At 37.0% G+C, this 288,358-nt stretch overlaps 15 protein-coding genes across 24 annotated transcripts in view; 8 read left to right on the forward strand and 7 right to left on the reverse strand.

The window, feature by feature from the left end:
- The first annotated feature begins 4,777 nt into the window (after positions 1-4,777).
- LOC125225195 lies at positions 4,778-36,544 on the forward strand. Its single transcript, XM_048128789.1, is given in 28 exon segments — positions 4,778-4,988; positions 5,066-5,175; positions 7,519-7,609; positions 7,878-8,063; positions 8,469-8,863; positions 9,027-9,095; positions 9,681-9,849; positions 10,391-10,570; positions 11,427-11,582; positions 14,706-14,918; positions 15,015-15,124; positions 15,919-16,009; positions 23,164-23,346; positions 24,459-24,853; positions 25,230-25,298; positions 25,881-26,049; positions 28,823-28,993; positions 28,996-29,004; positions 29,831-30,011; positions 32,287-32,462; positions 32,549-32,658; positions 33,067-33,157; positions 33,484-33,666; positions 33,946-34,340; positions 34,590-34,658; positions 34,836-35,004; positions 35,318-35,500; positions 35,802-36,544. Coding segments are annotated over 28 exon segments (4,638 nt in total). The 5' UTR covers positions 4,778-4,846; the 3' UTR covers positions 35,975-36,544.
- A 774-nt stretch (positions 36,545-37,318) lies between these two features.
- On the forward strand, positions 37,319-59,646 carry LOC125225425 (glutaminase kidney isoform, mitochondrial). 8 transcript variants are annotated; one of them, XM_048129147.1, is made up of 11 exons: positions 50,215-50,279; positions 52,764-53,175; positions 53,420-53,472; positions 53,981-54,022; positions 55,701-55,797; positions 55,923-56,283; positions 56,666-56,818; positions 56,924-57,204; positions 57,319-57,627; positions 57,736-57,890; positions 58,717-59,646. In XM_048129147.1, exons 2-11 carry the CDS (start codon positions 53,056-53,058, stop codon positions 59,072-59,074), a joined length of 1,929 nt encoding a protein of 642 aa, XP_047985104.1. In that variant the 5' UTR covers positions 50,215-50,279; positions 52,764-53,055; the 3' UTR covers positions 59,075-59,646. The 8 variants fall into 8 exon arrangements, with proteins under 8 accessions (XP_047985102.1, XP_047985103.1, XP_047985106.1 ...); XM_048129148.1 differs by having other exon boundaries at positions 53,987-54,022; XM_048129150.1 differs by having other exon boundaries at positions 52,764-53,142.
- A 277-nt stretch (positions 59,647-59,923) lies between these two features.
- On the reverse strand, positions 59,924-60,945 carry LOC125225428 (28S ribosomal protein S28, mitochondrial). Its single transcript, XM_048129153.1, has 2 exons — positions 60,601-60,945; positions 59,924-60,505 (listed from the first exon to the last, which is right to left on the reverse strand). Exons 1-2 carry the CDS (start codon positions 60,841-60,843, stop codon positions 60,218-60,220), a joined length of 531 nt encoding a protein of 176 aa, XP_047985110.1. The 5' UTR covers positions 60,844-60,945; the 3' UTR covers positions 59,924-60,217.
- A 1,154-nt stretch (positions 60,946-62,099) lies between these two features.
- On the forward strand, positions 62,100-68,117 carry LOC125225385 (regulator of nonsense transcripts 3B). Its single transcript, XM_048129083.1, has 6 exons — positions 62,100-62,290; positions 62,391-62,604; positions 62,891-63,079; positions 64,439-64,587; positions 66,727-67,470; positions 67,703-68,117. Exons 1-6 carry the CDS (start codon positions 62,183-62,185, stop codon positions 67,799-67,801), a joined length of 1,503 nt encoding a protein of 500 aa, XP_047985040.1. The 5' UTR covers positions 62,100-62,182; the 3' UTR covers positions 67,802-68,117.
- Positions 68,118-70,534: 2,417 nt separating this feature from the next.
- On the reverse strand, positions 70,535-89,749 carry LOC125225672. The gene is made up of 5 exons (XM_048129485.1): positions 89,473-89,749; positions 74,578-74,776; positions 73,219-73,783; positions 72,363-72,439; positions 70,535-71,644 (listed from the first exon to the last, which is right to left on the reverse strand). The coding sequence occupies exons 1-5, from the start codon at positions 89,478-89,480 to the stop codon at positions 71,432-71,434; spliced, it is 1,062 nt and encodes a 353-aa protein (XP_047985442.1). The 5' UTR covers positions 89,481-89,749; the 3' UTR covers positions 70,535-71,431.
- A 1,264-nt stretch (positions 89,750-91,013) lies between these two features.
- Positions 91,014-94,542, forward strand: LOC125225712 (E3 ubiquitin-protein ligase MSL2). Its single transcript, XM_048129546.1, has 4 exons — positions 91,014-91,827; positions 92,859-93,068; positions 93,481-93,649; positions 94,276-94,542. The coding sequence occupies exons 1-4, from the start codon at positions 91,096-91,098 to the stop codon at positions 94,464-94,466; spliced, it is 1,302 nt and encodes a 433-aa protein (XP_047985503.1). The 5' UTR covers positions 91,014-91,095; the 3' UTR covers positions 94,467-94,542.
- Positions 94,543-100,990: 6,448 nt separating this feature from the next.
- On the forward strand, positions 100,991-113,186 carry LOC125225739 (vegetative cell wall protein gp1-like). The gene is made up of 11 exons (XM_048129580.1): positions 100,991-101,276; positions 101,719-101,874; positions 103,315-103,446; positions 105,692-105,802; positions 106,164-106,271; positions 107,905-107,991; positions 108,270-108,359; positions 108,848-109,000; positions 109,072-109,626; positions 110,871-111,035; positions 112,688-113,186. The coding sequence occupies exons 1-11, from the start codon at positions 101,100-101,102 to the stop codon at positions 112,841-112,843; spliced, it is 1,890 nt and encodes a 629-aa protein (XP_047985537.1). The 5' UTR covers positions 100,991-101,099; the 3' UTR covers positions 112,844-113,186.
- Positions 113,187-115,227: 2,041 nt separating this feature from the next.
- On the reverse strand, positions 115,228-174,173 carry LOC125225634 (cuticlin-4). 2 transcript variants are annotated; one of them, XM_048129441.1, is made up of 4 exons: positions 174,042-174,173; positions 152,524-152,574; positions 130,302-130,375; positions 115,228-117,273 (listed from the first exon to the last, which is right to left on the reverse strand). In XM_048129441.1, the coding sequence occupies exons 3-4, from the start codon at positions 130,347-130,349 to the stop codon at positions 115,567-115,569; spliced, it is 1,755 nt and encodes a 584-aa protein (XP_047985398.1). In that variant the 5' UTR covers positions 130,350-130,375; positions 152,524-152,574; positions 174,042-174,173; the 3' UTR covers positions 115,228-115,566. The 2 variants fall into 2 exon arrangements, with proteins under 2 accessions (XP_047985398.1, XP_047985399.1); XM_048129442.1 differs by having other exon boundaries at positions 174,016-174,173.
- Positions 174,174-193,063: 18,890 nt separating this feature from the next.
- On the reverse strand, positions 193,064-194,109 carry LOC125225627 (vegetative cell wall protein gp1-like). The gene is made up of 2 exons (XM_048129433.1): positions 193,947-194,109; positions 193,064-193,556 (listed from the first exon to the last, which is right to left on the reverse strand). Exons 1-2 carry the CDS (start codon positions 193,993-193,995, stop codon positions 193,126-193,128), a joined length of 480 nt encoding a protein of 159 aa, XP_047985390.1. The 5' UTR covers positions 193,996-194,109; the 3' UTR covers positions 193,064-193,125.
- A 6,492-nt stretch (positions 194,110-200,601) lies between these two features.
- On the forward strand, positions 200,602-203,933 carry LOC125225252 (endoribonuclease CG2145-like). The gene is made up of 6 exons (XM_048128860.1): positions 200,602-201,030; positions 201,110-201,221; positions 201,333-201,417; positions 202,181-202,333; positions 202,814-202,902; positions 203,457-203,933. The coding sequence occupies exons 1-6, from the start codon at positions 200,657-200,659 to the stop codon at positions 203,691-203,693; spliced, it is 1,050 nt and encodes a 349-aa protein (XP_047984817.1). The 5' UTR covers positions 200,602-200,656; the 3' UTR covers positions 203,694-203,933.
- Positions 203,934-206,573: 2,640 nt separating this feature from the next.
- LOC125225253 (5'-nucleotidase domain-containing protein 3) lies at positions 206,574-222,888 on the reverse strand. Its single transcript, XM_048128862.1, has 9 exons — positions 222,506-222,888; positions 221,859-222,034; positions 220,868-221,095; positions 214,897-215,031; positions 213,467-213,624; positions 212,320-212,506; positions 210,897-211,037; positions 209,285-209,436; positions 206,574-207,880 (listed from the first exon to the last, which is right to left on the reverse strand). The coding sequence occupies exons 1-9, from the start codon at positions 222,657-222,659 to the stop codon at positions 207,676-207,678; spliced, it is 1,536 nt and encodes a 511-aa protein (XP_047984819.1). The 5' UTR covers positions 222,660-222,888; the 3' UTR covers positions 206,574-207,675.
- Positions 222,889-231,634: 8,746 nt separating this feature from the next.
- Positions 231,635-235,107, forward strand: LOC125225629 (protein-cysteine N-palmitoyltransferase Rasp). 2 transcript variants are annotated; one of them, XM_048129435.1, is made up of 5 exons: positions 231,635-231,940; positions 232,170-232,921; positions 233,114-233,140; positions 233,431-233,648; positions 234,213-235,107. In XM_048129435.1, exons 1-5 carry the CDS (start codon positions 231,841-231,843, stop codon positions 234,829-234,831), a joined length of 1,716 nt encoding a protein of 571 aa, XP_047985392.1. In that variant the 5' UTR covers positions 231,635-231,840; the 3' UTR covers positions 234,832-235,107. The 2 variants fall into 2 exon arrangements, with proteins under 2 accessions (XP_047985392.1, XP_047985393.1); XM_048129436.1 differs by lacking the exon at positions 233,114-233,140.
- Positions 235,108-235,959: 852 nt separating this feature from the next.
- On the reverse strand, positions 235,960-248,887 carry LOC125225630 (DNA helicase MCM8). The gene is given in 17 exon segments (XM_048129437.1): positions 235,960-236,210; positions 236,779-236,940; positions 237,363-237,586; positions 241,542-241,668; positions 241,822-241,871; positions 241,874-241,911; positions 242,230-242,369; positions 244,179-244,321; positions 244,641-244,860; positions 245,873-246,016; positions 246,729-246,833; positions 247,259-247,374; positions 247,549-247,680; positions 248,036-248,123; positions 248,272-248,501; positions 248,595-248,742; positions 248,744-248,887. Coding segments are annotated over 17 exon segments (2,331 nt in total). The 5' UTR covers positions 248,813-248,887; the 3' UTR covers positions 235,960-236,015.
- Positions 248,888-249,755: 868 nt separating this feature from the next.
- On the reverse strand, positions 249,756-254,931 carry LOC125225740 (endoribonuclease CG2145-like). Its single transcript, XM_048129581.1, has 8 exons — positions 254,735-254,931; positions 252,935-253,593; positions 252,706-252,899; positions 252,335-252,446; positions 251,813-251,897; positions 251,393-251,536; positions 250,633-250,721; positions 249,756-250,299 (listed from the first exon to the last, which is right to left on the reverse strand). Exons 1-8 carry the CDS (start codon positions 254,793-254,795, stop codon positions 250,066-250,068), a joined length of 1,578 nt encoding a protein of 525 aa, XP_047985538.1. The 5' UTR covers positions 254,796-254,931; the 3' UTR covers positions 249,756-250,065.
- Positions 254,932-257,362: 2,431 nt separating this feature from the next.
- Positions 257,363-288,358, forward strand: part of LOC125225204 (dynein axonemal heavy chain 8) — a 61,856-nt gene continuing 30,860 nt past the window's right edge. Inside the window, 46 exon segments of the mRNA XM_048128805.1 lie at positions 257,363-257,731; positions 257,821-257,931; positions 259,134-259,245; positions 265,184-265,326; positions 265,669-265,870; positions 266,900-267,063; positions 267,345-267,521; positions 267,666-267,769; positions 268,099-268,318; positions 268,423-268,569; positions 268,649-268,788; positions 269,301-269,385; positions 269,478-269,623; positions 270,031-270,175; positions 270,257-270,355; positions 270,884-271,010; positions 271,100-271,202; positions 272,034-272,199; positions 276,837-276,972; positions 277,062-277,173; positions 278,077-278,141; positions 278,235-278,394; positions 278,745-278,877; positions 279,157-279,289; positions 279,578-279,720; positions 279,951-280,131; positions 280,490-280,697; positions 282,020-282,149; positions 282,319-282,482; positions 282,667-282,810; positions 282,920-283,030; positions 283,290-283,444; positions 283,952-284,037; positions 284,123-284,322; positions 284,504-284,675; positions 284,850-285,098; positions 285,228-285,362; positions 285,478-285,606; positions 285,701-285,906; positions 285,986-286,026; positions 286,029-286,123; positions 286,365-286,575; positions 286,741-286,897; positions 287,020-287,213; positions 287,454-287,619; positions 287,755-287,856. Of these exon segments, the coding sequence (XP_047984762.1) occupies positions 257,429-257,731; positions 257,821-257,931; positions 259,134-259,245; positions 265,184-265,326; positions 265,669-265,870; positions 266,900-267,063; positions 267,345-267,521; positions 267,666-267,769; positions 268,099-268,318; positions 268,423-268,569; positions 268,649-268,788; positions 269,301-269,385; positions 269,478-269,623; positions 270,031-270,175; positions 270,257-270,355; positions 270,884-271,010; positions 271,100-271,202; positions 272,034-272,199; positions 276,837-276,972; positions 277,062-277,173; positions 278,077-278,141; positions 278,235-278,394; positions 278,745-278,877; positions 279,157-279,289; positions 279,578-279,720; positions 279,951-280,131; positions 280,490-280,697; positions 282,020-282,149; positions 282,319-282,482; positions 282,667-282,810; positions 282,920-283,030; positions 283,290-283,444; positions 283,952-284,037; positions 284,123-284,322; positions 284,504-284,675; positions 284,850-285,098; positions 285,228-285,362; positions 285,478-285,606; positions 285,701-285,906; positions 285,986-286,026; positions 286,029-286,123; positions 286,365-286,575; positions 286,741-286,897; positions 287,020-287,213; positions 287,454-287,619; positions 287,755-287,856 (6,812 nt within the window). The 5' untranslated portion in view covers positions 257,363-257,428.

Raw genomic sequence — 288,358 nt, forward strand, 5'->3', positions numbered from 1 at the left:
AATGCGACCGTATTGATACAATAACAAAATGTAGTCGGCGTGTGCACTTGTTACGGTAACAAAATGTGTACGAATCTGTGGCTGTCAATGTCACTGTCAGAACGATTTTTAACGACACTTTATTAGTCGACGTATGCACACATAACGGTAACAACAAGTGCACGAATTTGTAGCTGTCATTGTCACTGTCAGAACGGTTTCTGACAGTGACATTGACAGAATTTGTACACACATGTGTAGGTCAGATTACCGAACTGCTCCAAAACCACTGTAACCGCAAATGACAATCTAAAATACGAAGATTTTCAAACTGTCTTGTGAAGTTGTGGACTGGTTGCTTTGAATCATTTAAATATGAGCGAATTAAATAATAATAAACAACGACGACCATTTAAGCACTCTTCGACATTTTATAGAAATGTGGGAAAGTTAAGAAAAGTGCAGAATGATTATACAAATAGATAAGCACTTTATAGTTACTTAATGTATTAAATATATAATTTTTAATTCTTATTGATAAAAATGATGTGTAGTGTTGCTTTACACAATAAAAGTAGGTATCAAATGAAATAGAGTATTTACTGTGATATTAATAGAATTTCTGTTGCGCAACTTAAACAACCCATATAACCATAATCGGTCGCCGTTCCTACGCAAATCCTCCTATTTTGTGTACACACAGGTCTTCGGGTCTCAATGCTTAGTCGCAGTACGGTCGACGTTTAGTCGCGGCGACCCAAATGGGGACGATTGGTAACAGGCACAAATGGTCACAGAAGTGACAGAAGTGTGCACTACGCGTGCACACATTGTTACCGTTTGGCGACTACTTTCCCAAAATCATTCGTTCATTTCATTCTTTTCAAATGGCGACTGTCAGAGACGTCAAAGTAAAAAATAAATTAAATCATTTGACATTAAAATGTAATGGCGTAAGAATTTGTTAAAGATAAATATTGTTTGCATTTGTAATATAATGTGGGCTAATTACCATGGCCAATTAAATTGCTCGAGTGATTTCATAAAATAAGTCTAAATTTATCAACGCGCCATCAATTTACCTCAGTTTAACCAGTAATAATATTATTGACTACTCGGTGTTTGCGTGTTATGTATATTGATTGGTGAAGTTTTAGTGCTCCGGTGCATATACTATACTGAAATAATAAAAATAATGCCTAGAAAACCAATAAAGTTGTTAAAATATGGATTAAGACGGTAATACTCCATGTAAAAAACAGTCGCCAAACGGTCGACAAACGGTCGCAAAATGGTCGCAGCGTACACGCGTGACCGAAAGCAGTGAATATTTATTATATTTTCAAAATGGCTTCTTGTTTTAAATTTTTCCAGGTATCCTCAAACTTTATAAACAATTAAATATGCCGTCGTACTCAGTTGCCCTCACTAAAGAAGATTAAAAAAAAAATGTAACGTGCATACCGAGCTGCTGGGTTGTAAAGGATCGGGGATCATATTATTATGGTCTTCTATAGAGCAACTAGTATTTTGCGGCATTTCACAATTGACACTTGTTGAAGTAGTCGTCATTAATATTACTATCAACATTAATTTCAGCGATCTGTACTTCTTTTGTCAAGATTTTTGTATAAGTAGATAAGTGTCTACAAATTTGTAATGTTAAAGAGACATAAATAAAACGTAGTAGAGTAAATAATGTGTTTTTTTTGTAACCCAAACAAAATACTTGTAGATACGAGTGCGGAAAAGAGGAAATTCGATACGAGTAGCGATAAATTAATACACGAACGAAGGGAGTGTTTTAAATCGACACGAGTTGTGAATGTCCTTTTCGCACGTGTATCGTACGACGATTTTCAGTACCTAAATCTAAGCTAAGAGTTTCGACCAGACAAGAAATGAATCATTGCTTGATTTGCTCGCACTACTGCGTTAAAAAAAGCAGCATCTGTACTGAAAAAAACTATCATTGCGCAACAGAAACTCTATTAATATCACAGTAAATACTCTATTTCATTTGATTCCTACTTTTATTGTGTAAAGCAACACTACACTTCATTTTTATCAATAAGAATTAAAAATTATATATTTAATACATTAAGTAACTATAAAGTGCTTATCTATTTGTATTATCATTCTGCACTTTTCTTAACTTTCCCACATTTCTATAAAATGTCGAAGAGTGCTTAAATGGTCGTCGTCGTTTATTATTATTTAATTCGCTCATATTTAAATGATTCAAAGCAACCAGTCCACAACTTCACAAGACAGTTTGAGAAACCTTCGTATTTCAGATTGTCATTTGCGGTTACAGTGGTTTAGGAGCAGTTCGGTAATCAAACCTACACATGTGTGTACAAATTCTGTCAATGTCACTGTCAGAAACCGTTCTGACAATGACAATGACAGCCACAAATTCGTCCACTTGTTGTTACCGTTATGTGTGCAAACGTCGACTAATAAAGTGTCGTTAAAAGTCATTCTGACAGTGACATTGACAGCCACAAATTCGTACACATTTTGTTACCGTAACGAGTGCACACGACGACTACATTTTGTTATTGTATCAATACGGTCGCATTGTTTGCACGACGTTACCACGCGTTATGTCACATTTGACAGTTAGTTACTGATTTGAACATTTTGCGACTGAAATGGTTGTATGGGAAAGTATACTATAGACTAGACAGCCTAATAATAATACCACTACCGAACGAGATGGTCACATACAAATTATAATAAGAGTGACAGAGAGCAAAATGTTATTTTTTGTCTTTGTCATAGTTTCACTTTTCCGCCGCTGCCACAAACGAGTTTGTGGCAAACAATAAGGACGTGACTTGTCAAGCTTATTATCCGCCCAAATTACGTAGGTTGTTTATGGTAAACTGTCAGCCATTTTTAAAGTGATTCTTAAATTCGCTCCATTATTCTATATCTGTCCCTTACGGGTGTACGCTTGCGTCAAGTCTATAGTATCCTTCGTCTGAGTTGCGCAATGATAGTTTTTTTCAGTACAGATGCTGCTTTTTTTAACGCAGTAGTGCGAGCAAATCAAGCAATGATTCATTTCTTGTCTGGTCGAAACTCTTAGCTTAGATTTAGGTACTGAAAATCGTCGTACGTTACTCGTGCGAAAAGGACATTCACAACTCGTGTCGATTTAAAACACTCCCTTCGTTCGTGTATTAATTTATCGCTACTCGTATCGATTTTCCTCTTTTCCGCACTCGTATCTACAAGTATTTTGTTTGGGTTACAAAAAAAAAACACATTATTTACTCTACTACGTTTTATTTATGTCTCTTTAACATTACAAATTTGTGGACACTTATCTCTACAAAAATCTTGACAAAAGAAGTACAGATCGCTGAAATTAATGTTGATAGTAATATTAATGACGACTACTTCAACAAGTGTCAATTGTGAAATGCCGCAAAATACTAGTTGCTCTATAGAAGACCATAATAATATGATCCCCGATCCTTTACAACCCAGCAGCTCGGTACGCACGTTACAATTTTTTTTTAATCTTCTTTAGTGAGGACAACTGAGTACGACGGCATATTTAATTGTTTATAAAGTTTGAGGATACCTGGAAAAAATTAATACAAGAAGCCATTTTGTAAATCCAATAAATATTCACTGCTTTCGGCCACGCGTGTACGCTGCGACCATTTTGCGACCGTTTGTTGACCGTTTGGCGACTGTTTTTTACATGGAATATTACCCAGTCCTAATCCATATTTTAACAACTTTATTGGTTTTCTAGGCATTCTTTTTATTATTTCAGTATAGTATATGCACCGGAGCACTAAAACTTCACCAAACTACGCAAACACCGAGTAGTCAATAATATTATTACTGGTTAAACTGAGGTAAATTGATGGCGCGTTGATAAATTTAGACTTATTTTATGAAATCACTCGAGCAATATTGGCCATGGTAATTAGCCCACATTATATTACAAATGCAAACAATATTTATCTTTAACAAATTCTTACGCCATTACATTTTAATGTCAAATGATTTTATTTCTTTTTTACTTTGACGTCTCTGACAGTCGCCATTTGAAAAGAATGAAATGAACGAATGATTTTGGGAAAGTAGTCGCCAAACGGTAACAATGTGTGCACGCGTAGTGTCACTGTGACTTCTGTCACTTCTGTGACCATTTACGCGGACCTCGTTACCAATCGTCCCCATTTGGGTCGCCTCGACTAAACGTCGACCGTACTTCGACTAAGCATTGAGACCTGTGTGTACACAAAATAGGACGATTTGCGTAAGAACGGCGACCGATTATGGTTATATGGGATGCTCCTATTTTAGTAGTTTTTTAAGGAACTGCTAAAATAAGAGAAACCTATGCGTCAAAATATAAATACAATTGTTTTTTAAAAAAGTTAAAAAAACCGTAGTTTACGAGTTGAGAAGAATTTAGAGTTGTTTTAACTAAATTAAGTTATCCACTAAATTTAGGGGGATGTATTTTAAATTCATTATACGCGATTTAATCCGTTTCCATAGTTTTATTTCATGAGTAACTATCGCGGTAACCGAAGACAATATTATATCCACTAAATCATAAAAACATAGTTGTAGTAACATATGTAACGATTATCAATCATTTAATAGCTTTAATTAATCCCCTTAAAAAATATGGCGTAACCGAATATTCGGCCTAATGTTCGGTTCGGTAAGAGCTGAACCGAATGTTCGGCCGAATATTCGTATTCGGCAAAGTCCATATTCGGCCCATCTCTAGACTTTATATCATCAGTCCTTCCCGGTAAAGGATGTATTGTAGCATCGGAGCGCGACGAGACAGTACATTATCATATTAATAAAAAAATAAATAGTGATGTGGTGGTATTTTGTGGGACTGGCTGTTGCCTTATATTATGTGAACAAGTGGATAAGAAGCGATGAACAGTTTGAGAAAATTCCTGGTCCGCCAGGAATTTATATTTTTGAAAATGCTTTGGACTTTTTGATGGACCCTGGTTTGTACTTACTATTAATTAACTATTTTTTTAAATTATTTTTCCTTTGGATATATTTAGCATCTTTTTTGTTTCAGTGACACTGTTTTATTACTTTAGAAAGCTGGGCAGCCAGTATAAGCAGTTCTTTAAATTAAAACTTGCATCCAGGAAATTTATTGTCATATGTAATCCTGAGGATACCGAGGTGCGTTAAATTATATTGAATCTATTAAGGTGTCGTAGGTTCAGAGAGCGGAGGCTTTGAAAAGTCGGAGCAAAGTCGTAGCGTAGACTCTTAAGTAGCGTGTAAAATGTGTACAAAACGCGAGAATTTAATCCATACTATATACTATTGGGGTCCTTTGGGCTTTGACAACTAATCCTAAGATTATGCGTAGGCACTAGTTTTACGAAAGCGACTGCCATCTGACCTTCCAACCCGAAGGGTTACTACCTATACTATAATTAAACTATAATATAATAATTACTATATTTTATAATATTACATACATACATACAATCACGCCTGTATCCCATGAAGGGGTAGGCAGAGCACATGAAACTACTCAAGTTTCAGTGCCACTCTTGGCAAATAAGGGGTTGACAGAAAACGAAATTGTGACATTGCAGTGACAGGTTGCCAGCCTCTCGCCTACGCCACAATGTAACCCAATTAAATAATAATATTATAAATAGGAAATGTGTGTGTCTGTTTGTTTGTCCGTCTTTCACGGCAAAACGGAGCGATATATTGACGTGATTTTTTAAGTGGAGATGGTTGAAGGGATGAAGAGTGACATAGGCTACTTTTAGTCTCTCCCTAACCCCCACTACCCTAAAATGGGGAGTGAAAGTTTGTATGGAGCATTCAATTGTCGAATTTAACGCGAACGAACCTGCGGGCAAAAGCGTGTTATAATTAAGTGGAAAAAAATAGATCGCAATGTTTTTGGTAGGTAGGTACCGATGCCAAAATATTAATTTTATAATTCCTACTTACACGTTTCCTTTATTAAAAAAAAAAACTTGAACCTCGGTTAATTGTAACAAGTGATGTCAAAGGAAAAGAAAAACTAGCATATCGAGTAGGAAAATATTGTACCTATACACCGTGTTTCACTTAACACTAAAAACCTGAAAATTTGTTCAGAATCGAGAGTAGAATCGATTGAGCTATATCTTGATGGGGGTAATATTTTTATTTAAATTAGTATTATTAGTTATTTTTTACGTGCCCATTCTATTGTACTCGTAATACAACATTGTGTATATCGCATTGCTAGATGTTGTTTACCTTTTTTCAGTATTTAGGGGTATTAATACTGGCCGGTTACTTGGACGATTATTTTTTCCGCTACGAGTTTGACGTTGTTTGTCAGTTTAATCTTAATGTTTATCATAAGTCATAACAAATTGAACTCGTACCTAATTACAACCTAGTTAAGGAACCCACCACTTTCATATACCTTGTCATTTTGAATATTGAGTTTATTTGCTTACTGCGATTACCTGTCCAACTTGAAGTTTACTGTGACAAAGCTTTAAAGTGTTTTACAGTGACATCTTAGCTGTCTATTGGTAAACCTTATGTCGTTGCAGTAACGTACACAAATAAATAGTCTTATGGTTTATGATGGTAGTTAGCAATTATTTTATTGAGTGTAGAGCTAAAAGTCAAGTAGAGCTGTCCAGAAAATTAAAAATTCAATAAAAAAAAAGTAACGATCAGATTAAAAGATGAATACTCTAGATGAGTTTAAAAAAATAAAAATCAGTTGGAGTGTCTGAGGTTTTGAGTGATACCGGAAACACCGTGTATTGATTAGAAATCTATATTAGTTGCTTTTAAAATTGTATCTTTATATTTTTAGGTCAAATTGATCAACGAAATAATAGACCAAAGTGACAAAGTCAGGGTTTGAAAATCCCTCTCATTTAAAAACTCCTCTCCCTGAACCCATTGCACCTTATAATAGTTATTTGTTTTACAAGGGGGCAAAGTAGTTGTTTAACCGCACGTGCCAATATTGATACCCGAGCAATATTGAAACGAAAGATTCCAATATTTAACCGCGAGCGTAGCGAGTGATTTAAAAAGTGGAATCTTGAGCGTTGCGAGGGTTTCAAGGCACGAAGGTTAAACAAACTTTGCCACCGAGTGAAACACAACATTTTTCACCACACCAATACGAACAAAATTCTGACTATAAAACATGAAACTAAATCAAATCCATCAATTAATTCAATATCATCATTTATAATTAAAATCTACCAGCCCGCTTAAGACATCAAGTTAAAATTTGTATGAAATTACTTTGCACTCTTGTGGATAAACTGCGATTCTGCTATCTGTTTTCGAATAGCAAAAAGAGCCTTTACCAGTTGGGGTGGTAAAAAATAATAAAATAATACTTACCTACGAATATTTAAAAACAAGTTATAATTACAAGAGTCTATAAGGGACATACAAGTGACAGTGAAACCTTTGCATAATTGACGAATCATGATTTTTTTTGAGTTATTTTATTAACGACATTTTTCGTTATAGGCAATTATATCTGGCACGAAATACAACAAAAAAGGTTTTCTATACGGATTTATAGAGCCATGGCTGAAGGACGGGCTACTGTTGAGCGATGGTAAACTTGTGCCTTTACTTGTTTTTGTTTGTAGGTAAACATAGGATCGGTAACAACGTTTTTGTTACATGGCAGTGTGGTGGTGTTGAAGTAAAGGAAGGAAAAGGATTCATAATAAAGATTATTTTCCTTAAAAGATAATTTTATCTGAAATTTTCTTCAGGACGCCCGTTCACTCAACAACGCTGCAATGTAATTAAACCATTGTTATCGATCACAATAGAATAAATAATTATATTGGTGATATTAACATGAAAGTTTATTACAGGAGAAAAATGGCAACAGCGCCGGAAAATTCTAACGCCGACTTTTCATTTTAATATTTTACGCCATTTTAATACGATACTAGAAGAAAACTCCCGAAAATTAGTGGAACAACTGGCCACTGAAGTGAACAAAGACAAAACGAATGTATCCACTTTCATTACTGAATTCACGCTGCATTCAATATGTGGTAAGTTATAGGTTTCGTAAAAAAAATATTAGTTATGATTATGACATTCATCATTGATTAGGGTTGAACGACGCGGAATGAACTCTAGCCGACCAAAAATCGCTAGAGTTTGATATGAAGACGCTTAAACGCGTCATCGTCGCTGAACGCTTGTGTACGCATGTTCATTCATGCTATCGAGCGATTTTGGTCGGCGAAAGCCGATTCCACGTCCATAGATTTGAGGAGACCCTTAAAATGAATACCTACATAATTGAGCCATTCAGCCACTATACGCCCTACTGCTGGACACAGGCTTCCTCTCATGCGTGAAAAGGCTTGGGCTACAGTCCAATCCACTAGCCCAGCGAATGATTTGCTGACTAAACTTTAAATAATCTTTCTTGACTTGTTGTTTACATTCAGAGACTGCAATGGGAACCAAGTTGGACAGTGAGACCAGCAGTGTGGGTCGCAGCTACAAGGACGCCATCATAAAACTAGGAGTGTACGCCGTCCACAGAGCGCAGAGAGTGTGGCTCTACCCCGACCTGGTCTTCCCGTGGACTCAACTCGGCCGCAAGCAACAGAAAATCTTAGACCTAATGCGCTCCTTCAGAGACAGCGTCATCGATAAAAGAAGAGAATCGAATGACTTCAAAAATATGCTACTCGAAGTCGCAAATGACACGGATGAAAATGAAATATCGATGGCGGGCAAAAAAAGATTAGCTATGCTTGATCTTTTATTACAAGCCGAAAGAGACGGTATTATTGATGCGAATGGAATTGGAGAGGAGGTTGATACATTTATGTTTGAGGCAAGTATAACTATAAAATATATTTCTTTAAAGTTTTCATTCTTAATAATTGGCCCGAGACTGCCCAAGATCGTAAAGACTGGGAAAAGTGGGGGAGGCCTTTGCCCAGCAATGAGACAAACCAAATAAAGAAGGCAACTTCTACATTTTGTTATATTTTCAGGGTCATGATACTACATCAACCGCTCTTCAGTTCACTTTGATGTTATTGGCCTGTTATCCGGATGCACAGGTACCTACTATAATATCGTGGCATAAGCGGACATTACAAAATCCTCTGATTATAAAAGTATTATCGGCCTACTACATGTATTATCTAATCATGTAGGATTGTAGGTGGCTGGTAAACAGTAAACACATGGTTGCAAATGTTGCAATACTTGCAATGCAGCTACTTACTCGAATTAAGTTATCTGCATAGGGTTGACTTAGGATTTAGGAACCTTTTCTTGGCAAATAAATAAATGAGATACAACAATACAAACATACATCAAGCCTTGACTGCATCCAGCTGAGAAAATGGTCCTACCTTTACAAAATAATGTATACCTAATTAATTACATAATTAAATAAGACATTGTAAAATATTAGTAAGAAAGGATCAACACAGAAGATTAACATAAGCTCTGTTAGCTTTTTTGTAACACTTATGTAATTATATGTTCAATTTTTTTTATAAAAGAACGAAAAGCTGTTTTTAACCTCCGCAGAAGAAAAATTACGGGTTGATGGAATTAATCTACTTTTTACAATATTTCATTCCTCCACCAAAGAAGCTATAACTACTTTGAACACTGAATAATCTTAATTTATGCAGGAAAAAGCCGTCGCAGAATGCAACCAAATATTTAAATCACCCGACCAACAAGCATCGATGAGTGATTTGTCCCAAATGAAGTATCTGGAATGCTGCATAAAGGAGTCGCTGCGACTATATCCCCCAGTGCATTTCATAATGCGAAAGCTTGATCAGCCTTTGAAATTGAGTAAGTACTTAAGTAGTCATAGAATAAGAGGGGGGTGGGGGGTTTAACCCCTTGAACTCCTCGGCCGCTCCCATACATTAGATGGCAAAGGTACAATTTTGTAGAGGTGTTTTTGAATGCATTTCATAAATATCGGTCTTTTGATATCATTAGGGTTGTTTTTATTTTAATTCATAATCGAAAAACGGATTTACAATTTTATAATCATAAATAAGTACCTATCATTAACCTGTGTGACATTAATACGTCGCCGATAAGATTAGAATTTGTTTATATGCGGTGAAAACATTTACAATAGATAACCACCGTTAAATGAGCACATACAATACAACGCCCAAAATAGTAGATTAATAAATATTAGAGACATTATAATAAATGTATACTTATTCCTAATTTACTTACCTACCTCTTTTCCTACCTTTTACCAAGTACAATACAAGCATAGTTGCCGGAATGAGTGTAGGCACTGTAGGTACTTATTTAAGGTATTAAGGTATTGTACATTGTACAAGCAGTATGTCATACTGTACATTATCCACAGATACTGGTGGGAACGAAGTTCCGGCAGGTTCCGACTGCGCGATCCTGCTGTGGGAGCTGCAGCGTCGTAGTGACCAATTCGTGGAGGCGCTCGAGTTCCGACCTGAAAGGTTCCTACAGGCGCCCACGTGGCACCCATACTCCTTCATCCCTTTCAGCGCTGGGCCCAGAAACTGTATAGGTAAGAGCTAAACACATGAAAACTTTCCATCATGCGGACCGTATACCTGTTTGCTACCGACGTGGTATAAAAAATGGATATAAACCATTAGTACCTACCGGTGGAACGAAGTTCCGGCTGGTTCCGACTGCGCGATCCTTCTGTGGAAGCTGCAGCGTCGCAGTGACCAGTTCGTGGAGGCGCTCGAGTTCCGACCCGAAAGGCGCCCACGTGCACCCTTACCTCCTTCATCCCGTTCAGCGCTGGGCCCAGAAACTGTATACGTAAGAGCTAAACAAATGAAAACAGAAACAAATATTCAGTAACTACTAGTGGGAACGAAGTTCCAGCAGGTTCCGACTGCGCGATTCTGCTGTGGTAGCTGCAGCGTTGCAGCGACCAGTTAGTGGAAGCGCTCGAGTTTCGACCCGAAAGGCGCCCACGTGCCACCCCTACTCCTTCATCCCGTTCAGCACTGGACCCAGAAACTGTATAGGTAAGGGTTAAACACATTAAAACAACGTCCCGTCTGTAGCAATACATAAATATTTGATATTTTAAAAGTTAAAGACTCCCGCTCATAACGTTTTCCTTATTTGAGACTCAAGTAGGTATTGAAAAGTAGTATTCCACCAGTTAGTGTGTAGAATTAATTTCCTTTATTTTGCTTTATTTATTAATTTATTTACATATATTAAGGGGGAGGGATCATAGTTACATAAGGGGGAGGGGGGGTCATACTAAATGTGACAATCGATAGGGATACAAAAAAGCGTGACATAGGAGGGAGGGAGGGGTCCAAAAACCTGAAATTTGGTGTGACGTAATATGTGGATGATCCCATAGGTACATTTTTATAAGTTTTATTTTGTTTCAGGTCAAAAGTTCGCCATGAATGAAATGAAGTTCGCATTATCCGCAATACTGAGGAACTACAGACTGCTGCCCGTCTCCACTCCACAGAATATAGTGTTCATCACAGACTTCATATTACGTCCTGTTGATCCGATTTATGTTAAATTTGAAAAGAGACATCCTTAACTTCATTCTTCTTTATATTAATTGGGATAATAATATGAATTTATTTGCATATAATTGAAGAGCGTTCCGTTATGTCTCGCGCCTTTGATAATAAACCGAATTTGACGCATAACAACAACACTGAGACTAACATTGTAAAGGCGCTTTTAACTTCATTTTGATTGTTATCTACGAAAAACTCTGCGTAGAGGCGCCACTGGCACCTACTGTTGACCAACCGCGAACACAGAATTTACAGTAATTTACACAATCGTGATATAATACAGAGCTTTTCAGTCGAGTACCATGTTTAGGCTACGAAGCTTGCTGAGTACGGTACGAGTACGAGACGGTACGAGAGTGAAAAGCTTAATTATATCACTATTGTACACAATAGTTTTTCTAGGAGTCATCATCTTTATCATCAATGGACGATCAAATATCATCATTCAAGTTAAAATGAATGTTATAGCGTCGTTCACTGTTGTATCAACATCGAATTTCCTGGCAACCAATTGTTTGTCGTAACTGTCTTTGATTGGTCGATAACACGACAGATAAAAAAAAGTGTTGTTTTGTGTTCAGATGCAGAAAAAATTGTCAGGTATCGCAAATTAGTATAGAACTTGTATTAAGTTCTATTTTTGAAATTATTACAGGTAACTAAAGTGAACTGTAATGAAATATTATAGTTAGTTGACAAACTATCAAAGACTATCCAACACTGAAAAGTCAACACTTATAGTTTAGTCTGTGGTGTCCTAATTGACAGATTAAAGCACTGGATATAAGTGCTGGAAAGAGGAAATTCGAAACGAGTGGCGAATGGCGATAAATTAAAACACGATCGGAGGTTTTAAATCGATACGAGTTAAGAATTCCCTCTTGCCACGTGTATCGTCGTATGATGTTTATCAGTGTCAGTACGAATGGGCCTTCGAAGTTTCGGCCTTCGGGTTTTTGAGAAGTTTTTATTATCTGACCTTGACCCAACAATGTCATGGACCTTGCGAAAACTTCTCAAAAAACCTGTTTAGTTTCATAGTTTGGCTGTGGCTTGTGGCTTATCCATACTTCCATACTAATATTATAAATGGGAAAGTGTGTGTGTCTGTTTGTTTGTCCGTCTTTCACGGCAAAACGGAGCGACGAATTGATGTGATTTTTTAAGTGGAGATAGTTGAAGGGATGGAGAGTGACATAGGCTACTTTTTGTCTTTTTCTAACGCGAGCGAAGCTGCGGGCAAAAGCTAGTAAGTTATAAATCTATGTATAGTGTGTGATAGTGATGCACTTTGGCAGCCACCTGCGATGCAATGCGATGGGTAATCAATAATTGACATCTAAGAAAAGTTACAGTACTATTAAGGTACTTCATATATGTAGGTATTTTTAGTTAATAAATGTTATGCACTAAGTATGTATTAGAGTAGGTAGTGTTAAGTTCTTGTGTATTAGGTATTTGTAAAATTCTTAGTGTCAATAAAGGATATTACACCTAACAGTATACCTACTTACTTATATTACCGTGTCCCTTCCCTTGCTTTATCTTTATCTTTACGTACGTGAGCGAATAAAGTGACCAAAATTCAAACTAACTCATACGGTAGCAAAGTTGGTTTAACCTTCTCACAAAGCTCATGATTCCACTTTTCGAACTTTTCAACATCGAAATCCTTCGCATGCTAGGGTATCAATATTGGCACGGCGTATTATCAGGCGTTAAAACAAAAATTTTGCCCCATTGTAAAACAAATGACTATTGGGTGAATCCACGTAAAAGTAACGTGAGTCACGACTTCAATGCGTGTTTATTTGAACTACAGCTGCAAATAAAAGGATCTATACATATATCGGGAAAGTAACACTTATTTAGAGATCACTTGAACTTGCGTCGTGAATAAAAGGAACATGCCACAAAATCGTGACTCATGTAACTCTTGGCGCGGATTGACCCTATTATTGATTATTTCAATAGCGTAAATCCGGGGTATAACATGTGAAAACAAATACCTCGGTAATACTTTCTCCCCAGAAACGATTTTTGAATTTCGACCACTCGATTTCATGGATTTCGTTTTTAATATCACCACATCAAATAATAGCCATTGAATTTTTTCTAATAGAATTGAAAACTAGTGGCCAATAGCACAACATTCTAAAATTCTAGCGCTCGTTTTTCAAAAAATCCATTTTACAGATTTCCACAAACTGAATGGCAAAATCGTGCACTCGAGATTCGAAAATTGGCCTACTGGCGCTACCAGAAGGCTCATCATTGGCCACGACATCTTAGCAGATGATTGTTGCAGTGATTTTATTGTGTGGTGCCGGTACATCGTCTTTGGTGGCTTAGTAGTCCGATGGCAGCCCGACACCTTTTGCCACATCTGTCACAGGTGAAACGCGAGTCAAGAGGAGGAGGAGCTCTGGAACGGAGCCTTTTCTGCTTAAGGTTGTCGAGCCAGGCTTTGTCGTGCTCCATCACCCCGTCGGATAAGTCCTGGCGCCATTCAGGTCTCATGCTAGCGCGTGTCTCCCAACTGTCTAGGTTTATACTAAAAGATTGCATATCCCGTTTACAGGAATCTTTGAACCTTAACATTGGGCGGCCCACAGGTCTTTTGGCGTCAGCAATTTCCCCAAGCAAGACTTCACGCGGCAGTCTCTCGGGACCCATCCGGTAAACATGTCCCAGCCAGCGGAGTCGTCTCTGTTTTAAGATTGCTGTGATGCTGCTGCAGTTGGTCTACATCCATACTAATATTATAAATGGGAAAGTGTGTGTGTCTGTTTGTTAGTCCGTCTTTCACAGCAAAACGGAGCGACGAATTGAAGTGATTTTTTAAGAGGAGATAGTTGAAGGGATGGAGAGTGACATAGACTACTTTTTGTCTCTTTCTAATCTCCCACTTCCCTAAAATGGGGGGTGGAAGTTTGTATGGAGCATTCCGCAATTTTCGAATTTACCGTGAGCGAAGCCACGGGCAATAGCTATTACTGCATATTTATTTAATCTAATGTTTCTCAACTAAAAATATCAATTAGGTATTTCAATGTATCTGTAAGGCGGCCATGTCTACACTTCGGCTATCACTATTCAACCGACCAACAGTCATAACATTCATAACGCGATAACACACTGATTTAGTTCATTCGTTCACTGTGAACTGCCCCCGACCGGTTGTATTCGGCAAAATGTTAGTTTATTTACTATCCATTGCGATTTTACTGTGCGTCATTCATGTGTATTTTAATTACAATAGTGTTGCAAGGGCGTTAAGAAAAATTCCAGGCCCGAAGGATGCTTTTATTATTGGAAATGCGCTAGAAATTATTGTTCCATCAGGTTTGTTTATAAACATCATAATTTAAGATAACTAAGTACCTATATTTAGAAAGTATACAATACTTTATTAATACCTATTCGTGTTCTAATTTACAGATAAATTGATGGACTTAGGGCGAGACTTCGCTAGGAGATTCCCTGGAATACACAGATTTTGGTCTTACCCTTTAGGGGCAGTGACAATATATAATCCAGAAGATATAGAGGTACCTAACAAACATGAATTGGTTTATATTTTTCTAGACGTACATTAAATATTGTTATTAACTGATATCGTGATATAAATATAACACAAATATGAATATTGGGGAGGCACGTTACATAGATCAAGCTAGCCCCAGACTAAGCAAAGCTTGTATTACGGCTGCTGGGCGGCGAAATAAATGCCCTTGCAGACTTGTCGGTAAGTAGTATTTAAACCCAGGACCACCGGCTTAGGCAGGCATAGTCACTATAGATCAACCCAGATCGGTGGTCTATCTAAACTATCTATGTGTTATCGTTTAGTTTAGTGTAGATGTATTTATCAAGGAAATTTAGATTTCTGGATTCCAGATCTCCATTTCTGATAAATATTGTTATGTGACTGTGGTATCTCACCGACCGACTTCTGCAACATTAGGATCGGAAACCGATTGTATTTACAGAGTCTAAGATGGATACAGTAAAGCCTATTCAATACCTTGTATAGAGAGATTTACTCTATATACAAGAATACCGGTGTTTTTCATTTTTTATTACTAAATTATTTTATTTTTAATGGGGCAATCCGATAATTCGTTGATGTTATCTAAATATTATAACACAGTCATACCAAGAGCACTGAGCTTAATACTCATATTTATTATTAATATCAATTACAGGTCAAGCTTACATATTATAATTACAATCACAGAATAATTCGTAAATTTATATTATACATTCATATTTCGAGATATATTTTCATTCATGATATTAGTCTATTTCGTTTTTTTAACTTAACTTAGAACTTTGATTGCAGATTATTATGTCAACCATGAAGCACAGTGAAAAGGGGATTATATATAATTTATTGAAACCATGGCTTCAGGAAGGGCTACTTCTAAGTAACGGTAAATTCATAAAATGTTCATAGATTCAGGCCAAGATTAATTGGCAATGATTTTGATTAACGCAGTACCTCTTATCTCAAGTCATACAGGGCAGCAGGCGGGCAGGTTATTAAGATGTATATCGTATGCGCTTTTACGCACTTATGGTAATTATTGTCACGTCAAAAGGGCAAACATATCGATAGGACCATAATGCTAAAACATGTATACACAAATTTTCGGCATATTGTCGGTTACTTTCAATATTTTCAGACGTAATCGTAGACGTAGAAAAATAAGTAAGTTACAGTAGAGTTCGTTTACCTATATTAGCTAGTCAATTACACACACGTAAACAAAAATATCTGTAGAGAGTTTTCTACACGCTTAAGAGGGGGTCGTACGAAATCCTCGAAAAGAGCATTCGGCGTTTAACAAATGCTGCTCACATTTCTCAATAAAATGAAATAAAATAAATGTAGTTATTATCTTAAAGAGTGTGTCTACAACTTTTGACTATTCAGAATCTCTAATTATTAACGGTATAGTAAATAAACCCACGCAAAGTTGACCTAAAATGAGAAAAACGTATGTCGCCGTTTAGTAAACTTTGTTAAAAAAATTCAATACTTTAGTTATAAGGTCAAGTGATTCTAAAAGCCAGATAAATGGACTACAAGTTTTGAGGTTTTTTATATTTTTCCTCTCAAAGGCTACAAAGAAATTTTACCTTAAATTTAAACTATCGTAAAATTTCCATACATTCGCCATTGCTGTCAGAATTCTCCTTTCGATTAGACGCCGTGAGCGGCTCATCGGAGGCAGACGTGTCGCCGGTCGCTCCGCGTTGACGTTTAAATTTGACAAATATATTGACAGAAAATAGTGTACGTACACGAAAAACCATACCAGTGTAAAACTGTGCTCAAAATAAATAGGGTAATTCAATAATGACAGGTGGAGATCCAATCTCATTTAAAGTTTAAAGGTGCATGGCTTGCGCATAAAAAATAAATAAAAATATATCACATTATTAAAGAAAATAACGAACACAACCGAATAAGTATAAATGATTTCATTCTAGTTCGGTTAAATTGAAAAAAGTTTCATGCTTTCTTTTACTCATTGGAATACATTTTCATTACGCTGGTATTAACAGTACGTAATTTTAAAAATATATATGACAGCACCTATGTCAAATTATGTCAACCAAACTTCACTGGTTGTATGTAAACAATTACAATTTAATTTATTCATACATATATTCAGATACTTATTAATCGATTCTTACTTAGAATAGAAAAAAGGGGAATGCGAACGGGTATAGGTATAGGTATAGTGCTTCTGGTTCAAATTTAATTGTATATATAAAAAAATGTCTCAATTTCATTAAAGATTTACTCTGTGCATACCACAAACACGTAACCGTAAGTTGAAAACAATAACAAATATTCATGGAACAGTCACCAGCATATATGACTATGAACGGCCGTGCAAAAATATCTAATTTTCTATAGGGGGCCATAAGTATATGACCACATATTCCCGGCAAAAATTTGTGATGCTCCGTGACCGGCAAAAACGTCTCTCTTTCTAGCGTCTCGCGAGTGTAGCGTCCGGCCAACTGTATGGAAAAAAACGCCGCCTCGGCGCGGCTTAGCCATAACTACGGTTGGCCCGACGCTACAATCGCGAGACGGTAGATGTGGGAACGTCCTTATCCTCATAAATATCTGATCGGGTCGCTTATGTTGCTTGCACACATATGTAAATCAAGTGACAATGCAATATTATGGTATCATGGAGCTAATCTGATGATGGAGCAGAAAGGTGGTCATAGGAACTCTGTTATGAAACGTCGTATCTCCATTGAGTCAGGGGTTTTTAGAAACGTCTCGGAGAGCAACAGATGATTGTTGAAAGAAAGGTACAGTCGGCGATAATAGCTTGTGCCAAAAATGTTTTTTTTGCAAAAAAAACTTATTATAAATTGGGAGGTGCAATTTTTCATTATCTCTTACGTATATCATTAAGAAGAAAAACTGACCAAGAGCGCGTCAGTGTAGGGTTCCGTAGTTTCCGACATTTTACATAATGACAATTTAATAAATACCGTAACTTGGGGTGAAAAGGGTTCCGGGGGTATATAATGTTATTATATTTCTTGACATATTCCTTCTATTTTCCGCAATCAAAGTAGGAAAATAATATATTTACAGTTTCATGTCTGTCAAAGATGACGTTCAAATTTATTGGATTTTTACTCATTTTAACCGTTCATTATCCTTTTGAATGTGTATACACTTCTAAATTTTATGTATAACAGAAAATCATAAGACATATTTTCATTTTTATAATGGTTTTCACGAAGAAAGCGATGCAACTGTGTTGGGGAATTTTTACGGGATGAATAAATATCCGCGGCCTGAGGGGTGAATAGGATCAGGAATGGGGGGAATTGGGTCGCAAAGGGGGTGAATAGGTTTACGAAGAGGTCGATTAGGGTCGGAAGAGGGGTGAATTGGGATGCGTGGTCAGTGCTTGTCACATTGTATAAAAGATATATAACTTACCTAAAGTGATGTTTTTATGAATGATCTCTCTGTATATGGACGCAATTTATACGTCAATGTATTGCTTCGTAGTTAGACTAGATACAAGAAATTAACACTTAGAAATGTTAATCACACTTCTGTCAACCTCCACGTTTCTACTTAAGTTCGCAAAAATCACCCATGGTTGCTATAATATAAACGGATTACTTTAAAATAAAAATCATAAGTATGAAACTATACAACTAGGGAAGAAATTGTGTAATATTGAGGAAAATGATTTTATTGAATAATTTTTGATTTGTTATTTTTCAAGTTTATATAAATAATAAATTCTCAATTCGCTCAAAGGTTGCAAGAGATCCCTTATAGGGATAAGTTCGCCTTTGTACACCACAAGTATACTGTATTTCTATGTCCTAACTTGTCTTATGTACAATAAAGTGTTCACATACATACATATTGAAATAGATATCATACACGAAAGAAAAAGTGTATGTTATCTCTGATAGGCACATTTAGATTTTTTACCGCCTCGTATATGAATCTTTAACGGCCCAGCCACGACATTGGTCTAAGCGCGACAGCGGTGAGCGGCGGCCATACGTGCGAATGAAAAGTCCCATCGCTTTGTCTCGCTCCAATGTATGGCCGCCGCTCACCGCTGACGCGCTTAGACCAATATCGTGGCTGAGCCGTAAGTCCCATTTGCACCAACCACTTAACTCGGGGTTAGTGGGCTGTCAACTGTCAAATTCCATGTAAAATGGTGGGTTAACCCTCAGGTTAACCCTCCATCTTCGTTGGTGCAAGTGGCACTTAGAGGATTACGGTATAGCAAGAGGGATGGCGGGTTCGATTCCCGGCTCAGCCACCAGGGGGCCTTGTCGTTCTTTCTTTCGTGTGTGATATCTATTTCAATGCATAAGTATGAAAACGGTTATGACTTTTTTTTCAAGTTAGTAATTTTTGCTGATAATTTTTTTTTGCATTTAATTTATTTCAAAAATACTTAAGTCATTATCAGTTTGCCGTTAATATTTGTTGGAATTGGACCAGAAGTGATATTAAAAAACAAACTATACATTTATAACCCTTTGAATAATGGAAGTCGTTTAAAAAATCCGGCCAAATGAGAATGTATTTTCGCACAATTGTAAAACTAAATTATCCTTACTAGTTACCTCCAAAATACAAAATGAAATTACATCTATTGCCACTTAAGTAGTTTGCATAAATTAGTAACCCAATTCACATAGAGATGGCGCTGTACTTTGGGCTACTTAGTACATCGTTTTCTGAAGATTTTGGGTTCATGGGGTCGAAACGGGTATGAACTAACGTAATTTGTGGTGAATAGGGCCAAAACCGACTTTTGAACGTTGATAGCAGTTTTTTATATGTGCCATGCTAATTTTTTACACAAAAAATCTTCCGGCGGTGTGAAATTCGGTTTGTCCTTGACCTGTCACGAGCATATTATATTACATTTATTTTACCAAAAAATAAGGTTTTAATATGTTATGAGTAGTGGGTAATGTATTAATAAAATAAATTTATCGAAATCTACACATATGATAACCCTTAACCAACCTTTACAGTTAGATGGTGCTCTGACGCAGTGAACAAGTAAGTATGGTCGTGGGCAGTGGGGATAACGTGTCAAAATATATAAGCATAGTTTGTTGCTATTTTTCATGTTCAAATAACTTCTAAACTAACGTAGTGGGTATTAAAGTAAAAGGTTCTCAGTGAATATTAGCTTGCCAGAAATGTGTTTACTGTTTAGCTATACCATTGTATTGAGTTTTGTATCATAAAGTCAAACTAGGCATTTATGACTAATGATTTACTCTGTGGGGTGTCTTTGATCACTTGCATGGGGTAACATTGACCATAATGACACATAGTTGATTATGTCACGGTACTTGTTGAGGCTGATAATTTGATCTCTTCTTGTGATAAATACTTATTGAAACAATTGCAAATAAAGTTGGTTTTTCGAAGATGGTAATTTTTATTTTTGATCAAAGTAACCCCAAAATAGCGTTACAGAGTTGTAATATTTGACTCTGCGAACCGTTTTTTTTTATCTTTTCTTGAGATAAAATACTTTTGTAATTGATTAAATTCGATTACCATTAAAAAAAACATAGGGTATCAAAGTAACCCCAATGTCAGTTTAAGTTTGATCACATCGTTTTTTTTTCTGCGTACATTATTTTGTTACCTTTCTAGATTTTTAGCAGGGAAAGACTAAAAAAGTTGATGCTCCCATCCATTTTTAGGGTTCCGTAGTCAACTAGGAACCCTTATAGTTTCGCCATGTCTGTCTGTCCGTCCGTCCGTCCGTCCGTCCGTCCGTCCGTCCGTCCGTCCGTCCGTCCGTCCGTCCGCGGATAATCTCAGTAACCGTTAGCACTAGAAAGCTGAAATTTGGTACCAATATGTATATCAACCACGCCGACAAAGTGCAAAAATAAAAAGTGGAAAAAAATGTTTTATTCAGGTACCCCCCCTACATGTAAAGTGGGGGCTGATATATTTTTTCATTCCAACCCCAACGTGTGATATATTGTTGGATAGGTATTTAAAAATGAATAAGGGTTTACTAAAATCGTTTTTTGATAATATTAATACTTTCGGAAATAATCGCTCCTAAAGGAAAAAAAAGTGCGTCCCCCCCCTCTAACTTTTGAACCATATGTTCAAAAAATATGAAAAAAATCACAAAAGTAGAACTTTATAAAGACTTTCTAGGAAAATTGTTTTGAATTTGATAGGTTCAGTAGTTTTTGAGAAAAATACGGTAAACTACGGAACCCTACACTGAGCGTGGCCCGACACGCTCTTGGCCGGTTTTTTTTCTTTCTTTGTTACTTTACATTGACCAATTTTGGAATTTCAACTTCTCTTAAATTTAATGGGTAAAAATACCCATTAAATGTAGAAGCTAGAGAAGTTTAAATTCACAAATAGGTCAATGTAACCCCAGTTTACGGTAGACACCGTGAACCTATTCTAATAATTTTCTTTTTATTTGAAAGAAAATTCGTTACGATACTAAAATATGCAATCTAAGATAAAAAATGTTTTTCATATAGTTACAAACTTAGTTCAGATTTTTTTTGTACAACTTTTAAAAACTGTTCTACCTATCAAGTTCAAAATAATTTTCCTAGAATGTCTTTATAAAGTTCTGCTTTTGATTTTTTTTTCATAATATGAGAAAACAGCCCTTATTGCCTGAAATACGGTAGTGATATTGACATTGACATTTGCTTTTTCCTATTTTGATGGTACTTTGACTGCACTCACACTGCACTATTGTATTTTTTGCCAAGCTAATTTGAACCTTATCTCTGAGCGATGTTTTTTAATTTTCAGTCACATCACGGATGTTTATGACATAAAACCTAGGTATTTAGCCATTTAAAATAAACTACAAGGGGCTTTACAGACGTGGCGACTGCAATTGGTACAGGGCCTAAGCCATAATTTAAAATTATATTGTGATTTTTATATGTATTTGTGTTTTAGTTAATACTAAGTATGAGTTTCAACATTTTCAACTCAAGAGACTGAAATCTAGAGAAGAGACTCGGAAATTGGGTAAGATCATGAGTCTGATGCAGATGGCGATGGCGGTATTCCCTGTCTTTCTTTGTGTCTCTGACTTGACTGCTGCTAGCTGTACTCCATTCATTAGGTTTTTATTTTATACACATACTTTATTTTTATATCAAAATAAATGATAAAAAAACCTAACGACCAAAAAGAACAAAGAAAATATCTGATAGTCTTTAATACAACCCGTATATACGTAATGCACAGCACAGGCCTCTGAAGACCTGCAGGGCAATCATGGTCGCGCGATAAATGATAAAACATCGGGCCGTCCCTATCGCACTTACAAATAGTGCGATAGGGACAGCCTGATGTTTTATCATTTATCACGCGACCATAATTGTCTGCCTGGAGGTATCGGCCTTCACACACGTCTTTGAATAATGTTTGCGGGGATAGGCAGGCTGACGATTTTTTATCTAAGTATAGAAAAGTAACGCAAAATGAAGTTGAAAGTAATTTGAAATACACCTAGGTAAACAATCAACTGAGTAAAGAACGTTATCTACATAATTAGGTAAATTATAAAGTCACATGAGACATGAACAGAGAAGGAAAGCTAGATGACGCGTATTTTTTCTCTGTCTTCTTGTATGCTACCTTTTTTACAGTTTTAATTTCTCAAAGGAGGTCAGTAGTTGACTACAAACTCAAAATATCACCCTTGAAAAAAATTAAGGGTCACTGACCTTTCACAGAAAATTGAGGTAGTGTGAGTGAAGGGTGTTTGTGTGTGTAATGGGGTAATTTGACAGATTCTGAAAATTCTCCCTGCTCTACTCCCTCTTAATATTACAGTCACTCAGAAGAGCCTTTTGTAACAGTTTTCCTTTTTTTTGTCTAAAATAACTGAATATTAACAGTAGACTTTACACTTGAACTTTAAAGCTATTTTTTTGAAAGAAATACCCAGGTAAATGTCATTTCCGATTTCTGTGACAATCCCTTATGTACCTACTTGGATAAACGTTAATTATTTTTTTATTAAATTCTCAGGTGAAAAATGGCAAACTCGGCGCAAAATCCTGACGCCCACGTTTCACTTCAATATCCTGCGGCAGTTCAGCGCGACTTTGCAGGAGAACGCGCAGAGGCTCGTGGCAGTTCTCGAGGCGGCTTCCGGGCGTCCCGTTGACGTCGTGCCCGTTATATCCGAGTTCACACTTAGCTCCATCTGTGGTCGGTAATAGTAGTCATTTTATTGCTACTTTAAAATGGAGTGTGGCTGTAATTCATTTTATTTTTTATAGGAACTACTGAAATAGCCGTAGACTTATTATTATAATCCGAATAGATATGAATCAGAGGGATTTTATGGTATTGTGGCAAGTCAAGTGTGCTTGTTTGTAGTTTAAGGATAATACCTAGTTTATGGTCATAACAAAACCTAGAAAAATATATTATAAACTGCTAGTCGGACTTGCCCGGCGAGGCATTCGAGGGTTCCATACAAAATAAACTTTTTATTTTCCTATTTTTGTAGCTAATATACACTTATGAGATATTATTTGCAACATTTTATAGACAATCACTAGACAGACAGTCAAATGTATCTGGTTTGATTTCAACTCAATAATCGCCCTAAGTACACGTTTCTGATCCTGAGGTCACAGACCGACAGACGGATGGACGGACGGGCGACCAAATAATTCTATAAGGTCCCAATTATTCTTTATGGGGTACGGAACCCTAAAAATATAGTTTCTTATTTGTCTGTTTTTTAAATTTGACAGCAAGTAAAATTCTTATAATGGTATTCACCGAAACCGGTTAAGTAAGTTTCATAAACAGATGTCAAAGGTTTACGATTACGAGTAAATAAATCTAGCTAGGTACACTTATTATCTGTACTAATATTATAAATGGGAAAGTGTGTGTGTCTGTTTGTTTGTCCGTCTTTCACGGCAGAACGGAGCGACGAATTGACGTGATTTTTTAAGTGGAGATAGTGGTAGGGATGGAGAGTGACATACGCTACTTTTTGTCTCTTTCTAACGCGAGCGAAGCCGCGGGAAAAAGCTAATGTCATATAAATATATCACACTCGTTTCCTTTTTGAATAAGCGCAGAAAAAAATACAATTACTTATGTTGTTCATTGGTCTTAGTGATCGTATTAAAGTATGTGGTCTTATCGGTCACTGACGGTGTGGAATCCAAACTGTCCAATATTATAATATCTTATGGGAGTGTGCAAGTTTAGTATATGAATTAGATACAGAGGTGAATTCAATTCAACTTTCAAGAAATCTCATTATTTACATTTATCAATGCCCTCGTTTTTTTTGACAGAGACTGCTATGGGGACGCAATTAAATGAACAGGAAGCCAATGCCGCTAGAACTTACAAAGAATCAATTTACAAAATTGGTAATATTTTCAGCAAACGTTTTGCAAGGATTTATTTATTTTCTGATTTTATTTTCAATTTAACATCGTTAGGCAGAGAACAGAATAAGCTTTTGAAAATAGTTAGAAGATTTACTAAAACTGTCATAGATCAAAGAAAAGAAATGCTTGAAAATAATATGAATTCCCATACAACAAAAGATGCCGAAGAATATGACGATATTTTTATGAAGAAGAAGAAAAAAGTAGCTATGCTAGATTTATTAATATCAGCTGAAAAAGACAGACTAATTGATAGCGCGGGTATACAAGAAGAAGTGGATACATTCATGTTTGAGGTAAGAAAATATCAATTTTACGTAAGTATCTTTTAACATATCTACACTTATCTTCATAAGTATATATGTATTTATTAAAACTTTGACACAAACAGAGCGGGTGTTAAAATCTCCTGAACATGCGAACCAATTTTATTACATAAGTATTATAATTATTTAGGTACTTACTTCATCTAAATTTTAATTAGGCGAATTTATTTTCAGATGATAGAAATGTGTTTTCAATCGTTCATGAATATAAGTATTTTTAGATGTATAGCCGTTATGCGATGAGTATTAGCGCAATCGCGTATTAGCGTTTTAATTTTAGGTAAAGATAGTTTACTAATTTCATTACGTCAGGGAACATAGTATTAACATTGAACTATTTTCACAGGGCCACGACACAACTGCTTCGGGTTTGACATTTTGCATGATGGCGCTAGCTAATAATAAGGATATACAGGTAGGTACTTTGCAGAAGACATTCCGAAAACTCCAGAAAAGATTGTTCTTCCTTTCCTTGTAGTGTTGTAGAATTTTAAATAAGCTCCAAAGGGTTCCGTAGCAGCAAATATAATAAACCAATAACTTAACCAAAATTACAGTTAAATCAACCTATCTCAAAAACTATAAGAGATACTTTGATCAAACCAAAAACATACGCACTGAGATTGAATTTCTAGCAGTTGTCGATTTGTTGTAAAGGCAGAAGGGTATTATCAGAATTTGGGACACCCCCATTAGCGAAAGTTATTAACAAAAATTAAAGAAAGTTGTTAACTCACTGTCAGTTTTGTGGCGATAATTAAACATGAAATTTCAATAAAAATATTGTTATTGTGTTAATTACATAAACTTTAAGCGATAATCTACATTCAGAATGTGAAAAAAGTAAATTTCTAGACAGATTTTATGCTTAATTGTCGTCACGAAACAGACAGCGAGTTAATTTTTGTTAACAACTTTTGCTAATTGGGGGGACCCAAATTCTGAAAATGCTTAGAAATACTATAAAAGTAAAGAGTGCATTATTGATAATTTTCAGGATAAAGCTACAGCAGAGATTAAAGACGTGCTTGGAGACTCCGAACGCGCTATCACCATGGAAGATATTAACAATTTGCCGTACTTAGACCGCTGTATCAAGGAATCGCTACGTATCTATCCGCCAGTGCATTTTATTAGCCGTGAATTGACTGAAGATGTAAGACTGAGTAAGTTGATTGAATTTATTTGCAGGTTTGCAAAGTAAATTGGAAAATAAATGTGAAATTTCCAGGATAAGTAGTCCATATTCTTTAAAACACAAAATATTTTTAATATTGATATGGTCGCTATAAGAACTGCGCTACAAGATATGGTTATTAGCTATAAACTATAAAACTACGTCATTAACTTACGGCAAGAAGGTCCTTTAAGTAGGGGATGAATAAATTACCCGACTTGATATTTACAAGGAGTGGAACATTATTAAATTAAAACGGGACTTAATCACCTAAAACTTACGTAGGTACGTGATTCACTTATGATAGTGTTGTTATAAGACTAGTCTTGAAGACTTTTAAACCTTAAAGACTTGCAAACCCTAAAGGTTCACGCTTTAAAGACTCAAACGTTAAAGGTTTTTGCTCAGAAACGGTTCAGAACCTTAACGACTCAAGCATTTTATGAGCTCTTAAGAGTGAGTCTTTAAGACTCGGGCTTCATAGAGAGCTCAAGCCCCCTAAACCTCGAAGGCCTGTGTCAAGCTTTAAGAGCTCAAACAACGAGCTTTATAGGCAGATAGTATTTATTTTTAACCCTTAATTTGACGGTGTCGGTTTGGTAGATTTTAGGGTTCCGTACACAATGGGTAAAAACGTAAGTCTATTACTAAGACTCAGATATCCGTCCGCCCGGTCACGTCACCACGCTATATCTCATGTATCTCGGGATACTAAAAAGTACGGAGCTCTCAGTGGGCGAGTCAGACTCGCACTTGGCCTGTTTTTTTTTACTTCTGTTGACCTTAGGATCTAGTTTATTAAAAGCTCTTAAGACTTAAATGCTACAAACCTTATAGACTTAAACCTTCAAAGCTTAGGAGTCTTTAAAGCTTGAGGACTAAAGACTCGAGGATTCTGTGCTCGTAAGCAGCAACGCAAACTTATAAGGTTGAGGTTTATATGGTCGAGGCTTTAAGGTTCGAGGCTTTAATTAAGACTCAGAAGTCGCGACTCGAGTTTTGTAGTTCACGCCTCAAAGCTTAAACTCACAACACTATACGTGAAGCGATTGAAATCAGGAAACATCGTAATTTCAATCAAAATGAAGGGCAAGGGATTTCATCTTCGTGGAATCCTGTGATTAGCAAGTGTAAACGTGGGAAAACTTCCGGTCCCATACCATCGGATGTCGTGAGTGTTGTATGTAGGCAGAGTGGCAACCCTAGCGTAAAAGTGACTAATGAAATGACAATCAAGTGCGGATTGTTCGAAAAACTCGTACAGCTAGAAGATGTTGATACAACTCCCAGCCAGTCTACCCGTGACCACGGACGTAATGGGTGAATTTCTCAGCGTGATTTTTTTGTGGCGGAGCTGAAATTCATTGTGTGGGCTAATTGTTTCCGGGTTTTTTTTTTTTTATGAAAACCAATCCTAAAATACTACCTTCGGCAACATTGCAAATTGTTACAAGTGTTATGTATATTTATTTAAAAATAATTTTCCATCGAAATTCTAATTTTGGTGTAGCGTCCAGAGCCTGTTTTTAGCGGATTATTGCTATGGTAAATCCAGTAAATCCGCAGCTATAAAGATGACTTGCCATAACTTCATTCTTTATTACATTAAGTATATTTTAAGATGACATAAGTCAATATTATTATACAATTTGACACTTATAACTGAGCACCAAAAGTTGTCCGGGGGAAAGAACCAATTTTGGTGGTAAGTATTGAAATCATTTTTATGGTTAAACGAGACGCAGCAAGACAAACAAACGTGTCGTAACATGACCATTCAGGTTCGTTCCTGCATTTAGACATGACACAAGTGTCATACCTTGCTGGATTGGTCCGCCCCACACAAAAATATCTAATTTTGGTGGGTCGTAATACTTTTTCCACCAAAATTGCATAAATTTTGGTGGTGAACAAATTGAGGGCAGTAACGTTTTTGTTTCTATTTGAAAAGTATTTATTACATGTTAAAAGTTTATTATTTCAAGTAGAAAATAATAGAAAAATGAATAAAAGGCTTTATTTTTGATTTTATTTTTTATTTTTGTGAGTAGACCAATTTTGGTGGCGACCATGTCATTGAAATCGTAATTTCTCTAAAACTACTTATTATAATGAAAGGTCATTGATACATAACATTGCTAATAATTAGTTATGTAACATCAGTAAATAATTTCAACAAAAATTACAAAACTAAAAAAATCCACCAAAATTAGGCAAATTTCGAGTATGTTGAAATTCACCCTAATGTCATGTCCGAAACGTCGGGTTAAATATAAACGTAAGTTTTACGCGATGTCCCGTTTTAATTTAATAATATGAGTGAATATCATGTTAGTTTAAATCAATATAAGGAGTGGAATGCCCTGCCTGTCTGTGTTTCCGTATGAGTACAATCCAGGACTCTTTAAAGCAAGAGTAAATAGGTATCTCATAGGTAAGCGTGCTCCACCGTCGACCGCATCATCACTTACCATCACGTGTGATCGTGGTCAAACATCTACCTATTCAACAAGCAAAAAAAAAATGGACTCGAGAGTTGGTTTTTTTACAAGTTTTGTTTGTGATGATGATGATTATATCTTGTTGTCCCTCATCAGGGGCATAGGGCTCTTAGGAAGGATTTCCACTGTTCCCGGTCCGACGCGGTCTCCTCCAGGCGCACCCAGCCGAGGCCCACTGAGCCAGCCTACTTTTCCACCTTTTCTTTGTTTTTGATGGGATAACAAATTCTCCTTCAGTAATATACAAAATATAATTTCCAGGCAACAAATACGACGTCCCAGCTGGAGTGGGGTGCCACATCTCCATCTACGACCTGCACCATCGCGAGGACCTGTACCCGGATCCATCCCGGTTCGACCCTGACCGCTTCTTGCCCGAACAGTGCGCGCGGAGACATCCTTACGCGTATATACCCTTTAGCGCGGGACCTAGAACTGCATAGGTATTTATTTACCTACCACGAAAACATTTTAACGTAAAACTTTGCTCAAAGGGAACCATATGACTCGCGCTGTCAATAACATCACGTCTAAGACGGATATGTTTGTCAATATACGTGACTTTGCAGTTTCGCTACCTGGATCATAAAATGAGCATGATTTATTCGTTTATTTATTTATTTAATTTTTATTGCACAAAAGAAAAATCTTGCAGTACAAAAAGGCGGACTTAATGCTTTGAGGCATTCTCTACCAGTCAACCTCGAGGCTAAGCAGAGAGACTGTGAGTGGTGCTACAATTTCAACAGTAAAATCAAAACAAAGGAAATAAAAGAAATCATACTAAATAAACTAAACATAAGTACACATATAAATAATTCACAAATACATACACATACATGTAACTATACATACCAAATATACATATATGAAATGAATATGATGAAGCTAATGTTCTTTAATTTACCCGTTAGAAAGTTTATGTTTTGAAAAGAGAAGACCCATGCCATAAATGGCAACTAAGATATTCATTAACATTTTATATAAAGCATTTACAGCCCTGCAGCCGTATCATGCTGCCAATTTTATCACTTATCCACGTGGATAAGACATCTGTCACTCTCACACTGACATACTTGCTAAAGCGTGACGGATGCTTTATCCACGTGGATAAGTGATAACATTGGAAGCATGATACGCCGGCTGCCTGCGCTTGCGCTTGGGTCTTCTTGGTAACCTACAAAATAGGAAATTGTTAGGATCATGTCTCTTGTTTTTGATATTTTTGTTTTAGCGATATTTATTTATACCACTTTCTTAACGTTACAGGTCAAAAGTTTGCCCTGTTGGAAATGAAGTTGGTGTTAGCGGAGGTGTTGAGGAGGTTCGAGTTGCAGCCGGTCACCCGGCCGGAGGACCTGAGCTACCTCGGGGACCTCGTTTTGAGGAACAAGGGACCCGTCTACGTCAACTTTGTGAAGAGAAAGTCGGTCGGGAGTGTCGAAACACAGTGATAGACATATATTGCATCAATTTTTTTATATTTTTAATTGTTATAATTGCATAATGTTTAAAAAAATAAAACAAAAAAAAATGTTTTGACATAAATTTAAGTAAAACCTGAGAAACTAACCTACTAAGATTACCTACTACTCATTTCAATAGCGTGTAAAATAATTACAATAAAGCACTATTAGAATATGTGTAGGCTCTTAGGCTGATAAGTATTACTTTTAAACTCGTACAAGGAGTACTTACCTAACAAAACTATTTGGGTTACGACTTTTTACGCTTAACTTAAGGGCATTAGGAAAAAGAAGAAAATAAATATTTTCGCGTAAAGAAAGTTGTGAATGAGTCAGGTCATCCAAGTCGAAAAACAAAATCAATTCCTTTCTAAAGTGATTCTGTAGACAAGCACGAAGAAAATGGAGCCAGTAAATAAATATCAGTGGATTGCAACAACCTATTTAGAAAATAAGAGCTGGAATAGTTATTTGTTATACAAGGGGGCAAAGTTGTATTTTAACGCCGAGTGTGGAATTGAAAAACGAGCAAGTGAAAGGATTCTATAGTTGAACCACGAGCGAAGCGAGTGGTTCGAGAATAGAATCCTGAACTTGCGAGTTTTTTTACACACGAGAAGTAAAATACATTTGCACCCGAGTGTAACACAAAACTTTTCCCCTCACTATAGCGAGGAAACTACAACGCAAAAAATGCGTTTAATCACTGCTTCCAGTAGTTCCACAGGTGGTGAATCATCTTTATTACTAGATTCACCTACTTTCATCAATTTTAAATCAGTTAATTTGACTTTATTCAAGGTCAAATTACTTTACCCACTAGTGGATAAAATGCGTTTTTACCCGCTGGTATTAAAGGACAAAACACGTGTTTCCGAGCTAGGCAGGGGACAAAATTTATTGTTAGAGGTGTTGGCAGGCTCATACCAGGGCAACCTTACGCTGAATGTTGCTACAAACGTTTAGGAAGTGAAAGGGGTGGAAACGTGGAATGTGATAGATTATATTTGCAATAGCTTTCTATCCAATATAATACAATACAATACAAACACCTACACATACTTACAGATTTATAAAACCTCATTATGTTTAAAGATTGTGTCATAGTAACATTTCAGAATTGTAAACTACCCTCATTATTAGTATCACAATTTGGTTACTTGGACGTTGATGTTTCAGTTTAGTGTTTATTATTCCTATCTATAATTTAATTGTATTTTACTGTAATGTAATCTAAGAAAACAAATATCTTATGTGATTTGAAGTTTCGTAAAGATGATAATTGTGATCATAATGTATTGTCCATCAATTTAAAAGATGGTTAAGTGATAACAGTGATAACTGGTCATACTAGCATGGTTGCTCCTTGTTCTAAAGGCTTTAAAAGGCCAGGTAGCTCGGTTCTCGGGCAGACTTTGATCTGGTTAAGCGACAAGACAACAAGAGGTACGATCATGCTTCATTTTATTGATTTCTATATTGCTGTGATTTAAATGAAATTATTCTTATAGTAGATATTGATATTGATTTGCTATTTATTAAAATATTGGTATATTGCTTCGTAAAGAAAATAATAATATTTAAATGTTGCTTAATATTAATGTAATTCTGCTTATTGAGATATTTTATAAATTAAGGTGTATAAACCTGGTTTTTGTTATCAGACTATTTCAAAGAATATTCATATAAACATTAAATAAATGTCATATACAAAGAAAAAGTGACCAAGGCCTCCAAGTGTGTGTGATATTCATATATTTACTTTGTTTACGTTATTTGATTTGTGTTGAACCAGGTGTATACATGTTTGACAGGTTGTTAATATTGATAATGTTTTTATGTACAAAGTTGGTACAAATACAGTTATACGAATTTAAAGACATATCCATATGTTTATTTTCAATAAAACCACAAATAATAAACATTTTATTTTTATTTATCATTTAACATCTTTCAATAATCCATACCATATAGCTTATTATTTTTATTATATAACTAACAAATGCGTGTGTAAAAAAACTATAAAAATAGATTGAATAAAAAACAAACTAACCAAATCATTCATTCACGGTTTCTGCTAGACACATAAGGTTGTACGATTGTTTCTATGTCTAAGCGAGTAATCAATTCATAAATATCTAGGTATGGGATGGTCATGTCATGTCTACACAAAGCTATATTATCTATTTATACGATACGAGATACAAGAAACAAACAACTTGATAACCAAATATAAACACTGACTTAGTTAATTGTGAGCTCCGGCCGGTTGTACTCGTCTAAAATGCTAATTTATTTAATATCGACTGCGATTGTATTGTGTGTAATTCACGTGTTTTTTAATTACAACCGTGTAGCAAGGGCGTTAAGAAAAATACCAGGACACAAGGATGCATTTATAATCGGAAATGCGCTTGAAATTCTAGTTTCACCAGGTATGTAAATTAAATAACAATACAGTTTACAAAAAGTAAATAACAAAAGTATACAACAATAATTGAGTTCTTACTTTCTATAACAGATAAATTAATGGACTTACTGCGAAGCTTCGCCAAGAAGTTTAATGGAATTTACAGATTTTGGTGTTACCCGATAGGGGCAGTGACTGTTTATAATCCGGAAGATATAGAGGTAATTAATTCAGGCGATACGAAAATTATAGTCGTATTTAAAATTAGAACTATGAATCATTGATAGATAAAACCGACTTGCTAAAACATAACATTTAATGATTTACTTAGTACAATTAATTTTATTTTCGAGATATTAGAGGCCTTTGCCCAGCAGTGGGACACCATTATAGGCTAGATAAAAAAAAAGAAACTTGCGTATTTTAATAGATAATAGAAACTTATGAATAAATTTTTGTCATAGATGAGTTATCCATTTATCAATAATTGTGGTATCTCATGATCAGTTTCAATAAATGCAACGGCTTGGTTTTTAGATAAGGTTCAGATATGGGTCGGGGTCTGGGCCAGCATACTGAGCATACACATTCACGACATGCATTTCTTAACACGATATAATTTTTTACAGATAATTATTTCAACTATGAAACATAGTCAAAAAAGTATTATATACAATGTCATCAAACCCTGGCTTAAGGACGGGCTGCTTTTGAGCAGCGGTGAGTTTATATTTCATACACAATTACACATACATTATACTATAAAAGGGGTAGAAAAAGCACACGGGGTTGAAAGGACACGAAATAGTGATATTGAAATGTTCCACAGTCTACTTCATAAATCGATTTAGGTAATACCTAAGGGCTTACTGGTGAAACCCGATAAGTTGAGCAAACTGGTTTTTGAAATTCGAATTATGTGCAATTTCCACAATGTTGTTATTTCAAGGACAAATTATCTCGATTTATCGGGTTTCACCAGTAAACCCTCGAGTATGTTTTTCACATGTTACGTATATCTACATGCGTCTTCATTGACTTAATAGGTGAAAAATGGCAAACGCGCCGCAAAATCCTGACACCTACTTTTCACTTCAATATCCTGCGGCAGTTCAGCGTGACTCTGCAGGAGAACGCGCAGAAGCTCGTGGCAGTTCTCGAGGCAACTTCGGGACGTCCCGTCGACATCGTGTCTGTTATATCAGAGTTCACTCTTAGCTCTATTTGTGGTACGTAATCTGTATCTGATCTCTATCACAAATGTGGTTGAACCGATTTATTATTCTTATCGGTCACTACACTCACTAGATAGAGCGACCAAAAGAAAACTTTTATAATTTCTTAATTTGTTTGTCTTTCCCATCACGGAACAATGGTATTCCGGGCCTAATTTGTTTATTATTAGATTATATCAAAGGTTCTTTTAAACGCTGAAATCAGTGAAATATCATCTAAACATTTATTTAACTTAAGCCGGATTAATATTTATATCTATAATTATTTTACAGAAACCGCCATGGGAACTCAATTAAATGAACAAGACACCAATGCCGCCCGATCTTACAAAGACATGATATACAGAATCGGTCATATATTCACCAGCCGCATTGCAAGGATATATCTGTATCCAGACTTAACTTTCAAGCTCACGTCGTTAGGTAGAGAACAAAAAGAGCTTTTAAGAAAAATAACAAAATTTACTGAACAAGTCATTGACCAAAGAAAGATCATGCTGGGAAATAATGTGAATATAGATACAATAAAAGAAGCGGAAGAATACGACGATATTTTTATGAAAAAGAAGAAAAAAGTAGCTATGCTCGATTTATTACTTTCTGCTCAAAAAGATAGACTTATTGATAGTGCAGGTATACAAGAAGAAGTCGATACATTCATGTTTGAGGTACATAATACAAACAAAAATTACATGAGTAGAAAAGAGCAAAAGCTTTGCTTTGGCAGAATAATCTTCGATAATAAAGTATGCATTTAAGAACTCGAGCTACCTACATTCCTATTGCAGGTGTACGGGTTAAATTGCTTCAGCTGTTTTGGATGCTATGCTGCACCTAGTATAAAACATTTTTAAGATAAAATATTGAAGATCGGTAAATTATTGAAAAAACGGTTTCAAAACTACTTTCCTTTACAGGGCCATGACACGACTGCCTCAGGATTGACATTTTGCATGATGGCGCTAGCTAACAATAGAGACATACAGGTACTTTCCTCGTTTAGCCCTATGGCCACTTTGCGAGAATCAGAGTTTTAAGTCATAAAAACTTCTGACACAAGAGTAGGTAACCTCGAAACGAGAGAATGTCCTATAGAAACCATCACCTTTCAAATTATATTGACTTCTCTTCTATTTTCTATTGAATTCTGTAGTATTTTTCAGAATGAAGCTGCAGCAGAAATTAAAGCCGTGCTTGCCGACTCCAACCGCGCTATAACCATGGAGGATATCAGCAACCTGCCGTACCTAGACCGCTGCATCAAGGAATCGCTACGGATGTATCCTCCCGTGCATTTTATTAGCCGTAAATTGTCTGAAGATGTTAGACTGAGTAAGTTCATAATATTAACTACAAAATTGATATACAGCTACGATAGAAATGGCTTATAGGTAATAGGTAGGTAAAAATATAAAACCGAGACTAACTTGAAGAGGGTCTATCTACTTACGAGTATGTAGTTTGGATTTACTAAAGGAGAAGAGACGAAATAAGGCTGATTTAGTGTCACGCGGACCGACCGCGCGGAGCGATCGGCACCAGACTAGGTATACATAAGTACATCAACTTCATACAAATTAGGTAGTGCGGATCACCAGCCTAGTTGAATTAAATGCACAATTTTCTGTCGCTCTAATAATTCCAGGCAACAAATACGATGTCCCCGCCGGTGTGGGTTGCCACATATCCATATTCGACCTGCACCACCGTGAAGACTTGTATCCGGACCCGGCCCGGTTCGATCCGGACCGCTTCTTGCCCGAACAATGCGCCCGGAGACACCCCTACGCGTACATACCCTTTAGCGCGGGACCTAGGAACTGCATAGGTGTGTAAACGATGTTTTAAAGTTAACAAAGTTAATGATAAATGGGTACAAATCAATCTGTAGGTATTATTCGTATTCGTGACATTTCTAAGATTCACTTTTTTAAGTGTTTGCATCATGTCACAATTACACATTATTCATCGAAATAATTAAACCTTTAAAAAACCTGACTTTTGTAAGGTTAAATAAAAACTCTCCCTTTAGCCTATACCTTTTAAAGTTAAAAGTATGTACCAAGCTTAATTACCGTTTTTTCCTTTGTTATTTTAATATTGAGGCTTTGTCACTTTTATTTTTACAGGTCAAAAGTTCGCCCAGCTAGAAATGAAGTTAGTGCTAGCAGAAGTATTGCGGAGGTTCGAGTTGCAGCCGGTCACTCGGCCGGAGGACCTGAGCTTCACCGCTGACCTCGTGGTGAGGAACAAGGGACCCGTCTACATTACTTTTACGAATAGAGTCGCAACAGAGGAATAGACAGCTAAATATGAACCATTCGCTGCCAACACGCTAGGCGGGTTCTCTTTTTTGTCATGAGGGTTTTTCCTGTGTTATCGACTACGCTCGTAGAGCGTAGCTCGTACAGACAGTGAATGTGTTATAAGTTACAAGAAATGGTGGTTTGGTGGGACGACTTTGGCGCATTTTGTATTGATTGGCAGGTGGGAGTATGGAAACCTACTCCCGTCAGTTTTTAGAAATATTTAAATGAGATGCATGTTAATCGGGTTGTGTAGGTATTTAGGTAATAAAGATTAATAATTAAATTACATTGTATTTATGATTCATGCCAACAATGTAAGAGAAATAGGTACATAGGTAAATAGGGGAAGGTTGCGATCATTGGACCACTTAAATTTTTCTAAATCTAATCGTGCTAGATGGAATCCAGTATGGTACAAGGTGATTTTAGCCCTCAGTTTGGGCCACCCCGTAACCTCAGTCGCGCCTCGCTACCCGGAAAAGAGTGACGCGTCCAAGTGTGTTTCAAGAAGGAATAAAATCACGAAAGTATAAATACATTGACATTTGAATTTGTGTGTTGACGTATAATGCTTAAATATTTATTAATATTTATTTATGTATATATAATGTTACGTATGTATATTTATGTGTATTTGTAAGTAGGTATCTATATTATTTTAAGTATGTATATTTTTTTAATATATATAATAGTAAGCTGTATGATATATATAATCATTTATGGTTATTTAGTAGGTATTCCATTTCTCGTCATTGCGACATTTCCTGCACCTATTAAGCTCTTATAGATCTCTGTTTGGCCCAAAGGTTAGCTGGTAGAGAATGCCTTCTGGCATTAAGTTCGCCTTTTGTACATTTTTTTTACTGTGCAATAAAGTTTAAATAAATAAATAAATAAATTAATGAGCAAATTTAAAACAACAGTTTCCAGGCATTTGTTTTCTCTATTTTTTAATATTTTTATTTGTGATATGTGATACCTAGTTGCTATCAATGGACCACCTGTGGGTTCTATGAGTTCTATCATCGGACCGGTCCAATCATGGCAACTTTTTTTTAGAATTATTCACCCATGCGCAAATATACAATATGTAAGAAAAAACTAGTACATATGAAAAGAATATATTTATTTTTTAATTATAAAATTTGTATAAAAAATATTTCATTCAAAAAATATTTTTTGTCGATTTCCATAAGTTTGAAATGAAGGCGACTCTGGCCCAAAGAAGGCAACAGCTTATGAAAACCTTTTCACGATTTTTCTCTAAATTTATTATATTTTTTTATTGTGAATAAGGTAATTCAAAAATAGATGTCAAGAATTAAAACTTCTCAAAGTAGTTTTATATTTTGACATAAAATCTATGAATTATAGAGCAGCGAAGTTAAGTGGTCCAATGATAGCAACCTTCCCCGACCTACTAAACACAAAACAGAGCAAACTAATAGTAGTATTCTTTGAAACAATTGCAACCATTGTTTTAGGCAGGTCAAAAAAGGCGAGTAGCGCGGGTAACAATTTCATGCGAAGCCGAAAATTGTTAATAAAGACGCCACGATTTTACTAGTGTAACCAAACGTCGACTCAGTCAGCTTTAAGCTTCAAGGCGGTTGAATGAGATGTTCCTATGACACTGTCGCAACATCGCGGCCATGGAACTAAATATATGTGGTTCCCAGCGAGTGGCACTCCTCCCGGTAGTACGATTATTTATAAACGACAAGCAGGAGAATAATGTCTCAGTTTCGCGAGTGCCTTGTGCGAATCGGCTGGCGTCGGTTGCCTCGGGAGTTCGCCCCCGTCCGGTCCCGGACTGTTCATATTGTTATGCGGACTTTGTCCGGTGGTGGATACGACGATTTCGTTATGGATTTTGGAAATGATTTCGAGGTGAATATTTTATGCCTTTCATCAGCATCACATACACAAAAACTACAGAAAACTCCTGTTCTTTGAGTTCAAATGCAGAGGATTCAAACGAGTCCTAACTCTCTCGATCTCACTTCGTTATCATCAGTTTGAAGTAAAGTTAGCTTAGACGAACTCTGCGCAAAATGGTAGCAATCAACCCTGATTACACACAGGGTAACTTATGACAGTTACAAAATGCAGTACCTATCTGACATACCAAAAGCCGCAGTTTAGACTGGCTGATTGTCGTGTTTCGCGTCATGCCGCAGCTTCCAAAATGTAACATAAATTCATATAACTTTTGACTATCGCCCGTATCCCGTAACACCCTAAAATATGTATAAAGTATAAGTACCAGTGTTCGACAGTGCCTATTAAAGTGACAGAAAGGTGGCGTCTATTGAACATTAGCATAGCTTTGACCTTAGAGTCTGTTCGGAAAGTCAAGAGTCGTGGAATGTATTGGACCCCATACATTTCACGACTCTTTGAGTTTCCGAACAGACTCTAGAAGTAAATTATAGCATAGTCTTACTACTCCATTCAAAACAGAAACATGTCGCAGAATGTTAAAATTTTGCCAGTTAACTCTGTGGAAATTATTACAGGCAGTGTACAGTCACCGGCGATAACATACACATCACAAAAAGAAGCCCGCAAAAATATCTGACACAAACATAATGAGATAAATAAACACTTAGAGGTCTTGGTCATTCGTTTTACAAAGGTATACAAAGGTATATGATATTTATTTTCAACCATGAGAACGTATAGATAGATGTTAGATAGGATTCATTATAAAATTGACCATAAAATTATCCTGTTGGGAATACACGTACAGTCAGTAAACCTGTCTTTAATTTAAAACGGAATTTAAAAGTCAACGAATAGGTAACTTTAGTTAAAAGTATTTATGAAGAAGACGTAATTTCTAATCGGACATTGTGAAAGTAATAAAGTAAATCCATTTCATTATCTACAGATACTTGAAATCATCTATCCATACTATACTTACTATACTAATATTATAAATGCGAAAGTAACTCTGTCTGTCTGTCTGTCTGTCTGTTACGCTTTCCCGCTTAAACCACGCAACCGATTTTGATGAAATTTGGAACAGACAATCTTTAGACCCTGAGACAGAACATAGGCTACTCGGAACATACGTTGAAAGTTTGTATGGGATTTCTTAATTTTAAAAGATAAAACCATGAAACTTTATATTTTAGCACTTGATAAGAAATCATTAAACATCTTGATAAGGTCGAACGCGATTAATTAACATTATTTTTACCTTTTTTCTTTTTTTTTTGTGTGTCGTGCGGTAGGAAATAAACATTAACTAAAAGCGGGTAGATTATATTTATTTGTCTACCCCGAACATTTATATAAATTAATATCAGGTAGTTTTGTATTGTTTACATCTCCGGTGACATTTTGCTGGGACGTCAGTCTTCCGCGACCACGGCCAGTGCAACCTGGCCGAAACGTTGGAAAAAAGGTAAAAATAATGTTAATTAATCGCGTTCGACCTGTATGTGACTTTAAATATGTGTACAAAGCGCGAGAACTTAAAGTGTTATCTTAAAGTGTTTTTTGCATGATAGTTAATAAAAGTTACGAGTACTATAGATAATAAGTAGATATAAGTTATACATTGCACGCCCATGTCGGGTAACTGTTGGGACTATACTATATACATTATACATACCTGCTATCTTTTGTACACAGTTTGTCAATAAAGTGTTTCTATTCTATTCTTGATAAGGGATAGGGATAGGGTTAGCGATAGGGATAGCGATAGGGATAGCGATAGGGATAGCAATAGGGATAGCGATAGGGATAGCGATATTGATAGCGATAGGGATAGCGATAGCGATAGGGATAGGGATAGGGATAGAGATACGGATACGGATACGGATAATATGGGTATCGTTAGAGGGATACGGATAATCGGTCGGCGGTCTCTTACAATCAATGTGCTCTAAGACGATCGTTGTTTGCTTGCTTGATGATTATGTTTGCGATAAGTATAAGCAAAATGTAAAAAATTGTAAGGGATAATAGAAAAACCGGCCAAGTGCGAGTCGGACTCGCCCACCGAGGGTTCCGTACCTACAAAACTATTAGGTACTTTTACGTTACTCACATAAGTCTAAAGACTGGGCTAGGCTAGAAGTATAGGTTCTCTAATGAGCATAATTGTGTTTAGCGCCACCTCTCGACGAATTCGCGAACTAATTAGCACAGCTTGCGTGAGGTCTTTTATAATGTTAACCAAATTCAACATTTTTTATTTTATTTTAAAGTAGGTGTTTTATGTAAAATTTCGTAGCTATAAATTTTAACACCTTTATTCATAAACGTACACTAAAGTTATCCAGCCGATAAAGTTCGTTTATCCTTTCTATCACACCGATACGTCGGAAAGGGACAACCGAACTTTATCGGCTTGATAACTTAGTGTACGTTTATGAATAACGGGGTGAGTATTACCGTACTGTAAAAATGTAATGTATAGTTGTATACGGATTAATGAATTTAATATAGATAGGTAATTATTGATATGTGGCAAAACGAAGGAAATTGTTTACACCTTCGCAATAAGTATCTAATGATATTTTTTTAATTTACCATGTTACTTCACGTACCTACTTAGGTACTTATTTTAAAAACTCTGAAAATGTCTATTGAGTTTCTGTCGCAGACCACCATGTGGCTTCTGCATATTCTGCGCTGTGATAGAGTTGCCATAGTAGGTATGTATACCTATCTTATTATTATTTTATACTTTTAAACGAGCAATTCTTGTATATTTATTTATTTGTTTATTTATTTATTTATATATATATATTTATTTACACTGACGATCTCGGAAACCGCTCTAACGATTTCGCAGAAATTTGTTATGTGGGGGTTTTTGGGGGTGAAAAATCGGTCTAACTTATCCTTAGGTCCCGGAAAACGCGAATTTTCGAGTTTTCATGCGTTTTTCTTCGCGCGCCATCTCGTGTGCAGTAGTTGTACTGTTAAGAGGATACGATACCGAAGCACGAATTCAAATTTGAGATTTTTAGGTCTTTATCGCCGTCGCGCTGACGGGGGTGGAACCCACAGAGAGGCCCTGTGTGCGCGGCGCACGCACACACCCGTGTCCGCGGCCGGCGCAAGTACTTACTCGCGCTCAAGCGCTCTCTATAGTTGTCTAGTTTCGGACTTCTGATGCATAATGTTTTGGACTCCGTGAAGATATTAAGTGTACTGATTTGACTAAAATGCAAATTTGTAATGTTTTAAGGAATGGTAGAAACAATTCCTTATCTTATACATAATGTGATTATCTTAAAAGATGATTTCTTTTAAGATGGTCACATTGTTAGCGAAATAAAGTTATTCGGTATGTAAAAAGCTAAAACCTTTTCGATTTCAAAGAGAAGCCATATTAAGTATAGGAGTAGGTACGTACAATCAACCAATTAATCTGAATCCTAGGACACAGGCCAATCTAGACCCTTTCACAGTAAAAGTAAAACTGACTTCTGTAGCAAATAAAGGACGGTGTCAATACGACAGGGTTCTAGAGTGGCCTAGGATTCTACATAATTGGTTGACAGTATCTACCTACCAAAAATGTATGTGAATCTTATTCTTTTTTTTTTTGCACATGTTTGACAGAAGTGACAGCGTAGGAAAATTTAACTAGGTAACAATTTGGTACCTATTATACTTACCAGACACCGGATTATGTTCCAAGGTAATTAGAACTTTTTAGCAGAATTCTAACAAAAAATCTGCCAAAGCATAAGGACCTTTTTCAGATGGAAAGCTACATATGCATCTTATATTTCTAATTTTCTAGGGTTGTGTATACATATTACCTACCTAGCATTAGAAATACAAGGCTTAGCACAGAACAAGACCAACCATAAAAACAATTTATTTGGGCGATGACGTAACAGCGTGGCTCCGTTGCGTCGTTTGCCCCGGTGTAGGATTCGGCAAGTTGCCCCGGAATCGCCGAAAAACCACACCTTTCGGCCAGAAGTCTGCGCTCGCGATGGTGTCCTGCGCTATATCGTCGCCTAGCACCCATAGTACAAGCTTTGCTTAGTTTGGGGCTAAGTTGATCTGTGTAAGGTGTCCCCAATATTTATTTAATTACTTTACCATAATCATAATGTAATAAAATGTGCATTTTTTCGTGGTTACCAACATGCATACCAACCATAAAAATGCTTAACTAATTTGCCAGCTAAATTTAAACCTAGGCTATTTAAACGTATAGATACTTTATATACTTTTATTATTTAGATCTTATTTATACTTTTCGGCAAAGCATTTTTGTTACCGCAGAATTAAAACGTTGGTAATACTCATTTAATCTACCTACTAAGGGCATATGTAATGTTGCTTGTGCAAACAAGGCCCGGCTATTGAGTTTCGAAATGTTATGTACATTTTATAACTTGATAAGTGTAAATGGTTCAAAAGTGCAGTAAGTAAAAAAGTAAAAAGTAAGTGTTATTAAACAGAAAAACTATGGGTCTTATTTGATGCAGGTATGAAATAAGGCCCATGCCGCCCATGTTTCCACATGTTCACAACCTTCGATACCCAAGAAGTAGCGTTGCGGAAATAGAGATGGATCGGATATAATCTTCAAAGATGAGCTATCATCAGCGCCAGTATTTGAGTGGTGGCCTCAGAGTGGAAGGCGACCCCGCAAACGCCCAGTACTTATGATACACAATACACATAAACACTATTACATTATAATATATATTGCCCCGTAGGACAGCAGGCTACCCCACACTACTTTAATTAAGTACCTAATTTTGTCCCTTTAAACTTAATATGAAATAAAGTCTGCATATCTTGACCACATTGACCTTGACGCACTGCTTGTTAAGACTTGAACCCCTCTAATTTAGAGTACCATATCCTAAATGCATAGTCCTGAATAAATGTGTTTTAGACGACAGACCGTAGTATAAATACTTATCACAAAAATCGATGATTGAATTCATGAACACAATGTTTACACAAAGTTATAAAACTTAAGAAGCGAGCGATGGGCCTTATTTAGAGAAGTAACTATTTAGGGCATTTTGTGATTCTATGTCTGCGAAGAAAATATACAAAACGGCATGATTGATAAAACTTAGAAGAAATATAAGCACTGGGCCTTATTAAGGGCAGGTACTGGTACCAACCTGAACAAACTATGTATTACTAAATAAGGCCCATCGTTTTTTTTAATATTTTAAAACATGACTTAAATTATTAATATTATGTCTGTTTTTATTGTGTGTAAATAAGTACATATAATATGACTAATATAACTACTTACCTAATTGGTGTTCGGCAGAATAGTAATAAATAAACAATGATGACCGAATACCAAATTTTCGGCAAAATGGCTGAAAAGACCGAATACCAAATAGTTGCCTAATATTCGTGGAATCTATCGTAAAATACAGCATAACTTTATAATTGTTACTAGTAAACCAATGACGAGAAAAGTTATGCATGTATAAAATAAACTTATACCTGTATGCAATTGTTACGTACCTATACTTATAAAAATATGGACTTAGTATTTCCACAGAATATATATTACAGATTCAAACTTTCACGATTTTTACACATATTTAAAATTGCAAACGGGACTTAATCGCGTATTTACTATGTTTTAAACACTAACCTCCGACGTTTCAAGGACGGCATTGTCCCCGTGGTCTCGGAGCAGACTGGTCTTTTTTGGACCACCAATTTTAAATATGAACATATAATAGTACGTATTTCTAACTAAAAAGTTCGTCAAACACGGTATGTCGATATTTCGACGTAGTATATCGATAACTTTTCACATCACTAGATTATCGACATTAGATGTCGAGTATTTCCCATCACTTTATTTCAGTGTACGTATATAAAAACTTAGCCCCGCCCCTAAATTTGGTGCGATAGGGACAACTGCAGCTCAGGCGCGAAATCCCGCGTAAAAACTGCAAAAATCGAGGTTCCGCTCTCGACTGTTTCCTCTTCCAAAACTTAACCAATCGTTACGAAATTTGGAAATCAGAATGACAAGGAAATTATCTGTGTCGGACCGTTTCGTTTTTTTGGATAATTGATCTCAGTTTTGAATACCACGCCTTTCTTTCTGGCAAATTCAATTAAGCCGTTTTGGCCAACTTTGAGAGGCTCTAATTCCTTTTAAAACAAAAATATCAGAAAAAGCAAAACGGTCCGACACAGATATTGATAATAAAAGTCTGTGTTGAAAAAACCATTGATCTAGCTTCAAAAACCAGAGAGGAAACAGGCGAGAGCGTTTGTATGGAGAAATGAGGGGTATCGTAGCGTCTTAAGACAGAATTCTTTCGGTCGATGTAAGTACTATTTATTGCAAACACTAGATGGCGAAACAGGTCAAGGCTAAAACGAATAGAAAATACACTATTTGAGTTTTTGTGGCGAAATACGCGCCATCTCGTGTGGAGTAGTTGTGTTGTTAAGGCTGAGAATTCTTTCGCTCGATGTAGGTACTATTCATTTTTGAACTAGATGGCGACACATGTCAAGGATACGAAACAGAACCGAGCGAAGCTCGGTTGCCCAGATTATTGTATAATAGGCAATAAGAGGCAAAAAACATATTGTGCTAAAATATTTAAAATACCTACAGTCATTTCCGAAACGTGCGAATTCATGTCAATACTTTCTTTTATCAGTATTACACGGAGTAGGTAAACGTTTCGTGGCAGCGGCAGCGCACACTGCAGAGAGCGCACGTGGACACCGGCGCGGCGCCACAGAATATATAATAGCACAAGTAAAGAAGGCGCACTGCTTTGATGTTTCCGAAATGCCGCCTTTTTAAATACCTACAACATTCTTACAAAGAAACGAGCCGCACGTGCGCGGCGTCCAGTGATAGGGTTACCAATGGATCCAAACGAATTAATACTCACATTAAATGTTATATTATTATATTCAAGTCTTGAGTACTTTCTAGGTATATACGCTGTATTTATATATTTTTGTTCGAGGTTCCAACATTACAAGCCTTATTGAACTTTTCCGTGGGACTTAATCAGTAGTAGATCTGTATAAGAATATCTTTTGGTATTTATTTTATTCAATATGTCTATTTAATTAAGTATTATTAGCCATTCCACCCGCGGACATCGCTTAAAAAACCTCGCGACGTAAAGTAACAATAGAAAGTGCGAACGTGCATTCCGTGAGAATGTGCGCCACCCCTGAGTAGGCCGCGAACTCGCGGCCACAGCTCGCGGCCGCCAGGATATACTTGTAGCGCGGCGATAGGATAGCGGAGTGAGCCGCCCCTGGCGGCGCCAGCGGACGCGTCTGTGTGCGTGAGCTAGGTATGCATACAACACTACAACTGCTGTAGGCACCCCCCCCCCCCTCAGCGCGTCCTCTGCGGCGCGGCGATAATCACCTAGCCCTAAGGCCCTGGTTTCTCTGGCCCGTCACACGCGCCCGGCGGCGTTTGGAATGTTTGGATGTGAGCCGCATGTGCCGCTGTGCCACACGCTGTCGGTCGCGGGTGCGTGGGTTTTCTGACCCTTGGTCACCCGTCGTCGGCGACGGAACTCAGAAGCTCTGGTAGACTGATTTTTGAACTATTGTGTTGTGCTCTGATCAAAATGAATGTAAAAATACTTACATTGTAATTCTTAGAGGAAGAAGATTATACGCGACTTAATCCGTTTCCATATAAATATTGATATTACCCAAAAAAAGAGACAGTCAAACGATATTTTTGTATGAAACCGGCAAAAAGAAAGTAAAATTTTTAACTTGGTACTCAAACACTTTCATTGTAGTAAAGCAAAATTTACATCATATATTCGATTAAGTATATCGAAAACAGTTCACAGAAGTACAATTCATCCATTGAATTACTATGTACTAACATACTAGAAATTACACCCCAAACAAAGTCTGTGCTCCGGCCGGCAGCGCGCGGCGCATGCGTGGGGAGGTACCGTGTCATAGAGTAAGACTTGACCAATGAGCACCTAGACGCGACACTCTTAGTGTAGACCTTTTTTTATACTTTTTGTAAAATACTAACCCCCTTATTCATAAACGCACACTAAAGTTATCAAGCCGATAAAGTTCGTTTGTCCCTTTTCGGCGTATTGGTGTGATAGAAAGGGACAAACGAACTTTATCGGCTTGATAACTTTAGTGAACGTTTATGAATAAGGGGGTAAGTAGTTTAATTTTAGCACTATCATACATTGTGCTATGTTTAAGTTCTACTAAGTGAAACAAAAATACATTATTGATTTTTTTCATATACCTACTTTAATTGCCCTTGAAGAAAATCATAGGTTATTATTGTATGAAAATATCGATTACAACTCGTGTTAGAACTGTGTAGTATTCATAAGTATAACGTGAAATAAATTTAACATTTCTCTTTTATATATTACAAACAGAATATAATCACAATTACTATACTTCATTACCTACATGTCAAGTCTGTGCGATTATGATGCGATTAATCTATGATTTCGTTCAACAAAATGGCAGCGATAGCTTCGCGTTTGAGGAGCGCGTCCCTTCATTGAAATAATTACTTAAATAAAGATCGATTAACATAGCGTGTATACTAACCGATGAAATGTGACACGTCAGTTTTATTCGATTTTCTCGTATGGCTTAAACAGCATCTTGTTGCGCAGGAAGGCATTTTTACATTTTATTTGTGTGCAGGCAGAAACATAAGTCCAATGGACTTATGTTTGTAGCGCAAACGTTTTGCTCGCAGTGTCCTCTCTAGTATTACCTCAATGAGTTCATCATTATCTTTAGAGAAGTCAGTCATTTTCCATATCAAGACGCCACCCGCCGTCCGTTGCTATTGTACAAAACGAATACAGACCGTCGCGTGCGGCGTGTGACCTTCGCCCGTCGAACCACCCGCCACCGGCGACGTTTCAAAGAAACCACCCTCAAACATTTTCGAACAAAACATTCGAACGTCGTCAGTCGCGGACCCGCGTAAAAAACCACAACACGTTCTATGAACATTGGTCAAGTGCGAGTCGGTTTTCGACTTTTCCATACAAAGAACTCATGAGTGCCTGAACGACTGTGATGGCAAAGTTAAGAGCGCTATGACAAAAAAAGGCGATATATTGTAAAATGTACAATATTTATCGGCGAAATTGTACACTTTACTCATACTAAAAGACAGTAAAAGTACTTGTTTCAGTTAGAAAATTTAATTAACTGTCGGTTCATTAAAAAACATATGGAAGAAAAAGCTTTTTAAATTAGTAATGATTTTTTTTCTGATGCTCGTTTAGGAAAAACCGCGCGAAGCACAGATTTCGGAGCTCTTATTATGTACAATTTGATAAGCTCACTCTCATAAATGCGGTAAATTTAAATTCCTAATATCTTGTACTTTAGGCCCATTAAACAATATTTATCATTTAATCCTTTGAAATTGAGAAATTGAAAGTAAAACGAACTCAATTTTGTCTTGAAAATACATCGAAACAAGTGATCATTTCTCCGAAAATCTACATGTTATCGAAGTTATTTTAGTATATAAATAATCTGCACAATGTGCTTAAATTGCTGTTATCCATTTGTCGTTATAATATTTTATCATGATTTTTTGCCAATTTTTTGAAAACTAGCCTTCCTGTCGCTATTTTACCGCCGACGGACGCCTGCGATTTCAGTGCCGCGCCGGAGCTCGAGGAGGTGAGACGTATGTCGCTTCGCTCTCCGAGTTTTCATCGCAAACGTCAAGAATATTTATCGTTGTGTGGGTCGGACGCCTTGTTTATATACGGGCTATCCTCGCATTGTGTGTGTGTAAACAGCGACCAACGAATTTGATCCTAGATCCGTAAATATTTGCTTTTGTAATATTTTGTTATGTTTGAATGTTAAAGTATTACAACGTTATGATGATAAATATGCGAAAATTACAATACGGTCAAGATGATAAGACACATCAAGATGGTACTCGGGATCTGATGATGGAGCCAGAAGGTGGTCACCAGTACCAGTGAACGATGTGAGTAAACGACTTCGTGTTTAGGCTCGTTGGGTTCGTCTCAACAAGACCTTTGACAAGAGGTGGTACTCAGGGTCTGATGATGGAGACAGATGGTTGTCACCAGTACCAATGAACCATATGACTAAACCACTTTGTGTTTAGCCTTATTGGGTTCATCTCAATAAGACCTTTAACAAGAGGTGGTACTCAGGGTCTGATGATGGGACCAGATGGTGGTCACCAGTACCAATGAACCATGGAACTAAACCACTTCGTATGTAGGCTCATTGAAATCGTCTCAACAAGACTGTCGACAAGAGGTGGTACTCAGGGTCTGATGATGGAGACAGAGTGGTTACCAGTACCAATGAACCATATGACTAAACCACATCGTCTTTAGGCTCATTGGGATCGTCTCAATAAGACCTTTGACAAGAGGTGGTACTCAGGGTCTGATGATGGAGCCAGATGGTGGTCACCAGTACCAGTGATCCATGCAACTAAACCATTTAGTAATCAGGCTCATTGGGTTCTTACTTCTTCTTAATAAGATCTTTGACAAGAGGTGGTACTGAGGGTCTGATGTTGGAGCCAGATGGTGGTCACCGGTACCAATAAACCCATGTAACTGAACCACTTCGTTTTTTTATGTTATTCAAATATGCGAGTTGATTTTTGGTGACCACAATCTCTCTCCATCATCAGACCTTGTGTAACACCTTGAAGTAATTAGAATTATATTTGACTTATTTTATCATCATATTAATATATACTTTACTCTAATACTTATCATATAACAAAAGCAAACATTTGGGATGGGATCTACTTAAATATGACCACAGTTTATAATTATTACTTTAAATTTTTAAATAAATTTTAACGTAATTAATATTATTTTGCGCTATATTCTAGTCTTTTCGTACAAAATAATGTTTATTAAAAATCAAAAGTTTATATCGAGATAGTAGATTGTGGTTGTTATCAAAATTCCATAGGAAGGATCAAGATTGTTTTGTCCATTATTGTAGTGCGAGCGAGTGATAAGACGTGCTAGAAAGGGTCGGCATATTGGGCTCGCGCGGCGGGTAAAATACCTAATTTCGCCCGACGCCGAAATGTTATAACGCTCTTAACTTTTCGCACTTTCAAGACTTTACGTATATATCTCGGAAACGATAAGAGATAGAGCAAAATGGACTTCAGATTTGGGCTGTCGTTGCCACAAATTCTATGTTTTCGTCAACAGAGACCTTTTTTTGGACCGATTTGAACAAAATTTTGCTCAGTCCACTTACAAACGGTCTTAAGCGCCTCCTTTTTAGTAGGAACTTAAGTCATTTTGGCAAATGAAAAAAAAATTGAACAATTTCTAAAAAGAAAAAGACAGAAATGAATTTCTTTCTACCTGTCCATCACGCTTACAAAATTTTAAGACGTTTAGTAACTGCTTGCAGCGTCAGTGAGTGAAAATCTTAATTTGAGTTTTTTTCTCGTAAGTCCGAATTACGCTTGACTGTAGATTTCTAATAGGTTTTCCTGTAATCTACAGGTAGAGGGCTATCTCGTGTATTTTTTTGAAAATTTTACGCTAAGTAGTTTCGGAGATAAGGGGGGGGAATGGTCATTTTTTGTCTATTTTCTTAAATTACTTCTAAAGTACCAAAATTAAAAATTAAAAAAAAAATATATTTCAAATGCTCATAAAATGCTCTTTCATTTGATATATAACACAATATAGTTTTAATAACTTTGATTTTTAATTTTCAAGTTTACCCCCCAAAAGTGACCCCTATGATTAAATTTCATTTAATTAAATTACATGTCCGTCTTTGGGCCACAGGTTTACATATGTGTACCAAATTTCAAGTAAATCGGTCCAGTAGTTTCGGAGAAATCGGCTGTAACAGAGGGACAGACAGACACACGAGTGATCCTATAAGGGTTCCGTTTTTCCTCTTTGAGGTACGGAACCCTAAAAAGTACTTTTTACCCACGATCATAGTGTCGAAATACGGGCTATGTGGGATGTTTATAAAGGTTTCCCCAGCGTATATAGAATTACCTACGCTGTGGTCGATGTGTAATATTTCTACAATCATTGCAAGCAAAAGTATTATGTGCAATCGAAATAATCGCAGATAAATATATTTACCTACAGAGAAACCTACGGATCCAAATGAAAATCTTAATGAATACTTTTATTACGCGGGCGAAGCCGCGGGTAAAAGCTAGTCATCTATATAATGAATTTTAAACCTGAAAACTTTCAACTTGATTTTAGTTTTTCCCCATGCTGAGTAACATGTTCGCAGACTAGACGTTTGGGAGTATACACTGGTCAAAAAGAGAAATAAAAAAACAAAGTGTGATGTAAAGCTGCATTTTTGGTATGTTATTTGGGGTCCTTGGGGGAATGTAGGACTATATTTTGCAAGCAAAAAAATGGTGTGCTAACTTCGTAATTTAAAAAAAAAGTAAAAAAATCAGACTTTTTTTGGTTTTTGCCGTTTTATTAAAAAACTATGCATTTATGGTCGAAAGTTGCTTTGTAATATTAAAAGCGCATTAAATTCCAAACAGTTTGACATCTTTTTTATTAATGGCCGTCAAATATTTTTTGAGATATGAAGCGTCAAAAAAAGAGCATTTTTCCCCTTTCTATGAAAATATTCGTTTTGCTAATATTTTGAGACAGATATCAGCAAAAAAACTCAGGCTATTACATAAATTGTAAAATAAACATGTAGAAAACTTCACTAGCTTTCATTTAAGACCAAAAGAGTGCCAGTTATTTAAAAAAATAGGATTATATCATAAGTCTAGTATAACTGGATCAGAAATAATCGGTGGATGGTAATGGCCAAATGGGATAGTTTACATATATTTACAGGAGGCGTAGCGGAGAACGAATTATTATTATTTGGGGGCTGTTCAAGTATTACTTAGACACATATTTGCGTATATCAAATCAACATTTATTTAGTAAGTTAAGTTTACGGTCAGAAAGACCTCCGGATCGCCGCTTGGCGGAAAAAATATTTACGAGTAGAAAACCCTCATTAATTGAATCAGATTGTTCCGAAATTGTTCTTGTACGGACTGGTTTTTAAAGCATATCACTGAGGGTCAATAACATCGATGCAATCTCACGAGCGTTGTCGTGGACGTGCCCGAATCATAGTATTCTCCGTTTAACGAAATATCAGTTCATAGTACTTATGTGTTGTATTGCACGCGCAGATCTCTCCCCGCCGCGCAGGTGTAGTCGGACCATAACTCGACAGTATAAACGCTTGTACAAAAACTGAGGAACAGCTGTCTTTTTACGCTGTCACTACATTTGGCGAATCTTCTAGCCAACATGTTTGCCCTTACTGCGGTGGCTCGCCTCTGCCTTTATATGTCCTCCTGGTCTTTTAAACTGGACAAGATGTGGCCAAGATATTTGACTTCGTGTACTCTCCGCAATTGTGCTCCATCAAGCAAAAGAGGTGGTACATGTGTGGGCATATGTGCTGCCTCCATGAGCATAAATTCAGACTTGTCCGGATTGTATCTCATGTTATGCTGGCTGGCGTATCTCTCGCATTCTGCAAGTAACTTACGCATAATTCCCACAGATGGTGCTAGTAGGACCATATCGTCTGCATATGCGATGTGATTTATCATTTGCCCATTGATGGAGCAGCCAACCTCGGTACTGGTCAAAGCCTGCGACAGCCCATCCATGTATACGCTGAAGGGAGCCGGAGACATGCTGCCTCCTTGTCTCACGCCACAGTTTAGCCCGCTGGCTGTGGACAGAGTTGACTTCCATCTTACTACGTTCTTCTGCTGGGAATACCACTTCTCCAGTATCTTAATAATTGGGGTGGGCGCTTTCCGTTCCCGTAGTTTATTCCACAGCAATTGGTGGTCAAATACAACTCAAGTGGACTTTCTATCACTACAGGAGTTGTGCCATCAAGATGCAGAACCAGGACCCTCAAAAAGGAAAAAGTAAAATCTAACTAATTCTGTTTTATTTTTCTAATTTACTAAACTTCAAAATTTTATTTTTCCCCTCACTCGCTCGGAAACACGTGTTTTGTCCTTTAATACCAGCGGGTAAAAACGCATTTTATCCACTAGTGGGTAAAGTAATTTGACCTTGAATAAAGTCAAATTAACTGCTTTAAAATTGATGAAAGTAGGTGAATCTAATAATAAAGATGATTTACCACCTGTGGAACTACTGGAAGCAGTGATAAACGCATTTTTTGCGTTGTAGTTTCCTCGCTGTAGTGAGGGGAAAAGTTTTGTGTTACACTCGGGTGCAAAAGTATTTTACTTCTCGTGTGTTAAAAAACTCGCAAGTTCAGGATTCTATTCTCGAACCACTCGCTTCGCTCGTGGTTCAACTATAGAATCCTTTGACTTGCTCGTTTTTCAATTCCACACTAGGCGTTAAAATACAACTTTGCCCCCTTGTATAACAAATAACTATTATTTTATTTCTTCATTAGTAATAGTCAAATCGATGCAAAGTTAGCTTAGACAATTTTTTCAGATAAACGGATATCAAAGAAAGTAAGATCGAATAGATAGCACTTTCAACCTAAAACTTTTAGCGTAAACTATTTTACCTTAACCAATCTACCAGACTCTTGGCTTCTCTATTTATAGATTTTTTTTTTGTTCACCAAAGTAACTATTCGTCTTACTGACCTTTATTTGAACTAAAACTAAAGCAAAATAAATTTTATACAATGTTATATTGCAATATATATCATATCATGAAGTATTTTGCAGATATTTGTCTAAAAATATAGGTATACTTATGATAAGATTCGTAATCAACGCAATCATGACAATCAAGAAACGGCGTAGGTACGTTACGTCTAATTAGGTCCTATAAATCTGAAGATAACATAGTGATAATGAACGTGACACGTAGATAAAACCAATGGCACGTCAGAGGTAAACAAGATCTGATAGTGGGAGCCCGCCGTTTCTTCAGTCAGTTGGCGCTTGCGCGTTACGGCATCGCGGTACGGCGCCAGTGCGAACACTTATAGACTGGTTGGTGGGTTAGGGCTGTCCTGTCTTTCCCCGTTCGTCACCATGAGCAGCCGCCCGTTCCGTCGGCTCGCGGCCGCAGCCCGGCCTCTCCTCCAGCGCTCCTGTGGGTGCTACCGGGAATACAGTCAAGTAATACCCGTCTACATTATAGACAGGCCCGCTGTGAGTGTCCCCTTTGCTTGAAACGCTTCCGTATCGTATAAATGTGACATTGACACCTAGTGTTAAATACACCACTTTGTAGGTCACTGGGATTCATAAGTGTCAGTCAGATCAGTCATAAGAATCAGCAAAACTATTATTACCATGGTGACCGGCATTATTCATCGATTACTGTAATATCTTTTGCTTTGTAACTTATTGGCTTATAGCGCATTATATTAACGAGTTGCCTAAATTGTTCCAGAAATGGCGAAACTCTGCACCCAATTTTTATGCAGCTCAATCTATAGATATGAGGTAAGTTTCAGTTTACATATTTTAAGGATGAAGTGGCGAAGCTCCAAGTCACGGTTAAAAAACTATAAACATAAACAATCAAGTCAAGCAGTTATGTTCCCGTCTAGCAGTGCAGCTGCATTAGGTTGTTTCAAATAATCAAAGCGTCGCACTCCACAAATTACGTACATCTTCAGCGACAGTTATTGGGAATAAATTGTTTGTAATGACCCACATCAACTCCTATTGATCTGTATTGAACCGGCCGGCGCCACGAGAGCTTCAATTCACCTCTGACATTTTGCACCAATTACGGTTACGTAAATAGAAAACAACCTGGAAGCTTCGTAAATGAGGACTAATAGCCAAGGTTATTAATAACCAAAATTGTTTTATGCTTGAATATTCTCGAATTTATTTATTTCTTAGTTCTTCTTATTTATTTATTTATTGTCGCATATGTATGTATGTTGTATATGTGTACCTACTAACAATTTACTTATGGTAATGTATGTTGTTTTCATGCAAGGAGCAGACAATATTCGTTCCTGCATAACCTCGACTCCTCGTCGTGAGTACAAACCCGGCATCCCGATTGTTGTGATTTTGCATGCTTATTTTATTGGTTTGATTTTACCTACGATTTAATGGTTTTGCTCTCCTAGTAGGTAAACCATCTTCAGCACGTCGATTTATTAATCGACTGCCTTAATACTCGAGATATTTAATAAAGCAATGTATTAATAGTTATTTGTTATACAAGGGGGCAAAGTTGTATTTTAACGCCGAGTGTGGAATTGAAAAACGAGCAAGTGAAAGGATTCTATAGTTGAACCACGAGCGAAGCGAGTGGTTCGAGAATAGAATCCTGAACTTGCGAGTTTTTTAATACACGAGAAGGAAAATACATTTGCACCCGAGTGTAACACAAAACTTTTCCCCTCACTATAGCGAGGAGACTACAACGCAAAAAATGCGTTTATCACTGCTTCCAGTAGTTCCACAGGTGGTAAATCATCTTTTTTACTAGATTCACCTACTTTTATCAATTTTAAAGCAGTTAATTTGACTTTATTCAAGGTCAAATTACTTTACCCACTAGTGGATAAAATGCGTTTTTACCCGCTGGTATTAAAGGATAAAACACATGTTTCCGAGCTAGTGAGGGGAAAATTAATTTTAATAGTAAAACTATGTGAAAATGTAATGTAGATAGTGATGTGGTTTAAAGCGATCATCGTCAACTAGCTGCATCCTAGCTCGTTTGTTTAAGAAAAGTACCTAATATTAATGTAGGTATACACTAATAAGTGTAGGTACTTTGATTGACTACTTTGTCAATAAAGGTCATGATTCATGATCATGAATTCATGAATGTCATGATCGCTTCTGTTTAATTTCGATTTTAAACAAAAATAGCTTCACGTACTTACACCTAGAATTAATAAATATTGCTAAGGCAAGACCAGAAAATTAATTTTGATAAGAATTTATTATGCTGCTGTTTGATGATCTTTAATTCTTAGGTCACACACCAAAAAACAAAAATAATATGATTTTCTTTAGTTATTGAGTTGTAAATTGATAACTGCTTCTACGTGTGTCATTTTTAAGTATTTTTTCCGATTTGGTGGTTAATTATAGCATATTCAGGCTTCAATTTTTGGTAAATAGTTAAACAAGAAAATTTCCACAAAAATAAAATTAATCGAATATAACTACATGATTATTATATAAATGGTGCAATATTGATATGCAGAAATCTTGCACTAAATAACAATATTTTATTAAAGTTAAAACTACATGGCAATAAATATCGCTAATTATTTACCAACTACAAGTTTACCTAGGTATGCATGCGATTTTCAGCTTAGTTTGTGATTTTCCATATTTATAAAAGGTTCTAGTAACTAGTGCTTAATTCTTATTTTTATCACGTCGGAAGTGATCGATGTGGCATGGAGAATAGGCAAACACTTAAAAATAAGCAGTTGGATTCTACGTGGCAGCCACACCCCCCCACTGACGTCAAACCTAAAACGAGCTAGCGCGTGACGGCCTGTTATCGAGCACTTTCGAACTCACGACCATTGGTATTTGCCAAATAAGCCCCCACATTAGAGCTGTTTTTTGGCAGATGTTTACGCCCACGATCACTTTCCTTTATATTGTTGTTTGCACAATTAGTTATAACTATTATTTTGCTAACGTACAATTCGGTTTAAATACATATTGGTCTTCTTGTACAGGGTAGCAGAGGGATCACATAAAAACGCAGATGATGTCTTGTTTGATATGTTCAAGAATGAAGACACAGGTCTCCTTCCCGTTGGAAAATTTTTGGCCGTGAGTATTTACTATTCAATTAGCTTTCTACTTCGGTATTATACGGAATGAATTTGTTCTCAGCAAGTTCTAAGCACCTATTATAAGAATCTAAATAACCTGCATGGGTACAACTGTTCTTACAGGCCTTAAGAACAACTGGAATCAGAAAGAATGATCCTCGAGTTAAGGAAGTTATGCACAACTTGTACAAAGCCCATAAAGAATCAAACTACGAAGGAGGATCACCTGAAACTCTGAAACTGGACAGGAAGGCATTCAAAGAAGTGATAGCGCCAAATATCGTACTTATAACGAGAGCATTTCGTAGTCAATTTGTCATTCCGGATTTCCAAGATTTCATTAAGGACATAGAAGAAATGTACTGGGCAGCTAAGAGCAATACCGATGGCAAAGTGGCTAGTTACATACCTCAGCTAGCTCGGGCCAGCACAGAGAATTGGGGAGTCAGCGTTTGCACAATTGACGGACAAAGATTTTCTATAGGTAAATATGGTTTAATTTATACCGCCAACCTCTTTCTAAGACATCTAAAATTCCAAATGCTATCTAAGTATAGATTTGCCTTCCAAGAAAATTAAAGTAAATAGATTTATGTCCAATGACACTAGACTAACAGTTTCATGAGCTAATATTATGCCCATGCAATACGGGCCAATACCATAAAAGCTCATAAATTGTTTTCCGGAAATAAATTACCTAATACAAAATGTTCTTTTGAATACCATCATGTCCATCACATTGAGATCTCGATCGGGTCTAATAAAATGAAAATGTGTTACGAAATATCGAGAAATTATATCATAATTAGGAAAATTTGTTTCCAGATTTGGTAAAATGAAATAAATTTTGTCTAATATTATTCTAGGTGACGTGGCGGTGCCATTCACGCTTCAGTCGTGCAGCAAGCCGCTCACATACGCCATGGCGCTCGAGACGCTGGGGCCCGACGTGGTACACAAGTACGTTGGCACCGAGCCAAGCGGCCGAAACTTCAATGAGCTCGTCTTGGACTACAACAGTACGTACGACATCTCACACCTACGTTTATTTACCGATCCAATCATATTGATAGACGAATAAACAAATAGCGACACGACTATTTATTTACCTTGTTTGTTTACAGTGAAACCTCATAACCCTATGATCAACGCTGGCGCAATATTGGTATGTTCTCTACTGAAGCAATTGGAAAAACCCGAGATGACCCTCGCTGAGAAGTTCGATTATGTGATGTCGTTCTTCAGCAGGCTTTCGGGTAATGAGCCGTTAGGCTTCAACAACGCAGTATTCCTGTCGGAACGCGAGGCCGCCGACCGTAACTATGCGCTCGGCTTTTACATGCGCGAGCACAAATGTTATCCCGAAAAAACAAATCTGCGCGAGTGCATGGACTTCTATTTTCAGGTCGGTGTATTGACTCACCTATTGCTACACAACACTCAAATGCGCTTATCTTACATCCGCTACTCTCGAAATAACCATCGGTAATTAGTCAAGTGTTATGTACGGCTGTTTCAGTGTTGCTCCATGGAGGCCAACTGCGACATAATGTCCATTATGGCGGCTACGTTAGCAAACGGGGGCATTTGTCCCATCACTGATGAGAAGGTTCTCCGGCCAGACTCCGTCCGCAACGTGTTGTCCCTAATGCACAGTTGTGGCATGTACGACTATTCCGGCCAGTTTGCTTTCAAAGTGGGCCTCCCAGCAAAGTCAGGAGTATCAGGGGCCATGCTCATAGTTGTGCCCAACGTCATGGGAATCTGCACCTGGTCACCACCACTTGACCCTCTGGGCAACAGTTGCAGAGGACTTCAGTTTTGTGACGTACGTGGACACTTTATCTTTTTCGATAATATACCTCACTATTCAAAATTCTGTTCTTTTACGTTTTTTTCATCGTTTTAATAACAATCGTTTACCATTTCCTTACAGCAATTGATCGAACGGTTCAACTTCCACAAGTACGACAATATCCGTTATGCGAGTCACAAAAAGGACCCAAGGCGCTACAAGTTTGAATCGACTGGTCTAAGCATCGTCAACCTTCTATTCTCAGCTGCCAGCGGAGACCTCAGTGCGCTCAGGAGGTAATACGCAAACCGATTAATTTGTAGGTATTATTTAAGTGAATTCATAAACAAATGCTACAATTCTTGTAACATTTGCCTGTAGTTCATCCGAGGAGAGTGAGTCGGTCCCACATGAGCCGGCGGAATCTTCAACTAAGCCTAATTAAAAACAAGTAATAAAAATACACGGCATCGTAATTGGTATATTACACAAAAAGCTTAATCATTGGCCATTGGCGTTTTCATTATTCTTTCGCGAAAGTAATTGGCACATTATTATTCTTTTATTTCTTGCTTATATTGAAAATCGATAAGACGAAACCTTCTCAACGAGCTTACCATTCATATTTGCTTATCGTTGAAATATTCTAAAATTTCATGGCTTCCTGCAGTATGTCGCCAAAGTGTAGATTATTTTATTCTATTTATCAAAATCAGGATGACATGAAACTCACAAACTTTCAACTGATCTTTCTTTGCTTTTAAATGTTTTGGCTGTAGGCATAGCTAACTGAATTGCTCAAGGAAAAAGTTTTAGGAGACAACAACTAATAGGCACCGTAAAGTGAACAACGACGTCAAAAAAATGAAGATACCCAGTTCATTTGTTGTAGAATATGCTATTAATTATTCACCGCAGGAGTAGGAATATTGGAAGTAGTTTACCTAATACCGCTTTTGTGGCAAACGTAGAAAGGAAAAACGCAAATAAACATTTAAAATATCAGAAATCACCTATATTAACAAGTAGAAATTCGTATAGTACCTACCCATACTTCACCGAGCAAATTGAAAAACTTACGAATTTATTTTTACCTGATGTTATATTCCGTTTGTGTATTAGGCATCACCTCTCCGGGATGGACATGACGCTGTCGGACTACGACGGGCGCACGGCGCTGCACCTCGCCGCCGCGGAGGGCCACCTGGCGTGCGTCGACTTCCTGCTCGCGCAGTGCAACGTCAACCACGACCCGCGCGACCGCTGGGGCAGCCGTCCGCTCAACGAGGCCGAGACCTTCGGCCACAACGCTGTCGTACAGTACCTCAAGGAGTGGGAGCGCGCGAACCCCAAGACCAAGGAGACCCCTGGTGGCGCCTCTGTCGCCGAAATCCTCGAAGCCCACCCGGACGCCAACGATGCCGTCAAAGACCCGAGTATTCAGGAGATCGTCTCCAGAAACGGCGATAAGATACAGTGAATGAATCTCAATACCTTATTGTGATTGCTGTCGATCTCACGAAATATTTTAGACAAAGAATTATGTTAACTATTTTTAAATGTATAAGTAGAAAAATTTTTATGATGCAGTTTCGTCAATGCATTCTTATTTGCAAAGCTGCCTCGATGTTATAGGGCAAAAAACTTAAGAATCAATTACAGACACAAAATGTTTATAGAAATATTTACGAATTGTATTGAAATATTAAACATTCCATTTAATGTTGTAAAACTGTTTACATTTAAGAGGTACTCAGCCAGATTTGATATTTATTCGAAATTTACAGATTAAACTTTGTAGCATCTAATATACCAGCAAATATAAAAGTAGAATATATGTATTAAAATCCTATCTCAAATTAAGACAATAAATTAAAGTTATGGTAGATAGTTTAGAGCAAAGAGAGAAAGAGAGAAGGTAGATAGTTTAGAGCAAATAAATTTATGAAGTTTTGAATTCAATTGTTTGTTGTGTCATTTGATGTTGTCCAAATATGTACTGTCAATTAATAAATTGTTGAGTTTAACAAATTAATATTTATTTTTATTAACTATATCAACTATAGTTTTTATTTAACCCATATTTACTAATATTATTAGATGACCGGTCTGGCCTAGCACATCGTGACCCTGCCTGTTAAGCTACGGTCCTGGGTTTGAATCCCGGTAAGGGCATTTATTTGTGTGATCAGCATTTATATTTTTAATAAAATCCTAAATGATGCACCTAACTAGCTAACCACCTTTCAGGCCAAGAGTTTCTCATAAGATTTGAGATACAGGGAAAAGGATCATGTCAGGGTACTTATCAAATTTGAACCATGAAAGCTACTATTAAAAAATTAAATTTATTGTACAAGTATTAACTAAACTATGTATATTTACAGATTAAGAAAACCACACAGACCTACAGCCAATAAATGCCTTGATAGATGAGACATACCAATGTTGGAAATTAGTAATCTGTCTATTACAAGTTAACATTATTCTTAAAAACAAATAACAATGTTTCATTCACTAAATTACTAATCATTAAATACATAATTTTGTACTTGATATTCTACTCAACTATTTTAAAACTACACAATAATTCTTGGTTATAAGCCTGTGATGATTACTTACCTCACTGTTGTTTCTCAGTTACTGTAGCTCTTAAGGGTGTAGAAACTAAACCTAGCAGCTTGCAGTCAGCTTCCAACAGTGTCAGGTCCGTGCTTGATCCCAGGAAACGAGATGATAGCTCCAGGTCCTTTATCTGAATCCTTACTCTCGCGCCCCGGACGTATTCGTCACCCCTGTTCGTAGGGCGGGTACACACGCAATGGAACTTCCATCCAAAGTCTATGTATAAATCATCTTCCACAACATGAAATATTTTGCCTACAACCACTTTGCCAGAGGGATCTCCTAACTGAAACAAATATAAAAAAAAATTCGAACTGCTAACACAAAAAAATAGTTTCAATTTCAAATTATATTAATGGTTCATATGAATTGACAACTTACATCCATTAACTTGGAATTTCGTAGTAGAGAAGGGAATGAGTGGTTGACTGCAGGTTCCTGTGTATCCAGAATTTGTGACTGTTTTTCAAATGCCTTTGCAAAACCACCTTTTTCGGGAATTTCAGGTATTTTCTCTTGATTCTGATCAACATTTTTGGAGTCGATAGTACTAAATAATCTGGAGCTTCGGGTTAGTAAGTTTGAATGTGCCACATTTCTTGATAATCTGACCAATCCAAACATTTTAGTATCGGCAGATTTTGCAGGTATTCAGTAAATAATGTAACAATTAATTATTTAAATGCGATTATAACCTACAAATCCGACTATTGAATAACACTGACAGTGACAGAATTGAATTGACATTGACCATAGATTTAGAGATATTAAGCTAGATTGAGTAGTTAGGCCAAAAAGTGTGTCCACATGAGAGGGTAAAGCTAGGAACATACTACGCGGACGTCCGTCGTAAAACGACCGCGACCGCGACCTATCAGTGTGCACGGAACAAAACATCCAGAGAGCCAGATTTCGATCGGACGTCCGTGCGCTCAAGGCCACGTCCGCGTCCGTCGACCGATAGTTTGCACGGTTATGTGTAATGTCATTGTCCAGATTCCCGTCCGCGGTCGATTCACGACGGACGTCCGCGTAGTGTGTTCCTAGCTTAAAGTTGGGGCTGGTGTCCCTCTCGCACTCATTGCCACTGTCAAAATCATTTGAGTGACGTCATCACTGTCATTATTTGGGGATACCAGTCAATATTCAAAGTTACTACCAAATCTACTAATACCCAATTAAAGGTTTTTTTAATTGCGCAAATCTTTGGTTTTATGGCTTCATAATAATTACTTAGCAATTCGTTACAAGGTATTAATATCCTTGCCTCGATATAATACAAAAATAATTTAAGAAGTTTATAAACTTAGTTATCATACCGGTAAAAATACTACTACTATAGTAAGCTCTTTAACACTGCACGGGAAGCAAGCTTTAACATCGCACTATTTGTAAGTGCGATAGGGACGGCCTGATATTTTATCATGCATCATGCTTCCCGTGCTGGTCACACGTACGAGAGGGACACCAGCCCCAACTTTGACCCTCTCATGTGGACACACTATTACTAGTCTGACACGAACGTCTTTCTGGACACAGGATAAGGTTCAATTTAGTATGGCAAAAAAGTGTGAGCTCAGTCCCTATTGAAAGTCCATGGCCAGTCTGAGTAAAAATGGCTTTTGCACGCAAAGTTTTTGCTTGTCGAAGAACTTGCAGAGTTGATGCCATAAAAAAAGTAGAGAACCAGAAGAATCTGATCGAAATTTGTATAGAATCCTTAGGTCAGCAACTCATGCGCAATATATAAAAAATGTTTTGTTTTAGTTGCAAGTTCCGTGTGCAAGAAAATTATTTTTACAGCCTGGCAAAGAATTTATGTCGGTAAACAGTGTTGCCATATATTTCCTTAAACGTCACAACGACAAACGTCACAAAAGTCACTAAAATAGACTTGCGTCGATTCAAGTACTATTACAAAATGTTGAAACTTTAAAATAAACACGTGAATCAAACGTAAACAATGACCGAGGATCAACATGTTAAGGATGCGCAGGCTGAGACGGGCAGCAAAACATTTATTAATAAATCTAAGGACAAGAAAACCAGATCTCAACGGCCCCTAACCAAAGTACGTTTTTTTTAGACCATATTTATGTTTAATGTAAACGTTTTGCCCTAATATTAACTAAGAATATGAAGGGTTTCTAATGCTTTCATTTCATTAACAGATTATCCTTCGAAGATTGCCTCCAACGATGACTGAAGAACAGTTTCTGGAACAAGTGTCTCCCATACCGGAACACGACCATTTCTACTTTGCCAAGCCAGATCCGTCGTTGGGAAATAATGTTTACTCCAGAGCTTATATAAACTTCGTTAATGTTGAAGATATTTATCTGTTTAGAGATAAATTCGATGAATATGTCTTTGTTGATGATAGAGGTTGGTAAAGAGTCATCCACATGGTATTTATAACAGTTAATATTTAAAGGCAGAGACACACGTGTAGCAGGCATAATTTTAGATGAATTATTATGTAGTCAACTGTCATAAACCCTTTACTGGTCAACAGTAGAGAAAGAACCACTTGTAACATCATTTTATTATAGGTATTACCTTTTGCTTGAGAATGTCACATGTATTCATTTCACATTGTTAGAAAATCATCTGTGTTTGTTACTGCTTATCCATATGTGATAAAAAAAAAACCTAAATATTTCATTTTCAGGTATGGAGTATGTCGGCATAGTGGAGTATGCTCCATTCCAGAGAATCCCGAAGAAAAAGAAGAAGAAGGATCCTAAATGTGGTACCATAGAGAGTGACCCGGTGTACCAAGAGTTTCTGGAGAGCTTGACCAAGGAGCCGGAGGTGGAAAACCAGCCAAAACTAGAATACTCATATCCTATTACTGATGGTAAGATTTTAATACTTTTTTGAAACATTAAAACTTTACCTAAGGCCACTTGCACAGAACTTAATTTAGATAGAAGAAACAAATTCATATATTTGTATAGGGGCCGAGCGTGTCAAATTTTGTACTGAAGTTGATTCTTGCCTGTAATTTTAAATATGTCTCAGGCTCTTGATTGTTCATAATTTTTGTTGCATTGAATATCACGTAACGAGGCATTTTTTATGTTTTGGTTGACTTCAACTTACAAAAATTGACGCCCGAAAGCTGCAAGCTGCGAGTAAAGACGGACAACTCAGTGGATTTCACTGAGTTCATTTGACACGCTAAGTAGATACGTTTGCTTGATCTATGGTATATATGACATCTGTGGCCACTTGCATCAACGAAAATGGAGGAACCCACCATTTTATATGGAATTTGACAGTTGACAGCCCGCTAACCCTGAGTTAAGTTGTTGGTGCAAGTGGACCCTTTTTTTTTTTTAATTGGAATTTCTTTGAGTCGGGCGGTTAAACGCCCTTTACTCGTTACAGGACGGGGCTCCTATACACCCGAGTGTATAGGGCTAAGACCACGAGGTCGACGACCTCAGCGCAGCGCTGAGGTCGTCGGCCTCGAGGCCCACAAGTGGACCCTAGAGGGTTAAAATGTTAAGGCTGCAGCAAGCTGGCAAGTTCTACTACACTTTCATAACAGTTGAGCAAACAATACTGTACACATACACAATACATACATTAACTTGCACCTACATTCTCAAAAGTAACTGCACAAGTTTCAGTGCTGCTCTTAGGAATTGAATTAAGGGGTGAAATAAAATAACAGCAGAATTGACCCCATATCACATAGTCGACTTTCACCTTGGCCCATGGAACTGGGACCAAATGGGGCAATATTGTATTAACATGAACCCAGTTTTCCATAAGATCATCATAGATCATAAAATAGGGTTACCATAAGTATGTATATGATACAGATAGATAGATAATAGGTGGACTGTTCTAGCAACCAAATGGAAAGGTCCTCTTGGAAAAAGAAACAGAGAGAAACAAAATAAAAGATAGAATGATGCCATCATAATAACCGCAGGAAACAATTAGGAGCATATTGCAGAAAACAAAATCAAATGGAAGAAGATGGAGGAGGCTTTTACCCTCAAGGGATCACGCATCAATTATACAATAAACAAAATAATATAGCAAAATAAATATGGGATGTGTGAGAACAAAGCTAAATAATAAAAAAAAAAATATGTATATGATATGAACATTCTCCACCGAATGCCTTTCTCTCAAACTCAAACATGAAAATCTGGGTATTACAAGTAAAAATTGTAACTAAACCTTCAATATTTTATTACAGGCAATGATAAGAAAGTCCAATCAACCCCGTTGCTGGAGTACCTGGCAGCGCGCAAGCAGGACAAGCGCGGTCGCGACGAGCGCCGCCGCCGCGAAAACGACAAACGCAAGATGAGGATTGAGAGGAAAACCAAGGAGCCTGCCATCAAGGTACGCAAGTTTGTTCATTTTAATCATTTTACTTGTAGGGTTCATCATATACATTGTTAACTCACAATCTGTAATCTTTTTCAAAGCACTGCCGATTCTCTTAGCTAGCATGGGTGCAAAGATCTGGCGCTCGCGCGTGTAAAGGATTGTACGGTTGGTGGGTTCTTAAATGACTCGCAAAACCAAACTTGGTTTTAAACATGCGATTACACGGAGCACTATATATAGCGTGTTTGTATGTGTAAGTGTAGGACGGCTTTGGTCTGGTCTTCCGGGAATGGCGTTTTGCGTCAAGACCACATGGATTAACAAGAAGTCGCCATAGCCGGATATGGTTTGGACGACGATGATGATGATGATTATGACAGTAAATTTACCACTTTCATTCTGGTAGCATTGCTCATTGAATTTTTCGTCTACAGTGTCTACACCTGCTCGCTCAGTGTACAAGCACTACCTTGCAGAGGTCCTAACCTAACATTGGTCAGAGCGCTTATCAATAGTATTTAGATCTGGCGAATACACTGCTGCATCAATTGATAAACGCGAGCGTGTAGATATTGTGCTAAGAAATACAGGCGATTTCTCTTTAAGTTAGGTAATCTCTAGATCAGACATCTCTATCCTTCATACGAATATAAAATGGGCATGACTTATTCAGTTGCATGTATTTAAAAAATAACCTTGTCAATATAATGATAGGTATACATTTTAGACATATCGCGAAATGAATAAGTAGGTGCAGTAGTAGCAGCAGAAGTAGGTGCTAGCATAATGATTATTTGGTGGATTCTTCCATAATGATTATTTGCATTTGCCAATGATGACATTTAATGCAGTCAAATGGACTTGATAAATTGCTGCTTGTTACTGATACTTACTTTTCATTAACTGAAGCCTATTTTTAGGGTTCCGTAGCCAAAATGGCAAAAACGGAACCCTTATAGTTTCGTCATGTCCGTCTGTCCGTCTGTCCGTCTGTCCGTCTGTCCGTCTGTCACAGCCGATTTACTCGGAAACTATAAGTACTACAGTGATGAAATTTGATGGGAATATGTGTTGTATGAACCGCTACAAAATTATGACCCTAAATAGTAAAAAAAAAGAATTGGGGGTGGGGCCCCCATACATGTAACTGAGGGATGAAAATTTTTTTTTCGATGTACATACCCGTGTGGGGTATCAATGGAAAGGTCTTTTAAAATGATATAAAGTTTTCTAAAAAACATTTTTCTTAAAGTGAACGGTTTTTGAGATATCAGCTCTCAAAGTCGTAAAAATCTATTTTTATAACTACGGGGTATAAAATTCTAAAAAAAATAGAGGTGATGCATGCTAATTAACTCTTTCAACGATTTTTGGTTTGATCAAAGTATCTCTTATAGTTTTTGAGATAGGTTGATTTAACTGTAATTTTGGTTAAGTTATTGGTTTATTATATTTGCTGCTACGGAACCCTTTGTGCGCGAGCCCGACTCGCACTTGGCCGGTTTTTTTTTTATTTGGATCATTTAGTCGTCAAAGTTTTGATAATGTTTAAACTGTAACTGTTAATTATTATTGATTCTGGTACACGCAACATAAATGGAGATGTTAATATACCTATACTTTTTCTTTAGACAACTGGTGATCTATCAGAAGATGAAGGATTACAATATAACTGTGACTATAATGATAAACCTAACCACCAGTTTTGGTTTGGCGAACAAAGAATCTATCATAAATCTAAAGTGAAATGTGCACCAGCTAAAACAGAATTAAAAAAGTCCCAAGGTTCTGATGAATTTATTAGTACCGACTCTGATTGGGATAGCCATTTTCCTGCTTTGTCTATGAAAACCCATAATACGTTTACTTTGACCTCTAGTAAATATTGTGATAAAAAGGAATTACAAGAAGGTAGCCCAAAGAGTGGTGGTGATACATGTTTTAAGGTTTTTCCTTGGTTTATTTATTTTTTGGTTCTAGATTTTCATTCTTAGTTTACTGCATTCGTATACCATGTAAGTTGCAAAAAATTTGATATTTTATTTATCATTATTTTAGTCTCATATTGTAACGGTATCACTTAGATTAGTCTAATAACAGTAGTTACATTTTCAACTTTAAAAATGATTTTAATTTCTTTTTTATTTACAGGAAGATGACTCTGGAGAAAATGAAATTAAGAAGATCAAACCTAGAGAATGGGAAAAAGACAAATCGTCTAAGCCTAGAGAAGACCAAGGGAAACACGATAAAGAGGGAACTGTCTTTGAATCTAAAACGTTTAGGGAACAACGTAAATCTGGAATGGGTCTTGCAGACAAGAAAAAAAGACACGATTCCGACAAAAAAGATGATGATGACGATGAATCAGATAAGAGCAAAGTTGACAAACCTAACAAGTCAAAAGATGCTGTCAAAGAACAGAAGAGTAAAAAATATAGTGACACTCGTAAGGAAAGGTCTAAGCCAACTGAAACTATCAAGATAGATAAACATTCAGTTACCGGAAAGAGTTCTCTCTCAGAGGGTAAATATAGATCATTGAATCATGATGATATAAAACCATTCACACAGTTGCCACAAGTCAAAACTGATGATTTGACCAGGATAATAGATGGAATGGAGAAGAAAACGAAATTGGAAGAGGCAAAACCTCGAAAAGATTCAGAAGAAGCTACTGACGAATGTAGTAAGACTAATGAGGAATCTATAGCTGCAGCAAAGATCAGGAGAAGCAGCTTGGATTCTGGTGAAGGACTAAATAATGATGAGTCTTCATTGAAGCGACAGAACTCGTTGGACGACAGGGGCAAATCTACAGACAGAGAGGGGTCTGAAGAAAAGGAAAAAAGCGAAAGTACCGACCGGCGCACCGAGAGACGTATTAGAAATAAGGTAAGTTTGTAAATTACTCTTATGACGTTTAATCTTCATAGGTTTCATAGAATTGTTGCTCGTCTTTTAAGGATTTGCTGGAACACGTTTTTTTAAGTCCCATCAAAGTTATCAGCGTAGTTAGCGGTTTTAATGCTCGGGTTTTAATAGTAATTTCATTAATTAATTTCGTTACACCAAATTTTGAGTTTTTGGCGCACATGCATACATTTCAAAATGGTTCTTTTTCCAGGATCGCCCAAGCCGCGTCATTTATCAGCCCGGCATGGGTAAATTCAGCAAACAAAGGCTGGCAAAGGAAAAGGAAACCCAGCCATCGGAGCAAAAGTAAACGATAGTGAGAAAAAAGACACTTGAGACCAATGAAAATTTCCGCAAATCTGGACAACACTCAACGAAATTAACCCTAGGCTGGCATTCAAGGTGGGACCTTGCTGACACGTAGAAGGAGGCTTGGACTTGCCAACCGAGGGGTCAACGTTTGCGACTTACTCATAGGATGTTACATTCGATTACATTTTTACATTGTGATGGGATGACTTCGAATTGCGACGCAATCAGCAAGGAATCGGATGCTTATATTTTAATTTTGTGACCATTTAACTATTTAGTTCAGTTTAATTTCATTTAAATATAAATGTTTTTTGATGGAATACGTGTTTCTTTTAATATACGTACCTATTACTCCTGTATTTGAAAACACCAGGCATCACCATTTTAAATATACTTATCACAGTGTGATATGATCGATATGAATGATCGAGACATTCAATTTTAAGTCATAAATGCATTTATTTTGAAATAAAATGCGATAAGAGATCGTAGTATGGTAGAGGTACAGACATTTCAGGCCCCGTAGCCGAATGGCATTTCGCGACGCGAAACGAAAACGAAACGCTGCAGAAAGGTAGTCTGGCTCTGTCGTGCCAATATGCAAGAGCTATAGAGATAGACAGCTACGAAAGAGATATTATCGTGAGCGTTTGTGCATTCGGCTACGCACACTGATTGGATTAAAAGACAAAACTTGTGTATATTTTTTTATTAAAATAAGTAACTGTATCACAGTGTTATATCTATCATTGCAAAGTAACAATAACTTTAAAAGTTAGAAACAACAGTAAAAAAATATGATCTTACTGAACCTTTTTTAAACCACTACTGTTTTTCGTAGCAAAGTTAAAAGCGTAGGTTATTTGTCTCTATAAGACTAAAGCGTACAAGGATCTTGGTAATACATGACTCCATTTTTAAAATGGGATAGGTAATGTACGTTAGTTTGAAAAAATAACCTACGTATTATGCTACATATAACCTCTTTGGCAAATCGACTACCACTTCTAAGTGCGTTTTCACATTATCCGATCCGTTATCGGATGTCGGAAGAATTTCAAAGGCAAAAATCAAAGATGGCGGCTTCAATGTATGGGATATCGGTCGGATAATGTGAAAACGCACTAACACTTCTAATCACACTGATACAATAGTTATTTGGTATACGAGGGGGCAAAGTTGTTTAACCGCACGTGCCAATATTGATACCCGAGCAAGCGAAAGATTCCAATATTGAACCGCGAGCGTAGCGAGTGGTTCAAAACTGGAATCTTGAGCGTTGCGAGGGTTTCAAGGCACGTAGGTTAAACAAACTTTGCCACTGAGTGAAACACAAACTTTTTCACCACACCAACACGAACAAAATACTGACTATAAAACATCAAACTAAATCAAATCCAGCAATCTATTCAATATTTATTATTATTATTCAATTATAGGCGAGCAGCTATTCAGCTGATGAGCCTATGTCACACAGTGTCTCATGATTTATAGTTAGCAAAGTCATGTCACTATCTTATTATTTAAAAGCCACTTGTCTAGTCTGTTTTTAAACACATTCACTGAGGGAGCAGTAACAACACTATCCGGTAAACTGTTCCAAGCCGCTACAACACGATTGGATAGGGAATGATATGCAGCTTTAGTAGTAGTAGGAGTGCGAATCAGTTTTAGGCTGTGACCTCGGGTCTCGCGGCTGGTACTTCTCATAGCGACTACTTTGTGAATGTCGGGGAGGTTGTAACAGTGGGTAACAATCTTGAAACATTCGATAAGGTCTCCTCTCGCTCTCCTGTCCTTAAGCGTGGGCAGCTTCAGTATACTTAGCCTTTGCTCGTAAGGTAGGCGTCTCAGCTGGAAAGGCATCTTGGTGGCTCTTCGCTGCACACTCTCTAAAAGGTCAATGTCTTTGACAAAGTATGGATTCCAAACTTGGAATGCATACTCAAGCAAGGGTCGTACATATGTTTTGTATATTTTCCTAAAAACTTCCACAGATATGCATTGAAAGGACCTTTTTATAACATACAGGAACGAGTTTGCCTTTTTTACTATATTGTTTATGTGCTCACCCCATTTTAAGTCGTTGGTAACTGTCACGCCAAGATCCTTTTGAGATGTCACTGCAGCAATTGGGGAGCTTCCTATCATGTATTGGACCATAGGGTTTCTTTTACCAAGGTGCAGAACGGCACACTTATTAACATTCAATTTCAATATCCACTGCGAAGTCCACGTCGTTAACCTATCCAAGTCGGCCTGCAGTTGACCAGAAGAAACATGAGGATTAGCGAAGAACTTTCCGTCGTCTGCAAAGAAGCATGACTCCGACTCTATAAGTGCTATTAAGTCAGTCACAAAAAGTCCAAACAGAGTCGGAGATAGGACACATCCCTGTGGTACTCCACTTAGCACGCCAAGTGGTTGAGACAAGCAGTCACCGACTCGCACACTGAAGGTCCTGTCTGCGAGGTATCCTTCTATCCAATTTAGCAGCTTCCCACGGATTCCAAAATGTTCCAGCTTCAAAAGTAGTCTCTTATGAGGAACCTTATCAAATGCGCGTTCAAAGTCTAGGTATATTATATCTATGGGAAGGTTATGGTCCATACTTTTGGTCCAAGCATGTACACAGGTTAAAAGGTTAGTAACCGTGGACCTTTTCCCAACGAAACCATGCTGCTTAATTGATATTAGATTCAAAATAATTATTTGTAGGTAAATTTTACCAGCCAGCTCAAGGCATCAGGTTAAAATTTGTATGAAATTACTTTGCACTCTTGTGGATAAAATGCAATTTTGCTATCCGTTTTCGAATAGCAAAATTGATCTTTAACAGTTGGTGTGGTGAAAATATGTTAAATAAGCAGTAATTATTTAGACTTTGAATGTTTTCCGTCTATTAAATGCTTGTTACTCTAGTCAGACTTTGAAAGCCTTCTACTTTAGGCCCTTAGATTTAAATTACTTATAAATTATTAGTGATAACGGTATGATAATAAATGGTAATGGCACTTACCTAAAACTACAACATGTTCTTAGTTTTGTATTGCACGTTGACATTTTATATTTTGTTTTAGTAAAGAAAATGGTGTGCTTAATATTAATTATCTTGCTTAGAAACAAATTTTAACAAATTAGTCGAAACAATATATAATTAGTTAATTACATACAATATCTTTATGTACTAAAACAATTCGAATGATTAACTTTTTGTGCAAAATCAAAATATCTAATACATCATTCAAACCTTCAAAAATGAAAAGAGCATATTGCCATCTTAAAGGCCAGCAAGGCACCACATATATATCGGGACTGTCGGGTGTCTATGGGCGGCGTTGATCGCTTACCATCTGGCGATACATCTGCTCGTTTGCATGCGCGGATCCAGGGGGGGGAGGGGTGTCATAACCCCCCCGGGAGCCTAGGTTGGCCATACAAATTGACTACGTGACCCCCTGAACTGGGCACACACATTTACCACGTGACCTAAGCTGGATCCGCCCTTGCTCGTTTGCATACTATCTCATAAAAAAACTCATTCATTTCATTTGCACCAGCTTTTTTGAATCGACCTTACTGTCACTGCTACTATAGCCACGATAGCCTGACAAGACTGAACGGCAAACTAAGCGGACGACGCATCATTCAAAAGCAGCTCCGAAGCGCGCTTATCGCCCTGCTTAGGCAGCGGTTTCTTCTCACTGGCCCGCTTGGTCTTGGCCACGTTGTAGCGGTGGAACACGTAGAGGAGCAGCATGAAGCCGACGAGGAAGCCCGCGAGGCCGCCGCACAGCTTCGCCCACGTGCGACGGGCGGGTCGGGACTCGGGGACCGGCACCTGGATTTAAAGGGATGATAAATATTTGTTCTAATACCAATACTAACCTACATTCATTGGCTGGAATACGGCCATAGGTTGCCCACATCCACACTGATGCGCAAAGTGGTTCATTTTTGTCGGGTCTAAACTTCAGAGGGCCGTCTGTACTGAAAAATGTCGTACGATACACGTGCGAAAGCGAAAATCGTAACTCGTGTCGGTTTAAAACAGGCAATTTATGGCCACTTCGTTTCGAACGTCCTCTTTTGCGCACTTTTGTATTGTAATGTACCTACTGTTTCTCAAATCACACGCAATTCTCAACTTTCTGTTTTTTTTTAATGGGATAGGAGGCAAACGAGCAGACAGGTCGCCTGATGGTAAGCGATCACCGCCGCCCATGGACACCCTAAACACCAGAGGTGTTGGAGGTGCGTTGCCGGACTTGCCGGCCTTTAAGATGGGTGTAGGTACGCTCTTTTCTTAAAGATTTGAAGGTCGCATCGGTCCGGAAATACCGCAGGCGACAATTCATTCCACAGTTATAGCTGTGCGGGATATAGTTATCGGGGAGGTAGAGCAGTATTAGTCCTGTGTACTCGGCGAATGACTGCTTCTGTTGTGCCCTAGGTATGGTTGACTGGTAAAAATGGTCTTAGGCATCAAAGCCCGCCATTATTACTATTTTATTGTTCAATAAAGTTTAAATAGATAAAAAAAATACAAGCAAACTTACTCTGTAAGCTGCCAGACACAAGTTGTGTGTCTGGTTGAGTTCAACTGAGATGGGGCTCTCTGGACACGACGCGAACTCTGTAATTAAAATGATTGCGTAAACATTATAAACAAATGTATCTATCTAGGCCCTGGCATAGTTAAACAATTCTTTCTCCGATAACTTGGAAAATGGGGGCATGTTTGTTCAACTGCACCGAGATACCGTGCAAGATCTTTGAAATTGAGCAAGTCCTGCAAGTCGTTTAATTTATGTAGTTAGAGGAGAGGGTGTATTTACCTACCTATAGAACTAATATCTATTTAAAGCATACCTATAGGATGAATAGTTATTTGTTATACAAGGGGGCAAAGTTGTATTTTAACGCCGAGTGTGGAATTGAAAAACGAGCAAGTGAAAGGATTCTATAGTTGAACCACGAGCGAGGCGAGTGGTTTGAGAATAGAATCCTGATGAACTTGCGAGTTTTTTAACATACGAAAAGTAAAATACATTTGCATCCGAGTGTAACACAAAACTTTTCCCCTCACTATAGCGAGGAAACTACAACGCAAAAAATGCGTTTATCACAGCTTCCAGTAGTTCCACAGGTGGTAAATCATCTTTATTACTAGATTCACCTACTTTTATCAATTTTAAAGCAGTTAATTTGACTTTATTCAAGGTTAAATTACTTTACCCACTAGTGGATAAAATGCGTTTTTACCCGCAGGTATTAAAGGACAAAACACGTGTATCCGAGCTAGTGAGGGGAAAAAATATGAGTCGGTCTTTAACATTACCTATTGTTAACTAGAATCAACATAATTCAAAGAAACACTAAACCAAGCAATAGGCAATTAAATAGTATACCAACCTAAAGACGCCAGCCTCACATGCGAGTCATCCAAAAGCAAGTAGTCCACACGTTTCCGTTTCAGCCACGCAATCGTCGGCTTCAAGTCACACAGTCTCACTCTGTCAACCGACTTCGTCAAATCTACCTTCATCAATTTACACATATCAATGAAGTGGGTCCTGTCCAAGTCTGCCAAAGGGTTGTGTGAAATATTGTAAAAGGTCAGTTGTGGTACGATACCCCAGTTCCATATATTTGAGAGAGAGCAACCAGACATGTCTAGATATTGTAATGGAGCTTTTATAGGCCTAGAGAGAGCATTGAACTGCCCATCCATTTGCATCAACGGATTACCGTTCAGCTGTAGTTTTTTTAACGAGGGCAGCTGGAAAATGGAGTTTGGAAGTGTCTGGATTCTATTGCCTGATAAATCCAGGCTCACTAAGGAGGTTAATGTGGAGAGAGCGTTTTCTTCGATGCCGAACATATAGTTATCGGGGAGGTAGAGCAGTATTAGTCCTGTGTACTCGGCGAATGACTGCTTTTTTAGTAGCCCTATCCTGTTTCCTCTGAAGTCAATGACCTGCAACAATAATACAAGTCTAAGTAAGATGAAGATCATACAAGAATGGTACTATTACTTTACTATAGTAGGTACATTGTGCAACGTGAGCGGAAGCTGAATATTGCTAACGAGAGTAAGTTAAATCGCGACGGCTTGCCGGAGCGATCTAGAGACTCGAGTTTGCAATAGGTATTCTTATGCCCCGCGTTACACACAATGTTTTTCATCAGACCTGCAATATGTATAAAATATATAAACAAAAGTTAAATACGGTATACTAGAAATGTCATATCTCCCTAGAGAGAACGATTTTTCTATAATCCGTCTGCGTGCAATAAGTAGCACATTTAGTGGGCGAGTGTGATGAAAACGAATAAATCTCTGTGTGTCGTAGGGGTCGTAGTATATGTACTACGCTTGATCACCGGAGGGTAGGAGGGAGCCAAATCTGCAAAGAAGTGATTACAAAGTTCCATTCCACAAGGGTCTATTTTCCTACCTCGATGCTGGTTTTTAGGCCGGAACGGTACTACATCATCCAGCTCTAAGTTAGCACAGGAAGCTCCATAGTACCTACCCGTGTGCGTATTCGTAGGAACATCGCTTTGGCTGTGGGTGGATCGTATACATACACCCACTGTATGTACAGTGAGCTGCAAAAGTGCAAGGCGAATTTATCAATGAATTCATTCATAATTTCTCCATACAATTTACATCCCACTGTACCTACTACGCTTGGTCAGCGGAAGGTGAGAGATTGGGCCAAAATCCGCTCTGCATAAAAAATATTCATGTAGTTTGGGTTCCCTTACCTCAATGCTCGTTTTTAGGCTGGGTACATCGTCCAGTTCCAAGTTAGCGCAGGAGGCTCCATAGTAGCCGTGTGCGTATTCGTAGGAACATCTCTTCGGCTGTGTCAGCCCGTTCAGCTCTTGTATCTCTACGCTGGTGTCTGTTGCTATCGCTTCGAAATGCAACAGGGCCGCCAACGTCAGAAAAGTGCAGGTGGTTCTGAAAATAAGTCATATTTATTATTAAGGGGCTGTTGCACCAAACCGTCCGTTACTACTTGTACTATTATATATTCTGTGTCGTTACCGAATTTAGCGTTCGCAAATTTTTGTGTATGAGAATTTCCATACTACTATGTGACGTTGATGTGTCTGTTAACTGTGGTTGATGCGTTTGGTCCTAACTCTATTAAACGATATTTTGACTGCATATGCGTCAATATATTCCCAATAAGGCCTAGTTACCCTTCGGGTTGAAAGGTCAGATGGCAGTCGCTTTCGTAAAACTAGTGTCTACGCCAAATCTTGGGATTAGTTGTCAAAGCGGACCCCAGGCTCCCATGAGCCGTGGCAAGACTTGTACTATTATATACTCGTATTCTGTGCCGTTACCGAATTTAGCGTTCGCAAATTTTTGTGTATGGGAATTTCCATAGATCTCTAATACTATGTGATGTTGATGTGTCTGTTAACTGTGGTTGATGCGTTTGGTCCTAACTCTATTAAACGATATTTTGACTGCATATGCGTCAATATATTCCCAATAAGGCCTAGTTACCCTTCGGGTTGAAAGGTCAGATGGCAGTCGCTTTCGTAAAACTAGTGTCTACGCCAAATCTTGGGATTAGTTGTCAAAGCGGACCCCAGGCTCCCATGAGCCGTGGCAAGACTTGTACTATTATATACTCGTATTCTGTGCCGTTACCGAATTTAGCGTTCGCAAATTTTTGTGTATGGGAATTTCCATAGATCTCTACTACTATGTGACGTTGATGTGTCTGTTAACTGTGGTTGATACGTTTGGTCCTAACTCTATTAAACGATATTTTGACTGCATATGCGTCAATATATTCCCAATAAGGCCTAGTTACCCTTCGGGTTGAAAGGTCAGATGGCAGTCGCTTCCGTAAAACTAGTGTCTACGCCAAATCTTGGAATTAGTTGTCAAAGCGGACCCCAGGCTCCCATGAGCCGTGGCAAGTGCCGGGATAACGCGAGGAGGATGATGATGATGAGTGCAACGTTATTTCAAAGCTATTTAGCTGGAATGTGTTTGATTTTTCTGGCGAAACTTTTTAGATTGGTGTTGCCTGGAAAAAGGATTGCCTTTAACAGTCCTAATTAATACTCCATCATTTTTTTCCCAATTATCTTCTAACCTAAACATATCTATACTGATGTAAAATCCAATTTAGTTTAGGCTAAATCATGTCAGTGATTTTTTGATAATTTAAATGGGATATTATTATTTTTCTAAAAATTGCACCTATATAGCAGAGGTAAGTAGGTATGTTATAATTATAACTTCTATCTGTAAGACTGGGGTCGTAGGGTCGCCGGGTGGAGTAACGTACCCATATCGACTTAGATGTGTTGTTGGCAAGGGTTATCGTATGTGACCCTACAAGTACTCGGTAAAACTTGACTCATGAACGCATCATTGTCCTTGTTAATAAATTGCGAGAATAGGTATTGTATAGATGTTGAATGACATATCTGTGAAATAGGTGTAATTAAAAGAGACGTAAAAGTAGGAGAAATTGTCAAGATATTTATCTACCTTTTGCCCGCGGCTTCGCTCGCGTTAAATTCGAAAATTCTCCATACAAACTTCCACCTCCCGTTTTAGGGAAGTGGGGGGTTAAAAAGAGACAAAAAGTAGCCTATGTCACTTTCCATCCCTTCAACTCGTCAATTCATCGCCCCGTTTTGCCATGAAAGACGGACAAACAAACAGACACACTTTCCCATTTATAATATTAGTATGGATTTGATTTTCGAGTGTGTTTTACGCGTAGCTAACTTACAATATATTCTCAATATATTTATACTACTTAATATACATTTTTGGCAAGCAGAAATGACTGCGAACTGTTCTTAGGATCTAAAGTTTAAAAATGATTGGTTTGGGTAAGGCTTCTGAATCTACTTATTATTATATCCGTCTCGTTCAATATATCAACAAGTTTGAGTCCTAATTTCTGAAACGCTTTAAATCCGTGTTAGATCGTCATAATATTGATTATATTTATATCTATGCACGATGAGTAAATGGGAACAAAAATATATAAGTAGAATATGAGTAGAATGCGATAAGATTTCGTCTTTCACAAAAACTGATAAGTAGTCAAATGTAGGTAACATTACATTATACTATAGTTCTTTATGATTTAAATAAGGTGCTTTTAAAACTCGTAGTCCTAAAGTCGCCTTTAGAAATACAGGGTGTTGCGTTAACTAGGATTTTCAAAATTATCAAATTGACCTCTATGTATTTATTTAACTTTATGTACAATCTGGCTGACCTACGATATTTACTTGCCTTTTACTAGGTTTTTATATTTCGAAGATACATGGAAGAAACCTACATTCCATAAATCTTCCTATTGGAGGCGTAAGGTTTGCAACATTATTACCTTTTATTTAACTGCTTAGGTAGGTATTTTGTTTACTTAATAATATAATGTACGTTCTGCATATGGAAATTTGGGGCACAATTTAAATTTCAGACAAATATTTTGAAGACATTTCTCAGACGCAATATTTAGAAATTTTCGAATTACTTACTAAACTATGATACCTACCTATATTAATCATGGCCCTACGTAATTTTTCCTAAATCTAACTAAAACCCAAAATAATGATTCACAAAGATAATGATAACGTACGCAAGTGCCTAAATTCCGATGGCAGCGTTTTGATGAATGATGACGAATACCAGAGAGACGGAAACAGTTCCCTGAAAAATATCATTCACTGTGCGTATTACCCGCTGCACCTATAATTTTCCGTCACGTTGAGCGGTGACATTGTAAAACAGCTTAGTTATTCTTAATGTTATGTCAGCAGAGATAATGAAAATAATGGTAGCGAAATTAATATCAAATTAGAGGGTTTAAGTAATGCAATAATAATGTTGTGTGGGGTAATGAGTGGCATCCTCGTGACTAGTACTAATATCAAAACCAGTCAGGCCTTCGCTGTTCCGCCAGCGTACCTATTACTCTAATCTATGGTTACACAGAGTTCTTGCATAGCTATGGCTCTGGTATGTGTGGTATATGCTTTACTGGTGATAGAGAAGTGTCCTTTTGTGAATAACTAGAGCTGTCCCCGACGCGTCTCTGCGCTGACACTTGCATTGTTGTTGTTGACGACAGTTGCATTATGGTTTTACTGCCTAGATTTATATCGAAGTACACAATGCTGAACAATATGTATAATAAACGTGACCTATTTTGTACGTAAAAAAATCCAGTTCTAAGTAGATAGGTATCAGAAAATAACTGGATGACTTGGGCTTAAACCAAGCGAACATTATTTATTTATAGGGATTTCAATAGAGCTGAGATTTCCTTTAGAAAAATGCATAAGTAATTAAGTAATGTCTTTCCCATCACGGAACAATGGTGTTCCGTTCCGGAACTTTGGGAGGCGTGTGCGGGGCCAAAGCCAACGCGTAGAGGCCCTTTTGACACTTTAATGAAATATAAGAGTTATGAACTGGGCTAATGGATGAAACTTTCATCATGAAAGTGATGGTCTTAATACTGGGCTATGGGATAAGAAACCGGATGCCTGCCATTGAGCATATTATTAACATACTCTAATTAAGTGTTTAAGTAACCTTAATTTTAAGTTTAAAGAAAGTTTTGAAATATGAACTCCGGCATAGAAATTTGTGTCTAAACTGATCCTATGACCTGACCTATGTACCTACATTGCAACTCTGTCTATGTCTTCAGTTTTTCTTTGTATTGGATAAAACTAATGTGTTTAAGTAGGTTTAGTTTGTGTTACACCTACTTATTATGTTTTACTAAAAATAATTAATTTATCAATATCTTTTTCGATAAATTGCAATTGCCTTAGATCAATCACTTGACCATGACCCACTTGCAACGATGTGTTAGGGCCGGTTGCACCAGCACACTTTGACGCCCCCTTCATCGTTAAAGATGGCTCCGACGACCGTTAAGTGCATATTTGCGTTGCACCATGCCATCCGTCAGTAAAAGGGTTACGATTCATTTAACCGGTGCCAGAGCACCGGTTAACGGCTCGTATTAGGTAAATCTAGGAACCAAAATGGCGGCCAATGTTTTGAATTTGTCCCGTATTTCACGAGTTTATGCTTATTTTAAAATAACTTGAGCTATTAGCAATGTAAAATACTTATAAAACGTTTAAAACAGTAAAAATGTGGAAGTAACTGAACATACAAAAGTGACAGTGACACACCAGAGTGGTTTTTAAGGTTATTTTAATTGCGCGACGATTTGTGTTTGTAAACACCTTTAATTTAATTTATTTTGTTGATAAATGTGTGTTTATATTTAGATCGAGTGCAGAATGAGCTTCAGTTGAATATACAATCAGATCGATGCTGTAAGAAATTCACAAGTGCGTCCTATGAGATCAAAACTCGACAGCAAATAATGAAAACTATTTGTCGACAATACAGTCTTTAAAAGGGTCTTGGTATATTTGGAATCACGAATAAAATGATAAATATCCTGGAAAAAGTTGTGGATCCACTATGACATCCGAAATCAGGGCGAGAATAACGACAAACATTGTATAAAATCCGACCTTCAAAATCGTATCTCGCGACAGGAATCAACTTTCGTTTTAAACTATACACGTCCATGAGACATCCGTAATGAAGTATTTTAGTGTGAAGCAAATGTGTTGGGACAATCTACACAACTTTTAGGCAACAGCATAATAAGATATCAGTGAAAAAATGTAAAGAAAGTGTTATTATAATATTTCTGTTCATACCTACTTACCTGTGTTTTATTTCTCCTTTTATAACTTTTTCATAAACCTATAATGCAAAAACTTTGCAGTAGTCAACTTAAATTATTTACATTTAACATGTTCAGTGCTGGCGTCACAAAGTTTGAGACCAAAATAATCCTCTTCCTATGTCGGTGACACAGCGAAGTTGACTTATGCCAGTGGCATAGGAATGAGAATTTATTTGTTTCTACCAGCATAGCATTATTTGTTTCTAGCAGCAGCAGTAGGCTTTTAGTAAAACAGTGGGATGAACGTGAATTCATATTATTCATAAACACTCCGGGTAGAGAGATGCAATCTTGAGTTTGACTAGTGCAAAGGCAAAGTTGACAATCAAGCATGTACTTCAGCTAATTAAATACATAAAGCTAACCAACATGAAAGCAATAAAGATTTTATCCTAAATAGTAATACAAACAATCATAGTAAGTATCTGCTTGAAATTCACTTTACTTAAACCTAAATTTTTCATGTCGGTCAGGGATAAATTCTTGACACCAAAATGTTCTAACAATTTTAAAGTATTATTACCTACTACTAAAAGTCCTCAAATTGTATTTCATAATTTGTGTTGCTTTGATATAAATGATGCAGCTGAACATTTCTAAAATAAACCAGAGTCTATGATTTCATAAGTAGGCACATATAGTTCTGTACTTATTTTTCAGCATACTATTGAGGGCGGGCTTGTGAATTTTGTGGCATGTCAGAGCGTTATCAGACTTTTCAGTAGCAGTATATATAGGCAAAATAATTTCTAGTTGTGTCATGCTAATTTAGAAACTTTACTTACTCTTCTGGAAAGAAGAAATATACCTATGTGAAATTAAAACAACAGTAATTTCATGGGTAATTTATCTACACCTCAAAAAAAGGAAATTATAACTTGAATAAGCAGATATTTATAATAAGAGTATAGTGGGAGACAATGACTATACAGGAAGGTAGATAAAATCCTGTATTGTTCATGAATAAAGTACTAATTATCATAAACTGTGACACTAGAAAGTTAGAAAGAAAGAAATATTATAGGTAGGACTTTATTTTTACACAGATTGAGTTCCATGATAGCTTAATAATAATAATGCTTGTGTTGTGGGTTACTCAGACAATAATATAATTATGTAAACACTTGATTACATAAAAAACTTACATACTCTGGAAAAAATGTGTCTGCCGGCCACATTTAAACTATCGGTGCTGTTCTCTAACATGTGAATAAATGGATTGGTCCCAATAGATGCCAGCCTCAAACATATTGCAGTGAAAATATGGTCTTTAGAAGAGCAATTCCCGAAAACTTTGTACATTTGGATCACATCTCCGATTTTGATAAAAATTGGTAGGCTGATAGAGTCCATGATGCTGAGCAAGCTCAACTAGGTTTCCCAAAATGTCCCAGGTTGTTTCTATGAAACCTTCCTTTTTTATTATCAGATTTCTATACATTTTCGGTAACAAAAAAGGAAGGTTTCATATAAACTACCTAGGACATTTTGAGAAACCTAGTGGATCTTTCTCAGCATCATGGAATCTATCAGTCTACCAATTTTCATCAAAATCGGAGACGTGATCCAAATGTACAAACTTTTCGGGAATTGCTGAGAATAAGCATTCAATTTCAAATTTTATAACCACAATTTTCAATGGGTTGGGGTCTATTAGTGTGAGACTGTATAGTCATTTGGCCTTTACTCTCCCTACCTAAACAGGATATTAGTATGAAATGGCACATAAAGTAACAAAAATATATTTTATTAACAAAATTGAAATTCTGATGATAATAATTTATAAAACTTTATTTTCTACAAGTTTCTCCCAGACTTCCAGTTAATTTCATAGTATAATTTGTTGATTTCTAGAACAGATTCACTTGTAGAACTTTCATCTTGTAGTCCATATCAAATGGTGTAAATCAACTCTGAAAAGAAAGCAACATGTAACTTATTATTATATTTAGTACTTAATAATCCTTTTCAAACACAACAAAATTTAAGTAACAGTACATAAATAAACTTAAATGTCTGCTACAACAAACAGTTTTGTCATTAATCTTATTGGAGATTTTGCCATAGGCTGTGTGCTGTGTATGACATTGAACTTACCTAGTACTGCACCAAAAGTATGCTAATTTGTTTTATAGCCAGTTCACGGAATAAAGGCTATGCATTTGGGTAAGAGGTCTGTAATAAGCTACCTATAATTATTATAATACTCATGAGAAAACTTGCCTGCTAATTGGTTCCTTCATTTCTTGTTACAAAGGCTTTTAGGTTGGAAATAGCCACTTGAAAGTCGTAGAGACGCGTCCTTTTCATGCGTCATGAATATACATTAAGATAACCACGAACACAAGTGTACATAAGTGGTGTAAATTGTTAAATATTTCGATAAGAGCTGCAAAGAAAGTTTAGTTCGCGCTAGTTTGCGCCTAAGTTTTTTTTAAAATAAAGATTTTGACATTCATATGATTGGGCTGCTATATGAAAAATCAATTCTACCATAAAAATGTTGGTAGGATTTCATTCACGACCTGGCATCACAGTTAGCGGTTACGTTCAGTAATTTTTGGGTTGGTGCAACGCAATTTATTAACAAATCGTTAAGTCCCCCACGTAATCGGTAAAATTTTACGAACAGAGCCTACATTTACAGGTGGTTTGGTGCAACTGGCCCTTAAACTTGTTAAATTAAGTACTTTCAATAAGACGACACTTCATTTCGTCAGTGTGTAAAATTGATAAGGATTGTTTGAAGTGATAAAGTGTGGACTTAGCGATTTCGGCAGCAGGCTGATTCATGTACTAATTATCTACATTAGTTTCCTTCATGAAGACACTGAATTTTCTCTAATCTAACCTAGATTCTCAGCATATAACCTAACCATAAAATTAAAATTTTGAAAAAACCCCCGAGCGCGACATAGTGGACCGATTTTCATGAAACGTGGCTAAGATAAGAACACTCCCGACTAACTCAGCTTTCAGACAAAAAAAACTAAATCAAAATCGGTTCATCCGTTCGGGAGCTACGATGCCACAGACAAACACACACACAGACAGACAAACAGACAGACAGACGGACAGACAGACAGACAGACACGTCAAACTTATAACACCCCTTCGTTTTTGCGTCGGGGGTTAAAAAGAAGGTCGTCTAATCAAGTTCGAAAATGAAGCAGATAGGTATGTACAAGGGTGCATAGGTCAGATGTAAGAAAAATCTGATTCGGCCAACGGACAGGAACATTCTGAATGTAGTTACTCGTAAGTAGCTTTCTTGTAGCTATAACTATTTGCCATTTGTTATTAATAATTTGGATATGTTACATCGGTAATAGTTATAAATATCTCGTATTTAAAATAATTAGGTACTAGATGCTGTGTAGCAATAACTACTTAATCTTTTTGTTTGCCCATATCTAGCCTTCAATTGCCAAACCGTTTGTTAAAATATATCCTATCTATTGTTATTCTTATCATAGTTATCATGGTACTTCGTAATCTTCAAAATAATCGCAATATCCAAGGACCTTCAAATTACACTCTTGAGTAATCAAAAGTTAACCCTAGCTGATAATGTGTGACGTTCCACGGCTAAAAAGTCCATGCTTCATGGGTTATTTTGGTTTCTGACCTTCGTCCGGAAAGCGTCAGGCCGCTGTCAATAAAAATAATATAGGTACACACACCTTGGCCAGTAAAGTGCAGTAAATAAAAACCGGCCAAGTGCGAGTTGTACTCGTGTTGCAAGGGTTCCGTACACTACAAGAAGGGCTTCCTTTTTAGTAGGAACTTAAGTCATTTTTGCGAATAATCGATATTTTGAACAAAACGAAACAGAAATGAGTTAATATGTAATATTCAAACGCGCTCACACAATTTCAAGAGATTTGGGAAGTATTTGCAGCGGCAGTGAGTGAAATTCCTAATTTAATTTTGTTCCTTTTAAGTCCGACTTACGCTTTACTGTAGACTTCTAATAGGTTTTCCTGTAATCTATAGATTGAAAATTATCTCGTGTATTTTTTTTGAAAATTTTACGCTTACTAGTTTCGGAGATAGGGGGGGGGGATGTTTTGCCTATTTTCTTAAATTACTTGTATTTATTTAGAACCTCCACAAAGTATTACCTTACATCTATCGTGATACTTATGTACTATTTTTAGTTTAAGTTTATAATGTTAATGTTGTTGCTTTATATTTTTGGTTGAGCAATAAAACCATTTGGCATTGTGGACATTGTACATATTTTTTTGCCTTTTCTAACAACATTAAGCCCGGATTCCCGGGGCATAATCCATACTAACATAATGATTGAGGTCGTTCACCCCATGTCGGATCCAAAAAACCGATCACTGTTCATTTGATATGTAACACAATATAGTTCTAGAAACTTGGATTTTAAATTTTCACTTTTACCCCCCAAAAGTGGCCCCTATAATTAAATTTTCTTAATTTAAATTACATGTCTGTCTATGGGTCACAGGTTTACATATGAGTGCCAAATTTCAAGTTAATCGGTTCGGTAGTTTCGGAGAAAATTGGCTGTGACGACGGACAGACAGACAAATGAGCAGGGCCCGTAACTTTCATGCCGATGACATCAATTTAACGTCACTCTGCATATAGGATGATTGAAGAGTTTTATTTAATAATTAATCATTATTCATCAATCATTTTAATCATGACTTCAAAACTAATCTATTCATGCGTGAAATAATTAATACCTAGTTGATACGCGAAAAGTAAATTAAATTAATTGTTTATTTTTTATTTCCATTTTATTAAATATGTTTGTTACCATATTTCAATACATTATTAAAACAAAACAAATTGTTTCCTTTTCGTTTCACGTATCAAGTAGGTATTAATTATTCCACGTATGAATAGCTTACTTTTGAAGTAATTTGTACATGATAAAAATTGATTAATGAATAATGATTAATTATTACAATAAAACTATTTGAATCATCCTATATGCAGCGTGACGTCAAATTGATGTCATCGGCATGAAAGTTACGGGCCCTGCAAATGAGTGATCCTATAAGGGTTCCGTTTTTCCTTTTTGAGGTACGGAACCCTCAAAAAGGATGATTTATCGTCCTTGCCTCAGATCATATGTTTTTGGACGTTGGCTCCTCCTCGCCGACAACTGCAGGCCATCTTTCAGATATTTCTTATTTTTCTGCGTATTTTGGAAAATACGCAACGGTTCTCGCTATTGATAATACAAGTATTTTTTTATCTTATACCTTTAAACGAGCGATTCTTATATACCGGGTGCCCGGTAATTAATGGACAACGTTTTAACCACCAAGACCACCATTCGGCTACCTTGCCCCGTAGCCGAATGGCATTTCTCCGACGCCAAACGAAAACGAAACGCCGCGCCAGTTAGTCGGGCTCTGTCGCGCCAATATGCAAGAGCGATAGAGATAGCGTTCTACTAGCGTTTCGTTTCGTGAGCGTTTGTGCCATTCGGCTACGCACCCTTAATATACTGGTCCAGAAAATCTTTAAGGTTAAGGTTAAGGTAACATTAAGGTATAAAAAGTCGCCTGACGCCTGGTTTTCGAGATTTTCACACTTTTAAAAATTTTAGGTATTAAGTTTTTAAAAAGTGTGAAAATCTCGAACACCAGTATAAGGTGCCCTCTTGGTGGTTAATAAAAGGTTGTCCATTAGTTACCGGGCACCCTGTATATATATATATAGTTATATTCCGACGATCTCGGAAACCGCTCTACTAACGATTTCGCTGAAATTTGTTATGTGGGGGTTTTCGGGGGTGAAAAAGCGATCTAGCGTAGCCTTAGATCCCGGAAAACGCGAATTTTGAGTTTTCATGCGTTTTTCGCGTTAGTAAACGTAACATGTGGTTGTTAATTTCGTCAACCGCGCATCGGCTCCGCGTAGCTCAGTCGTAAGAGGTCGGTCTAATGTTCGCAGACAGATCGCAGGAGTGAGGGTTTCGAATCCCGGCCAGAAATAAAGTTTTTTTTCTCAAACATGGTATGAAATATTGATGTTATGTGCCTTATAATTGGCAGCGAAGTATGATACGTTGCAGGTGCGGCTGGGACGATTGATAGATAATGGAATTTCATACAAACCTTGCAGGCCAAGGCCGGCAAAGTCCTCTTTTTTAATTTCCAAACACAGATAATTGTGACATAACATCCAGGTATTTAGCCAATTAAAAAAAAAACTATAAGGGGCTTTATAGACGTGCCGACTGCAACTGGTACGGGCCCTAGACAATATTTGATTTTGGGTGCGTTTTCATAAAAAAAAAATTTTTTTCGTCTTTTTTTTGAATTTTTTTTAACTTTTTGTTTTTTTATAAGCGTATACGGGGTATCAAAGGGGAACGAAAATTCGATTATTTTTGCGCTACGACGTACCGTTTAGGAGATACAGCCATCCAAAGTTACTATTTTCAGTAGACTTTATTTATTTCATACCATGTTTGAGAAAAGCACTATACATACCTCGGCGGGAAATGGGGTTGCCCGCCTCAGACCTATGTCTTCGGCCGACAACCCCCTTTGTCCCGGCCTCTGTAGTAATGTACTATTTTTGTATTTATAAGGGTTTTTTTTATCTAATAAAGCCGCGATATAACAAAATAGAACCGAGCGTCGCCTAAATATTTTAATCTTTTCATTGAATGAAAGGAAAGGATCTTACTGCACTTGAAACAATAAGATCTGATCCCTTTGATCTGATGTCTTGTGTCATGTCATGTACTTATTACTAAGACTTCCAGGGACTGTGTCTCAGTGGTCCGTTAATTGTTAAGGTCAATTTAATCCAGTTTAATTGGTGGCTCTTGATCAATTACTTCTAGGATAATTTTGCAACAGAAGTACTTGGGACTATCAGAATAATCATGTTTATCTGAGTATGTTTCTTTGTCTTATCAAGTACCGTCTGATAATAGGGACACTCTATGGAGTTACATTTTGTTTTGTTTTCCGCCTAGTGTATCAAGAAGTATGAATTTCTATTGTGTAAGCAAGATACATTTTTATTATTTAACTTTGTTTTCTTGGTAAATTTAGCGCTACTTGGTAATTTTTAATTGCGATTTTAGAGACACTAAAGGTTACGGCTTGAAAAACGCCACCTAAGTAAGATCTGGGACGGACACTAGATGGATCGAATTAGCATATTAGCCCAAACCATTGAGCAGAAATATCCAGCAACTTATTAGTGCTGCCTAGTTATATGTTGGGTTAATTTGTGGATTATTTACCAAATAATTAAATACCTAAGTTATACCTATTAAGAAAAGTTTTTCGTATTTTCGATCTAAAATTCAGAAAACACTGAAAAGTATCAGAAAAACCATACAAAAGAGAAAGTGCTCGAACATAACACGCCCAGGTATTCTGTAATGAGTTACTGAACCAATCAAACGGAAGCTGCACATTGTCAGATCCACTCCTGCGCATTATTCAGACCGCTTCCCGAGTATATAAGACCAACCAGTCTAAAGCTGGCCTCTGATCATGAGTACTTCTCAAAAATATCCGAGCCAAGTTAAGGCGGACACTGGTAATAAAATGTTTAGTGAATCAGCTGTGCATCATGCGTAGCGGCCCCAATTGTCTGATTGATCTTTATGATGCGCCCGCGCCCAGCCCGATGGGACTAATCGAAATACGATATATCTATCCTTTAGATGATGGATATGAGATATGAGTGATGATGTGAAAAGGAGCCTTCGCTCGAAAGTACTAAAGTGATAGTGGCGTAAACGCTAGTCCCTCTTAAGTCCCTTCTTAAAATTAATGGCAAATTTTGATTTTCCTGAGAGTTTTTATCGAGAAACGAGCTGCAACAAGATTTTTATCTTTCGGGATAGAGCAGAGGAAACTTTTTTAGACACAAGAGATAACTAATAGTCGCTATGGAGATAGTTTTTCAGAATCTATAACCTGCTTTATAGCGGAACAATAAAAAAAATGTTCAGAATTTGATATGTAAAATTTACTTTACACCGATTAATCTATGAATTCTCTGCTAAGATTATTTTGATTCATATTTTCTTTGTATGAATCAAATGAATCAACTCTATAATATAATAATATGCTAGATATTTGTATGTACTCGTATTCCTATTAACTCACCAAAAGAAGGAAAATCAGTGAAAATAAATACCTAATTCGTGTAGGTACTAGGTATATGGGAATTTGGCATAGTTGTAGGGGTGTCTTCACGGTGTCTTACACAACATAGGTAGTGAACGCTTACCCGTGGATACGCGTGGCGCTTACACGAAATACACTAATTTAACTTTAAAAGCCCTAACTTCAGAACGTCTACCCTTTAGAAGACTGTATTGTGACTTCTTTTCAGTCAGTCAGCCTGATGTTTAACTACCCATTCCATATGGTTATCAACCCCTACTAACTGCCCTGATGATAGAAATGGGTAGCTTTCATCCTTTATGCTTTGCTTTATTTCTGTAATTCCAGTATTAGTCATCTACCCTCATTGAAAGCAAATTAGTGTGTTAGATAGGTATTCAAATTAAATTCTATCCGGATTTGATTGGTTCAACTTGCATATACTAGTATTGCCTTCAACTTCTTACAGGTAACAACATATTTTCAGTATTGTTGGAATTTCAGGTGGAAAGGCGCCGTTGTGACGAGATGCCAAATTTTACCTCAGAGAAGTTAAGAACTAATAACTCATCGGTGGTAAAAATAGTGCTATTTCAGACGACAAAACCTTCTGAACAACCGAAGGTCTATTAAAATTCAGGATTTGGTAACTAAAAGATGGTCTAAAAGGACTTATTGCATTTGTGTTACTGAAATGGGAAGAGTCAAAGTAGGTACACTAGGTACCTAGTCCGAAAAGTTTAGCAAAATTTCGATGTTATGAACTTGGCTGCAACACTGCCGTGTGACTAAATGAAGTAGGTACCTTACCTATCTACAAAATATTTCATTAAGAATCCGTAATTTGGTGAGGGTCTTATAATTAGCATGATTGTCTGTTAGAATTACAGTTATCTAAATAGGGATTTACCTAAATATTGAGGACATGGAGGTATCTACTTATATGTAATGTAATAGATTCTGAGTATTCGACTACATTAACAACTTTGATAATTGTTATCGAATGAGTTGCCTTAACATGCCTAAATGTTCGAAGTTTTAATGATATTAAACTAGTATTATCAAATGTCTCCATGCAGAGTCCAGCCATGGCACTCATTAGAGATTATAGGTTGCTATTAGCACAGGTCAAGAGTCAGTCTCCGACTTACTGTATGTAGCAATAGCCTCCTGAAAACAAAGTCAACAAACCGACAAAATAACTTGGGGCTTAAGACGCGGTTCGTCAGGAAGTTACAGCAAAATAAATAAATTGTAGGGCTACTAAAATGGATCGTTTTAAGTCATTTTGTTCCTAGTGAGTGTAGTCTTGTGCAGACCTTCTAGAACCATTTTACTCCGATTATTAGCTATTGTTTATTTTGGAATGATACATTTTAAATCTAACAGCTGTTTAATAAGAGCACTTACTTAAATACTGAAATGCGTAAGATACCTACTTCAGAATGGTACTTCAGAAGGTACTTCAGAATTTCGAGGTGTAAGTAGGTAAAAGTCTTAGGTAATGAAATGAGGCACTCCTCTTTAATAGGTTCATGGCATGTGGCATCAAATCTTGGTCCAAGTACCTACCGACTGTACTTTTCTAAGAACTTACAAATGGATACAACAACTCTACTCTCCGTAAGAAAGGGGTTCGCTAATTTGAGATCTTCTCAACCAACGGTTGAATTGCACAATAGTTACGCATAAATCCCTTTTATCAAAACGTAGTCCCGGTCAAACTCTGATCTGGTGAATGGTGTACTAATTACCTGTACATTATGAACTCCTCACTCTTTAGAGATTTCACTGATTCCAAAGCACTTTAACGGCACACAAATATCACATTGAGCACAACACTGGAAGCACGCTCGCGGACCCGAGCGCAATCAGCACAGGCGGAGGGACTCACTCAATTGATTCAATTAGTTCATGCTCTTGGAGTTGCCAAGGCGCGGAGGTGTACTATACTCGGCAGAGCGACTGATACTGCTGCCGTATCTTTTATCAAGCGCTAACGCGCGACGAAACTCGTGAGACAATAAACACTATTCAAGTATTCACTCATTTGGGACAGATACCGTATAGACAGTCATATCTTTGAAATGCCCCGATTGGTTAAACTACTTATTGTGTTTATTAGAGTTCCTGCGCTCGATAAGTAACGACATCTTTGTTTTCATTTGGTGTCAACAGTATGATAAGAATAGTTATTTTTCATTTGAAAGGATTCTATGTTGAACCACGAGCAACGAGAATAGTATGATAAGAAACGTATTTTATGAGAATTGTTCACGTTGCTAATGAGGATAATTAAGTAATCGATCTTTACCAGCAAACCGCCAATACCTAATACCTACATATATCTAAGTACTTAACTTTCGACTACATAATGGTGTTCTTCAAAAAAGGATGTTCGGTAACGCGCATATTGTAACATTTATGGAGTTGCGTCCATAGGTTACAGTGACTGCTTACACTTAGGTGGGCCGTATGCACCGACGTGGTACATGTATAAAACGGACCTAATTTTATTAATAACAGTTTAGGTAATATAATTATTATAAATTGAATAGGTACATCGACCATGGCTACCGTTTAAATCGGGAAATTAGATCGCATGTCTCTTGGTAAAGTCAAGTAAAGTAAAACTAAAAGTCTGATGACTCTTTATTTTAAAAATGCCCGCAGGCTGATGGTGGTAAACTCCGTGATTCATACCTATTCCCCAGGATTTCAAAAGAAATTATAGAATGCGGCATCAGTGTAGAAAACTGCCCGGTCCGTGCAAATTGCCATTATTAAAATTTAAAAATTGCGTTTGAAATTGGCGGTAAATTGTGTGAAAAACGTCAATAATTGATACTATTCCGGATCATGTATAAAATGCTCATTCTATCACTAAGAAGCCTAAACTGAATTTATTATTATTATAGATTGTTTACTCCAAGTCTACTCTTATTTAAATTAGAGATGTACCTTTGTAATTAATAAACTTATGTATAAGTAGAATATTCAATGTTGTATGGTCATTCGTATTTAATCGTCAGTTGGTTTTCACGTTATGCGTTATTTTATAAAACTCGAACTGATTACTATGGGATCATCCACATATTACGTCACACCAAATTTCAGGTTTTTGGACCCCTCCCCCCTCCTATGTCACGCTTTTTTGTATCCCTTTAACTGGGATTGTCACATTTAGTATGACCCCCCCCCCCCCCCTTACACTGTGACGTAATATATGGATGACGCCTATTTGACAAATGTCATCCATCTGTCAAATTAGACACAGAAGCGCATCGCTCGGCACTGTACAACCTGTGTTAGAATTTTCGTTGTAAACAATCAATTTTCTTTATTTGTTTTTGCTTATTACCGCATTAACACAATAAATGAAGATGAATGCTACTAGTCTATACGTTTCTACGTGCCGTCTCATAATACTAGCGGACGCGGCGGATAAGTCTTCGTGGACGGATTTATTTCGTTTAGTTCCATACTTGCGGCAATCTTTGTCCTGTACAGTTTGCAGTAATTTGCTTAAAGAACCTTACACGCCGACCAGTTCTGGGTGTCAGCATCACGTGTGTAAAAAGTGTAAAGGCGGGAGAAAGAAATTAAAACCGTCTTGTAGTTGGTGTAAGGATTACGATAATTATGCAGAAAATTTGCAGTTACGGATTCTGCTACAGTGTTATAAGAAGTTGTGTGAATATTTTATGGGTACGGACGTTTACAAGAGTCTGTTGGAGGAGGACGAGGTGGCGGCGGGCGTGAACGGCGGTACGGTCGCGAGTTCGGGGCTTATCGACCTGATTCAAGAGGGCGCGGGTTTCGCCGACGACTACAAGAGCACGGCGGGCCTGTCCAAGTCCGCCTACAGTATCCTTCCCTGTGTCTACACCAACTCTGCCTCCACACAGACGCAGGCGGCCTCCACCTCTAGCAATACTGAAACAAGATCCTCCAGTAAAGACTCCCCTAACTCAAGAGCGATGTCTAATGGCTCTCCTCTGTACTCTGTGATGTATGCTGGCTCTGGCAATAAAATTACTATTAAGAGAAAAGCAGTTGATGAAACAGATTCATCATCACCGAGTGAACCAGCCCCTAGGGAAAGTAAGGTAAATAAGCTATTGTCACCTTTATTTAATTATGTTATTGTAAACTGCAGTGGAGGAGTATTTCTTTCCTTGTAATTTTATCTCTTACTCATTAGGCAAGCGAGGTCACTTGCTTGCTGTTATTATTTTATATTACAAGCTTTATTCATAAATAAAATCAAGCCTGCATACTCTTTTTTACTGCCCTTTGTGATTTTGTTTTGATGTTTCGAACTTTTATTACCACTAGTAATCATTGTGACCGCTAAAGTAAAATCCATAAACCTACGGACCAAATTGACAAGTAAGTGTGAAGGAATGTTGCCACAGTTTGGCCAGTGTCGTTCTTATCGATATTAAAATTATTATTACATCGTAGATTTAAGGTGCACCCAGACGGGACAATGAAATTGGCAATTTGATCGGCTAATCAATATACCAACTTTTTCTGTGATTTCGACAGATCAAAAGGTCTGTAGACCGCTAATTAGAGATATTTTTTTATTTCGAAGCAGCAATAATATTATTCGAAAATTATATAGATATTTATGATATACTTGCCATAGCGTGACAGATAATTTATTATCGTCGGACATGGTATTTTATTTTTTACCTACAGGCTCGGAAACCTTTTTATGTTTTAAAACTAGTGGGTAAAAATGCATGGTATTCATCCACTACCTCGAAGATACATAGAACAAACCAAAATGTGTACCTCTTATTTGAAACTCATATACTTATTCTTGATTTAAACTTGTCTGTTGTATGTACTTTACAACTTGTCGATATATTGTTATCGACATATACCCTTCCCTATTTTAATTTTGCTGTTCCTGGTATCATTTTACCTGTCAGTCATTTGTCAATTTAGTCCGTAGGATTATGAATTTTACTTTATGTCTAAAATATGTTTTATACAATATTCACTGCACTTCTCTCATAGTTTAACAAACAATGTCAAGTGTGACATGTGTGTAGTATAATTTATTTCAAAATGTTTATTTATTTATGTTTAACTGTACCATTATAAAAACCTCATTGTTTTATTGCAGTCAAATCAATTAGGATTTAAGAAGCCATCAAACCGCACCCGAAGCTCAGCGAGCAGTAAACGGAAAGGCTGCCGATGTGGCAACGCAACAGCAACACCCGGGAAATTAACATGTTGTGGGCAGAGGTGTCCATGCTATGTGGAGAGCAAGCCCTGCACGGAGTGCAAGTGTAAAGGCTGCCGGAACCCGCACAGGCCTGATGGGATGAAGGTAATATTCAAATTCATGTTATTTTTTCCGTCAAAGTTATTATGTTTGTAACTTGAAGATCCTTGAGACAGTAATCATTAACCATGTAAGCACATAACATTGAGTTACGTGCTAGTATTGTAAAATGTACAGAACATGACGAGATGTTTTGATACTTTATTGATGCCATAATGAAAATGTTTAGTTTGTTGAGTCATATATAACAAAATGATAAACATGAGACTTATTTCTATGGTTGACTTTGCTATTATTGAAAGTCAACCTCTTACCAATATTTAGGTGACTGCTTATAAAAAATATTATAATCAGCATATTGGCAGCTATCAATCAATAGTGAATTCTTCTCAATCAGAGGTCTGACTCCAAAAAAAATGTATTTTTGATGCAACAAAGTTAATTGTTGAAATTCCAGGTGCGACCACACATACCTCAGCTGGACACGCTGCAGTTGAACATGAACTCGGACAGCTCCCCGTCGTGCTCCGGCTCCATGGACAGCCTGGACCCTGACACCCTCACCATGGAGGCTATGGAGGAGAGCCTCAACTTCAATGCGGACCTCAAACCGTCTAATATTAAGGGTAAGTTGGAGACAATATTTTGAAGCATATCTTAATAGCATAAAGGGCAGAATGAGCACACCATGTGATCGACAGCCTGCCTGTAGCCAGTCGGGCTTCCCTACACTACATCTAATTGCATAAATATTTGGTTTATATATCGTTTTAAGACCCAGAATCATTCTTGCAATATTGAATTTCACACTTTCTCGATATTCGAATTTATTTTATTCTTTTCAAAAGGGAACTTCGGATTTAAGAGGATATCGTAAATAGCAGTGGTAGAGTAAACATTTTTCAAACTTTAAAATATCCATACAAATGTAATATGATGATGAAGGGATGGAACGTGACATGGGCTACTCTTTGTCTCTTTCTAACGCGAGCGAAGCCGTGGGCAAATGCTAGTTACTTATAAATCTTATAATTTGTGTCACAGGGTAAGTCGAGAGACAGATTGAATAATTTGTATATGTTCAAATACCTACCGATATTTCAACTTACGATCCTTACCCACAAAAGCATATTTTTAGCCTGTTTTATATTGACCTGAAACCTCTTTGTATACTTTCTGTTTATGCACTAAATAATATGTTTCTCCCTAAAGCTAAGATTGCCAGTCTAACAACCTACCTTCCTAATTCCAGTATACACAAGTCAATTACAAGAAGTATCAGCATCATTACCAGCCACGATAATGATGGACGAGGAGATGCCAGCGTCGCCTGACGGAGACGAAGCCAGCTCGCCGCCTGACTACGCCATCTCGCCAGAAAGCCACTCGCCAAGATCCGAACCGACGCTAGACCCGAATAGCGACGTGGAAGTCGACGTATGACACCGACGTATGGTTGAGAGCGATTAGCTTGTAGCTATGTGCGCGCTCTGACGCTTACTGATGGTTTCCGAGGCGTTTGTGAGTGTTCTTCGTGAGTGGACTGGTAAAGGTGTAGTAAGTCAATAATATGAAGTTAATATTTATCACATCTCCCTCGATAGCCGCTCGCCAAGATCCGAACCGACGCTAGACCCGAATAGTGACGTGGAAGTCGATGTAAGACATCGACGTATGGTTGAGAGCGGTTAGCTCATGTGCGCGCTCTGATGAGTGCTACTCATTTCGTATGCCCTTGTAGTAGCCGCGTTGTTCGCGAGCGTATGGGATTGGTGATTGATGGTACTGTAAATCAATAATAGGAAAAGTGACATTATGACATCACATTTCGCCCATCAGCCGCTCGCCTCGACCAGAACCGATGCTAGACCCGAATAGTGACGTGATTGTCGAACCTTACGTTTGCTTGTGCTTTAAAACGTTAATTATACATTGCGGCTACAACATATTGTAAACAGTGTAGTGTTTTGCGCCGCAATGAACGGTGTACAAAACGATTCACTCAGTGAGACATTTTTCTCGGAAACGAGGCGAGGCGTTCCCGCTATTTATCGTTGTGTGCGTGCGCGATCGCGCTCGCTTATCGTTCGCATGTACACAACCATTGAAATGATGCGCGTGTATTGTGCAATAGGAGCGTCCAGCTACAAGTGTGTGTGGATTAGGTGTGTGCGTGCATTATCTTTACAATTACTGGTGCTTTGTGTGGGTTGCGCAGACCTTGCGACAGGCGTATTCTATACAAATCGCCCGGCATGACCTATCTCCCGAAATCTGTGGTTGAGAGCGATTAGCTTGTGCTCTTGTGCGCGCTCTGATGTTTGCTACTCATTTCGGAAGCCCTTGTAGTAGCCGCGTTGTTCACGAGCGAAGATGAGCTAGAAGATATTAAACATGTAAAATCGGGTAACTCACAGAAAATTGTCGAAGATCGCTCGACAAGTTTCGCTCCGTAACGAAGAGCATTTTCATTGCAGCTCGCTGCGACCGTTGACTCGGTGCGGGGGTCGGCGGCGGCAGGGGCGGTGCGAAACTATCCTCGCTTTCCGCTCAATTGTCATTTGTTGGGTTGCATACTACACTCACTATTGTCCCAGAGCTGTAAGAACCTCTTTTTGACACATGACAGCGTCCACAATACGTAAACTCGCGCATCCAAATGAAATTTTAAATAAAATCCTGTAATAACATTAAAAAAAAATCAAGTACTTAAAAACAATATTTCGCTTACTTTAAACATAATCTAACACATGTTACATTTTTGCGGATCTTTGTTAGTGAGTATTTTACAATATTAATTTATCTTGCAGTATTTAACTTATTATGTCATTTATCATTCATTTTTATTTTTATACTAGTGCTGTGGCAGAGTCTGTCATTTCGATTCAAATGACATTTCAGTAAGTTGATAGAAATCGTATATTTGTTTAAGCGCCTCCTACGTCATTCGCTAGAAGGTGTTCGGTTCTACCCGAATAGCGACGTGGAGGTTGACTTAGGTTTCCCCAAACCTATCGATGCGGAATCGGCTTTCGCCGACCAAAAGTAGCTCGTTAGCAAGAACATACGTACGCATGCGTTCGGCTTTCCGACGCGTAACGGCCCAACCACGACATTGGTCTAAGCGCGACAGCGGTGAGCGGCAGCCATACGTGCGAATGAAAAGTCCAATCGCTGTGTCTCGCTCCAATGTATGGCCGCCGCTCACCGCTGCCGCTTAGACCAATGTCGTGGCTGAGCCGTAAACGTTTTCATACTAACGAGAGATTTTATTATTCATATACACAAATGAAATGAGGCATACAGATGTAGTGCGAAATGTATAAAAACCCATTCAAACATTCAGCTTGGTAGATTATTGGCAGTATAAAATTTTTAAATGAAAAAAAATTACAAAATCGTAAAAGAAATATTTTACTGAAGAACGATTATTCGAACGATAAACCTCATGAAATGTATGAAATTATTATATTTCTTTTTATTTTTACTTATCTACTTCTCAACTGATATAAACGTTTTTTATGAGTTTATTAATTTTAGTAGATAAGTGCAAATGGCATTAAAAAATAATGTAGTGACGTCTTTGTTAAAAGGTATCCATTATCACTTACAGTGAGGAAGAACATTGCTCGCATTTCTCCTCTAATCCGCAGGCTTAAGCAACACTGTGGTACCTTTTGTTTAAGCACGCCACATGTCCTTGCTGGCTCACCTTATGCAGTGTTACCATAAATAGTACAAAGACCAGTAAGAACTCTTCTAACAAACATACGCCGCGAGGTATTGTATGTATATGCTCCGTGTACGTACGCAACACGTGTAAGTGGATGAGAAAGATTCATTCTTGTTCACTCTCATCCGCTTGCATATGAACACGGCGCCAAGCGCGGATCCAGCTTCGTGCCCAGGGGGGGGGGGTCACGTGGTAAAGGCCCGGGGCCCCAGGGGGGGTCACGTGGTCTATTTGTATGGTCAACTTAGGCTCCAGGGGGGGGTCTTGACCCCCCCCTGGATCCGCGCATGCACGGCGCACATTAAGTACATACATACCGCACGGCGTATGTTTGACATAACATAAGAGTTACCTACTGCTTACCGTCGTATATAGTACAGTGGTTACTAATCTTAATACAAAGACGCTGCCAACTTCATTTAAATCTATATAATATTTAAGTGAATCTTTAGTTCCACTAGTAAGTTGTAAATACTTGTATGTATTACCCTGTTTGGTATAACCAGCTTTAGGTGTTCCAATGATCGTGTGTAAGATGTTATGACAAATTCTGCTCTTATACAATTTTGTAATGTTTTCCAAGGAATTAACTAACGTATTTAAAGAGTGTCCATAAATCAACTATTTCCCAATACTTATATTGAAAGTTAAGTCAGAAATTGAATATGAATTTGACTTTTGGTGTCTTTGTTAACGTTGTAGTGGTAATGATTACAAAATAATTTGTCTAATACTTTCCTACCTCATTTCCGTGGATTGATTTTATATAATTTTATTCCAATAACTGTATTTGCGGAATTGGTACATACATAAAGGTGATTATCCAAGATGGATTTCGCTTACAGTAGATCACGAACTGAAATATTTGACGCACTAATATATGAGAAATATAGAGACTACTGTATCGTTTGCCACGGAGCGAACGATTGTAAACTTGGCTACGCTCACAGAATATATAATAGTACAAGTACAGAAGGCTCACTCCTTTGATATTCACAAAATGCCGCCATTCTTAATTCTTACCTACATTATCAAACGGATCGCACGCGAGCAGTCGACGTTGATTTCTATTGCGTCGCGCGAAGGTCGTCACCATTGAATGGGCCGCGAACTCGCGGCCGCCGGCATGTACTTGTAGCGCGGCGATAGGATCGCGGAGTGAGCCGCCCCTGGTCAAAGCTTCGAGTGCCTATGCCTACATACCAAATATACTACGGAAATGAGGTATTTGATTCATACAAGTAAATTTATGACCAGTTTTTCTATTTTCAATAGAAGATTCCTTTTTCTTTTATTAGCAATCTATTGATGAATTCACTCAAAGATATATTGATGAGTTCTCTTTAGTTTCACACTTAGTGGAGTTATTACTGTGGTAAATTACTTTCAGGCGTCCGATAAGCGCCACACTCTATACCTTGTTTAACGACGCCAAAAATGGCTCGTACAAATTACACTTTTTCCTAATATCAACTTGTTAGCCACACATATTTTTTCTTGTAGTTATTGTTTGTTTATGAACTTGATTGTACGATGTAGTGGAAGTAGATTCTATCGTTTTTTGGTACACCCTGGCAAAAAGTTTAGAAAATAATAGGGGCGCCACTGTCTATGTAAACCTTTTTCCATGTGGCAACTATTGAGTCACTTTTCTATAAGAAAAGTAAGTATTGCTATGAAAAAATAGTTATTTGTTATACAAGAGTGCAAAGTTGTATTTTAACGCCGAGTGTGGAATTGATAAACGAGCAAGCGAAAGGATCTATAGTTGAACCACGAGCGAAGCGAGTGGTTCGAGAATAGAATCCTGAGCTTGCGAGTTTTTCAATACACGAGAAGTAAAATACATTTGCACTCGTGTGTAACACAAAACTTTTCCCCTCACTATGGCGAGTAAACTATAACGCAAAAAATGCGTTTATCACTGCTTCCAGTAGTTCCACAGGTGGTAAATCATCTTTATTACTAGATTCACCTACTTTTATCAATTTTAAAGCAGTTAATTTGACTTTATTCAAGGTCAAATTACTTTACCCACTAGTGGATAAAATGCGTTTTTACCCGCTGGTATTAAACGACAAAACACGTGTTTCCGAGCTAGTGAGGGAAAAAAAATTTTTTGCCAAGCTGTTCGTAGCCGGAGTAGTCGGTATTTTCATGTCTGACCAAAATGCACGACGTGTTTTGGTTTGATGCACCGTATTATAGGAACTGTGATAAAGCGTCACTAGAAAAGCCGCAAATAATGATTTCAACATTGAAATATTATCATTGCACTTGAATTAGTTGTGTAGCCCTTTTAATTGATTTCTGGTATATAGTTTAGCTATAGAAATGTAGGCTGATCATTCTTATATAACTATTTGAAACCCTTGAAGTTGTTTAATCAACTATTCACTCTAAATTGTTTTGTCAAATGTAAAAGTAGAAAGTATTGTAGCATTTATAATGGAAAGATAACAGGTAATAACTTCGTGTCATCCATGATGAAAATTAACCTTTAATAACATAATATGAGTCAAGGCGCGCGTCTCAGTGAATGACACGTTCTATATGAAATTATTGGTAGCTTAGTAGATAAGTATTCTTCAAATTCTAAGTCAGCTACTTATTTGGCTTCCAAATAGTTCTACGAGTCGATGCGTATTTTTTATATTGAACCAATATTCGAAAGAGATATGATCAAGCCTCGAATAAGATTATGTAAACATATTTAATTTTAAACTAACTTATTGCAAAATGTTTCAACTTTTATAAACCAAGTTTGTAAAATGTCGCTAGACACAATATAGGTATATTATTTAGTAGATTATAATATAATGCTGTAAATGATGAACTTCAAACTTAAATTCCAGTACCTAATATATCAATGTTGGAAATCGGATAATGTATATATGAAGTAATAGGCTAATACAGCACTCAAGTACAAAGAAAATGATGTAGAGATAGTATGATGAAATTTTCAATAATTTTCACATTTTCTTACCAATTATTATCTCGTCATTAGGGAAATAAAATAAAATCTAAATATTTTGTGTTAAACGGTGACTTTTATTTCTAATACTTATACTTAATTAATATTTATAAACGATTTCCTAAACCTTTTTATATTCCTCAATTTAATAAGATATAATAAGGTACCTAACAGAAAACAGATTTATTATTTAACAAAAGTATAACAAATAAAATAAGCTAAGATAGTAACAGGTACAATTTCTACACCAATGAATAGAAAAAAATATCCTGATCATAGGTAGGTACATTAGATCTGTTCAAAATGTTACATGATAGGCATTTTTGCTTTTAGGAATGTTTTCATTGCCAGTTTTACTGTCAGTGGAATGCCATACTCTGTCAAACTCTCTCTTCAAAGACTTAACGACGGGTGGCTCAGAGGTGAGTAGAGTGGCGTCTCTGTTGCAGTTGACACGCGCAGTCTCGTAGTCCAGAGACCCCATAACGGCCACAGCACCTCCCGTCTCCGCGTCGGCGTCCACCAAAATATACTCGTGTTCTAAAGGCTCTCCACACGTAACAACCTTCACTTCAATCCCATGTTTCATTAGCTTGGGCATATCAAAGTCACTGTTGCAGTGCACGATAAGACGAACCTTCACTTTATTCTTCTGTGCTCCGATGAGACACTTCGCTATAGTGTCACTCTCCAGATCCGGCAAACATACATCTACAGAGCGGGTTGCGTGCACTATCACGTAATAGATACAGAACAGGTTGTTCAGACCGATTTGCTTCGTCTGCATTTCATCGTTGGCTCCATACAGCAACACTTCGTTGACGGGAATATCGTGGTTTTTTCGACTGCTGAACACTTTGCTAATTTTAAAAAGTTTAATTGCAACTGCGCCTAGTAAAATAGATCCGCTGGCGCACACGGCTGTTTTCCAGTTTGGTGCATTCATTTTATTTGCTTTGCCGATATAAATAATCTACATAAAAGCAGAGCACCACTACAACGACGCCACTGTCAATATAATTTAGAACTACCGCTACAAAAATATTTTTAATGAAAGAATCTATCTACCTTACCTACCCTCAAAAAATTATAGTCTTGATGGTTTTTGCTATCCTACTGACATCTATGATTATGCGTAAGTATTATTTGTTCGGTACGCATAAAAAAGTTTCCAATAAACATCGCCAATACCTATTGCAAAGTTGTCAAACATAAAAAAAAATCAACGAAACATTTGAAGGTGCCGTATTGACACTTCATTTTTATAACAATTTAATCATGTATTTTTAAGAAAGTACTATATTTGTCTGCTCAAGTGCGTGTATGTCGTTGTTTTTTGCCTCTTGACGTCGGCGCTTTTATCATAGCGATGTCCCAGTCGCGGAACCGTCGGCCGTCGAAGCCTCGTGACGCCCGTGAGCCAGCGAGAAAGGCCTCTGAATATGTGACCAACAATGGCAAAAATACTAAGGAGAACGGTGGAAATAAAGACACGGGAAAAGTACCGAGGACTGTACGATACGAATTGGAAAATGCTCTGCTTGGGGTAAGTATTAAGAAGACAAAAATAATGTCAACAAATGCTTGTAAAAGTGATTGCTATAAAATAAGTATCAGGCGCCAGTTAAGACCGTAACTTACTAATTTCCTTAGTCATTTAATTTATTTCTGGTAAAAATATAATTATATTAACTTCTTTTTCATAGTAGCGGTTACATAAGCTGACGTGAAACTAACCGAAAACTGTTATTTGAGCCTAAGATTATATGTAGCGACTGCATTTCGGTCCGGCGGATCCGCTAATCCTGCCGGATCTGGCACATTTTTCGTCCAAAAAAATTCTTAACTCTGTTTATTTGGAAGATATAATTTGTAAGCTCTCTTAATGTGCTTTTAACATTTCAATAATTTGCCAAAAAAAATGCTTAATGTATTCAGATAGGTAATAGGTAATTCGCGCTAACTACTACTCGTATTCATTGTTCCAGCTTTGCGACGTCTGGTTCGAGGAGATAAAGCCGCACCTAGTGAAGAACAACGTGAAGCTCCACACGGGCGGGGCGCTCAACGAGCACGGCTACGACCTGGAGCCGGCGCGGGAGCCCCGGGACCGCGCGCAGATAGACCCAGGTGCTGCCTCTGATGTACGGGCCTCTTTGCTCCGTGGCGACCTCTCTTGAAAGTCATGTTAGGTACTCGTAGTTGCCCTGCACTGGGAACTCGCATTTGTTGCAAAGTATTGCGCTTCCTCATTCTGGTTCGAGGATATAAGCCGCAGTGAAGGTCACCCTGAGGCTCCACATAGGTGGAGCGCTGAACGAGCATGGCTAATAACCCTAAGTGCGTTTTCACGTTATCCGATCCGATGTCGGATGTCGGATGGATTTCAAAGGCAAAAATCAAAGATGGCGGCTTAAATGTATGGGATATCCCATACCCGGTCCCGGTCCTACATCCGATATCGGATCGGATAATGTGAAAACGCTCTAAGCCGGCGCGGGAGCCCCGGGACCGCGCGCAGATAGACCCAGGTGCTGCCTCTGATGTACGGGCCTCTTTGTTCCGTGGCGATAAACTCTTGAAATAATTGTTACAATACCGGCGGACTAGACCAGAGGGCGCCATAAGTCCTTAATCTCTTAACCGCCGGATATTATTATTTAGCATGAATGTTCTTTGACACTTCGACACGGAGTCCACACTGGGAAATTTTTCACCGGTAGCGAGTAGGATCGTGTTATCCGTTTAGAATTTTTATCAAACGTGCTCGTGTCGCCGCCGTTTGTATAAACGTAATTTGTTTCAGTTTGTTAATGTCGCTATATTTTTTTTATACCACGTCGGTGGCAAACTACGGGTATAGCGGTCGCCGTAACCAATGGACGCTGGGTGGCTAATGGAAAGCTCACGAAACGTCACAAAACGCCGTAGATATCTATCTCTAATGCGTACGCCATTCGGCAATTCAAGGGGTGTCACATGCGCGACACCCCTTGAGCTTGATGCGATGTATCTCGAAATAATGCAGTCTCCGGCAATTTTTTAAGAGCTTTACATATATAAGTACCATTGCTTTCCTACTTAATACACCGGGTGGCCATGTAAATGTAGGCGCTGCTTTATTAGCTAATGGTCGTGTAATTTAAGGCACATCATAAAATAAAAACAGTTATATTTCAGAATTTCAGAGCCTGAATAAAGGAATACGGTACTGTCTTGTCTGTATGGATAAATCTCTATGGTCACGGAATACTTCATGCTACGGAAATTAATGATATATTTTTTTTTTAGTATTAATAGGTAGACGTGGAGCACGCTTACCTATGAGATACCTATTTACTCTTGCTTTAAAGAGACCTGGATTGTACTCATGCGGAAACACAGACTCAGACAGGGCATTCCACTCCTTGGCGGTTCGAAAAAGAAATGTTGAAGCGAAACGCTTAGTGCGTATTTTTGGAATACTAACTGTGAAGCGATGCCGATTGTCTGGTGATCCTATGGTGAAAAAGTGAAGTGATTTTAAGGAATAAGAAATAAAATATTATTATGATTGTCACTCAGCTAATAATAAGGAGTTTCAGACTCGCCGTCGGCCGGCGACCAGCTCCAGAGCCTACTTGCAAACGCGGCCCGCAGCATCGAGAGCGCCGTGTCCCAAGCCGCCCTTGCGAACCAGCCCAGCAAGTCCGACCAATCTTCGTAAATTACCGCAGGTACAATTTGTTTTAGGCTCGTTTTACTGTCACGCGGACCGACCGCGCGGAGCGCTCCGCGCGACCAATTTGTACGAACCGGAAGTTGTCATCCGCGCGCAACCCGTCCGCTTTAGTGCGTTTTCACATTATCCGATCCGATATAATTTCAAAGGCAAAAATCGAAGACGGCGGCTTAAATATATGGGATATCGGTCCTACATCCGATACCGGATCGGATAATGTGAACACGTGCTTACTCGAAAACGCTCCCTGAAGTTAATACATATTAGTCCAGGGTACGTAGCCGAATGGCACAAACGCTCACGAAACAAAACGCTCGTAGATATCTATCTCTATCGCTCTTGCGTATTGGCGCAACAGAGCCTGGGTGCGTAGACGAATGGCACTAACGCTCACGAAACGCTCACGAAACGAAACGCTAGTAGATATCTATCCCGCGGCGTATTGGCGCGACAGAGCCGGACTACGTTTCGTTTTCGTTTGGCGTCGGAGAAATGCCATTCGGCTACGGGGCCAGACTACCTTTCGCGGCGTTTCGTTTTCGTTTCGCATCGCTGAAATGCCATTCGTCTATGACACCAGTGCAGATCGCTCCGCGAGGCACTAAGACCAGCCTTAGGCAGCAATATAATCACTAAACATCTTAATCATCTCAATGTAAAAAAATCTTTAAAGCCAATCGCTCAATTCCCACCAGCTGATTCTGCTTTCTTCATCTCCCTAGCGTTATCCCGACATATTGCCTTGTCTCCTGAGAGCTTGGAATCTGCTTTGGGAACTGATCCCGATTTTGACGTAGATACTAGTTCTTACAAATGCGGCTGCCGACGGAACTTCCATTCCAGAGGGTAAAAGGCCCTATTGGGAATAATCCGATTTCCTCACGATGTTTTCCGTTGCCGAAAAGGTATTGACAAATATCAAATGACGCCATTACCTAATTCCGCCGTGACATATACAAGGTGCTCGCGAGGAACCCATATAACTTTAACGGCATATTCTTGGTCACATTTTAAGACTAAAATGTCATATAAACTTTTCTAGATTTCGTCTAGTTTCAGAGTTATTGCCAATTTAAAAAAACATTTCCGTATTGTTACTCAGTAGAAAAGGTTTTTAACGGCGCTGATGCGCAATTGTTACCATAGTCTCACAGTAGTCAATGATGTCAAAATGTGACAAGAAAACTTCCAAATAATTTGGTTTTTAGAAAAATAAATGAAGGAACTCATTTTAATTGCCAACTTTATGGATGAAAGTAAAAAAATTATGTGAAAATACGTCCAAAAAAGTAAAAAAAAAACAAAAAAAAATATTTTTTTTTGGCGAAAAATTTTAAAATTCATATAACATTTTTTCTTTCTTTTTGCCTCAGAAACGCGTGGTTCAAATTATGCGGGTTCCTCGCGAGCACCTTGTATACATTTTTAGGCAAAGTTATAAGCAGATAATTATGGTAGCGCTACGCCGTAGCACGTGCTTAAACTGCCGGCGTAGCCGAATGGCAATCGTCGACGCCAGACGCCGGCAGAAATGCAGTCTGGCTCTATCGCGCCAATACGCAAGAGCGATAGAGATAGATAGCTTCGAAACAGATATTATCGTGAGCGTTTGTGCCTTTGGCTACGTACCCTGGAAGTCGGATTTCACGTTTTCGTAGCGCTACATTCATATCGTAGCGGATCTCAGCACTTTCCCCCTTTGTAGTGGAACAGAGAACCCGAGCGTATAATCGTATATCCGGCATCCAATGTGTTGTAGTTTTCCTCTGTGTAAATTTGACTGAGCATGTTCGTTTTTAGGTAACTGATTACTTATATGTTTCGGGCCAATTCGGAGGCCCCTCTTCAGGCGTATAGGAGTTCACGCGACGGTTAAACTCCGCAGACTAACCGCGCCGCGCGCCGCTCCGCCCGCTGCGCGCGCGCTGATAGGACGGGGGCGTATTTTAATTAATTATTTGAATATGTCTCACGAAAGTTTAACGTGTATAACTGATTACTTGTTCCCCTTCTTACAGTACATTCCTAACCATACATTATATCAGTTTCTTGCCAATTTTACCTTCAAGCTTTTTTTACCTAAGTAATGAACAACTTTGCCAAGTAGCATTAACTCCTCGGTGTGTTTCTACTTCTATTTATCCTTATAAACTTAAGAAATATATCAATTTTGTGATTTGCCTCACGGTACCATAACTTCATAGTAAATCAGGCTAACAAGTAGAACTGAATTATTTTAGCCACCCGATGATAAAAAGACGCAGCCAGCCGTTCGGAGACCTACCACCATTGAACATTTACACACACCCGCAAAAAGCTTTCCACGGAATGTACACGAGTCTTCGAAACAGGTAAGAAATAAGCACTCTACAACCAAAGTACTTGGATTGGACCCTATATGAATGATATATTCTTAAGTTCCCCGTATGGTGACGGGCTAAGAATTTCAGCACCCCTTTACCTCCCGGTTCCGTTACTGTCGTAGAGTTCAATTGGGTAGGTAAAGTTTTTTAAAGATAGGCAAATATAGCCACAGAAAGAGAAATTTAAATTTAATTTATTTTTCTGATAGGATGCGTTATAACGATCACGGAAATGCTGTGTTAAGTACAACTTGTACTTCCTGTGGTCTTTGGGTAATTTTTTTGTAGTAGTTTATAGTATAATAGTATTGTTGGTTTCATATGGATCTTTGGATTCTTCCATGGCTAGTGGAAGCAGCCACCCGTCCAGAAAGCACCCCTGCAGAGATCGCCAGCGCCACCTGTGACCAAAACCAGCAAAAATTATCAACGGACCATCCCAAGTCCACCAAAAGGGGTAATCAAATGTATATTTTTTTTAATTACAAGGAGGCATTGTCAGATAGTGATTTGTTATTACTTAACCCTTTACCTTCCATCCAGCCAAATCCAGCACAGTTTGCCTAAGTGTTTAGCCTGAGTGCACGCTCATATTGAGCCTGCAGCGGGGCGGGGCATGCGGCGTGAATGTCAAACAATTAAAGCTCAGAGAGAAGTGTCCTGAGTCGACGCTACATATACATTGTAGATTGTACGATGCACGCACTGTTACTGTTAATTTATTCATTTTGGTAAATAATAATTATTTGTTATACAAGGGGGCAAAGTTGTATTTTAACGCCGAGTGTGGAATTGAAAAACGAGCAAGTGAAAGGATTCTATAGTTGAACCACGAGCGAGTGGTTCGAGAATAGAATCCTGAACTTGCGAGTTTTTTAACACACGAGAAGTAAAATACATTTGCACCCGAGTGTAACACAAAACTTTTCCCCTCACTATAGCGAGGAAACTACAACGCAAAAAATGCGTTTATAACTGCTTCCAGTAATTCCACAGGTGGTAAATCATCTTTATTACTAGTTTCACCTACTTTTATCAATTTTAAAGCAGTTAATTTGACTTTATTCAAGATCAAATTACTTTACCCACTAGTGGATAAAATGCGTTTTTACCCGCTGGTATTAAAGGACAAAACACGTGTTTCCGAGTTAGTGAGGGGAAAATATTTTTACTTTTTTTTTTACGCTCGCCCGCCCCGCCGCACGCTCCGCCGAACGCTCCGCACCTCCACTCAGGCCTTACACTGAATAAACAATTTTTTTTTTTTTTTTTCACACTAAATCTGATAAATTACACAAATCTTCGCATGACTTCGTACGCCGCAGTCATATTTACAGTGTCATGCTTGGGTTAGATTTATTTGCATAAGTAATTGTACTCGTAGTATAGTCAACCAATTGGAACCCTAGGCCACTCTACAACCATGTCAAAATGACAAGCAGTAAGCGATTTCTTACAATCTGATTTATAACGTCACTATGACATAGTTCTTGATTGACTGTGTATGCACAGGTAGTTTTATGTTATTATACATGAATCTATGTAATGTAGCAACATTGTAGTGTCATCCCTTTCAAATCAATATGTGTGAGAAAACGGGACGACACTACGATGTTGCCACTTTTTAACCGACTTCAAAAAAAGGAGGAGGTTCTCAATTCGACTGAATGTTTTTTTTTTAATTTCTACTATTCTCGGTCAGACTGTAAAATTATGTCCTGTTCAATTCACAACCATAGAAGCCAGGATGTCGCATTATAAATAATTTGATCTGCAGATGAAATTGTGATTGGATGATTTTATGTTTAACCCCCGACGCAATAACGACTCGGTGTTATAAGTTTGACGTGTCTGTCTGTTTGTCTGTCTCTGTGTGTGTCTGTCTGTGGCATCGTAGCTCCCGAACGGATAGACCGATTTTGATTTAGTTTTTTTTTGTTTGAAAGCTGAATCAATCGGGTGTGTTTTTATTACTCTTATTAGCCATGTTCATGAAAATGTGTACCACTATTTTGTGGTTAGGTTATATGATACTTACATATATTAATGCCAGGATTACTCGATCATAATAAATACAATTTCCTATCCAGAACCAGCATACGCCGCGCGACCAGCGGAGGGCACCGCCACCTCCGAAACAATCGTATCAGCTAAATATTCGTGTGGCACCAAAACAGGTAAATTTACTACATAAACATAGGGTGAATTTCGATAACTGCCCTCCTTCCAACACCTACCTTGTACAAAAATGACCTGTGCTTATAGGTAAAGAAAATTCGTTTTATGTGACATCATTCATGGGTGGTCAGTTATTGGCAACCCTACCTTAAAATATAAACAAATCGCAAATTTTTGCTACATGACTATATTCAAGTGAACATTATTAAACACAAAATATAGAATGGATACTTGTTTTTTTATTTAATGAATAATAAAAAAAAACTCATTCGTGCAGGAGGCACCCGTACAGCGGCCAAGGCCTTCGGCGAAAACCTGTCAGCGCACCTACTATTCACCAGAACGACCGGAACGGGACTCTGATTATGTACCGTAAATTACGAAATATTATAGTGATACACGGTCATCAAATCTTGGCACTAAAAAAGGCGGCAAATTTGAAAAATGTAGAGCTCAGCGGCCAATTGTCTTCATAAAACGCGTGCCTTCCTAAACCTTGACGTTGGCGGAATCAGCGAGGAGCCTTAACAGTTAAATGATTCAAAATATAGGGGCGAAGGTTTAATTCTCATAGAAAATTTGAATTTATTGACAAGATTTGGTTGAACGTTTTAAATAAGTACTTATAATAGAATTGTGTCGTCACTTTATAGAATTTCTTGATTTATTAGGTACTCGTATTGTGTACTCCCTGAAAACCTACTTGAACTGCTTCAATGATCTAGTGTATAAGAAAACGTTGAAACTCTGAGAATCTGTACTTTTCTGATAGTATTTTTATGTAATTTGATAATTCTGATATGTGCTTGTTAGATTTGATTTTTTGACTATGAAACAATGCCTTACAATTTATAGATGCTGGAGAATGTTTGGACGCGACCGACTGGCCGGAGGGCACTTATGCCTTCGCGTTCATCATCACCGCCACCATCACCGTCGCCATCACTGTCTAATAGTCTGTCTACTGTCATCTTCTTTCGAAAAAATGTTCCAAGTAATGACAAAAAGGTGCGGATACTACTTACGTACGTGTGTAGTATGCAAACCATGAATATTGCTAACTTAAATATTTGTTTTAGAATACGAGCAGTAACCGGAAAAAAAGAAAAATTCCGAGAACACGCAGAACAAAGCTGAATCCCCCACAGTCAGTCCCGCCTGCAAAGCGTTTAGCGCGCCCCTGTTGCACCGCCTGCGCCTTACGAATAGCTAGGGCTGCTCAAGACGCGCCTCCATGCCCACCTCCTGTTCCTAAACATAGCGTCTGTATGCAGCCATCTTCCAACAAGACTGCTAATTTTTCACGCTGGCCTGCGCCCAAGCCTAAAGGCTCACATACGGTTTCCACACGAGATTGCGGTGTTTTGACTGACTTAGCCTTCTGTACCACAAGCTTCTCACCGGCTGGCGACGCTAAATCGAAAGGCCCCAGCAGAAATTCGGCATATGACCACGGCGGAGAAGCGACATCTCGGTCACGTTTTATGAGGTCTCCTTTCTCGCTCCATGGCGCTCGCTTGTTACCGTCTCCGCGGCACGCTCAATGTCTCGCGCCTCCTGAACACCACATTGGAAAGCCAAGAGGAAGTCAACCCGTCTCAACAAATTTATCACCAGTACCTTCATCGGATGAGGTATTCAATAATTAATAATATTTGTAATTAAATACTTACCCCCTTATTCATAAACGTGCACTAAAGTTATCAAGCCGATAAAATTCGTTTGTCCTTTCTATCACACCAATACATCGGAAAGGGATAAACGATCTTTATGGTCTTGATAACTTTAGCTTACGTTTATGAATAAGTGGGTTATTAGGTATCGTTTATTATAAGACTAAGGTCTGATTTAGACGGCGTGCGAACTCGCATGCGAATTTAGTCACGTTGCGGGCTGTTGAGGGTACATACAATTTTGCACAACCATCAAATACCGCAATGTATTAAAACTCGTATGCTAGTTCTCGTACCGTCTAAATGGGCACTAAGGGTCTGGTGCGAGAACTTGCATGCGAGTTTGATTACATTGTGGCATTTGATTGTTGTGGTATATATGTCGCAGGGAAATGGCGAAAACAGAGATTTGATCAAATCTCTAAGGGATATGATCAAATCACGCAAGATGCCAAAATGGCGAATCTATTTCATCATTTCTCTAGAAAATTTCAGTCATTTGACTATATCCCTGACTCTGTTTAGTGAAATCACAAAATCGGCCAATAGACACGCCACGTTTCGTCATTTCACTGTCGTGGTCAACGAACTCAAAAAGTTAATTTCTTTTAACATTTTGCTAAACAAATTTAAGGCAATGATAAAGTCTCAACTGAAATATGGTATACATAATAATAAATATGGTGATTTGATCAAATCTCTGAACAGGTTTTGTCGCGAAATGATAAAACAAGTTGACGTTATAAACTCGTTTCGTCAACTTACTATTGTGGTTCAGGGATTTTATCAAATCGCTAAACAAATCTAGTGAAATGACAAAACGTGGCATGTCTATTGGCCGATTTTGTGATTTCACTAAACATAGTCAGGGACACAGGGACAAACACAGACTGAAATTTTCTAGAGAAATGATGAAATGGATTCGCCATTTTGACATCCTGCGTGATTTGATCATATCCCTTAGAGATTTGATCAAATCTCTGTTCTGGCCATTTCCCTGCGACATATATATTGTTTGTAACTTCAATAGTAATGTTGTAATGTAACTAAAGTCGCATACGAGCTCGCGCGGTGTAAGTACATATAAATGTGTTCTAATTAACTACATAAATTTAACCCTTGATTTTTTTCATCAATTTACTCGGAAATTATTACAGCGACGACAAAGTTCCCTAAATTGTTGATTTTGATTTTTGTTTCCATAGACGTGGTTCCTTCGAGTTCTTAAGGAATACACGAGCCATGAAAATCAAACAGCACCAATGAGGGAGCATACGATGCCGTGCCATGATTCAAAGTCCAGCAAGCAAACTATCCCCATTCACAATGAAAACAAATTACTATTGGAAAATAGTCCATTATTCTCTAAGGTGAGCATTACAGATTTACTTGTATTTATATTGTTGTCAACATATAATAATGTTTTTTAGGGTTCCGTAGTCAACTAGGAACCCTTATAGTTTCGCCATGTCTGTCTGTCCGTCCGTCCGTCCGTCCGTCCGTCCGTCCGTCCGTCCGTCCGCGGATAATCTCAGTAACCGTTAGCACTAGAAAGCTGAAATTTGGTACCAATATGTATATCAATCACGCCAACAAAGTGCAAAACTAAAAAATGGAAAAAAATGTTTTATTAGGGTACCCCCCCTACATGTAAAGTGGGGGCTGATATTTTTTTTCATTCTAACCCCAACGTGTGATATATCGTTGGATAGGTATTTAAAAATGAATAAGGGTTTTCTAAGATCGTTTTTTGATAATATTAATATTTTCGGAAATAATCGCTCCTAAAGGAAAAACAAGTGCGTCCCGTCCCCCCCCCTCTAACTTTTGAACCATATGTTTAAAAAATATGAAAAAAATCACAAATGTAGAACTTTATAAAGACTTTCTAGGAAAATTGTTTTGAACTTGATAGGTTCAGTAGTTTTTGAGAAAAATACGGAAAACTACGGAACCCTACACTGAGCGTGGCCCGACACGCTCTTGGCCGGTTTTTTATTTTAACTCTTGTTATATTGCATAGGTTCCATAATTGACCTCAATAGTATTTCAATCAAGGCGGTTTGTTCATAGGAAGTGACGGCAAAATGCAAAAATCCAAATGTTATATGTTATCTGCCCGTACGTCACATGAATATGTCATGAATATGTCTTGAACATGTCATGCACACTTAAAAGTCTTTGCTGCGGTGGCGTCGTTGATCGGGTCGCCACCTTCCCGAATAAAGGTTGAGGGAGGCGATGGCTGAGATACGCGTCATACTCGTGAACGGGTGCCGTCTGTGAAGACCGGTCTGTTTAAGCTTACTGGGGCTGTTATAACTTAGTAACTTTAATTCTAATTTTTATTAAATTAGGACACTTTGTTCGGTTGTCGTTTGTTTCCTTTCTTTTAGTGAATATTTTAAATATATGATTTTGACTCATGGAGACCATATACATCTCTAAGGAGAATTAGATTAAGTAGATATACATTTTATTTTTAGTTGTGACATTTAGAGTCATTTGCACCTCTAAAGTAATTTTAGATTTTTTTTTTTTTTGTATTTGTACTTTTTATATTAAAATTTAGTGTAGTTCTTGGTTGTAATTCGACATTTAGAGACCTTCTACATCTCTAATTAATTGTATAGAGTTAACTTTAGTTAGAACTTAGAATTAGTATATAATAGTATCAATTGTAATTTCAACTCAATTTTAAATATTTTTTTAAATACCTATGTACATGTGACGTGTAAAAGTGCCCCTGTGGCCTATTTGCTGAATAAATTATTTTGATTTTTTGATTTTTTGATTTTGATAATATGCAAGATGATTTGTGTGTTTTGCAGTAGCCCTTTACGCACAGTTTTGTTTAATATTTGTCTGATCAGCCGGCGTATCATGCTGCCAATTTTATCACTTATCCACGTGGATAAAGCATCCGTCACGCTTCAGCAAGTATGTCAGTGTGAGAGTGACAGATGTATCATGGTATCATGGATTCAGAGACGGATTAAAATGTGTTTTCTATTTGTTCCAGGAACTAGTAGATTTAATAGCAGATAGGAACGACGAGAGATTGAGAGTGCTGTATGAGAATCCAATGCTAAAGGACTCGCCACCGTCAGTATTGTGTTTGGCCGGGACTCAGAAAAAGAGGAAAAAACCCACTCCCAAAAAAAGGCCTTGGAGGTAAGGTTCGTATTAAGGCTGGCTGTAATTAAGTGAGTATTTTTATCTGTAGCGTAACGTCATACGGTGTTCAAACTAAGTTTTAATATTGGTGTCCATAAATTAAACACGATGTTTAATTTGTACTTCAAGTCTCCACGAGATCGAGTTGTGGTCGTATAGGTCCATTAAACTTGTGCCTATACATACTTATATTTAAACTCACGCCACAGAATAACTTTCGTTCAAAAGGAAAATGTAAATCGGGGAGGTACGTGTAGCATTTATATCGATGTTTATTTTGTTGTTAAGTACTCTAAAATATTATTAATAATGCATGTAAAATATGTAATAAATATAACAATCTACTTTCCGTATTTTATTAAATTCTGAATTTAAACACAATTATGAGAATATCACGGTCTTCTGACTGGCGTTGGTGACGCGAACTATATTTTAACTAAAACGTGGGAACTCCATTATTGTATTTCTTTTTGTGATACATATACACAATGTATCTATTTCTTTTCTCACACTTTTGCGCCATTACAACCACGCACGTTTTCAGATAAGTTACCTCTAGAGATACTATGGGCTACCTAATGATTCTCCGAGAAATTTTTAGCCGATTATTGATTCGCCGACAACGATTCGCCGAATTCCATTTAATAATCAAACTAGTCACTTTTGGTCACTAACTTACGTAGAACTTGGTTCATACAGAAAAGTTCGCTTCTGTGAAATTTCCGAACTATTATTGGACAATTTTCATTTGGCCGAGTGATATTTTCGTTTAGGCCACGTTTAGTCGAATAACGTTTTACATTTTATACACCGTTAAAATATTTTCGAATAAAGTGACAGTTTTGTTGACTGTAGAAACATAAATAAATATTTTAGGAATATCTTACACGGTACCATATTTTAAGGTACTTACAGGAAGACAATTGCGACGGCAATTGGATCTTTCAACCGGTCCAAGTTTTTTCATATTATACACTATTATTTGACCTATAAGCTAGTATGTCCACAGAACAGCCAGTGGAAACTATTTAATAATGCAAATAATGTAAAACTCGGAAATAAATCGAGTAAATTGTCCCCCAGTCGTAATTGCCCCGCTGAACCTTACCCATATTTAAAGTCACTTACGGATCGGACAAAACGGACATCAAGCATGCAGGCAGGAATTAGTTTTTCAGTGGTTTTTCACCTCACCCATGCGAAAAGGGTGCTGTGTTCACTTAAAAAATATATCAAATGATCACTCGACCTATTGTGTTTCGGCCAATTTATTGTCGGCCAATTTTTACAATTACTAAATGATTATTCGACGAAAAGTAAATCGGCGTATCAATTTTCTGCTTAATGAATCAGTGTACGAATGAATATTATGCATAATGAAATTCTTCCAATCGTTATTCGGCCAAAGAAGACGTCGGCGAATCGTTGTCGGCGTACCGAAAATCGGCGTATTTTATTTCGGAATATCAATCGGGCACCGATACTATGATATATAACTATACTCATAAGTGACATTGACGTGCTGCATCACAGTTATTAGACTGCCGCTCTGGTTTGTTGGTTACTTGAGATCAAAGATATAACATATTATGATCAGTTGGGCAAGCACATGATGGACGTGTCGTTCTTTTCTAACTGTATTAATTGAGATGGGTAGTATATTGTAAATAACACGCGGTCTAGCACAGCTTGCGTTCTTGCGCGCGAGTCCAACATACTTACACTGATGTACCTACTTTATGGACTCCCGGGCGTGACGAGAGAGTATAAATTGATACAACACGGGTCGAACTCGGTAGAATAATATTCATCCAACATTTCGGCCGGGTGCACAACGCAAGAACTTAGTGTTATACTATAGCGTAAATTGAGTTAATTGAGCTAAACTGCCTGATGGGTGAGTCGAAAATTTAAGTTTCCCTGGCTCATTCGATCGAGTCAGATTAGTTAATCCAACCTCAGGCGCTGGAGGCTTACCAACTTACCAACAATTGTTTCCTTGCGCATATCAATTATAACATAAGTATTTCAGTAAGCATCTGTGACATCTATTTCTGTTATATTAATGGTATGGGTATATATCTTGTTCACGATGAGGATGACGCGCAGATTTGTCAAATCTAACCTTCAAAACATTACGAACCAAAATACACGTTCTATAAGGATTTGGCTTCTTCTATAATTCATTAACAGTTCTGTTACACTATCGTCGATCGTTATTTAAAACAGTAGAAATCAATATTTTCCAGAATTTAGTATCCAGAATTCGGAAGCCCAATTGCTGCCCATCTATTTGTGATATCTCAGTGAAATAGGTACAATCAGAATTTTATACTGAACAAAACTAGAGGGTAGCAAATGTCGATTAGTAAAATGTAAAACAAATTTTAACTTTCCACACGACACTTTAATTGGTATACAACTTAAGGACTATTTTCCTTACTAACGACTCTTTACAAAATTACAACAGACGTATCGACTATAGGTATAAGGCAGTACAGAGTGCGTTTCACACGAATAAAATAATTTACAAAACAGTCGAACAAAGACATCACGCTCATTAAATAACTAAATAAATAAGTCACACGTCACCGGGCTTCGATCGCGACCGCGACAGCGGCGGCGCCGTCCGGCCGGGGCCGAAGCACGCACGCTCTTTGGATCCGAGAAGAGTTTATGGAACGTCCTCGCGTCACACACACACCCACACACTGACGACGCCAGCTAGTTGGCGTGCTTCACGTAATCCGTCTCGAAGTAGGCGGCGGCGCCGTGCGCGCCCTTCCGGTCGAGCGCGCGCACGCGCACGAACAGGAAGGCCGCCACCAGCGACGCCACCACCAGCACCAGCAGCAGCATCACCAGCCCCGCCACGAACGACGGGACCGACATGCAGATCGTCTCCGGATCGCTCGCGGGCGACTGAATAACTACTGTTTCGTTACCCGCTGCGTTATTCAATGCGAAATTAACGTCACCCGGTGCTACAACCTGAATTGTACGACTAGTGTTAACATCTGTCATTTCTTGAGCGTCACGCTTGTAAATCCGTGAATGCGTTGATGTTTCTCTCCGCCGTCTCGCGCCCACTAATCTTTCTGGCAAGTCTTCTACTGACCGTGGTCGTCCTCCTAAAGTTGCTAAATTACCATGCGCTTCATCTTTCCTCTTAACTGTGTTGTATACGCCGCGACGGCCCGGTGGGGGCGGGGGTGGTAGATTTACTTCGTCCTCATCTCGGGACGGTGCAGGGGAAGATGGGCTAGGTGCATTAGGTGTAGAAGATACTTGTGCTTGCGGTGGTGGTACAGCATCGTCACGCTTTTCTGAGAAGGAGCCGGTCGCGTCAGCGGGGTGTCGTGGGTCGGGGAAGGCCGGTGGTACTCCGTACTCGCCGTGCGGCGACGGTGGCGGAGGTCCATATTCAGCATGAGGCGAGTTAGGCGCCCCGTATTCTCCAGCACTGAGAGAGTTGCCACCCAGTAGTGGTACACCGTAATCAGCTCCTAGACCACCACATTTAGGTTCAGGGCAGTTGTACCTACATACTTGGATGACACACTGGAAGTGTACATTCATGGAATCTGGGAATTTAAATGCTTGGAAGTATGCGAAGGACACGACTGATGCTGACGGCCCAAAGTTCTTTATTTTCTGGAATTTGCTCATAATTTTAGGTCTTACTACGCAGCCGTACTGGTCTACAAGCTGTATTGGTGCTCGTTTGCCGTCGTGTGCGACACAGTTCCGTACAAGCATGTCGAATTTGTTTTCATCGTCTTTTATTGCGAGCACCATTGTCATAGTTTGTCCTATTTTCACAATGCCTGACACCTCGGAGGCCCAGGGTCCTTTGCCGACTTGTATTTGCATCCAGCACTGCAGGTTGTCGCCAAGAAAGTTCGCCGTGACGGCGTGCAACATATCCACTTGGAAGGGTCTGAATGTGACTGCTTTTTCATAGAAGTCATACCAGGTGCATCGTAATTTTCTCGCCTGATCCCAAACTTCTTGGACGTACGGATCATACTGGACAATGATCGTGTTTTCGACGTAAGATCCGCTCGGAGTGGGGCTCCCGTACGTAGCAACATTGTGGTTTGCCGAGCTGGACATGCCACAGCTGTTCAAGAAGATTTCAAACGTGGCACTGAGATGTCCGGTGCCAGGTTTTAAATGCATACAGCTAGGTTCGCTATAAAAACCTTTAGAGAAGATCATCCCGTAGAATGGGCGATCGAACTCAATATTAACCCTCATGTGAGTTTTCTCGCACTGCACTTGTAAATGTTTGATCTTTGGGCTGTCCGGTGTCGCTAAGGGCCACGGGTCGTCCGAGTGCGACTGGGGCAGAGGCGGGCCGTAGCCGCCGCCCGCGCGGTGCTCCAGCGGCAACGAAGCAGAGTCCACCGCAGTTTCGCATCTTGCATCCTGGAATTAAAGAAAATGAAAGGTTTAAACTCACATTTCTAATAATAAAACTCCTTATACCTATAGAATAGAATAGTAGCAGTTTTATATGATTTGATTGTGATAATTGCATTGGCAGAGCACATTCCTTGGGCGCGTTGTCGTCGCACTCTAGTTGCGCCACGCGACGCGTGCGCGGGCGCTCGTCCCGCGAGCGACGGCGTTCTTTCCGACTTTCTACACTGATGGATAGCTCGCGGGACCAATTATAATATTAATCAAAGCAATCATACTACTTAGATGAGTTCCGAAGATGCTTTCACGATATTTGCAGTATTGTTCCACGTTTGAGCTCCTGTTTGCAATTTTATGCAACGGAGTAACTGTTTAACAGGAAACAGCTGAGGCTGTTAGGTTTCGAGTAGGTTTTCTATATTGAGTAAACAAGGTCTAGGCTGCAGTGAGCGTTTTAAGGCATTAATTCCAGTATGTGGAAGCGGAGGAGATGTATATGGGGCGAGAGCCACCCGGCAGGCTCGACCGGCGCACAAGAATAGCCACCGCCGCTGGCGGCGTCTAGGTGCGGGCGATGCGTACGCTCGCGTTTTCTAAACCGGTTAGAAATTGCCTACTGATCGAGATTGTCAGTTGCGGAAGAAAACACCGGACCTATAAAACATGCGCGGCTCTTTAAACAACTAGAGCTTTCTTTGACAGCCCTCTATGTACGGGCTCATAATATTTAAGGGCTTTCACTTCCGATCGAAGGTTGTCAGATGTTTAGTACCCGTGTTGAGTTAATTCCAGTGACAAGTGAAATATCACTTGAGCGGTTTATTAACCGGTATCTAAGTGGTTATGTTGCAATTAACGCTCGTAATCAGTCGTATCAATCATGTGTCAAGATGTATACCAATAACATTTAAGGATTAACAAGAGTTCATTGATATAACTATAGATGAGATAACAATTATTTATTACCGAAAATAAGACTTTATAATATGTTAAAAGGAATGACACTAAAAGGTCCTCAAAACAAGGATTAATGTCCTAAAGTGGTGAGTTCTAGGACACACTAAGTATAAGACGCTGATTTTCAACCGGTGAATAGTGAGAGATAAACTAAAACTAGATGACATGAATAGCCAATAATAAAAGAACAACATAATACAAAAGTAATTGAATACTTGATGGCTTAGTACTTTTAAAGTAAAACTCTGAAGTTCCAGCTTTGCTAAGGACATACCAATCTAATCGAATTTATTTAACTACAAATTCGCGCCATTAACTTTGTATAGTTTTCTATTTCTATCTAGTTTGTTTCGCCCTAACATCTTAATTGCATTTAATCTGAACAATTATTTATCTCCGATTAACCTGTGTAGCATGAGAGTAGTTATCATGTTAATCGCAATAGATGGCAGTAATTAGTGGGCACGCGCCCTCTAGTCAAGAATACGATCGATAACGCTTCGTTGCGAACGATGTCTGTTTCTCTGTATCGCACCAATCCGAATGAGCGATAGCGCGAGGTAACTTACATCAGTCTCATGCGTTATCCCGGCATTCGCCACGGCTCATGAGACCCTGGGGTCCGCTATGATAACCAATCCCAAGATTTGGCGTAGGCACTAGTTTTTACGAAAGTGACTGCCATGTGACCTTCCAACCCAAAGGATAATAGGATTAGTCCGGTCTCCTCACGATGTTTTCCTTTACCGAAAAGCGACTGGCAAACATCAAATTACATTTCGCACATAAGTTTCTAAAAACTTATTGGTACGAGCCGGTTACGATACGCTTACGCTACGAAGCGTAAACAAGTGGTGTTGGCTAGAGAGACAGGTGCGCGCGCGCCGCGCTGCGCCGCCGCCGCCGCCGGCGCAGGTGAAAGTACGAGATCCGCCGCAAACCGCATCCGCTTCCCCCAAACATGAGCTTCGTTTGCCAAACGGCGGAATTTATATGATTCAACCTTTAGACCGGGGTTTGGCTCATTACTTGTGGGAAACGGAGTTTTTAAGCAGATTTCAAGATATTTTTAGCCATGTCTAACCGCAGTATGTGTTATTATAGTGTAAGCCGTACTAAGGTAACATTAATTAACTTTTTATACAACGCGAATATTTCAGTACAGTTCGATTAAGCATATGATATGGCACAATATGCTAACTGATTAGTGTAAGGCATGTTCACGAAATAAAGTAGCCATAGAAAAATTAAAATAAAACGTTTACTTCTTATAGTACTGAAAACAAAAAAACATATTTATATGTAAAAACATTTTGAAAATAAAATGTAACCCAAATTTTACAGAAACTCTATGAATTGGCGAATTCCTTGACTTTGTTGCGAACACCTGCCATCAGTGTGCGTATTGAACTGTTATTGAACTGACGAGCGGCTGCGTTCCAAATTTGTTTAAAGTCAGCTTCATTGTCGGCCACTGCACCTTTCTTGAGCAGGTATCGCTTGATGTTTGCCCAATACCTTTCAATCGGGCGGAGTTCTGGGCAATTTGGCGGGTTCATGATTTTCGCAATATAACTAACGTTCTCGGCATCAAGCAAATTTAAGGTGGCTTTAGCGTAATGAGCAGATGCTAAATCAGGCCAAAATATTGGCGGAAGTGCATGTCTCCTATATAAAGGCAAAATACGCTTTTTGATGCACTCCTGTCGGTAAACATCACCGTTGATTGTGCCGGTAGTAAAAAAGCTCGAACTCTTTAACCCGCACGAGCATATAGCTTGCCATACTAGTATCTTGGGGGCGAATTTCTCAAAAGCCACGCACTTGTGCTTTTCTGGAATATCCTCGCTAGCCGCACATGTATAAAACTGAGGCCCTGGTAAGGTTTTCATATCTTTTTTTACATATGTCTCGTCATCCATTAAAATGCACCGGCCGCTATTTTGAATTAAAAATTTGCTCAAAAGTTTAGCTCGAGATTTCGCTCTTTCGAGCTGGGCGGGAGTCCTTTTTGGGATTTTCTGTTTCATTTGTTATATAGGTGATTTTTATTTACTACTTTATTGATATGTCAGTCAATTTACTAAAATCTAGCCTAAATATAAAAAATATTGGTGGTGGAGGCCTCCATTAGAACCTTATAGTTTGTAAGAAATCTGACATTTTAAAATCACCGAAAATATGTATGGGCACTGTAATCAATTTGCCCCACCGAATTCAATTTTTTACACATTATTCCACATTTCAACTTAATATATTACTTATTATTAAATTTATTGATATTTTTCATTTTAATTCGATGACAGGTCATGTAAAAAGGCTCATAATTCCGCAATTTTACAAAATTTAACATGGTAATATGCTAGTCATTATCGAGTAGAGAATTTTGTACCCATAGAGTGGCTTAATTTGCTTAGAAACATAGTTCTATGTTTTTACAAGGTATATCCTACTATTTAAGTATAAAATATTAGAAAATAATGAACATTTAATCAGTTTACAACGTGGCAATCGAAGTCGGTGGTCACTTTTTTTGATATCGGTGGTCAAAAAATCCACCGAAACCACGGAAATCAACTCCACTGATATCAAATTTTATAGCTTTTTTGGAGATAACTGCAATAGCATGAATGATACAGAGGAGATGTTATAATGACGTAATAACATACTTTCAAGGATTTGTTAGTACCTTACATAACGACAAATGGGCCTAAACTGTGGGAGTAAATTGATCCACCGAATCTTAAAAAACATGGGACCAAACCCAGCGAACGACTGAGAAACCTTCAAAAAGTCCCCTTTATAAAACGGTACTGCATCTCCTCTACACTGAATGGTTAAAACATAGCTAAAACTAACTATATTGGTGCTACTACGTCCCTGATCTACTAATTTGTAAGAGTAATGTCATGTTTAAAAAAATACACCGAAATCAGTCACTAGCCCGGGACAATGGTAAATTTGTCTTTACTCGATGAGTTTAGCTAACATATTATTTTTATACAGAAAATATGATGGGTTAACTAATACCTTATACATGAATATCTATAACAACTGCGATCAACAACTCCATTTTGAGTTATGATTTTTTGTTTTGCAAATTCTGAGTGCGGGACACGCCCACCGACGGTCATTTTTCGCATTTAATATTTTATTACTCATATCATACAAATAATAAATAAATAATGTTAAGGTGTACCAAATAGAACAGAGGCTAAAGATTATGCCTGATTTAATTCAGATTTTTAGAACAGTCCGTTCTGACGTTTTTTGCCTCGGACACGTAAAAACGCGCCTCCTGAGAAATGCCCGGATATTAATCATAACTTCGCGCATTTTTGCTTGACACTGATAGAATGAATCGATACATCAAATCGATATTAACGGATTTTGTCACCTTAATTTTAGAGTTATTCGTGAACCGTTAAAAACCTAATTATTCAGAGACGATCGTCATACGTTTGCGTCATAAAGGAAAGCTGTCCTTCCCGCATAATTTTAGGCTATTTTTATGCAACGTGGGATACTAAAACTACTTTCAGCTGAGAGTCTGTTCGAAAAGTCAAGAGTCGTGAAATGTATGGGGTCCAATACATTCCACACAGACTCTATGAAGATTCAAAAACTAGCTCTCTAAATTTTAGCCTTTAGCTCATTTTATCCGACTAAAATTTGAACATACTGATGTGCCGACGGAAAATTTTGAAATTTTTACATAGGAAAACTTCGGAAACTTTCCACACTTTTTATGGACATTGTATGGATGGAAACTTTCCATTTCATAAATTTAAATTCTCTTAATAAAATATTTCGTGATATTTTCGTGAATTTTTCATGAAATTTAAGATTTTTTTGGAAAGTTTCCGCAACTTGCACATCACTACTTGAACATGATCTATCAGTATTCATAATGCTTCAGTTTTAATTTCCCACTGCTCGTCGACCCGAGCGGCCAACATTGTTCGCGTAATACCTAATTTCCCGAGCTGGGGACGTGGGAAGTGTGCTTCAGGTGCGTACGACACTAAGATGGCAGTGATGGCACGCCGTTTCTTTTAAATGTCCGCATTGCGCTTAGTTAGTGCGTGATGGCGCGTCCGGATTGTTACACTGTGACATACAACACACTATAGATCGTGTAAATCGTGTTCATGCGAGCAAAAAAGAGTATTCGTGGATGACACGATGTATCCATAAAGTAGAGATTAAAAATATGTAATTACTAGCTTTTGCCCGCGGATTCGCTCGCGTTAGAAAGAGACAAAAAGTAGCCTATGTCACTCTCCATCCCTTCAACTATCTCCACTTAAAAAATCACGTCAATTCGTCGCGCCGTTTTGCCGTGAAATACGGATAAACACACAGACACACACACTTTCCCATTTATAATATTAGTATGGACTTATATTGACTGGGATACACGAATAAACCGTGATTGCCTTTAACCGTGAAACCGTGAATCATTTAAAACTCTTATTAGTATGGATTCATAAATCCGTACGCTAAAATTTAGCGTAGCATATTGAATATACTCCCAAGTCCTTCAATATAACGCTTAACAAACACCTACATAATGTGGTGACTGTCAATTTTGGTCGTTGAAATAGTGACCTATGACATTTGGCGTAAGCAATAGATGGCAAAATTCACTGCAATGTCACGGATCCGTGTCTAAGCATACAAGAGTGGGATAAAAAGTAGTTACATTCGCATATTGCAATACAGGCGTGAATGTAAACACACAATACATAATCATCATTGAAACTGCATTTTAGATCTGTGTTCGTAATGTTTTCTATTTGTCGAAAGTCAAAACTCGGGATTCTAATCGCCGGGGTCCCTCGTAGAAGCTCTCAAAATGGGGAATTAAATGTATAACATCACGATTCATAATTCAAAAGCCCTACTTTTAAAAATTCAGGTTGAATCTACTGTAACCCCAACGTCCCCAACCATATACAGTAACCTACCTACTTGTAAAGCCTTAGCGTTTCGCCTCAAGGCAAAGCGCTTTCCATCTCAATTAAAACGTTCCTACTCATAAATTACGTGCGCGTACATAATAATTAAAAACATAAAATCAAAACTAAACGAGCGATGAAAATAATTTACATGATGTATTAGGTTCTTAATTGGTGAGATTGATGGAACGATAGAATGTCTCTCGTTGCCGAAAATAGACGTAAAAGACGTATAGCAGAAATTTGTTTCTCGAAAACAAGCCTTGTATTACAAGTGGTACAACCCATACGATTTGAAGATTTGGTGTACCTAACTAGTGTAAGGAATATTATAACATTTATAACCTCATCAGTTATTTATTAGTGATACGAAATAGATAACAAATTATATTCACATTGATACGTTACACATAGCCTTGTTAAATTGTTTGAAGGTATTATTTAAAAAAAATATTTTCGTTATTTAACCATGTAAATCATATATGTAATCCATACTTCTATACTAATATTATAAATGGGAAAGTGTGTGTGTATGTTTGTTTGTCCATCTTTCATGGCAAAACGGAGCGAGGAATTGACGTAATTTTTAAGTGGATATAGTTGAAGGGATAGAAAGTGACATAGGCTACTTTTGGTCTACTTCTAACGCAAGCGAAGCTGCGGGAAAAAGCTAGTATAATATATCAAATGATACTTAAGTACCCTCATACTATAATTTATTGTTATTTTAACTATAATAAAGTTGGATTATTTAAAAATTGTTCCAGTCCATATTACCTAAATTTTTGATGCAAGTTTTTGAAATGGGCAACCCCAACCTCTATGTGCAACTTGTCAATATCCATATTATCACTAATAAATATCAGATGCAAGCACATATTCCTTATACCGGATTTCCGACTAATAACACGTCTTCCGCTACCAAAAACCAGTCGTAAAAGTACTCCACGTAATTGAGATTAGTAACCGCAGATTACTGCGCATGCGCATGAACTTGAACCCTCGCAGGGCCGGTCGTGAGTACTTTCCCTGCGCCTGCGGCCCGCGGCGTGAAAGCATTCGTTTGATACTTGTATTGGTTGGGATTTGGTGTAACACTTGCAATGTATATTTTGATTTGTCGACTAGAGTTACGTTTTGAAACTGTAGATGTATGATTGGGAGTCATGTTAATGTTTTCGTAAAATATTTAATACTTAACCAATTTTTGAGTGTAAAATGTGTCTGATACCTACTAAACCTACTTATTATAAGTATGATTAAAATTGTATTGTAATTTTACATAAATACATACACTTAAATACGCACAGGTTAGACAAGCACTGCTCGAGTTTCAGTGCCAATCTTTGTCTTTGGGGTTGAATGAAAACGAAATTGTGATATTTTTTATCTGTATGAATATAAATTTCTAATTTTCAAATGACATTTTAATCTGTACAAATTTATTATGCATTTTAATCGATACGTTTATCTATATGAATTTTAACATCCTTCATACAAAAGACATCAACGACAATCGGTCACTTGTAAGACAAGCCTCACGCTGTGTTACATATTGTTCGTTACAATTGCTTTTTAAACGTGATTGATTAATATAGAGCTATCTAGTCTACATCTAATAATATCTACATAATAAGGCATAAGAATAAATATCGTTAACATATTTTTAGACATGATAATATTTGGAACGTTTTTTTTTTTTTTTTTTTTTTATCTTTAAGGTGTATTTTGCAATGACGACGTTTCTCAACATACAAATATGTTCGGTGAACTGAGAATTTTGATTTTGGGAAGGATTTGACATGGACATGGAAGAATAATTGTTTTTAGACATCACAGACAAAACAACACTTAATTATCATTGGAAGAAGATAGATTCGAAAGATCATGAAAGGAAGATAGAAAAGATAAAATTTATTAATATTTTATTTTTAAAGCAACTATAGAGCAATATATAATTATACCATAGACAACAAGAAAGCATGAGTGTACGCGGTAGAAACGAAACGTAAGATGCAAGATGGAGGCCAAAAAAGGTAGAGTCAGTTTTAGAGATATTATAGTTTTATGTTACCTAGTGAAGGGAGGGTCCATAAAAGATAGAAGAGATTGGAAATTGATAGGTCGTGGAATACTGTCTGGTAGGACGTCGTATAATGAGTGATTGAGCCTGACGCAGTTAAAAAATATGTGACACCACGTCTTATTATGCAAGTGACCAATGCATCACAATCAATTTGACAGATGGATAAAACAAACTACCGCATAATCCATCTATTGTACGGCCGGTAGATCAATCAAGGCGCCTAATAGGCTATTGTGATATGGATTGCTGAAATACACCGACAAACGAAAGTGATCATCCGTTTGCACTTTCTATGACAAATTGCTTTCTATTGAGAAGTTGCTAATGTTCTGTATGTTTACTACTTAATGTCTTATGTATTTACTTTATTTGGAGGAGAGGTAATTGTAAAATATTTGTAAATTCGATGTAAATTATAATTAGAGTCAATCTACTCTGACTGATAAACTAAGTGAGTGGGAATATCATTTCAAACGTTATATTTTTAGTGATTGTTTGTTTATATGTTTAAGTTTCATTTCTATTAAAAGAGAACGTTACATTTTGGTATTTCAAAGGCCATGTAGGGTTATATACATACGTTCGATATTACTGTGTAACCTCTAAGAAGTACCAAAGTTTTATAAAATTAAGTTTTTGCTTTTCCTAACACCGGAAACTAAATTTAGGTTTATTAACCGTTTGTTTTGGTGCTACTTATACCCGAATTTGCATTTAGTAGCGTCTTCTTCTTCATAAAAACCTCAATAAAAACGACTGAAAATAAACTTGTTGTCGCTAAATAGATGACCGAATCGAACCGCCTGATGACCCGATCACGACGGTAAACGTAATAGTTACCTGTCGCTATTACTATCGGCTAACGACATCGCCGCCTTACCCGTATTATAATGGACTCAAAAATGAAATCGCCCGCACGACGCGTTGCGTCATTTACGTACAAAGCCGCGAAAATAGTGAAAGTGATTTGAAAATACGTTTTGGCGGTCAAAGACTCGGTATGTTTCAGCGAGCGTGAAGCTTATGCAAATATATCGTACGAGCATTTGTTTTTTGTTTGCGACCGCGTGTTTTGGAGAGAGAGATTATCTCTTGTGGTTTCTTTAGACGAGCATCCTTTGTGTATAGGTAATGTGCTTTTTCATTCATAAAACATGGGATTTACCGAGCTAAAATACGACCCCTTTCAAAGTTAAAAATAGGAACGTCATAAAACTCATAAATTACCTTACGATTTGGATAGATATGTCTCTAAACTAAAGTTTCAGTCATGCATGTCGTTAGTTACAACAAAAAATAGTTTATAAATGATAGAATACCGTGCTAATATTGTTTCGTTTCTGTGAAATCAAATGCCTTATTAATATTGAGTATCAGTTCTAACATTTTTTAACGCGCATGCGGGGCCGCTTGAATCAATTAATTTCTATCAACAATAAACTTTTCACACATTGATTCACCACTAATAAACCACGGGCTATGCAGTTAGCTTCCAATGGTCCGTCGTTTTGTGGATGTAACGGAATCATTAGCCCACTTGTTGAGATCGCGAGCGGAAAAAGCTGAATAATGCAAGCGTGCCTAGAGCGTGCCAGGGATGGAGTTACACACGCCTAGCGAGTACCAGCAAGGTGGTAGAAATGCCACCAGTATAAGGCACCAAAAGCGAATCAGCGATGAGCTATCGCCGAAAAAAGGGAGCGAGCGATTTATAGTTCATCGCTCGCTCGCGCTAACATCGCGTCTCTTTTATTAACATGGGAGCGACTAAGGGTGGATCGACCTTCGTTAAGACAATACAGGAGGGGTCAATTCTTCATACAAACGCTCTCTGGTTTTTGAAGGTAGAGCAACGATTGTTTCAACACAGATTGTTATTATTTTTATCTGTGTCGGACCGCTTTTTAAAGACGCTAGAGCCAATCAAAAATTTCCAAAAACGGCTTTTTTCATTGTGGCGCAAAAAAAGGTGTGATACTCAAGATTGGTAACGATTAACCAAAAAAGCTAAACGGTCCGACACAGATTATTTCATCGTTATTCAGATTCTCAAATTTCGTTCCGATTGATTAAGTTTTAAAGGAGGAAACAGTCGAGAGCGGACCTTCGATTTTAAAGATTTTTTTATTATCTTTTAACAGACTTGTTCTTAATGGACAATTTTTTTTCGATAAATCTAGTTAATAACACTTGTAAAATTCCCAAGTTGAAAGGGGGCTCCTTTTTTCCATTTTAACATTTTCTCTCCTGTATCCTCTTAATATTCTATTCCCAGTCAGGGCACTGCTGTAGCACAGGGGAGCAGGGTTATAAGGAATGACGTAGAAAAAGCTATTAACATGCTCATCAGACTGAATGCGATTATGGAAATATTCGTAATTGCAACTGAAATTAATGTTTGCCTAAATTAGAAAATTTTAAACTGGAATTTTAATATAAAACTACATAACCAGAGCAGGGGCGGGCAAAGGTGAGAGAGAGTAAAATGTTGATTCGCATTAGTACATAGTTTGTTCTATTGGCTAGGTGCGTGTAGGAGTGATGCTGATTGATTGTCACAAATCTTAAGGAACATCAAACATTAACACTTAGTGGCATCCGTTGAAACTAACTTTACTCTATAAAATTTGACATAGAAAAGACTTATTTCAAGTATTCATGACTAAATACTCTAAATAGTCGCTGAGCAATTGGAATACCCGATCTGCGCACACGCTGCGCAAAGTGCAACGAAGGCCACCAGAAGTTTAACTGTAATAGGTGTACGATCAGATTTTTTTTTTGTAACGTAACGTAACGTAATAAACCTATTCCTAGTCAGGAGTAATATTTTATTTAAGCTATCCAAACTTAATACTATTGTACTGACGTTTGAAACTAAGTTGACCACAAGTTGACTCCACAACCTTTGCGCTATACCATTTTGTTTTTTTACCTTTACATTACTTTTGCGTTTTAGGCCCTTATTTAATTTTTTCTGGAATAGACTGTTTATTATGCCTTCGACATATGAATTATGATCAAGATAAGAACTCTCTAGATTCCACAAAACTTTATAATATACATATTTTAGATGATTTTCAGACGTTCACAACTCTGAAATTCGCAACTATGAGCTGTCTAGATTTTAGTATCACGTTTTAATTAACACAAAACTTTTAATCATAATTTTGTTAATCTCACAACGGCAAAGTTTCCCTACAATTTGTTACAAAATCGCAATCAGGAACGATACTAACACAAGTGTGAAGAAACGTTAGCGGACGGTTATCTTGCTCCATTATCCCGCGAACATATTGGACTGAACGGTATACGCAGGAGCTTTGATGCCCCGCTCGATGGCCTCTCGACTGGCTGCGTAGACAAGAAGCCAATCGTTCAAGCTCCGTAGCATGGTATTTGGTTATTCATAAAGGGTGTTGGAAACCTGAGTCTCAGGGATCCCGATATTTTTTGGCTCGTTGAGATCAGAATCACTAGCTGATTCAAAGAACTGAAGATTGCACTACGTTACGTGAAAAAAAAGTCCAGATTCTTATAAATCCCGATATTTTTGGGCTCGTAATGAGAATCACAAGCAGAACATATTTAAAAAAATCAAGATTGCACTACGTTACGTGAAAAATAAAATCTTACAAAAACGTGACGTAGTTGAACAAACATTATGAACTAATTTTTAAAATTCTGGGATGAAGCTGTCGATTCTGAATGAGTATAATGAATGAGTCAAAAAATAGCACAAATTTCTTTTCGTGAAAACATCCAGTTCTCTTAGTAGCAAAACGAGGGAAGGTGGTGGTGGTGGTGACTATGTTACGATACTCGATACGGAGCGCAAACGATTAGCACTTTGGCTAGGCCAGTGGTCACTGGAGTTTTAGAAAATCGTATGTTTGTGCTAAACATGATTTATTGGCAGTGGTTCTTCCGTTATTATGGAGATTTAAATTGGTTTGAAGTTAAAAACATCTTTATCCAACCTACTGATATAGGGTTCGAATACGTATGTACATATGTTTGCATTCGTTGGGAAAGTTGAAGTTTAAGATATATTAATTAAATATAAAATTCAAGTGATTTTTTTGAAATAAAACTATGGAAACGGATTAAATCGCGTATAATGAATTTAAAATACATACACATAGCGGATGTCAAGCACCGTCGGCAAAGGTCTGCAGTCTCTGAACATGTCATGGATAAAGTCAATCATGCTATAAAGTTTGACAAGCCTCTGGTTCTCGCTAAGGAGAAGCGATATATACCCAGAATGTTGCGAGAGGCCATTGAGATCAAGAAATATCCAAACTTTAATAGAGAGGATGGCTTTACTTTACCACCGGCTTGGGATCCAGTAGTACATCTGATAATGGAACAAGCACGACGAAGGCTGTGAGGCATTTGTGTTGTATGGTGTTGGACATTTGCAGTTTGTTTCTTTGTCAATTTTGTGTAGATTAATTGGTTAATTATTTTTTAACAGTAATGGTAAAATTTTTGAATATTGTATAACTAGCTTTATTAATAGTGTGTGAACCTGCCTTAGAAATCTATATTATTTGTGGTCATGGTTCGTTAATATTTCTTGTAAGTGGGTAGCTTTTGCACTTTTTAATTTTTCCTCAGTCACCCGTTGACCACGAACGCTGTAAAGAGTTCGAAACGTCGGGATGTATTTTAAATTCATTATACGCGATTTAATCCGTTTCCATAGTTTTATTTCATGAGTAACTATCGCGGTAACCGAAGACAATATTATGATTTTTTTGAGTTAGCGTATTTTAATCATTTTGCACTACTATTAAGATTACCAATTGATTTTTCTAAGTTATTGGTGGGGTCACATATTTGACAAAGAATAGAAAATTATCGAAACACTATTTTACTGTTACATCGTCAAGTGGAAACAAAAACTCACTATAATGACTATAATGTAAATATGAAGTAGAAGTTCATATTTATTTCATTATTTTCATTTGCAATTAATGACTTTTAATTATAAAATTTATCTATGAATAAAATAAAACACTAACCTGTAATAGGAGCGTCGCGATCGCGAGCAGTAACCTGGTCCTCTTCATAGTCTCAGTCCAGGGGCGTTCGGCGCCTGCAACCAACGAAACACGTTCAACCACTATCCTACGGCGGACATGTCGCCGGGGGCGAGCGGAGCGCGCGCGCTACCATGCCGGCATCGACTGAGCGCGCCACCAGCCCCACCAGCACCCACTCCCACCACTGACCCACTGACCGACTGTAGCTCGCCGGATGCACAGGCCCAGTAGCCGAATGGCACGCCAAACGCCGCATAAATGCAGTCTGGCTCTGTCGCGCCATTACGCAAGAGCGGTAGAGATAGATAGCTACGAAAGAGATTTATCGTGAGCGTTTGTGCATTCGGCTACACACTGGCTGCATGTTTCTCCGTGCGGCCGCTCCCGGCGGCTGCGGCCTTCACCTTGTGCAAGGTCGCAATTATTTGCATGATAGGTTCACGGGGTTGCGTGGGCGAGTTTAAGTAGACACTGGACCATAATCTTACTATAGAGTAGTAATATCGGGTTCGTTTATCTACACTTACGCTAAAATATCTCAAGACTCTAATACTGTGCACAGTGTGTAAATCTAATACGTTATTTATTATAGTTAGTACAAAACAAAAGAATTATAATAGACTAGCTTTTCCCCGCAGCTTCGCTCGCGTTACAAAGAAACAAAAAGTAGCCTATGTCACTCTCCATCCCTTCAACTATCTCTACTTAAAAAATTACGTCAATCCGTTGAAAGACGGACAAACAAACAGACACACACACTTTCCCATTTTATAATATTAGTATGGATATATTTTATCCATACAAAATAATTCGTCGCACAATAAAATGAAATGCAAACACAATCATGACAAAGCTCGCTGACAGCAGTTACTTTTTAAAATCTCATATCGCGTATATAAATGTGTGGTGATCAGTGTGATGTAATTAACTGTCATCGTAACCAGGTTTACAGTAGCTATATTGCTGGAGATTTTTTTTTAAATTAGTCATGGGATGAATATTAAAAGTAACTTAATAACACTTCTGAGGCAACACTCATGAATTCTATGTCAGGTAAAATGCATTGCCTGTATAAGGCTTACACAGTGTATTGTGAGATGTATGTAAGCCATTTGTAAGCATAAAAGCACATCTCGGACACTGGCGATCAAATATATGAAAGAGGCGCGTTCGTAGCACACAGTTTTAAAGCTCGTGTAGGTGAACGCGTACCATGCTTGTATGAGTGAGATATGTCGACTGTTCGCGTTTTTGACAGGCGGTAACTGTGAGGTAACCGAGCGGGGGTGGGCGGCACTTTCAGCGGGGAGCGGGAGTGGCCATACTGTACGATAGTATACTACTCTTTGACTGTGATAAAAGCGTGTGCAGATTGTTTCGTTCACGTGAGTGTGTAATTTTGAGAGTGTCGCGTCTCCAGCCTGCGGCTGTCGCGAGTTATTGACACTTGTTGACAAAATCTCCCTTACCTCCCTTATTGCACAATATACTATTTGGAGTTTCTTTTCTTATATGGGCAATTTAAATATAATTTTACCTTTTCCCAACGTTAAGTCAGTTAATTTAACATTTATCAGTGATTTACATTCTCAACCGAAAGATTTCTCGCTGTAACATGTATGTAAGAAATTCCTCTACCTTCACGAGCAGTCAAGTTTTTGTTAACTGCCAGCAATCAGGTTTTGGGGAAAGCATTTTCCCATGAGTGCTAGCAGTCCTTGTACAGCGCGCCTATAATGTTGTCGCGAGGCGTGCCGATTTCACCCCAGACACTCGATCGCTAGTTAGAAAGTCTCATCTCTTGATATGAGACAACGTGAACACACATGCTCCTACACGACGCGACATTACAAACTATCAATTTTACCGCAAATAATTATAGCAACCAGAAATGATAACGATTATAACCATTCGTAACACGCATCTTTAGTGTCTAACTTTCTAGATTATTTGCCAATTAAATAATACCTATGAATGTCTGGCGCAAAAACGATCCGACAAGCCGTAACGTAGAAACATTTGAAATGTTTGCTTACAATTATTAGTCATTAGTTAGGCATCCGAATCAAAAGCCTTAATACGATGAGGTTTGTCTATTTGTGTTTTTTGTGGCTCCACCAGGTGGCTGTAAGTGTAACTAGGCTGTAGCACTAGTTACTGCAAGAAAGCGGGCCCTCGGGCATTTTCTATTTTCTTCTAATCTGCGGCGATATTATAATAATAGACACGATAGCAGGTGCCGGCGTGCTCAATTAAGCGCTTCGCAAGAAAGGCGACCAATGTGGGCCAGCGCCCAACCAAAATCATAACCATAAGTAGTACATGATAATAGTATACTCGGATGTCTTGGAGTGCGGCCACCGCAACACGCCCTTCTCTGCGGCTTTTGTTGACTACCTGTTTGGTAGTTCTTTTGCATTCTTATAAATTTTCAATACACCTAATCAAAAATTAATTACTCATAAGTATGTGTATGTATCTACAATATTGTCGTAATCCTTATCAAATAAATAAAAACTACCTAACGCGGTAACTTATTTTAAACATTTCCGAATAAACTCCTATAAAGTTGGGAATTGTTTGATCGCATCATAGGTTATTTAAAAAGTGCATTATTATTCACATCAATTTATTTTAACGAGATAGTTATTCAATTCACTTCACATTTTCAATAGAATTCAATTCCCATTTATACGCATAGGCAAGATATAACTTTCGATAACGAAACCAATTATTTTAACTGATTGATGAGCTGAGCATTATCAGATAATTGTTTTAAAATAATCAAGCACATCACAATGTTTATATTGTGTTGACTGGTCAAGTAGAAAAAAAGAGATGTGTATTTTTTAAACCTACGATACTGTCCTAAATTCTACTAAATTGCTCTTGGCCTGCGGGTTACCTAAGTATTAATATTTAGACATGTAGGTACCATAGCTACAAATCTCTAATGATTCTGTCAGCTTCATCATAGACATCAGTCGTTTCGTTGACTAGAGGAGCAGCTATCTTATTTACAAATCATCTTGTCTTTATTGTAAGCCTGTCCTAGCATAACTTGACTTCAAAATTTGTAACGGACATGCTTGGTTCAGAAGTCAGATGTATACTGGTCAGGTTAGTCCGATATGTTGTAAACTATTAGAGGTTATTGTATGATTTTTACTCATTGATCAACGTCTTCGTACTCATGGTGAAAGCTGCACTAAATTTTCATAACATTTCTGACTAGTTGACTACTCAATTATTCATTACAAAGTTGACGTTTAAAAATAGCTAAGACGATGGCTATTTGAAACTGTTAAAGCCCAATTAAAACATCATTCAGGTAATGTTTAGACGTTTAAATTTTATTGACGTCTTATTTTATTTTGAATTATAAAACGTTTACGTATAGTCAACGTCATTAGTTTGACTATCAAAACTGTACTATTTACCTACTTACCCCAATAATTGCATCTAATAGGCTAAAGCGTATTTGTCAACTTAGGGCAAATGTTAGCATTATTTTCAAGATACCCAGGAACTAAAGTTATTTTAATTGTCTCCTGTGGACTTCAAAGATAGAGTCACCCTGTGTTGATTGTATTATGCTCTACAGCATCCCCAATATCATTTGATTATTATACTCCCATACAAATTTTTCCAAGACAGTACAAAATTAGATACCGATTTTCTTCTAAATTCTATAATACAGAATCCTTTAAAATTAAAAAAAACGCTACGAGAGGGGCTACTAGAAAAATTTAAGTAGGTAGTAAAGTTAAATAAACGACGTTAGTCTTACATCTAGAGTGCGGCGGAAGGGTCCTGGATTTTCCCCCGTCTACCTTCCCCACGCACAGTCCGTTTGCTCTTACGGCCCAAAAAGCCATAGAGTCCAAGTCAGGTTGAAAAAAAAAAGTTAGAATGAAATCTTAGTATTGTTAAATACATAACCATAAGCCTGAGCGCAGGTTTCACACGAGATGATCGACAAAAACTGACGTGAATCGAAACTTTGTTAGTCACTTTCGTTTTCTATTAACGGCTATCTGCAATTTTATGCGAACGACATCTGAGGCGTGAGGTTTTTGCAATAATTTCAATGTAATGATATATTTTCTTTGCTGCAATTAGCTTTGTGTATAAAAGATTTAATCATAGAGATACCCAAGTACCAATGCACCCATTCGCCCATGTATGTACGAGTATCTATTCATTGTACGATTTGTACGTAAAGTTTCATCACACATCAGACCACACATCGTTAGTTATTAAACTTATTAACTCCTCATTAGTTTAGACACAGTCAGTCTTATTTTACGGTATAACCATGATTTCGCGTATCGTTTGAAATTTCTGGAGTCAAATTTTCTATTAATTATTATTTTGTGGGTACCTACCATTTAAAGTAACATTTTCATTGCTATTAGATTTCGTTTTTCCTGGTAGTCACTTAAGCCACACCTTGTTCTTGTACTTACTGATGGAACTAAATTAATCACGTTTCCAAAGATCATATTTTATTTATGACGCTCTTGCATTTAAGACGATGTCCAAAAGCGTCTAACAGCATAACGAAGTGGTCGAGAAAGCCGAGTCACGTAAAGCAATTACGCGTGCAACCGCAGCACGCTTCGCGTATCTTATCATCTACACTACACCCCGCGTAGTTCCGACCGAGGCCTACCGCGAACGACGGAACTGCGTTCGACCACTTGTCAATTCGTACGTAAGTGTGACAAGATGACGTGACACATTGAACCTGCTTCGCGGTAGGTCCTTAGTTTCATCCGATACGCCCTTAATTTGGTAGGGCACTGTGTATTCATCGGCGTCCCGTGTAGTTCCGAAGTTCCAAACAGTTCGGTTCGATGTGGGTCTGGGTACCCACTACCCACATCCCGTTGGGTCATCATCGGTTAATAAGTCTTTGCACATTTATGGACGTTAATTTTCCAGGTTTTATTACTTTTACTTGGAGAAATTATGAATGAATTCATTGAATAATTCGCCATACACTTTTGATAGCATTGACAAAGAGTTATATTTTTTATCGGCTTTTGCGGATTCCTCATTAATAAGGTCCTAAAACCTCAAGAACCCCCTACCGTATACGACGGATTTGGGTTAAAATGCTCGCCATTTCTTTATTAGATAGATTCTATGTTGTACACAATAAAGTGATTACTACTACTACTACTACTACTACTACTACTACTACTAAAGAAATGGATAAAAGCCTACGATTTCGTAATTAAATTTTCTCAATTAGTTTAATAAACAGACCCTTTGGTCTATTTTCTGAAATGGACCAACTAGTTTTCAAACAGAATACGTTCACCTCGTAAATTTCGTTGTTTGTATCCAATGTTCAGTTTTAATTAGCCATTATTGGTACGCATAGCGCATGTTATCTGCGTCATCAGTTCCGTAGATATGTTCCGTTCGACTTACCGGAGTACCGGTTATACAGAAATAGCTGGACTCCAACGGCATTCTATTGCTGCTACGCGTATAATTAACAAATTTGCAGATTCTTAGGAAAATTGCAGTGCTCCATTTCTACATATTATGGTGTACTTGTACATATATTATGTAATTTATGTACGTAAATTAAGTGGATTTGCATATAGCCATAATTGCTTAACATAAGTCTAATTAAATCCATTAAGAACAGTAATATGTAGGTGTACTTATTTAAGTTACGTAAAATTTAGTAATTTGATGATAAGCCATATTAACGTTTTTAGGGTTCCGTACCAAAAAGGTAGAACAGGAACCCTTATGGTGCGACTCTATCCGTCTGTCTGTCTGTCTGTTTGTCACATTTCTAAATATCTCCAGAACTACTTATGCCAACGATTTTAATTTTTTTCTGTGGCCCACCACAGGTCGTCTAAAAAAGTAAAACGAAAACGATCAATAAAAAAAAAATACAACGGCTAAAAAAGATGTGCCAAGAATCTAATACTTCATATAACAACACTATACTAAATAGGTATGCCCTTAAATTCATCCCCACTATTTTTTTACACCTTGTATAATTCCAAAGAATGAAAGATTCACTATAAATCTCACGGCCCATTACGCATGCGTACTTAAAAAAGGAAGTATTGCCGTGTGACGAATTTTACTCACTGTTATAAATGGTTTCGGCCATTAGTGCCAAAAAAAACGATGTCTACATTACGGCCTGTAATGAATGATCTTACGTAACTCGCATCCGTTCATTGAATTGTTACATGTGTGTCAGTTAGGTATAGAGTCTATACTATACAACGTGTTTCCGGTATCACTCAAAACCTCAAACACCCCAACTGATTTTTATTTTTTTAAACTCATCAAGAGTATTCATCTTTTAATTTGATGGTTACTTTTTTAAAATTGAATTTTTAATTTTCTGTACAGCTCTACTTGACTTTTAGCTCTACACTCAATAAAATAATTGCTAACTACCATCATAAACCATAAGACTATTTATTTGTGTACGTTACTACAACGACATAAGGTTTACCAATAGACAGCTCAGATGTCACTGTAAAACACTTTAAAGCTTTGTCACAGTAAACTTCAATATGGACATAATCGCAGTAAGCAAATTTAAACCCAATATTTAAAATGACAAGGTTGTAATTAGAACTCGTACGTTCATTTTGTTATGACTTATGATAGACATTAAGATTAAACTGACAAACAACGTCAAACTCGTAGCGGAAAAAATAATCGTCCAAGTAACCAGCCAGTATTAATACCCCTAAATACTGAAAAAGGTAAACAACCTCAGGCAATGCGATATACACAATGTTGTATTACGAGTACAATAGAATAGGCACGTAAAAAATAACTAATAATACTAATTTAAATAAAAATATTACCCCCATCAAGATATAGCTCAATCGATTCTACTCTCGATTCTGAACAAACTGTTTTCAGGTTTTTAGTGTTAAGTGAAACACGGTGTATACGCAAAATTTGTTATGAATGGGATAGGTATATAGAGGTAATATAATATAGATGTGTAAACTTCATTTCCATCAACAATAGTTGTTGGAAATAATTTCGACGACCGGTCTGGCGTAGTCGGTATCGGTAGTTCTAATGTATCATCAAGGCTCCGAGTAGTTGCTACCACTGAGAACGAAGTAAGTAAGTCTAGTAACTCCTTGAAGCTTTTGACTTGTCATCAGTGGACGGCGCTCGCATGCCACTGGGCCCTATAACAAACCTATGCTTTTTATTCCAAAGTATAGTTTGTTTCCCTAACCAATTTGATAGAATTTACCTTGAAAAACTAGTTAGCAACACTCACTGGCTCGATGCTACACGAAGAATCAGAAATTGCTACCACAATTATTAATTTCACTCAAATAAATTAAGTAATAAGAGATTTTATAAATTACCAGTTTTACCACATATATTAAGATAATAAACACCACATTTAAAGTCCATTTAAACCATATAAATAGTAATAGTTAAATTATTTCTCCACAATACACGTTGACCAATTATAATTTAAGACCAATCATAAAAGAACTCTACTTTCATAGAAATAGTGTGTGACTTTACCCTATTCCTATCGTTTTCCCTACTCTAACATATCTGAAACACAGACCGTCACTTACCATAGATCTTGTGTTCAAAATATGCACAAGTGTATCCCTACCATAAGCTGTACAGTTCAGCCAGCGAAGCTGAGATAGGCAACCTATAGGCTTGAGTTCTGATCCCCCCCTCTGCTTTTGCCCGCAGGCTAGGGTAGCAGAGAGTAGATCGCCCTATCCGTGTATATATCCAGTATTCTAGGACACACCAGTACCAGCCACATGAGAGACCCAGCTGCGATCAACTTTACTTAGATGTGGATCGATCACAACCGAAATCCCCAGCGACCAACACCAGCATGGACTAGAGCACCGAGTAAATAAATATAAATATATATAGGACCCCAGCCTCAAATACTGCCGACTTCAGTGAGCAAGGATTACTCCTAATGTCTTTCGTCAATCGTGAAAGTCCTCACTTCCATCTAACAGTTGGACTCTTTGAGACCGGTGAGAAAATACGCTTTTGTAAGTATAGAAAAGCGTCCAAGCCCTCCACTTGGAACAAAAAGACCCCTAAACGCCTCTTATTTGACACCGTAAGGGAAGAAGCGCCTAGCCGGACAACAATCTGTCACAAACAATGATCTGGCTTATAACTTTCACAAAATAACCCCATAGAAAATTACTAAATTCAATTTTACTGACCAACTAAACAAACGAGTGAAGTTTCCTTTACGTGCTATAATCTAAGCTTAGTTTTGCAAGAATTACTCCCTACAAAACCAAACACAGACTTATCTCCAAGCACCAGCCATACATCGACCCAGTCTTTGTATTGCTTGACGGCACTCATGAAACAAAACACAGAAAACTTCACTATACACATCAATTTAAATGTAACACTACACTATAAATAGAACACTAAAATAACCCCACAACTGACGGTAAAGCAATTCCACCACAGGTCTAGGTTCAACTGTACGACGTTATTGTCCCCGCACAATCAAACAAAGACACAATTTCAAAGTTTACAATCACTTAGAATAATTTCTAAGTAAAAACAAACAGAGAAATAATAGCGGAACAACTTCACTCACCAGTAATACACAAAAGCCAGAGACACTGTTAGTCTTGTGGATATTGTAAGAATGACGCGCGTCGGCTCGCTCCGACCCTTTTATAGTATCTAATAGAGACACAACAGAGACTGGGGACATAATGGAAACTGGAGACATACTGGAGACTTAACAGAGACATAACAGAGACATACTGGAGACTGGAGACATAATGGAGACATAACAGAGACACAATGGAGACATAACAGAGACATAATGGAGACATAGTGGAGACATAATAGAGACACACTGGAGACTGGCGACATACTGGAGACACAATGGAGACATAATGGAGACATATTGGAGACATATTGGAGACACAATGGAGACATAACAGAGACATTATGGAGACTGGTTTGTTTACTAAGCCGTACACCCTATACATTTAACGTCCATGTTCTCTCAGCAAATAATCGTTTACCTATCAGTAGTAACAAAGAACAGTACAATTGAGGGAAAAGAACAATTGAGAATTTAAATAATACAGACATTGAGACAGTGAGACAACAACACAACTCATAACCGATCGCTTAGATTAGCTAGCCACAGATTTTTCAATTTCGACTTCTGTGTTTCGAATTTTGTGTGATGAGCACAGATATTTGTTCCTGGGTCATGTATGTTTTCTATGTATATAAATATCTAAATATTATATACACATGACTTCTTCTTAATTTAATTCATGCCCATAAATCACCCGTAGTCTCTAGTTAGAACCTTATCCTTTCATTTCACGAATCTCACTAAGAACAATAAAAGATCAGTCCTCGATTACAAGAAGAAATGCCGTTTTTATCCACTAATTGCGCACATGTCTAAGATCCTAATCTACGCAATGAAGGGCACGCAGATTCGCAACGATCCACGTTTCGTGTACGTTCGCATCACGCTCACTTTCTAACGACCGAAAGAATAAATGAGAAAACCTTCTCAGGCATTCCCATGCATTAGTTTAGAAGAACTTTCAGCTCGTTACCGACCAATTAAAAATCACTACACTCGAGGTACGCTCGGCGTTGAATATAGCGGAACAACCAAGGCGCTCACATATACCTAAACACGCTACTAATGTCAAAGCTTTCAGTGTGTGTTTAGATATGTGTGAGCGGCTGAGCGCCTTGGCCGCTCAGGATACGTAGCCAAATGCGCAAACGCTTACGTTAATATCGTTATCGTAGCTAGCTCTCTCTATCGCTCTTCCGTATTGGTGCGATAGAGCCGACTGCGTTTCGATCGGCGTCTAGCGTCAACGATTGTCGTTCGGCTTAGCCGGCAGTTATATCTGCTAGCGACTGTACTACAGTCGTTTATCAGCAGGGTTAGCACATGATTGCCGCGAGAGTATGTCGCCGCGAGATAGACTACCCGTCCTTATGTCATTAATACAGTTAGAAGAAGACGTATCCTCTATCTCGCGGCGACATACTCTCGCAGCAATCATGTGCTAGGCCTACAGAGCCGAAAGTGACTGGCCAGATGCGAGTCAAAGTCAAAACACACTGTAATTATGCTACCATTAAATACTCCATCATTGACAAGCGCGTCATTTGGCGTAACGATTAGTCAATATTATTAACGTGAAATGAGATTTGATTCGTTGACGTGAGTATTTTGGCCAACGGAATTATTAGAATTGGAGTCTAAATTAATGACTTTACTAATGAGGGTCGACGTGATTATCTTGTCGAATTATTGATACAACTTAATTGTATTGTATTGTAAACATTTTTTTCTACTCAGAAATGTTTCCAAAAGAATACGAGACATAATATTCTGTTCAGGCATATGGGATTGAAGTCAGTGAGTCAACCAGTCATAATCTTGGATCTAGGCTTTAGAAATGTGAAATAATTTATTTATCATAATAAATTGATTATTTTATAGCTCACTCATAATATAAATGTATGTATCATTCACACATAGAATAATATACTTAATAGAAATAGGTATACTTACGTATTAAAAAAAAGAATCGATGTCATCACGCTCTAAAGCAAAAACCGATATAGAAATTATAATCATCACTTGTTAAATTCCTTTTGTGCATGGATTAAATTAAATTATATAGTATACCTGCATGTGTAAGTAAAACAAGCTATTTATGGAACTATGTACATTGTACCTAGTTAACTAGCTTTCGATGTCAAAGAAAAAGACTATCGCGTTGCTATTGATGGTTCTTTTCTTATTGTCTCGTTGTGAATTTATTCGATTCGCAGAAACAAATCGTTTTCACTTATTAGGTCAATGATCATGTTCTCATGTCGTGTACTAATTTGTCGTTTAATATAGAAAACATAGGTAGCGAGTAACAGTGTCGCGTATTAATCTTGGATTGTGATTGGTTGTGTTATTTATTAGATCACATCATATAAATACTAGCAAAATCATAGTTGGAATATATACTTATTTCTATTTATTATTTAATATCATAAAAAAATACATTAAAATATTGTCGCAAATAAATTGAAATAGGTATGTGGAGATTGCACAATCTGAAATTTCACTTATCGTTTTTGGCAACGACCAATTTGGGTAATCCTGCGTCATACCCCATATTGTGGTTATATAGCGATTCGCACAATGTAGTGTGACGTATCTATTAGATGATTCGATGAAGAGCAGCCTGTGGGCTCAAGGTTACGCCACGCAACACTTTCACCTCCCGCCCGCCAGTTCGTTGCTCTCCGAAATCCGCAGATTTCTGCCGCTCCATACACTATCAATGGCGCGCCGAACAAACCTAGCCCATAGGCAAACTATGACATAGACTAAAATACACCCAAATTCAGCCTAATAGGACTTATTTCAGTCTAGCATAGAGATTCTATTCGTTGACGTTTACGTTCAATGCCCGTGTTAATGGTACTGAGAAACGTAACATGGCCCACTTTCTCTTTTAAGCATATATAGTCTCTTTCTCGCTCGCAGCCTCCTAGTTTGGAGGAGGGAGATGACAGTATTTGAGATGTTGCGCCGAGGGAGCTGGCCAGCTTGCTTTCTTCGCAGCACTTGGCATTGGAGGCGTACGAAATCCGGAAACTTTCGTTACCCGCGCGATTGTGCAGGCGATTGAGCGGACACAGGCATTATCGGCGGCGACTTGTTACAATTAGCCGATCTTTCATTATTGCATCACAACGAGACTTGACCTTCTTGCCCGACTGGCGACTACTTAACAATGCGGTAACCGGGTGAAAAAACGTGACGCGATTTTTAAGTAGATTATAGTTATCGTAATTGAAAACGATGGCACCCATTTTTTTGTAATTAGCTGTAAATTATGAGTATTTTAAACCATGAGAACTCTTTTGAGCGAGTTTACTTTTGTGCAAGTTCCAAAAGTCCTTTGAAAAAAGAATCATGACATAAATGAAACTTTGTTTTCGTTCTGTAAAAAGAAAATTTAGATTCCCATTCGTCATCAATGTCATCATTAACTATTATATCAGCCGTTTATCGCCTACTGCTAAGCATAGGCCTTTCTTCAAGCGATCTTGAGCTAATCAACACATCATATTGAGAAGGCACAGGGAAATTTCGCAATATCGTCAAATTTCCATCAGCACATGATTAACACACATGTAAACTTATGGTTTAGTGACTGGGCATAAAATTAAATGTGAGTTTAGTCGGCTAAATAATTAACACCTTTCTAAATATAGCCAATCGAGGTTAAGTATTTGGGTATGACAAGCATTGTTTGGCTCATGGACCTGCTGCGCGTCAGGTCCCGGCGTATCGCTGCGCCGATCGCGCTAGATACGCCATCGGCTCCAGCGGCCGTATCTCAATCAACCATGCTGTCACGCACGCCTCGTTATACATGTCTGTTAAGAGAATTTACTACCAAATATAATTTACCAATTCCATCAAGATTTTATGTCATTACTCAAAATCAGCGAATGTAGCCAGCCTCATGGGCACCCTTCCACATGTGACGGGCTTGGGGGACCTTAGGTAGTTATTTTATTTATTTCGTTATTTTCAGTTTTAAGATATTTAAATTTAATTTTAGTTAATTAATTAATTCATTTATTACCTAATGTAAAGTTACGTCATTACTTTATCTCTTAACTTTAAATCAAGTACAAATATGTATACCTAAATAAATTAATACTTTGAATGACGAAAAAAGTAGTCCGAAGGTGTTATATTTACAACAAGACTGTGCAAGGGTTAACAAACATAAACTTTCATGTAATTATGACATTTACTTAATGTGCAAAGGCTGAAATCGTTGTTAAGTTAGCTTGATCTGAGTTCTGACTATGACACAAAATATTTTATTTCGGCGCCTAAACCACCATTAAAATTTCCCGGGTGTTTCCAATCAAAGGCTTGCAGAATAAATTGGATTCACTTTCCGCTTTTCGGTTGTGCGGAAATTTGCACGTTTTTAATGACTTCGGTAATGCAAATGTTACGGTACCTGTAGTTGAAATGTATCGAAAATGGCTATAGAAAATGAGAGTGGTCGTTAACGTACTACAGTAACAAACCAACGCAACATTTGGCAAAAAAAATACAATCGTCTAATCAAGGGCGACATCAAACACATCTTTATTTTATCGTTATCCCGGCATTTGCCACGGTTCATGTACGTAAATTAAGTATAGTATGATCATAAAACCTGCCCTTATCAATAATGAGCGCAGCACGCATAGCCCTACTTGCTTTTTGATCCACTGCCACAAGTTTATGTAAATGAAGCAATTTTCTCAGAAAACCGGGCCAATTTCTTCGAGATACGGAAGTTTCTCGACTTACTATAAAGCTGACATCGGCGCCTGATTGCATCCGAGTTGATTCCGAAACTAGTGAGGCGAGTTTATGAATCAACTAGGAATATAAACTCTGTCAGTAAATAAGAACAAAGAAAATATAGGTATCCTTTTCTCTAGCACCCTAAAGAAAAGGATGCATATAGTTTTCTTTGTTCTTATTTACTGACAGACTTGTTTGACAGAGTATAAATCTTAGGAATTCTCTAAATTCGGGTCAGCAAGTCAGCATGAACACGTTTGACGCACCGCGTGCCACACTGAATAAATGAATAGCTAAATTTTGAGAACAATATCTGTTTTGTTAAAATGTGCTATATTCTACAATAGCTAGATGTACTCGTATATGTTTTAAAGCTTCAAGGGAATTGATGAAAGGTCAGCTAATCACAGATTTAATTTTGTTGTTATTGTCCAAAATAGTTGTACAAATAAAAGACGCTAATCCGATTGGGATGGCTAATGTGAAGTAATTTGAGGGGGTTTGGTACAGTGAGCTGCACAATTGCTTAGAGAAATGTCAATGAATCATTGATACATTTGTGATGCATTCGTCCTTCCGTTTTTTACAGCTCATACTTCTAAACCCGTAGGGAAAAATGTTAATATAAGGTACAGCGGGACAAATCTCGACTGGGGGCCAAATGTAACTGGTCCTTTTTTTCCATGTTTTACAATGTTTGCATTATTAAATAGAGTGTCCACCTATTATATATATATATATATATATATATATATATATATATATAGTAGGCGTGTTCAGTGTATACACGTAGAGCTCAACATCATAGTGTAATAATGGTAAAATGGATTAGTTGCAATTACCCCCCAGTCGAGATTTGTCCCGCTGTACCTTACTCATTTTTTAAACTAAATTCTACGATTTCCGCGACCTACACTAGCTAACGTTTCAACTAACGCTATCAAATAAAAGCAAAACTCAAAACGATTCGACGCTCTACTTCACCGACCGGATTTAACATCGTCATCAAACGGTCATATTATCTATATTTTGATATCATAACTTTAAATAGTTGGTCAGATCTCTTCAAGTCTCTATTAAAGTGCTACTTTCTCCCTTTTGTTTCTGTGGTATGTTTATTGGAATGTATAATTTAGATATCAAGTTACGACAAATAAAACACTATCGTATCTGAGCGATCATACGGTCTGTTAACTTTATATCACAGATAAAAAAAAACGGATAATTATGTTACAAGCTTCTGTTTCTGTTATTGTTAATTGAAGCTTTTGAACAGTACTATAAACTATAAACAAATTTACATGGCTGAATTCAATACACAAACATGCAATATAATTTACCTCATATAGAAAATGAGGATAGCATAAGGACGTTTTTACATGTTTTGTTTTTGAACATATGAATTGAACCATGCGATTCAGTTATTTGAATATTAATCTAATTTTATCCAAATAATAGGGAAAAATATTTTATACCATGCACGAAAGAAAGCATCAGATAATTATAAGAACAACATGGACAGAAGTTATTTTTAAATCCAATTTCTATTTAATAAGTCAGATAGAAATATATATAAAGTAACTGAGTTGACCATGACGTCACTCAATTCGATTTCATATAAATTCCATATTAGCAAGTCGTTCAAATTCGTTTTGACAGTTCTTAAAAAGAAGCTGATTTGACTAGGAGGCAAGTAGCCTATACAAGCAGGTGCACAAGATTACTAGTCACAAAGTTGTTCAGCTAAACGATGTCTTTAAGGAAACTGCTACATTTTCTCACCACAGCTCCGAGCTTCACTCCCAACCGGAACTGCCACAGAGAAACCTTCCTAGGCTCCGCAACTTTCCTCGCAACCGATACCCGTATCGCATAACTCGGCCCTGCGCCTGAGACACTTATTAGACATGATAATCATTTAGCTAAGCTATGTCGCGCAATCTGATAATCAGTCTGACTCTGCAAGCTTTCTTGCATTTTAAACGCAATTATGTTCAGCGAGATACTCATTACAGAATTTCCACATATTTCCAACATATTTGAGATTGATTTTATGCCTATAAATCAATATAATATATTGTACCATACATTATAAATTACCGTACATATAGGTATATCTGTGATTCTCATTATCTATTAGAAATCTGCAGTCAAGCGTGAGTCAGAGTTAGGAACAAAAATGCGGTTAGGTTGCTATAAAGAAAATGTGATGTACGAAAACCTTGAATCGAGAACCCGTCTTGCCCTTGGCCGACTTTTTTTTATAAAACGCGGACGCATTTCACATGTCCCATAATGCCTACGCATAGTTATACTGGTATTAGATTTTACTGTGCATTATAAATTATTCATAAAATTTTCAATATGCATTGATTGGCGATATATTTCTATAAAAAAATTTTGAGTGAATAAGGGAAGCATGATCGTAGTCTATCAAAATCGTAGACTTTCGTGAAAAGCTCCAAAGGTTGAAAAGGAAACCGCTTAAACGGAATGGGCACATAAATATTTGTCTGTCCAGAATCCATGCGTTTGCGCCGCTGACCCAGTGCGAGCCGAGCCGCCGTGCATGGATAATGTTTTGACGTGTGAATCCGTTACTTGTACGGGCTTTCGCGAACTTGCCTATGCCTACTGGTACGGATAATTGACGAGAAGGCCTTACTGATTATTTAATTTATTTATATTTTTAGCTTTTACGTTGTGTAATTGGATAGAATCATACCTAAGTTGGCAGCAATTTTGAAAGCTCCGCCGATAGAAGATTTATTTTTAACGTCGTACTTTTAGAGAATATTAATGTTTACTTAAGCCTTGCAAAGGCGAGGCGGACCTATCAAAATCGCTACCAACTTTAGCTTGGTATGACTTTACCTATGTATAAATACTTAAGATTGAATTTTATTATCGATTATGTACTTGTCACTGTCTGTGTACAGATGGAATTCAAAGCGTCTGCTACTTGAAAATAAGGAGCTGACAGTGCCTTTCACAATTCTGCCGTCAGCATAACTAATGCATCAACGCGTTATCACGTCGATCTATAACCAACAAAATCCGGGAGCCATTGTTCCCGAAGGCTTCATGGCGGCTGCGTTCGCGACGGAAGAGAAAGTCCGTGTCTCAAGGACGAGGGCGTCGCTCCGTTGCGCAACAATCGTGAGATAATTGATGCACTGGGCCACGTGGATTACAATGCGGATGCCGATTCGGGCAGTGGTGCACTGGATGCAGATGCGGCGCTTTTGATACGCGCGATCAGGCGGCCTAGCCGAATGACAATCGTTGACGCTAAACGCCGATCGAAACGCAGTCTGACTCTGTCGAGTCAATACGGAAGAGCGGTAGAAATACTACGACATTGATATTATCGTGAGCATTTGTGCATTTGGCTAATACGTACCCAGGAATGAACGCGAGAAGTCTTTAGTATCTGTAATAGCTGGGATATATTGTACCCATACCTTAGATATATTCCCTGACATATTCATCAAGTCTTACTTTCTCGCTTGGTTTACTAATTCTCGCTTTACTGGAAACATTTTACCCTTAATTTTTCATGATTTTCCGGCCCATTTTGATTCAATAAATGGCGAAAGGCGATGAATATGAAAGTCTTATTGCAAAATTAGACAGTTCAACCGTGACATCGCCACTTTGTACATGCTAAACGCCGTGTTTTCACCACAAGTTTGCCATGCCGCTTTACAATATAGGTAGGTAGGTACTTTTCTGCTCAAACAGAGACCTTTAAAACAAGCCTATAGGTTGATATAGGTTGTTGTTCAATATACTTCTCTGTTCATCCAGGGACTTACATTCTAGAACAAGTTTATAGGTTGTATAAATATAATCTATTTTCTTGGAGTCAACTAGGGAATGCAAACCGGTAAACCGGTTTACCGGTTTCCCGGTAATTTTGCCAAATTTGGGTTCGGTAAATTACCGGTAAATATATTCAAAAACCGGTTTTTTACCGAAATTTAAATTTACTTAAAAATTACTACAAAAAGCACTTCTGTCGCAATTTCTTCGTAAATAAACACTTGTAGATACTTCTGGTAAACACTTTATTTAGCAAGAATTCGTTATCTCCACGAAAACGTTTATTTTTTGTGTAATTGCTATGCTATATTGTGGTATTGAAAACATGTCTGTTATATCTTACCCACTGTAATACGTCGACAGTTAATACGCGCGAGAAGGATGAATGGTTGTCGTTTCATAAACGAACCTAAGTATGTCTGCCGACATGTTTCGTGTCATATGGAGACCCATCATCAAGCATGAGTTCTTGCAGCGGCTAGAGTCCGTGCATTGTTGCCTGCACTGTGCATGCCTGCATTGTCGGTTCCAGCTTTCTATTTGGGCGGAGCACCGAAATACCAACTTCTTCCACTTGACTCTATCCAATGTCGGGCAATTCGTATTGTTGGCGATCCCGTTCTCACAACCGGTTTAGATCCTCTTAGCCTTCGGAGAGATGTTGGCTCTCTGTGCTTGTTCTACCGTCTGTACAACGGGGAATGTTCTGATGAACTCTTTGACTTGGTGCCACCGTCGCGCTTTCATCACCGCACCTCCCGCCAAAGAAACAAAGTTCATCCTCACTTTCTCGACACGTGGCAAACCAAGAACAAACGGGCCTCCCGCTCGTTTTTGCCCAGAACGTGCAAGTTGTGGAATGAGCTACCTTCTGAGGTGTTCCCTTGCGCTATGACATGGGGTTCTTCAAGAAGCAGGTATTTAGGGTTCTCAAAGGTCGGCAACGCATGAGTGGCTCCCTTGATGTTGCTTATGTCCATGGGCGGCGATGACTGCTTACCATCAGGCGGCTCGTCTGCTCGTTTGCTGCCTATTTCATAAAAAAAAGATGAAAAGAACCTGATTCCTATAAAACCAACAAGTGTGGACTGTGGACAATCGCTATCCAGAGTTGGTTTTATAAACTCCAAATTTAGACCCCGAATGAAGGATAAGACCATTAATTCACTCATTGTTATACAAATATTTGATTAGCTTTTAAGATAAGATCCCCTCCTCCTCACATTGGTATCTTCATTGCTGAGGGTCGTGAAGTCCCAATAGAATCAGTTTTATTCTGACTTTCTGTTCCGGATCTGAAGTTGGGTGTAGAGGGTGGAAGGGACCTCATCTGTCCATCTTGCGACCTCTGGATCGTTAGCCATTAACCTGGTGTTGATTTTCAATTCGCGTAAGATAGACACATTTGTACGGAAGGCAATTCAGGGTATTTGCAAAATCTTCATCTAGCACCACATCTCGAAAACGTCAATGCGGATGCAGCCTTTTTCAGACTCCAAGTCTCAGCTCCGTAGATGAAAATGGAGAAGACTAGAGCGTAAAGCAATCCGGTTTTGGTTTTTTTAGAGACATGCGGTTCTCAGGAACCAATAATTATGGAGATAATCCTTGTAGCTGGGACTCTTGGCCATTCCTGCGTCCATGCGTATTCTGATTTTTTTTTCAGAAGAACCGGTATTGTCGATGTTTGCGCCGAAGTATATGAAGTCATCTACTGTTACTGGCCTAAGAACATTTGTGTGTTGTATCTACCTACCGCAATCCACCACCATGAGCTTGGTTTTTACTGCGGTTAATCTTGAGATGCGTTTCCAGACTGATGCGTTCCATTTTACCAGTGCTGTCAACCATATCCGCTTCATTGGCGGGCAGAAAATTGGTGATATCTGCCTATCGAAGATTCGTTATTTTGGTGCGCACCAATGATGATTCTTCCCTCCCAGCTTCCGCAGGCTCTTCTGATGACATATTCACCGTAGGCAGGTGACGGGTGATCTTATCAACACCTTTTACAAAAGTAAAAGGGCTCGAAGTTTCTCTGCCAATTCAGCTTCCTTTTTCAACGGAGTTTCATTTCAATGAAAGCTACCAAATGTTTGATGACAAAACGATGCAGTCAAAGGCTTTGCTATAGTCGATGAAGCAGAGGATCATCGAAGTACTGAATTCATAAGCCATCTCTATCAATGGACGTATATTTAGGATCTGTTTGCACCTTTGCCCTTGACGAAACTTGCCTGTTTTTGCGGGATCTGCCAGTCCAGGATGTGACATAACCTGCTGTGTAACACAGCACTTTTCTGGTGGGATATAAAAACCAGGGTCCTGTAGTTGTCCTTAACGCAATTACAAATAAGTGATACTTATATCAATAATCTGTGATGATTTCTAGTGTCTTAGTTGATTTTATCGAAGATGAGATGAGTGCTAATTGTAAGATTTAGCATCTAAAATGTATTTATTTTTTGTAACAAAGTCCTAAAATCTGCTTTTTTCAAGACTTCATTAATCATATTTGTCTTTTGAAAGTGGTAGTTTAATTAACATTACTAAAAAAACTACTTAATTATCGATTTTGACGGAAAATATTGATTTTTCATGAAATAAAATAAAAACCGGGAAATTACCGGTTTACCGGTTTTGGCGACGCTATGTCGGTAAATTACCGGTTTTGAAAAACGACCGGTAATTGCATTCCCTAGAGTCAACAATACAGCCTACAGCTACTTCACAACAATGATATAAAAATTATGTAAAAATCGCGCGTATCACTAGCCTTTGCTGTGCCGACGTCTTTAAGGACGATGACACGGATCTTTCCGATTCAGTCATCAAACGCCCATTGACGGCTTTCTCTGATTTTTCCGATTGTGACCTGAGATGCTACACGAGGTCACGCTCTAACTGATCATCAAACACGATGGGATCGAACAATTGCGTCAGAGTTGATTGGTCACGAAATAAGATGTTGTTACGCATTGTGTCTGACAGCATGTTTCTTGTTGTTATTTGTAAATAGGAGTTAAGTACCCTTCTAAATTCGTTAGTTCTCCCTTTGTTATTGAGTTCTAAATTCTGATTCTATTGAGTTTAGACGTGCAAGTTATTCTGCAAGTTTTGAGACAGAAGTATATGCAAGAAAGAGATGCAGATATTTGCCAGTCACTCTTACCTATAGTTGCGTCTCAAAACTTGCAGCAATAACTTGCTGGTCTAAACACAGCTACAATAGTCCGTAGTGTCCATACGACAGGTTCCGGAACAAAATTCTAAATTAGGAAAAAGTAAGAAATCTAATGAGGCTTTAATTCGGGTGTGTAATGATTGGTATAACTTTTTTTAGTATAGTAACATTTGATATAACAACATTTGGTATATATTTAAAGGATATAATTACTCATTTGACATAATTAACATTTGGTATAACCACAAAATATCTACTTTTATTTTGTATAATCATTATTTCGTATAACACTTATTTATAACAACCGTTATATGGTATAACTATCTATTGATATACGACTAGTATAATATAACTAGTAAACAGTATAAAATATTTCATGAATTAATTTTATTCTTTTTTGAAGGGATCACAGTTCTAACCTAACCTAACCTACTTTTCTGATAGCAGTATGTTTAAGGGTCACAGTTCTAACCTAACCTAACCTATTTTTCTGGTAGCAGCGCGTTGTGTGTAGGGGTCACAGTTCTAACCTAATTTACTTTTCTAGTAAGTGATAGATTTAATTTATTGTATTTTTTTTTGTTATTCTAACTGTGCTTTAGAAAGAATTTGTGTTATACAATTTATTTTCCCCTTACTAGCTCGGAAACACGTGTTTTGTCCTTTAATACCAGCGGGTAAAAACGCATTTTATCCACTAGTGGGTAAAGTAGCGTTGTAGTTTCCTCGCTATAGTTAGGGGAAAAGTTTTGTGTTACACTCGGGTGCAAATGTATTTTACTTCTCGTGTGTTAAAAAACTCGCAAGTTCAGGATTCTATTCTCGAACCACTCGCTTCGCTCGTGGTTCAACTATAGAATCCTTTCACTTGCTCGTTTTTCAATTCCACACTCGGCGTTAAAATACAACTTTGCCCCCTTGTATAACAAATAACTATTATTATCGGAAATAAGCATTATACTCAAAGTATGTTATATTAAATGTTATTCGAAAAAATGATCATTATATTAAATAAGAATTATACAATTTGTTAGTATATTATTTGTTGTTATATGATTCAATAATTATATCAAATGATCGTTATAACGACTAAAAATATATCAAAAAAAGTTATATCGATCGATACGCACCCCTTTAATTCTGGGTTAACATAACATTCCTTCCTAAATAACGCATCAGTAAAGATTAATTTTATAATTTTGTTCGTAACGGTTCCCAAGCCCATCTAACCTTATCACTGTACAAGTGAGAAATTAATTAATTTCATACATAAATTAAATGTAAGTTCTTTATCGCACTCTAAATCACTATAAGCTCAAACTCATTACTTACTAAAAGGTAACAGCTAATTTGTATAACATATGTTATGATACGTACGAGGTACGAGTATCCAACTCGTACAACATGTAATGTAACGTATATCATGTAGCAAAAACAAAGCGGAGGCTGGAAGGTCATGGTCCTTCGGTACTTTCACTCGCTGCGCCGGCGCAGGCGCCGCACGTTGCGTAACCCACAGATCGCGGAGAAAGCCGATACACATTTCGGTAAGAATAATTAACCGAGCAAACCAGGTATATCTATCTAATGGCCGCCTTCCGTTCCACACTTACGCAACGTTACATGCTAAACGACGCTGTTATGTAATTTAATAAAATTCCAACTTGTAGAATAACATTTTCACTAATTTGCGACCGGTGTGATCGCTTTCTAAGTGCATGGATTAAATATGATATGATCTATCAAATAAATTGATTGGTAATGTAATTGATACTTACAAAATTGCTTATCTTAGCGGCATATATTTGTGATATCCGGAGCTCTATAATCTGAAACAAATGCAAACAGATATAAATAAACAGGACCTTAAACTATTTATGTGACTCACAAATGAAATTATGCACTATATTGATAAATATAACTAACATAACACATCTTAAGTGCGTTTTCACATTATCCGATCCGATATCGGATGTCGGACCGATATCCCATACATTACAGGCGCCATCTTGGATTTTTTCTATGGAAATCCTTCCGACATCCGATATCGGATCGGATATGTGAAAACGGCTTAACTCATCACTACCCAACGTTTTAGTAAAAAAGTGACAAAAAACATCACACAATCGGTCATTGTGGTGGTACTCGTAACCTACTCTCCCTCTTTTCTACGGTATCGGTACATGAATAAAACAAAACAACAGCGTCCTCAATACCTCTGCATTGTTGACACGTACTCGCAAATACTATGACATCGGAAACAATATACTGTTTATTGGCATGGCGCCTATTCTTATGAGCCTGAAAACTGTGTTTTTTTAAGTATTATAGTGTAGCTATGTGATATGTATATATTGTCCATGCCTTCGCGATTGCCCAATTAGCAAAATTGCCATTAGATGCTATTGGTAGATTGTAGTGTCGAATTGTTTAAAAGATTTATGACTACTATTGATCGTTCAAAAGATTTATTCTACTGAAGAGAGAATGAGGGCAGATGCCTCACCACTATTTTTATAAATTTACATTTTTGAATTATGGTCTTTATTGTGTAAAATCTTCACAACATTGCCCACGCATTCAAATTGTCAACTTGTCAAGTAGGTTTAGCGTAATCCAAATTAGCCGGATATATCCTGATCCGCACCCACGACAGCTATTGTTTCGCAAGTTGATGTGTCATAATAGATAAGTTATATTAAGTAACCGCAGTAATGTGACAGAGGTGTCGCGCAGAATAGTGAAATCGTCCTTGGAACAATGGGGACGCAGACAATGCGTTTTCCTGATAAGGCTCCTCGCGCTGCCGCTCTGAATAATTGCGGAAACTTCAGGTGAAAGTTATTTGAGATAATGAACATTTTACTGCCAGAAGCACCTAATCTTCATATCTTTTAAGTGTGTTTGGAGAACAGCGGTGTTATAAAATGGCCGTTATTTTTGTTGGTATAATTATTTTCTATTTTGGTGGCAGCTACAACCTTTTGTCCCACGACTCCCACGTTATACACCAAGGCGACTTTTCCCTCTAAGTACAATAATTTATTCATACGTAGGTAAGGTACATTAGGGTAATTCCGAATGACAAAAATGCTGTGGTAATTCCGAAAGGGGAATCTTAATATGATGGAAATAATGGTGATTTTTGTGCGACTTTCGAAATTAGACGACTTTCGGAATTACCCTAATGCAACTTACCACAATATACATCGTGATTATTCGAAATATAACGTACCAATACTATCAGTATTGAAAGAATGTAACTAAATAAATATCCTATGTGAATAAGATAATCACAAACATTTATCATCGTTAATGTGTATAACAAGTACCTAACAGTAGTAAACATTTATCATTTCGTTTATATTATAGGGTACCAATCATAATTATTGTCCAATTATGCATGCATTTGATTATGAATACTGGTGCTATAACTATGAAAATGTAGGACGACCTAATTGAGCTCCAAATGTAAATGTTCTTTATAAGAGCCAGCAATAATTAAGTAGTAGGTCCGGATTAGGTGGATGTAAGAACGTGAATTGCTCGAAACCTGGACAGTAGCTACACTAGTAATGCAAGATGAAAGTCGTGAAATCTCGAGACGATCTGCGAGAAATCGTACCCATAAATAATGCACTAGTTCGGCTCACCGAGCCCTACGTCTGTCGCTGACTAGTTATACCGGCGCGGTGCCCATTCAGGCCGATCGAGTCGATAAGCCGAATAACTGAGGAGATAGGTGGTTACAAAGTTGTTCATTGATGTCTTAACTACTTGTCACCTCTTTATAAATCACTTTAAGGTATATCGAGAACTGATCGATAATACAAGCAAACACTTACGATATCTGGATAATAGGCATTGATTCTCATTTACAATTTTGTATAAGTAAACCAAATACCAATTTTCTAAAAGTTATTCAATTACCTATACTTATCTAAATAAAAAGTGCGTATATTTTTGTAAATAAAGAAAACTTCGTGTTTTATCATCAAACCACCAGTTTAAGTAAGCACTTACAATATGCGGCTGGTGCTTACAGCTCAGCATAATTACTACTCTTCGTCGTTCTGCTGTGTAAACTCATACACCGTGACACAAACCTCGCATCATAATTGGATCACAATAATTTGAGATACTTTCTCCAATCCGCCGCTAAAATATTCATAAAATTTACACACACGCATGATGTCCACAATTCATTTTAGACTAATTAAATACTTTCGGTTTCATATAACTCGGCTACTATAATTTGATTTGAAAACATTGCCAGTGATGCGATGAGATATTTCTTCGATTTATTACAATCACTCATGTGCGTAATTAAAGCCTAATAGTGTATACTTTTCCCTTTAGTGCAGGGCGCCCTAGTTCGCACACTAACCGTCTTTGGATCAGCGCGGAATGTGGATACATTTGTGAGTGATAGCGTCTGTCGAGCTTGACGTATGACTGGTCTCGACCACTCAGAGAATACGTCTCAAACGTTTCTCGATGTGTGTAGCTTTCAAGTGTCGCATACATGAGCCGAGTGCAACAAAAGTGAAATCGTAAATTTTCCCCGGGCGACTGCGCCGTGATTGGGAGCTCATGAGGGCGCTATCGACGAAGTCGGAGCTGATTCTACCGGGCCCAGCATACGGGCTTGACTTGTTTACACGACAATCTCTTTATCACACGCCAATAACGTTAGAGTGATATACAGTGACACTTTCTCTTGTTATGCCAGTGAACAGGAAGTATCAAAAGTAGATTGACAAATAACAACATTGTAAGGGCTTTTGCTTTGTATTTGTACTAATAAATAAACCAAAGTAAACTAGAGTTTAAAACATCAATAATGAGCGCATGTAAAATTTTACATTATAAGGTCATTACGTTATGTGAAAGGGTCAGATAGAATCCCACACTTTTAATACAAACTGTTACTTCGCTAATTTCCTCCGCTTCATAACACCATTTTCGTTTTTCCGTGTCAGTAACAGCTCTCATACAAATTTAAATTAATTTACAGCCATTATCGTAATTTGTTTTAATATTTCGGCTTTAAGATGAATGGCTGTGTAATAAATCGATTATAGCCAAATACACATTTTAACGGCGCCAGCGGGCATGGCGAGCTGATCAAAACAATCATCAGTGGAAAGTTGACCGTTCTTCGGATAACCGCATTCCGCATATGCTCCATGACCACTAATAAAATGTTACGTCACTTTCTATATTGAGAATGAAGGTGACATTTTAATTAGGAGACATTTATTTCACCATCTATACTTATACCTAAGAAAGGGGTGCGCCAAAGTTCATATAAAATTGTTATATAGATTATTGGTAGTCCGAAAATGTTTCTCATACAATTTTACATTATAACGATCATTATTTATAACAATTTTATGTTAATAACTATCGTAACTTCGAATGACTTATATGTTCATAATGTCATTCATCATAAATACGTTTTATACTAATGTTTATGTTTATATACTTATTGATCATAACGATTGCGAGTAATATAATTTATCGTTATATTATTTTTAACAGAACAGACATCACATGTGACAGTCCAGTTAGGTGCGACGACGAGCGTAGCGAGGAGGAGCGTGTTAGGTTGACCGTGAGCGAACCAGAAACGAATTTTTAATGTAAATTGTATATGTCACTGTAAAAGCTTCAAGCGCGCTTTTATAAATGGCACAAGTTTTTCATAGAACTTCCCCAAAACTTATTAAATAATTTTATGATGAATGATTTTCTTAAACGCAAAATTATGAATGTTATTAAATATTTGTATAGAATTTATGATTAACGACTACGACTAAATGATTATTATGAACAGTGATACTAGTACTGTTGATAATAATAAAACAAAATTATGATAAGTAAAATTATGAGAAATGATCTTTCGGAGCACAAATCGATATAAACAATAATTTTATATGAACCAATATGGACCCCTAAGAAAGTGGTCCTTATCTAAGATTATCTAACAAAAATTTTCCATAATTTTCACAATTTTCCGTTACTTCATTCTATTTTCTACCACTTCCAAGACATGGTTTCACAGTTTTTTTTTACATTGCAGCAACATATCTAGCGAACCACAGCTCACTTGACCGTGTTTACCCACAGCAGATAATATTGCTTGACTTATTTCCCAAGCAAAAGAAAAGAAAGCTCCACTTCCGAATGGTGCCTCGAGAAGTCGAGACAATACCGCGATGCCATCGCAGATAGTTCCGACAACACTCATTTCACACCTTATTGTCAACGCAGTAATTAAGATAAAACTTAGTCTTGCTCGTTTTGGCGAGATCGGCCGATACATGGCTCTACTTCTACAAGACGGAAATGAAAATCGTGACAGGTAATTAAGTTTCTGAAATCAAACATTAATTCTGTTAAAGATTGGTGAAACGTTAATCTGTAACAGAAAGTTACTTGCTCTTACTTTTTGTGATTCAATGTAATATTTTAAAACTCTTAAATTTCGTAATGAAGTGATAATAAAATCACGAATCTACTTCTCCAAAGTTTAGGGTTTAGTCGACTTATCGGTTATCTTTTAATTCGACCAGACAGAATTATTACATCGTGATGCAGACGATGCAGTAGTTACATTCGTTTTAGTTAATAATGAGAAAAGAATATACGGTACCGCTATCGTAATATGAGTTACTTCTTGCATCTTCTAGGTATAAACGTTTATACATTACATATTTAGTATCTTGGTCAACACCTCTAAGCTTTCGCCGACAAAATAGCGCACTTCAGTTCTCTCAGATATCCCTCAAGCTAAATTCATAAAATACCTTACAATCAAGTCGATCAGCATCATTACTAATATTAAGCATCTACTAAACGGTGGAATGGAATCGTTCGCAGGGCTGTCGCTATAGGATTAACTTGTTTTCACTCAATGATCGTAAATACGTCAGTCGTTCACTTAAAGCGATATTTTTCGCTCCAATGTATGCGCTGGCACAATTAAGTGCTGTTTATGTCGACAGGAGCGACGGAACCAGTGCTAACTAACCCGCTTCCTATGCCACTCTGTATATACAAGATTATCTCGCTATTTATTCAATACGAGATTGGTCCAGTTTCTTAAGCGATACGATTTATTGTTGCGACCTCCATGTTAATCATCAATATTTACGTTATCGTTCAATCGAAATAAGACAAACCTAAAAGAATGTCGCTGGAAAAGCATAATGTGAACCTCTGAATCTGAATCAACAATTATTATCTACAATAATGGCACTCAGGAATATAATGTGTTGTTTAAAGAGTTTAATGTTGCGTTGCAACATACTATTATATATAAGAGCGCGTTAAAAATTGGGAGTAAACTGTGAATGAATCAAAAATCGTAACTAATACAATACATGTTTCAAGAATCAAGAAGAGGCGTTGCTCGAGCGCCCCAAACTTCAAATGACAAACCAAGCATGCAAATAGTATTTTTCAGTACAGATGGTGTTTTTTTTACGCACTAGTGCTAGAAGTGGTTCATTATATGCCAGGTCGAAACTTCGGAGGGTCATCTGTACTGAAAAACGTCGTACGATACACGTGCGAAAAGGAAATTCGTACTTCCTTTTTTACGCACTTGTATCGTAATGTACTATTATACAATCGTGATATAATACAGAGGTTTTCACTAGAGTACCATGTTTAGGCGTCGAAGCTTGCTGAGTGGCCTAATAGTACGGTACGAGAGTGAAAAGCTTAATTACTTATATCACTATTGTATACAATACTTTTTCTATGAGATCATCTTCATCATAAATGGACGAACAATATCATCATTCAAGTTAAAATTAATGTTAATAGCGTCGTTCACCGTAGTATCAACATCGAATTTCCTAGCAACCAATTGTTTGTAATAACTATATCTGATTGGTCGATAACGCGACAGATAAAAAAATGTGTTTCAGATGCAGAAAAATTTGACGTTCTATTTTTGAAATTATTATAGTTGACTAAAGTGAACTGTAATGAAATATTATAGTTGCCAAGTGCCAAAGACTATCCAACACTGAAAAGTCGGTACTTATTAGGGCTCTGGATACACGTGATTCACGCCGAACCGTAGCTACGTGATCTTAACACCGGCGGTATAGTCCATTTCAAATACGAAGGCCCGATGGCACTTGAGACGGTCAATTATGGTTAACAATAGGATTAGTGATAACAAAAGATACCTGATTGCACCGACAAAAAGATTGCACCGACGCGTGCCAATTTGAAGTGGGCCTAATTAGATAACAAAAGGCAAACATTATGAGCCCTATTGTTAAGTTTCGAGTGCCATCGGGCCTTCGTATTTGAAATGGACTATACTAAGATCACGAATTTCACGAACACGGCAAGGTACGTACCTCGTACGCACGTACGTACGTACTTGCCTTAGCGCCCGGATTCACGTGACACGCCGCGGGCCGTGACACGCCGCCGCCCGAACTAAGTTCGTGTGCAGAGCTTCAGGTGGCGGTTCCGTTGGGTACTTATCGTACGTTTTGTACATTCAACTCACCCGGGAGAAAACCAAATCATGACTATTATTGAATTATCACTTAATACCTATAGACTTAATACTGGACGAAAGTTTTTTTACATATGAATTAAACTTATATTTATGTTTTGCTTCGATTTTTATACAATACATATAACTAGCGGCCCTCCCCGGCTACGCACGGGGATTATGATAAAAATTGTTATAATAAGTTATCCGTAAAAGATAGACATATGCTATCGCGGACTTTTTTGTAGACCTATTAGAGAGACACAATTTTCCAATACATTATTTTGATATAGCTCAAACGGTTTCGGCAGCGTTTTCGATTAAAGCTCTCAGCCAGCGGGATTTTGTCCAACTCGATTAGAAAATATCGTCATATTTCAACCAATTCAAACAAAACTTTAACAAATTATATACCTAAACTTCCTCAAGAATTACTCTATTCATAAGTGAAAACCATATGAAAACCCGTTCAGTAGTTTTTGAGTTTATCACGAACACACAGACAGACGCGGCGGGGGAGTTTATTTTATAAGAGAAGATTAAGTGATTTATGGCGTCTGTTTCCGATTTTATTGAAATTAAAACTAGCAAACTGTCCGATGCCTTACACTATATACCTGTATGGTAAATTTCAACCTGTGTTACGTTACGTCTTAATATTGTTTATTTTTTGACATGTGCCGTCAGAATCCTCAAATACTCTACACTAACTTAAAACTGTATGTGGTGACAGTTTAGTATAGTATGGAGTAACTATTGTCCCAGAGCTGTAAGAAGTGTAAGATCCTCTTTTTCACACATGACAGCGTCCACAAAACGTAAAATCCTGTAATAATGGTTAAAAAAATCAAGTACTTAAAATAATATTTTATACAATCGCGATATAATACAAAGCTTTTCAGTCGAGTACCATGTTTAATAGTACGGTACGAGAGTGAAAAACTTAATTATATCACTATTGTATACAATACTTTTTCTACGAGTCATCATCTTCATCATCAATGGACGGAAATATCATCATTCATGCAAGTTTAAATTAATGTTAATAGCGTCGTTCACCGTTGTATCATACAACATCGAATTACCTAGCAACCAATTGTTTGTAACAACCGTCTCTGATTGGCCGATAACGCGACAAATAAAAAAAAATGTATTTCAGATGCAGAAAAATTTGCCAGGTATCGCAAATTAGTATATAAATTGTATGATGTTCTATTTTTGAAATTATTACAGTTAACTTAAAGTCAACTATAATGAGATTAAGTACATATATTATTATAGTTGAGTCGGAACTGCCATAAAGTATCGAACACTGAAAAGTTAGCACTTATAGTTTAGTCTGTGGTGTCCTAATTGACAGATTACAGTCGACGAGTAGAAAAATAATATTTCGCTTACTTTAAACATTAGTACATTACATCAGAGGCCGGGAAAATGAGGATTTCCGGCCAAGTGGGTATATACGGCCGAGCGAGCGTGCGAGCGAGGCCGGATAGGGATACGAGGCCGGGAATCCGTTTTCACGCCGAGGCATGTATAGTGCTTTTCTCAAACATACAATGAAATAAAAAAAATGCTCTAAAGGACAATATTTTATAAAAAAAAGTTACTTTGCAGGCCTAGGCCTAAAAAATAATATGAAATCCCTTTACAGTCCTCTCGAGTTGTTGCGCCCAAAAAGCGATACTTCCCAGCCCATTTTAAGGAACGTAAAGACAATATTTCATTGCATGTTTGAGAAAAATCTAAAACATGTTACATTTTTGCGGATCTTCGTTAGTAAGTATTTTACGATATTAATTTATAACGCAAGATTTACTTATTAAACTATTTATCATTAATTTTTATTTTTAAACTAGTGCTGTGGCAGAGTGTAATTTCGATTCAAATGACATTTCAGTAAGTTGATAGAAATCGTATATTTGTTTAAGCGCCTCCTTGTCCATAGGGCCTAATCGATTCAACCAATTCGAAATTAATCGTTAGATTTGGCAAACGATACGTCTTAGCCACATCGCAACATACTTCAAAACAAATGTGTCAAAAATGTGAATTTACGGATCCGGGACAATAGTTCTGATGAAATTCAGAAACACGACGCTTAGCCATATATTTCTGGTCAAGCATTATTATGTTATTCTCAAGGTTTTCACATTTATTCTTTCATTTATTATGTATGAAAATGAAAAAGATTTTTATATAAAGTGATTTACCTACCAAGTGGCTTCATTTAATTAATATTTAAGCTTGCTACTATGTAAGAATATAACGTAATCTTAAATGTAAACAAGACAAACAGCAGTGTAGGTGAACAAAAGAGCAAGTTTATGATGACTTTTATACTCCAGGCAAAAAAATATGCACACATGTGCGCGGGGCCACGGCTAAGACAAAAAAATGACAGCTTCAGTTCTTATCAGTTTCGATACATTAAATAATACTTTTAGATAGTATATTCCTTTAAAGCACTGTATTGTTTGACGAACGAGCTCAGCTATCTTATTGTGGTGGTATTTTGCAAATAATAAGTGCAGTTCCACCACGTGGTAATAAAGACAGTAAAATTTACGAGCAGCCTTTTGTACGTGAAGCTGAGTGAAGTGAGCGATGTGTTATTTTTACATTTTAGGATTTTTTTATTTAACCTGGATGGGGCAGTTTGGAATTTCAGTTTATTTCAATTAGTCACTTGTAAGATCCCAGTTGATCAATACTTGAAGGCCTTGACATTTTACTTTAGCGGTGAATTTAAAAGTTATTGTCTTGTTGTTTTGTTAAGTTTTTGTATTGTTACTGTTAATGTTTGAAACTCTTAACAACGAAGAAAAGTTTGGTGTGGAGATATGCCACCAGAGTCGGAGATTCAACTTTATGTAGTCTGTGCAAGGATCGGACACACAATAAGTTTCCGTGTCGTCATGGTACTACAGGATCTATCGCGAGGCATTTGACGTCAGTTCATTTGAAATCTGCTGTTACTGTTACGACATCAAACGAGTAAGTTAATTTTTTAAATAGGTGTAATCCATAATAAGTAAATGAAAGCAGCAAAGGTCTAAGTTTAAATACCATGACAAAATAATTTTAAAGTTATTGCATGTAAATAGTATAACGAAGCTCACTTTATTAAGCAGTGCCTATTAAGCAATCAGTAACAAATGGCTTAGTTATTATATTAATTATTATTTTTGAAACAATATATCAGTTATAAAACAGTGTTTACATCTTAATAAAATGATAATCCTGCGCCTCGAACACTCTTAAAGTAGACTTTTTTTACTACCATCAATCTTATTACTATATAACGTAATTACTTAATTAAATAGTGGCTATAACAGTTAAGTAAGTTGGCGTAAAATGTATAACATAATTATTAACTAGTTATATGTTAAAATTACGTTTCCGTGGATGTCATCCTGTCGTCACATTCTTAATTTTTATACTAAATTGACAAATTTCTTACTCCTTGCATCAATAATTGAATGGTACCGTGGATACTTATCTACCTATTAAATCTTATTAATCAGAGGGTAACTAGAGAGTTTTTGTCAACGAACATTGCAGACACATAATAAGCAGATTCAAGGGTATCACGGTGCACGGATAAGCCCATATTACCACGTTAACGCATGGTATTTTTCAACCACAACCACTCAACAGATAATGGTATACTTAGTGCCATTTTACTAAACATAAAAGTAATATTTTAGTGAAAGTATAAGCATTTTTTGAATTTGTACTCGAAGCGTCGGTTGTAGCGTAGAGACAATGCTAACAGTGGTTATTTAATAATAAGTCGAATTTAGAATTATAACTGTTGAAAACCTTTGGATAGAGTAAAAAACTCAAATGTCTGGAAGGAAACTTTATCTGAAACGGTTACCAAATCTAGCAGTTGCCCTTACAAAAGGTTACCTACCCATATCGTTGGTATTTTAATAACCACTTCTAAATTAAGCCTATCGGAAACCCCGGATCGTTTATTTGGTTATATTTATTTATTACTTACATATTAATATTTGAAAAACCGCAGTATTGAATATAAATTTTAATTCAAAAGTAATTAAGATATAACCTCACGATACCTACATTTTTATTCATAACTTATAGAGACTGCATCCGATCTTATCTTCTCTCATGAAACGCCGCCCGCGGACCGAACGGAAGTGTCACGTGAATTCGTACGTACGTACGTACGGATCTACGAACGTACGTACCCTAATTTCACGTGATTTATTTTCACGTGACGAACGAACCAGAAATCCGTTGCCGTGTATCACGGCAACGTGCGTACGGCAACGTGTTCACGATACACGGTCACGACCGGGAGCCCTAGTACTTATCTAGGTATAGTTTAGTATGTGGTGCCATAATTGACAGATTAAAGTCGACGAGTAGAAAAAACCCTTAATTACCAAACATACGAAATTTCAGAAAATTTCGAGCTTTATCATGTTTCAATCGCGACTCTTTAGTTCAGTATCACGAACAAAAATAAACACGCGTTGGACATCTCAATCAAGTGCCATTCAGATTACAAGTATAGCATGACAAGTGACAACAATGGTATAATTTGCCGAGGGTTAATCAGGTGTTATTGAAGGAGCCGCGCCCTGACACACTGACTCGCTTTCCTCGGCGCGCGCGCCCATCATGGGCCGGAGATGCCTCCTGGCTCGGAATGTTATTGTTATACAAAATGATAGAATATTAATCTTGAAGATAAGATAAATGTACGTTTGCAGTATTACGAAATTATTTGTATTCACTCAGACAAAAGTTACCTATTTATTATGTTTTTTTTCACGGGATAGGAGGCAAACGAGCAGAGAGGTCGGCTGATGGTAAGCGATCACTGCCGCCCATGGACACCAGAAACACCAGAGGTGTTGGAGGTGCGTTGCCGGCCTTTCAGATGGGTGTACGCTCTTTTCTTGATGATTTGAAGATTTGATGTGTATGAGAAGTTAAAAACAAATGAGCGACATATTTTCCGGCTGTCCGGTCCGGCCTTAGGGATTCAGTCTATGAAGCCGGTGGACCTGTGTTTGAATCGCGCAAGGTAAGACTTAATAAGAGCATTAGGTATTTTGTATTATGAACCTAGGTAACTTACCTAGTTAAATACTTATTTATGTACTTACGAGTACTTTTGCCCGCGGCTTCGCTCGCGTTAAATTCGAAAATTGCAGAAAGCTTCATACATACTTCCACCTCCCATTTTAGGGAAGTGGGGGGGTCACTTACGGGTCTATGTCACATTTCATCCCTTCAACTACATCCACTTCAAAAATAATGCCAATTCGTCGCTCCGTTTTGCCGTGAAAGATGGACAAACGAACAGACACACACACTTTCCCATTTATAATATTAAAGTACGGATTTTTTTTGTACTACAAGAGGGCCTTGTCACCTTGTGCATATTCATTTTCATCGCGTAGTCTTATAGTAGTTATAGTCAGTATTTATTTGTAAAAAAACAATAGCCTTATTTAATGTTAACTAATCGAGCGCATTTTGATTAAGTTGTTAAAGTACTATTAATTAAGTGATAAATCAAAGCCCTTCCCACACACTTATAAACAAAACACGCTCTCGGTTACCAATATAATAGGCAGCCAATTTACGCAAGTTTTTAATATTCTCGTCTTAGCGGAAATTAAAACTGGACATGCTCATTAATGCTTTCACCGCGGGGTTTCCGTTACATTCGAAAATATCTCGTAAACATTCAATCTACTTTACAGCCGTATGTGATGTGTTGCTGGTGAACTACAAATAAGTGTTTTGGGACAAAGTCTAACTTTTCTTCTAATCATTTAACTTTACAATATCAATAAGCAAAGAGCGGAATTCTTCATAGCAAAAATCAAACTGTCAAAGGGATTGACCTAACTGTTTTATCGACTTATCGATGTTACGGAATAATATCGCATTAGGTATCCATAATCAACTTAAAAGATTATTCCGTAACATTTGACCTTTTTGATAAGCAACTTGCATCTCCATATTAAAGTAAATCATGTCAGCGTTACATATGTCATTTATGTCGAGTTTTCATGAGTGATTTCCGTGCCGTGTTACTAAAATGGTTAATAATCCTAAAAGAAAAACAATAAAAAATGGATACAGAAAGATTCTTCTCTTAGTTTCAAAGAAGATTCTTCCACAATATATTGCTCTAAATGTGATGTTCATTTACATCAGCTAAAGAAACATTGTGTTGAAAGTCACTTAGTGAGTAAAACTCATTCGTCACAATGCTCAAAAAGTACGAGTACAGACACATTCTATATAGATTTAATCATATTTTTAGTTTCGTTCAACATTCCATGGAATAAGATTGAATCCACAGTTTATAAAAAAATCCAAAAATATATTTGATTTCATTACTTTAACTTTGTTTCGTTAAGTGACAAATATTTATCGATAAGTCGATAAAACAGTTAGGTCAATCCCTTTGACAGTTTGATTTTTGCTATGAAGAATTCCGCTCTTTGTCAATAAGGTACCAATATCTATATGCAAGTAAAAAACACTGTACCCTAAGCATATTCACACATACAAAACAAAAGAAAATTTGCAGTATCCTGAGTCAATAACGCTAAAAGTGGGGTGTTAGTTATTTCTAGATTTGCTAGGCTAGAAAATCCTTTCCTCAATTACGAGTAATATAATAATATAAGTAGATTGTGTCTCAAAAGTAATTATTAACAGCTATAAGTCACCGTTAAAATAACCACAATAATAACAAAAGCAAAACAAGCCGCCTTTACTTTACAAAGCTTCTAATCAAAGATCTCCGTATCCTATTTTAAAAACACAACATAATCTCTTATCATAATCATAATTAGTTACAAGTACCTGTATGTCCTTTTTACGAGTATATGCTTCCTATTTCTTTGGCAAAATACAACACTGCAAACTTTATTGAAAGATAAAAAGTCAGATAAACCCAAGGACCAGAAACCCCATAACATATTCAGATACGAGTAACCTTTAAGCCACATTTTAGGTAATTTAACAGCTTGTCCGAACCCGGGTTTATCAGCCGCATCACGCTAAGAGAGAAAGTGACAATCAATAAGTTATAATGTATTACGTATACTAAATGAACGAGTGAGTAAAAGTGACCCTATAAAAATATTTTCGAGCAGGCTTGGAGTTCCCGTTATCTAAATAAAAATAAATTTGACCTCAATCCTGTTATTTACTTTCTCGCTTAATTTAGTAAAATCAATATACCTACATATAACATAGTATGTATAGTAAAATCAATACAGAAAAAAGCTAAATATATTTGCATAATTGAATTTGCGTCTAATATTAATATGATTTTCGCATAATGCAAATAATATTATGTTTAAATCGGCGTTTGTGACTTAAAATTGTGATGCTAACTTGATAAGTAAGTAATCACTCATGGTTTTAATCCATACTAATATTATAAATGGGAAAGTGTGTGTGTCTGTTTGTCCGTCCTTCACGGCAAAACGGAGCGACGAATTGTCGTGATTTTTTAAGTGGAGATAGTTAAAGAGATGGATAGTGACATAGGCTACTGACATAGGCTACTTTTTGTCTCTTTCTAACGCGTGCGAAGCCGCGGGAAAAAGCTAGTAAAACATAATATGTCTAGCTGGCCTAGTCCATATAATTAAGAAGTGTTAATTAATGATGGTTTAAAAGAAATATCAAGTAAGAAGAAATAAACAAATAATTTATTGATGTTTATTTTAGCGTCATCAGGTCATCACAGTAAATATTGTGCATATCCTCAATGGAGACATTTTTGAGGTGACATTTACTTTCACGGCATTTAAAGAATTGCAGTTTTGACATTATCATAACATTGATCTTTGAGAGGTTCCCAGTATACACACAAAGTAGATACGTAAGTACCTACATGTTTGTAATGTTTACACATCCGTAGCTTCCAATATAGGTACCTATTATAGAGCGTCCACTGGTCACATATGGCAAAAGTTAGTGCAGAAATAGAAAATATTTTGATAAGTAAGTTGAAATGAGAATACGAACCAATTTCATGACAATATTTTGCCGCTAAAACCTTCTACATACCTAAAATTATTATATTTTGCAAGATGCATTGCGTTGCACATTGCACAACCCAAACAATCCCCAAGATGGCAGGTCGCAGTGCGTGACGTCTACTTACAAAACCCAAATGCATCCAAACAATGGAATGGGAAGCCCACTAGTTTCGCAACTTTGCCACTCCAGTAATAGCTGCGCCGTGTACTCACATCCGCCCGAGATAAGGTTAAACTGAAACACTGTAACATGGCTACCTACACTTTTAGTTCGCTTTCGGTTTTACTTATTTGCGAAATGATTTAGTGCGGTGCGAATGCGAACTGAAGTATGAGTACGGATAGGTGTACTATGTAAAAATATTTTCTCCTGCTGCATTTCATATTAAAAGTAGATATTTTCACACTTATACTGACTTTTGTAATTTCCATCAAATAGGTAATCAAGGATTTACATGAAAAACAGTGGCATATGATGAAGTGGACCTGCTGATAACGATGAGATTTTTTTACAATAAGTTAAAAGTATACGTACCTATTATGTATTTTTTATAAATTTGGACGGGTTAAGTATCTATTTTATTTGCAAGAACGAGCTTATGCACATACACAAAGATTTTATATTATTACGTTAATTTAATAATACCTGAAGCGTGCGACCTGGTTACGAAAGTTTGCCGAAACCTACTGATGGCCGGATGTCCTGTGCCACCCCACATTTTTGGGGAATCGTGTGATGCGTTAAATACCTAACGGTGAATACACACACACACAGCACACTAACTTTGACACATTTTCATTAAAATATAGTGTACGTACAATACATAGATTATACAGCGATTACAGCGTGTGTATTCCATACGGGCGAATATCTTAATAACGATTAGTATCGGACCTAAGGAGCCTCACTCGCTACATGGTTTTTTTATAGATGAGATTTTTTTTCATACAGTCAGCAGCAGAAGTTGCTATACACCCAGGGTGCTCAAAGAGCGGTTAGCGTTTAAATTGTCAAAAAGTTGTTGACTGTCATGGTAGCATTTATTTGTGAGCGCTCAGCATGGCACAAATATCTTAACAGTCGCTATTCATTAATTGCTATACTTACAACAAGTCATTCTTACCTGAGCTGTCAGAAAACCATTGATATCTAAGCGGTTAACGTGTCAAATATACCTGAACAATTTGGCAAAATAGACGTTTAGCGCATACAAATATGTTCAAATATTGAACGAATATTAATAGTTCCGGGCAAGCGTTTTGACAGCCATCGAAAGCAGTACAGTCTTGTCATCCCATACATCCGTCTCACGTTTTTCTCTTCAATAATTTGACAGGTGCAATTTACTAACGTAAGTATTTAATCTACTTTTCAGCATGAACATCGAAACGCCTGACACATAGCGAAAACTAAATGATGCCGAATTTCGGGACAGTTGTCAAGGCACGTTATAGTCTCATTTAAAGTTCGTTTGCTTTTCAAACCTGGGTGGCTAGCCGAATGGCACAATCGCTCACGAAACGCTCACGAAACGAAGCGCTAGTAGATATCTATCTCTATCGCGCTTGCGTATTGGCGCGACAGAGCCAGCGGCGTATCGCTTTCGTTTGGCGTCGGAGAAATGCCATTCGGCTACGGGGCCTGAGGTTACTGGTTCAAGTCTCGGCGGAGACACGCGTAAAGTTGATAGTTTTTTTGGGTTTTAGTTTTTCTTGTTTTTTTATTTGTTTTGAGTTTTTTTTGCATAAGTTTTAACGATAATTCTAAATTATCTTGAACGTACATTCCAGAACCAGAATAGGCAAAATATGCTCCGTAAAATATTACCGATATCAGATGTATGGCTTAAATATACGGCTGAAATATATCGGTATCGGTCCTACATCGGATATCGGATCGGATAATGTGAAAACGCACTAAGACGGAAGTATTACTTTCAGATTATTTTATTTTTATTAGTTTAAAAAATGTTTTACCACAAACAGCTAAGGTACAGCGGGACAAATCTTGACTTGTAACTGGTCCATGTTTGCATTATTAAATAAAGTGTCCATCGGTTATATTATGGTAGGCGTGTTCAGTGTTTTACCGACATAGTAATTAAGACTCCAAAGCGGGTTCTTCGTGATATTTATTATAATTTTACGAAGCGTCACAGAAACAAAGTTCACTTCTTCACGCGAAAGAACTAACTGACAGGTCGCCGTTCGGGTAGCCAAATTACAAAAATATATCAATCTTTGGGTAAAATTACGAGATCTTAGAACAAATTAAATTATTCTCATTTGAAAATATTTATTTTATTATTTCGTGATCCGATGGCCGAGTGGTTTTACAGGCATCCGTCCGGTTAACGGAGTACGCTGGTTCGATTCCAGCTCGGAACACTTGGAGGCCTTGGTCACTTATTCTTTGTATATGAAATTTATTTAATGTTTATAAAATTACGAGATATTTAACACTGCCTTAGAATAATCATATCAATAATTTGTGAAGTTATGAGATTCTTAACAAGTGAATACATGTAGAGCTCAACATCATAGTGTAATAATAAAAAAATGGATTAGTTACAATTGCCCCCCAGTCGAAATTTGCCCCGCTGCACCTTACATATTATTCAGACGGCACTATAATCAGAATGAGACAAAAGTTGTCAAACGATTTACGGCTAATTTATCGAGCATTACTTAACCTCACACTCAGCTTGGATTTTTTAAAATATCGTATATTCTTAACGGGGAATAAAACAATAAATTTATAGGCCAATTTTATTCATCAAATTCTTTGAAAAGTTTCTTGATTATCATGCTAAGCGTTGGTACGGTACCTCCTGCCAATTGCAAACTATGCGTTATAGCAAAATAGTTTAATGTTTTGTGAAGATTATAGGAAATATTGTTTGTTGATAACTATGACGAGAACTATTCCTTTCACTTCTTGTCACCAATAAAATTATCACTGCATTTAGTTTTCGGTGCCTTGGCGAGCTATCAATACTGAAACAGAAACGAAAAGAGATAATTCAAATTGCATTTTGATTTAGATTACTATAAAATACATTATTTAAATAAGGCTTTGTTCTTACTTTCATTTGACTGCAACTATCTATTTCTTTATTTCCTGCAATTGTCAACTAACTTCTGGAAAGCAATATTATAAATAAATATTCGAAATATTGCTTTTTACAGCACAATAACTATCGTGAACCGTTTTTATTAAAGAATACGGCGATTGATGAAAATGATAAAATAATACTTATGAATATTTATCATATTTGTCAATTTTGACATTTTTAGTTAAGTTGGAGCATAAGCAACTAGGCTATCGTCCACGAGCTCGAAAATAAATAAATAATTATACGCAATATAAACGCACTACGCTCAATTAAAATTATTATATCAACTCGCTAGCAAACCGCAGCAACTAATAAACGGCTGCAGTATTTTTTTGGTTAATCACATGAAATGTTGATGCTTAGTTACCACTGAAATAACAACTGCTTAGCAACTGGTGGCACCCTGGCTGCTGACGTGCGTGATTGACAGGGCGTGTAGGTATTAATGACAGCGGCTTGTATTCGACTGCTTAGTTACCACTGACATTCTAACCGTTGTTGTCATTGTGATTAAATAAGAGTGTATGTGTTAAATAAAAACTCAGGTGTTAAGATATATGTGACGAACTGAAAGCCTACGTGAAAATGACAACTTAGAAGTCACTATTTTTGTGACGATTGAAGAGTATAGGTTTTCTTGGACACCCTGCCCGCTCAGGTATATCTGCTGCTGACTGTACATAATAATTCAGCACGCAATTTATTATGTGAATTATGTCCACATCAATTAGAGTACCTACCTAAACTTCATTACGACATGACGTTTAATATGTTATGACAAAGTAAATTGGACGGCGTACATTGCTTCTTGGCCTGATTTAAAAAAATATTTACTCTTAATTAATAACACTTTTTAACAAAATGATTATCCTTTACGATTTGTATAATCAGATTCTTTAACTGGATAGCTACTTTATTCGCTCGTATGAAATCCACACGCTGTATAAACGACATCGAGAGAATATCAACTATAAAGCTTGAAGGTCAGTGTTTGATTGTGTGTGTGTTTTTAACATAGGTACATCAACATACATACAATGACGCCTGTATCCCACAAAGAGGTAGGCAGAGCACATGAATTACTCAAATTTCAGTGCCACTTCTGGCAGAAAGGGGTTGAAAGAAAACGAAATTGTGCCATTCCAGTCACAGGTTGCCATCAGCATCTCGCCTATGCCACAATTTAATCCATAACCACAATCGACTTCTACGACACCCATGAACAGTAATTTTCTACTACATAGTAGAAAAGTTGCGTATAAGCAAATAAGTAAACATATCTAAGCAATAAGAGTAACCCCAGTAGGTAAACCTATAAAATGCGAGGTGTGTGACGGCTGACCTACTTTCCACCAGCTGCCATACCACATGTCGCTTCTTCGGCCAATTCTTGCCAAGCGGTACTAATCCTATTTAACTACTAAATAAGTTCCACTTTCCCGTGAAATATGTGTAAATACATCCACACCTGTATTTCCAGAAGGGGTAGGCAGAGCACATGAAATGGTGTGCCACTTTTAGCTACAAAGCGATCGACAGAAAACGAAACATATTGTGATATTACAGTGACTAGCCAATTTTATGACAATCTTTTGTCACTGAATGTTGTCAAAGCGGACCCCAGGCTCTCATGAGCCGTGGCCAAAGACCTATATAACTTCGTATAGACCGATAAAGTCTAAGAAAAACAACGTACCTACCCCAAAACCATACAGAAAAAGGAACGGTGAACTAGATGGCGCTAATATTAATATTTACATTTTAAAACATATCAAGCTAAGAATATGGGCCAAATTGTCAAAACTGAGGTTCAAAAGTTTTAAGCCTGTGTCGAGAGATGGCAGTCTATACACTGTGATTGTGATTACACATTTTACTTTGACAGTAACTCTCTTTAATACTCGATCCTCTTTGGCCGTGGCGAATGCCGGGATAACGCAAGGAGGATGATGAGGTTCGTAGCCTTAAGCCTACACCCCAATAGGGAACTTGACTGTAGTTAAAATACAATATTTTATACCATGCACGAAATAAAGCATCAGATAATTATAAGAAAAATATGGACAGAATTTATTTTTTAATCCAATTTGTATTTAATCAGTCAAGTAGAAATATACAGAGTGTAACAAAAATGGTGGTGATCCGTTTAAGGGCGTACTCAGTATCGTATTCTTATCAGGAAAAAGTAGAAGAAAATTTTTTTTTCGCTAAAAAAAATTTCTCTTTTGTATGAGCCGGACAAAGATAAAAAATTTTTTTGCGAAAAAAAATTTTTATCCTACTTTTTCCTGATGAGAATACGATACTGAATACGCCCTTAAACGGATCACCACCATTTTTGTTACACCCTGTATAAAGTAACTGAGTTGACCGTGACGTCACTCAATTCGATTTCATATAAATCCCATATTGGCAAGTCGTTCAAATTCGTTTTGACAGTTCTTAAAAAGAAGCTGATTTGACTAGGATGCAAGTAGTTGGGGGTGGTGAAATTCTTTATCGGTGTGTGCAAAATACAGTAAAAAACGGTAAACAAATGCGAATGCATTTGAAACAGCGATATCCGCGCGAGAGATAATTTTGGTTGTGTAAGTGAAAGTAAAATTATGCAACTTTCTACCACGGGGCGGCGCGGTGTTCGCTCAGGTTTGACATTTCATTACGCTGATATAGATATTCTTTATTAATAAATCTAATGAGATATTTATTCTGAGATTTTCTTTGCACCGACGATCCATGATGCATAAGCATTATAGCCAATTGCTTAGTAGCACAAGCCGATAGAGTTAGGTACTCGTACCTACTTACAAAGTTTACGAGTTTATAATTTTTGCATGTTTAAAAATAATCCATACTAATATTAAATGGGAAAGTATGTAAGTATGTCTGTTTTTTTGTCCGTCTTTCACGGCAAAACGGAACGACGAATTGACGTGATTTTTTAAGTGGAGATAGTTGAAGAGATGGAGAGTGACATAGGCTACTTTTTGTCTCTTTCTAACGCGAGCAAAACCGCGGGCTAAAGCCAATAATGAATAAAAATACTTTTACCAATCATCGTTACTTTTTCAATTGAGATTAAATACTTCAAACTAAAATTATAGTCGTTTAGTTTAAGCTACTTACCGTTAATGATTAGTGATAATTAAGCATAGATTAAAGAGAGCGGTTAATTACTTTTATTATCTTTAATTACCTAATCCTTTTTGTAGGTAATTAGGTACTAATTAGTGAAACAATAACTTCCATACTACTAAAAAGGTTGTAAGTATCCATATAGTTTGCAGGATCTTGACGCATGTGACGTCATTGCGTGTTAATAAAAAATATCTACACCGTTTCCTTGCGGTAGTAATTTTCAGGAAAAAAACAGTGAAGTCTATTTTCTTTTAACTCCTGAAAATTTACCTATTCACAAGGTATTTTTTAAATTCCTTTTAATAACAAGATGTGGCCGAAGTTTTCCTTTGATTTCAGATCATTTTCCTTTTTTTTTCAATTAACACCTATTAGTAGCGTCCTAAGAATATGTAAAACCATTTCCATTCAGCAAATCCGATTTTCCACAATCACGTAATCACACACAAATCCAAATCTACCTTGTGGCAGCAGGCAGATCCAGGCGGAACAGTTTCAGGATAACACTGGCTACCGATCACTGCTCCAGTTCACACACACACATCCAACACAGTCTGTCACTTTCGTTGCGCGGCCGGCGCGCGAGCGGTACGAGTACTGGGCGCGGGCGCGTCGCCACCTGCGTTATATACGCGAGAAAGTTCGCTCGGATCCTATCAGAATCAGAATCAGAATCAGAATAGTTTATTTGCTAGAATACTTAAAATTAACATATCGTACATGATGTTGAGGTACATTAGGTGACAGTATTCAGTCGGTGAACGACATGCAAAAATTATAAAAACATGAAAACATTATCAACACGATAGCATTTTCATAATATACCTTAATACAATTACAGTCAATGCAAAAATCACAATAAAATTACAATGCAAATTAAAATAAAATAAATGTAGTCAAGATAATTATAAAATTAGTACATGTCAGTCATTATAATTAAAGTAACAGTTTAAAGTCCATAAATTCCTTAATACTATAAAAACAATTGTCATTTAGCCATTTGGTCAGCACTATCGAAAATCTATTATAATCCATTTGCCTCATATCATCAGGAAGGTTGTTATATAAGACAATGCACATATTATACGCATTCTTGCGATAGATCGCAGTATGACAAGGGGGCTGATACAAAAGGCCAATGTATTGAGCTCTTTGGTTACCTGCAAATACATCAGATCTATATCTAAAGAGCTCGGGATGTTTTTTGACAAACAGACATGCTTTTTTTATGTACATGCACGGTAGTGGTAAAATATTTAATTTTTTAAAGACTGGAATGCAGCTATCAGGAATCGAAATATTGGCAATGGCACGAATGCACTTTTTTTGTCTTATAAAAGCTCTAATTGCGTCAACGGAATTGCCCCAAAGTAAGAGCCCATAGTTCAGTACTGAAGCTACATATCCATGATATGCCGTGATAGCAGCTTCAGCTGAAACAGTCATTCTAAGCTTTTTTATGGCAAACACAAAACTGTCCAACTTTTTACACACATAATCTACATGAATTTTCCAGTTTAGATTTTTGTCTATATGTAGACCTAAAAATTTTATGTCATCACAACTATCTATTTCTATATTCTTAAAATTAATATTCAAGTCTCGTGTTCGGGCATTGTATGATTCAAATTGTATAAAATGTGTCTTATTTAAGTTAATATTTAGATTATTACTATTAGTCCATTCGCATATTTCAGCTAAAAACTTATTTATGTTTTCTTCATATGACGCAATGTCGTCGCCTTTTACCATCACAGTTGTATCGTCTGCAAATAAGATGCACTCGGGAGTGATTGCTCGAGGGAGATCGTTGATATATGTAATAAAGAGCAACGGACCTAAATTACTTCCCTGAGGCACTCCCCACAGGTTTTCACGATAATCGGAAACAAAATTCTGCTTTACAAATTTGTTACCAACTTTGACTATTTTTGAGATCTCGGTACGCTGTTTTCTACCTTCTAAGTAAGTTTTGAGCCACGCATGCGCAGGACCTCTAATGCCGTAGGTTTCAAGTTTTCTTAGGAGTATGGAATGATTTACACTGTCAAACGCCTTGCTTAGGTCTAGAAATATTGACATAATAGGTACTTTATTATTGTTAGCTTCGGTTATATACTTGATAAAGTTAAAACAAGCTAATTCCGTTGAGCAACCCTTTCTGAACCCAAATTGATTAGGATGAAGTATTTTGTGTTTGTCAAAAAAATCTGTCAACCTCACGCACATGGCCTTTTCGATTATCTTAGACAGAACAGGAACTAAGGTAATTGGCCTGTAGTTATTGATATCGCTGCGATCACCTTTTTTATACAAGGGTTTCACTTTTGACAATTTAAGTTGATCCGGAAATAAACCTTCTTGAAATGAGAGGTTTATTATATGACACAATGGATAACATAAGTAAGCAGCATTAAATTTTAATAAGTCCGTTGTGATGTTATCATAGCCACATGATTTACTATTGTTCAATGACATTATTATTTTGTATATCTCACTTTCATCTACAGGTCTTAAAAAAATAGAATTTGGATTATTATAGCTGAAAGTTACATTATGTTTGCTATTGCCATTTCCATTGCTATTGTTATGTATAATGTCAATAAAATAATTATTAAATACGTTACAAATGTCCTGCGGATTATTATAAATTATATCATTCGATTGTATACTGTCAAACTCATTAAATCTATTATCATTACCTGTCATTGAACCAATAATATTCCAAGTGGCTTTACATTTATTTTTATTGGTTGAAATATACTTATTGTTAATTATCTTTTGTGACGCATGAATGCAGTTTTTTAAAAGCATAGTATAAGCTTTAAATAAGTGCCTAGTTTCAGTCCTGTTCAACTTATTCATTCTTGTCTTCATGTATAGTTTCCGTTTAGTTTTACAAGACTGTCTTATTCCCTTAGTAAGCCACTTGATTTTTGATTGGCGACTACTTACTTTGACCTTTACTAAAGGAAAGCACAATTCATAAAAAAGGCACAGTAATTCATAAAATGAAGTAAAAGCGTCATTGAATACTTCAGAAGTCAGTATATCAGAAAAGGATAGAGCTGAAATGCATTCACAAAACTTAGCAATGTTTTCTTTACAATAATCTCTTTTAAATTCAAACCAATGAAAACGTGGTCTAGTTTTTCTTATTTTTATGTTAATAGTCTGTCCCTTGTCGTGGTCTGATAAACAAAGATTGTGCGTATTTGCTTTAACTCCCTTTATATTACTAGCTATTTGGTCTAGACATGCATGACCTCTAGTTGGCGTATCAATATGCGTCTTGAAATCATAATTCATGAGAATACCTTTAAGATCTTTTGAGAATAAATTATCTTTTAAAGTGTCAATGTTCCAATCTCCGCAGATAACTATTTTCTTTTTTTTATACTGTGAAGTTAAATTCAAAAGTAACGTATCTAATTTATTTAAAAATATATTTACGTGAGATTTTGTTTGTACAGGAACTCTATATATGACGACAACAATTATATCTAAACCTAAAATTTCAGTTCCGCAACATTCAAAGTAATAGTCACTCGCTAACTTAGATTCAAATTTCAGTGGCTTTAGATCATATGTGTTCCTAACTAGAATGGCAGTCCCACCTCTACTATAATCCCTAGAGTAGGAAGCTGCTACTTTATAGTTACAAAGTTTTATGTTACTAATATTTTCACTTTTAACAAATGTTTCACTTAAACACACTATGTCTATTCCACTATCAAACTCTTCTAAAGCAGCTTGTAGGAGATCTAGTTTTCCTAGTAAACCACAAATATTTTGATGTAGGATAGTTATATTACTTGTAACCTTATGTGAAGTATTATTATCTATATTTAAATTTAAACTATTCACGAAAAAACTGACTATTATTCGATTTTTCACTGCAAGGATCACTAGGCTCAGTTTCACAAGGAGATTCCTTATTTTTATCTGAGTGACATTCTTGAGTAAACTCCAAGATCTTGTTTGTGATACAGTCAGCTAAGCCTTGTAGAATCGTTCGAATCCCTGAACTAATGATTTTTCCGCTCGCTAAGGAAAACTGATCTAAGGTTAGGTCTAAGTTCGAGTCATATAAATAGCCATAATTATGTTGATACATGTCCTGTCCAAGTTTGTTATTAAAGGACTCTATTCTCGAATTATAGACAGGCGCACCACATACGTAAGTTGGCAAGGCTATAATTATGTTTGTGTGCTTAATGTGTTGCAACCTTTCCTTTATTGAGTTTACTAAGACATCGTAATCTTGTGTTGAATGAAAGTCTGACTCGCCGATCATAATAATACAGAAGTCTCTATTTGAATACCCAGCTAGTTTTAAATCTAGATCTGTTAGTAAAATTTCAATTCCAACATTAGGTGTTAGATAATGACAACACGCAAAGTCCTCAAAAAGACTTACTGATTTCATATTACGTAACAAGTTGCACCTTCTGCTGCTAGATATAATACATAATTTATTTTGTTTAGTTATACATTTCAATGATACATCAGCATCTTGATACCTTTCATTTACACTTAAGCCATTAACTGTTGATTTAGTACCTGAAGACTGGAGCAGCTTTTTTCCAGATTAGTAATCATTTGATTTAGTTGAATAATTTCCTGTTTACAGTCATAAAGCTCCGTCTTTAATTTTGTGATTGTGTGTTCCAATTCAAAAGTTTTCATTGAACATTCTTGACGTTGATTAATATTACATTTACGAACAGGACTAGCCATGTTCGATAAACGACTCGCACGCATACTTTTCCTAGGAGATGCTGATGTATTGCACAATTTTCTCAATGTTGTCAATTCCAACGTCAGTCTGGTGACCTGGCGCAGAAGCTCGCTTTTTTCAATAATCGTGTTTTGTAATTCATTATCCGTGCTGGCTAGATCCATTTTTAGTTTTTCAATTTTACATTTTAGCTCAGCAATCGTACTGCAGTCATTACTTATCTCTAAACTTCTCGATAGGTCGTCATCTACAAATTTACTATTGTCATGTGAATTCTTATCGGCTTGCCATATAAGTTCCATAGATTTGGATCTCGTTATTGAAAGCTCCTCGCTCCCTGTAGTGCTTATGTTGTTTTCTTCTTCTTTTCCCTCGTTCAAAGGGGTAGATGATAAGCATGAAGAATTTGATGTTGCTGCTTCTGGTGACATGTCAATTCTGTTCTCAGACGACTCTTGCGCATGGGCTGGAGAACCAGACGATGACCTCGCCGGTGACTGGTTGACCTTTTCTTTGTTTTCTTTAATTTCATTAATTTCATGAGGTAGCTCTTGAGCGACGGATAAAGAGCTTGACGCCGATGCTGTTAAAGCAGCCAACTCTCTAGTATTTATCTCCACTGCTCCCACAGTCGATTCTTGGATATCGAGTGTAGAGCTCATATTTCTCGCCGCCGGTGACTTGGTGAACTCCCCTTCTTTACTGCTCTCTTTAATTTTGTTAGTTAGCTCTTGCTCTTTGGTATTTTTCTCTACTGTTTCAAGAGTCGTCTTTTTCACATCTAGTGTAGAGCTCGATGCCAAAGCTGTTGATGATTTGTCAATTCCCTGCTCTACATCCTTACTTGGCTTTTGCGGCGCAGATCCAACAATGGGTGAAGAACTCGATGCCGATGCAATTGCCGCTGACTTAGGTAGTTTTCTCCTAAAGGTGATGTTTTGTTCTTCGGTGTTTCTTGTTTGAATAGAGCTTTTTATCACTGTTTGACTTGGTGAATTATATTTGTGTAGACAAACCTTGCATTTCCAATTATTTTTACTTTCTACGGACATTAATCTAATTAACTTTTCTGATCTCCCTGTACATTTTGCATCAAACACCTGCTTGCAGCTGGAACATTTGAGCGCATCCATATTATGCGCGCTGTCACTGCATTTAGAACATTTGATATACAGTGGTGCCATCTTCAAACTGCAATTGGTTACTAGTTTATATAAACAGTTCAACGATTTATCGTTCAAAAATGTTTACTCAACTCTATAAAATAATTATCTTGAAATGATTTTTAGCTGCAGTACTCAAAAACACTATTTTATAAGTCTATAATTATTTAATTAATATCGATTTAAAATGTCACTTGGTTTTAGAGTCAACTTTGTACACAGAAAAATAAATACAAAAAAAATAAATAAAAAAAAAAGTTTAGAAGCGTCTCTGCGCGGGGTTCGAACTCACGACACTCGGCGTTCCTGCGATTTTAGTCAGTGCAGTACACGCTGCGCCGGGCGAGCTTGTGACGTAGATGGCGAAATTTGTCATCTATAGTTAATTCTGTGTAGTGGGAGTGGTTTCCTCAGTGTCCTTCGCGCTAATTGGACAATGCACTTATAACACACTATTTGATGTTTCAATGTGTGCGTGATATTTGAACGTGAAAAAGACGTTTACCTTTTTGTTTCACTGTTTTTTGTTATTTTGCGCGTATATTTTGACAGTTTTTGCACTCAATATAGTCACTCACAGAACAATTCACATAAATCCGTATTCAGTTTATCATTTTTAGCACTTTAGACACAGTTTTTACATTTATTTGTACGGAGCAACCAACAACATGACTACTCGGAAGTGGCGCTCTCCCCTCTCTCTTTATCCCGGATCTCTCTATCCCGGATCGCGAGTTGGTCCTTTGATGTCATCAGCGTGGGCTGCTGTTTTGTAATAGAGAGTTTGTTTTTTAATGAACATTTTGTTTAGTTTAGTCATTCTGATGCACAGGTATACCTATCTATAAAAGATGCACGCATGTCTGATCTGATCCTATTACAAGTTTTTACATGACGTTTTCTGCAATTTTTGATTTAAAAATATGTTGTATTTTTCTACTCGATAAATCATTTGAAACGCTGTAATTTTTATACGCGAGAAAGTTCGCTCGGATCCTATCCCGGATCGCGAGTTGGTCCTTTGATGTCATCGGCGTGGGCTGCTGTTTTGTAATAGAGAGTTGACGAAGAATTTAATGGGCATTTTGTTTAGTCATTCTGATGAATACATATAGCAAGATATCCTATGAAGCAGCACGCGTGTTTGTTATGATGTTTGCCGCAATCGATGGTCTGAAAAAAATAAACACCCGAATACATAACCTCCTCCTTATGGGTAAAGAAGTCGGTTAAAAATAGTAGTATCCATACCTTAGGCGAGAAAATTCGCTCGGATCCTATCCCGGATCGCGAGTTGGTCCTTTGATGTCATCGGCGTGGGCTGCTGTTTTGTAATAGAGAGTTTGTTTTTTAATGAACATTTTGTTTAGTTTAGTCATTCTGATGCATATACCTATCTGTAAAAGATGCACGCATGTCTGATCTGATCCTATTACAAGTTTTTACATGACGTTTTCTGCAATTTTTAAAATATGTTGTATTTTTGTACTAGATAAATCATTTGAAACGCTGGAATTTTTCATACGCGAGAAAGTTCGCTCGGATCCTATCCCGGATCGCGAGTTGGTCCTTTGATGTCATCGGCGTGGGCTGCTGTTTTGACGAAGAATTTAATGGGCATTTTGTTTAGTCATTCTGATGCATGTATACTCATACTCATACTCATACTCATAATTTATTGATAATATATAATTACATGTCATCTTACGTATCTACTATACAAGTAATTGTTATTACAATTGGCAATATAGCAAGATATCCTACATCAACATGATGCAGGCGTGTTTGTTCGTGTTTTCCGCAATCAAATGAACACAAATCCGAATACAGAACGTCCTCCTTCTGGGTAAAGACTACTTAAATTACTATCCCTGATCGAAAGTTTGGTATTTTAATGTTATTAACGGCATACTTAGGCTGTAGTTTCGTAATAGAGTATTTGTTTTTTATGAGCCTTTTGTTTAGTCATTTGCATAAACATGCGGCTACAGCAATATATTATCAAAGACGAAACACGCGTGTCTGTATCTATTATGATCCGTTATCACATCATAAGTTGTCTTATGATATTTTCCTCAATCATCATCCTTGCGTAATCCCGGTATTTTGTCACGGCTCATGGGAGCCTGGAGTCCGCTTTGACCACTAATCCCTAGATTTCGTAGGCACTAGTTTTATGAAAGCGACTGCCATCGGATCTGACCTTCCAACCCGAAGGGTAACTGGGCCTTATTGGGATTAACCCCGTTTTCTCACGATGATTTCCTTGACCGAAAAGCGACTGGCAAATATCAAATGACATTTCGCACATAATACATAAGATCCGAAAAACTCATTGGTATGAGCCGGGGATCGAACCCGCAACCACCAGATTGAAAGTCGCACGCTTTTGCCACTAGGCCACCGGTGATGTTGAATATGATGGTCTAAAAAAAACCGGCCAAGAGCGTGTCGGGCCACGCTCAGTGTAGGGTTCCGTAGTTTTCCGTATTTTTCTCAAAAACTACTGAACTTATCAAGTTCAAAACAATTTTCCTAGAAAGTCTTTATAAAGTTCTACTTTTGTGATTTTTTTCATATTTTTTAAACATATGGTTCAAAAGTTAGAGGGGGGGGACGCACTTTTTTTTCCTTTAGGAGCGATTATTTCCGAAAATATTAATATTATCAAAAAACGATGTTAGCAAACCCTTATTCATTTTTAAATACCTATCCAACAATATATCACACGTTAGGGTTGGAATGAAAAAAAATTTCAGCCCCCACTTTACATGTAGGGGGAGTACCCTAATAAAACATTTTTTTCCATTTTTTATTTTTGCACTTTGTCGGCGTGATTCATATACATATTGGTACCAAATTTCAGCTTTCTAGTGCTAACGGTTACTGAGGCGGACGGACGGACGGACGGACAGACAGACATGGCGAAACTATAAGGGTTCCTAGTTGACTACGGAACCCTAAAAATTGTATTTTATACTAGAAAAATAATTCAAATCTCTCTCATTTTTATACACGTGAAAATTTTTGAGTCTCACGCGTTCGAATTCAGAAAATTGTCACTGAAAATAATAAGCAAGTCACCGTTTTCAACCGGTATTTTAGTGACAAAATCCCGTATGCGAGATTCAAAAATCGCCCTCCAGGATCGCGAATTTGGTCGCTTGATGTCATTGGAGTGGGCTGCTGTTTTGTAATAGAGAGTTGACGCTGATTTTAATGAACGTTTTGTTTAGTCATTTGATAAAGTTTTCAAAGTTTCACGAGTGATTCAACTCAACATTTATGTATTACCAAGTATTCATAGAATTAAAAAAAAAAAAAACAAGTATTACGTATTAATTTATTACTATGAATGATAGTTTACGATATTTACATAGCTACTAGATTAAAGACTTGGTACTACGGGTATAAGCAGCCTATTACCACCACATAAAACTGTTATCTTTTCAATGTAACTACAACCATTACAACTGTATAGGCACACTTAACTTTATCAATTTAGTATCTCGTAAAGCAAGCATAACTATACATACATAACTATTGAATATTGTTTAACTTTTAAGTTTAATTTTATTTTAATATTAAGTATTCCATTTGGCTAAAAATTCTAAATTTTATTGATATGGGTGTACAACTGTACGTGTTGCCTGAAAGAAAACTTTATATATTTTTTTATTTTATAATACATGCTTCCTATAAAAGACTTCAACGAGTGCTGGCCCATTACAATCGCGAAAAAAATTATGTTTATAGGTTTGCAGGAGTGATCATACATAAACATACGCCTATAGTCTCAAATGGAGTAGGCAGAACACATGAAACTGCTCAAGTTTCAGTGCCACTTGACAATTAGGATGCTACAGGAGCGAAAATGCTAAAATGAAAAAAGCCCCCCTGTCAATTTGGGAATTTTAGTTAAATATACTAGTGTTATTACCTAACTAGATTAATCGAAAAAAAATTATCCATTTCGAACAACTCAGTTAAAAGTTATTGGGAATAAATCTTAAATCGAGGTTCCGCTCTCGACTGTTTTATTCTTCAAAACTTAATCAATCGTAACGAAATTTGAGTATCTGAATAAACAATGAAATTATAATCTGTGTTGTTTAGTTTTTTTGGCTAATTGTTACCAATTTTATAATACCACACCTTTTTTGTATATCAAAAAAATCAAAACGGTCCGACACAAAAAAATAATAATAATCTGTGTTGAAAAAATTATTCCTCTATCTTCAAAAACCAGACCCTTTAGCACAACTTGTCTTGTCGCGCGTGAGTTCATACAGGCATACATCAAGCGCGACTTCAAGTATGGACTTGCGCGCGACAAGGCAAGTTGTGCTAGAGGGGCAGGGAGGAAATAGTCGAGAGCGTTTGTATGGAGAACAGACCCCTACTGTATCGTCTTAAGGGATTGAAATAAGACCATTGCCTATGGAGGGACCTAGTCTTCAACAGAATGACATGATGTCATGATTCTCAGCATTGAGGGAACGACTAATGAAGAAGAAGACCATTGTGATATTGCGCATTAAGCGCGCACGTCGAAAGTGTTCACCTGTGGCCCTATTCGGAACGTGTTAATAAGAGCTCGTTATTTACCGCATCATTTGTCTGTGCAGGTAATGACTTAATAAACTGAAATGGAATAATAACAGTTGACTTATAGAGACACGCGATAGCGATATCAGAAGTAGTTGTTAACGTTCATTTATTAAACCGTCTAATGAGACCTTTTTCGTTTTTCTTATTTTGTTTCGTCTTATCTTCGCCTCAGCTAGTCTGTGGCTGAAAGCCCATTTATAATTAAAAAAAGCTTAGCTCTCCACAGCTTAAAAACAGGTGTTAATTAAGTTCATTCTCATTTGTGTCGTCCCAATCAAAAAGTCCTACATTTGTCGCCCGTGGTAAGAACGCTTTCAATGGTTATTTGTATTAAGATACGACCAACTCTCGTCCTTGTTGTAAGCGACAATGCCGACAATGTTTCGTTTTCGTTAGACACATTTTCACTCTGTGTTCGTTTCTTAATAGTGGAGCTTTACAAACTTCACAGCCGTATTAGGATCGAATCCGGGGCCGCCGGCAATGGACTCATTTATGATAAGTAATTTCACTACAAGTAGGTACTACCTCAACATAGAACACAGATGATACATTTCAAGATCATCATCATCCTCCTTACGTTATCCCCGCAGAATTAAATAAATAAATAAATATTATAGGACATTCTTACACAGATTGACTGAGGCCCACGGTAAGCTCAAGAAGGCTTGTGTTGTGGGTACTCAGATTAAGATAGAATTAGATTTAGATAGAAGAAACAAGTTCATCTATTTGTATGGCGGCCGAGCGTGTCAGATTTTGTACTGAAGTTGTTACTTGCCTATGATTTTAAATATGTCTCAGGTCCTTGAGTGTTCATAATTTTGTATTATTGCAATTTAATATCACGAAACGAGGCATATTTAATGTTTTTGTTGACTTCAACTTACAAAAATTGACGCCCGAAAGCTGCAAGCTGCGATTAAAGACGGACAACTCAATGGATTTTGCTGTGTTCATTTGACACACTAAGTAGATATACGTTTGCTTGATCTATGGTATATATGACATCTGTGGTTATCCCAGCATTAGCCAAGGCTCGTGAGAGCCTGGGGTCCGGTTTGGCAAATAATTTGGCATAGACACTAGTGTTACCAAAGCGACTGCCATCTGCCTTCCAATCCGAAGGGTAACTGATACATTACATAACTGATTGGGATTAGATGATACATTACAAGATACCATACTTAATTTTCTAACATATTTAGCTACCTACCTATTCGCGGTCCCAACATAGAACAAAATATGATAAATTTTAATAATTTTCTATGATTTTCAATAAATTAACGTCACTTTAAATATTCGCAGTCTTAATTGTCCAAGTTACCACTCAAACTATCAAGTAACTACTCGTATTTTCGTTTACACTACCTACTGAAAACCATAAGAAAAGTAATTAAACTTAAAGTACATGTTAAAGCTTTAAGTTACGTGAATCTAGTCATGAGCAGGTGCCTTAGAAGTGAAATAAGAGGCATTGTTACGTGGCACACACTAATCTCGTGTTATATCAGATCATTCACCCGCACATGTTGGGGAAAGAAAGTAATACTTACCAAATTCGTGCACCTCACAATGGGCAATTTATTCAATCTCACTCTCTCCGCCAATTTCATATTTGTGCGCGCGCCGTTACAGCGAAGGGTCTAAGCAGTATTTTGACTCAGGTACTGCGTAAACACAAGTCCTGGCAAAAATAATAACTAACCTAACCAGAAAATTAAAATTTTGAAAAAGCCCCGACCGCGACATAGTAGACCGATTTTTATGAAACATGGCTAAGAACACTCCCGACTAACTAAGCTTTCAGACAAAAAAAAACTAAATCTAAATCGGTTCATCCGTTCGGGAGCTACGATGCCACAGACAGACACACACACAGGCAGATAAACAGACAGACAGACAGACACGTCAAACTTATAACACCCCGTCGTTTTTGCGTTGGGGGTTAAAAACAGCGCGTGGAGTCCCTCCGCGCGGAAGAAGTGAAACTTCCTAACATAACCTCAAAAACATTTTGTCAAGTGACCATCACGTTTTTACGTCCATCTTTTTACTTAAATATTTTACATTACTATTTGCTCAAATTATTGAAAAACAAACATAAACTCATTTTGCACTCCATCTAAATATAAAACACACACATTCCACCCAACCATTCCACCATTCAAAACCATTCTGGGCATTCTGTTCTGTCAGTTATTGAGTGAATAAGTGAATGGAATGAGTGAGCCGCGTTGAGACAGAATACGCGCTGAGTGAGCGGCATTCCACGCAAAGTAACAATGAGAATGACTGAGTGTTACGCGCTGTCAGTTGGAAGTTGCATTAGAAGTTTCACTTCAACAATCGTTGACAGACAATTGTTATTTTTGAAACGCCAAATGTATGAAAACCTCAAGTTTCTTAACATTTGTCAGCACAATATTTTTGCGTAGGTATGTTGATGTTTTATGTACGATTGTCATCTTGGCTAGGCACACATGGCAGTTAATGGGTTGAAACTGTTGAAAGAACACAAAATTTGAACTATCTTTTAAAAAATCTCGCATTAAATAGTGAGACTGTATTTTTAGCCTGCAAGAATAAAGTCATTTAAAGTTAAAATACTGCCTACGCTATACTGTAACCCCGCCAGCGCCCGCGCCGCACAACAATGTCACGGCTGCGCCTGCGCCCAATCCTAGCGTTAATTAACTAATTTAATTAAGAAATACTTTCTACAAGCCCTGCGCTTTAGCATGAACGTGTGATGTAACCAACTCCATCGCAACTCTTTATTAAAAATAAATAAGCATTCATTAAAATGAATATCTTCCTAATTATAATTCCATATACATATTTGTATTAGGTAATTATACTAATTATGTTATATTCCATTCGTTTTCAAGCAGTGACAATATTTAACCTACCTAAGATCTCAATAAATGACATCCACCATCACTAATGCAAATCATAGGATATTATTAAGAATTTTGTGTTATGACAAAGTTGTGACTCTCAATCTTGTGCGTTTACAAACAAAAAAGTAATCAATATAAGTCAATATCCCGTCAATATAAGTCAGGTTGTCGTCCTTAAGTATTACCTAACTGTTGTTCATGTCTAGGATCCGATTTTCATAGTGTTACAAAAAATGTAGCATAGCTTTGTAAATAGCTTCCCAGATCGCAACCTTTTCGAGAGTAAATGCCTAAGCAGGCGTTAGAGCAATAACGTCAGCGCTCCAACGGCAGGTCCGGTTTGCATAACAATACCGTGTCACAACTTTCTTGAAACGGAACAAGGCACCAATTCAGAGCTGCTTAGTCACTTACCTCAGATCTGTCGTCATTTGCATAAGAGGATTATTCAGTCTTATCGTTAGTGTTGCAAATTTTTGATTCATGAATACAACACAAACAAGCAGTATGCAGATAGGAAAAGTATACTTATATGCCTATAAATATGTAGACTGTTGCATTGTAATACAGAGTAAAAGTTATGGCAACATATTTATGCTAATTTCGAATAAATCCTATAAAGTAAACATAATCTTACGCCCGTGCGGTTACAGAACATCAATTTGAGCAGCGGAAATATTTGTAGACTATGCTAATCATATTTGTCACTTTCATCTCAACTTTTGTTAGGTATCGAGAGAGTTTGTTAGCATGACTTTTAAATACTTTCGTAGCTTCTTTTACGAAGAGAACTGTGCAATATTCGATCGGAATATTGTAATCGTTTGCAATCGAACTACGAGTATATAAAAATATCATTCATAAAAACGGTGAATTTTATAGAACTTATGGTTAGACAGGAACCAGAGTAACATTTGTAGGGAAGCATCAAAGAGACGAAAACAGACACACTATAGTATTCGAGTTAGTTAGTAGATGAAAAGAGACCTCTGCTAGGGACAGATGAAAACAGAAGGAGAAACATGCTGAGTCACCTGCCGGCGTATCATGCTTCCAATTTTATCACTTATCCACGTGGATAAGACATCTGTCACTCTCACACTGACATACTTGCTAAAGCGTGACGGATGCTTTATTTATAACTTGATAAGTCACTACACGTAAAGTATAAAGTACAAGGGAACATAGAAAAGAAGAGAGACAGAGGAAGATCGAAACCTGCCTTTTTAGACCAAGTGGAATGGAAGACAGAATGGCGATTATTCCACCCGACAAGAACAAGGTTCTTAATATTGATGATGATTATACTAAATCTCGCCTAATATACTATTTTTCTTTTACCCCTTATGGCCTTAGGTGGAAGATATTTCTCGAATTTTACCATGTCTAGAATATTCACAGCTGGTTATGCAATGCGCCAAATGAAGAGTATGAATGGGTCAGGCGCCGCAATGTTATTCAATAACGTCATCGGACGTACGCGCCAAGAATGAGGGCGGATCTGTTTGACGTCGGCGCATTTCATAACACGGACTCACGAAAGAACTTAAGGAAAGCGAGAGTGGGGCATGTTGGGAGAACCCCTGTGACACCCGCAGCGGTGATGTAACTTTATTACTCATAAAAACTTACTCTTATTAAAAATATTGAAAGCTTCAAGTTTTTAAATTACCAAAAACTTGAGCTCTTCTTGACGCTTCTTCTATTAGATCCGGTATTTAAACACCTTGCATGCTATAAACCTACTTACTATCGGAATTTATTATCATTTAATTGCTCCAAACTTTGTTACATATTTTCTTCTTAAATCACTAATTGAATTGAATGAAATTGCATTTTCACATATCTACCATATGTAATGCCACTTTCGCTTCGAAGTACGAGTGTGTATCAAGTCACAAAATGATTTCATTGTGTGCAGATGAGATGTCACTCCAGAGTGGCCGTCATTGTTCCAAGCGTTCACGCAAGCTTGGGAAACCATAATAGCAATCTTCTTCAAATACATTGTTACATTTTATTCTTTTACATAGATCTCCTAAATTGCAAGCGTAACATCAAAAGACAAACGCTCATAAAGATAAAGTTATGACTTATGTTCCATTTACACGTGCGACTTGTTAAGAAAGTTTAGGCTATTAAAAATTACGTTATATAAAAGCCTGCGCTCAGTTAACGCAATGATTCTACGCTTCTATTATCCGAGAAATTATTTGCAGAAGCTTTCTAATATAAGACTGGTGATTATTTCGGATAGGTAGTGAATGTTGTTAATTATATCGTAGCCTAGATGAGTCATTGTTATTGTTGAAATGCGGTCGAGTTGCACAATGTCGCAGACCGCGCGTCCGTAGGTCCTGGGGTAATGGCCCGTATGATTCAGTTGAGACGTTGAGAGTGAAAGTGGCACATTTTGCGCATGCGCAGCCCTCTGTGAGCACGTTGCACGTTGTAACTAAATAGTTTATGGAAACATTAATATATAGATAAGTAGTTAAAGTTTAGACGATAACATAGCTACTTTCTAAATCTTTAACGAGTATACACCCTGTTTTTATTGAATTCCGTTAACTTTAATGGTTAATATTCTTTTCCCCTCACTAGCTCGGAAGCACGCGTTTTGTCCTTTAATACCAGCGGGTAAAAACGCATTTTATCCACTAGTGGGTAAAGTAATTTGACCTTGAATAAAGTCAAATTAACTGCTTTAAAATTGATAAAAGTAAGTGAATCTAGTAATAAAGATGATTTTCCACCTGTGGAACTACTGGAAGCAGTGATAATAGTACATTACGATACAAGTGCGTAAAAAAGGAAGTTACGAATTTCCTTTTTGCACGCGTATCGTACGACGTTTTTCAGTATAGATGACCCTCCGAAGTTTCGACCTGGCATATAATGAACCACTTCTCGCACTAGTGCGTAAAAAAAACACCATCTGTACTGAAAACGCATTTTTTGCGTTGTAGTTTCCTCGCTATAGTGAGGGGAAAAGTTTTGTGTTACACTCGGGTGCAAATGTATTTTACTTCTCGTGTATTAAAAAACTCGCAAGTTCAGGATTCCATTCTCGAACCACTCGCTTCGCTCGTGGTTCAACTATGGAATCCTTTCACTTGCTCGTTTTTCAATTACACACTCGGCGTTAAAATACAACTTTGCCCCCTTGTATAACAAATAACTATTACTTGGACTAACTTTAATGGTTAAAACTTAATATTCTTTAGTTCAAATACAATCAATTTCTCTAAGAAACTAACCTCTTAACTCTTACGGTTACCGAATTATTAAAAAAAAAATTATTGAACACGTTTGTGGCATCCCTTACCACTTCCTAATGTTATTTGTTTTGACATACCCGTCAAACAGTTGACAATGACATTAATCTTATGATTAAGGTCCTCTCACACTAATTAAGCCATTTATTATGTATGGAAACGAATTTTACAAAAAGCTATATACAGGGTGGTTCCTGATGATGAACCTAAGTGCGTGTCGAATTTAACGGAAAGCAAAAAAAAACACGGTGTAAAAGAAAACTTTTCAGGCTTTTACAGACTGTAGGTACCTACTAAATTCTACCCATCTGAAATAAATTGTATGTCATACTTGGGTAAGTACTTAGATTTATCTTCATCTTTTTATGCTTACTAAATAAATAAGGTTGGAACTGTACTAGCCTTTGCACGATTTTCATGAAAAATATTTTCTTCATTTTCATTACCTACTAATTATTCATAAGACTATTCATAAGACTACTCCAGTTAGTATTTCAGTTTTTATTTCCGAATTATTGCGAAAAGTATTGGTGCGCTCCGTATTCCTAAAGCACTATCATTACATGAGACGTAATTAAAGGCAGACCAAGCTAAGTTGGCAACGGTTTGAAGAAGATGTGTGCAAGTAGGTAAACAAGATTGTGTAGGTACTTAAACGGCATAATTTCATCAAAATTCGACGTCTGAAATAACATTTGCACCGGCGAAGCTGTCAGAATCGCTGCTAACTAGGGCTTGCAATCCTGATATCCGGATATTCGTTTTATCCGGATATCCGCCAATTTTAAAATCAGTATTTTGTGTAAGTTGAAATCCGGATAAAACGAATAATTCTAATATTGTTTACGACATAATACCACTGTAATTTTTAAGAAAATCATATGGAATACGTTGAATTTGATTAGGCAGGTGTCCGGTTTTTTATCCCATAGCCCCGTATTTAGTCCATCTCTTTCATCCAATAGCCCACTTCATTTTAGATTTCATTAACTCTCATTTAGTCCTTATACCCTGGTGGGTGTTGCCTCTGCGTGTGTCCCATGATACGGGCAGGGGCAACATCCGCTCGGTGTACCCCTTACATTTCATACGGGGCTTCGGCCTCGCCGCCTCCCAAAGGTCCGGAACACCATTGTTCCGTGATGGGAAAGACATACAAAATAACGCATTGAAAAAATAAAAATATTCGAAATATCCGTTTTATCCTGATAATCAAATATCGAGTATACGAATTATCCGGATTTCAAATTGGACGGATAATTGCAAGCCCTGTGCTAACTTAACACAGTACGATTAGACATGCCTTATTTAGAAAGAATACTAAAAAGCCGCATTTCCGCGCTAACTTATACAAATAATGCAAGTAAATTGACGTCCATTGACTACTTACCTACAAAAAACGCGACATGACAATAATGAACTCTAAGCATAAGCATCATACATCAAATTTATTAAAGACCCGTTTTCGCCATTGAAATCCAAGTGAATTTGCAAAACTGACTGTCAAAGATAGTTTGTTCTATTGTAAAGGACGAGTACAATTAAGATACCTTAAGACCATTGCCCACGCTGTTTTACTTCGTGAACTTTGCTACACTTTCACTGGCTGAATAGTTTTAAAGCCATTGTTTACGTGTTTAATGCATATTTTTATGTAGCTTCTGATGTGGAAATGATTAGGTGTTTTCTCTGTTAATCTCAAAATTAATTGTTATAAATGATCCGTTTTAATTATACTTAATAATTTAAATCATTTATAGATATAGTTTTAACTAACCGTGCTAACACCTGATAAAATAAAGTTTCCCGCCACGTTCGACTCTCCATTTCCTATTTTATCTCTTTCAGTTGCTCAAAAGTTAGCTAGTAGACATCCCTGAAAGTGATAAGTTCACCTTTGTTCACACTCATAGTAACACTTACACGTAAACCAAAACTTACCTACTGATTACTGATAGCTCCTAAACGTATTTTCATGCGGTGTTGCTTAGTAGGTATATGAAAAAAGCGATGCTCGAGGAAGGTTTGGTAATAAGTATATACTTTGTTTAATTTGTGTGAATTAGTTAAAATAGAATTGATTAAGCTGAAAATAATCAACATCACCTAATTAAAACCTATAAAATAAACGATTGGTTGATATGATACCTACTTGACTGCGGTCGTACGCAAATCCTATTCATTTTATAAAAGCAAACAAATATCAAATGCCTTTGCCTACATGAAATAATTTGATCGCAACGGTATTTCAGCTTCACAGCCCTGTCACTGTTTACTTCTAACTGACATGTAGTTGCCGTCAGACTGATTTTTAGTGGGCCCCTTAAGATCTCAACTTGCGTGTAAATAATTAAGGAATTACCGAGCAGAGCCATGGAGCGAACGATTGGTTTCTTGGCTAACTATAGCTTGGCTTGGGCAAGTCTAAAACGTAGTTACATTAGCGCAATTAACTTATTTTCTAAATAACGACCTGTCTGGCCTACTTGTTAATGATCCTTCCTGCTTAGCCGAAGGTCCTGGGTCAGAATTCCGGTAAGGGAATTTTTGCACAGATGAGTTTTTGTTCCTGAGTCATGAGTGTTTTCCATGTAGGTATTTAAGTATTTATCCATATAATATACATATTGTTGTTTAAATAACCTTCTTGAGCGTACTGAGCTACTGAGCACAGATGAGAGACCCAATCAATCTGTGTTATAATTATATTTATTTATTTTAAATATCTACATAGAAAATTCACTGCCTTAATTAGGCATTACAACTTAATCTAAATAAACGAAGTCATAATATTAAAAAAAGGTTTTATTAGAACATTCATTCATTCATACAAACGATATCACAATTATTTATCCTTGTTTAACCGCCTGGCTGTAGCTGTAGGGACGGATAGGGCTGCCTTTGCCTTGGCTGTTGTAGAAGTTGACTAAATCCTTGACACTGCCGGGTCCAGGGGTCGTGATGGGGTTGGCCACCGGCGCCGGATTCACGGGTACCGGCTTGACTTGATTGGGTGTGTTCGGTTGAGCGGGCGTGATCGCTGGTTGCGCTTTGCTGGTGACTGGTACTGGTTTAGGAGTACTCGGTGTTTGGGCCTGCTTAGGCGGTAGTTGTTGGGCTGGCTTGGGTGGTGTTGGCTGGGGAGCTTGGGCCGGTGTTGGCTGAGGCTTGGCAGGGGACGGCACGGTACCAGGACGCGGTGCCGGTCTTATCCCTCCGCTTTCCATGTTAATAAAGTCAACGTTGGCATGTTTGTTGATGGGCGCGTACGTCTTTTTACCTGCAAGTGCAATTAAATAAAATTTTACGCATTTAGTTACACTTTTAAAGATACGTAAAAGTACGAAGTAGTAGTTTGTAACTATAGTCCTATCTATACTATATCTATACGTACTAATATCGTGCGTACTAATTCAAATCATTGCGCATGTACAACAGATAAGTAAGTAGGTATATGACTGTTTTGTATTAATATGCACCAATAATTGCGTACTTATAAGAGTTTTTAAAGACAGGAATTTAGCATCAATCAAAAGATTTACATATCTATTTCATTTTCCTACAGTCTGTCAAAAAATAACCTTAAAATGAATATCCTATCCTACAAACATTTACTCTTGCATCTTCTACATTCTGAGACAACAAAAGCTAAACAAATAAAACTACTTACATTCCACATAGCAGACGACCAACAGCAAGGCAAATACTCCGGCCTTCATTGTATTAGCGTGGCACTAGTGTTATATCCAAACTTAATACGCAGACTGAGCCTAAATGTTATCGTATAGCAAATTCGGACGCGCACGATTCGCTCGCCGAGGTTAAGGAGTGATCTCACGAAGTTGGCCGGCTGGCCGGTCGACCTTTCTTGATATCTGCCGGCCTAGCCAAAGTAACAGCTGACGATACGTGGCGATCGGCTCTGCCTTTGTCGCGCCACTACAGAGCGATAGGAAGATATAGCTACGATACGCTTACGAATGGTTAGCGATGGTGACGTTGGCTAGATACCCTGACCTCATACGATAACAGTTTTCTGAATAAATAACACACTTAGTAGTAAGACAATAAGTGCAAATTTGAGCGTACGATTGCGAATCATGCTGATTTCTTCTTAATATTGTTCGTTATGGATTTGTTTATTTGGATTGTTTATATCAGTTTCCGAGAAATACCTACTTATGCCATGAAAGAGTTTTCCTGAAGTTATAAGACCTTACCTTATTATAATATATTTATGATCAACACATGTTCCTAAAGTATTAGCTTTCACGATTTACCTGCCTATACAACAACAAATCTAACCAAGGCCACTTAGCTAGTTTTATGGAAAGGTCTAAATAAATAGTCTTACCTAAATTGACAGAAGACATGCGTAGACATTGTAGACAATCGTTATTTTGCGATGAGTTCTAGACAAGCAAACTTCTTTAATAGTAAAGTGAGAACAGTAAAAACCAATCAATTAAATTCAGAGTAAACGTGCATCAATATGGCAAAATTATGTAAACATTGCCTCTGAAACATACCGTAATTGATATTAAAACTAGTCGATCGCAGGTACCTACAACACTTGGCTTGGTTTGGTACTAAGCGCGTCTATTCCACAGGATGAAAAAAAGGACCAGCATAGTTTGCATATCTAACTCGATACCCTTGCCTTTTGCATAGTGACTTTTGAGCTCATAATGAACAGCTTTATGTATGGAATGGAGGGAATGTATGGAAAACCCAATTTTTTGTCGATTTCAGCGTTGGTCCCATAATAAAGTTATTCATTATGACCACAAAAGTCACTATGCAAAAGGCAAGGGTATCGAGTAGAGGCTTATTATTGAGAAAATGTAGAACATTTATATCGACACTACTTTGAAAAAATCTCGTATCTCACACTGATCCTCAAAGTTAAAACGCAGTAAGTCTATATGCACTGCATACGTACTTATTACATTTTTCTTTTCATTGACAGAAGAAGATACAAGTTTTTTTCAAAGTAGTGGCGATATGTACATAGGATAAAAACTTCTCCTCCTTTAGCGTAGTAGATAACATGAATTAAAATTGTCAAATAAGTGTCGCCATCTAACCGAGCATACCTACGTTTCTTGATATTACCAAAATCCGAAGTAGATATGTTTAGTTTTTTTCTACTTGTCGACGTAATCTGTCAATTAGGACACCACAGACTAAACTATAAGTGCTAACTTTTCAGTGTTGGATACTCTATGGCAGTTCCGACTCAATTATAATAAGCTCATTATAGTTGACTTTAGTTAACTGTAATAATTTCAAAAATAGAACTTCATACAATTTCTATACTAATTTGCGATACCTGGCAAATTTTCCTGCATCTGAAACATATTTTTTTTTATCTGTCGCGTTATCGGCCAATCAGAGACGGTTTACAAACAGTTGGTTGCGGTAATTAGATGTTGGTACAAAGGTGAACGACTGTATTAACATTTATTTTAACTTGCATGAATGATGATATTTCCGTCCATTGATGATGAAGATGATGACTCGTAGAAAAAGTATTGTATACAATAGTGATATAATGAAGCTTTTCACTCTCGTACCGTACTATTAGGCCACTCAGCAAGCTTCGTGGCCTAAACATGGTACTCGACTGAAAAGCTTTGTATTATATCATGATTGTATAAAATACTATTTTTTACTTAATACGGAGTTTAAGTATCTCTTTAGTCCATAATTATTGTCCTAACAGAGAATAGAGCGGTGAGTGTACAGTTGTAACAGTGGATGCAGGCAGATGATGCATAATACATAAAGTAAAGATTTTCCCGCCTCGCGCCGCCGCACGCGAGCATTGCAGGCGCGCGCTCGCCTGCAACCGTATGGTGACGCTGACGCTGTCTCTCGGCTTTCTTTTACACATTGCCTAAACAATCGAGCACACGTGGCGGAGAAACGCCGAGATCTGCCACTGTCACTACTAATTGGAGGAATTGTTAGTAATTTGTTTGGTTTGTGTCATATACATATAGGCTATAAATATGTTGTTGCTAGTTGTCACCTATGAATGTTTAATGCATTTATATTTAAATTAATTTTCTTTAAACATACCTACTGTTTAAAGAAAAGCAAGCTACTGAACTATGACGAAGCCAGCAGGCCTAGCACATGATGGCCGCGAGAGTATGTCGCCGCGAGATAGACTACCTGTCCTTATGTCATTAATACAGTTAGAAGAAGACGTGTCATCTATCTCGCGGCGACATACTCCCGCGGCCATCATGTGCTAGGCCTACTGTGCTGATTATGATTTGTAGCTACTCACAAATCATAATCGTTTGGTTTATTTCAATAAATATTCTAGAAAAAATAACTTAACTACTAATAGTACTTATCTACTTTGTCAAGTTACAAAAAATAAAAAGATAATTAAAGGCTAATATGTATAACAAGTCAGTTATGAAAACTTTAAGAGTATGTTTCTATTAATGACGTGACGGGTTTTTAGACAAATATTGCAAATATAAATTAGACAATATCTTCGGGCAGGTGGAATACTCGACACTAACGGTTCATGTAAGGTCAGTGTGGAGAAGACCGTCTACCCGGAAAGACCGTCTATTGACTATAACTTTTGTGTTTATATATCTACGCCTCTCACACCTCCGAAGGTATATCAGTTTTTCATCCTTAAGCCATTGGTCTTCAATACATATCCCTAGGACGAACACTAGTTAACAATAAACTTGATTCGTGTTTCGAACTCGAGCATCGAGTTCAACATGGTTCCGCAAAAAATTAAAATAAAATAGAAGCAGTCGGAATATTTGTATATCATATATGTAACGTAGTCATTTAATAACCGTTCTTTCTGACTAGTACTATTAATCTACTCAAAACGCGTTCAATTTCTTGTTTTATGTTCTGAAATATGTAACTTAGAAATTGTGCCTAACTCAGAAAGTCCGGCATAAAAGAGAAAGGCAAGACCGGCATACGATAAACAAGGAGTTGCCAACCTTTTTTAGGCTTTATTGGAAATAAGTCGAGTGTAAACAATATCAATATATAAGTACGTTTTTGGCTTATGATAATTGTACCGTTTTTGATTTTAACTTCGAAATACAGTTTTGGTAATGATTCGTATGGTGTTACTAATATCATTCGAAAGTATTAAATAAAAATGACATAGTTGTGAAGAATTATAAGTGGTGAACAGAACTAAGCCTACTTGCGATTAAATAACGACTTTAAAACGCCCTTGTAAAAAAAATAACTTGGTATTAACAATGCCAATTTGACGTATTTTAACAAAGGCTGTAATGGATAAATAGTGGGTAGTATTTTTTTATTTAGCATTTAATAGTACATTGTGCATCAAGGGAAGGAACTTGAATATTACTAACGAGAGTAAGTTAAATCGCGACGGCATGCCAGAGCGATTTAAAGACTCGAGTTTGTAATATTCATACTCCCCAACCCCGAGTTACACACAATGTTTTTCATCACACTTGCAATATAAAAATATGTAAAAAGATAAAAAAAAAATTAATACGGTACTAGAAATTTCATAACTCCCTTGGGAGAACGATTTTTCTATAACTCACGCTCCACCTGCGTGCAAAATCACATTTAGTGTGCGAGTATGATGAAAAAAATAACGCATTCATTCATACTGTAGTGACTATAGCAAAACCAGGCATTGCTAAGAAATGTTACCAAACTAATTCACGTATCTTAATATCCTATTAGGTTTTCTTAATAACATATTATAGTTTCAAAAACAGATAAGTAGTTGGATTTAAATGAGCCTGTAATATCGTGACTAAATTGTATTCGCAGGTGTTCGTTGGAAAAACAGTATTATGCAATATCTGGACCTGAAAAGAAAAGGTTATTAACCCCATCTACGGGACATATGCCGGTCTTGCCTTATAAATAGAAAAATGCTTATATGTTCAAAATTTCAACGTTATTTTAATAATTATCTAGTACATTCTGCCCCGTTATTACGTAAAATAACAATGATCATGATTTTGCAACCTAGTCTCATATGAAATTACGCGACAACAAGCACTAGACGGTCTTTCCGTACTCATCGCGGGAGAACGGTCAACCCGCCGAGCCTTAAAAAATGTGATTTTTATCACTTAAAAGTACCTTATTTCACCAAAATACTGTAAAAGCTTTGTAAAATATAATATTTGCTATCCCATAGGACCATGCGCATTACGCCAGACTGCATTATTTATAGAGTTTTATCCACTCAAACTTTATTTCAAATAAACTATGCCGGTCTTGCCCGCACTGACCTTAAGTAAGTACTTGTTGACTACATATGTAAATACATACTAGGTACGCGTACGCGTTAATACATAAATATTGGAGCACCTAACCCCAAACTATAAGTAGGTACTATGAGTACTAGGCGATGATATACATACTTTATCTACATAGAAATCAACCGCGACTCATTAACAAATATCTGTATTCATCACACAAATGTCTTTAACCGGGATCCGAAACCAGAATCATCGGCAGGTTACCCGCTAGGCCACTAATGGATAAATTTATCACGAAATGGTCCCTTCTCAGCATAATGCCGACCCGGAGGTCAGCGCTGATCTTCCGACGAGACCATTTGCGAGACACGAACGCAGCCGCACGGTACGGCTAACGGCCCTACCGTAAATTGAACGCGTCCTTACTGAAGGCGCCATTTAAGCTAGGAACATACTACGCGGACGCCCGTCGTAAACTAACCCGACTAAATAGACTAACCCGTCCTTATGACATTAATAAAATTAGAAGAAGACGTGATCTATCTCGCGGCGACATACTCTCGCGGCAATCATGTGCTAACCCTGCAGGTGTTTAAAGCTATGTCGCTCGAAGACTTAGCACGTGTGAGGAAATAATTACCTACTGACATTACCCATACAGGCTGATGCCTACTTTCAATCGTATAAGTATTCTTCGTTTCTAAACTAATCTCTCTAATTATCAGCTAACCATGACTGGAATGTAAAAATCGCATTTATATTCATTTATTTTATTAAAGTGCTTTAAAATCAGACTTTTTAGGATGCCGTGTCTAATGGAATTTTAGTGACAATGAAACTTAGTAGATATGCAATGCAGGTTTATTAAACTATAACAAACTAAACAAAAAAAACGCTGTGATCATTTTGCTTTCTTTTAACCCCAAGAGTGGCACTGAAACTTACAGTTTAATGTGCTCTGCCTATCCCGTTTGGGAATACAGGCTTTAGTGTATGTATGTATTTATACATAAACTACCTACTTGGTTTATCAGAAAATACAATTTCCTCGTTATGAGCGGCACTGGACGAACGATGCATGACCTCTTAAGTATAGGTATAATATAACGGTATCCCTAAGTATTTTACATATGTGATAAGTATCTACCTAATTATTCCACATCCATATTTTGATAGCCAAATACTGAAAAATCATATCCTTAACTAGCTTACTGTCTAAATTCGAACTAGTAATAGTAACAAAGGTAGGTAGCAGTGGCGTAGCATCGATACAACTCGATTCCCAACGGGTTCCCTAAAATTCTGCAGTATCTGTAGAAGTCCATACAAAACAGATCCCAAAAACCCCTCCGGCTTTACCAACTAAAATCTTCACGCGTCCCGACTGGTAGGTAGGTACCCTAGTACGTAAATAGACACTATGCATTTAGCGACAAAAAATCAAAACCAGTTTAACACTTTCGAAACCGGGCTCTACGCGGCGCTACGACATTTTCGCTACATACGGGGAAACCCATGTAATCGGCTACGCTTCTACGAGCGGTGTGCCCGACAGTCGGGTTCTTGGTAGCGAAAGTGTTTCAATGTGTTAAGCTCAATACATTTGATAACGCCTCGTCTTTGCAAACAAAGCGCGTGCGAACCAATAGGTACACTTCCCATCCAATTTCAATACGTCATTAGCACGTCGAGATGAAGTGCAATTAGATATTGTTATTGATATACATAGTACCATTATTCTTACACTGAAGGTCAACTTTGTTTAAGAGGACGTGGAAGTAGCATCGCATTAGGCATTCAGGGCAATCACCGCAAAAACTGGAAGTCCGCGAGTTGGATATCAATAACATGCTGTATGTTGTAAGCTACACAACATCTATTCACCAAATTTTCAAATTCTAATCGTCGACTTCTCTCTAGTGTAAAATGACCCCGTGATTATTGACATATACTTATAATAGGTAGTTGAGTGTACACTGGTCCAGTAAAGAGTGATCGATAAGCGTTGCGATGAACAGGCCAGGATGACGTCACCCCAGAGGTCGCACACATCGGAACGGAGCGGGCGCAGCTCAGAGATCACTAGTGCGCCGTGGCTGTATTCGACATCACGTACTGGACCAACATGAAGTGTGCTATACTCCTCCTCACCTGCTTGGCAGCCTGCCAGGCCGACGATCTAGCCTCTGCCGCTGGACAAATCTTCAACAATATCCTTCCCAATCTCATCAAAAACCAGGCGACTTCTAATGACGGAAACAGCGCCCAAAACACTCTCCAACAAATCGGCACTGTTGTCGGCGGTGTAGTAGACTATGCCAAGACAAAGAGTTATGAAGACCTTCTCAATACCGTGCACTCATCCACGACTGATGAAGATTTGCTGCGAGTCAGTGAAGAGATGTTCAATGCGGATATCAACAACGCATTCAACTACATCCAAGTGAAGCTGCAGGGCCAAACCAGCCCCATGTCTAAAGACGATAAGGCACCTGATAAGTAAGTTTTTCAACACTATCTTTCATCGAACATGTTGTTTAGTAAACTATTTAGATGTTAATTTCCAATGTATTTACAGCCTCCTGACTGTTAACGATAACGTTTGGAACGGACCAACTATCAAACCATTCGTGGCTCTTTTCGACAACTACCACAAGAATGTCATTAGGCCCGAGTTTGTCACCCCTAATGTGAGTATACATTACTATACAAACTACTATGTCATATACGTCTTCACGTATGTTTACTAAGTAGTTGTATCACGCCAGTTGAGGAAACTAATAGGTGATGTCATTTCGCAGGAAGAGTCGGAGCAAACTACTTACATCAACACTATTTTAGCGACCGGACCTATTAGGAGTCTCATGAACTTCCTCGTAAGCAAAGGTTAGTCCAATCTATATAAATGCATCGCCTGTACTGCATACTTCCGCCTAATTATTATTTACTATCTTTTGCCCGCGGCTTCGCTCGCGTTAGAAAGAGACAAAAAGTAGCCTATGTCACTCTCCATCCCTTAAACTATCTTCACTTAAAAAATCACGTCAATTCGTCGCTCCGTTTTGCCGTGAAAGACGGACAAACAAACAGACACACACTTTCCCATTTATAATATTCGTATGGATTATATGCGGCCCTAAAGTTGAAATATTCTTACCAGTACGTTAACACATTACAAAACTTTAATTGTGTTAAGAGGTAAGATTCCATTAAAGAAATCTACCTATAGGTACCTACTCTTGTATTTCTCGTATAATATAAAGAAACACCAATTATCAAACGGTCAAGACTAGATCATCCGGGCACTTTCTTTCTGTCAACTACTGTCAGAAAGTGAGTTATGTCTGTCTTATAGAGATAAGACAGACATCACGCGAACATCAAGCCCGTTGAGCACGAAACAAAGTAAACGCTTAATTATGGATCTTCGAGATTAGGAAGAACGGACATACACATCGATTTCAACGAATTCCGTAAATAAATATAGTTTTTGCGTTGCTTTGTTATGAATCGTGTTTGAACATTGTTAGAATACATGCCTATTACTTACCTTACCTTATACCTATTTACTTTATCTGAAATCAATGAATAAGTTAGGTACGAGGACAATATCTAATTTACTGTAATAAATTATTTAATGTTACCACAGGTTTGACCCAGTTGAATGAATACCAGGAGCAAGTAAACTTGTTAAAGAAGATCTGGTTCACGAAGTATGCGCGCCACTGGACCGGCCTCTGCAAATGCAGTTGTGCTTTTGAGAACATCTTCATGGCTGAACTCAAGTCCAATGATGTGTTGGGTACGTAAGATCTATGCGTCGATGCAATAATCTGAAGTGTATTTACATCTGTCCCTGGGTACTGATGTGCACCCACTTAATTATAAATCATTCCTATCAACATCTCATGTAAGGCGACGGTCAAGTCAGATGAGATGAGAATAGCCATTCCTGTCACCTGTGAAATCATACCTGTTGGTGACCCAGTCCCAGCCTCACGTATAACGACGCTTACGTAGGACTGGGACAAATGGGAATCCACCTATTGCAATGTGCATTGTGCACCAACAACAGAGGTGGCATTTAAGACCTTTCATGTCAACATGCAGAAATAGTCTACGCTCGATCGAACACAATTGACGTTTCACGAGTATTGCAACTATTTATTAGCTACGAGCAAAGTACTTAGGTAGCTAACTACTTTATATTATAATATAACAATGATGTATAAATTCCTATAAAATTGTATTGAACTAAAATCATATTTTAATTTTTTTACAGGACTGCACAGTTGGCTTTTCTTCGCTAAGCGAGAACAAGACCGCAAAGCAAACTACCTAGGCTACACCTCCAAACTGGACTTGGCTGGAGTAAGTAAATACCCTATAACCTTATACTGTAGGTATTTAGGTTTATATCATGATTCCAAATCTATCAAATACTGGCGCTTTCCGATAACAATATCATCATCATCATATCAGCCTTTTATCGGCCACTGCTGAGCATAGGCTCTCTTCCAGTACGCCACTTGTCGGTCCGGTTTAGCATAACTTGCATTCTGGCGCACATCCATTCATATTTACATTACTTACCTACAGACTTGAAGTCACGCTATAATTATGGTAGGTATGGAAACGTGCGCGACAAACCAGAGCTATGCTAGGCCATCTGGTTTGGCAGTATTATTTAATTTCAAACCTATTAGGAGACGAGCTCGCTATATTAACCCTTATATAGAAATAAATAGAACACAACCACATTATAAAATCTTGTAGATCTATACAGCATTGTATTTACAAGGTGCCCATGGGGAAACGGAATCATTTTAACAGTGTATCCCTGTTTCCACTTTTTCCGATGTCAGCCAAAGAGACGGCAGTGCCGTAAAATCTGCCTATTTTAATATTTCCCCTGTTATTTCCAGAAAGGATTAATCCTGAAGCAGCACTCCATCCTCAGTGAAACGAAGGATGCCCCCGAAGTGACCATGTTCGTAGGAACCTCTCCTGAGCTCGAAACGGCCCTGTACACTCTCTGCTTCATGGCCCGGCCTGACGGCCAGTGCAAGCTACGGTACAACAATGTGCCCTTCACCATTCAGACCAAGACTCTCAAGTCTGACAACATCAAGCTTATAGACACAGCGTACCCAGTCTTCTAAATTATATTTATTTTTACGTTATTCTTATTAAGGTCGCATTTCACGAGATGCCTAAGTGAAATGCCAATAAATCACGTCTATAGTTCATACTCGTAAGATGGTTACAAAAATTTAAGAATTGAGGATATATGAACTATAGCTAAGCGAAAAGAACGTTGTGTAATGTATATGATAATAATACTCTTAAATATTTAAATTTACCTAGAACTGTTTACAAATATAATTTATAGACGTTTCAAAGAGATTTATTCCGTTATCTACCCTCAATAACCCTGTCTATAAATACTGACCTCATACTATTATGCACCTTATTTTATAACAACAAAATTTACATTTGAATGACATTTCCTATCTAAATGTCAGGTAGGGTCAAGTGATAAGCACAGTCAAAAGTGCGATTCGCTCAAAAGATATAATGAAAACAAACAAATCTGGTATCAATATGCTTTTAATTGCGATACTGTTAATGACAAACAACTTGGTGATTTCATAATCGATTCAATTTTACAACACAGATTCGATTATATACATTATTGTCTATACCTATGGCACAGTTTAATGAAACTAGGAGTCGCATGTACAAATATATCGTATACATTTATGGTCTAGGATAATGATTTGTGACATTTTCATCAATTAATAGGTGCCACATTATCGGTTGTCGATAAGTAAATCTCAAATTGAAGCTTTATTTTATGGACGACATATTTACAACCGGAAAATGGCAATTTCTTTGTCTGCGACGGAATTGTTCAAAGATAGATTTTAAAACATATCAATTTTTAAATAGGATTTATTAGTACTCGTTGTAGTATAGTTATATATACGAAAATAGCCCTGATTCCCAAAACACCAGAATACATGGTTTAAGTCTGGTCACGTACTAAACACTGCCTACGTTTACTTACAAAGAACTGGAGATAACTCCACGCATGCATGACTTCAATGCAACTATGTATCTAAACGTAATAGTAGGGGCATCCGCGGGAATATTTATCATAGACCTAACATTGAACTTGTCTGATGTTAAAGGAAAATTTTGCATCAAATCTGAGTTTCATTTTTGTAACAGAGAACTAGGCATAGGCACTGATCAATATGTTAAGAACAATCATTACAGTCATGTACGCGCGAAGTAGACTTCTAGAATTATACTATAAAATGAGTCGCTTTCAAGTAAAAGGTAATCTAGCTGTCGCTACATCTATAAAATATATAAAACAACTATGTATCAATTTATTTAGAAAATCGACAGAACCCTACCTTCCACTTGAAAAAAAAAATACCTTTTCAGTACAGATAGTGTTATTTTTACGCACTGGTGCGAGAAGTGGTTCATTATTATTACAACGTCGTACAGATGGTCCTCCGAAGTTTCGACCTGATATATAATGAACTACTTCTCGTATTAGTGCGAAAAAAAACATCATCTGTACTAAAAAATCTCTTACAAATGCATCAACAATATTCGTACGAACAATAATAATCAAGAAGAGTATAATAATCTAAAAAACAATAGTCAAAATACTTAACAGTGATGTTCAAGGCCCTTTAAGGTTTTCTCATAAGTAACAACTATGAACATTGCACTAGAAATGCATTCAATAATGCATAATTGCAGATTCTTACGTAAATAGTGATTATAAAGTTATATAAAAAAGCCACTACAGAGGTCTAATTTCCTTATCTGCCTTTGTATAATTCTTGTATATTCGAGCGATTTATTTTTGATTTAGGCCTCTTTTAGACGGCGTGCGAACTCGCATGCGATTTTACATTGCGAGCTGTTGAGGTTACATACAATTTTGCACAGCCATCAAATACCGCAATGTAATAAAACTCGTATGCGAGTTCTCGTACCGTCTAAATAGCGCGTTAGATTGTGGATAGTACAGGATTCTTCTCTCATGGAAAATAAAGTTAATTCAGCAGTAAACTAAATTATGAAATTGATTTACATAGGGTACTGAGAATATAAAAGTTCATTCTTTACAAGCATTATTAAAAAGTATGATGAATTAGATTTTAAACCGATTTCAATAAAATGTTACATGTATTTAGTTTAACCACAACATTCATCGGAGACTTAAAAATTACTTTTGAGGGTGCAAGATGGTCATAACAAAAGTATCCTCTATTTCGATTAGACGTTCATCACTGACTCCTATAAAATAGTACATTACGATACAAGTGCGTAAAAAAGAATTTCGAATTTCCTTTTCGCACGTGTATTCGATTCAGTACAGATTCGAAGTTTCGACCTGGCATATAATGAACCACTTCTCGAACTAGTGCGTAAAAAAACGACCATCTGTACTGAAAAATAAGTTTACTTAATATACAAGGATTGCAAAATAAGTATTTTATATACTTAAACAAAGTCGGAAAGCAATATCGTCTACTTTCAACACCTCAAGGAGTATAATAATGTAAGAACAATGATTCCATAATGTAAAAATACTTCAATTCCATTCCATCCTCATAGTTATACTGAAGGAACAAATGGATATTAATAACGACATGAACTTAACACTAGTCACTAGTAAATACTTCTGACTAGAAAACATTAGTTACATAGGTATTCCCGTGTTTATTATGAACTTATTACACGCAGGAATAGGCTAGTTTCCTGTACTTAAAATAAAATACTTTATGCAGTGCACGAAATAAAGCACCACATAATTAGAAGAAAAATATCGACAGTAGTGGTTTTTAAACATAATTTCTATTTAATAAGTCAAAAAGAAAGATATAAAGTAAATGAATTGACCGTGACGTCACTCTTCAGTATTTCCATAGTAAATTCCATATTACGTCACACCAAATTTAGCAAATCGTTTTGACAGTTCATAATATATGGATGAATTTGCAAAAGACAGTTCATAAATAAACAGAAGCTGATTTGACTAGTAGGAAACTAGCCTATTGCAGTTACAGAAATAAAAAGTTATAATTAACTTTTTGAATGCCTTCTATTCTCCAAATACTCTTGAATAATATATGTTTTTACTACAAGTAACTTAAAGTTATGAAAGTAAATATGTGTAGCCTGTCATTATGTCGATAGAGTTAAAAAAATCAGACATAAAGAGGAGTAAAAATAAAATACTGTAATTTAAATTTATGATAATGACCAGATCCATATACCGAAGCTGATGTAGGTATATATGTGAAAATAACTAGACTAGATCGACAATGGTAAAAGTTGATATGTACTTAATTATATTGACAAATACATAATCTGACACAATTTGTTTTTGCCTAAAAAATAAACAAAAACGTTGTTAACATTTATTCTTCTAAAAATGCAGTATGTATTATTTTAACCTTGTACAAACTACAAGCAAGAATAAAAAACTTTGAACTAGCATTAACGAATTGATAAAATAATTGTTATACAATTTGATTCAAAAACATCTAAAACGATTTAGTATATTTACAAATAAGAATAACTATATTTACAGATTCATCATATTTGCACTTTTAGCGTGACAGATTTTCTTAAATTAAGTATAATTAAAATTTTACGTGAGTGGTTTTCAGGTAAAAGGTATACTTCGACGGTAACGATAGATAAGACAGAGTTAAAAATATAGTTATAACAAAGTTATAAATAAATTGACATACGGTGATACCTTTTGCCTGAGAAAGTCACGTAATAGTGGTCGAGCCCAAAAGTAACAAGGTACTGGAATCTAATAATTTTTCGAATTGACTGAAAATGCGTTGTTTGATTACGAACTAAGGTGTAGCAAAAATCGAGCTCAATTTACACCATATACGGGTCCATTCACAAGAGCTGCTACGAATGGAACGAATGAGTGAATGAACATTTCTGTGTGTGACAGATTAACCAATAAAATAGTGGCTCTTGACAGTTACATCTGTATACCGATGCAGGTCTCACTCACGCAATAAAAGTATCGTTCATTCCATTCGTGCCAGGTTTCGTGAACAAACTGTATTAGAATGCCTTACGTATCTAAACGAAATATGATCCATATTCGTGAGGCATAACACCCCGGCGCGGATAAAACGTATGCGTTAACGAGTAGTTGAGCAGATGAATTATATTAGACGTGTAGATGTCCGCGAATCGGAATAACCGCCTCGAGAAGTAAGTCGGGTTGTGGTAAGTCCGAAACACACTGCCGAACTGGGCGTTGAACACTGCCTTTATTTCATTCCTGGAACCGTCACAACATTTCCTAAAATGTGAGAGCGTGAAAGGCAAACACAAAAGCGTTATTGATGTTAACAGCCAATTGGGAACAGATAAATAATTTTGAATAAACATGATAGATTAATATAGATAATACACATACATATGTATTACAGCGTTATACGTGTATATTTATAATATCTTGAGTGGTAAAATCAATCACCACTTAAAAGAGGACATTATCTAATAATATAATAATGAATAAAAAAATTGCTACTAGCATTTACTTAGCATTTTATAAATAGTAGCATATCATACTGGTACTGTCTGGTACATAAGTATATATGTATGTATAAGTAATAGAGATGATTAATGTATATTTAGATAATACATACAGCTTATAACAACCCACCTTGGGATACCTCAAAATCACAAGTTACAATTGTATTGTAGTGGTATGTTTTCAAGCTTGACAGAAAATATCGAGGTTTAATCTGTTTTGTACAAATTAATATTGCATTTACATACCGGTGGCGAGAAAGCCACTTTCGGTAGAACATAGATACAAGCCCACATGGCGTTTGGTTACGTATGTTAGGATCATGCACATGCGTCATTCAATAACTTATGGTTGTTAATTGATCAATCAGTACAAGAACCTTTCATGCATTTTATACATGTGATTAGCGGTTATTTATTGTCCTAAAGTTCGCAAAGAGCAATTTGACCAAATCTAATGGATTATTAAGCAGTTACAGTCCGGCCATTGCATTAGAAAAGGCGCTAATATTAAATTTTTCAAATATGGAATCTTACAGGCGGTTCCGTAGTTTTAATTAATTACTCAGCCAATACTAGAAAGTTTCAATTTAGCATGAAAACTAATCAGGGCGAAAATTGATAAGTAAACGGTTCCATAGACCCATACTGAGCATGGCCCTATGTGATATTGGTTGGTAAACCATGGTACGTCCATCAATGTTCAAGGCTGGAATCGAACCAGCTTACTCTGTTTATGTGATAGATGTCTAAACCCTCACAGAGAAAGTGATTTAATTTGTTCCTTAGTCCGTTCTTTTCACATTATCCGATCCGATATCGGAAGGATTTCTATGGAAAAAATCGGATATCGGTCCTACATCCGACATCGGATCGCATTATGTGAAAACGCACTTAGATTCACTCTCCGTCATTCGCTGCGCGGAGACCTTAAGAGGTTATTTAAGCATACTTCAGAAACTCACTAAGGCGCTCTTACGGCAGATGTCGCTAGGACCTCTCTATAGGCCCGTATTGTGGAAAGATCCGCTGCATTTGATGAAGTCTTGGTACCTCGAGTAGTTCCGCACTAAGCTAGCTCAATGGCCGTGAATCAAACCTCATCAAAAAGATTAATTCTCCACTTTTAAATTAATTTTCAACCTCATACCTCAGGAAGTCTCTCTCGGCCATCCACTGTGCAAGCACTTCCAGAGCCTCGGGCTCCTTGTAGTCCTGGTGGTCCTCGATGAGCTGTGTCAGCATCTGCAGCCAGTTGGCGTTCTCCTTGAACTCCTGCGTGTTGAGTGTGTTTATCTCGTGCTGGAACAGTTAGCAGACATGTTGTAAATATAGCTGGAAAACAAATTAAAGGCGCGATGTGTTACGTAACCGTGTTATTCATCAGGCCGCAGAACTGGCGATATAGTTGAGTCATACATGCCACTTGTTCAAACACGGGCTGAAGCTGCATAATTCACGTTACTGGACCCCTTCTCTTCGTCGTCAGTTCTCTAAACTGTTTATGTTGAAGGTGGTGGTGATGTTGAAGCTAGCGTTTAATATTAGGTAGAGGTACTAACGGCCCCGCCACGACACTGATCTAAGCGCGACAGCGAAGTCCCATCGCTGTGTCTCCCTCCTATGTATGGCCACTGTCGCGCTTAGACCAATGTCGTAGCTGAGCCATAAGACTTGCGACCCTTGCGTTCCGGTAAATTATCGTTACCAGCGTTTTTGATCCAAATTATTTGTATTTACAATGACACAGAATAGTTTGAAGATATATGGGAGAAGTGCTCAACCGTGACGTCACGAGTTCGCTGTATAGGATGATCGCTACAGCATCAGGTCACGTAGCTATCACGCCAATCGTTGACGCTTCGTAGCAAAAGAAACGGTCACTGTCGCAAAAATATAAAAGATTGATAGAGAGACGCAAAGCGGGTACCTGACGGATTAGCGATCAGTTATGACACAAATGAGCATTTCTTTTTTTTATTTCCACTTTTATGAAGTGTGATATTTTTGAAAAAAAAAATGCTATTTCTACTCAGAATTACTAGCTTTTTCAATCCTAGTAGTTAAAAAAAATTCCCATAAGATTTTTTCTTATTTTGTTACCATTTTCCGTACATGTTGTATGGGGTAACAAAAGAGGAAAGTAACAAAAATGTATGGAAATTCTGTCTCCCAGTGAGTCTGAAAGTACTCGTGATTCTGAGTAAAATAGACCTAAAATTCCCTAAAAAAATAAAAAATAAATTAATGGCAAAAAAAAAAGAAATGCTCAAATATACCCACCCACACCACAAGCCTTCTTGAGCTTACCGTGGGCCTCAGTCAATCTGTGTAAGAATGTCCTATAATATTTATTTATTTATTTATATGACTATTCCTTAAAGGGATAACTTTTTTTTTATGGGATAGGAGGCAAACGAGCAGACAGGTCGCCTGATGGTAAGCGATCACCGCCGCCCATGGACACCCGAAACACCAGAGGTGTTAGAGGTGCGTTGCCGGCCTTTAAGATGGGTGTACTAAACTTCGCCTTTGTACTAATGATAAGCTTTTTTCTTGTGTGTTGTATTATTTTCTAGTACAATAAAGTGTTTTACTCTTACTACTATTAAATATATTAAATATTATTATAGGACATTCTTACACAGATTGACTGAGGCCCACGGTACTATGAATGAGCACAAAAACGTGCTCAGGTATTTTTGTTCGTCTGTGTATACTTGTACATTTGCCCTAAGGTTAAAAATGGCCTAAGCACTGACCGTGAGCTCGTTGATAATGGCGCCGGTCCGCCAGCCGTGCTCCAAGGTCACGTCAGCGAGGTCGCTGTATGGGTGGTCGCCGAAGTACAGCACTTGGTGCCCGCTCCAGCCTGTTAAATCTTGTAACTGCTTCACTGTGCCCTAGAACAGAAGAGAGAGATGGAGAGACCTAGTCTTCAACAGAATGACATGATGTCACGATCCTCAGCATTGAGGGAACGACTAAAGAAGAAGAACAGAAAAAAAAACACAATCAATACTAGATATCATTTATTTCCTTGACCATCATATTGACTACTTCATCGATCAGCTCCCATTTTTTATCTAATGTATGGGGACAGGTCAGGGATATACTTCTTTGGATCCAAGCTACCTTCTCAGGAGAGTAATCATTTAGCCAACAGGTTCACCTTTACAGAAGGGGACCTAAGAAAGAACCCTGTGGCAGTCGCACTTTACAAACAGTCTACTTGACTGTGACTTATTTAAAGTAACTTTTTATGTTGTGCAGTTATTTCATAAGGCCATGAGAATATGTGAATTGAAAGGCAGCTTATATGCTTGACATTTTCGTATTATGGTTCAATGATCCACTCAATCAAAGGCCTTAACTTATTCACCTCAAATGATGCCTTTCTCTAACGAAGTGACCTTCTCTCAGATGTGTGTGTGTGGTTCTTGTCGAACACTGATGAGGCGCGATTCTTCGGTGAAGAATTTGGGCTTGTTGGCGTTCACAATCACAATTAATACTTCCATCAACGTCTCGCGATTGTACCACCTTTATAGGATAGGACTTAATACAGAACCCTGTGGAACTCCCCTTTTCACTAACAAACCACTTGACTTGGACTCAATTAAATCAAACTTTTGTGTTATATTGTTGTGATATGAAAACAAAAGAGTCCATAGACGGCTCAATATGGAAAAAAGTCTTCATATTTCGCATTGTTTTGCATGATCCGCTCAATCGAACGCTTAAAACATGTCAACCAAAATAGTCAAAGAGAATTTTTACCTTATAATAAATGATGCCTTTCTCTAGCGAAGTGACCTTCTCCCAGATGTGTGTGTTGGTGTTTTTGTCAAACACTCGGATGGGGCGCAACTCTTCGGTGAAGAACTTGGGATTGTTGGCGTTCACAATCACAAATAATACGCCTATCAACTTCTTGCGATTGTACCACCTTTATAGAATAGGACTTAAGACAGAACCTTGTGGCACTCTCCTTTTCACTAACAATCCACTTGACTTGTAATCATTTACATCAAACTTTTGTGTTATATCGTTATGATATGAAAACAAAAGAGTCCATAGACGGCTCAATAGGGATAAAAATCTTCATATTTCGCATTGTTTTGCATGATCCACTCAATCGAACGCTTAAGACGGTTCAACGAAAAATTCTAAGAGAATTCTTACCTCATAATAAATGATGCCTTTCTCTAAGGAAGTGACCTTCTCCCAGATGTGTGTGTTGGCGTTCTTGTCGAACACTCTGATGGGGCGCGACTCTTCGGTGAAGAACTTGGGCTTGTTGGCGTTCACAATCACCACGTCGAAGAACTCCCGCCAGTCCAGGCCCACCAGCATTTCCATGCCCGCGTTACTATAAAATAAAGAATATTTTTTTTTAATAAAATAAAATAATACATTTTAAGAGTGACTAAGGGTCGGTTGTACCAAACCTTCTGACACCGTTAAAGCGCTCGTTAAATTTTATTGTATGGGAAGTTCCATAGACGTCTGCTGCGTGACGATGATGTGTCTGTCAAATGTGGTTGATGCAACTAGCCCTTAGATTATTATTATTATGAAATGAGGGAATCGTTCTTAACTTCTAGGCAGCAAAATCATCAATTCTTTATTCCCTGAACAAATTTTCCGTATTTAATAAATAATTCAATACATGGGTCAAAAGGTCAAACTTATTTAAACTCGTAAAGGTCTGTCAGAAAATTTACGATTCAACATAATTATATTAATTAGGTACTCTCTAATAAACATCTAAAAAAATGCTAGAGCAACAGACTATTTTTTCGCTAAATACTTCTTAATATAATTATTCGCATATTATAAGATTAAGCTTAACACGTTCGCCGCCAGTGACAAACCTGTTGTGCCATTTTTATATGCAAATTTTATAGCATTACGAATTCATAAACAGAAATAGTCATAAACTAAAAGTGACCAAGGCCGGTCTCGTCTATTTTAAATCAAGTTTTTTTTACAAGCATACACAAACTAAATACGCATTCAGACGAGAGCCGCATTAAAGGTTTTCTCCTCTGCCGAAGGAAACGGCCAATAGTCATATTTCCCCCAAACCGTAAGGGAATCACGCAAAAATTTCCAAATAATTATTATAAATAGATACAAACATAATTATTACCATATTTATACATTTGCAGTGGCACTGAAACTTGAGTAGTTTAATGTGCTCTGCCTACCCCTTCATGGGATACAGGCGTGATTGTATGTATGTATGTATGTATTTATACATTTTTCTTTAAACGTTGTACTGTAACTGCAGAGTTGAAAACCATAGATAATATAATAACCAACTCACACAAAGTGGTACGGGCTGTTCGTAACCAGGAACAGTTTCTTATCAGACTGCTGTAACATCTGGAAGTACTTCCTGAGGTCTGGGTTGGGCCTGATGTACTCTTCCACGTTCTGTGCTACGATCTTGTGCATTATGGGGTGGCAGCTTTGAACAGAGTTCTGGAAACAGGAATTAAACTTTATGAGGTGAAGTGAAGAGGGTAAAGAGACTAGCATAGCAGACACTTTAAATATCAAACTTTTGGCCTCAAATGTTGATAAGTTGGTATCTTGCTTATTTCAGCCATTTAGTATTCCCATGGTGTTTAGGTCTAGAAAGTTGTCTCGAGATACAAAATTATTGTAAAGTTAAAAAGATCCTACATAAGCATTTTTATACGCAATCTCAACTTTGACTCGATGGGTCAATAAAATTAAAATTATCTAGAATTAGCCAGCTCTGCATATCAAAGTCTGAGTATCTGATGTATAGGTAAATGACTAATGACTAACCCCTTTATTCATAAACGTTCACTAAAGTTATCAAGCCGATAAAGTTCGTTTGTCCCTTTCCGACGTATCGGTGTGATAGAAAGGGACAAACGAACTTTATCGGCTTCATAACTTTAGTGAACGTTTATGAATAATAATGAGGTAAGTCCACGCATACTGGACATATCAAAATATAAGGTTTATAATGTCATTCCTTATGTGTTCTGATCACATCATAAAGTTTTTAAATGTGTGAATACAATAGATTGAGAGAAGCCTAGAAAGCCTAAAAGTAAATACGGCTTTCTAACCAGAAATCTGCGATAAAGTATGTGTAAGCCTTGATAAGAAACTACAATGACCTATTAAGACACCTGCAGGTGTGATTTATGTTACACTATAGACCTGATAGTAACGATATACGAGAGAAGTTAACGACTACTGTTTTATGAAACGATTAAAACGTGTATATCGTATCAAAGGTCCTGTTACAATCTTTGTTACATCCTCATCTGAGCGACAGGAGCACTTAATAGTCGTTAACATTGATAATTAGTTAATTACATGGAACATTGATAATATCACCGAAATTTTCAAAGTAAATAACATTGATGAAGTAACAAACTTAAAGACAGGCGGAAATATATATTGTAAAGATCCTTTCTCATCTGTTTTTATGGTAGAGATAGAAACATAGACAAATATCACTTTATATACCTACTTATTTCAATTTTATGTACCAAGATATAACCTAAAAACATAACCTCCTTTCTTACACATAACCTCCCTCAGTCAAAGAACAGTAGACCCTACTCATAGTATTGTGCTCCTGAAGGTCGCCAGAATTCATCGAGGGCGCCGTGTCGACAACGCGTATGTAACAATTCTACAGTTGTAGACGTCCATGGGATATGGAGACTGCTTACGATCAGGCTACAGCTACAGCATTCTATTACTCACCTTAACATCTAAGAAGAGGATCTCAGGATGGTAATCAATATGGTTCCTAATGAAATATTCTGCCACATTGCATAGCAGCCCCATTTCTGGCACAGAAAACAAGTCGGCTAGATGCACCATCTTCGCCCTGTTGGCCTGAAAATGTAAACAAATCTCTATAGCCTGACCTGCATCAACATTAGCTATTTTAAAGTTACAGCTGTCACTCAATTTATATCAGTAACTATAATTATTTCCTTGGGAAAGAAAATCCGAAACATATTCAAAGATAATAATACAAATGTCGCAGACGAAAAACCGATGGCCGCAGTAGGCGGCAAATTAGAACGACCAGAGTACTTAGCGAAATCATAGATTAAAATAAATATAAGAAGATCATACCATCCCATACATTAAAATGCGACCGCCTACGAACGCGCATACACTACATCACACATAGATGGCGTCACAAAAAATACCTTGTTGCCATCGATTATTTGTAGATTGGCGTTAAGTGTCACTTTCAAAAAGTGAAACTTAACGCCATCTACAAGTATAATCAAAAGCTACAAGGCATTTTTTTTGTGGCGCCATCTATGTGTGATGTAGTGTATGCGCGTTCTACGGCGGTCGCATTTTAATGTATGGGATGGTATGATCTTCTTATATTTAATCCATGGCGAAATGCACACAGTTTACGATAATATCGTTATCGTACTAGCAACTATCTTTATCGCTCTTCCGAGTCTTTCGTATTGGCGCGACAGAACCAGACTGCGTTTCGATAGGCGTCTAGGACAAACGATTGTCATTTCGGCTAAGCCGTCTTGGCCTTACTCATAAAAGTATACCTATACAAGTTTTAATTAGCAAATTTATGTTTTATATATTCCTTAATATAAAAAAAAATACAGATTAATACTTAAAGGTTTGTCTGGCATTTATGAATAACGCTATTATTCTTTATGGCTACTTTAAATTTATTAAAATTGGTCAATGCTCTTTCGTATGAAAAATTAGCAGAATTTTAGCTGATTGATTAAGAGCGATTACAATGAGTCACTTTTTTTTAATACCACGTCGTTGGCAAACAGGTATACGGTCCGCCTGATGGAAAGCGGTCACCGTAACCTATACCATTTAGGTTGCAAGGCGTGTGGATAAGCGCCGTGTCGATGGCGAGCGGTGCAATGACGAAAAGCGCACTCACTTTACGTATTTTCATAAATACAGAGTCTCCTCAATACCGAATAAAAAACCTATTATCTCCGTAATAAGCAGTGATCGGGGATTTGGATGCCACACTGCGAGATGTCAAGTAGAAATAGTGATATGGATATGCCGTCCGGCCCGTGATAAATTTTCTTATGTCATAGACAAATTATCAAACGGGTCACCTGATGGCAAGCAACTACCGTAGCTCATAAATAATGAAGTTACAAGTAACTAGTCGAAAATAAACGCAATTCCCGTGTAGGTAATATATTTATAATATTAACGATATTGAATAAGCAAGTGTTCGTTATGATATAGGTAAATAGGAAAGATTATATAAAAATAATGAAATAATTAGTACAGAAATGTAGCTGCCACTGAAATATAACACTTATGCCCAGGTATTATTTACGTATAACATAAAAAAGTCTAACTTTCTTTGTTACTAAGAAAATAATATAAGTATGTGTTAATTTTTCACTAAATTATTTATCGACAATAAAGTGATTTTTTTATATAAATTATATATTTTTTTGTAAGTGATGCATATACTAAACTAATTAAGAAAAATAAACTCAGCAGTATAACAATGATGATTTGATGTCGCATTTAAAACATTGACCCGTAATAGCAGTAAATTGACAATATAAAATACATAATATTATGATAAAAAACTGTCCTTTTTCTAACCACATTAAGCCTGGAATCCCGCGACATATCCATACTAGCATAATGTTTGAGGTAATTCACCCCGTGTGGCATCCAAATCCCCGATCACTGGTAATAACAGTGAAAAGGAAATATTTACCAAATCTACTGTTAAACATTAAATCCATGATAATCAAAATCAGGAAGATTACTCAACAAAACATTAAGATGTCTACTATACTCAGACTACAATACTATTGTCTATCGCTCAGCACATCATTGTAAAGTATCATATAATCAGTGCCTGTTAGATTAGACTATCTAGTATGTTATCTAGCGGTTACAGTTTTATAGAAAGATTGTCCAACATGGAAGCACCAGTTATTTACAATCATACATCAGTGTCATGTCATACACGGCATGGGGCTCAATTCGACTTGGCTTAGTAATAGCATGTGATATGCCACCCATAAGGTTGAAATCTTTGTGACTACGATTTTGTTTTTTGTTAAGCATTAATTTACATAGGTAAATAACAATAGGATACTTGGAATCGGATGGATCATTTAATCAGAGTGAAATATTTAATGTTGATAATATGTATGGAATTTAGTATATAAGGTCAGTGCGGGCAAGACCGGCATACTTTATCTGAAATAAAGCTTGAGTGGATAAAACTAGACTATTAAAGTAGTCTGGAGTGGTCCGCATGGTCCTATGGGCTAGCAAATTTTATATTCTACAGCTTTTATAATACTTTGGTAAACTTATGTGATAAAAATCACTTTTTTCAAGGCTCGGCGGGTTGACCGTCCCCACGCGCTGAGTAAGGCAAGACCGTCTAGTGCTCGTTGTCACGTAATTTCATATTGAAATAAGTATCAAAATCATTGTTATATTCTGTAATAACCAGAGATCGGAAAAATTTGCGTCATTGCTCGCAATAATGTGGACATGTCTCCAAAATTAATCAAATAATTAATCATTTAATTAATTTCTTACTTGACATATAATTTGATTCCTAATAGTCAATAAATACAAAAGTTTGTAAAAGTGTAGATTTATTAAACTAGTTCGTCTAGTTCTCTAGATATAAAACCTCCGTGGATTCACTTTTTCTTAATATATATATATATATATTTTGACATTGATAGTATTAAAATTACAGTCGTATTTGCCGTACCTAAATTACGTACGTACCTTACCTAAACGGCAGCAAAATTGAATAATGGCATTTTCTTTACTGATGAGTACCTACCTAATATCGCCAGTTTAAAAACGAATTAATGGCGAAAATTGAATTTAATATAATACGACGTCAAAATGGTACGTATGCGTATTTACCTATACTATTTATATTGATGTAAATTCAAACAACTATGCAGATACTAATCCCGATTTTGAGGTTACCGCCCACAACTTAGAACAGAAAATAACTCTGAATTATACTGGAATAATAATATTCCTATAAAACTACTTCAGTTTGCCCCATTAACATCCGTGGATTGCGAGCGGAGTTTTTCAGCACTTAAGTATGTTTTTGATGTAAAAAGACTGCTGAAAATTTGGAAAAAATTGTATTTGTTGACTAGGAATCAAATTATATGTCAAGTAAGAAATTAATTAAATGATTAATTATTTGATTAATTTTGGAGACATGTCCACATTATTGCGAGCAATGACGCAAATTTTTCCGATCTCTGGTAATAACAGGGAGTAATGTGATAGATATTAAAACAAATAACGTTGATATTTTCAACATATCAACATTTTTCTATTTATAAGGCAAGACCGTCATATGTCCCGTAAATGAGGTTGATAACCTCCTTTTTTCAGGTCCAAACAAAAGCAAAGCCGAAACTCATAATTAAAATTAACCTACGACACCCGTTTAAACTCGACTTTCCGACTAGGCACAATTTCGAAGTTACATATTCTAGAACATAAAACAATAAATTGAACGCGTTTTAAGAGCATTAATTGTACTAGACAGGAAGAACGATTATTAAATTACTACGTTACATACATAATGTACAAATATTCCAACTGCTTCTATTTTATTTTAATTTTTTGCCTAACCATGTTGAACTCGATAGTCGACTTCGAAACATGAATCAAGTTTTTTGTTAACTAGTGTTCGTCCTAGGGATATCTATTGAAGACCAATGGATTAAGGATGAAAAACTGGTATACCTTCGGAGTTCGGAGGTGTAAGAAGTGATAGATATATAAATACAAAAGTTATATTCAGTAGACGGTCTTTCTGGGTAGACGGTCTTCCCGACACTGACCTTAAACTAAACTTTAATGCTGCACTATAAATAAAACAATACATAGAATAGTAATTAAAATAGTATTGATTATTATGCCCTCATTTGGAAAGTATAATGTTCTGATTACGAATAAGTAAAAAAATAATTGTTTTGACGCTCGAATTTTTATTCACGTCGCCTCACCCTAACCAAGATCAAAAATGTATCGTGTCACTTCACACCTTATCTATATAGGTATGGCATATGTCGAATGATAGCCATTACACATCACAAGTCATGATATGACAATGCAGAATAGCACCCAAGGGGTGCACACAAATGAATGATTGCTTACAAGTGCCATTGATTGCCACTGTCTATGAACCTTCACATTGTGCTATATGTTCAAGCATTTCAACCGGTCTATCTTTTGTTTAGAATTACGCATGTTGTTTATGTAGTTATTAATAGAATCATGCATTATGGTATGGATATGTTTACCATGCCTAGGATTAGGAATTTCTTTTGTTAGATGTCTATATTGTCTATACATTACTGATGTGCCGACGGAAAGTTTCCAAAATTGGACAATTATATGGATGGAAACTTTCTATTTCATAAATTTAAATTCCCTTTATTTTTCGTGAAAGTTTCGTGAATTTTTCATGAAATTTAAGATTTTTTTGGAAAGTTTCCGCAACTTGCACATCACTACTATACATATTTATATGCATTTTACACACATTTTGAAATAATTACAACAACACCAGACGGGCGTGACAGACTGCAATTTTTATTTTCAATTTTAATATCAATGTGATAAGGTTCAATTTTGCATAATTTCTTAAAACATATCACAGTGTGGGATCAGACCTCATTTTTGACCATGGTCTTTTTATTGTAAAAACCGGTAGCCTAGACCAAAACAATGCTACGACTAAAACTCCTGAATGTCAAATATGACTAGTTTACGAGAAATTATTTTTTGAAATTTAGGGCAAATGTACCCGAAAATTGACTAAAACTCAAAATATCCTGAGAACGGTATCGATTATCAAAAAACACTTTTAAGAGAACTTATAGAACTAGCAATATACTATCGTATGAAATAATCAGCACGGTCCTAGCATCATTCATATCGGTATTAGAACCAAATTAGTAATTTTCGATTTTGATTTTTTTTCTCGAAAGTTTTTGTATATTAGCATTTCTTTTATTTTTTTACTGAAAGGTGATTAGCTTCCCTATATGCTATAATTTTTGCATTACGCAATTCCATAGGATCTAGAAATTATGGTGTGCTTAATTACTCTATGGGGATTTTATATGGGACGTTTAAACACACCATAATTTCGAGATCCTATGGAATAGCTTAATGAAATAATATTAGCATATAGGGAAGCTAATCACCTTTCAGTAAAAAAATAAAAGAAATGCTAATATACAGGAATGTTCGAGAAAAAAAATCAAAATCGAAAATGACTAATTTGGTTCTAATATCGATATGAATGATGTTAGGACCGTGCTGATTATTTCATACGATAGTGGTAGTTCTATAAGTTCTTTTAAAAGTGTTTTTTGATAATCGATATCGTTCTCAGGATATTTTGAGTTTTAGTCAATTTTCGGGTACATTTGCCCTAAATTTTAAAAAAATATTTCTCGTAAACTAGTCATATTTGACATTCGGGAGTTTTAGTCGTAGCATTGTTTTGGTCTAGGCTACCGGTTTTTACAATAAAAAGACCATGGTCAAAAATGAGGTCTGATCCCACACTGTGCATATGAAGCAGAATATTTTCTCTATACCATACTGATTCTCTCATTCATTCCCTAAATTTCAATAATAAAGTGTATTGATTCAAACAATGACTTACTTTGTGAGCCCTCATGTCACCTTCCACATATGCTATTGGTATTATCCTATTCTTGTATATCTTGAGAACCTCTTCTGTTGACACAGGTGTCAGTCCTCGGTAAACTGCTCCGAATTGTATTTGGAGGAATGAGTCCAACTTCAGTAGTAGGCCTTTTTCAATATCATAATGAAGACCTCGTACAGCAAAGTGTGGCTTATACTCTAGTGTCAAAATTTCCGCTGGATACTGAAAAAAAATAGTTCAGTCACCATTAGACACAGGCAGGCAAGCGTGATAAACGATAAAACGTAAGGTAGCGTTCCCACTTAAGCGTCGCGTATCTCGGGGCGCGCAACGGACGTCTTCGCCACGCCGCCTGAATGTAATTCAAAAAACGTCTCCTCAGTACATTTTGTATAGGAAGGACGTAAGACGCGCCCCAGGTGGCGTGGCGGCGGCGGGGGTAAGTGTGGCCGGTCCCTAAGGCTGTCCTCTTCACACTATTTGTAAGTATGATAAGGACACACCAATGTGATAAAGTTTATGGAACTAGTGTGCTATGTCCGCAGGAGACCAACAAAAGCAATTAAATATCTAAATAATAAAGGCTTTGTTCTGATCACCATTGGCCATTCCATTATCTAATGCTAATACAGTCACCAATGTGCACACAATCTTAGTCCAAATTTCTTCAATATCAAACAGATCTTTCATTATTCCATAAAAGTTTATGGTATCATTTATATTGCACACTATGTGTAAAGTTCTATTTATAACAATACAATAAACAGTGACCAAAATAAATATCTAATGCAGTGATGGGCAAACTTATTTCACTGGGGACCAAAATTTGATGGAATTTTAGAAAAGGGCCAGATTTACACCAAAATTTCATTTTTACTACAGTGCTGGCCATATTGCAGACTATTTAGAGCAAGGATTGCCAAATCCCAAACTTTTTTAAGCAGGCCCCTGTGGATGTAATTTTATCAATATAACACCTTCTAACCTTATATTTTTCCAGCAATATATCTCTGCCGAGATTGTAGAGTAAATGCTCCAGGGTAGGCTTGTAATGTGCCAACGTGTAGTCATAGTCAAATCCATACACCTGCACTTCTGACAAATCCAGTTCATTGCAGGCGAACACACCCCGAGGATTCACATCTTGAGGCAGCTTCTTGGCTAAAAGGATGTGCGAAATATTTGTTACTAACTAAAGATCGAGATGAAGATAGTATGGGGGTCACCGATGGTGACTCGGATCACAGTTTCATGCTAATTGTATCATATTGTGCTGTATGTCGTGAAGAACAGACCACAATGGTAAATGTATTTTAAATAATGGAGTTCTGAAGAAACTTATGGGAGATCCCTATAATAGTGTTTATATAATTGTTTTTTTTTTTAGTTATCATTAACTACTGCATAGAAATTGAATACCAAGCACATACTTATATAGTTTAAAGTGTATACGTTAAGTTAGTCGATATACTTAATTTCAAAAAAGTAATTTATTGAAACCTACTCACGTTTTAAAAATAAATAAAACAAGAGTTCCGATAATTACGTCTTGTCGCGAATAAATTGAACATGTGTGCAATATGCTATGACAAACAAACGTTTAATTTTGGAATTCTATAATAAGATACTCACATCGACATTTCAATTTCGTGCGACAATATGCTTCCTTCAGCAATTCGCGCGTTGAAAACTCTCGAGTACACTTCACATCACATTTCTTCGCCACAGTGTGAGATAACTTGAAGTTTATTCTTTTAATTACACCGAATATAGAAAGGAAACTCATGTTTGCTAATAATGTTTATCTAAAACACTGACTACATTCAGAAAACAATATTACTTCATTGTTTTCCCTATTCAAATAAATCGACTATGCAGGAATAAGTTTTAATTAGTTGCACTTAACACATAATTTGAGAAATATATTACTTCTTAACCTTAATATAAAACATAAATGAAAATCGTTGCATAATTTAAGTCGAATGTAGACACGTATCTAACTCGCAACGCGACTAACCGCTCAATGGTATTCATTTGACTCAGTTCACTTCAGTATTGAATGAATGACTAGAATGACAAGTACGACAACAATGACGGCTACAGGTGGAGTAGGAATACGATATGTACGACTGGAGTCGAGTTACGAGTCGACTGATTCGAATACCTAACTCGAATCACCGTACAAACCGCACAGTGCCAACTTGAAAGTCAAACTCCCTCGCTTGCAACAGCCCGTCGTCACTCCATACTCTCCATAGTATGATAATATCATCATCATCAAGCAATGATTCCCAACATTACGACACAAAAAAAATGCTATCAAATCAAAATGACATCTATTATTAATAGTACTAAAGTCCATTATATTTTGGTAGCAAAAATACATAGATAATAGAGTTTCATATTTCCTTAGTCTATGGCCTGTTTACGTGTTTTTTTTTTCAAAACGTCAAGTCGTCAACGTCAAATCTGTCGTAACTTGTTTGAATTTTGTAAGTTAAGTAAGGTCAGTGCGGGCAAGACCGGCATAGTTTATTTGAATTAAAGTTTGAGTGGATAAAACTCTATAATGAATGTAGTCTGGCGTAATGCGCATGGTCCTATGGGATAGCAAATATTATATTTTACAAAGCTTTTACAACATTTTGGTGAATTAAGGTACTTTTAAGTGATAAAAATCACATTTTTCAAGGCTCGGCGGGTTGACCGTCCCCCCGCGATGAGCACGGAAAGACCGTCTAGTGCTTGTTGTCGCGTAATTTCATATGAGACTAAAGACTGTATCGTTAAATATGGGGACAACTTTGAGTAGCCGTATTTATTTGCTATTATATTTTTTTCTTATAACAAGACATGGGCTTAATAAGGCACATAATAAGGTACGCATTTTGTCCTAGAAACTCGACGTAAAGCATTTGGTTTAGACAGCATTGACTTAATCCTCCCGAGTACCAATTACGATTTCGGACAAATGCTACTAGAAAATTCACAAAGTGCGTACAAGACGACACAATTGCGAAAAAAAATTGTACAGTGCGAACCTCAACGACACATGATCCACAAAGCAGGATATCTAGACATAGTCTAGCCACTGTTATTTTTAAAAAATAAAGTTCATGATCTGTGTATGGCGGCCATTTAGAGAATATGGCATGGCGCTTACGCTAACTCTGACTTTGATGTCGAATTTAACTATCATACACTGTTTATATCGATCTGGTTTAGGCACTGTTCAAACACCATGAATGTCTATTAGACATTGGCCTATGCCTAATTTTTTTTATCTATTTCTCTCATCCTGCTTGTATCAAAAATTTACGGCAATCCGGAACGTTACTCAAAAATGCGTTTTTTTAAATTATATAAATTCACCGCATTTATTCTGCAAGTACCCAATTGAACAACCATGAAGAGGACTCTTAAAAAATATATTTTGGCAGCATATTAACCTTTGTTTGTCTAAATCGTACAAAGATTCTTTGAGATATTCTCAAATTAAGCCAGATTAGGGGTTGTCCGAAATTTATTTGCTAGACCTTAATGAAAGTACCATAAAGTCCCTAAAATAAAAAAAATATGAGACCTTCTTATATCAAATAGTACTTACCAATACCTTCAGATCATACTCTCGGACCATAATAATACAAAATTATGCACATGTCAACATTTAGACGAGGTTTGTTTTGTCCCTATAATTAACGATACAGTCCTTAGGGTCCAAAATCACCATCATTGTTATTTGACGTAATAACAGGGCAGAATGTGCTAGATAATTAATAAAATAACGTTGAAATGTGGAACATATAAGCATTTTTCTATTTATAAGGCAAGACCGGCATATTTCCCGTAGATGGGGTTCATAACCTTTTCTTTTCAGGTCAAGATATTGCATAATACTGTTTTTCCAACGAACACCTGCGAATCCAATTTAGTCACGATAATTGACCCATGACACACTGACCCATGACCCGTTGCCTCATGACAACTTTTATGCCAAAGTAACAGTCAGCAATGTCAGATTTCCAATTGGTCATTAATTTTGAAGTCAGCACCCCCAAAAACCTGTTTGACGACACTCATGACGCTTTTTGTGTCAAGTGACAGTCAGCAATGTCAGATTCCAGATTGGTTATTAATTTTGGAATCAGCACCCCCAAGAACCTATTTGACCACACCCATGACCACTTTTATGTCAAAGTGACAGTCAGCAATGTCAGATTCCAAAGTGGTGTTCAATTTTGAAATCAGCACCCCGAAAATCTATTGATGACACCCATGACAACTTTTATGTCAAAGTGACAGTCAGCAATGTCAGATTTATATTAAATTGGTCATTAATTTTGAAGTCAGCACCCCCAAACACCTATTAGACGACACCCATGACGACTTTACATTATTAAACAAGTTACCCAGATTCCGAGAGATGTCAGTTCCGAGACAGAGATTGACGTAAACCAGGTTCGGATAGGAGAAGGGGTATCTGTCGACGAGAGAGATAAATTGTTAGACTTGCTGAAGAAATACACCGTGTTTCACTTAACACTAAAAACCTGAAAACAGTTTGTTCAGAATCGAGAGTAGAATCGATTGAGCTATATCTTGATGGGGGTAATATTTTTATTTAAATTAGTATTATTAGTTATTTTTTACGTGCCCATTCTATTGTACTCGTAATACAACATTGTGTATATCGCATTGCTAGAGGTTGTTTACCTTTTTTCAGTATTTAGGGGTATTAATACTGGCCGGTTACTTGGACGATTATTTTTTCCGCTACTAGTTTGACGTTGTTTGTCAGTTTAATCTTAATGTTTATCATAAGTCATAACAAATTGAACTCGTACCTAATTACAACCTTGTCATTTTGAATATTGAGTTTATTTGCTTACTGCGATTACCTGTCCAATTTGAAGTTTACTGTGACAAAGCTTTAAAGTGTTTTACAGTGACATCTTAGCTGTCTATTGGTAAACCTTATGTCGTTGCAGTAACGTACACAAATAAATAGTCTTATGGTTTATGATGGTAGTTAGCAATTATTTCATTGAGTGTAGAGCTAAAAGTCAAGTAGAGCTGTACAGAAAATTAAAAATTCAATTTAAAAAAAAGTAACGATCAGATTAAAAGATGGATACTCTAGATGAGTTTAAAAAAATAAAAATCAGTTGGGGTGTCTGAGGTTTTGAGTGATACCGGAAACACCGTGTATAAACATTGTTTCGCTTCTTCCCTTGCTGGCCTAGGTTGCACCAACGCTGCTGAGATGAGTATTGAGTTGAACAGTCAACGACCGGTTGTCTATCGTCCCTATAGGCTATCTCATCACGAACGAGAGAAGGTGCGCTCGATGGTAGGAGAGATGATGGAGGCTGGTATAGTCAGAGAGTCAGTGTCCGACTACGCGTGTCCCATTCTACTTGTGCGTAAAAAGGATGGATCCCTTCGCTTATGTGTCGACTATAGAATGTTGAACTCGGTGACGGTGAAAGAGAGGTACCCCATGCCCATTATCGAGGATGAGATAGCCCGCCTCGCTGGGCAGTCTTGGTTTATCACACTCGACCTCGCTTCTGGGTACTATCAGGTGCCCATATCGGAGCATAGCAAACATTTCACCTCATTTGTTACCCCAGACGGCCAATACGAGTTTAATCGTATGCCGTTTGGGCTAGCAAATGCCCCAGCTGTTTTTCAGCGCATGATCAATTCGATACTAGGTTCAGCGCGTTTTGGCAAGGCAACAGCATACATCGACGACATTCTCATTTATGGTAAAAGTCCCGCGGAATGCTTAGAGCGCCTTGAAGATGTCTTGAAGGTTGTCGAAAACGCGAATCTTACTCTTAATATGTCAAAATGTCACTTTTTGCGCCAGGAGATTGAATACTTGGGCTATGAGGTTAGTGCTAAAGGAGTAAGGCCCGGTGAAAAGAAAATCGTGAGCGTATCTAAGTTTCCCCGACCTGAAAACATTCATAACGTACGTCAGTTTCTAGGGTTGGCGAGTTATTTTCGAAAGTTTGTTAGGGATTTCGCTCAGATAGCTTTGCCACTCAGCAAACTGCTAAAAAAGGATTCAGTTTGGGAGTGGGGAGACACTCAGGAAGAGGCGTTTGAAAAATTGAAGGCTAAGTTAGTCGAAAGGCCCGTGCTCTCTATTTACGACCCGGCGGCTGAAACTGAATTGCACACAGACGCTAGCAGGCTAGGTGTCGGAGGCATACTTTTGCAGCGATCCTCAGAAAATGATCCGTTTCATCCTGTTGCTTATTTCAGCCGTCAAACTTCCCCAGAAGAAAAGAATTTCCACTCATATGAGTTGGAAACGCTGGCAGTGGTTTGCGCTCTTCGTAAATTCAGGGTATATTTGTTAGGGCGCAAATTCAAGATCATCACAGACTGCAGTGCGTTGCGGTCGACATTTTCTAAACGGGATCTTATTCCTAGAATAGCTCGCTGGTGGTTGACTCTACAGGAGTTTGACTGCGCCGTTGAATATAGGGCTGGCACGAAAATGGGGCACGTAGACGCTCTTTCACGTAACCCAATAGCGGAATCGTCGGATATCCTTGTTGATCAATTTCCAATCGTTATGTCCATCAGCGAAGAGGATTGGTTGCATACACTTCAGTTAGGTGACTCGGAGTTGAATAGAATAAGGACGATTCTTAACGACGGCATGGATGAAAAGGGTTTGCGATATATAAGGGACAACTATGTTATAAAGGAAAACAAGTTGTATCGTTATTTAGCGGGTAATAAAGAGGAGCTGAGGTGGGTTGTGCCGAAGGGTGCAAGGTGGCAACTGTGTCGATTAAACCACGACGAGATTGGTCATTTTGGGGTGGAAAAGACCTTGGAAAGAATCAAGAAAAGTTTTTGGTTCCCCAAAATGACCAAATTCGTTAGGAAGTACGTTAATTCTTGCATTGAGTGTGCGTACGGAAAAAGCAATGTAAATACTCGCGAGGGTTTGCTTCACCCTATCGAAAAGGTGCAAGTACCTTTTCACACACTACATGTCGACCACCTTGGACCCTTCGTCAAATCCAACAAAGGTTATACCCATTTGCTTGTCGTTGTGGATGGCTTTACTAAATTCTGTTTTTTGAAACCTGTTCGGAACACTAACACGCAGAATACGATAAAAGCTTTAGAAGATATCTTCTGTACGTTTAGGAACCCAGATCGTCTTATTAGTGACCGTGGCAGTTGTTACACCTCCCGCGCTTTTGAGCGTTTTTGTCTTGATAGGGGTATTAAGCATATCTTGAACGCCGTGGCTAGTCCCAGATCAAACGGCCAAGTCGAGCGGTACAACCGCACCGTGCTGGACTCTTTGCGGTCGCTGAGTGTGAAGTTTGGCGAAAAAAATTGGGACAGTCACCTAGGGAAAGTGCAGTGGGGCCTTAATAACACTGTTCAGAAGACCATTGGGCGGGCACCGTCAGAGGTAATGTTCGGGTCCGGCATGAATAGTGAGGTGAACCCTGCGTTGAACGTAATTACTCGCGACGTAATTACTAGAGATGCTGGGGATATATCCGATATCCGGAACGAAGTTAAGAATAGAATAGACACAGAGCAGGGCAAACAGAAGATATATTATGACAAAGGTAGGAGACCAGCTCAGTTGTACAAAGTGGGAGACCTTGTTAAAATTACCAAGACATGTTTTAATAATGATGGTCAGAGTAAGAAGCTTACCGCATTACTCAAGAATTAGGTATGGATAGATACACGGTCGCGCCTGTCCCAGGTCTCTCAGGTACAGAAAACCGGCGACCTACAACGGTTGCTGCGGACCGTATAAAACCTTGGATTAACATTGCTGCCCTTGAGGTTAATTCCGATGATTCGGACCCTAATAGCAACAGTGATAATGATGATAATGACGATGGTATTTGAGATTAACAAATTAAATTGATGAACGATATGTGTTATTATGTGTATACTAATTGTCGTATCGTTAGCATGTAGACTACAGAATGTTTAATATTGTTTCAGATCACGATGATCGGTTCGTGTTTCGATGTTTCGAAAGTCCTCCCGCACCTTCACGAGTATTCGATCGGCTCCTGAGGTCAGCGGCGAGGCAGCTCGATAAAGTCCTTCCGCGCCCTTTACAAGTATTCGATCGGCTTGTGGGGCCAACGGTAAGGCAACCCGATAATCGATCGTTCGGGGTTTTTGATGTTTTTTTTTCTCTCGTTATTCGATCGGACGAGAACCAAAATCGTTAAAGTGGATACCCATAATCGATCGTTGGGTACTCCACTTGTGTTTTAAGCTTTGAATTATTCGAATTAAGTCGTAATTAGATTTTCCGAAACTTGCTTTTTCGCTTGATCATGAAAAAATTGTGTAAATAAATGAAGCCTAGTTTTGCTCGATGTTTTGATTTGTAATTTAGTTGATAGTCGATTTTTGTCATGAAGACATTTTATTAGTAGTTTTGGTTATTGACGAATGTAATTCGTTACGTTGCTCGTTTTACTTTGATTTTGTTTATGGAAAAAAAAGCAATTGAAGCTCTTAAATATTTATTTGTTAATGGATTATCGATTTTGACACATAATTATTAATATAACATTATATCGTTTCTCAATCAGCTCGTATACCCCAGGGCCCAGGGCTCTAAATGTCAGAATGTAATTTAGAACCTATATATGTTTGTTTATTTATTGTACCTTCATGAAAAGTAATTAAAAATATTGTTATGTATAGCAAATAATTGAGCCTAAACTGTCTTTATAGTTATTATGTGTGTCGAGTGATTAATTGACATTAAGCTTGTTGTTTGGATTAAAAAGTACAGAATTATAGCATATACGCCTATGAGTAGTAAATTTAAGTTTTAACTTCGCTTTGTGATGTGAAGTCTGTGCAACTGGTCAGGATCCCATTCCGATTGTTAGGGTTTCCACCTGGGGACGTGTTCCGGGGCGGAACCGTTATCAGGATGGTCGATTGTTAGGGTTCGTGTATAAATACCTTATTTTGGTCGTTATTTTCATTAAAAACATAGCAACACCGACAATATCGGTCGATATTGAAATGGCGGGTAAATTCTCATCGAGGATTGGTCGTAGAAATGCGGGTATGTCATTTTATAATAAACATCCGTCTATGATAAAATGGCGTAAAAGAATACTGATTGTTGATTGGTTAAAACGGGTTTCCGGTAATTGAGCTGGAAGTGGGCGACGGTTGGGAACCGGGCCAGTTGCGACATTCTTGGTTGAGCCGTGAAAGAAGACAGTTGTAGATAGATTAATAAAAGTGCATTTTCGTTTTCAAGTTTTGAGTTTTTAGTAATCTCCCAAGGAACGTAACCCGAGTATTTGGTGGTGTAAGTGAAAGGAAGTTTATAATAGTCCCAACAATATGGTCAATCTTTTTTTAAAAAAAAAGCGGGTATATTGAGAAATTACAGCCATTACAGCCGAAAGATGGAAAGATTGTGTAAATCAAATAATAAAAACCGAGGACAAAATGTTACAACTCGACCATTTAGTGGACAATGTCTCGGATCGTTTTATTATAAATGTAACTGATGATGATGATGATAAAGATGACGAAATAACGGAGCCTGGGAATGAATAATATTTTTTAATAAAGACTAGTTATCGTCGGACAACATATTTTTTTTTTACCTACTGGTTCGGATACCTTTTTATGCTATAAAACTAGTGGGTAAAAACGCATTTTATCCATCCACTACCTCGAAAACCGAATAAACCAAAATTTATACCTTTTATTTAAAAATGTTACTTTTATTACGTATTTTTGATTTAAACTAGTTTGTTATTGGTACTTTACAACTTGTCGATATATTGTTATCGACATATACCCTTCACTATTTTTATTTCACTGTTCCTGGTAACATTTCATCTGTCAGTCATTTGTCAATTGGCTTAAAGGTCTCGTAACCAGGCCATAAAATCCCCAAAAAAAAAAAAATCATTTGTCAATTAAGGCTCCCCACAGACAGTCTTAAAAATTCATAATCTTAAAAAAAACTTGTATGCAATCTGACAGTTCAAACTGACACTGACAAGACACTGACAGATTTGAACTGTCAGATTGCATACAAGTTTTTTTTAAGATTATGAATTTTTAAGACTGTCTGTGGGGAGCCTTAGTCCGCAGAATTGTGAATTTTAGTTAGGTACATAAAATCAGCCAAGTTAGAGGTTTTTTTAGACTACTTAGTCTCAAATTGTACTAAATTATAATTATATTAATTTATGTTATTATAATACGTATATGGGAAAAACAATGTAGTATTCTTTTTCATGCTCCAACATATGTTTCAATTTAGTAAATGTTACTTATTTGTGTTAAACCTTTTTGAATTTGAATTTCAAACACCCTGTCACTTGTTTTTCTAAACTGTAATATTTTTATAATGTCATATTCTCTTTACTTCTCGATATGAACTAGCTAAATGTGGTCGCATATTTTTATAAATAAATGTATTCCTATACTCAGCATTTTCCTCCACCAGACTACAATTTAGAATTTGAAGCTGAAATCATAATAAGTAACATCATTGGCAGTTTTAAAGCCTAGAGAAAAATAAATTAAAACTACTTGCTGCTAATTATTGTTTCGTTATTTTATCAAGCGTTCAATATTTTAAAACAACTCTTAATTAAAAACCGTGAAATTTGTAAATTAGATATCGATTATAAAAAGGCTCAATCTTTCGATTAAAAGCTATAGCAATTTTCTTGGTCGAGTCGAGACGACGAAATCTCATTCATAACCATTTTGACCATTCGTTCAAATCATTCATTCAAACGTCATTCATTTGTCAAACTTAAAACTTGTCAAAATTACTAACAACACGAAACCGGACAAATTCAAAAATGTGAAAGTATAATAATAATTAGAAAATGTACACTACGTACGTTTTATGTAAAACTGTGATATTTATTTAATAATACTACATACCATAAAAAATGACAAGCAAATTAAATTCGGTCGAGTTGTACTTTTACTTCAGTTTATGGATCTTTGCTAATGTATTTTCTTTGTTTAAGTTATTTCAGGTTCAGAGTGGTAATTCATGTTTAATTTTATCTTAATATTATACTTTAGTTGTTTGATTATGACTAATTATCTACTGTATTCATTTGAGCACTAAAGTTAATGAGTATATACATCATATTACACCCAATGTAAATGTTAATTTGCAATGCCATTTCTATATTTTTTGTAGTTGTTGCCCAAATAAACTCATAGGCTAGTTGAAGATACTTTTTCATACCTTGACAAATATTTCTTTCAGAATTATTTGGTGGTAATGAAAAACCTAAATGGCCAGATCTAGTGGATGGCTGGAGTTTCCTGTCCAGACACAGAGATGTATCAGATCTTGAGTGGAGTTGTTGGAAATTTTTCTTTCAGAGATCTTGGTACTACCTGATATTACAATTTCTTATATCTGAAACGGTCCGCACATTTAATATACAGTACTTGAAATATTGGTATATCTTTTCAAGTTTTATTTACATGGTTGCATATACAAGCATAAAACAAATTACTCTTCTCGTTTTTCAACCTATTATATACTTAGCAGTTATTTTCTATGGAGGCGGAAAAACCATTCTATGGACTCTGAGTATTGGTTTACTATTTTGGTTTAATGTTATGAAATACAAAAACTTCTTCTGGGATATATTTGATGCCGAACATTTTTATGATGAAGAGATTTACTTGACACTAGTGTGCACTTCATGGATTGAGTTGAGATGCATCAGTTTCTGTATTGACTACATAGACATGAAACATGAGCTAAAGTTACCTAAAATTCAAGTTGTGATCAATATGCTAAGCTACATATTCTACTTGCCTCTAATGCATACTGGACCTATAGTGTTATATGAGAATTTTGAAAAAAGCTTACATGTCAAGAGGAATGACGTAACAATGAGACTGAAGAGATTCATATGGGACATCATTTTATTTACAATGTATACTTTTCTATTGGACCTAGCATTCCATTACATTTATTTTTATGCTATGCAGCATGAAATAGAGGTAAGGTTGATTTTTTTTATCTTTTGTTATGTTTTGTATGCACCTGCTCACAAAAGCATTTTTTTTGTTCTAATGTGTATGAGGGGTAATATACATAGCTACTATTAGTTGCAGTGACAAGATTCATCAGACATTATTTTTTCCTAAAAAATAATAAACACAAAACTTTAAAATTATGAACTCAATTTACAGCCATACTACAATTGGATGGCTAGTAAGGTAAATGCATTATATTATTGCTAAATAATTTTTAAAATATGGGTTTGACTAGTTTTAAGACTTAAGTAATAAAATATTTTTTCCCATGATTGCTATTCATGGGAAAAACTTTAACATAAATACACATAATAAATAATTAGATACTAAAGAATGTTCCTTTGCCCCATCTTTCTTATTAATTTAAAGACTAACCATGTACAGGTAGGCATGAAAGAAAATTAGATAATTTAGCACAGTCAACATATCAATCAAATATCTTCACAAAATGCTAAACACTTTTTTACTTCCAGGCAATCACAGACATGCCAACCATGGCTCTATGCGGTGGAGGCCTATGGATGGGTCTGGAGTTCCACATGAAATACGTCATACTGTATGGCACCACCTCGGCCTTCGCTCGTCTGGACCATATAGAAGCCCCGCCGAACCCGAGGTGCATAGCCAGGGTGCATGTGTACTCACACATGTGGAGATATTTTGATGTGGGGCTGTACAAGTTTTTGATAAAGTAAGCATTCAATAATACCTCTATCATATTTTTTTTTCTACGTATTTTTTTAATTTCACAACTTGAAAACGAATCAATGATGGAGCCCCTTAGCACAATACTGTGCTTATACTAGACCAATAATAACTTTTCTAACTTCATATGCATGCATACATACGTAATACATACTGTACATAACTACATATGTACATATATATAGTCCTCCACATCGTTTTCGATGATGGCGACCTGAGCAATCAAAGTTGTTTTCTCATATGAGCTCTTATATGGCTGGCCAGGCCAAATTTACTTTGCTTACATACATACATACATACCTAGCGGCATATGTTTGTTAGAAGAGAAGAGTTTACCGGTCTTATACTGTGCCCTTAGTCACGTACTGAAGGATCATTTAATCCTACTATAGAATTTCTTGTCTACAATAACTTACGTTAGGTACTCATACTTTCAAATCTTAATACCAAAATCAGAAATTGATGATAGTTTAAAATAATGTGACTGAAATGATGTTGTCTATGCTATGAAGCTATTGTCCTAAAACGAATTATTTCACTTTTATTTCAGATACATCTACAAACCCAGCCTCAGCATAATACCGAAATATATAAGTTTACCAGGCACAATCCTCAAATTAACTGCATCATTCTTTACATTTATATTCATATTTTTCTGGCATGGCACCGTCTGGGACATCTTTGTGTGGTCTGCCCTTAACTTTATCGGCATTACATTAGAACAACTGGGAAAATCTGCTGCCAACACCGAAACTTATAAATGGTTCAAGAAGGAAGTGTTACGGACTGATGAAATGGAGACACGATTTTTAGCTATGGCCTGCACTCCTCTATTGATAATGTCGGCTATATCGAACTTTTACTTATTTGCGGGTAGTAAGGTAGCCAACATATTTTTTGCATGTTTCCTTCAACCTTCGTCGTGGAACTCTGTGATAGTGACCTTAGCTATGTATAGTTGTTGTCATGTTTCTATAGCCCTTCAAAACGTACATTCTAGAACATATGTTGATTACGACAACGCAAATTTGAAGCCCGAAAAATTGAACAATAAAGTTAGTGAAAACTCGATTTTAAAGCATGAAAAATTTAGTAAAAAACTTAAGAGTGAAAATTTGAATGGCAAGCCCGAAAAATTAAGCAAAAAACCTAGTAATAAGAGCATATAATTTAGTTTCACTGAGCACTTAGCAGATTTTTTAGTCACAATGGGCACTCCTTTTTGCACAGCATAAGGGAGTGTACAAGTTTCTAATGGGCTGGCAACGCGCATGTGACACTCCTTGAGTTGCAGGCGTCCGCAGGTTACGGTGACCGCTTTCCATCAGGCGGACCGTATGCTCGTTTGCCACCGACGTAATATAAAAAAAATGCCCAAGTACAAGTTGTAGGTGACCAAAACTGAAAGTTACAAGCGAAAGTCTCTTTCCAACTTGTCATATTAGACATAATATCTGGGCGACCGAGCTTCGCTCGGTTCTATTTTAATATATCACGTCTTTAGATTAAAAAAAACTCTTATAAATACAAAAACAAAAAAAAAGCCAAAAAACAAAAACTTAATTTCTGGCCGGGATTCGAAACCCTGACACCTACGATCTATCTGCGTACATTAGACCGACCTCGTACGACTGAGCTAAGCGGAATGGATGCGCGCGCGGCGAAATTAAGGACCATATTTTACGTTTACAAACGCGAAAGAAAAACTCATGAAAACTCGAAAATTCGCGTTTTCCGGGATCTAAGGCTACGCTAGATCGATTTTTCACCCCCGAAAACCCCCACATAACAAATTTCAGCGAAATCGTTAGAGCGGTTTCCGAGATCGTCGGTATATATAAATAAATAAATAAATATACAAGAATTGCTCGTTTAATAGTATAAGATACTACTGACTACCACTTGTAAATTGTAGCTTCGAGAAATGGTCCTCTGATTAAAGGAATATACTTACTATTTGTTAAATATCAGCCTTTAGCTTGCACTAGATAATTAACTAGCAAAATATTTATTTTTAATAATCATTACCTCATTTTGACAGCAAAAAATAATATTTTCGTAAATTCTTTCCGAAAAGACAAACGAACATTGTGTCTAAATACGGAGTCGGTTGTGATTTAAAGTAAAAAATCTTTCACAGACATGAAACTATAAGGGTTCCGTTTTTGCTATTTTGGTTACGGACCTTTAAAGTCGTTACTTTTCATACTATTTTGTCTGTTAATAATTCTTTACACAAAAGTGTGGTGAAATATTAGGTACTCTCGCTCTAGACTCAAAATTAAAATATTTTTAAGTAAGAAACAATCATAATTATTTATTTCAAATTATTTGTAACAAATCACAGTACATATTAGAAGGCAATTAACTGATATAAGTTAGACCCCTTAAGTAATAAATAGGAATGCGTATGCATTGCCTCTATGAGATCATTTGGGTCTCCCGCCACGCCAGCCGCGCGGTGCACTTGTATCATTTCCTGCCGAGTGAACACATCCTTGCCTAACTGGTGTGCTCGTCTTGTCAATGCATCCAGAAATTTCTTTAGCTGAAATAAAAAAAAAACAATTTAGAATAAAAACTACTAAGGAGTCTGGCACTTCGAAAGAAATGTATTCAACAGCAGGCATTAGGCATTCGAAAAACTATATTTTTTAGGCAAAATCTCGCTGGATTTCTTTTGGGATAAAAATTGTATAAATATTTTTTAGGGAATAATTTATAAGTGAACCATAAATAAAGGGTTGTTTACCCGTTTATTTAAATTTTAAAGCCATATTTTTCGATATCATTAGACTTTGGTTTTCATTTTAATGTTGCACATTTTTGTCTTTAGTGACCAAAATGTTATGTTTTTGTAACAATGTTGATAATAAACAATTATTTTTAAATGGCTATTTATGTATAGTTATAAAAACAGGAAACTACACGTTTTAGTGATAGTACAACCATGTCACAAGGTATCACAAAACTATCGAACACGATGTTGTGTTCATATTTCTACATTTGTTGTATTTTGTAAGTAAATAAGTGCATGTGGTCTTATGACCAATAAGTCCGGTTTTTAATTCGATGTTATTTTTTCGAAATAAACCATTAAATAAGCATACACTTACTTTATTTCTGGAGCTGACACCCGATCCGTTGATTGAGCGAGATAGTTGTATATTTCCGAACTCGTCACTGAACGTGTCTATGAGACTGTGTTTCAATAAGCTGATGACGTCATTGGCATCTTGGACCGTGGCTTCTTCTCTTAAGCCGGCCCTAGCTCGTGCCTATAAAATACCTTGAATTATTTTTATGTCGTGATTTTATCGATTTCAGAGTAATTGAATGCTAGAAATAAGTTCAGATGCCATTCGATATATTGGAACGGCCTGGTGTTCACAAATACCTACTAAATAAACAAAAGTTGAAATAATTCACGTTCAAGCAAAAAGTTCCACTTTGTAGCATAAGGACGCCTTGGCAGGTTTTCCGTCCAAAGATAAGCAAATCACATCCTTATGGTATGCGACAAAGAAATATTGTAGAGCAAGTACCTTGGCCGCTGTTTATGCGATCTTATGGCGACCGAGCAACATTGGCACGTATCGAGGAGATGTCATCACATTGTAAGTTTGTGTGCCCGTTACTTCAGATATCATTGAGTATAGTTACAAAAAAAATCATGCCAAGTTCTTTTTAAAATAGATACCTGCGTTAACCTAATACAAGCTTCAAGCTGCCTAGTAGTAATAGGCGTGCCGTCGTCTTGGTGATTATGACGCAACTCCAAATAGAACTCTTGCAGTATGTTCGCCGCATCGTTGCTAAGCTTCGGGTGCACGTATCTGCGCGCGTAGGCGATGTATTTGCGAAGTAGGACGAGTGGTAGCGTGTCTATCACTTCGCCGGGCCTTAGACGTAATCGCTTGCTGAAAAGTAAGTAACATATTATAAAATAAATTAAAAAATGAAGGCTGTGCCATGTCTCGCTTTATTGTGGTTCAAATTGAGTATATCAAATCAAAGGTAATTAGAGTAAAAGTTTTATGGAAAATGTAAATTAAAAACATGTCTCCCAATTAACCTATTTTATAAGTAACATGGTCCACTTTGTGTGAAATTGAATAAATTAACTACTAATTGAAATTTATCAAATGAAATCTAATTGGTCACTGGAAAATTGAAATATTAGTTACATGAACACAACGAAGTATGAACAGTTTAAATTGGCTTAAATAATTGATTTTTGATATAATGAAAGTAGTTGTTAACGTAGGATTCATATTAAAACGCACTACTGTTTAATTTTCCTATGACATTTGCCTTGGATTCGTTGCAGTTACCCTTAAATGCATGACCTTGACAAAGATTTATTCAAATTTGAATTTTGACAAGCTGTCAATAGAGTCGAAAATGCATGATGCATATAACGGGTGCCCGGTAATTAATGGACAACCTTTTAACCACCAAGAGGGCACCTTATACTGGTCCAGAAAATTGACATTAAGGTAAACCTTTTACTAAAGTAAAAGTCGCCTGGTTTTCGAGATTTTCACACTTTTTAAAATTTTTGGTAGTATTAAAAGGTTATAGTAGGTATTACCTACGAAATTAGTAGGCACTATTGCTACATATCACAAAATAATTATGTTATTTTACCTTAGAGAAGCATCATTAATTTTTATTAAGCAGAAACGTCTGCTAACGATTCTTAACATTTTTATATTAAAGGAAAAAATGGAAAAATTTACGCTTCCGGCGGGACTTGAACCCGCACCATTTTTGCAATCCGTGCAATGCTCTTACCAATTGAGCTACGGAAGCCACGCCGGACTTCGCAAATCCTTCCATACCAATTGAGCTACGGAAGCCACGCCGGACTTCGCAAATCCTTCCATGCCTTTCCTTTTTGTACACACGTCTTGGGGTGACGTCTAGCGCCATCTACCGACAGACTATTGCATCTTGTAACGGCACTGGAGTCTCAAGTTATATTGAGAATTCACCAGTAACAATGTGCTAACCCATACTAAATTAATTTTTATTAAGCAGAAACGTCTGCTAACGATTCTTAACATTTTTATATTAAAGGAAAAAATGGAAAAATTTACGCTTCCGGCGGGACTTGAACCCGCACCATTTTTGCAATCCGTGCAATGCTCTTACCAATTGAGCTACGGAAGCCACGCCGGACTTCGCAAATCCTTCCATGCCTTTCCTTTTTGTACACACGTCTTGGGGTGACGTCTAGCGCCATCTACCGACAGACTATTGCATCTTGTAACGGCACTGGAGTCTCAAGTTATATTGAGAATTCACCAGTAACAATGTGCTAACCCATACTAAATTAATTTTTATTAAGCAGAAACGTCTGCTAACGATTCTTAACATTTTTATATTAAAGGAAAAAATGGAAAAATTTACGCTTCCGGCGGGACTTGAACCCGCACCATTTTTGCAATCCGTGCAATGCTCTTACCAATTGAGCTACGGAAGCCACGCCGGACTTCGCAAATCCTTCCATGCCTTTCCTTTTTGTACACACGTCTTGGGGTGACGTCTAGCGCCATCTACCGACAGACTATTGCATCTTGTAACGGCACTGGAGTCTCAAGTTATATTGAGAATTCACCAGTAACAATGTGCTAACCCATACTAAATTAATTTTTATTAAGCAGAAACGTCTGCTAACGATTCTTAACATTTTTATATTAAAGGAAAAAATGGAAAAATTTACGCTTCCGGCGGGACTTGAACCCGCACCATTTTTGCAATCCGTGCAATGCTCTTACCAATTGAGCTACGGAAGCCACGCCGGACTTCGCAAATCCTTCCATGCCTTTCCTTTTTGTACACACGTCTTGGGGTGACGTCTAGCGCCATCTACCGACAGACTATTGCATCTTGTAACGGCACTGGAGTCTCAAGTTATATTGAGAATTCACCAGTAACAATGTGCTAACCCATACTAAATTAATTTTTATTAAGCAGAAACGTCTGCTAACGATTCTTAACATTTTTATATTAAAGGAAAAAATGGAAAAATTTACGCTTCCGGCGGGACTTGAACCCGCACCATTTTTGCAATCCGTGCAATGCTCTTACCAATTGAGCTACGGAAGCCACGCCGGACTTCGCAAATCCTTCCATGCCTTTCCTTTTTGTACACACGTCTTGGGGTGACGTCTAGCGCCATCTACCGACAGACTATTGCATCTTGTAACGGCACTGGAGTCTCAAGTTATATTGAGAATTCACCAGTAACAATGTGCTAACCCATACTAAATTAATTTTTATTAAGCAGAAACGTCTGCTAACGATTCTTAACATTTTTATATTAAAGGAAAAAATGGAAAAATTTACGCTTCCGGCGGGACTTGAACCCGCACCATTTTTGCAATCCGTGCAATGCTCTTACCAATTGAGCTACGGAAGCCACGCCGGACTTCGCAAATCCTTCCATGCCTTTCCTTTTTGTACACACGTCTTGGGGTGACGTCTAGCGCCATCTACCGACAGACTATTGCATCTTGTAACGGCACTGGAGTCTCAAGTTATATTGAGAATTCACCAGTAACAATGTGCTAACCCATACTAAATTAATTTTTATTAAGCAGAAACGTCTGCTAACGATTCTTAACATTTTTATATTAAAGGAAAAAATGGAAAAATTTACGCTTCCGGCGGGACTTGAACCCGCACCATTTTTGCAATCCGTGCAATGCTCTTACCAATTGAGCTACGGAAGCCACGCCGGACTTCGCAAATCCTTCCATGCCTTTCCTTTTTGTACACACGTCTTGGGGTGACGTCTAGCGCCATCTACCGACAGACTATTGCATCTTGTAACGGCACTGGAGTCTCAAGTTATATTGAGAATTCACCAGTAACAATGTGCTAACCCATACTAAATTAATTTTTATTAAGCAGAAACGTCTGCTAACGATTCTTAACATTTTTATATTAAAGGAAAAAATGGAAAAATTTACGCTTCCGGCGGGACTTGAACCCGCACCATTTTTGCAATCCGTGCAATGCTCTTACCAATTGAGCTACGGAAGCCACGCCGGACTTCGCAAATCCTTCCATGCCTTTCCTTTTTGTACACACGTCTTGGGGTGACGTCTAGCGCCATCTACCGACAGACTATTGCATCTTGTAACGGCACTGGAGTCTCAAGTTATATTGAGAATTCACCAGTAACAATGTGCTAACCCATACTAAATTAATTTTTATTAAGCAGAAACGTCTGCTAACGATTCTTAACATTTTTATATTAAAGGAAAAAATGGAAAAATTTTACGCTTCCGGCGGGACTTGAACCCGCACCATTTTTGCAATCCGTGCAATGCAATTGAGCTACGGAAGCCACGCCGGACTTCGCAAATCCTTCCATGCCTTTCCTTTTTGTACACACGTCTTGGGGTGACGTCTAGCGCCATCTACCGACAGACTATTGCATCTTGTAACGGCACTGGAGTCTCAAGTTATATTGAGAATTCACCAGTAACAATGTGCTAACCCATACTAAATTAATTTTTATTAAGCAGAAACGTCTGCTAACGATTCTTAACATTTTTATATTAAAGGAAAACGTTTCTGCTTAATAAAAATTAATTTAGTATGGGTTAGCACATTGTTACTGGTGAATTCTCAATATAACTTGAGACTCCAGTGCCGTTACAAGATGCAATAGTCTGTCGGTAGATGGCGCTAGACGTCACCCCAAGACGTGTGTACAAAAAGGAAAGGCATGGAAGGATTTGCGAAGTCCGGCGTGGCTTCCGTAGCTCAATTGGTAAGAGCATTGCACGGATTGCAAAAATGGTGCGGGTTCAAGTCCCGCCGGAAGCGTAAATTTTTCCATTTTTTCCTTTAATATAAAAATGTTAAGAAGCATCATTGTCACTTTGGCTCGTATTGATGATCGTGTTTAGAACATTTTTCGTGGAAGTTTGTCGTTTATGTCCAGAATGCAGTGCTAGTACGTGCTCCGACAACATAGCGTCAATTTTCTGAAAAAAAAAAATGTGATTCTTGAAGCCAACATTGATCTCGTTTAAAGCATTTCATATTACTTAATACTCTTTAGAAAACAATAAAATATATAGCCTACAAATATTTAGTGTTACATGTTTGGTTTGGTCCGGTTGATTAACGTAACTCACCTCGTCTGGTTGGTCCAGCAGTATAAACACGAGGTCGAATCTTGACAAAGAGCAGAATTAAGTTTCAAATTCTCAGCAACAGTCTTGGCCCTGTAAATTGTAATATTTTTTTTATAACAATCCGGAGCTCAGCCAGCGGCATTTGCATGGCCTCAAAGTTCAAAGGGAAGAAAACCATATCGTTGCAAACAATGTAAGCCTCGACGTTTCGTTTGCACGAAGCGTTCCCACTATGCTTTGCACTTAAGGGTCTACATGTAGCTTGAGTCGAAGTCTGCAGACCTTCGTAGGACATCATTATGATTTAGACCAACGCGTGTCTTGGTGTTGTCTTGCAACATAGCCTCTGGCAAGGCAGAGTCCCTTCCCTATTATCATAATAAAACCATATGACTGCAAACACCGTACTTGTTGTAGCTGCCACCGTTGGGGTTAGCAGCGGCGAGGACGGTGGCGCGCGCGGCCAGGCTGCACACGACGCCGCCCTTGGCTACGCTGACTCGCCTTTGCTCCATGGCCTCCAATAAACTGCTATGGTGTGCCGTCATCTGAAAATAGTGGAAGACTTAGGAGATGTCTCTTTGAATTATTGTAAATCTAAAAAAAAAACAACTTTAATTATATATAAAAAAATAGTAGTGCTTTTTGAAACCGTACATACCAAAAAATATAAATATTTTTCTAGTAATTTTATGAGCAACTAATGGGTCTCTATTGGTTCCCATAATTTTTTAAGTCCGATTTTTACTATCCATAACGTTTTCTTCATAATTTTTCTTAGTCATATTATCACTAGTCATAAAATTAAACGCCAGAAATTGTAGTTCCGATTTTTGAAAGTCATAATTATTGTTAGTCATAAAATTTATTAGCCATAATAATCAAAGTCCATAGTTATACAAATCCATAATGTTGAAGGAAATAAACTTATTCGGAATAATTGTTCTAAGGATTTTATCACAAGTCATAATGATTAATAAGCATGGTGTTTCTTCACTAATAGCATTCAATGGGATCTCTATTGTTTCCCATAAAAAATGTTGCAATGTTTTTTCGTTTGCATTTTCGTAAGTTGTAATTTGGCTTACTAACTTCCTCAGTATTTATTAAATTTTTATGGCACCTATTAAACCAATTGGTCTCGCCAAGGAGCTGACGTCGACAACTTCTATGTTCGCTTTTAAGGACAAAAGATAACTAGAGAAAGGAAACTAACGAAACTAACTACACGAGTCAAAGGGTTGCTTTTTGAAACAATTTTGTTCCGCCAACAAGTCGACGGAGCCCCGCTACGCGGGCCTCCTATTTCCGCTCTAAGGTACAAAAGGAAACTAACGAACCTACACGAGGAAAAGGGTTATTTTTAAAACAATTTAGTTCCACCAATGAGTATACGGAGCCCCGCTACTCGGGGCTCCTATTTCCGCTCTAAGGAATCAAAGGAAAATAACAACCTACCTGAGGAATAGGGTTAGGTACTTTTTGTTTTGAAGTCATATAAAATATTTTATGTATAAAAAATTTCTGTGTAATTATATGTATGTCTGAAATATAATATACTTTAGGAATTTTAGACATTAAATTTATATGCAGAACAATCAGTAGGGCTTCAAAATATATGCTTAATAATATTTCTGAATAAATATTGTTATACTTTTCAATTTTATACTCATCAACTTTATGACTTTTGAGATTATGATATCCAATATTATGGTTTGTTATTGTTAGAACCATTAAACGTTATTCGTAACAAAAATTATGACTAGTGATGTTTATGACAACAATAGTTATTTGTTATACAAGGGGGCAAAGTTGTATTTTAACGCCGAGTGTGGAATTGAAAAACGAACAAGTGAAAGGATTCTATAGTTGAACCACGAGCGAAATTCGAGAATAGAACTGAAAGTTTTTTAAGTTGCACCCGAGTGTAACACAATACTTTTCCCCTCACTACAGCGAGGAAAATACAACGCAAAAAATGCGTTTATCACTGCTACCAGTAGTTCCACAGGTGGTAAATCATCCCTATTACTAGATTCACATACATTTATCAATTTTATAGCAGTTAATTTGACGTTATTCAAGGTCAATTACTTTGCGCTAGTGGATAAAATGCGTTTTTACCCGCTGGTATTAAAGGACAAAACACGTGTTTCCGAGCTAGTGAGGGGAAAAATATATTAATAACAACTTCTGACTAACGAAATTATGAACCGGTTTGTTACATCAATTTTGCGCCTATATTCCATCCTAATGTCACCCGCTTCCCGTCCTTGGGCTACGGTCAAACCACCCGCGGAGGCGAAACACATCTTATATACTTATTCGCCTTGAGTAAAACAAGACTCAACACTTACCTTATCTAGTTCATCGACACAGCAAACTCCTTTATCCGCCAGCACCAAAGCTCCGGCTTCCAAAGCGAAGTCGCCACCCGCTTCGCGTCCTAAGGCCACGGTCAAACCGCCAGCGGAAGCCGAAGCACCGCAAACGTAGACACCTGATAAAACAATATCATATTCAAAACCTATTTTTCATCAAGCAGAAACATAAACAACTAAGCCCCGGGGGCCTCGGTTGCTCAGAGCGACTGGGCCGCTGTTCCAGTTAGTTGCAGGTTTGATTCCTGTTGGAGGTGTGAATTTTTCCATTTCCCCTTTATTTTGGAAATATGTAAAACAAAATTCAATATTTTTTTCATACTCCTTACAAGGTTGAAGAACAAAAGAATTGATTTGACAAAAGAGGTTGATTTTACCTCTATTACTGCTGGTGTTTCATAAAAAATAACTTTAAAACCAAAAACAGGAGATTTTTACCTCTCGGGGCAGCGTGAGCAGCCGCTTGCAGCAACTGCGACTTTCCTAAACCAGGGTCACCGACTACCAACACGTGGGGGTTGGACCTCGGCCCGTCATCTACTTCTGTGCCACCCATTAGTCCCAGTATGAGACCGGCTTTGACTGCTTCGTGACCGAATATGGCGGGGCATAGCGAGTGGACTAGGAGACGGAATACGTTTTCTGATGCGTGGATTTCCTGAAAGGCAAAATTAGAGATGTTTCAGATCAAACAAAACTGGGTATGTGGTGGAATGCTTATAGTGACCCTGCGACACTCCACCCAAGACGGAGACGGAATTCGTTGGTGGTTTTAGACGGTAGTCCTATTCTGGTTAATAGTCCGTCATCGCCCTGGTCCCCCGGACCGGTTGGCATGTGTAATTACATTTTCCCCTCACTAGCTCGGAAACACGTGTTTTGTCCTTTAATACCAGCGGGTAAAAACGCATTTTATCCACTAGTGGGTAAAGTAATTCGACCTTGAATAAAGTCAAATTAACTGCTTTAAAATTGATAAAAGTAGGTGAATCTAGTAATAAAGATGATTTACCAGCTGTGGAACTACTGGAAGCAGTGATAAACGCATTTTTTTTTGCGTTGTAGTTTCCTCGCTATAGTGAGGGGAAAAGTTTCGTGTTACACTCGGGTGCAAATGTATTTTACTCGTGTGTTAAAAAATGCAAGTTCAGGATTTACTCGAACCACTCGCTTCGCTCGTGGTTCAACTATAGAATCCTTTCACTTGCTCGTTTTTCAATTCCACACTCGGCGTTAAAATACAACTTTGCCCCCTTGTATAACAAATAACTATTCCCCAACGTAAAAAAAAAAGATCAAACAAAACTAACTACAAAATAAATGTTTTTAACTTCAAAAAAGCATCATGTTCTAAATTCGCCATACGTTTTTGGGAGTTTTCAAACCGTCGTTTTAAATTGTGTCGCTTAACTTCATAATAGGTAAATCCATTCTGCTATAAGGTCTTTCAGATCATATTACATATATTTTTTATATTTAATCAACCTTATAGAAGAATGGATTTACCCACTTTTGAAGTTAAGCGATACAATTGTGCGTAATAATAGTTGTTAAAACAAACTGTAGGTAATATTCCTTGCGGCGACCAGATATCGTTCAAGTCAGATAGAAAGATATCGGCTAGAATTCTGACATTTCAACATCAATAACAACATTAGCATTAGCTTTACCTGAATAGCATAATAGTCTTTCAAAGTAAAAGAGAGTGTCGGATTGCTAAGATTTCTTTGGCTGTGTATGGACACTGCTTCTATGTAAAGCTGCAGGAGACGGGCAGCTCTCTTGTCTTCGCCGCCTTTGCTTTCACCTCGAACCTGAAAAAAAAGTTTTATCCCAAACTATCATGAGTTTCCTACACAAGACACAATACTTCTGTTTTAAAAGACGTTTGAAATTTATTAGCAAAACACATGTAACAGAACTCAACATCAGTCAACAGAACTTTTTTTTATATAAGTTTCTGAACTTGCTGAGAAATTTTTCAACTTGGCCATTTGACAACTCTCAATAGACTATAGTACAGTAGAGACCTTCCACTTCCACCTCTGTGTGGAGACTATTACAGCCTTAATTTCTGGTGCATAATATTACACACGCCCGTTTCCCAGAGGGGTAGGCAAAGATCACGGATTTCTATTTACTACAATCCTGACAAACCACTTTCACTTCACACACTTTCATAACGTTTCTCATATACGCTCGTCGGTTTCGAGTACTTCTGAACTGGCCTTTTTGCAATATTTCCCCGATTTGGTCGAGAAAAGATCGCCTAGGTCTTCCACTTTTTTTCATATACTTTCTTCGTTAATCTCCTCTCATTCATCCTCTCTACATGCTAGAACCACCTTAACACACCCATCTCAATCTTTGTCACCACATCTACATCCACTCCACACTTATCTCTTATCAAGCTATTTCCGATCCTATCACTCAACTTCACACAACTCATGCTTCTTAACGCTCTCATTTCCAAGGCATTTACTTGACTTTGATGTAAAAAATAATAATAAAACGATGTATACATACTTGCACTATCCCCGTAACAGAGAGCACATCGCCAGGACATGCAGTGCCCACAAGATCTCCTTTCAGTTCTATCTCCACACTTCTTGGGATTGTTCCAGAAGCAATCTGAAAAATATAAGAATTTTGTTATTGGGATCATCCACATATTGTTCCAGACCCCTCCCCCCTATGTCAACGCTGTAAAATATTTAATGACCCCCCTCCCCCTTACAACGTAATTTGGATATATTTTGTATCAAGATCTCTAAAAATTTTTTTATATTTATACCTTGCGGCTTTTGCATGTTCCAGGGTTAGCCAACTAACTCGGGGTTAATGGTTTATTCAGTACAACTTAACTCTGGGTTAAATATTTAGCTTGGCTTGGCTAAGGCCCACTTTGCACCAATCACTTAACTCAGGGTTAGTGGGCTGTCCTCCGTCAAATTCCATATAAAATGGGGGGTTGACTCTCCATTTTTGTTGGTGCAAGTGGCCCTAACCCAGGAACCAGTAGGAAGCAAGTGGCCCTAAATCTGTTAAATCATTACCTGTGACTGTATTTCCTGAATTTTTGCCACCTGCCAATCTGTAGTGATGGTAAAAGGAGAGGACTGCAGCGGTTCAAATTTTGTACCACTTCTGCAACTCTGGCAGAAACTGGGTGCTGAAAGGGCGTTGTTCTAGTTAGGTACAATGAAATTGCTGGTTTCGCAATAAACTAATAATTAGATCTGGTTTCATTCTAATTTTATATTTCACTAAAAACTCCAACAGACAGGAATTCCAATTTGTATTTAATTAAAGCAGGCAATGATAGTTTTGTTAAGTCCCTCCTTACCTGTGAATACTCCTTGCGGCTGAACCACCGCTTGCACAGCATGACAACTAGAGCATTCAAACGCCATGCTAGTACATGTCAACCCGACGCTGCCGACCCTTATGACTGTGCCTTTGATGGTTACCAGCTTGCCTGAAACAAGTACATAGTTATATGGTAACTTAATAATATTTTTTTTTACTATAAATGAACGTACTCATGGCCACAGACTAGATGAGGCGAAGGCGTGGCCTACGATGGAGCAAGCTCGCCCATATGACATCTATTAAAGTGTATTTCATAGCTCATTTGACATAGATCTTTATTCTAGTTGAAATAACAAAGTATTATTATTATTTTTTTTTTTTGGGATGAGGCAAACAAGCAGACAGGTCGCCTGATGGTTTATTATCGAAACACCAGAGGTGTTGGAGGTGCGTTGCCGGCCAAAGTATTAAGTATAAAGGCTACATATATTAAGTTTTATTAAAGTGAGTGTTATACTTACCAAAGTAGTTAACCTTCAAATTGGCAATAGGTACAATAGGCTGGTGGTTTAGGACTCTTACTTTTATCTTTGCTTCACACTTGAGTGCCTGAAAGTTATAAAGGTTTGATAAATCATACGAGAGAGACAGATAGAGACGGAAGAGTAGTAAGAAGGCTATTACCCAGCAGGGATCAGAGCCCGCACTGAATAAATAAAGCTAAAATAAATTAATGAATAATAAATCATAGAAGTACCTCATGTAGACAGTATTCCAGTAGGGGCAAAGTCACATCAGGCTTTTCAGATAGATCTGAATTAAATGTAGACCACTCACTGATGAACTGTTTATCATTCAATAAAGTTTGAATATCTAATGGAATGCTCCGAGTTTGGTCTATTTTCTCCAAATCAAACATATTTCTGTTCTCTTCTATGAATGCTTTGAAGCATTTGATGTGGTCATTGATTTCTGGGTCGGATTTATCTAAAAACCCCAGAAAATTAAATAACCAACCTCTTAAAAGTACCAATTTAAAATGTTTAGAGAACGAATTTTATTCAGGTTATAGACACTTGCCTCGTGATGGAAAGTATAGACTCCAAATATTATTTCCAGCACATATAGGTACAATAATCGGCAACTGATTCGCTGGTGCTCTCGACACGGCCGAAGTGCTTGGTCGAGTAGTATTACTGGAATTGTTCAAACTTCGATTATCAGCATTATTTCGAACTGTCCTGATTGCGTGGACGGTACCAATTGTTTCGGTATCTGCCTCTCCAATTACGGCGCATTTTATTTGGGAATAATCACAATAAAATGAGACAAGATTCCCGCGCCTAAAACTTTGTTATCACAACATAGAAATGAATGAATGATTAGAAGTAAATTTTGACATTTGACATTGACAAGCTTATCGAAGGGTTACCATACGCAAAGTAAAAAGTCCCAAATTATTTCCAGATAAGATTCTCTTCAAATTGTGTCTCTAACTTAAAACTTCGGTAAGATTAGATTAGGTGCCGTAGCCGAAAGGCATTTCTGCGACGCGAAACGAAACGCCGCGAAAGGTAGTCTGGCTCTGTCGCGCCAATACGCATGAGCGATAGATCTACGAGCGTTTCGTTTCGTGAGCATTTGTGCCATTTGGCTACGTACCCAGTAGTTTGTGGGTAAGATTTTACAAAAAATGTGTTATTTTTAACGTCAAAGGTAAATTAATCATACTTTGTTACAGCCCTTGGTCAGTTAAAAAAAGCACCATATCGAATTGATTGAAAATTCCCATAGAAAATTTGATTTCAGCCATTTTTAGTGCCAAGATTTTTTGGTTGACTATGTGGGCCATTTTTTCGAAATTGTCCAACCCACTTTTTTTTGGATTTGGAATTTTTTATGTGATTTCCCCTCAGAATCGCGAGCTCTTTCAATCCTATTAGGAGAAAAAAAGTGTCCCACGGTTTTTTCCCATTCCGTTACCATTTTTTCATACATTTTGTATGGCGGTAACGGAATGGAAGGTCTGAAAAATGTATGGAAATCTTGGGATTTCTTTTTTCTCCTATCAGGATCGAAAGATATCGTGATTCTGAGTATGAATCGCGTAAAAAATACCCATGTTACAAAAAAAGTGGGGTGGACAACTTTGAAAAAAATGGCCCGTGTATATGTACATTTCTTTCCTATTTAGAATAAAGGCCACTTAAACTTAATAACATTGCTTTAAGGGTATGAAATAACACAACTTTTGATACAAAAAATTTACTAGCAACTAAATGAAACACAAATAATAGTATAATCTTAAACAAAAATCTCACTATTGAAAGCGGTTCCAAAAAACTTCGGTTATTATTACTATTAATCCTTAAGCGAAAACAAACATCTTTTATTTAATAGTAGTTCCAATAAATTTCAATTATTTTTAACATTATTATATTTTATAACATTGCTCTTAGATCTGAGGGTATGCACTACCTATTAAATTTTTACTACGATAACGGAATGTGTGAGATTATTTTTAACATTATTATATTTTATAACATTGCTCTTAGATCTGAGGGTATGCACTACCTATTAAATTTTTACTACGATAACGGAATGTGTGAGATACTATTTGGACATCTTTATTGGCTAACTTTAGCTTGCAGTCATTATCAGCTCGAGTGACAAAACAAATAGTATACAGTGCTATTTCCAGTTCCGGCGATGTTCCAACGAACATAGTATCAACGGGCTTGTCAGCACCATTCTGATTAAAGTGCAGTTTCATTACAGCTCCTTTCTGTAAATAGAGGATTAGATTTTTAATACTAATTTTGTTTAAAATACTGAGTCCATTTTGGCTGGCTAATGTACTTCTCTAATAATTCAGTATTTTGTGCGTTAACAAATGACTTTGTGCGTTAACAATGAATTACCAACGTAATATTAAAATTAAAATTATATGGGTCAGCCTTCATACGTTTTATGGATAAACTACAATTCTAAAAAAACTTATCTAGTCTTTAAAATTAAAAAAAAGTTTCAAGCTACAATTATCGCTGTCTGGATGTAATGACTGATGAAATTTATTGGTAAAATAATGTATTAAAGCTTTACTTTTTATTTTACTTACGTCACCAATGGGCAAGTATTTAAGATATCCCAGATAATTAACTCTGTTTGCTGCCTCTTCTTTAGCAAAATAAATCCAGTTGTGCAGTCCTGTTAAATTGTAATGAATTAGTGCTTCATAGTCATTGCTAAAGTTTTTTTTTTTATTTTCCTTTACATTTATCATTTTTATTAATTTTTTCTACTCCCAAAATATTCGTCACTTACAGGGTCGTGCATAGATTTTTAAAACCCTACATAAAAGTCTATTTCCCAAAACTAGCCCTCGCCGGCATCCCGCGCATGCACGTAGTAACGAAAAAATGTAAAACGCATTGTTTGGGTCTGTAACCATAACACTGCATAGTTATAACGTTACCTACTGCGAGCGCAGGAAGCCGGCGGGGGATGGCTTTGGGCGGCTGGCTCGAGCGCTGGCAGTGAAAACCTTTGCGTCAAAATCAAAGTACAGGAAACAGTGTGTATTTCAAGAAATTTATTCTAGAAAACTATTAAAAAGTAAGTGCATGGTGCATGGTCGTAGAAAAAGTATTATTTGCAACGGTGTTTAGCTGAGTCAAAAAATACTCATGGCGTCTTCAATAACAATTTTCGGCTTCCCCTTTAATTGTTACCCACGCCACTTGTCTTTTTTCACCTCCTTTAAACGCCGGTTGCATGAAATACTATTATTTGATTCATCATAACAAGACCAATTTTCTGTCATTCGTAAATTTCAAGTCAGGAATAGCATGTGATTGCATTTATCTGATTGCACTCACCCAAAACTTCACCGTTTCGCAATTCGGAAACAAAAATATGTTCAAACCCTGAACTGCTTATTTTTCCTTTACCCCTTGAATACAATCCAAACCATAATTGCTTAAGGAAATCACGCTGCTGTCTTGGATCCGGTGTTACATATCCTGAAAATTAAATACATAATTTATATTAAATACAAAAGTCACTAATAAATGATATAAAAAAAACTATCTACAAATTGTAAAAAAATCAGATAACTGAGTATCAAATTAAAACCAGATTCTCACATGAAGTTGCTTGTAAATATTTTACGCGTCCTATAAGCGCCTAAAATAAATTTCATTTCAATGTGACTGTGTTAGTTTTATTTAAAATGAATTGACATATCAGTGGGTGTAAAAAATGTAAATGGGACTAAGTATATTGATAAAAAATCTAACCCTTTTCCTTCAAAAAGTTCATCATGTGACGTATGACGGTTGTAGACATAATAGCGTCCATAAAAGCATTTTCTTCATTCCTTTCCTAAAATATGAATCATAATATTATGGGGAAAAGCAGCACAACCTGATGACATTAAGAACAAACAAACAATGAACAGGCGAACGTCTCCATTTTTTATTGTTTGACGTCTTCTACTACTGATAGAAATGGCTTGATAAAATATGAAATACAACATAATATTTTGAAAGAAGTCTACGATTTTCATAAATCCATTACGAAGAATGTTTAACCATCAACATGATTTGCGCCTGAAATAGTTAATGTATAGTTAGTGTTGTTTGTATGAAATAGTAACAATGGCAACTAATCAATATTATCCTGAATTAGAATATGTTGTCTACTGGATATTCGCTTATAATTACTAGCAACCGTACTGTCTTTAAAGAACTCGGTTCTAACTACAGTCTGTCATATCATATGATTGATAATAAATATGACCGATGTATATTTTTACTAACCTGTGGAGTAACATATTCATTAACAAGAGTATCTCTTTCGTAATTATCTAAAAGAGGTACAAACTTTTGAATAGTCGGAATATTCCAGGTTGCTTGTGAAACTGTTAGTAATCTGAGGAAAAAAATAATTATTGTAAACAGGTTATTCATCATCTGAATATAATGACAAGTATATTTATAACAAAGTAATTACGTAATGGAAAGATAAGAGAAGTAGCACAGAGTAATTCTTTAAAAAATAAACATATAAGTAATTTAGATTAGAGTTATTTAGTTAAATTTATTTTCATGATCCACATCTAAAGGAAGAGTTGTAATCATTCAAATTAGTAATTAATATAAGTACGCAAATAAATTACTGCAATACTTACGGGAGAGGCGCCTTATCTTCTTTTGATTGGGATGTTGTTTTTTCCTGATAATTAATGGTCACATACTTAGCCGCATTATTAGTATCCTTCCTCAAAAGTTCTTCACTTAACGATTGAAGTTCGGCATCACTTGGACCATTGCCGCTACTGGCTTGGTTGTTATTTTTATTGTTGTTTACAATTGCACTCGGCAACTGTGTGTCACCGGTCGTGACGTTGGAGAAGTCACTCTTGATGTTGAAAATGAAGGTTTCGTAGAGGGCTTCACAGTACTTGGTGTATTAGACCCAGAAACAATAGAGCTGTAACTTTTAGTCGTTTGACCTGCAGGTAATTTCGGTGTAGATTGTGTGACAGGTTGATTAAATTTTGTATTTCCCCAGGCATTTAAAGTCGAGGTTTGTTTAGTTGTTCCTTGCAAGATGGAGCTGTAAGATGGTGGCTTTGGCGTTACAACTCCGTTATTGCTTTTACTATCGAAAAAGTTTACTAGGTCTTGTACTTGTCCAGGTCGGTTTTGATGATTTTGAGTATTATCTAAAGGCTTTGGGCTTGTGAATTTTGGGTTAACGAAGTCTCTTCTAGGCGCACTATTTGACGGTTTTGCTGTGGTGTGTTGCGAAGTGCTGTGTGGCTGAGTTGAAAAAGTTGATGGTGATACATAATCTCTCTTTCCGTTGGGATTTACAAAATCTCTTTTTGGCGATGTTGTAATTTTAGCATTAGTTTGCTGCGAAGTGCTCGATGGTGATTGTGATGAAAATGATGGAGCGATATAATCTCGCTTTCGCGAGTTTGATTGTCCTTGGTATTGTAACGAGCCTGTAGCTTCATGAAGTAAAAAGTCGGAATTTTGGTTATATCGACGTGATTTATCAATCTCTAGACCTGAAAATACAAAGAAAATAATTATCCATGTATTATCCACATATATCCATTATATTTTATCATATTAAAAAAACATCTATTATTTTATTACTAGAGATATGTTTCTATGATATACCCTGGTAATTTTTGTAAATATCTACCTATATTTTAAAAGATAATTATATTTATAAAACATTAATTGTATCCATAAAGCTATGTCGGACTTCGGAGCTCGCCCCACTGACCTTTTGAGTGCCTTTAGGCATTAGGTAAGTACCATTAGATGATACCGTTCGTTACCAATGGTATAATTGCAATACAGAGATCAAACAAATTTTGACAGAAATCTATTACAAAGCTAACTACTAACTTTGGCTGTCTATAAGGGTTTTTCTTTAAATTTAAGTGCAATATTTATTATTCATCTGAAATTCTTTTACACAACGCAACAAAAGGAGCCTTCTAATCTCACTTAATGATAGTCACACCTAATTAAATTATTTACATCTTTTATTCATAATAAATAAATAAATATTATACGACATTATTACACAGATTGAGTCCCACGCACAGTCCCACGGTAAGCCCAAAAAGGCTTGTGTTGTGGGTACTCAGACACTGATTTATTTATTTCAAATACGTTACATAGCATGACAGTAAAAATCAAAGCACTATACTTATATTGACATTCTTGTACTGTCTAATATTTTTGATGTAATATTTTATTGTTTAATATAGGTAATTTTATTGCAATATGTCACTAATACTCATTAAGACAATTCTAACAAAATTAGGTTATTCTATTACTCCTAATAACGTTTCATTATCTGATCAACTCAATGGTAATTAAAATTGCATTCTAAATTTCACATCACCCATCTGATACATTTTTGTATCTATGGGACACTGCAAAAGATATAAAAACGAATAAGTTCACATGATAATTTTACTGCAGTATGTAACACATAAAAATATTAATGAAAGTGACAAATTTCTTGTGACATCATTCATTTTATATAGGATTCATAATTTAACACGCAAAATTGGGAACATATTGATATCATTTCAACCTTCTGAACTATTTATAAGTCTTTGGAACTTTTTTCCTTAACTCACTTCAAACAACCTCAAACAGCTACGTAAACAAAGTGAAACCACTCACATTGATTAACATAAAAACATAAGAATATCGTAAATATCACAGATAAATGTTTATCAAACATTTTCACTACGTTTGTAAAAATGCATAAGAAATGATTTCACAGCTATTTTAGTGACTAGATTGACCACTTAAATATTCGTCAACACCGCACCGTCTGGTCAGATGCTATGTTGAATGTTCACTGCAAGCGTACCAAGACGTTTGTCTCATCTGCCCTACTTGCGGTTGCTTGTACATTTACTGCCACAGACTTTTAATCTGCCTAATATGAACCGTCGTTATATATATTCTTTATTTCTACCATTATGAATATAATACATTATATAACACAATCGATCAAGGAGGAGTAGGTTATATGGTTAAAAAAAAATTTTGATTAAAAAGTTACCAACAAAGTAGCACAAACTACTAAGAAGATACTACGTAGGTACAAAGTAGGTACTTAAGTGCAAAGTAGGTACTTAACGAAATCACGCATTGAAAACAGATGGCAGCACTTAAGCTATTAGATAGATTATTCAGGTGAGAATATTAGAAATAATAATTAATGTTGTTAACTGATATATAAAATAGTACATTACGATTACGATACAAGTGCGTAAAAAAGTAAGTTCGAAACTAGTGGCGATAAATTAAAACACGACCGAAGGGAGTATTTTAAATCGACAAGAGTTACGAATTTCCTTTTCGTACGTGTATCGTACGACGTTTTTCAGTATAGATGAGCCTCCGAAGTTTCGACCTGGCATATAATGAACCACTTCTCGTTCTCGCACTAGTGCGAAAAAAAAGCGGCCAAGAGCGTGTCGGGCCACGCTCAGTGTAGGGTTCCGTAGTTTTCCGTATTTTTCTCAAAAACTACTGAACCTATCAAGTTCAAAACTATTTTTCTAGAAAGTCTTTATAAAGTTCTACTTTTGTGATTTTTCCCATATTTTTTAAACATAGCGTTCAAAAGTTAGAGGGGACACACACACACACACACACTTTTTTTTCCTTTAGGAGCGAATATTTCCGAAAATATTAATATTATCAAAAAACGATTTTAGTAAGCCCTTATTCATTTTTAAATACCTATCCAACAATATGTCACACGTTGGGGTTGGAATGAAAAAAAAATCAGTCCCCACTTTACATGTAGGGGGGTACCCTAACAAAACATTTTTTTTCACTTTTTATTTTACCACTTTGTCGACGTGATTGATATACATATTGGTACCAAATTTCAGCTTTCTAGTGATAACGGTCACTGAGATTATCCGCGGACGGACGGACGGACGGACGGACGGACATACAGACATGGCGAAACTATAAGGGTTCCTAGTTGACTACGGAACCCTAAAAAGCACCATCTGTACTGAAAACAATATTTTGTATTATAAATTGAAATAGATATCATACACGAAAGAAAAAACGGCAAGAAAAATATTCAATAAAATAATTTGATTTGTTCCCTAGTTGAATATTTTGTATATTTTATAGTAGGTACAGGTACATAAGATTATCACCGTGGTCTTGACGATGTTAAATGTGTGCTTTTATTACGTTTTACATACCTACATATTACCTTGTACCCAATTGTTGATAAATATAAGGACCTATTGTTGTCAATAAATTGACCTTAATATAAATCTACTAGTCGTATGTAAGGTATTCTTATATTCTACATACATTTATATGTATAGGTCGCAATACATACCTATATTATGGTATATGTTGGGAAAGTAGGAGACGATCGATACAGGCATCGTCCTCGTTTTCCACTCTGGACATTGCATTGACAGGATGGAAAAATATTTTTTAACGATTGATGTATTTTAATCATAAAATTAGAGAAAATGAGAGTTAGGAGCTTAGGAGTATTTAAACAGTTGTATGAAACAAGTTTTTCGATTTCGATTCCAATTTTGACCATAATAAGCAAAAAATAACGAAGGAACATTACTATGCCTAACATACATTACATTTTGTACTTAAGGGCAGGTAGGAAAAAAGGACTACATTAGTTATTTATGAAGAACCGACTTCGGGGCGGTCGTCCTCTTTCATTTTAATTTAAATTATGAAATATACAATAAACACTGCTTGAATAGCAGAATAGGGTAATAGTTGTTTTATTATGAAATAAATATTCATTAAAATCTGTCATAGAATAGTCTTTCAGTGATAGTTAACTTCTTTCCCTTATTCTCTTAAGTAACTTTTAACCATTACCCTATTTTAGGGGTAACGGAATATGCTGACCACACTAAAATCATAGACTATAGATTTTTTCTCCAATATGATATAGACCATAGACTAAGGACTTAAACTGTCAACCACTCTTGGCACTAAAAAAAGGCAGCATATTTGAAAAATAAAGGGCTCACCGGTTAAATTACATGGCTAGGTTATTATGTTTTTGGCGTTAAACTACTTTTTTTTGGTTGCAAAGCTTGGGAGGTATCAAAACATTTTTTTTGGTGTTCATTTAAATAATTCCTTTTGATTCCTATATCAAACTGAATGTTATATTATAAAAAAAATTAAAATGTTTATGGTAGAAATATGATTCCAGATTTGAATTTGAAATTGATCTCAATTTCGAACTACAGTTTTTGTACCGAAAATGTTTGACATTTACGTCAATCAATTGTAACAGAGAGGCTGTTTGTGCATATTGTATTATTGAATTGAATTGATTTTCTTAAAGCCATGGCAGACGCGGAAGGTGCCGCGGAAGCTCCGCCCGCCGAAGGCGGAGAAACCAGTGATGAGAAACAAAGACAGGAAGACCTTGAGAGAACTGCGGAGAAAATTGAAAGTCTTACCCACATTGCCCACCGTAAAGCGTCTATGTTCCCGCAGGGAGCGGCCACTCAGGAACGAGTAGAAGTGGACCGAACCGCGCTTGAGGCTATCCTTGACGTCGGCTCACGGCTGAAAGACATTCAGAAGAAAAGTAAAGTTTCTATGAGCGCATTGGCACTAGGCCAAGAGTCTTACAAAGAGAAGCAAGTAAATAAACTTTCTGATTAGACTACTTCGTTTTATTTGTATAGTTAGTTTAGATACCTGTAGTTCTGAATTGGTTTTTACTTTTGTAGGCTAAGGCAAAGGAGGCGCGTAACAATCGCGTGGGAGGCCTGAAGACCCAGCACAGGTTTTTGCTCGAGATGGCAGGCGCAATTTTGAATAAAAGTCCAGAATATGTACTGGTTAGTTTTTTCTTACTCATTAACCTACAGTTAAAACGTATCACTAGCTTATCCTATTATAGTAGGTTATATTTATGGATGCCCATAGTTAAGTTGAAGATAGTATAGGTATAATTATGACGGGCAAAGTTGAAGGCACGAGACCTCTGGCACTCCTACTAGATGGTGTGCTCAAATTACTGCACCCATGCGATTAAAACTGCACCAGGCCATGCGCTTGGCGAGGAACAGACGCCTATGATGGGACTTAGTCTTCAACAGAATGACATGTCACGATCCTCAGCATTGAGGAAATAATTAAAGAATAAGAAGTATAGGTTACAAAAAAATCTATCTACGTAAGGATAAATGAAATGTAGGTAGGAGACTGGAGGTTCTAAGAACATACATAGAATGAAAGCGAGCTAAGCTAAATTTATTTTTAACAAGCAGAAACGTCTGCTAACGATTCTAAACATTTTTATATTAAAGGAAAAAATGGAAAAATTTACGCTTCCGGCGGGACTTGAACCCGCATCATTTGCAATCCGTGCAAGGCTCTTAACCAATTGAGCTACGGAAGCCACGCCGGACATCGCAAATCTTTCCATGCCTTTCCTTATGTACACACGTCTTGGGGTGACGTCTAGCGCCATCTACCGACAGACTATTACATCTTGTAATGATGCGGGTTCAAGTCCCGCCGGAAGCGTAAATTTTTCCATTTTTTCCTTTAATATAAAAGAGCTAAGCTAAGCTTTACTTGACGCTAAGTGCGCTAACAGACTACCCGCACCAAGGCCAAGCCAAGGTCAATAGGTCACCCAGAAGTAACAAGAAAAAGATAATTAATTGTATTATTAGATACTTTCTCACTCATGGGTCGGCTGTCCCAAATGAAAACCTAGCAAATGCATTGAAAACACATCTCTTATTGCTAGATTGATTGATTTGGGACAGTCGAGGAACTCGAGGTGACCTTTGTGCGGTGCGAAACCTTTATACATGGGGATTAGCCAAGATAACAAGTTTTACATATAAAGCGAAGCGAAGATAGTAGTGATACCTATGAGTCCCTTGTTTCTCCTTTTTACACGTCGATATACCTATTCTTTAACACCAAACACCTATTTCCCGGTTTCCACTTTGAACTATGGAAACTGTTCTATCAAATTCTGAAATTAAATGATTGCGATTTATCAAGTGGAGAGTTTTTATTCCAGGAAGGTGTCTACGATGCGGATATTCATATAGATTTGTTGGACAGTGCAGTCGCTGAAGGTGGCCGCAATTGTATAGTTCTATGTGATGCCCTTTTACCACCAGTAAAGATGGGTAGGTAATTATTGATATTTCTTGAACATTTATTATTAGAAATTTACAGAACCTTTAAACAGGTATCCTAGCTGGTTAGAGACAAGCCTGCTTTGACCAGCTGGCAGACTAGTGGACACACTTTTTTAACTGGGTCACATGTATCATAAGCTGACAATAATTCCTTAAGGGGCTACCTTAGAACGCGCCACGAACCGCACGCCAGTTGCCTGCCGGCTCTCGGACGGGGGGGCTGTGCCGCTCGCTGCGCCGAGCCATTTTTTTCTTAGAATAGAGAAGCGAAACAAAATGAAATTAAATTATCATTTCATTATTACAAGTGTACATTACATAATTCCTGTTTTAGGACAAAAATAAATTATTTCACAATGTACTAAGTGACATGTATTGGCGAATTTTGCCCGACAGTCGCAAGTAGAATTTGGCCGTGTGGGTTTCATCGCCGCTTACGGCTCTCACTGATCAATGCGGTCCTGGTTTCGAGCCCGGGCAGTGGGATATCTTTTTGTGTTTTTTTTTTTTCAAAAACGATTAGTTTCTACATTATAAAGGTTATAATATCTCCCGGTTACAATATTTATGGCAAAATTCATTGTTTCGTATTTTCTCGCTGATGAAAATTATTTGAAGCTTCATATATATGTAAAAGTTTATACAAACGTTGAATTTTGTGACAAATATTATACAGGAAGCCTGTATAGTTTACATGTGCTGGCTGTGTAAAAAAAAGTAATAAATAAATATGAAAATGAATACATAATTATTTTATATAAAAACACACACAAGCTAAAATGCATGTGCCTTGTAAACGAGCGCGCAGGCGTGGTTAGATTTGGTTAGGTATTACCCACAGTACCTACTGCGAGCCGGCGCGCGCGCTCGGGTGGGGTCGTTGACCTTGCAACCCCTGCAGGTAGGTTTTAGTTCGCGGCTTCGCGCACATAGCACGGAATGATATAGGTAACAAGGAAAGGTGATATATAAATAAATTTGAATTATTTTTTATATTATAACGTGACCATAATACGTACCGTATGCCGCAACTAACAAAAATCTAAATTTGTAGATAGGTGTTCGTAGTTTCCGTTAGAATAACGAAATATTTTAAAATTATATAATTATTACGATCAAAGATACGGTACCTACCATAGAATTTTATCACAAATATTATTCATTTTTAGTTAAAAATATTGTGCCAAATTGTACAGGCTGTAATTTTTATAACAAGTAATATGTTAAAAAATAATGGAACCTGAAAATGTAATATTATATTTCGTTAAATTTTATATAGTTTCAGTTTCAGCTTATTTATTCAAGAACAATTTTTACATCGTGTTTGTTTATACACTTTAATCCTTCCATTCTGTATCCAAAACACTCCTCTCTCACGAGACTATTCAGATGGTACGCGACTGAACTTTGTGCTTCGTCCGCCTCGCCTGTGCGCGCTGTGTGTGTAGGGTGAAGTGGTCGACAGTCAGTGGTTCGTTTTTTTTTTCAAAGGCCATATCTCCGGAACTATTGCCGATAGGGAGTGAGTATAAAGAACAAAATTACAGTAAATTTAATATAGTTTTAGTATGTATTATTGATTTAAAAAATAATAATACTTTCAAACTCAAAGAAACCTAATATGTATTGCACTATGTTATTTTTTTGCTTACCGTTATCCCATGATTAAATATATTGTACATTGATTCGGTTCGGAGGTGGTGTCACCCCTTTTCCAGGCATTGGATACTGCGAATAATTACCCATTTTGATAATTTTAAGCAGGGACTACCTCTACATTCCTAATGACGTTTGTTCGAAAATCACTTGGCCTAACTCATTTGGCCGAATTATGAAATGCCTAACGCTCTTTTGGCCTAACGATCATTTGGCATAATTTAAATTTTGCCCCAAAAATGACATTACCCAGAACCGATTCGCTGTTAGAAAGGTAGGTTTAGGTTAGGTTAGAACCGTGACCTCACACAAATCCGAATCGCTTCTAAAAAAGTGGGTTTTAACGGCGTTAGGCGAAACAATATTAGGACATTTAAATTAGGCCAAATGATCATTATGCCAAAAAATATTAGACGATCTAAAAATCGAAGAAAAAACTTTAGGAATCTAGATATACATCCTTTTAAGCAATATAAATCATCAATAGAATCAAATAAAAGTAAGGCGTAGATAAAAGCTAATAAGTAATAGTTATTTGTTATACAAGGGTGCAAAGTTGAACTTGGCGAGTTTTTCAACACACGAAAAGTAAAATACATTTGCACCCGTTTGTAACACGAAACTTTTCCCCTCCACTATTTATAGCGAAGAAAGTACAACGCAAAAAGCGTATGTAGAATAGTATAAATATTTTGAAGCCCTACTGATTTTTCTGCATATAGATTTAATGTCTAAAATTCCTAAAGTATATTATATTTCAGACATACATATAATTACACAGAAAAAAATTATAGTAACCCTATTCCTCGGGTAGGTTGTTAGTTTCCTTTGATTCCTTAGAGCGGAAATAGGAGCCCCGAGTAGCGGGGCTCCGTCTACTCATTGGTGGAACTAAATTGTTTTAAAAATAACCCTTTTCCTCGTGTAGGTTCCTTAGTTACCTTAGAGCGGAAATAGGAGACCCGCGTAGCGGGGCTTCGTCGGTTTATTGGCGGAACAAAATTGTTTCAAAAAGTAACCCTTTTCCTCGTGTAGTTAGTTTCCTTTTGCTAGTTATCTTTTGTCCTTAAAAGCGGATATAGAAATTGTCAACGTCGGCTCCTTGGCGAGACCAAATGGTTTAATAAGTGCCATGAAAATTTAATAAATACTGAACAAGTTAGTAAGCGAAATTACAAGTTTCGAAAATGCAGACTAAAATAACATTGCAACATTTTTTATGGGAAACAATAGAGAACCATTTAATGCTATTAGTGAAGAAACACATGGTTATTAAGGTTCACTATTATCTGGCAGAAACTTTTTACGCATATATTTGATTCGTATAATAGTTCTTGGCAGAATATGCTTTGGCATCATTTCGCAGATTTTTGTAATACCGAATCATCTGTTGTCATAATGTTGATGACCATAATAGTCTTCTAGTCGAACATTACTTTTGCAGATAATATTTGTGCATAATATTTAGGTGGCATAAAGTTGCAATTTGCTATTTGATAGCAAGTTGGATGTGTTGGGGATGCAAGATACCTAACACTCCTCCTCGCTTCGCTCGTCGTCGTACCTAACGGTGACTCTGGGGCAGTTTTTCTCTTATGATAGCGTGTAATAATTCTGCTAATGTAATATTATGCTATAAGATTATTATGGTACATACAATTATGCTAAATCAAAGTCGACCAAAGTAATGTTCTGTAAAACAATATTCTGCCAAATGTGTCTTATGCATGGTAGTAATAATGCCAACTAAATTTTCTGCAAAATTACCATTCGACTGAAAGTGTTTCTGCGAAACATGTTATGCGAAGTGTGTTTCGGACTAAAATTATTCTACCAGATGAGGGTAACCCGGTTATTAATCATTATGACTTGTGATAAATCCTTAGATCAATTATTCCGAGTAAGTTTATTTCCTTCACTTCAACATTATGGATTTGTACATCTATGGCCTTTGATTATTATGGCTAATAAATTTTATGACTAACAATACTTATGACTTTCAAAAATCAGAACTACAATTTCTGACGTTTAATTTTATGACTAGTGATAATATGACTAAGAAAAATTATGACGGAAAACGTTATGGATTGTAAAAATCGGACTTATAAAATTATGGGAACCAATAGAGACCCGTCAGTGGCGCTTCATTTGAATAGCCTCGTGAGAGAGGAGCGTTAGAGAGAGAAGAGTGTTTTGAAGACAGAATCGAAGATTTAAAATGTACAAAGTAATAAACAAAATTGATGATGAATTTTGATGTTCTATTCTTTTTTTCACACAGCCAGCCGGCAGCCCATGTGCAGAAAATATTGCTTGTTATAAAAATTACTGCCTGTATAGTTTGGTTCCCTGTATGATATTTGTAACAAAATTCAACGTTTCTATGGTAGGTCGAATCTTTGATCGTAATAATTATCATATAATTTTAAAATGTCTCGTTATTCAAAATGTAACTTATAAACTTGAGTTGTACTGTGCGTGCTAAATATGCAGTCTGCCTGTATTCAGTCTTTCGCCGGCTCGGCGCTGCGGACTACCTACCTCGCAACTCGCAAGTCGCAACGCAACCCCAAACACAAGGCACATGCATTAGCTTAAGTGAATATTTATAATAGTTACCTATATTTATTGCTACGCGTTCTGTTTTATTGCAAAAAAAGATACTTTTTATGTGAACTTACAATTAATTTACATCAGGAAAAACATACAAAACAATGAATCTTGCCATAAATATTGTAAACGGGAGATATAAACCTTTATAATGTAGAAACTTGTCGGTTTTGAAAAAAATAAAAACCAAAAAAATATTCCTCAGGCCAGAATCGAACCCAGACCATACTAGTACTACACTCTGTCAGTAAGCAGCGTTACAAACCACAGTGCCAAACTCTGCTTATGACTACTGGCCAAAATGCGCTACTACATTTCACATTATACATTGTGAAATAAACAATTTGTTTTAGTACTAAAACAGGAATTATCTAATGATAATTTAGATACATTTTGTTCCGGTTATCGATACGGTCATTGATGATGCCACAGGGCCCTCTGGTTCGAGTTTAAAGGTAATTTTATGATACGTCAATACAACAACATTCATATTGATTATTGACAAAAAAAATCTTCCATTATTCATTACAGCATTACAGCATTCCAGCCGCGGGTAACTGAAGGCTTGGTCACTTTTCTTTAGTTTACTGCATTTATTTCCGTTTATAATATGTTTAGTAGTTTTTCTCGTTAAAAAGCATATTTATAGCTAGGGTTGTAAAAAAACGGTTTTTTTTCTGGCTTGAAAAAAAAACATGAAAAAAAACCGTGAAAAAAACCAGTTTTTTTTCTGGAGTATGTTTTTTTTCTAAAGTACGAAATCTCAAAATTTGCAAAGTAGTTAATACTTTTATACGGTTTTTTAGACTTAATGTTAACTATTAAACGAATTTAATCAAATAACTTTAATTTCTGGTCTTATAAAAGTAACATTTACGAAATCTGTAGTTTGTAGTTATCACTATTTACTGTTGGCAACACCACCGCCTCTCCACGCTACACGCCGCATCGGGGATTCCCCAATAAACGTTTGTATACTGAATTAAAATGTACGTTATTGTTATTGAAACACGTTACAACTCACGAAAAACCGTTATTGTCGTATTATTTGTTCATCTGAAAAAAAAACCATATTTAGAAAAAAAACCAAGGTGCTCGGTTTTTTTTCATGTTTTTTTTCATAATTCTGAAAAAAAACATTTGGTTTTTTTTCTATTTACAACCCTATTTATAGCATTAAAGTGTATTAGTACCCATACATTCGTACAGGCAACTCCTGGCGCTAGTAGCTTATTGCGATCTAGTACAAGCAACTCCTCCTAGATGGCGACTTGTTACGTATGGTGGTCTTGAATCTCGATCGACGTATCGTATAACAGGGGTGCGGGGAGGGGAAGTAGCGCGATCGAGCAAGGGCATTCAAACGGGGGACCGTCTTAACGAGGAGTATCGACAACAGGGTGTCACAATCGCTTAAAACGCACATTGTTATCGCAGCTATCTCTCTTTATCGCTCTTCCGTATTGGCGAGATAGACGAGATTTCGATTTCCCAGTAGCGTCAATTATTGTCACTATGTCTAGGTCGACTAGAGGACTCTGCATTCTGATCATGTAATATAAGTAAGATTACTTCGCATGATACTTGGAGAAAAATCGTAGAGTGGTTCTTTATCTCATCATGAAATCCAAGGAACTTTTACATTAAAAAATATTTTCAGAATCCGGCCGATTTGTGCCCAACCAAAAAGGCAGAATGGAGCGGACGTATATTTCAGATGGTGGGACTATTGGCACTTGCGGAAGATGTGTCGCCATGTACAGAATAAAAAATAAAGTTATTGACACTAAAAATGTTGCCGATGTAAGTGTTTCAGCCCTCAAAGTATATTTCACGAAGTTTTTTTTGTGGTGACAGCATCAGCAGTGCTTATGTTTGGTGCCGTAGCCGAATGGCATTTCTGCGACACGAAACGAAAACCAAACGCCGCGAAAGGTAGTCTGGCTCTGTCGCGCCAAAACGCAAGAGCGATAGACATAGATATCTACGAGCGTTTCGTTTCGTGAGCGTTACGTGAGCGTTTGTGCCATTCGGCTACGCACCCTGCTGCCATCATCAATTTTCCTTAAGTCGCCAAAGATGCATGCCAGTGAGACTCAACCGTAGACATTCTCAGAGAATGATGATAAATGGTGTTGGTTTCAGGATTATTACTTGGTCTTCATTGACATGAACCAAGAGACGGAAAACGTGGTATCCGGAATATACAAGATGTTGACAAACGCTTATGTGCCGGCTCTAAAGGCGTGTAAGGCGTGGGGCGACATCAACCCTCCGAACCCTAAGAGTGATGATATGATAAAAGAATACGTGTCTAAAATGAGCCTATTTTTTGACTACTTAGCAAGTGAGTATTGGTATCTTGACACGGAGTATTCGTCAAGTTGCCATTAGGTAACCTTAAAAATAGTTTTAGATCAAGGAACATGTGTAAAATAGATGGCCATAGGAATTTCATTCATTTTTAAGAGCTCATTAAGTATTTGTTGTGCATCAAATGCTAAACTTTTCCACCCAGTACTACATCTTAAATGCAGGAACCGCATTTGCGACCATTGGTCTGCTCATTCTAGAAAAAAAAGAATGCCTACTTGTAGAATACAGTCTGTGACTAAAGTTTTCCATTTCTTGATATTCAAGTGAATGAAATATCGTCACTACTTTTAAAAAAAACTTGTATCTTCGTCTGTCAATGAAAAGAAAATTGTAGTAAGTATGTATGGAATGCATATAGACTTACTGCGTTTTAACTTTGAGAAACAGCTCGAAATACGAGATTTTTTAAAAGTAGTGACGATATTTCATTTCACATTCACCAATAATCATGAGTGATCTTCACAGTTATATCAAAATTCAAAGCAATGACAAATCATTAAAGCTGAATCATGCTTCTACAGAGTGGCGCCTGTAACAAAGGCGAAGAATTGAACTGTAGGCGAAGAATTGAACGGTAGGAGAATACTCCTTATACTGATCAACATTTGTTCAGTGACTTTTAAAAATTACGAAGTCTTTAAATTTTTAATTTTTCATACAAAATAAATATTAGATTCAATGTACGCCATTATTGTTGTCATTGACGTTGTCTGTCACACTTTAAACTTAACAGAATTCGCAATACATTACCTCTTAGCAAAAACTTTCAAGGGTGATAAAAATCAAAATACAAGTTATTTTTAAAAGTCGCCGAACAAATGTTGATCAGTATAAGGAGAATAGCCTAGAGTTCAATTCTTCGCCTTTGTTACAGGCCCCACTCTGTATATTTACCACTGGTGCCTGTATATTTATGCTCTGTATATTTACCACTGGTGGCCAGACTAAAGTACCTAAGTCTTAATTTAGTTATTGTTATAAAACTTGAAAATTTGACCAGAGACCAAAATCGACTTGGATTGCTGTACAAGGTTTAAGGTGAATGAGGTATTGTATGAGGAACATCTATCCGATGAAGAGAAGATGAAAGTTGCTATTACAAAAACTTACGTTTTGGAAGAAATTTGTTCCTTCGTGAAACAGTGGATGAAACAGATTACTATGGTAAGTTACAGCTGCTTGATTTTTTTACCTTTGGTGATGACGTAGGTAGTTCTATCGTCTCGATCGGCGTATAGCGTCCATGATTGTCATTTCGGTTAGGCCGGCAAAAGGCCTACCGAAAATACCAATCGTTTGCGTCGTATTGAACGAAACGGTGATCTTTCTCTAACAATTTTTTATATTGGTGCGACATGGAAAAGATAGGTAAGTACTTTAATCTTTTATTCGTACCGAACATCTTTGTTATTTTGAACTGACATGATTTTGTGTGCAACTTTAAGGTTTTAGTACAAAGTCAGCAGCTAAGAAGAGAACCGTCCAATATTGGCCCTTTAGCAGAACTGGATCATTGGAGACGCCAACTCACTACGTTCACGTCTATCATTGAGCACATCAAGAGTGACCTGTGCCAGATGTACATACATACACTTATCCGGGCTAAATCTAAGCTTATAAAGGTATTAAATTTTGTTGTTTAAATTCTAAAGTAGCATGTCTATCTAGAAATTACATATTATTTGTTGGCCAATCGTAATATATCATGGTAAGTAGAAGATGCACAAGTTACCTAACATTTTGAAAACACTTTAAAACATTTACAGAAATGGAGACTATTGGACAATCAAGTTACAGATTATTACAATGAAGCATTTGATAACGTTAAATATTTATATGCTTTGGAAAAATATTGCGAGCCTTTATATCGGTAAGAAAAAATGTTTCTTATTGTTCCCATAATCTTATGCTTACCTATGCTTATTTTATTTGCTTAAAAAAGACAGTAGGTACTTACCTACCAGTTTTAAGGACAATGTGGTGAAGACTGTCTAAAAGCACTTCTGTTTACAATCCTCCTTTTTATAGCTACACAAAATGTGCATTCTCCTCAGACAGAGGGTGAAGCGACAGGACTTTATTTTCGAATGTGTTCGAGTGACAAATAAGAGTTGTTGCCCTATGACGAACTTCCCTTTACTTAAATTTGTATATGCGGTCTTCTCCCCATTGCATTGACCATATAATTGTTTCTTCCAGATGTGATCCACACACTATGGAGCAATATATACCCGGGCTTTTATACACCGTGCGCATGGTTTACGCTACCTCTCGTTATTACAACACTACTAAACAAATATCAACTTTGCTGGTCAAAGTTACGAATCAAATACTTAACATGTGCATGGATTATTTGACCAATAACGGAAGAAAGACTATTTGGAATCAAGATAAACTGAACTTTATTAGTAAATCATTGGTAAGATAAAAACTAAAACATGTAAAACCTAACGCTACAAAATGTGCCTGTCAAAACATATTTAAATGTAGGTACTTAATTGTGATTATTTTGTCTGTTTTCAGTTTTGTCTGGGTCTGTACAGCTTTTACCGTGAATGTTATGATGAGACGCAAAAGGAAATGCAAGAGGCAGCGGACGAAAAACCTTTCGGTTGCTCTGAAATGTATATATTTGGAAAGTTTGAGACGTTCAGGAGAAGACTTATTAAGGTTAATTTGATGTAAAATATAGTATAACTTAAAATAGTCACGTTTGTATAGTATTTCTAATTGTACATTTTGTTAACAGATTATAGATTTGTTCCAAACGTATATCACATACTATGTCTTAAACAAGACTACCTTAGAGGGCATTGAAGAACATGCGGGATTGTTTAATAAATTCTTTAAAGCTATTTCTACCAAAACTTATGATGCTTTGGATCATAGGTTGGTATTTTATTTTTACTCATCACAAGGCCCTTTAGACGCTGTATTGTGGTGTAAGGGTCCCACCACATCTAGAAAGAAGAAAAGACGTCCGACGCGGTGTCAGGCTTTGCCATACGATTGGCCCGACGCTACGCTCACGAGGCGCTAGATGTGGGGGGACCATAAGGCCCTATTTAGATGGTACGAGAACTCGCATACGAGTTTTATTACATTACGGTATTTGGTAGCTGTGCAAAAGTGTATGTAACCGCAACAGCCCGCAATGTAACTAAAATCGCATGCGATTTCGCACGCCGTCTTAATCAGGCCTAAAGGACACACTGAGTGAATTTTTGCCCGTGATATGGAACGCACTCAGATGCAGCATCCGCCAGAGTAGAACAAAGGCAATTTAGTCTTCTGTTTATGAGTGATGGACTAAATACTAAGGAAGGTATACAAAAACCTGTTTCAAAAATATGGCATTATACCGATGTATACGTAGTTATTTTTTCTGTTATAAATTTCAGACGACCTGATTTCGACAAAGATTACAAGATCTATAAAGACAACGTAGCTAATCAAGAAGTGTTGTTAGAAAACTTTATGATAAATGTAAGTACCTTCAACATGTTGTTCGTAATGTAACCATAAAATTTTCTAAGGCATAAGTTTTCGTGTGATAACCATTTTTTGTTTTTTTTTAGAGCGTCAACAAATGTCCTACAACTGAAATAGCTCTGCATTTGATAAAAAGATTTGAGAACCTCAAGTTGGGTTGCTTGTATCTTGAAGACCAATACTATGATTTGATAAGCAAATTTACTGCCGAGATTGAATCATTACGTGACAGGTAAAAAAAATTGCAGCAAGCACTATTAATGTTCATGATACAAGGTAGGGGAACTTAAGGGAGGTGTAGGTGGAGAAAAGCCACAATGAAACAAAGACACCCATAGAAGCGCGTCTTTGACACTTGAATCACGAAAAAGGGGTACACCGATCGGATGCTGTCCTATTAAAGGACGTAGGTACGCAGAGGCAGCAACCGTTAGGGTGTATCAACTATTGAGAGTAGGTGGAATCTAAAACTAATTAGGTTACTGAGTGTAATTGACGGTCTAGATTTTAATCAAAGTGAATTAAAAATTGACTGTCAGGCAAGAAAGCTGAATAGTTTACAATCCAGTTTATAATTAATTCATCATTGCTTTCTCATTTTTAGACCAATATTTAATTATTTGAACCATATATTTTTAGGTATAATGAAGAGAGAGAGAACCCAGACGTACCCTGGAACATGCCTCCAGTGTCTGGGAGAATTTTGTGGATTAGGTTCTACGATAAAAACATTCAAGGCCCCATGGCAGAGTTCAAGAAGCAAAATGAAATTATAACACATATGGTAAGTATTTAAATCCTGTATCAATTGTTATTTAGGGATATTTTTTTCACTAAAAGAAATATATAAATCTTTTCATTTCAGAATACGCAAAGATGTATAAAACTTTTCAACGTCATGTACATCGTGTTTACTGAATTCGAGCTAATTTACCATAAAGCTTGGGCCGAAAATGTCGGTCAGGTGAGTAAATGCCCATGTTGATGCCCGTAGTATCGCAGTATAATACAGAGTACCATCGTAAAGTATGATCACTCCCTGCTTCCCGCTGAAAGTGCCACTTCGCCTATCCGCTTTTTGTTACCTCACAGTTACCACTTGTCAAAAACGCGACCAGTCGACCTGTCTTATCTCATTTATATGCAAGCATTCGCCTACACGAGCCTAGACTGTGCGTAGAAACGCGTTTCTTTCATATATTTGATTGCCATTGTCCGAGGTGTGGTAGTATAATGCTAGATGAAACTATTATTGGAAGATCCAACAGGAATTAAACCTATTTTTGTTTATGTAGCGGTTGCCAACGTTTGGTTACAATATATAAAAAAATGTCTTCTTAGATAATTGATTGATACCTTGAAGTGAGTACATAATGAAATGATTGTTCACCCGGCCACACATGGAATTGTTATTTCGCGCCCACCAGAACCAGCTGCACAGGCTGCACAGCTCTACAACAACTATTAATACGACACTCTTATTTTATTACAGGTCAGACTGGGTCTCATAGCGCCGCTTCTCATAAGGCATCCAACGACTAATTTGTACATTGTCAATTTCAATATTTACATTCCCGAATGCATCAGAGAAGTGGAATATATGTGGCAATTAGGACTAAGTACGTATATCTAGTTAAAAGAACAACATATAATTAGTTACATTATTGTCATATCATATTAACCGATTAATATAAACCATTTCTTTTAGGTGTGCCAGATTCCGCTCAGGTCGTCGCATATTGTAAAGATCAAATATTGGGAAATTTTGAAAAAATGAAATATTTAGTGGATCGAAACAACAAAATTAGAAAGTAATCTTCTTATTGTTAATATATATCAAATAAAATGTTTAGTATGTATTTTACGTTACCTATCAAAAAATATGAATGTTAAATAAAATTATGCCCCATGAATGTACGCTTGACTGTACTTGGCAAAAGGGCGTGCCAGGATAAGCTAAGTGATTCTGCCCCCGACGAATTTGGGCTTTTAATTTTTATGGTTGGTGTGGTTCTACAGCAGTAATTAATGTGCAAAATTTGAGCACCCTAAACCTTACAGTTTAGGTAAAAAAAAAGAAAAATCATTTTCCTTCGATAACTTTTTTTATAGTCAACCGATTTTAGTATATTTACATATGTTGTACATTGAGTCAAGATAATTATATGACGTAATAATATTCTCATTACGTCATAGCAAAAAATAAAAAGAAAGCTGACTAAACTTTTTAATTTTTTTTTAATTACTTAAAGGTTAGAGAGCGCTCTAGTTTTTTCGCCAATAGTACACCCACTAATAACCTACAACATATATTTTTTTCAAAATGTTATCTGAGGAAGAACATAGAGATATCTTTACATAAATTACTTTACATACATTTCCTAGACTCGCCTTAATATAACATAATACGAAATGTGTGAAACCTCTTTAGAGAAACGTGCATATGAAAATGATTTTTCGTTTTTTTTTTACAAAAACTATAAAGTTTAGGGTGCTCAAATTTTGCACATTAATTACTGGTGTAGAGCCACACCAACCATATAAATTAAAGCCCAAATTCGTCGGGGGCAGAATCACTTAGCTTATCCTGGCACGCCCTTTAATTGGCAAACACAAGTATTAAAATTTCCAATAACATACAGGAGCATGCCAAAACTATATTTACCGCTGCTTCGAGCGCAGCTTGTCAAGATGGAGAAAGCTTTCCAGCCCGGCCTCTCGACCATAACTTGGACGTCTCTCGAGATACCGGCGTACGTTAGCGCCATTGAAGTTGTGCTTGATGAAGTCGATTTGTTTGTCAAAGAGGTATTTCTTAACTTAAGTAATATGCAATATACGTAGATGGTCATGAGTTCAAGCCTATTTGGAACTGATGATTCTGATTCAGAAAAAACAAAAAGACAATGAAAGGCACTCTTAGTTGTGTCGCTTAACTTCAAACTTGGGCAAATCCACTCTACCCACTTGGGAGATAATTGAAAAAAAGTGATAACAACGTTAATTCGGTGATTTGAAAAACACTATTTATTTATTATGGCCAAAACATTAAAGAAATCGACCATGTTCGACAATTTCAGAGTTAAAACCATCCATTATTTACAAAAAATACATTTTTGTTTGGATAAAATTGATTGAAGTTAATCTGTCTTTGAAAAAACTCTACGTGGATTTATATAATTTTGATTTAACAGACTTGGATTTATAAATATTTGAAAAACATCGATTATAACTAGGGATGTGGTAATGGCAAAATCATATGACTAAACATGAGTAATCTAAAATAATAAAATTAATTATGTAAATATGTTCATGTCAATAAAGAGCTTGATAAATAATATAATGTCGAATATGTCGTACTAAGCATTGGCACCAGCGACGATAATTAGTTTTCTTTGATAATAAGTAGGTACTGACAAAAGAGTGAGCAGTTAAGCATTATCCTGTTTTAAAATATAAATACTTGTTAGTGGTTCGCCCCGAACGTAAACTCGCTAACCCATATAACGGCGACCCTTTGATTTGGCTCAAGTTTAAGCTTAAAATTTTTATTTACCTCTTCTAACCACTTGCCAAATTTAACGGCGACCCTTTGATTTGGCTCAAATTTAAGCTTAAAATTTTTATTTACCTCTTCTAACCACTTGCCAAATTTCACGAAGACAAACATACGAACGCCGGGTTACTCCAGTAGACTCGGACTCGGGAGTCTCGGGACTACAAAAAGAACAAGAAGAATGATTTTTTATTATTTATTTATTTATTTTTTGTTACAAAATAATAACCCTTAAATATTTTAAACAAAATTCAATATCTCTTCTGAGTCATCTTCTGCAATTTCTTCTTCTTGCATTGGTCGTTCTATTAAAGAAAAGGACGTCGTTTGAATTAAGTTTGCTACATTGGTGTCATGTCCGCATAACGGCTTTATTGGTGGCTGTTTGGATGAATATCTGAAAACAAGATATCAAAGCGTTAGTTAAAAGAAGGAAAAACACAAGGAAGTAGCTTAGCACCAATTCTCATATGCAAAAACAAATATTCACGCAAAATAAAGCCAAATATGCGACAAAAACAAAATAAGCATATTTGTTAGAGAAAATATATCATTAATTATGTATTGTGCATAGAGTTTGCATTATCCGACGGATTTTTAATATTCGAATAATTCGGATAATACAATTTTTATTATTCGAATATTCGAATAATTCGGATAATTTCGGATAATTTATTAAATGGAACAAAATTAATGTTACAGGTGCGTATAAGCGTGGAATTGATAACGGCTGAGATATATGAGCGCCATAATGCGAAATTTACCTACATTTTTGTTTATTTTTTGCGTAAATCAGCAAACTGTAGAAATTAAAACACACCTAGCTCTCTATCTTTAGTTCTATGACTAGAATCTTGCAAACAGATAGTGAGCTGTCAATATAAGACAGTTAGTAGTAGTGATTAGTTAGGTGTTAGGTATAACGAGAAGTTTTTCTGACAACACCTTTACCTTGGAAATGGATGGTAGAGAGGATGGCTTGTGTAGAGTGGAACGTGAGACAACATCATTGGATATGATGATGGTTATAGGCGATACAGCGTTGTCATATTATCCGTTCCGATATCGGATATAGGAAGGATGTCAAAGACAAAAATCAAAGATGGCGCCTTGAATAATTTCGAGAATGTATAGGAGTCGGTCCTTCGCTCGATCGGATCGGATACTCATCTTAAATCTGCGGGGCCCTTCCGGATACACTTCGACCCATCGGGATCTTTTGTGCAATTACCCCCTAAGATCTTAAGATCCTTCAGCTATTCTGGAGCTTCTCGACCATCTCCACGTATCGGATGACGAGGCTCATGGGTAGCTCTCTGATGTCCTTTGGTAATAGGTAGCCTGCTCCAAAGTTCTTCATTCTTTGTCTGGCGAGGGCGTGACATTCACACATTAGATGTCTGACGGTCTCTTCCTCTTCGCCGCACATGCGACAATCTGTGTAGTCAGCGTGTCCCATCTTGGCCAACATTCCTTTGATCCCGTAATGGCCTGTGAACACCCCCGTTATAATTTAGAGTTGTCTTTTGCCTAGCTTTCCTAGCTTTTTGCTCCATCCAGATTCTACCCTCCGCATAAAGAGCTTTGAATGCTTCAGACCTACCAGGGCATCCCACTCTTTTTGGTGATTAGCCTTTGTATGGTCCTTCATGACCAGACCTGGCCTTGGCAAGTTCATCAGCATTTTCATTGCCAATGAAGCCTTCGTGCCCCGGTATCCATACCAGTTGCATCTTGTTTTGCCTTCCAAGCTTGTTAAGAGCTTGGATGCCGTTTAATACCAGTCAAGAGTCACCTCTGGGCGATGTGAAGGCTTTGAGTGCCGCCTGACTATCGCTGAGTATATAGATATTCTTTCCTTGGGTTTGTCTAACTATATTCTTATGTACACAGGTAATTATTGCGTATGTCTCGGCTTAAAAGACTGTGGCATAATTGCCCATGCTGATACTACCACTGTAGTCACTAGTCATTTGCATAAATGCCTACGCCCGTACCAGATGCCATCTTGGACCGGATCGGATACTTAATATAAAAAGTTGAAAACTCTTTTCGTAATAGGCTCTAAACAAAAGCGTCCTGGTTAGGGTCTTAGAACAGGAATGAGCAACTGAGCATAGGTACTCGTTCAAAACAGAATAACCAAAAAAAGAGAAGACCAATTAGTCGAAGACACTTCCTATCCAGGTGTGGATCATTTTAGACCTTAGTTGCACAGTGGCTGGTACCAAAGTACCAATGGAAGGGGAGAGGCGATAAATAAGTATTGTACCACCAACATAAAATATACAACACATAAAATTTAAAAAAAATGAAGAAGGAGGAGGTACAAAGGCGAACTTATTTCAATATTCAAATCCAAAACGCCTCAAATTGCTCGGCAGCAATTTGATGGGTTTTAGTTTCCAAGCTGATCAGTAGATCGACTAAGATTTCAAAGTATAAGTAGTAATTAGACCGATTTTTGTGTATGAATGTAACTAAGGACTTAAAAGGAAAATGCCTTATATTTCTTAGTGAAGTGGAGGGAATTCTGGCGTACTAAATTGCCATGGAACTGATAACAGCTAAATTCGGAGTGAGGCGCTAAATTTCAATTTCAAAAAAACAAGGGACCAGGAAATCTAGGTATAAATCTCCCTTATTAAGTACGGTTTTACAGATAACTTCACGTTAGCTATTAGCAGTAATGAAAGTAGGTTGGGGTAACGTTTTCATATTAAAAAATAATACTTGAACGTTTTTCTGTTTTTTTAAATCATCCAATTAATCGAATATTTGATAAGAACTGAGTGCGTGGGGTGAGGCATTCTGCTTACTTCTTGTCCACGAATGCTTTCTTTGTTTTGTAAATATTAGTTTGATTTTGAAGATAAATAGGTGTTATAGGTGTTAACTTGTTAGCAATAACATTGTCCGTATTAAGAATTGATCGAAATTGGTTTCAGTGACGTCTATCTATTAAATATATTACTTATAAATAAAAAATAGTGTTTATAGAAATTATCCGTTTATCCGGATAATTTCACTTGGATTATTCGAATATTTTCGGATAAAAATATTGGCGGATATTCGAATAATTCGGATATTCGAATATCCGGATTGCAAACCCTAATTGTGCAGCAAGTAAACGGTAAAATTGCAATTCGCATTAAGATATTCAGAATTACGTAAACTTACACTTTGTTCCTCCTGTATCTACACAAACCTAATCGGAAAGTAAAATTTATGAAATACGTAATACTATTAAAATCTTACATCGATTATAGCTATCACAACACTAGTGTCAACTAATGATTTTTCAAACGACACGTGAAAGGACATTTGAAATTTACCGCAACTTCGAAGTTACTTCGAAGGCACGATTTCCAACGAATTATCCATTAAACTTGCTATTTTCTATAAAAAATCACAATAAATCATTGAGAGCTACGCAGTTATTTTCGCAGACTTTAGGTCAACTGACAGCCATGTTTAACAAACTTCTATCACTGATTGGCTTGGATGGACTTACCTATATTCGGAAAAAACTGTCATACGGATATACCTAATTTTGAAAAATTACTACGACTTTAACTGTATTTTACCCAAAAACTACGCAGAATAATACTTTACTGATAAAATTGTAACAAAATTAATTATTTACCCATTCGTTTGATACCAAAATCTTAAAAAATGTCAACATGTGGATTTACCTGAGTTTGAAGTTAAGCGACTCAATTACCATTGACAGTTTTAGAGATACTCGTATCTTGGATATTTCTGCTCTCAATACTTTTATTAAAATTAGTGAAAAATCAGAGAAATCTATTAACTGCAGAAATTTCACACTTCGGTAAACTAATATAAAAACAGACCTCTTGAATCATAATTGACAAAATTTTTCAAGGTGGTAGATATTAAAGAAGCTCGAATTGATGCTATTTTGCAATCAATCACAAAGACCATGCTGGTACTACTGCCCGAACAAGCGGTTGATCCAAATGTGTTCTACGAAGATAATCTAATGAGACGCGACGATATTGGTAAGACCACGTCACGTTTTCTTGATTAAACCTTTATTTTCAAATTTTAAAACTTTCAACTTTAAATATCATATATTTTTTGATGACAGCTACGGAGTTGCAACATAAGTCATGGAATGCAGAAACTGCAGTGATTGAACTTATCAATAAGTTTTTGGAGAGTGTTCCTAGCCAAGCAATAAAGGATCTAAAAGATAAATGGCAAGTCCTTTTCGGATTTTAATGAAAGAAAAGATCTCTAAATCTTTATATATTTGGAATTTGTTCCCATATCACTTCTTTAATTTAATAATCTTTTAGACTATAGATAGTATTTATTTATTTTTAAATTAAAGGAAAAATGGAAAAAATTCACACCTCCGGCAGGACTCGAACCTGCGACCTTTGGCCTTGCCGGGGCCATCGCGCTTACCAACTGCGGCACGGAGGCCTGCTGGATGTGTGCGAATTTATCCATGCCTTCCATTAATTCTCAACCGCCTTAGGGTCCCCCCACATCTAGCGTCTCGCGAGCGTCGCGTCGGGCCAACTGTATGGGCAAAGCCCGACGCCGCGTCGACGTCGCGTCGACGCGGCGTCTCTTTCCATACAGTTGGCCCGACGCGACGCTCGCGAGACGCTAGATGTGGGGGGGGTCCTAGGTCCTAGGGTGGCGTTATAGCAAACATCTACCCGTAAGAATAGATCTTAACAGGCACTGGAGTCTCAATTTACATTGAGAATTCGCCAGTAACAATGTGCTAACCCATACTAAATTTGTTTTTTTATCATGCAGAAACGCCTTTAATTTAAAAATATGTAGTATCGCTTGCAGACGTTTCTGCATGATAAAAAAACAAATTTAGTATTTATTTATTTATTTATTTGATATGTATTCGTCATTAGTGTCGTAACTGTAAGTGTGAGTACATCACCGGGGTTTCAATTTACAAGTGGTAGTCAATAGTTGGAAAGAGACTTCCGCTTGTAACTAAGTAACTTTCAGTTTTTGACTAGTAAGCGAGTAGTTCAAAGTTATTATTATATTTATAAGTTATAGGTTGAAACTTATCAATTCATACAGCTGTACGTAATAATTATGACTAAAACTATATTATTTTTTAGGCTTGATCCGGAAAAAGCCTTGAAACAAGTTACTTCAGCAACAAGAGTGTTTCCAGAAGATGCTGGTGAGTTTTATAGTCGGAATTTATTTCGTATTTTTTATGGCACAATAACTGCGACACAATTAAATATACATAATTAAATGTCCATGATTGCAGCTTTCTTGGAAATAGAAAACCCGGATCGTTTTGAACCACAGCACGCGATAAATGAAGCTAACGAACTATTTGCTTATTTTGCTACAAAATGCTTTGAAGCTCTTATTAAATGCACTCGGACCAGTCTCGATTTGTTAAGACGCAGAGCTTCTGTCTCTAGGTAATTGTTACAATTTTCTTGTGTTGTCTTTCTTGGAGTAGGTAAGAGAGGAATGGATTTTAATTTTACTATTGTTTGTATACAAAGTTACTCAGGTGCGTTCACCGATCCGTGACTTACGTATAATATCGTGGACGTGATGCGATAAGATTCATCCATTGGTTACGATACGGACATGAGGACATGACTGTGGCCGCTTTATCGTTTACACTTTTACTGTCCTGTCCCGCTCCCAATTCTAAACCTTACAGCTTTCAATTCTTTGAAATAAGATTTGTCGTATCGTGACCCGTATGTGGGGGAATTGGACAGTGAACGTTGAATCCTAACCCATTGTATTCTTTTTTCAGTTTCCTAACAATGACAACTGATCCAGAAGAACAAAAGAAACTCAAACCTCTAATGAAGACTATGATGTATTTGCAAATACCTCGTATTTTAATTACTCCAACATTAGACGAGATACAGTCTGCTTTCTCTCAAGTAAACGTTTCATTTTTGATGTATTAAGTATCAACCAAATCGTATTCTATATTAGCTTCAAAATATAGTTATAAAGATATCTAATTTTCGAATGAGATAAAATGTACATAATGTAAATTGCAATCATTAGGTACCTAATTTTTAATTTATTTCATTAGGTATTGCCATATAACCTGCAATAACATATTATATTTTAGGTTTGGTCGCAGTTGAAACCAAAATACTTTTGGCAATATCCTTTTTAATATTTTTTGACAGAAAGCTCACAATTATTTTCAGGTTGTGTTAAATTGCATCATGGATACCCACAGAAACGTATTTCAATGGAGTCAACAAGATGCTATAATGAAAGAAGGCGGAGTCGGTTCTACTTCAGGAAAATCTTTTTCAATGTTGTCAAAAAGTAGCATCGGTGGTAGGTTTTAATATTATTGTTTGAGGTAGTATTTTCTAAATTTAGAAACCCTACTCTATGTAATTATGCAGACATGGTCTTCGATTGTCTCATTAGTTTTCTTTGTATTTATGCTGGTCCCATTCTGATTTCGTCAACCATTTTTAATTCGACATTTTTGTCATGAATGCACTAAGACTTGTTTTGTTTATTATATTTTTATTTAGAAAGTTTTTTTATCGTTGAAGAAAATCACATGTTTCAGGATGAAAATAAGGTAAAATTATATTTAATGTTTTTTTGTAGGTGGATCAAAGACAGGATCAATGGTTGGTGGAGTCAAAAGTTATTTCCGTATGGTGTCCGAGCACAAAGATGTTGTACGAGCCGTTATGGCTTTACAGGGGATGATGTACATGTATAAGCCTGACATTGAAAAGTTATTAAAGGCAAGTACCTAAAAAGATAAGTTTAACGACTCTATTTTGAACATGTTACAGCGATACGATTCCGATTTCTGTGACAATAGCGACGTTTCTGACTAAAGAAATGTTACTTTTGATACAGATAAATAAAATAAGTATCTTATCGTTAAACCACCTCTAAAAAGTTGCTCGGATACAGTTCAAAGTCAGCCCTACGAATACAAAGAATTTACAATAAGTCTTTCTCATTTCAGACGTACGGTAGATATTCTTTCTTGTGGGCAGATGACAGAGTGCAGCAAGTCCAAAGCTTTGTCGATTCCAACCCTTTGAACGTCATCATCAGAGACATGTTGAAGAAGTACGAAGGGCAGACGGAAGAAGTGAACAACTTGCCGGAGAGACATATTATTGGATCTATACAGATTAATACGGGTACTTGTGAAATTTTTAAGGGTTGAACACATACTATGTAAACATACTACATCAGGCCAAATAACTGCTATTAAGGTGCTGACAAATATTTGAACACGTTTATATTGACTAATTGCATGTTCATAAGTTTTTGAACATCTCAGCCGATCCGATGTATGTATCTTTTAGACTAAGTATATTCTCAATTATAGAAGAGACTTTTGCATATCGGGCCTTACAAGCCTAATTTTTTTTTACTTGATTGATACTTAAAATTGGCACTCTTTGCATTTTTGCTCTCTATCTCTTGTACAAGTTGTGCATATATGTTACTAATATTTTTCATATTTTATTTCAATGAACATTCTCTATTGTACAGATAATGTTAAGTTGGGTCTACACGTTGAATCAATCGAATGGAAGAGGATTCTGGGGAAACTACTGAGCGTGGCTTACAAGGAGCGCGTACTGAAGATGATGCAGTTCATTAACGACCGCATGAAGGCGATGGCCAAGAAACTCAAGGATTTAGACGACGTCCGTGTTGCGATGTTGTGCCTTGCAATGATTCGAGAAGCGTTTATTGAGTATGTGTTACATTTATGAATGAATGTTTTTATTTCTAGATTTAGGTGGTCATTATGTAATTAGTCCTTTTCTTAGTGAAATGTTGTAAAAATCAATATCAGTCCCTTGACTCAAATTAGATATTACAGGTATCAGGGTACAGTAGCCAAATGCAGAAATGCTTACGATAATATCGTAATCGTAGCTATCTCTATCGCTATTCTGGATTGGCGCGATAGAGCGAGTCTGTGTTTCGGTCGGCGTTTGGCGTCAATGATTGCAATTTCAGCTAGGCCGGTTGGGCCACATCCATCTTCATCATCCATCTACATATTATGTTCCACCATTTTGATATACTTTTTCTGGTATTCTCTATACCATAATCCCTAATGCTTATATTTTGAGAATATTGTGCCTATTTAAAAATATTTTAAGCGGGTTACTCACGTATTAAGTCGATATAGCGTTCGACATGTTTCGATCCAATTTCGAGGACCTTTCTCAAGAGTAGCGACCCCGCCTTTACATGTCGAGAGCGAGACGCATACTGACTGAGCGTTCACCACACCTGATAAAGACTTACTTTGCTATTCGAAAACAGATAGCAAAATTGCATTTTATCCACAAGAGTGCAAAGTAATTTCATACAAATTCTAACTTGATATCTTGAGCTGGCTGGTAGAAATTACCTACAAATGATGATTTTGAATTATAAATATTGAACAAATTGATAGATTTGATTTGGTTTGATGTTTTATATTCAGTATTATGTTCGTGTTGGTGTGTGGTGAAAGTGGTTGTTTCACTCGGCGGCAAAGTTTGTTTAACCTTCGTGCCTTGAAACCCTCGCAACGCTCAAGATTCCACTTTTTGAACCACTCGCTACGCTCGCGGTTCAATATTGGAATCTTTCGCTTGCTCGGGCTTCAATATTGGCACGTGCGGTTAAACAACAACTTTGCCCCCTTGTAAAACAAATAACTATTAAATATGTATGAGTTTCACGGGAGTTTTATAAAATCGCTGTCAATAGAAATTGTCAACAATGTAAACAAACCATTATATAAAATATCAATATTCTAGCACAATTTTATTATTTTAAAGCTTGAGGATCATAAGTGATATGAATTGATTAAATTACACATGGATTTAGCCAGTATCTGATGAGTTACAATGGAAATTAAAGACATTTTGACTGCAAGGTTTGTTTACATTATTCACAAGTTCTATTGACGGCGACTTTAGTTAATATTGTGCCTATTCAAAAGAGAATGGGCTTTTGAATAGGCAATTTAATTCTGCTCTAAGCTTGGCAGTTTTCTCACATATGATTTATTTGTAGCATGGACATGGAACTGGATTTAATTGAAGAAAGTTACGCAACATTTAATCAATTTAACATTGACATATCCAAAGAAGATTCTGATATGGTAGACGGGCTGCGCTATGCGTTCACAAATATGTTAGAAACTGTAAGTACAGTTTTGATATTTTGATGAATACTGGCGTAATTTAAAAGATCTCATGGATGTCCCTGGTATAATACAGCGAGGGAGTGGAACATTCTTAGCGGCACTCATACTATTTTCATTTTAAAATGTGATTCGCTATAAAAAACTGCGACATGTTTTTCTGCTGCAGGCCGCTTCAGTACAACAAAGAATAGTCGATATGCAGGGTCCACTTCAGAAAGAGCTAACCACTGGTGTGTCTACCTTTATGCAAGAAGTGCTTAAGTTCGACGCTGATTACGACGCGTTTGGACCTATGACTCCGGGTTTAACAGCGCGAGAAGCTAGTGACAGGTTCGTTATTATTACTTTAAAGAGCCTAGATCAAAAACTACTTTAAACTTCTTTAATTAAGATGTCATGCTTTGCGGAATTATGCGTTTTTTATCTCGCACTCAATGAGTTGTAATTACTACAATACATACAAAATAAATTCCAACTTCAAATGATTGTTGTCTTATGAGATGAGTGTTTCCAGAGTCATATTGTTTCAATCGAGATTTGATGAACTGTGGAGGAGATTTGAAATGTATTCCAGTGGTGAAAAACTGTTTGGCATGGAGGTTAAGGATTACCCCATCTTACACGAAAAGAAAAAACAATTCAACTTACTTAATAAATTGTAAGTGATTGGTTTTTTATAGGACCGTTTATAAGTATTACATTAAACGTGTTTGTAAGACATTAGGAATTCGGGATAAAATATTAACAAAATACTTATTCAATTACAGGTACAGTTTATATTTAGCCGTCATGAATTCCATCGATGGATATTTTGAAACTCCTTGGTTAGCTATTGATATCGAAACTATAATAAATCAATTGGCTGAATTCGACAAGAGGTAAGAAATTAACCAAAAAAAATACTAGGATTAAATCTTACACCAAGCGATAAATTTGCAGGACTACAATGAATTAATTGTGCTTCGAAAAAAAATTATAAGGAATGCGAAACCTTAACGTTAACCTATATTATGAACACTATTTTGCTCGCTGTGTAAATGATTAATTAGTTGAACAATCAAGAAACTTAGTCGAAAATGGTAACAATTTTTGATCGAGCATCTAACTTCAAATTACTATTTTAATGTCTCTGTTAAGGTGTCGTATGCTGCCAAAAGCGATGAAAGACTGGCCCGCATTCATTGAATTGAAAAACAAGATTGACGACTTCAATCAGACCTGTCCACTGCTAGAATTGATGGCTGATAAGTCTATGAAAGATCGCCATTGGAAGAGACTGGAAAAACTATTAGGTAAAATTTATGCAGTTACTCAGGCCAGTAATGAGTCCTTAGATTTATATAATTTTGTATGCATATTTGACGACTGGTCTGGCCTAGCGCGTAGTGACCCTGCCTGCTACGCCGCGGGTTCGAATCCCGGTAAGGGCATTTGTTTGGGTGATGATCACAGATATTTGTTCCTGAGTCATGGATGTTTTCTATTTGTATATTACATATAATATCGTTGTCTGAGTACCTACAACACAAGCCATCTTGAGCTTACCGTGGGACTCAGTTAATCTGTCCTATAATTTTTATATTTATGTACCTAAAGTGTAGTGGTAAGGATTACCTGAATTTCTAGAATTTAGGTCACCTTAAAAATTACTAAATTGACAACCATCTTAAGACTTGAAATGTAAAAAGTTATATTTTGCTTAATTAAATAACACTGACGTAATTAACAATGAGTAAATGTTTACGATGTTTCAAAATTATTTTGATGATTTTCAAAAACATTTCGCCTTGTATTTTTAGGTTGTGTTTTGGATGTGGAATCGGAAACGTTTACATTGGCTAACGTAATGGAAGCACCGTTATTGAAATACAAAGAAGATGTCGAGGTAAGATTTTAAATAAGTCTAATTATCCTGAGAATGATTAAAGTGACATTATTAACATGTCTGTATGCATTTTGGTTTGATTTAGGATATCTGCATCAGTTCAGTGAAAGAGAAAGACATTGAATCGAAACTGAAACAAGTAATGGTTGACTGGGCCGTTGTTGATTTGACATTTGCACCATTTAAAAATCGTGGAGATTTGTTAATTAAGGCTCAAGATACTTTGGACATCATTACGATGCTTGAAGACAGCTTGATGGTACTGAACTCCTTGGCGTCAAATCGGTACGTTTTTCAGCAGTAGCAAAATGGTGTTGTCAGCTCTATTTTAGAAAGAAAGAAAAGATTTAATAAATGCCCTTTAACTGTGACATTCAGATTTCAGACAGATCATGTCATGCATTTTATTGTATTTGATGATTGTTAAACTTACTTCTTTTCTTCACAATTATGTATATCAATCCAGATACAACGCGCCATTTAAAAGAGATATTGTGTTATGGATAAACAAATTGGTGAGCACCAGCGAAATCCTCGAAAGGTGGCTGATAGTACAGAACCTGTGGATGTACCTGGAGGCTGTGTTCGTGGGAGGCGATATAGCCAAGCAACTGCCTGCAGAAGCTAAGCGATTTGCGGTAAGCGAAGCGTAACGACGCAGAAAAAGTTCATCATTAGATTTTTCGTAATTTCGTTTTTTAATTTTTTATAGCAATGAGTTTCACAAATGTATCTATTCAATAAAGATAAATAACTAAATGAGAATTTAATTATGAAAAGACAAATTTCGAAATTTCCTTTTGAAATTACAGACAATCGATAAAACATACGTCAAGATAATGTACCGTGCTCGAGACATTATCAACTGCGTCGAGACTTGCACTTCGGATGACAGTCTGAAACAGCTACTGCCGCACTTGCTGGAACAGCTGGAAGCTTGTCAAAAGTCACTTACAGGATATCTTGAAACGAAGAGACTTATCTTCCCTCGGTTCTTCTTTGTCTCAGATCCAGTGCTACTGGAGATTCTTGGTCAGGCTTCAGATCCCCATTCGATTCAGGTATTCTGGCTCCATATTATAGTTATTGCATCTTAGGACATTGCCCATGTAAATATGGTTATGCAATAGCCAAAAAACTTGCACTTGGATATCACTGACAAAAATGTAATTATGAATTTTGTTTTTTAGCCGCATTTGCCCAGTATTTTCGATGCCCTCAATACGGTTGACTTCGATGACAAGGAAAGAATTGTTAACATGAATTCTGATAACGGAGAAAAAATACCATTGGATAAACCTGTTGTCTGCATGGGTGGTGTTGAGGTACTAATTAGGAATAAGATTTCTTTAAAAAGATAATGCGGCACACATAATTAAATCATCATTTATAAAGCTGGTTTTATGCGGCAATGTAGTTAAAATTCATAAACATTTTCAGAATTGGCTAAATGTCTTACTAGACACGATGAAAGATACTGTTCGAAATGTGATTGCAAACATTTCACAAACCTTGGCTGGAGATCCAGAATTTGACTTCTTAGTAGGATTTTGGACATTCCCAGGGCAGGTACGGCCGACATAATTTTATTAGACACATTTTTTATAAAAAATTGTTATATTGGATAAGATTGGTTAAGTGACGTGTTCATTTAACGTTTTAGGCGGGTCTCTTAGGCATGCAAATCTTATGGACAAGCGACGCTGAATATGCACTTAAGAAAGCTAGAGCAGATCGCTTTATAATGCGTCTTACAAACCAGAAATTCCTCGATTTACTAAATGGTTTAATCGATTACACTGTCAAAGATCTAACTCCTTTGGATAGGACTCAAATAGAGACCATGATTACAATCCACGTGCATCAAAGGTAAGAATAAAACAATTAATATCTGTTAATTAATAGTAACAGTTTATTGTTTTCATTAAATTATACTTTAATGTTACAGAGACATCTTTGATGATCTTGTGAAGCTGAGGATAAAATCACCGGAGACTTTGAGTGGCAAAAACAAGCTCGGTTCTACTACTACGAAGATAGTGATGACTGTCTTGTGTGCATCACAGATGTCATCTTTTTGTACCAGGTTATATCTTATGAAAGTTTGTTTTTCACTTCACTTTGAGAAGCGAATTTGATGAATGCTACAGTTTATGGTAGGTATTTAGTTTGGCCTAGATGCGATCTCCAGTACGCCTAGTTTGGCAAAGAGCACCAACTACACCATTTTAACAGAACAACAATACCTATGAAATATCTCAACTATTTAAGTCTTATGATCAAAATTAGGTGCAGTGGTACAGTTTTGTTTTTAATTATGCTCACAGAACGAGTATTTGGGCATTACTGAGCGGCTGGTAATCACGCCTCTAACAGATCGATGCTACATAACGCTATCACAAGCTATTGGAATGAACATGGGCGGAGCTCCGGCGGGACCAGCTGGTACTGGCAAGACTGAGACTACCAAGGACATGGCTCGAACCCTGGGCAAACTGGTCATTGTGTTCAACTGCTCGGATCAGATGGACTTTAGAGGTAAGTTTATTTCGAAGGTAGTCAGGAGTTGGGATTGTGTCTGATTTTTCTGGATTATACAAAAAAATATTTACTACTTAAAGATACGTTTTCTTAATCATGGATATATATGGTTGGCAAAAATCTAGCTTCACCAACATCATAATAAATCAACCTTATTTTCAGGTTTGGGTCGTATTTATAAAGGTCTGGCACAGTCCGGGACATGGGGTTGCTTTGATGAATTCAATCGTATTGAATTGCCTGTGCTGTCTGTAGCAGCGCAGCAGATTTATATTTGTCTTACTGCAAGGAAAGAGAAGAAAGAATTCTTCTTGTTCAGGTATTTTTTTACGAGTCTTAATTAGTTTCAGTGGCATGCGCCCTTTTCTCATTATATCTTTCAAAAGAAGTTCATTAAGGTCAAATCTCTGAGTTACTTATTTAAACCATGTGAAATTTTAGTGACGGAGATACAGTGAGCCTTAACCCAGAGTTTGCATTTATCATCACGATGAACCCTGGTTACGCCGGAAGACAGGAACTCCCCGAAAATTTGAAGATCCAGTTCCGTTCTGTAGCCATGATGGTGCCTGACAGGCAGATTATCATTCGTGTAAAATTGGCCAGTTGCGGTTTCAAAGAGAACATTTTACTGGGTAAATTTGACTGTTTTTAATCTTATTTAGATAGAATTTCTTAGAGAATGAAGACATCGAGTAGTAGTAGTACTGTAAATCAAGCTCTTTTTGGATGCAATAGAAAATCTCAATGACCTGTATCAGGCAATATGAGACTCTTCTGTTTGGCGTCTCAAATCTTCTTGACTGTCAAGTCCGTATGCCTCTAAAATACTTCGAATACTTATTAGCGTAACATATAATTGTGTTTACTTGTAGCTCGCAAATTCTTCACTTTATACAAACTGTGCGAAGAACAGTTGTCCAAGCAGGTGCATTATGACTTCGGGCTACGTAATATCCTATCCGTGTTGAGGACTATGGGTGCTCAAAAGCGTGCTAATCCAGATAATACTGAAGAGAACATCATGATGAGAGTATTAAAGTAAGAAAAAATATTCATACTGCATTTTTTGTCAAGTCATTAGTTAACTCTCTAGTTAAATAAACACAGTCTAAATTGGCTGGTGTTTAGACTTCCTGGTGCTAGTAAATATATAACATAAAACTTTGTTTACAGGGAAATGAATGTATCAAAGCTAGTAGATGAAGATGAACCTCTGTTCGTATCTTTGATTGAGGATTTGTTCCCCGGTATGAAGCTCACTCAAACAGTGCAAAGGTAATGGACGAATTTGTGGCTGTTGCTTTGAATCATTTAAATATGAGCGAATTAAATAATAATAAACGACGACGACCATTTAAGCACTCTTCGACATTTTATAGAAATGTGGGAAAGTTAAGAAAAGTGCAGAATGATAATACAAATAGATAAGCACTTTATAGTTACTTAATGTATTAAATATATAATTTTTAATTCTTATTGATAAAAATGAAGTGCAGTGTTGCTTTACACAATAAAAGTAGGAATCAAATGAAATAGAGTATTTACTGTGATATTAATAGAATTTCTGTTGCGCAATGATAATTTTTTTCAGTACAGATGCTGCTTTTTACACACAGTAGTGCGAGCAAATCAAGCAATGATTCATTTCTTGTCTGGTCGAAACTCTTAGCTTAGATTTAGGTACTGAAAATCGTCATACGATACACGTGCGAAAAGGACATTCACAACTCGTGTCGATTTAAAACACTCCCTTCGTTCGTGTATTAATTTATCGCTA

Source organism: Leguminivora glycinivorella, chromosome 4 (genome assembly GCF_023078275.1).
Source record: "Leguminivora glycinivorella isolate SPB_JAAS2020 chromosome 4, LegGlyc_1.1, whole genome shotgun sequence".
Classification (NCBI taxonomy): domain Eukaryota; kingdom Metazoa; phylum Arthropoda; class Insecta; order Lepidoptera; family Tortricidae; genus Leguminivora; species Leguminivora glycinivorella.

Coding starts and splice junctions, on each gene's coding strand:
- LOC125225252 (XM_048128860.1), top strand. CDS start 200,657: ATGAAGTGTGCTATACTCCTCCTCACCTGCTTGGCAGCCTGCCAGGCC. Junction 201,031..201,109: donor GACGATAAGGCACCTGATAA/GTAAGTTTTTCA, acceptor ATGTATTTACAG/CCTCCTGACTGTTAACGATA. Junction 202,903..203,456: donor CCAAACTGGACTTGGCTGGA/GTAAGTAAATAC, acceptor TGTTATTTCCAG/AAAGGATTAATCCTGAAGCA.
- LOC125225740 (XM_048129581.1), bottom strand. CDS start 254,795: ATGTTTGATAAACATTTATCTGTGATATTTACGATATTCTTATGTTTT. Junction 250,722..251,392: donor GCGAAACGGTGAAGTTTTGG/GTGAGTGCAATC, acceptor ACAATTTAACAG/GACTGCACAACTGGATTTAT. Junction 250,300..250,632: donor AATACTTGCCCATTGGTGAC/GTAAGTAAAATA, acceptor CTCTATTTACAG/AAAGGAGCTGTAATGAAACT.
- LOC125225739 (XM_048129580.1), top strand. CDS start 101,100: ATGTCCCAGTCGCGGAACCGTCGGCCGTCGAAGCCTCGTGACGCCCGT. Junction 107,992..108,269: donor TTCGTGTGGCACCAAAACAG/GTAAATTTACTA, acceptor TCATTCGTGCAG/GAGGCACCCGTACAGCGGCC. Junction 108,360..108,847: donor CGGAACGGGACTCTGATTAT/GTACCGTAAATT, acceptor TACAATTTATAG/ATGCTGGAGAATGTTTGGAC.
- LOC125225629 (XM_048129435.1), top strand. CDS start 231,841: ATGACAAGCAAATTAAATTCGGTCGAGTTGTACTTTTACTTCAGTTTA. Junction 232,922..233,113: donor CTATGCAGCATGAAATAGAG/GTAAGGTTGATT, acceptor CTCAATTTACAG/CCATACTACAATTGGATGGC. Junction 233,649..234,212: donor CTGTACAAGTTTTTGATAAA/GTAAGCATTCAA, acceptor CTTTTATTTCAG/ATACATCTACAAACCCAGCC.
- LOC125225253 (XM_048128862.1), bottom strand. CDS start 222,659: ATGAGTTTCCTTTCTATATTCGGTGTAATTAAAAGAATAAACTTCAAG. Junction 211,038..212,319: donor AAGGCATCATTTATTATGAG/GTAAGAATTCTC, acceptor CTTCTGTTCTAG/GGCACAGTGAAGCAGTTACA. Junction 207,881..209,284: donor GCCGAGAGAGACTTCCTGAG/GTATGAGGTTGA, acceptor TGACGGTTCCAG/GAATGAAATAAAGGCAGTGT.
- LOC125225672 (XM_048129485.1), bottom strand. Junction 72,440..73,218: donor TGTGAGGCTGGCGTCTTTAG/GTTGGTATACTA, acceptor TTTTAATTACAG/AGTTCGCGTCGTGTCCAGAG. Junction 71,645..72,362: donor TGTGTCTGGCAGCTTACAGA/GTAAGTTTGCTT, acceptor CTTTAAATCCAG/GTGCCGGTCCCCGAGTCCCG.
- LOC125225385 (XM_048129083.1), top strand. CDS start 62,183: ATGACCGAGGATCAACATGTTAAGGATGCGCAGGCTGAGACGGGCAGC. Junction 62,291..62,390: donor CTCAACGGCCCCTAACCAAA/GTACGTTTTTTT, acceptor TTTCATTAACAG/ATTATCCTTCGAAGATTGCC. Junction 62,605..62,890: donor TGTCTTTGTTGATGATAGAG/GTTGGTAAAGAG, acceptor TTTCATTTTCAG/GTATGGAGTATGTCGGCATA.
- LOC125225428 (XM_048129153.1), bottom strand. CDS start 60,843: ATGTTTGGATTGGTCAGATTATCAAGAAATGTGGCACATTCAAACTTA. Junction 60,506..60,600: donor GAAATTCCAAGTTAATGGAT/GTAAGTTGTCAA, acceptor TATTTGTTTCAG/TTAGGAGATCCCTCTGGCAA.
- LOC125225627 (XM_048129433.1), bottom strand. CDS start 193,995: ATGAAGGCCGGAGTATTTGCCTTGCTGTTGGTCGTCTGCTATGTGGAA. Junction 193,557..193,946: donor GGTCGTCTGCTATGTGGAAT/GTAAGTAGTTTT, acceptor TTGCACTTGCAG/GTAAAAAGACGTACGCGCCC.
- LOC125225634 (XM_048129441.1), bottom strand. CDS start 130,349: ATGAAGAGGACCAGGTTACTGCTCGCGATCGCGACGCTCCTATTACAG. Junction 117,274..130,301: donor TCGCGACGCTCCTATTACAG/GTTAGTGTTTTA, acceptor CTTTAATTCCAG/GATGCAAGATGCGAAACTGC.
- LOC125225712 (XM_048129546.1), top strand. CDS start 91,096: ATGAAGATGAATGCTACTAGTCTATACGTTTCTACGTGCCGTCTCATA. Junction 91,828..92,858: donor CAGCCCCTAGGGAAAGTAAG/GTAAATAAGCTA, acceptor GTTTTATTGCAG/TCAAATCAATTAGGATTTAA. Junction 93,069..93,480: donor ACAGGCCTGATGGGATGAAG/GTAATATTCAAA, acceptor TTGAAATTCCAG/GTGCGACCACACATACCTCA.
- LOC125225425 (XM_048129145.1), top strand. CDS start 37,716: ATGTCTCAGTTTCGCGAGTGCCTTGTGCGAATCGGCTGGCGTCGGTTG. Junction 56,284..56,665: donor CGGACAAAGATTTTCTATAG/GTAAATATGGTT, acceptor ATATTATTCTAG/GTGACGTGGCGGTGCCATTC. Junction 57,891..58,716: donor GACCTCAGTGCGCTCAGGAG/GTAATACGCAAA, acceptor TTTGTGTATTAG/GCATCACCTCTCCGGGATGG.